General features: G+C 38.2%; 4 protein-coding genes across 14 annotated transcripts; 1 reads left to right on the top strand and 3 right to left on the bottom strand.

Moving 5' to 3' along the window:
- Positions 1 to 46,882: 46,882 nt before the first annotated feature.
- Positions 46,883 to 101,123, bottom strand: SOHLH2 (spermatogenesis and oogenesis specific basic helix-loop-helix 2). 4 transcript variants are annotated; one of them, XM_019447764.2, is made up of 11 exons: positions 100,679 to 101,118; positions 87,652 to 87,866; positions 75,719 to 75,780; positions 75,536 to 75,640; positions 73,921 to 74,020; positions 72,189 to 72,299; positions 55,393 to 55,540; positions 55,163 to 55,251; positions 54,366 to 54,487; positions 48,978 to 49,234; positions 46,883 to 47,499 (listed from the first exon to the last, which is right to left on the bottom strand). In XM_019447764.2, the coding sequence occupies exons 1-11, from the start codon at positions 100,880 to 100,882 to the stop codon at positions 47,479 to 47,481; spliced, it is 1,434 nt and encodes a 477-aa protein (XP_019303309.2). In that variant the 5' UTR covers positions 100,883 to 101,118; the 3' UTR covers positions 46,883 to 47,478. The 4 variants fall into 4 exon arrangements, with proteins under 4 accessions (XP_019303309.2, XP_019303308.2, XP_053756206.1 ...); XM_019447763.2 differs by lacking the exon at positions 46,883 to 47,499 and adding an exon at positions 47,638 to 48,139 and having other exon boundaries at positions 100,679 to 101,120; XM_053900231.1 differs by lacking the exon at positions 46,883 to 47,499 and having other exon boundaries at positions 48,151 to 49,234; positions 100,679 to 101,122.
- An 18,653-nt stretch (positions 101,124 to 119,776) lies between these two features.
- CCDC169 (coiled-coil domain containing 169) lies at positions 119,777 to 166,597 on the bottom strand. 3 transcript variants are annotated; one of them, XM_019447766.1, is made up of 8 exons: positions 166,368 to 166,597; positions 164,526 to 164,605; positions 156,000 to 156,110; positions 155,878 to 155,918; positions 136,016 to 136,114; positions 135,743 to 135,796; positions 130,702 to 130,778; positions 119,777 to 120,078 (listed from the first exon to the last, which is right to left on the bottom strand). In XM_019447766.1, the coding sequence occupies exons 1-8, from the start codon at positions 166,448 to 166,450 to the stop codon at positions 119,979 to 119,981; spliced, it is 645 nt and encodes a 214-aa protein (XP_019303311.1). In that variant the 5' UTR covers positions 166,451 to 166,597; the 3' UTR covers positions 119,777 to 119,978. The 3 variants fall into 3 exon arrangements, with proteins under 3 accessions (XP_019303311.1, XP_019303312.1, XP_019303313.1); XM_019447767.1 differs by lacking the exon at positions 164,526 to 164,605; XM_019447768.2 differs by lacking the exons at positions 164,526 to 164,605; positions 166,368 to 166,597 and having other exon boundaries at positions 155,878 to 155,914.
- Positions 166,598 to 174,162: 7,565 nt separating this feature from the next.
- On the bottom strand, positions 174,163 to 264,772 carry SPART (spartin). 6 transcript variants are annotated; one of them, XM_019447751.2, is made up of 10 exons: positions 205,135 to 205,243; positions 200,743 to 201,554; positions 197,091 to 197,288; positions 194,355 to 194,522; positions 191,025 to 191,148; positions 186,253 to 186,447; positions 185,035 to 185,193; positions 184,865 to 184,955; positions 175,544 to 175,856; positions 174,163 to 174,262 (listed from the first exon to the last, which is right to left on the bottom strand). In XM_019447751.2, the coding sequence occupies exons 2-9, from the start codon at positions 201,550 to 201,552 to the stop codon at positions 175,583 to 175,585; spliced, it is 2,019 nt and encodes a 672-aa protein (XP_019303296.1). In that variant the 5' UTR covers positions 201,553 to 201,554; positions 205,135 to 205,243; the 3' UTR covers positions 174,163 to 174,262; positions 175,544 to 175,582. The 6 variants fall into 6 exon arrangements, with proteins under 6 accessions (XP_019303296.1, XP_019303301.1, XP_019303298.1 ...); XM_019447757.2 differs by lacking the exon at positions 174,163 to 174,262 and adding an exon at positions 181,135 to 181,177 and having other exon boundaries at positions 175,752 to 175,856; XM_019447756.2 differs by lacking the exon at positions 205,135 to 205,243 and adding an exon at positions 264,643 to 264,772 and having other exon boundaries at positions 174,163 to 175,856.
- Positions 264,773 to 265,356: 584 nt separating this feature from the next.
- On the top strand, positions 265,357 to 275,159 carry CCNA1 (cyclin A1). Its single transcript, XM_019447762.2, has 9 exons — positions 265,357 to 265,576; positions 266,412 to 266,600; positions 270,041 to 270,290; positions 270,478 to 270,602; positions 271,033 to 271,256; positions 272,327 to 272,531; positions 273,519 to 273,632; positions 274,473 to 274,606; positions 274,895 to 275,159. The coding sequence occupies exons 2-9, from the start codon at positions 266,436 to 266,438 to the stop codon at positions 274,944 to 274,946; spliced, it is 1,269 nt and encodes a 422-aa protein (XP_019303307.1). The 5' UTR covers positions 265,357 to 265,576; positions 266,412 to 266,435; the 3' UTR covers positions 274,947 to 275,159.
- The last annotated feature ends 1,257 nt before the right edge of the window (positions 275,160 to 276,416 follow it).

Here is a 276,416-nt window from a genome sequence, read left to right as displayed (position 1 = left end):
GTGGCAGGGAAGAACAGTGGGTGGGAGGGAAACTTCCTTCCGGTTGTACTATGTTTCCCTGATGATGTGAATCAGCGCTTATTAAGGTATTTAAATCCGTGGAGTTTTTTAAGTCCATAGATTAAATACAGCATCTCCGTGTGAAAAATATTTAAAATTTTAGGTTGCTTTTTATACAATCATTTCAGAAAAATAATTTGAAAGTGTGTATTTATACATTCTATCACTGTTCCAGAACATGGAAGAGTCCCCCTTAACAAAAGGAAAATTTTACTTAATCCTAAAAGTAGCCTCAAAATAGTCACCTTTGCTAAAATGCATTTGAATAGAATTTTATTTTACCACATTCTTCCCCCCCAGAAGTTTCTTAAGTAGATGATTCACTTTTTATATTCATTAAGGCACACTTATATTAAAATATACCACTTGGCTGACTTCCATGTCCTGAGATCTCTCATTGATTCTATACGACACAAATACTTAAGAAGTCACAATAGTTATGCTAGTACCCTGGGAATGTAGAATCTACCAGAAACATCTAGGACTTTTTAGACCTGGGTTCAGAGAACAGTGATAGTCCTTTTATCAAATATGCACGTAGACTGAATAACTTCATCCATAAAGTCAAAGAATCTTTGGCAACTTTTTAATGTATCTCAATTTTATTTTATTTTGTTTTGTTTTGTTTTTTATTTGTGGAACTGGATTCTGAAAGGTACCTTCCAAACAAAGAGAAAACTTACTAAAGTTCTGCTCTTGATAATTTTCTAGGTGAAAAAAAAAAGTATCTTATATATATTCCTCTAAACTTTTGTCATGTGTATGTTAACATAGAAACATATAGTCTTCTATAGGAAAAAAAAAGTGGTATGTTAATGTATATAATGTTTTGGAACTTTTATTGACTTAACAATCAACGCAAAATATATGACGAATCTAAATACACTCATCTAGTGTACATGAATGTGACACTAAACACTGAAAAGCCGCCCTACCTTTCTTGGTTCTAACAAAACATGAGGCCAGATGATTGAATATATTGTAGTGGTTTTGTTTGTTTTTGTTTTTGTTTTAATCAGTAAGCATGATTCAAGTAACAAATACACAAGAGGGTAAGGAAGCAGAACTGGCTTTACCTTGAGGGCACTGAGCTTCAGTGTTCACAGCTTCCCAAGGCAGGGGACTGGGAAACAAAGCTGAGCACACACTTAATGGGAAACACTGAAAAGGAAACCCTATTCATGAAGCTGTGACCTCAGAGGGCACTCTGAGTAAAAGAGCACCTGTCTCAAAATCTGGTGTTAGGTAAAGAAGGAAAATGTTCCCTACAAATTTAGAGACGCAAGGAGGAGGAGTTAACATGGCAAAGCAGCATGGAGACCCTGAGCTTGTCTCATCTCTGAAACTCGGCTAGATCAACACCAAACCATTTTGCACACCTAGGAAAGTGACCTGAGGATTAACACAACAGTCTGCATAACTTGAGCCACAGAACTCAGCAGGTATGAGGTGCAGAGAGGTGAACTGGAAGAAAGAAAAGCCGTGGAGGGTAGGAAGCTGTTTTTGCTGAGAAAGGACAGAGAAAAGAAAGGGGGAGAGTGCGGCACATCAGGATCATGGAAGAAAAGCACTCCCCCCAAAAGTAGTTGGAGAGAAAAGGTGGAAACAGTCACAGGAGACCAAACAAGAAATCTGTTACCCAAAACCACTGACAGGAAGAAAGAAGAGGGTTTCAACACCACCAGGATTCTAAAAACAGTGGAGCACAGAGTCTGAAGTTCCAGACTTCTGTGCCTGGCTGGCTCCGGTGAGGAAAAAGGGCGAGTCCCCAGGAGCAGGCAGCTGAGGGGTCCATGTGCCACATGGGGAGAAGCAGTTCCCCTGCTTGGAGAGCGTTTGGTAGAGGCCATCCCCACAGGCAAAGGTCCCAGGGGACCCCGGAGAGCAGCCACATTTGCTGGTATTGGGACAAAGACGCCAGAGTACAGTGAAACCTGCACCGGCTGTGTGTTGTGATTTGTCATAATCTCTGAACCTCTGCCACTAAGCAATCACATGAACGTTTTCTGGGGCAATCCAGCACCCGGCCATTGCTCAGAGAGACCCTCCCCCAGAGAGTTGGAGCAGGTCCAAGCCACAGGGGTCTCTGAAGTGAGGGGTTTGAAATACAACCTCATTTGAGATGAAACTCAGGGTGACAGAATGGATAAGAAAACAAGACCCGCCTATATGCTGCTTACAAGAGACTCATTTTAGACCTAACGATACCTGCAGATTAAAAGTAAGGGGATGGAGAACCAACTATCATTCAAATGGTCATCAAAAGAAAGCTGGAGTCGCCAAACTAGATTTTAATATAAGCTGACAGGTGGACAGTTTGGATATGGACAGGGTAGAGGCAGGGAGTGGACAGAGGCCTGAGACAAAGGAGGGGTGCTTGACTGCAGGTGGGAGAGAGCGCAAAGTTCCTGTGCCAGAGACTAGGGAGCTGGGTGAAGCCATTTCTACCTCTCCCACGCATGTGCATGTGTGCATGCAAAGTAATCCACCCCAGTAAGCTAAGCAGCGCTACCTAGTGGAAAACGGAGCTGTTACACCAAGGCCTGGCCAACTGTACCCTCGAAGCACATCCCCTAGAAGACTGGCACAAGTCCCTCCACCTGCTTAGTGTATGGACTAAGCCTCCAACTTCAGCTCAGGTCATGATCTCACAGTTTGTGAGTTCGGGCCCCACAATGGGCTCTGTGCTGACATTCTCTAGAATAGATCACATAGTGGGTCACAAATTAGTCCTCATCAAGTACAAAAGGATTGCGATCATACCTTGCCTCTTTTCAGACCGCAATGCTATGAAACTTGAAATCAACCACAAGAAAACATTTAGAAAGACCATGAATACTTAGAGATTAAAGAACATCCTACTAAAGAATGAATTGATTAACCAAGAAATTAAAGAGTAAATTAAAGCGTACATGGAAGCCAATGAAAATGAAAACATGACAGTCCAAAACCTCTGGGATGCAGCACAGGCAGTCATAAGAGGGATGTACATAGCAATCCAGGCCTTCTTAAAGAAGGAAGACCTCAAATACACACCCTAATCTGACACTGAAAGGAGCTGGAAAAAGGAGAGGAAATAAAGCCCAAAACCCACAGAAGATGGGAAATAATAAAGATTAGAGCAGAAATCAATGATATCAAAATAAAAACAACAATAACAACAACAAAACAGTAGAACAGATCAATGACCAGATCAAAAAGAAAAAGGAAAGGACCCAAATAAATAAAATCACGAATGAAAGAGGCAAGATCACAACCAACACCACAGAAATACAAACACTAATAGGAGAATATTATGAGCAATTATATGCCAACAAATTAGGCAATCTGGAAAAAATGGATAAATTCCTAAAAACATATAAACTACCAAAACTGAAACAGGAAGAAATAGAAAATCTGAAAAGACCCATAACCAGTAAAGAAACTTAATTAGCAAACAAAAATCTCCCAACAAACAGAAGTCCAGGGCCAGATGGCTTTCCAGGGGAATTCTACCAAACATTTAAAGAAGACTTAACACGTATTGTTTAGATGTTCCAAAAAACAGAAATGGAAGGAAAACTTCCAAACTCATTCTATGAGGCCAGCATCACCTTGAATCCAAAACCAAAGACCCCACTAAAAAGGAGAACTACAGATGAACATGGATGCAAAAATCCTCAACAAGATACTAGTCAACCAGATCCAACAACACATTAAAAGAATTATTCACCACAACCAAGAGGAATTTATACCTGGGATGCAGGGCAGGTTCAATATCCACAAAACAATCAATGTGACACATCACATCAATAAAAGAAAGAACAAGAACCATATGATCCTCTCAATAGTCGCAGAGGAAGCATTTCACAAAACACAGCATCTTTTCTTGATAAAAAGCCTCAAGAAAGTAGGGATACAAGGATCATACCTCAAGATCATAAAAGCCATACATGAAAGACCCACCACTAATATCATCCTCAATGGGGAAAAACTGAGAGCTTTCCCCTTAAGGTCAGGAACACAACAGGGATGTCCACTCTCACCACTGTTATTCAACATAGTATTGGAAGTCCTAACATCGCAATCAGACAACACAAAGGAATAAAAGTCATCCAAACCGGCAAGGAGGAAGTCAAACTTTCACTCTTAGCAGATGATGTGATACTCTATGTGGAAAACCCAAAAGGTTTCACCAAAAAAACTGCTAGAACTGATCCATGAATTCAGCAAAGTCACAGGATATAAAATCAATGCACAGAAATCAGTTGCATTTCAATAATGAAGCAACAGAAAGAGAAATCAAGGAATCAATCTCATTTACAATTGCACCAAAACTCATAAAATACCTAGAAATAAACCTAACCAAAGAGGTGAAAAATCTGTACACTGAAAACTATAGAAAGCTTATGAAAGAAATTGAAGAAGACACAAAAACATGGAAAAACATTCCATGCTCATGGACTGGAAGAACAAATATTGTTAAAATGTTGATCCTACCCCAAACAATCTACATATTCAATGTAATCCCTATCAAAATAACACCAGCATTCTTCACAGAACTAGAACAAACAATCCTAAAATTTGTATGGAACCGGAAAAGACCCTGAATACCAAAGCAATCCTAAAAAAAGAAAACCAAAGCTAGAGGCATCACCATTCCAGACTTCAAGCTGTATTACAAAGCTGTAACCATCAAGACAGTATGGTGCTGGCACAAGAACAGACACATAGATCAATGGAACAGAACAGAGAACCCAGAAATGGACCCACAAACATATGGCCAACTAATCTTTTACCACGCAGGAAAGACTAGCCAATGGTAAAAAGACAGTCTCTTCAGCAAGTGGTGCTGGGCAAACTGGACAGCCACAAGCAGAAGAATGAACCTGAACCACTTTCTTACACCATACACAAAAATAAATTCAAAATGGATGAAAGACCTAAATGTAAGACAGTAAGCCATCAAAATCCTAGAGGAGAAAAGAGGCAACAACATCTTTGGTCTCGGCTGCAGCAACTTCTTACTTGACATATCTCTGGAGGCTAGGGAAACAAAAGCAAAAAATGAACTATTGGGACCTCATCAAGATAAAAAGCTTCTGCATGGTGAAGGAAACAATCAGCAAAACTAAAAGGCAACTGGCGGAAGGGGAGAAAATATTTGCAAATGACACCTCAGATAAAGTGTTAGTATCTAAAATCTGTAAAGAACTTATTAAACTCAACACCCAAAAAACAAGTAATCCAGTGAGGATGGAAAATATGAATACACACGTTCCCAAAGAAAACATCCAGATGGCTAACATGAAAAGATGCTCAACATCACTTATCATCAGGGAAATACAAATCAAAACCACAGTGAGATATCACCTCACATCTGTCAGAATGGCTAAAATGAACAACTCAGGACACAACAAATGTTGGCAAGGATGCAGAGAAAGGGGAACCCTTTTGCACTGTTGGTGCAGCCACTCTGGAAAAAATTAAAAAATATAAAATATATAAAAAATTAAAAATAGAACTACCCTATGACCCAGCAATTGCACTACTAGGTATTTATCCAAAGGATACAAAAATGCTGATTCAAAGGGGCGCATGCACCCTGATGTTTATAGCAGCACTATTGACAATAGCCAAAGTATGGAAGGAGCTCAAATGTCCATTGACAGATGAATGGATAAAAAAGATGTGATATATATATATATATATATATATATATATATATATATATACACACACACAACAGAATATTATTCAGCAATCAAAAAGAGTGAAATATTGCCATTTGCAACAATGTGGATGGACTAGAGTGTATTATGCTAAGTGAAATGAGTCAGAGAAATACAAATATATAATTTTACTCATATGTGGAATTTAAGATACAAAACAGATGAACATAAGGGAAGGGAAGCAAAAAGAAGATAAAAACAGAGAGGGAGACAAATCATAACAGACTCTTAAATACAGAGAACAAACTGAGGGTTGCTAGAGGGGAGGCAGGTGGGGGGATGGCTAGATCGGCAATGGGCATTAAGGAAGGCACTTGTTGGGATAAGCACTGGTGTAAGTGATAAATAGGTTCTAGTCCTGAAATCATTATTACACTATATATAGTTAACTAACTTGAATTTAAAATTTAAAAATAATAATAAAATAAACAAAACAAACAAAAAAACTAACCACTGGGGCACCTGGCTGGCTCAGTAGGTAAAGCATGCAACTCTTGATCTCGCAGTTGTGAGTTCAAGCCCCATGTTGGGTGTACAGATTAGTTAAAAATAAAATTAAAAAAAAAAAAAGAATTTAGATACACAAGTTGGGCCTCATGTAGGTTTGCGGTCTAAATTCACACTGTCGTTGTGGCTCAAAAAAGCTTCAACTACTCAACTCAGTTGAAATGGTCTCCAAGCACTTAGGAGAAGCAAACTAAAACCTCATCGAAGAAACTCATCTACAGTCTAGGCCTCAAGAAATTACTAATAAACTTCCAAAAAAATGTAGTCATGGTTAAAAATCATAAAATATATCAGTAAAGAAGGCATCATGGATGTTATGACCTAGAAAAAAAATAGCAGAAAATAAAAATCAGAATCAAAATTATTTGTTAGTGGTATTATCAAACATGGTATATAAAAATATAAATGTGTGTATAATATGTTTAAAGAAATAAAAGAGAGGATACAAGGGGAAGGAATGGTGACAAAGATCAAGTCTATTTGAAGAAAAGTATCAGAAGAATTTGTAAAAATTATAAATAAAATAACTGAAATTAAAATCTGAACAATGGCTTTATCAGATTTGTGCAGCTGAAAAAAGATTTAGCAAACTAGAAATAAGATTCAAAGAATTAATCCAGAATGCAACATAGAGAAATGAAGAGATAGAAGATACTAAATACTAGTTATGAGTCATAAATACTGGGGCACCTGGGTGGCTCAGTCGGTTAAGCATCCGACTTCGGCTCAGGTCATGATCTCACGGTCTGTGAGTTCGAGCCCCGCATCAGGCTCTGTGCTGACAGCTCAGAGCCTGGAGCCTGTTTCATATTCTGTGTCTCCCTCTCTCTCTCTGCCCCTCCCCTGTTCACGCTCTGTCTCTCTCTGTCTCAAAAATAAATAAACGTTAAAAAAAAAAATTAAAAAAAAAAGTCGTAAATACTAATTTAGTAAAAGTTCAAAAAATCCAGAGAGGACAGAGAAAGAGAATGGGACAGGGAATGTCTGAAGATGCTTATTTCTTCACTTTAATAGTTTATGTTTATAGTTTATAACTGTAGTTTACAGTTTATAGTGAAACTGCAGAGCACAAAAAAACTGAGAAAAAGACCAACTACTCTGACCCTCCTTATTCACGGATTCCCCATTTCCAAATTTATCTACTTGCTAAAATTTGTGACCCCAAAATCAGTACTTGCAGCCCTTTCACGGTTGTTGATGGACAAGCACAGGCTGGCAAAATACCAGAGTTTCCCAGCACATGTTCCCAGTTGAGGTCTGACAAGGCATCCTTCTGTCTTATTCCAGGTCTAGTAGTACAAACATGTGTTCTTTCCACAGTCTATTGAGTGCCTCATTTTTCCCATTTTTGTGCTTTTTGTTGATTTTGCTGTTGAAAATGCCTCCCAAGCATGATGCTGAAATGCACCTTTCCTAAGTGCAAAAAGGTTGTGATGTGCCTGACAAACAGGATAAGCTCCCTTTAGTCATGGGTTACAGTGCTGTTGGCTGTGATTTCAATATTGATGAATCAAAAATCTGTATAAAACACATATAAAACAAGACTATATATTGATCATTGATGAAAATTTTGTGACCAGAGGCTCACAGGAGGGACCTAACCCTGTATCTCCTCTAGGAACAACAGTTCAGTATTTGCTAATTCATAGTTTACAGTAACTTCAAACTTTATAGACAACACTACTGCAAATAATGAGGGCCAACTTCATCCGGAAATGAATGAAATGGAAGCCAGACAACAGAGGAATGGCGTCTTCAAGGTGCCAAGACAAGATAATTATCAACTACAATTGCAAACCAAAGAAAATGATTCTCAAGAGTAAAAGTGGTATAAAGGTATTTTTGAGAGAAACTAAAACTGAAAATGTTTACCACCTATAAATTCTCACTTAAATGCTAAAAAATGTATTTCTAGAATAAAAGAATTCATTCAGGTGGTAAAAGAAATGAACAGCAAAGAAAATGACAATACTAAGTGTGTAAAAATAATAACGTGGAGATAGAAAAAGATGGAACTAAAATTCAGTGATGGAAGAGGTGGTTAAAATTTTATGTGTTTTGAGTTTGGAAGAAGAACTGAAATGCTGATTAAATTTACATATTAACAGATTAAGCTCGAATGCTTACATATCTAGAAAAATCACAAAAAGTAGATATAGGATGTGTAAGTTCCAAAATAAAAATTATATTATTAATTATTATTATTATTTTATTCTAAAATAATACTACTACTTTTTATAATTAATGCAAAATAAGCTATGAAAGGAGAATTTAAAAACCATAGAAGAGTAGAACAAATAGAAAGCATAAAATAAGATTCTGGAAATAACATGAATATGCTGAAAACTCCAATTAACAGCTCAAGCTGCTAGACATGATTTTTTAAATCCAGATATATGCCGTTGACAAGACACACATCTAAGCTATAAAGACACAATAAAATTGTAAATATAAGGATAGAGAAATTATACCACAAAAACACTAACAAAATTGAGACAAGTATATCAAGGTAAAAACTTCTAGTGATAAAGAGGTCCTACATCATGATAAAATACTTAATTGATCCAGAACATACAATAGTTATAAGTAGGTATATACAAAATAACATGACCTCAAACATAAAAAAAAAAACATTGACAGAATTATAATAATAAAATGGAAAAAATTTCAACAAACTTTCAAGTATTGATATTATACACTCAATATTCTCTCCTACAATTCAATTAAGAAGGAAATGAATAATTAAAGGAAAATGAATTTAAAAACCCATACATTTAAAAAATTTCAAATATGCTCTTAATAATACATTGCTCAAAGAAATTATGATGGATTTTTTTTAAATACCTTAGAAAACCAATGAACTAAGCATCTAGTTTCAAAAGTTAAAAACAACAGAAAAAAAAACCAACATAAGGGTTTTTTACAGATAAATCTAAGAACTTCTGGTAGGAAAATTCTAAGATGAGGAAAATTCTAAGATGACTCTCAAGATTTCTGTCTCCTTGTGCACATACCCAACCTAATCCCCTATTGTTGCATGTGGGTGGGCATGACCTAATCAGGCGAACCCTTTTAAAAGAGGATCTAGAGGTCAGAGACAGAAGTCAAAAAGACTCAAAGCTTTAGCAGGGGTTCTCATGCTGGCCTGGAACAATGCAAATAGCTATGTTGTGAACAGACCACGGGGACCACATGGCAAAGAACTGTGTTTGGTTTTTGGAAGCTTAGAATGGTCCTTGGTCACCAGCTAGCAAGAAAATGGGGAGAGGGGGGCACAGTCATGTAATCACAAATTCTGCTAAAGCCAGTAAGCTTGGAAGAGAATCCCAGGCCTCAGAAGAGAATCACAGGCACAGCCAACACCTTAATTTCAGGCTGGTGGGACCTTGAGCAGAGGATCCAGCTAACTCATGTCCAGACTTAAGACAATAAACAGGTATTGCTCAAGTTGCTAAGTTTGTGGTCTTTTGTCACACAGCAACAGAAAACTAAAACAGAGCTGACTTAATGTTCCAGAAAACAGAAATATAATACAAACATCACCAAAGACAAAAGTTGGTTCCTTAAAAATACTAATAAAATAAATCAACCTTTGGCAATATCAAGTAACAACAAAATAAAGAAGGTGAAAATTAATAGTGATAAGGGTAAAAAATGGACATAACTTCAGATGCTGCAAGTATTTAAAAGATAATAAGAGGATATTAAAACAACTCTATACCAATACACTTTATTTTTTTAATTTTTCTTTTTTTCTTTTCTTTTTTATTTTTTAAATTTACATCCAAGTTAGTTAGCATATAGTGCAACAATGATTTCAGGGGTAGATTCCTTACTGTCCCTTACCCATTTAGTCCATCCCCCTCCCACAACCCCTCCATTAACCCTCTGTTTGTTCTCTAAATTTAAGAGTCTCTTATGTTTTGTCCCCCTCCCTGTTTTTATATTATTTTTTCCTCCCTTTCCTTGTGTTCATCTGTCCTGTGTCTTAAAGTACTCGTATGAGTGAATATACCCATACACTTTAGAGCTTAGATAAAATAAATTCTTAAAAAATATAATTTACCAAATCTGACTCTAGAAAAAATAGATAATAGTGTTTACATTTTCTTTGGGTAAATATCAAGTATCAGTATAGAATTATTGGATCATATGGTATTTCTATTTTTTAGGAACCTCTGTATGTTTTCCACAGTGGTTGCACCAATATACATTCCCACCAACAGTGCATGAGAGTTCTTTTTTCTCCACATCCTCACAAACATTTGTTATTTCTTGTCCTTTTGATTTTAGCCTTTCTGACAGGTATAAGATGCTATCTCATTGTGGTTCTTATTTGCATTTACCTAATGATGAGTGATATCGAGCATCTTTTCATGTGTCTGTTGGCCATCTGTGTGTCATCTTTGGAAAAATGTCTATTCAGGTCCTCTGCCCATTTTTTAAAATTGTAGTTCGGTTTTTTTGGTGTTGAGTTGTAGAAGTACTTTATATATTTTGGTTATTAGCCCCTTATCAGATATATAATTTGTAATGATTTTGTGACAACACAGATGGACCTTGACTGTGTTATGCTAAGTGAAATAAGTCAGACTGGAAAGACAACCATACAATTTCATTCATATGTGGGATCTAAAAAACAAAACAAATGAATAAACAAACAAACTAAAACCAGAATCAGATCTAAAAATACAGAGAGCAAACTGATAGTGACCAGAGGGAAGGGCGGTAGGAGGATGAGCAAAATGGGTGAAGGGGAGTGGAAGACATACAGGCTTCCAGTTATAGAATGTATAAGTCATGGGAATAAAGGTACAGCATAGGGAATGTAGTCAATGATACTGTAAGTGTTGTATAGTGACAGATGGTAGTTACACTGGTGAGTATAGCATGAAATATAGTGTTGAGTCACTATGTTGTACACCTGAAACTATTGTAACATCATGTGCCAACTATACTCAATTAAAATATTGTTTAAAAAAGAATATTTTCTATTTCTACTTCACTTCCCAATTATGGAACATATAATGTAAATGTAAATGTCATGTTTCCCCTATGGTTTTTCATATCAATACAATTGTACATGTATTATTAGGAAAGCATAATTCACCAAAAGAGTGAACTGTATTGGCTCCCAATCTATCTATTTATATGTTAAATTCTATAATTACAACAAGTAGCAGCAACCATCTCAGGAGTTCACCTTTTAAGGGCAAACTGTTGGGTTAAAAGAGATTGAAATGAACAAAAACATTGAAATTTAGTGATAGAAGTGTTATTAGAACAAAAATAAATCTAACATTCTAAATTTATTGTATCATAACTTCAGATCAAAATATTATATTACTATATTTTATTATTACATAATGAAAAAGAAAGAGAATGAATGTTTGCTGAGGGTCTACTCTACAGTAGCCACCTTGTAGATGTTCTCTCACTTAATCTTCACGACAACTGTTTGACATAGGCATTCAGCTCCATTTTTACTTATTAAGAAAAGTATGTTCACTGACAGGTAAAGTAACTTTCCAAAAGGTCTCATAATTATAAAGGTGGCAGAATAAGAATTTGCGAGCAAATCTGCCTCAAAAGTCAGAGCTCCTTCTACTATACCATTAAACCTAGAAAGGGCCTAGAAGGCAAATGCATTTCAGGGAAGATGATTAAAAAGCAAGGAGGTGGGGGAAATAAAAAAGAAACGGACTGAAGGGTAGAGTAACATAATGTAACTCACAGTTGGAACAGAACTAATATAAGTAAACACATCAAAAGAATTTGTCCTACAATGATTATTGTATTTGTAAAGAAATTACCAAAACCCAGGAATCAGGCTGTTCTTTATTTTCTTTTCTCCTAATGTTAGCTATTGTTCAAATTATATGATTAATCACATTGGCAAAAAGTGGATCTAAGAATTTCAAATGCTAAATTTGGAACTTATGTACAAGCCTTTATACAATAAGCTATTTAGACTGCAATACTCTGCTTCTGGTGGCTGCCACAGGGGAGGTGGGTAGGGGCATGGGTGACATACGTAAAGGAGATTCAGAGCATACTTATCATGATGAACACTGAGCGATGCATAGAATAGCTGAATCATTATACTGTTCATGTGAAACTAACACTGTATGTTAATTATATTTAAATTAAAAAAATAAGCCATTAAAAAACTGTAAAACCTAAAAATATAAAACTCTAGAAGAAAACATAGGGAAATCTCTGTGACCCAGGGTCAGGCAAATTTTTCTCAGACACAGTGCTACAACCACAATCCATAAAAAAAATAAAAAATAAAAAATAAAAAAAAAGATAAAATAGATTTTATCAAAATTAAAGATACTAAGAATGGAAAGAATTATTAAGATATTGAAAATTAAGAGAATGAAAAGATAAGGTCACTGATTTGAGAACATATTTACATATGATATTTCTGATGAAGGACTTGAATGCAGAATATGTAAACAACCTTAAAAATTCAATAGTAGGAATACAACCTAATTAAAAGGTGCGGAAAATATTTGAAAGGACACAAGGACAATATATTGATGGCAAATAAAGCCAACATCATTAGTCTTGAAGTAAATGTTAACCAAACCAACAAGATATCACTAAACATCCATTAGAATGGCTAAAATTATGGGATGCCTGGGTGGCTCAATCAGTTGAACATCGGACTCTCAATTTCAGCTCAGGTCATGATCTCACGGTTCCTGAGTTCAACCCTGGGCTGGGCTCAGTGCTGACAGCATGGTGCCTACTTGGGATTCTTTCTCTCCTTCTCTCTCTGCCCCTCCCCTACTTATATTCTCTCAAAATAAATAAATAAACAAACTTGAAAAAAAAAAAGAATGGCTACAATTAAAAGACTAGACTTACCAAGTGTTGACAAGGATGTGGAGGGATTGAGGCTCATTTACTACTGGTGGGAAATAAAATGGTACAACCACTTCAGAAAACATTTTTGCTGTGTCCTAGAACTGTAAACATATACCCTACCGTATGATCCAGCCATTCTATTCCTAGTTATTCAGGAGAAATGAAAGTATATTTCCATAAAAAGTCTCATACAGGAATGTTTGTAGCAGTTTTATTTGTAATAGTCCAAAACTGGAAACAAGCCAAATGTCCATCAGCAAGTGGATCAGTAAAATCCACAATATGCAACTGATCCTTAGTGATATTAAGCAGATAAATGGTTGCCTTGAGATGGGATGAGGAGTAGGAAGGAGAAATCATCCAGGGGCTGGAGAAAACTTGTGGGCAGTGGATATGTTCATTATTTTGATTGTGGTGACGGTTACACTGGTTTATACATTTATTAACACTTATCAAATTGTGCACTTGAGGGGCACCTGGGTAGCTCAGTTGGTTAAGTGACTGATTCTTGATTTAGGCTCAGATCATGATCTCATGGTTCATGGGATCTAGCCCCACGTCAGGCTCTGAGCTGACGGCGTGAAGCCTGCTTGGGATTCTCTCTCTCTCTGTCTCTGTCTCTCTCTCTCCCTCTCTCAAAATAAATAATTTTTAAAAATTGTGCACTTTGAATATGTACAGTTATGTCAATAATACCTCAATAAATAAATAATTTGTTGACACTTAAATAAAAGTTCAGCTAGCTAATTTCTCCCCCTCCATGGCCTATTGCTTCTTTTCCCATCACTCCATTGGGGATGAAAGCATTCATGAGTCCCTACTTCTGGGAAGGGCCTACCAATTTTTGGAACTAGTTCATTGATGTTTCTTTGCACCTTCAATTCTATGATCCACCCTTCCTCCCTCCCTTCCTTCCTTCCTTCCTTCCTTCCTTCCTTCCTTCCTTCCTTCCTTCCTTCTCTCTCCCTCTCTGTCTCTCCCCCTCCCTCCTTCCCTTCTTTCCTTCGTTTTGGCAGCATATCCTTTTTTCCTATTGTTAGGGTGAGATTAATGTTCTCTTGCAACTTTTAATATCCTAACCAAAAGAAATCTCCTATATGCTGATTTTACTTTATCTGGGCCCTTAATAATATATAAGAAAAGTATCTGATTTCTCAGTGTAAGCCTAAATGGTATTTAATTCCTCTTGAAGATTTTCTGTTGAAAATTTAGAATTCTAGATTGTAGAAATCTGTATAATTACTGCTACTGAATAAAGGGACGACTATTTCAGGAATTCCTCTATCATTTCCATATACCAGCTCTGAATGAAGAACAGAGTCCTATCTATGAGCACTGTACCTGGGAGACCAGAAAAATGTTAGCACTTCCTATCTGATACAGAAGTCTTTTACTAGAGACCCAAGCTCCTGAGCCTCACCAGGCCCAACCTAACTGTGGAAGCTCTATATTCAAGTGCAAATGTCAGGAATGATCAAAGGATCCAACAGCAGATTTTGGAACAACTCAGATGGAATTGATTTTTGATGACCCAGAGGAGGTCAGGACTCTGCTTAAAGAATGGTTTGGGATGCGTGCCTTATAGGAACCAGATAAAGGTGATTAAAAGGGAGAAGAAACACTTAAAGCAAAAGGCAGATATTTGCATGCTGCAGTCCCATATCCCTCCCCCGACTGACCTTCCTTGGCTCCACACTATTCTTAGGATGGGCATGAAGATAGTGACATTGCAACAGTCCTCTTGAAGTGTGGCCCCTGGACTGGTGAGGACTGGCCAGCTGGGCCCCAACAAGGTCAGGACAGGAACAGAGTAAACAGTTAGGAATCTTGACAGTCATTTGATATTGCCACAACACGCAAACATGTCATCAGTCATTCCTTTCCCTGGTAATTTACTAAAGTATAGGTCGGCAACAGATTGGGAAATGTTTTAAAAACTATTCTTTCATGACAAATAGCTTGAGAAGCAATGAGACCTTTATGGTCTCTCCCCTACCCTATCCTTCTCAATCTTGAACTCTGTGTTATAGCCACAATAATGCATATTCAGTTCCCCAGCATCCCAAGCTTTTTTTTTTTTAATTAAAAAAATTTTTTAACGTTTTTTCATTTTTAAGAGACAGACAGACAGAGTACAAGCAGGGGAGGAGCAGAGACAGAGGGAAAAACAGAATCTGAAGCAGGCTCCAGGCTCTGAGCTGTCAGCACAGAGCCCGACATGGGGCTCAAACCCACGACCTGACCTGACCTGAAGTCAGACGCTCAACCGACTGAGCCACCCAGCCACCTCTTGCCAAGCTTTTTCTTAACAATAATGTTTTCTGTGCCTAAAATTTCTCCTCATTCTCTTCACTCTTCTTTTTTCCCTCCCTTCCTCCTTTCTTTCCTTCCTCCCCTCCCTTGCTTTATTTTCTTTCTCTTGCTCTTTCTCCCATTCTTTTCTTTTACCTTTCTCTCTCCCTCCCTCCCTCTTTCTTCCCTCTTTCCCTTTCTTCCTTCCTTCCCTCCTTCCTATTCTTTCTTTCTTCTGCTTACTCATTCTCAAGTTCTCATCTTGGACGTGACTTCCACCAGGAGGACTTTCTGCCCCAAGCCTAGGCTAGGTACCCTCTGGTGTGCTACCATAACACATGTTCTATCCCATCACATTATTTTCTATATTATTATTTACTTGCCCTCTTGCAAACCTGTTTGCTGTCTTCCCTGCTAGTATTTGTGAAATCAAAAACTATGTTGCTGTGTTTTCTTAGCACTTCATCCCCAGAGAGGTTGGTTAGTGACTACAACATAGTAGGTGGTCATTAAGTGTCTGTTGAATAATGAATATGAATATTCATGAATGAACATTTTCTCTTACTATGTGTTAGTCCTCAGAGCCTTGAAGTCTTTACCATGTGTCCTGTTATTCCTTTTTTTTTCTTTTTTTTTTTGCCTGTCAGTTATGCATTTTCTCACCAAATAATCTATGCTACAGCAACTAGACTTGGTCACTGGTGAAGAGGGGAATAGGAGAATGAGTGGAAGAGGCGAGTGCCATCTTACAGGAGGCTAGCAGCAGATTTATCAAGAGCCATATACAAGGGAAAGAAATAGTGGAGTGACATTTTCAAGAAACTCAAGGAAATAAAATGTGAGCCAAGGATCTTTTTTTTTATCCTGCCAAGATGTTCTTCAAGTCTCAAGACTACTTAAAAAACCAAAACAAAAACAGTTTTGCACATGCAACAACTCAAAGAATACTGTACACACAAGACTTTCTGAGGAATTTACTGAGGATGAGCTCATCCAACCAACAGACAACTTGGCAAAAGATGGTGAGAATTTAATACATTTAAGTGTAAAGCTAATAATAAAACAAATATAGGGACGTTGCTGGAAGTATAATATGTGAAGGCAATATGTTCTGATGAAGTAGAAAGAACGCAACTGAAAAATGAGAGAAGAAAGAAAACATAAGATCATTGACTAAGTCTCTTAGAAGTAACTGGTGAGTATCTAAATAGGAAAAAAAGAGATCAATGGCACTATTTATGATAAAAATACAAAACACTCAGTAGAACCAAAATGCAAATCTTCCTAAACACCAAAATAAATGTTTAAAAGGAGCAAGGAAGACACATCGGTTAAAAATAAAAGCAAATAAATACAACATAATACACATGACATAATTTGACAGAATTGAGACTACACCAATCAGTCATATGAATAAATGTGAGTAGGATTTAACTCATCCATTAAAAGAAAATAATTTCAAGTAGGCTTCTAAAGCAAAACCCATCTCTGCTGTTTACAAGGAACATAGGTGAAGAGCCTCTGCTTTAAGCCAGACTGGCCTCCGGGCTGTTTAGACCTCACTCTTTATACTGGTCCCATACAGAACTACTCAGACTGAAGTGTGCCTTGCTGTGAGGTCCCCACATGTACTGAAAGATGCTGAAAAAAATATCTTGTAGGATTTATTGCTGTATCTGTCGAGAAGATTTAAAATGTTTCATACCATAGGTCTTTATTATAGAGCCCTGTGGGAAAAATTTCTACCCGGATTTTATTTTAAGAACAATTTTATGTCTTTTGAGTAATGTGTTAGTTTGTAATTTTAAAAGCACGACTCTTGGAATGCTTGGTGACAGGTAACAAGGGCATATGTCATTATTTTTTGTTTTTTTAACCTCATTCTACTCTATTTTATATACTCACCTTTATTTTTTTTATTTTCTTAGTTATAAAAGTAGCTTTTACTTATTCAGTCCACTGATGTACCAGACATTCTACTTTACATATATTATCCTACTCTTTATTTGTAATAATCTGTGAGGTAGAGAGTAGCCTAGTTTTACAAATGAGTAAAATGAGGTTTATAGGTTATGTCACTTGCCCTAGGTTACACGTCTACTTGGTGATAACAGAACTAGGATTCATAACAAGATTTATTTGATTCCAAAGTCCATGAATCTGCCCTACCTTTTCCTAGGATCCTTTCATTCACCACTTCCTCCTCTGATACCTCCAGCACTTACATTCTGAACTACCCAGAGCCTTATATTTTTATTTTGTCTTATTTGCAGCTTTCTGAGTTTTTGTCTTGATTCCCCAACAGAACTGCAGTGTGCTCTTTGAAGGGTATAAGTATACTTCAAAAATTTTTAACCTAAGGGTGCCTGGGTGACTCAGTCCATTAAGCATTTGACTTTAGCTCAGGTTATGATCTTGCGGTTCATATGTTCGAGCCCCATGTCAGGCTCTGTGCTGGCCGCTCAGAGCCAGGAGCCTGCTTCAGATTCTGTGTCTCCCCCTCTCTCTGCCCCTCCCCTGCTTGTACTTGTTCTCTCTCTGTCTCAAAAATAAATATTTATTTTTAGTTTTTAACCTCAATGTATTTCCTCTTCCTTAGAATGGCACTTGACTCATGGCAAATTCTCAGTAAATGCTTATCAAATTGACAAAATCAACTTGACTAGTTTGTGATTGGCTCAGGAAAGATACAGTTAATGTCTTTCCTAGCTGTGTCACACCCTCTATGTCCAAATGAACATTCGAATTTCATGACAAATGCCATAACGGCTATCTGGGAAATGCAGAAGGAATGTTTAATCTAAAAACAGAAGAAAATCCAAATATAGGAAACACTAGACTTATTTGGTTTTCTTAGACTTTTTTTTAAACAACTTTGAGTTATTTGAGTTTAAAGTTTATAGAACAGGGAAATACATGGATTTAGGAAGAAAATGTCCTATTACTATAAAAGTATCTTTCCTATAAACCTCAACAAAGCCTAGACTAGTCTGAGATATATGACTCAATGACCATTCTTTGTACACTGTTGGCCAAGTCTACTCTCTAGAACTTTCTTTGCAGGATCACATCACATTCTGCAACAACACCACATAATCACAAGATTCTATGACCAAAGTGTTACATCAGTGATACAGATTACTACCACAGAAGATGCATTAAATATGCAGATATAGGGATATGTAGAAAATAGGGATTAATTGGTAAGTTGGTCAACAAAAATGTATTCAACTAATAGCATTGTGCTAGTTGCTGAGGACACAAAGCCCAACACACATGTCCCTACTCTCAGGGAGATACACATATCAACAAGTGTGCTAACAATTATGGATGCTGTTATTTAAAAATGCACAGAGTACAGCAGGCATAAATGGAAGAATGGTTAAGTCTAGGAGGTGAATTATAAAAGGTTTTGAAGAGGAGATTACACTGGAGTTACTTCTAGAAAGGAATTAGCATTGTAATGAGAAAGCACTGACAGCCAGTGCATGATTTTAATTTGTGTCAGGTCTCCTAATCCACTGATTCTACTAGCCTGTAGGAACAGGAGAACCAACTCATTCCATCTCTATATGTTCCAAATACTTGCTCCATTCCAACTAGCCTAACATCTTGCATTTTTCCTAAGGTCCCTTTTGCTCTAATATCTCCTCTGGCCCTCAATATGTCTCACATAATAATCTCATTGGAAATCAGACAATGATATTCCCATTCTTCAAAAGCCAATTAAGAGTCTACATGCTTGAGGAAGTAATCAAAATCTCAAGGAGGAAAGTGATCTTTCTGCGGATTCAACTGCAATGTCTATATGTGGCTTATAATATGTCACACGGTATGAGACCAGTCTTGAAGGGAAGACCTTTCTTCTTCATCTTCTACACTCCCATCCCTAAACACCTAACACATTAACTTACAGTCTGAGATGGAACTTCTGTCAGCACTCAGCAAATGCAACTTATATTGAATCAATTTAGTTAAACAGATTTTTTTGTGCTTTAGTTCTTTCACATATAAAATTAAAATAATCTTATCTCTTCTTTTTCAAAGAAGTGCTGAGTAAGCTATTCTATCCCTTGAACCTAAAGCAGTAAGAGCCATGTAATAGGACCTAAGTAAATACTTGCTGAATGAATAAGTGAAGAGGCTAAATTCTGAGACATCTGAGATAAGGAATTAAATATGAACTCAAAAAGTACCAGGGCACCTGGGTGGCTCAGTCGGTTAAGCGTCCGACTTCAGCTCAGGTCACGACCTTGCGGTCCATGAGTTTGAGCCCCGTGTTGGGCTCTGGGCTGATGGCTCAGAGCCTGGAGCCTGCTTCCGATTCTGTGTCTCCCTCTCTCTCTGCCCCTCCCCCATTCATGCTCTGTCTCTCTCTGTCCCAAAAATAAATAAACATTCAAAAAAAATTTTTTTTAATTTAAAAAGTACCAGAGCTCTAATTAGAAATAGGATTTATAGTAATTATTGATCTTTTAAAGAAACATTCCTACTGCTTTTAAGATTCTACATTAATAGCATTTTTCAGAAAGTGGGAACATTGAGAAACAGAGAAATGGCTTCACCAGGATGAAAGGTGGTATAACAGAATATAATTCCAGCCCTTTTCCAATGGGCACAGGTCCCCTTGATAAGAAAAGACCATGGATTTGGGAGGAGTAAGCTCTATGTGTCCAGTAAAAACGGCTGTTTGCTAGATGTGTGCCCACTGCATTTCAAAACAGAAAAGTCAAAGGTAGAGTTTTCAAAATGCTGGTATACATGGAATTCATATAGAAAAGATACACAAGTAGCAATAATAGAAACTATTCTTGTTCATTAGAAACTATTCTGTAGTCAAATTATCACATAAGAAAAACAGCACATTTTTGGTGTCACAACAGACAAGTCAACAGAACTCGCAGAGTCTAGAAACAATCCCACTCAAATATGGAGTCTTGGTATGTGACAGAAATGGCACCAAAAACCAGTAGAAGAAAGATGCACTCTTCAAAAAGTTAATTGAGAATATTGGTAAAGTAGATCCTTATCTTCATACAATATATAGAAATAAATCCCAGATACATTAGAGAACTGTGTGTAAAATGCAAATTTAAAACTCTTTTTAGAAAGAAATAGAGTAATACATTAAAGGTCTTGAAATTGAGAGTGACGTAAGTCACAAAAAGCACAACTCATAAAGGAAAAGATTGGCATATTTTGCTGCATAAACACACAACATTTTTCCCTACGGCAAGGTTAAAAGGACAAATGAAAGAAACAGAAGAGACTTGCAGTGATATGGCATTTAAAGAATTAGAATATGAAAAGAATCATAAAAAGCAAGCAAAACAAGTCAAACAAATATAAAAATTAGCAGGATATGATTTGATAATTCTCAGAAGAAATCCAAATTGCTAATGAATATATAAAGATATGCTCAACCTCACTAGCAATAAGGAAATTAAAATCAAATAACAATGTGATACCAGTTAGCTTTTATTATCAGACTGATAAAAGAAATTGAGTGTATTCTAGCAAGTGTTGCCCAGAATGTAGGGGAACAGAAACTCTTACATAGAGTGAGAGAGAAGGAAAGTGACTACAGCTTATTTAGAGAGTAACATAGCAGTTACACCCTATGTGGTGTTTTGCAAAAATGGTGGATTATTTCTCCCTTTGCAATATGATTTTGCAGTTCCTATCATCAAGAGGGGGGTCTATTTGCTTTCTCTTTCTATCTAGGCTGACTTTCATTCTATCGCTTTTACCAACAGAATGCAGCAGAAGAGACTTTGAAATCTGGGCCTCAAACGTAAGCACACCCCTTCACTTGTTCTCTTGCTTCCTGCAACCGCCATGAAAATGAGTCTGCTGAAGAAACAGAAGTCACATGGAACAGAGATTAGCTGTCCCAGCTGAGGTGATGCTAGAGCAGCCGGCCTCCAGCAACCTGTTAGCTAACCACAGAAATGTGAGCAAAAGTAATTACAGTTTTCTATTTCAGAAGAAAACGTTTCATGTTCAGAAATCTCACTTTCCTCAAGAAGGCTGCTTATGGATATAAAAGACATGCCCAAGACATTAACTCCTAGAGGCCCCATCCTAATGCAGGATAATAGTTTCCCAAGAAGTCCCCTCAACAACCTGGACAAACACACCTAATTATGAAGCCTTTTGGTTTATTGACAAAAAGGTTTAGGCAAAAGCTCTTGTTAGTTTCATCTGTTCAACAGTTTTCTCAAAACACTTACTTCAGGCCTGTTATTCCCACAAGAAAAGCCTTCCCTTAGAACATAGGCCTCTGAGGATTGATTCTTCCATGAGTTTCCTGGTAAATTCTTGATTGAGTTTAAGAATCAATGGTCAAATTGAATAACTCAACTGCTCAAAAGCTAGTGTACTATATTTTTATGTATTTTCGAGCTATTGAAAAAATATTTTCTAAACACTGAAATTAAGTGAGACAAATTTATATGCATGTACTACTAAAGATAACAATTCTGATGTGGATAACAAAAGGAGGTAAGTTAAAAGTCTAAAGGACCTACTTTTGAGGCTAAAAAACTCCTCAGAGTCAGTAATATTCTTATAATGGAGGCAAAATAGCCATCATAATGAAAAAGAAGCAACCACTATTTTTTATGATATGTTAAAAACTACATCAAGTGCTGAACATATATGATCTCACTTAATATTTCAAAAATTCTAAAATACAAGTATTGTTATCCATTTTATAGATGTTAAAGCTGGGGTAAAAAGGGGTTAAAGTCACTTATCCATGGTCACAAAAATCAGTAAATAGTAAAGCCTAGCATTAAACAGAAGTCTAACTCCAAAAAGTTGTGCTCCTAGTTACCATACTCTACTACATTAAAACAAAAAATAAATAAGCACAAATAAAAACCATTGTATAATGCTTTAAAGTCATAGATTCCTTTGTCATACATTATTTTATTCGATTCCTATAAAACTCTTATTACTCCCATTTCACAGATGAGCAGACTAATCTGCTTATCAGTCCCAGTGTATGTTCCAGTGACAAAGTATGCATGTAGAAGAGCTGGAACTCAAAGTCAAGCCTATGGGTCCCAAATCCATCTCTCTTCCAGTAGTCCAAGCTGCCAGATGCTTGTGGGAACTTAAACAGATGTTATAGAATATGGTCAACTATGAAATGGGTTATTCCCAGGGGATAGAGGAACTGATGATGGAATCAGGTACCTCCCCTGAGGCTTGACTCAAACAAGCAGTTGTGTGAGCCACCTGTCTGGAAGCACTTTGGAGGAGGCTCAAACTTCTTCCAGTCTGATGGAGAAGGGCCAGGATCAGATTCTGGGGTTTCTGAAATTAAATAAACAAATGAAGGAAGAAGATGGAGACTATCCTACAGAGCAAATGGAGAAGGCAAAATATTTACCCAGGCCCTAAGCACTTTTCCCCTGGGACCCAGCCTGAGTAGGTACCAAGAAGCAGGGGACAGAGGCAGAACAGCATTAGGAACAAAGCACACGAGCCCCGGGAGCCTGCTTGAGAAAGGTTCACGTTAACTAAATAGAACCAAGCCCCACAGTGACGTGTTAACTCTTCTCTTCTGTCCCAAGGTTGAGTGACATAGGAAACTCTAGTACGATACGAAAAATCAAGACATGGGGCACCTGGGTGGCCAGTCAGTTAGGTGTCTGACTCTTGATTTCAGCTCAGGTCATGATCTCTCAGTTCATGAGCTGAGGTTCTCTCTCTCTCCCTCTCTCTCTGCCCCTCCCCCCATCTCAAAAATAAGTAAACATTTACAAAAAAAGAAAAACCAAGACAGTAAATGTAAAAGTGCTCAATAAAATATTAGCAAACCAAATTCAATAGTACATTAAAAGGATCATACACTGTGGTCAAGCAGGATTTATTCCTGGGATGCAAGGATGGCTCAACATCCACAAATCAATCAATTTGATACAACACATTAAAAAAATGAAGGATAAAAATAATATAATTATCTCAACAGATGCAGAAAAAACATTTGGCGAAATTCAATATGGATTCATGATAAAAATTGTCAACAAGTTAAATATAGGTGGAATATACCTCGATATAATAAAAGCCATAGATGACAAGCCCACAACTAACATCACACTCAATGATGAAAAACTGAAAGCTTTTCCTCTAAGATCAGAAACAGAACAAGGATATTCACTCTTGCCACTTTTATTCAACATAGTACTGGAAGTGTTACCCAAAGCAATTAGGGAAAAAAACAAAAAGAATAAAAGTCATTCAAATTGGAAAGGAAGAAATAAAGTTGCCTTTATTTGCAGATGAAGTGATACTATATATATATAGAAAACCTGAGAAACTCTACCAAAAAACTGTTAGAACTAATAAACAAATTCAGTAAAGTTGCAGGTTACAAAACCAGTATCAAAAATCAGTTCCATTTCCATACACTAATAACAAACTATTAGATAAATTAAGAAAACATTTCCATTTATAATCTCATAAAAAAGAAAAAAATACTTAGAAATACATTTAATCAGTAAAGTGAAAGATTTGCCTACTTAAAACTGTAAAACATTGATGAAAGAAATTGAAGACAACACAAATAAATGGAAAAATATGTGTTTATGGATTGAAAGAATTAATATTGTTAAAGTGTCCATACTAACCAAAGTGATCTACAGATTCAATGCAATACCTATTAAAATTTCAATGACATTTTTCACAGAAATAAGACAAATAATCCTGAAATCTGTATGGAACCACAAAAGACCTTGAACAGCAAAGCAATCTTGAGAAAGAAGGACAAAGCTCAAGGTATCATAATTCCTGATCTCAAATACAAAGCTATAGTAATCAGGGGCACCTGGGTGGCTCAGTCGGTTAAGCGTCCGACTTCAGCTCAGGTCACGATCTCGCGGTCTGTGAGTTTGAGCCCTGCGTCGGGCTCTGGGCTGAGGGCTCAGAGCCTGGAGCCTGCTTCCGATTCTGTGTCTCCCTCTCTCTCTGGCCCTCCCCCGTTCATGCTCTGTCTCTCTCTGTCTCAAAAATAAATAAACGTTAAAAAAAAAAAATTAAAAAAAAAAAACAAAGCTATAGTAATCAAAATAAGATGATACTGGCATAAAATAAACCCATGCATAATAAGATCAATTAATTTTTGGCAAAGGTGCCAAGAATATACAATGAGGAAAGAAGAGTCTTTTCAAATGATTTTGGGAAAATGGGATATCCATATGCAAACAAATGAAACTGGATGCCTATCTTACCTAATACACAAAGTCAACTCAAAATGCATTAAAGACTTGAACATAAGACCTGAAACTGTAAAACTCCTAGAAGAAAATATAGGTAGTAAGCTCCTTAACATTGGTCTTGGTGATGACTTCTAGATTTGACACAACACAAAGGCAACAAAAGCAAAAATCAACAAGTGGGACTACATCAAACTAAAAAGCCATCAACAAAATGAAAAGGCAACCTATGGAATATGAGACAATATTTGCAAACTACGTATCCAATAAGGAGTTAATATCCAAAATATACAAACTCACATAATTCAATAGAAAAAAAAATAAGTAACTTAATTTAAAATGACCAAAGAACCTGAATAGACATTTTTCCAGAGAAGTCCTACAAACGGCCAACAGAAACATGAAAAAATAATCACTCTTGCTAATTATCAGTGAAATGCACATCAAAACCACAATGAAATATCACCTGTTAGGATATCTGTTATCAAAAAGACAAAAGAGATAAATGTTGGCAAGGATGTGGACAAAAGAGAACTCTTGTACACTATGGGTAAGAATGTAAACTGGCACAACCACTGTGTAAAACAGTATGGAGGTTCCTCAAAAAATTTAAAGTAGATCTACTACAAAATTCATCCCATCTTTGGATATGTAACCAAAGGGAACAAAACCATTATCTCAAAGAGATATCTGCACTCCCGTGTTCACTGTAGCATTATTGATGATAGCCAAGGTATGGAAGCAACCTAAGCGTCTGTGGACAGATGAAGAGATGAAGAAAATGTGTATTATATGTGTACACACAAACACACACAATGGAATATTCCATCCTAAAAAAAAAGGAAATCCTGTCATTTGCAATAACATGAATGAACCTGGAGGGCATTATTTTAAGTGAAATAAGCCAGACAGAGAAAGACAAACACTTCATAGTATCACTTATGTGTGAAGTCTTAAAAACAAAAACAAAAAGGTCAAGCTCATAGAAACAAAGTGGAATGCTGATTGCCAGGGGCTAGGGCTAAGGGGTAAGGGAAATAGGGAAAGGTTGGTAAAAGAGTACAACGTTCAGCCGTAGGATGAATACATTTTGAGGATCTACCAGTTGCTATGGTTGATTACACTGTATTGTATACTTGAAATTTACTGAGTAGAAAAGTGTTCTCACACGCAATAAAAGGTAAGTATGTGAGGTGATAGATAAGTTTTAATTAATTTGATTGTGGGAATCATTTCACAATGCATATGTATATCATTGTATACTTTAAATATATTAAATATATTAAATATATTTAATTGTCAATTATACCTCACTAAAGCCTAAAAAAAGAGAGAGAGAAAAAGAAGAAAAGAATGTAAAATTTTTTACCAAAACCTATACCTGGCAAATTGATCAACTGTCCCTTACACTGACAAAAATATTGCCATGTGGAAATAGCAGGTGGAATTGGACCTTAGTGCGAGAAACTGCCTTAATTTTGGGAGTATAACGAACACTCAGAAAGCAACTCAAGTTTAAACAACTTATTTAAATGCTTTATTTCACAACTGAGGAAGTTTAGGATTACTGGCCCTAGGGCATTCGGGGTCTTAGTGATAACTAGTGTGGATGTCTCCCCAATCTGGTTATAATCAGCCACTACAGCCATACTTCTTTCATTATCTTCCCGGTCAGGGAAACAGAAAGAACGGAGAGAATGTCACTATAGCTAGGGTGGCAGAGAAAGAAATAACTCTTCCCTAAACGCAGTGGTTTACTGAGCTATAACACTCTCCCCAGTCCCAGGGGCAGGAGTTGAACATACTACTTTAAGAACCTTTGGTTTCTAGATGCAAACTGTGAAGGAAATTTCCAAGCACCGGCTCACAGGCTGCATGCAAAGCTGGGTCATGTGCCTCCCACATGGATGATGGATCTGATTACTAACCACTGGCCACCTAAGAGTGACAGCAGGGCTGGGGGGACTGGGCACCTTGCTGTCAGGCCCTAGGGCAGAGGTCACCATGGGGTCTCCCCAGAGCAGGAGGATGCTGCTAGTGACAGTCCTACAGCCTGGACATCCTCCCCCAGCTCTGAGCGTTGAGCATTGCCTGGAGGCTGGTGAGGGATCAACAGCCTGCAGGTTGGGGAGGTCCTGTAATGAAGGCATACTGTGCTCTCCCCCAGGCTCCCCAGATGGAAATCACCTCTGCGCCCTTCCTCCAACCCCAGGGTTGGAGGGCCTCCTCAGGGCTCCTTCTCACTCAGAACTGGGCTCATCAGACTCCACAACAGCTGCTCATCCCCCTTGAGACGCAAAAGGGTCTGTGTGAACACAATAAGGGATGCATGTTTCCATGCAGGAATTCACACCCAAGCATAATTTTCACCACGTGATTGAATTAGGTGAATACAAAACACCCAAAGCCTCATAAATAAATAGCTTTGGGAGTTTAAATTGTCAAAGCGAGTTACGACTTGACCGACTCCACATAACATTATACCCACCTATGTTTTGAAGAAGTGGAGAGAAAAAGGCCCTTCCTTCATAAATATCTCACAGTCCAAGTCACTAGGTCTATTAGTTTATTTTCTTTCTCATCAATACAATTGGCTGCATCTTGTGCTTCCCTGGGTAGCTTTCTGTCATTTAGGGTCTCTGGAACTAAGAGTGCATAAAATATAATCGGTGTCAGTGTGAAAAACAACAGTTACAAAAAAACACACCTGTGTTTAAAAATGGACTTAAGGGGCGCCTGGTGGCTCAGTCGGTTGAGCCTCTGACTTTGGTGCAGGTCACGATCTCGCGGTTGACGAGTTCGAGCCCCACGTCGGGCTCTGTGCTGATGGTTCAGAGCCTGGAGCCTGCTTCAGATTCTGTGTCTCCCTGTCTCTCTGCCCCTCCCCTGCTCACGCTCTGTCTCTCTCTCTCTCTCTCTCTCTCCCTCTCAAAAATGAACATTAAAATTTAAAAAAAATAAAAAAAATAAATAAAAATGGACTTAAATTCTAAAAATAATTTTAAAATTCTTTAAAATAGTAAAGAAAGAGTTTGTAATGGAAAAGCAACAATGTGCTTAAGGTAATGCACAAAAAATCTGACCTAATCTCTGAAATAGAAGCTTTCCACTTGAGGTCCTTAAAAAAATTAATAAAAATAAACAAAACAACACTTGTACAAATTTTGCACAGTTCAGCATTGCTAATCTGCTCACAAGTATTGACTGCTAAAGCAGCGGCCTATGATTAAGGTGCCCATGAAGAAGGGGAAGGCCTCTTTGGCAATGAAGGCTTTGAGCAGTGACTTGAATGAAATGTTAGCCAAGCAAATTTCTGGAAGAAAACAATTTGTAGAAACAATTGCAAATGCAAAGTCCCTGAGGTAGGCTTATCCAAGGAACATGGAAGTGACCACTGGGATTGGAGCAGAGTGAGGGAAGGGAAGAGTTATCTGAGATGGTGTGAGAAAGGTTGCAAGGGTCAAGGTCATCCAAGGTTTCTCAGACTCAGGGTAAAGCCTTTGGCTTTCAATGAACTAGAGGAGGGGCCGCTGGAGGGTTGCAAAGGAATGATATCTGATTTAAATGCTTAAGAGATCACTCTTGTTACTGTGGGGGTGGGGGAGTGGGCAGGGAACAACAGATTATAAGGGGCAAAGGGCAAGCAGGGAAACTAGTTAGGGTGCTGTTGAAATAACCCAGGTGGGAGATACTGATGGCTTGGGCCAGGACAGTTACGGAGGAGAAGGTGTGAAGTAGTCAGGTTCTAGTAACATTTTCACATTTGAGCAGACAGGATTTGCTCATCAATAAGATGCAGGGTATGAGAGAAAGAGAGGAGTCAAGGATGACTCAAAGTTTTTTGGCTCATTTACTAAGAGGGAGGAAGAGGACTGGTTAGTTTAACCCATAGCCCTTTCTATGACACAGTGTCTTTTAACACAGTATGTTAGTTGGCCCGCAAAACTCTTGACCTATCTTCTTTGACCTGATACAGCTCCCTTCGCCAAATCTCCCTCTTTTGTAATTATTCTGTACCTTCCTTCATATTCCCATTATGCAAGAAAAATTTGCCAGACATTAGTTTCAGAAGTTGGTATCATACAAACATCGGGATTATTCTTTTTTATCTGCCCCTGCAGAAGGGTCAAGTTAAAAAGGAAGGCCTCAGGGGCAGCTGGGTGGCTCAGTTGGTTGAGCATCTGACTCCTGATTTTAGCTCAGGTCATGATCCCAGAGTCTGGGGATCAGGCCCCACATCAGGATCTGTGAAGCCTGCTTAAGATTCCCCCCCACCCCACCCCTCTCCCCTACTCACACACACACACTCTCTCTCTCTCAAAAAAAAAAAAAAAAGGAAGGCCCCATAACACTTTCTGGGAAACACTGGTAGACATCCCCAGACCCTTCTCCTATCTCCTCATAGCTAGCTCTCTGGCCCATTTGATCATATTGTATCCAGAAAGTTGCTTGTCAAAATGGTGAAGGTGAACTATGTGAGGTGTCAGAAGGAACAGTAGGGAAAGATGTGTAAGTTATTTATTTTTTGAAAAGTGACTGGAGCTAGTTCAGATACATTTCTACATTGTCACTTTCCCTTGCATTTTGGATAGGGAATAAATAAGATGGGATTACCATTTGCTGGTGTGTTGAGAATGTCACCAAATCTTGAGCATCCCCGCAGATTTGACCACCCCCATGGATGGTGCCCATGGTGTGAATCAACAGAAAAAAGATTGAGGGCTGCTGACTTAGCTACCTAAGGACAGCCATGTGGAGGGACTCAAGAAAGAGAGGACGTCCTCTATTTAAAAGCTTAAAATTTTATGAAGGGAACCCAGATGTAAAGAGAGAAAGGCCAATTTAATTCCAGCATTTCCTGCATCCATGGGGTGCTGGATTTATACACCTATTACTTTTTCAGTGATCACCACCCTCTCTTAAAAACTCCCTCCCCCTGCCTCATTTCACATGCAGTGGCTTCATCCATGTTATTGATTGGTGCCTCTAGCAGGCAGGAAGTCCAACAAAGCAGCCTGAGAAAGAATCAGTTAGAAGCAGCTGCTTACCGGGGAGGATTTGTGGTGGGGGGTGGGGGTGGGGGTGGGAATCTCCTGACAAAATAGATTTGTCCCCATTGGCCTTAGATGGGAACGATAACATCATCAACAACAATAATCATAGCAGCTAACACATAATGAATGGTCACAGTGCCAGGCCTGTTTTCTCACTGAATTTTCCCACAACCTTGAGAGGCAGGCTCTATTAACTCTTCATTTCCACAAATAAGGAAATCAAGGTGTAGAGGGGTACAGCAACCCGTTCATAGTCACCCAATCATAAATGATGGGGGTTGCACCTTGTGGAGGTATGTCCAACTCCAAGGCTCTTACACTGTTGGCTTCATGTCTAACCTGGCTTCAAACTGTCATTTGATTTACCTTGTTTGGTCAGAAAATACAGCTAAAAGCATTGTCTTCAACTGGTTGGTTAAAATAAAATGATTCTGAGCAGTTGACATAGGGACAGCAATAGGCAGGTTTGGGGTTACCTCCACAAGACCATATTGGGGGCAAAAGCCTGTAGAATGGGTTTAAGAGAGAATTAGAGAAATCCTTTTGAAGAATTTTGTTCCAAAGGGAAGCATTCCTTCAAAGGTAGTAAAAGTTGAAAATAAAGTGTGCGAAAACAAAATGCCCAGAAAAATGCATTAGCAATAGACCTTAAACTGGTAAATAAGTGAGATTTACTTATCAAATTATATTTGTTATAACTCTAATCATTTGATGTTGATATTATATGAGCCAGGCTTCCCCACCAAAAAAATATGCATCAGTGCCTTAGAGCAATTATAGAATTAGATAGTGTTCTGGTATTGTAATGTTCCTAGGCTTATTTATTTATTTTTGTCTCTCTCTCTCTTTCTCTCTCCATTTCCCCTCTTTTTTGAGTAAGAACATTCAAATTCTACTTCTCTCAGCAAATTCCAATTATACAGTACAGTGTTATCAACTATTATCACCATGTCATGTATTAGATCCTCAGACCTTATTCATCTTATAACCTTTTACCAACCTCTCCCCATTTCCTCCATATCCTAGCCCCTGGCAACCACTTTTTTACTATTTCTATGAGCTTCAGTTTTTTTCTTTTTTTAGATTGCACATATAAGTAATATCATGGAGTGTCGATCTTTTTTTTTTTTGGTCTGGCTTATTTTACTTAGCATAATGCCCTCTAGATTCATTTATATTGTTGCAAATGATAGGATTTCTTTCTTTTTTAAGACTAAATATTTTATATGCATACATATATTAAATATATATAATACATTTGTAAATATATATGTTATATATAAATACATAGTTTTTTATACAAATATATAAATTTATCAAAATATATACATATCACATTTTCTTCATCCCTTCATCTGTCCACAACACAACACAAAAACAGGTTGTTTCTATACTTTAGCCCTAATGAACAATGCTGCAGTGAACAGGAGACTACATGCATCTCTTCAAGATAATGGTTTTGCTTCTCTTGGATACATATCCAGAGATGGGATGAATTATATAGTAGATCTATTTTTAATTTTTTTAATGTTTATTTATTTTTGAGAGAGAGTGTGAGCAGGGGAGGGGCAGAGAGAGAGGGAGACACATAATCCGAAGCAGGCTCCAGGCTCTGAGCTGTCAGCACAGAGCCCGACATGGGGCTCAAACTCACAAACTGTGAGATCGTTACCTGAGCTGAAGTCAGATGCTTAACCTACTGAGCCACTCAGGTACCCCTCTATTTTTAATTTTTTGAGGAACTTCCATACTGTTTTCCACTGTGACTGTGCCAGTTTATATTCCCACCAACAGTGCATGAGGGTCCCCTTTTCTCCACATTCTTGCAGAATCTGTTATCTTTTTCATCACAGATATCCTGACAGGTATGATGTAATAGCTCATTGTGGTTTTGATGTGCATTTCCCTCGTGATTAGCAATGTTGAGCATCTTTTCATGTACCTGTTGGCCATTTGTGTGACTTCTTTGAAAAGTGCCTATTCAGATTCTTTGCCCGTTTTTTAATTGGGTTGTTGTTTTTTGTTTTGCTTGGTTTGGTTTGGTTTTTGCTATTGAGTCATATGAGCTCTTTGTATATTTTGGATATTAACCCCTTAATGGATATGTGACTTGCAAATGTCTTCTCCCATTCCATAGGTTGCCTTTTCATTTTGTTGATTTCCTTTCCAGAAGCTTAGTTTGAGGCATTCCCACTTGTTGATTTTTGCTTTTGTTGCCTTTACTTTAGGTGTCAGATCTAAAAAAAGTCATCACCAAGACCAATGTCAAGGAGCTTACCACCTACGTTTTCTTCTGGGAGTTTTTTTTTTTAAGTCTATTTCTTTACTTTGAGAAAGAGAGAGTGAGCATGCATGCAAGTGGAGAAGGAGTTGAGAGAGCGAGTTACAGAGGGAATCCCAAGCAGGCTCTGTGCTGTCAACACAGACCCCAATGAGGGGCTTGATCTCACAAACCATGAGATCGTGACCTGAGCTGACATCAAGAGTCAGATGCTTAAACAACTGAGTCACCCAGATGCCCCTCTTCTAGGAGTTTTATGGTTTCAGTCTTTAATCCATCTTGAGTTGATTTTCGTGTAAGATATAAAATGGTCCTAGATTTAAAATCCATCAAGTCCCAACCCTATTTCCTGTCCCAAGAGCTATGAAAACCAACACAGAACCAAATATCTGGGTCTGAGTAAAAATGTTAAAATTTCCATTTCAAAAGCTGAGAACTCTCAGGACCAAGACAAAATGTGCAGATGAAAAAACCAACCACATGTAACTCTTGGTTTCAACTGACTCATTTAAAAACACTCATTACCAAGAAAACAAATCTCTGCGATGCCACAAGTGCCAAGAATAACAAGGACAAATGTAAACAGTAATGCAAAATGCTGGATAGTGTGTTATACCACATCTCGAATGTGTGTATCAGGGCAATCTGCAGATTTAACATTGCTTATCCATCAGCTTTTGATGAGCATTACCATCCTGTGTTTCCCTCTTGGAGCTGAAATTAGTTTGGTTTTCTGGCCTTGAGTATGCTTTTTGTGTTTGATGAAGTATTAACTGCTTTTAAGACACAAATTTTCAGAATATTGAGGCTTCTCTTTATTCTCAGCCATAAATTATCCTATTTTAATTTTTAAAGTTACAGTCGCTTCCAATGGCCATTTGTGTTGTGAAGGTGTTAATTATTTTCTGGGCCTAAATTGTGATAGCTGGCCTAATTATTGTAGGTCCAACGCCGAGCGTGGTTTATTATTGCTTTGTTTAGCTTCACTGAGGGACTGACCTAAAATGCCTCTTCTTCCTAAAGCTGAAAAATAATGTGATCGGATTGTTGCAATGGTTTCCTAACCAATCTCTCTGCTTTCATTTTCATCCTCACCCTCCAGCTCAGTCTATTCTCAATGTAGCAGCTGAGTGAGGTTTTGAGTGCAAAAACTGTATATTGTCACTCCTCTGTTAAAACCTTCCAAGGGCTTCATTTCACTCAGAAAATAAATTCTCAGGCCCTACTAGGCCCAATGTGATCTAGCCCCTGATACACACCAGAACTTCAATAAATCTTACAAACATAATAATGGGCAAAAGAAAACATTCACAGGGGCTGGATGGCTCAGTTGGTTAAGCATTCAGCTCTTGATTTCGGTTCAGGTCCTGATCACGGTTCATGAGCTCAAGCCCCATGTCGGGCTCTGGGCTGACAGCATGGAGCCTGCTTGGAATCCTCTCTCTCCCTCTCTGCCCCTCCCTTATTCTCTCTCTCAAAATAAACAGAAAATGAACAAAATTTAAAAAAAAAAAAAAACATGCACAAAGAAATATGTATTATTCCAAATAAACATGTATTATTCCAAAGCAACTTTTAAAAACAGGCAAATGATGTGTTGTATTAAAAGTTATGATAGGGGCACCTGGGTGGTTCATTCAACTGAGTGTCTGACTTTGGCTCAGGTCATGATCTTGTGATTCATGATTTCAAGCCCCACATTAAGCTCGCTGCTATCAGCCTGTCAGTGTAGAACCCACTTGGATCCTCTGTCCCCCTCTCTCTGCCCCTCCCCCACTTGCACTCTCTCAAAAATAAATAAAGATTTTTTTTTTTTTTAAAGTAATGATAGCTGGGGCGCCTGGATGGCTCTATTGGTTGAGGATCTGACTCTTGATTTCAACTCAGGTCATGATCCCAGGGTCATGGGATGGAGCCCCACATCAGTCTCCATGCTGAGTAGGGAGCTTAAGGGTCTCTCTCTCTCTCTCTCTCCCTTCCTCTGCCCCTCCCTGCCCCACTCATGCTCTTTCTCTAAAATAATTAAATTTTTTTTTAAAGTTATGATAGCTATTTGTTGGGGGCTGGGGGGAGAAGTGTATAGTAAGCAGAAGAGGGAACAAGTTTTCCGGGGTGTGGACAGTGTACTATTTCTTGACCTGGATGTTGGTACATGGTATGTTCACCTTGTGATAATTCATTGAGCTGTATACCTACTATTGGTGCACCTTTCAGGAGGTTAGTTGTATTTCAGTAAAAATGCTTACCAGAGAGAGAATGAGAGGTGATAAAGTGAAGAAGGTAAGCATAAAACAATTCTCTCAAAGAGTTTTACTCTAAAGGGGAATAGAGAAATGGAACAGTAACCGGAAGGGAGTGTGGGTGGAGAGTGAAGTGCAGAAAAGGATGTGGAGTCAAAAGGTTTTGTCTTTTTAATGGGAGATATTAAAGCATGTTTATTGTTCTGTGAGATCTACCCTATATAAAGGTTCTGTCCAGTAGTCAAGGACAGGGGACAATTGCCAGAAGAATGTCTTTGAGTAGTCAAGAGGGGAGGAGACCCAGGATGCGAGTAGAGGGGTAGGCCTAGAAAGGAGTATGGTACAAAGGATTTTGCTGATGACTGGATTCCAGAAGAAGAGTTTGGGTTCAAGGTGGGGTGGACAATTGAGTCCAAATAGAAGATATTAAGAGCTATGATGGCGAGAGAGTGATATGAGAACCTTAAGACTTCTGGTGGAGACTGAATCACACAGGCATGAAACAGCGATGGGGCTAGTTAGTCCCCGTGGCCTTTTTAGGGGAAGCTGGGCAATTGGTTCTAATTGTTGGCTCTTTGCGGACTGGTTTCACTTGGAGTGGTGGGACAGACTGCTGTGACTGGAGGGAAAAAAAGACAATGGCTGTCTTCATGGACCTTATGTCACCTCTAGAAGAGAAAAGGGTCTTGAACTTATAATGAATTTCTAGATATGGGATTGTGGAATTAAATGTACATTTAAAATCCTGACAAACACTGCCAAAGACGTGATGCAAATTTAAACTCCTGCCCGCATATGTGATAGTTTTTCCCCACTCTCTCGCCAACACCGAGTTAAAGTTTATAACCTTTGCCAAATCTAGGAGAAGGGAAATAGCTCTTTGTTTTCATTTGTCAATGATTATTGTAAACATCTTTTCATACATTTGTTTTCCTTATGCTCCTTTATAAAATCCTGTTTATGAACTTTGCCCATTTTTCTCTCTGGTTGCTTGTCTTTTCCTTATTGATTTAAAGAGCTGATATGCTAGGGAAACAAGCCATTTGCCAGTCATATTAATAGAAACTATGGTGTGTGTGTGTGTGTGTGTGTGTGTGCACGCGCGCGTGTGTGTGCACACTGAATCACGTGGGTCTGGGTTTCATTGCCATTCTTTAAAAAAAGTCATCACTTTGAGTTTATAAAAATATACATCTGTTTTCTTTAATAACTGTTTTGGTTTTGATTTTTAACTCCTAACTCTTTAATATGTCAGGAATTAATTATTTTGAATGAGTAGGAATGCAGCTTTACTGCTTTTATTTTCTCTTCCAAATAGCTAGCAGTGGTCCCATCACTGTTGCTGAAATAATCTACTTTCTGGTGACATACTTGAAATGCTAACTTTATCCTCCCCAGTTTTAAAAATACTTACCATTCAACTCAAGAGGAGGGCTCATCTGGATCCAGTCACACTCTATCAACCTAAGGACTATCCTTTTTTCTCAGCACATTGAGTACTTGGCACTTACTCCATATTCCTGAACTCTGTATCTGGGGTTACATTAATCTGAGTCTCTTACTGTGTTTCTGTGTCTTTAGTTTCCTACTTATTGCTATAGACTGGAAATAAATGACTTACCAGCAAAAAATTGGAGTCCCCTTCCTATATCTGTTATAAAAATGGAAATTTATTACCTTATAAAAGTCTAACTCCCTGGGAATGGTTGATCTCCGAAATTATGGGCTGATGAATTTACATTCCTCCTTAACATGCTCACATAGTCTTACTCTCTCATGCTTTTTCTCTCTCTGTGCACATGTTCTATTCCAGGACAATCTCTCTTAGTTATAAGATTGAAGCTAATCAGTTAACTGGCCATTAGAAAGAATTCTATCAAAAGCATTACAATAAAACATAGGCTTTAAGTATTTGTGTTCTGGAATATTCACATTCCAGAATATGATTCTCAATTTCTAACAATATTGGATAAATGAGGCCTTGCTGTAGTTACTGGCGCATGTGTTCTCTCAATAACCCTACACGATCACTTTTCCACAAATGAGAAGAAACACTCCCAAGTTTATACCAATAACAGCACCCACTCCGTACCCACAATGCTGAGTATCCCATTCTCTAACCACTACAGCTGATCTTACCCCTACTTTATCCTTATGTCTCAGCGATCTAGTGCTGTGATGCCAATGATTTTTTTTTTTTTATACACACAGGACTGAAACCTCAATCCACTGACCCTCTTTACAGTCCCCTTCCCACCCTCCCTACTTAGCTGAGGCTCCCTGGTTCTTTTTCTTTTCTGAATTAAATTTTTAAATTTTTAAATTAAAAAAAAAACATTTAGTATAATTGACATACAACATTAAATTAGTTTCAGGTGTACAGCATAGTTATTTGACAAGCTTATATATTATGCTGTGCTCCCTGTTTATCGTGACTCTCTCGTACATTCCATGGACTCTCTAGAACCTATCTTCTCTGCCAAAAGTACTTGGTGAGACCCCATTTAAATCTCTGCCTATTCAACACCATCCTCCAGGCAGCTGGATCTGCCTGGAGAAAACACACAAACGTGCTGCCTGGTCTCACTTCAGTTCATGACCACATGCTTCAAGTGAAAGCCCGTGCTGCACAGCAAACCTATGTTGCCATAGTTTATTCACACTCCCACTCTCCTAGAAAACTATGTCAAACGTCCTTCTCTTTTCTCCAGCCTTTCAAAACTCCCACCATCACACCTATCCTCTTTCCTGCATCTGGGCCCATGTATGCTGCCTTCCCTCCTACCACCACTGACAGGATACACCTGCTCTTGTCTCTGCAACTCTCTGGCTTACTCAGAGACACTGTGCCAGCATTACCTTACTTCTCTGCATTATAAATATGCCCTTATTTACAGGATCATCTCTATCAGCATGCACATACAGAAATTTCTCCTCTTCTAACCACACGTGCTCCCCCCACCCCCAACAATTGCCTCATTCCCCAGCCCTCCTTCATGCCAAAACTCCATTTAGAGCTGTCTATTCTTGATGCCTCTGCATCTTCTCCCATTCTCCCTTGAATCCTCTCATCAGGCTCATATCTCTTCCAGCCACCGAAACCATTATTTTTAATAACTATGTTTTAGGACCCATAGTCATAGTACCATCATCAGTTTGCCTGGGTTACTGAAAGTGTTCTAACTCCATCTCTCCACTTCTGCTCTGGGTCCCCACAGTCAACGCTCTGCCCAGCCATCACACTGGTCCTTTCGAAATGTACCTCAGATCACATGCCTCCCTGCTTCCATCTGCTAGGAAGCCACAGGCCTTTGAGGATCTACGGCATGTTGTTCCCCATTCTCTCCTCCTTCACTCCACTCCGGCCTCACTGACCTCCCTGCTGCTCCTCGAGTACACCCACCCTTGTGTCTCTTACCTGGTATGCTCTCTTCCCAGATCACTAAAACAGCTTGCTCTCTGACTTGAGTCGTGTCTTCCAAATGCCAACTTTTCAACCCCTCTCCCCCAACCTACCTATCTAAAATAGCATCCTGACTGTCCCTGTCCCTGCTTTCTCTCTTCCTTGCGGTATTCATCACAGGTCATGACTAGCTGACATGGTATATTTATTTATTTAAGGTATTCCCTCTTAGAACTTAAGCTCCCTGAAGTTAAAGAGTTTGCTAGAACAGTGCCTGTCTTGTGGAGGGCACTCAATAAATATTTCTTGGCTAAATATATCACCCAGATATATTTTCATAACCACGCAAAGATATAATTATGTTGCTTATTGTAATATTGTTTGTAAAATTTTTAAATGAAGAAAAAACAAATCCGTGTCATTGGGAAAACAGTTAAATATATTTTGAGATATTCTTAAAATAGAACACAAAGTCAGCTCTTAAAAAGAATGAAGTCTTGACACACTGGTATGGAAAATGTCCATAAATGAGTTAAATAGGGAAAAAAATGAATGAAGAGCAATATTATAGGATTCTAATTTTGTAAGATATCTAAACACCTCTTCATATGCATAATTCATATGTTTTTGTGTGCATAAAAGAAAATCTAGAAGGAAACACACCCATCTGTTAAGAGGGGTTACTTCCAGAGAGAGGGGGAATCTCAGAGGAAGGAAGAGATTTTTACTCCATTTTATACAATTTTGTTTGGTTTAAATTTTATAAACCCGTGTTACTTTCATAACATGAAATGTCTTTGAAAAGATTAAAAAGGGACCAATGATTAATGCTGGTTGATGGTGTCTGTGGTTCTCAGTAAGAAAGGCAAGGAAGCAGAAGTTATGGGGGGAAATGACCAGTGGGATGCTGCAGGCTTTCAGCAAAGAGGCAGAGCAAGCCTGTACAAGTATAACGAGCAATTTATTTATTGAGCCCTTACTACGGGAAAGGTGCTATCCTCACTAACATACCGTGAGCATTTTCTCTAATCCTCAGAACAAGATTGCAGGTTAGGGATTAGCTCTACAGATGAGAAAAACGAGGCCCAGAGAAACCAAGTGCTCACGAGCCCTGAGTGAAGAGCAGAGGCGATGGAGCTGGGGTTCAAATCTGCCATGCTGCCTCTCACATAAATGAGCCCCGAAAGCTGGGTGTGACAGCAGAAGAGAAACTCAGGACCTGGAGAGTAATAGCCCCGGAGGAGGCTCCGTAGCAACCCCACAATCATGTGGAGAATCCACACAAACTGCTTATTCCCTCCCTGCTACAAAAATGCTTCAGTCTGACTATGGTGGAAGCTGTGGGGAGTTGTGGGGATGGGGAAGAGGGTATCAAACGTAAGTGTTCTACTCTGCTGGCTCAACAATCACAGAAGAAGGGAGAGAGCTTATGAGAGAGACCCTCACTGTTTAGAACCCTACAAAGCTGGAGGAGCGGCATGAAATTGATACTGAGAACCAGGATTCTTCCCCCCCCCCCCCGCCCCCCACTGCAGTTCCCTGGTGAGCAGAGAAGCTGCAGGAAGGGAGGGCAGCAAGATAACAGCAGTTACCACTTAGGGAGAGGTTGCTGCATGCCAGGAACTTTATAAATATTATCTTCAGTTCTCAGAGCCTGAATAAGTGAATATTGTCACCTCCGTTTTACAAAAGCGGAAACAGTGCGATGAAGTAAATCATTAGCTCAAATATATGCTAGTAAGTGGTGGAACCAGGCTTCGGATCAAGCCACTATGACTTCTAACCTCATGCTTTTTCCTACAAACTCAGCTACCTCCCTGCGAAGCTTACAGGCCCATGGGTAAGGCGATCGTCCAGAGCTGAACAGAGCAAGAGCATCAGGCATTGATGATAAAGAGGTAAGGGCCAGGGAAATGTAAACGAGCAAGCAGTATAGAGAACAGGCTGTGGGAAAACTGGCCGTAGAAGGAGCACAATCACCAATGGCTTTGCCTTGCCTTTAAGTGGTAGCAGAATATCCATGTGCAGACAGTGAAAAATAATCATCAGCTGGAAGCCTGCTGTGACTAGCTTGGCTTTGCCAATGGGATCTGATTAGTATTCTTGAGCTTCCGTTAACATCTGAAGGAAATACCCAGATGACACAAAGCCAATTCTAGTAACTGAGATTTAACATTTTAACTCATTTTCTCTAATGCAATTAAGCTGGTTAGGTACCTTCTTTTCACAAACTATTTTGAGCCTCAACAAGCAAACCGTTCACACAAGCACCTCCAAGTTCACCTCCCCCAAACCAAGCCAGAGGACATGCCTCCTCGCGGAGTGAATTGACACCATTTGCTACAGGGCTGGAGAACTGGGAGTATTTTTCCCAGCCTTGGCTGGACCAGAGCCAAGGTTGGAAGTACAAATCCTTCAACATGATCTCCCTATAACTGCCCCTTGGGTGGACACAATCTCACCCCGAGAGCAGCATTTTATTGCATCCTTTGTTGTAGGTTTTCCATTTTAGGGAGGCTTGATAGTGATCCTAAGTACAAACACATTCTCTGCCAGTCAGGTGCTGTGGCTAGATTTCTTAAAAGGAGCTGGGAAGTCTTGTGGCCAGGAATAATATTTACATTGAAACTCAGCTCTTGCTGCAGAGGGTGAGGGCAATGATGGTCAAGAAAGGAATTCCCTTCTCCATATACAATTCTTCCCACATGACTCAAGAAAGGGAGTATTTTGAGCTCAGGGTAAATCCTGCAGTTGTTTCCTAGTTACTCAAGAGTAGGATTAACCCTTTAAAAAGTCATTTTTTTTTAATGCCAAGATAATACATTCATATTCAATTTTTCAAACACTTTTACTTCTAAAGAAAAAGAGCTTAACTGGCTATCTCAACCCTTAGCCCTTCCCTGGACTCTATCAAAAGCTTAGAGGCATTTTTGCCCAGGTCTGGACTCACTAACCCTATAAAAGAATTGAACTTGTTACACTGGAAAAAAAATCTGGAGTGTCTTTTGTAGCAAGATATTTAAAATCATTATTTTACCAATTAGATGTCATAAAAGGGTAAGTCAATTACAGTTCCCCATTAGAAGATAAAAAGCAATGCTGCAACCACATTGGCCTTCTTCAATTATAGTCAATAAAATCTAAAAATATTTTAAAAAACAATTACCGATAGGGAAGTGAATCCTATGGATTTTTCACCCCTTAATGCTTTATAAACAACAGGTTTAAGAGTATTAGAATACCACAACGTGAGAAAAGCAATGTGAGACCGAAGCAGTAGGGGGAAAAAATCAATGTTTATTCTTGTTTCTGTGCACCTACTCCAACATACGCATAGCTATGGGAAAGACTGTCTACTTTCCAGTAGTTTCTCATTCAGGATTGATAGGAACTTCAGGTCTATGGGGGAAAATGACTGTCAAGGACTTTTCACAGTGTTTGCAGTACTGAGATCTATTGTAGGGGTTTAAAAGTGCCAAGAGTCACATAATGCCTAGGCCCTAGAAGTTTTAAAGATTTTGGCTATTATTTTGAAAGACATAAGAAAACTGCCTGAAACTGGATGAAAGGAGAAGGAATTCAGTGTTTGGGAAAACACACCACTCCCAACACCCTCCCATCAGCCTTAAGACTATTTGGGGAAGAAATAAGCGGAAAAGAATGTCTGTTTACAGGGACTTCTTAGGATATACGGTTTAGCAGACTTTTCAGAACAAGTTTATCTGTGCATTTTGGAAGTCTGTTTCCCTGAAGTTTCTCCCAGCAGTGGTCAAGCCCACTTAGCCTATAATCTGAATCGAGAAATCTTTGCTTCAAGCAAAAATGAAAAAAATCTTTTTTTTTCTGGAGTCTGATGAGTAAAATTCAGCAGCATACATGATACGAAGTAATGCGATTTTGTGTGTCTTCCCAGTTGTTTTTTTTTTGTGTGTGTGTATGTTCAGAAAGAACATTATTCTGGGATGGAAAAACCACCTTGAAAAATACAGAGATAAGAGGTTTCACTATCTTCCGTGAGAGTGTCGTATTTCCATGGTGATGAAACAAGCTCTTGATTCCGGATTAACCAAGGTGATCTGTGGGCTTCCTGCTTCCTTATCCCATGTTAACAGGAAGACAGGCAAAAGGAAAGGGGAGGAAAGGGGAAAACCAATGGCGTGCCCAAGAGATGCACAGAAAATTGACAGGTTCTGGTCTCAAGATTCTGTTAAGATAAGTCAACCCCAAGTACTCAAAAAAATGGCAGGTTTTCCAATGTTCACTATTTTGCAAAAGTGGCATTCTGCTTTTTAACAATTTTAGTGTAATTTTATAAAACATGAAAGATTTAATAAGCATGAGAAATCACCTGCCTTCATGTAAGCAGTTTCCACTGGCATCAATATGAACTAAAGGGAGCAAAACCCTACCTTGCTTTTTTGTTTTTCACTCTTCTTAGTTATATCTACTCAAAACTCTCTGGGTCTGTTATCACCTTTCAATTTTCCCACAGCTAGACTCTGGGTATGGAATGTTTTAACCTAATTATCTTTCTGACTCACCAAAGCAGTTTTTGAAACTTACCTCTTCAGCAAAACCTTTCCCAATCAAGTAGTGTGGAAGTGGTTATTCTTTCAGTGCTGACCTGTCTAGATTTAGGAAGGCTATGCTCCTTGCTTCACACTTCTCGACATCATGATTAGCATGTTATAAATCTAAGAGTGGATTAAATCTAACAGTGGATCCATTCTATGCGGGGTACCAGGCCCCATTCTAAAAATATGGAATCAGAATCTCTGGGATCAGAGTCCCGATATGTGTAGTTTTCATAAATCTGTAAGTGCTTACGATGCACTGCCAGGTTTGGAAGTCAGCAATGTATGCTTTCATTCTGGGTCTATTCTGTTTTTCTGTCCTCTATGGGTATCTGCATCCATTTATGTGCATTGGGTTTTTGAGTAGGATAATCAGATACCACAGCACATCTGGCAATGTTTAAAAGTGGATTCCTAAGTACTAGCCCAGCCAAGTCTACCAATTTGACCCTGTGGGGTATGGCCTGGAAATCTGCATTCTAACATGCTGCCCTCATTTCTCCCCCAAAGTGATTTCCTTATAGAGGAGTCACACCAGAATACCTACAGGGACCAGGCAAGTCAGCTCAATGAATGAGGCAAGCTGGGTAGGAAGTGACCAGAGTAAAACGAATGCCCCCTCAAGAGGGGTAGGTACTACTTGCCCGAGCAGTTTGTTGCTACTTTGCATACTAGGAATAGATCCAGCATTGCCTAAGTTTTGAATTTTTCAGAACCTAGATATTCAGAGAAATTTCCCACAATTCAAAAAAAACCCAGCAAACAAACACAGCTGCCACTGGCGAGTTGTGCCCTCTGCCTTTGAGAGTTTTACCAAAGTATCTCGAATCTGGTGACTTACAATGTCATGAGACACTATGGGCCTGACCAAGTGATTTCTTATGAGGTATCATAATAGAACTGCAGGATTAGAAGGTCTCTGCGAGTCAATCCCACCATTTAATGTTTAAATCCCCAACTTTAGCATTCCCCACCCCCCAGGGTGATGACTTCCCAAACCACATTATCTCTCATCCAGATATATCCCACCTGTGCCACACAAATCTGAATGCCTCTTGGCTACCTCCACTAGGATATCCTACACACGGCATATCCCCACATAAAACTGTCATCTTCCAGCACCAGACCTCCAAATGCTTTCTCTGTGTTCCCTCAGTGGCCATCAGTTCTATCTGCCCGGCTACCAAAGCCAGAAATCTAGGTGTTTGCCTTACTTCTTCACAAGCCCCATATTGATTATCTACCAAGTCTTGCTGACTCTGCCTTCTTCACATTAATCAAATTTGTCTACTTTTTTTCATCTCCACTGACAATGACTTATTTCTGGCCATCTCTTGCCTGAATTGCTAGAATAGCCACACCCTTCCCCCAATTAGTTTTAGCCCCCTTCAATTCATTCTGCTTTTAATTCATCAAAGCCAGAGCAGCTATCCTAAAATGCAAATCTGATTATGTCAATTTCATAACAGCAATGAGCACCATGATAAGTTCAGTCAAGGCAGTATCGCATGGCCCTTGGCTGTCTCTTTGCTCCATTCATTCATTCTCCATCTCACACCTGAACTCGATGCACAGCCCCGTGGAATTTCCTCTATTCCTCCATTTGTGTTATGCAGTCCTTTCTTTGATACCTTTGCAAATGCAGTCTGGAAACTCATCCCCCTCATTGGTCTCCACATCTCCACCACTTAGCTGAGCTCTGCCTCCTGGTTCTTAAAATCTCAGCTTAATCATTATCATTACAATTATCACAAACAGGTATTAAACGCTTCAAATGTGCCAGGGCACTGTTCTAAGGGCTTTTACACATATCTCATTTAACCCTCACAACAACCCTCACAACAATGCAAATACTTTACCATTAGTTTCAGAGATGAAGATAAGTGACATCTAAGATATCTGCATTTTATTATTACTTTTTTTTTGACAGAAAGAGTGTGTCAGTGGGAGAGAGGGGCAGAGGGAGGGAGGGAGGGAGGGAGGGAGAGAGAGAGAGAGAAAATGAATTACAAACAAGCTCCGTGCTCAGTACGGAGCCCAATGTGGGGCTCGATTGCAGGACCCCTGGGATCATGACCTGAGCCAAAACCAAGAGCTGGATGCTCAACAGACTGAGCCACCCAGGTGCCCCAGATGTTACTACCTTCAAAAGCCTCCCATGAGTCCCCTGAATGGTTGTGTGATGCTTGTAGGTACCCAGTAATACTTCATATTTTCTCCTGTCACGGCACTCACCAAACTCCACCATAATTCTGTTTTACCTCTCTCCCAACAGATTCCCAGCTCTTGGATATAGAAGGTAAAATTAAAAAAAAAAAAAAAAAAAAAAAAAAAAGGCTAAGACGATGCCTCTCAAATAAATAGTTGCTGAAGAAATTAATAAACGACTGAAGAACTTCTGAGTTATTCAACATTTGAGTGTTCTCCTTTAAACATACAACAGTTGTGTTCATGAACATTACCAATTACTGTCATTTCTGCCCTGTTGGGAGACCATCTAACTCTATATTAGAAGAGTGTGATGAGGGGAAGAAAATAGGTGTAAACAGACTGATACACTACTGATGAAAACTACACAGTGATGGCTAAACATCAATTTTCATTCTTCCATCTGTCTTGGCTTCAGAGGGGTTCCTAAGTTGACTATGTCTCTTGCTTTCCTTTCTCATAGTCATCGTCCAACTTCAGACCATTACACCTCCTGGCTCCATGTTCACACAGGTATCCATCCAAGCACCTGTGCATCCTATCCATCCATCCAACTAGCGAGATGGCTGACACTGAGGATATAGAAATGAGTAAGGCTAAATTCTCCTCAAGAAGAAGTCTAGGGGCACCTGGGTGGACCAGTTGGTTAAGCATCTGACTCTTGATTTTGGCTCAGGTCATGATCCCACGATTCATGGGTTCGAGCCCTGCACTGGGATCTGTGCTGACAGTGCAGAGCCTGCTTGGGATTCTCTCTCTCCCTCTCTTCCCCTCCCCTGCTCGTGTGCTCTTTCTCTCACTCTCTCTCAAAATAAATAAACTTAAAAAAAATCCACTGCTGGGGTGCCTGGTGGCTCTGTGGGTTAAGTGTCCAACTCTTGATTTCGACTCACATGATCTCGTGGTTCACGAGTTCAAGCCCCACGTTGGGCTCTGTGTTGACAGTGCAGAGCCTGCTTGGGATTCTCTCTTTCCTTCTCACTCTGCCACTCCCCCACTTGCTTTCTATCTCTCTGTCTCTCAAAATAAATAAACCCTAAAAAAAAAAAGAAAAAGAAAAAGTCTAATAATTTGCCTGGGCCATAGGAAGGGCTCAATAAATGTTTGTTTCTGCCCCTACTTCCTGTTCAGACAGGGACAGTGACTGCTATAACACCTGCAAGCTGTCACCTTTTCTAAGCAAACTCCTTGCACCTTTTTCATTGTAAAAATAACACTGCAACTGTCTCATGACCAGCCAACTTGATTTGACAAAGGAAAATCTGCTCCTTTTTTTATGGGCTCTTCCTTCCTTGGCTGAGAGCTGAACTTACTTGGAAGAGCACAATTTACTAAAAATGAAGCTCTAATATTAGAAATAAATTTGGGGGGTGCCTGGGTGGTTCAGTCGGTTAAGCCTCTGACTTCGGCCCAGGTCATGATCTCACGGTTCGTGGTTCGAGCCCCACATCGGGCTCTGTGCTGACAGCTCTCACCTGTAGCCTGCTTCAGATTCTGTGTCTCCCTCTCTCTCTGCCCCCCAGCCCCTGCTTGCGTGCTCTCTCTCTTGAAAATAAGTAAACATTAAAAAAATTAAGAAAAATAATATTCTTTAAAAAAAAAAAAAACAAATTTGGACACCTGCATGAAGTTCAGGATCACGGGAAGCAGTCATGGAAAAAACAGAGCTTTAACAATGGATCAGATAGCCTTGCTCTTCATGTTGAAAGGAAAGGGGGACTAAGAGCGGCCAGGAGCCAGGATATACTCTCCAGGTCTTCTGTTGAGTTCGCAGCCACAGGCTGTCTCTCATGATCCACATGTGCACCTAGGAAATCCTCATGTGGAGCAAAAGTCCTAGTAACGATTAAGACCAGTTGTGAACATAGGAAGTGGCCACAAGTACCCAAAATACCTCAACAGGTTCTCTTACAGTATCAAAGCAATCACTCCTAAAAGCCAGAGTATAAAGAGTCAAGCACACATTTGTAATAATAAGCATAGAATCTTGGTTGGAAACTTGTAGTTCCTTTATAAAGATAAAGTTGGTCAAATATCTACAGGTTCCATTATCATGGCATCCTCAAGGAAAAGTTATACAATTTAACATGAAAATTAGGCTATGCCTAAAGTAATTTTTAAACTTCTCAAAAATCTAGTAAAATTAAATTCCCTATATTGTACTACTAAAAAAGGGAACGCATATTTATTAAACAAAACAAAAACAGACTACCATTTTCAAGGTGAACACTGAATATTTTCTTTAACAATAAAACTTATTATATGTGTAAGAACATTTCAGTGAAATATAAAACAAATATTTTTCTCCCCTTATTTTCAGCAGTTTTTTTCTAATTCGTCTTTTCTAATATCAGTAGGGAGGAAGAGATGAATAACAAAGAAAGTCTGTAGCTGAAGATCCAGAAAGAAAAATCTACCTATTAGCTATCATTTCACTCAAGGGATTACAAAATGCAAAAACAAACACATCAATTTATTCATTAGGAGTCAAGTGAGGAGATAAACACCCCTGTTGAACCGAGAGATCTTAGTTTGGATGGTGCATAATGGAGGAAGCTCTCTAAGATGTCAAGTCTAGAAAGATACCACCTAGAAATGAGTGACAGTTATTCAGTGATACTAAAAATAGGAATCGGGCTGTAACATCTATACTCAGTGAGGCTGGAGTATCAAAGCATCTCCCTAATCTTACCAATTTATCCAGTGTACCTGGACCTTCTTTGTAGCGGGTCATAAATTGTGGAATATTTTTTGAGGAGGAAAAAAAAAAAAAAAGAAGAAGTCTAGGTCACCAGGCCATCTGTTCTTGTAGTGCTCTGGCTGGGGGAGATCCAAGTATATCTGAGGTTAAGTGAAAGCGAGTGGCTAGCACTTTTGCTATCTATCTGCAGAAGCTTTTAGCACATTTATCAGAAGCCATACAGTGCAAACTCTTTTGATATTAGGTCTCTGGGTGTAGCTTTCAAGATCATTCTTTGTTCCATTCTTCCTTTATTGTCAAACTGTACCCAACAGGTGGTCTAGAGTGTGAATTTCAAACATGTGCTATTAATATGCCCAAAACTGTTGCTGCAAAGGGGAAAGAAAACCACATTAATTGAATCTTGGCCTGTTTTTACTCATAATGTCACAAATATATTTTCTATGTCCTAAAGCAATACGAAATGATTCATAAAACCATGTGAGATCTTTAGGGGAATAAACCCATTAAAATATGTATTATTTATTGCTATTAAAAGTAATTATTAGCTTACAGCAATTCTCCACCAAAAACTACACACAAAGTAAAGGTCAACATTAAAAAAATAATAATGTTACAATCTCTTTTTCATTTACCCCGTTTCCTGTCGGTAGACTGATGATCATTAGCAAAAGTATTATATATGTAAATAATTCATATTTCAAAATTTCTTTGTAAGTATCTTTAAAATATTTTTCTCATAAATGTTTTTTGGGCAGGTCACTATTATTCCCATTTTATAGATGCCATATGGAAATAATAATAGCACCTACCTCAAAGTACTGTTTCAGAGATTCATTAGATCATCCACATTAAGTACACAGAGTATGTGGCAGATTACTTATTGAGTGCTCAAAACATGTTAGCTATTATTAATATGCAAAAGTATTAGCAACTATATTAAGGTTATCAGGAGTCCATTGAAAGCAGGCCAGGCTGGTTTGGGTCTTCATCTAAAACGGGACAGTTCTTCCAAAAAATAAAGATACCATTGTTTATATAACTAACTAGAATTTAAATGAAAACTTGAAGCATTAAAAAAAAAAGATACCACTGTTTATATCCATCTGCCTAGAATGCTTTTCCCCTCCTCACTCCCAACTCCTGACCTCTCTACTGGGCTAATTCTTATCCTTCAGATCTCAGCTTAGATAGTACTTCTTCCAGGGGTGAGCAGTCACTAACCTCTCCCAAATCTAGATTATACTATATATACTAGGGTCCTCCTCCTACATGCCCCAACGTGGATCACAATTGCCTGCTTCTATGCTTCCCTATGACACTCAGGCAGGGATCATGTCTATCTATACACTACATTCTTGGTGCTTAGCACAATGCTAGAACAGAGTGGATGCTCAATAAATATCTGTGATATGAGGACATCTGGGATCTCAAATCAGCCTGGTTTATGTTGGCTGAACAGGTTTTCCTTTAGCCTGATTGACTACTACCAGCCAATGAGATAAAGCAGCAGACAGTTGGCGGGGGGTGAAGGGAGTGGTTGAGGATGAGGCTGGTGAAATGGGATGTGGCATCATAGAAGCAGAGGGGCTGAAGGGAGGGGCTCTAGAGGAACCAGGTCCCATCTGGCCACTTAAGGTCACACCAGCAGCATCACATTCAGATTCACTAATTCTGGATATCTAGATATCAGTCCTGCAGCATGGGGAATGAGAGCCTGGGTTAAGTGCACCTGGCCCCAGTCTAAGAGACTTCTGACCAGAGTATTAATAACAAAATGCAAGCCAGGGGCCCTGATAGCTGGAATGAAAGAATCCAATCTGATCCAAGACCCCAGAAGACTTACCAGACAGTTGGGATGTGTTGAGCACGTCTGGCCCAGCACAGAATTGTAGTGCTGAGGAAGAAACTTTGAGACTTTGGGCACAGCTGATGGAAAATGAACTGAAATGTTCTGATTTGTTACAGCAGCTGCATCATAGGAAGGGACAACTTTAGAATAGTATCTGACAGCATGGAAGGAATTAAGAGAGAGAGCTTTGCTGGGAATTCGAGTTTTATACATATCACCAATTGCATTCTCTGAAGTGGAGCTGGACTGACCTTTAATAAAAAAGAAAACAAATATCCATCAGTATTCACAACTCTGGAACTTGGAACCACTGTATTTGAAATAAAAGTCCTCTATGTCGTTCCCTCCTGTTACAAATTTATACTACTCTTATACTCAAATGCCGATGGAAAAAGCGGACTTTTTAGTATGATGGTGCAATACACATACTGTAAATTAGTGTTTGTGTGTCATCAGAAGACAGATTTTAGAGGAGCATCAGATCTCTGTGACTGTGTGTGTGTGTGTGTGTGTGTGTGTGTGTGTGTGTGTCTTTCATAGTAATCAAAATTGTGACCATTCTTATGAACCCGAAGAAGCATGAAAGAATGTTGGAAAGTTGAACTCTATTCAAGCACAAATAAAGTGTGGTTGATTTTATATCAATGAAATGGGTTGTATAATCATATATCTATGGTCTGTACAGTAACTAGAAGGCAGAAAAAAAGTTTTAAAATATATCATGAGGGGTGCCTAGGGCCTAGGTAGCTTAGTCAGTTGAGTGTCTGACTCTTGATTTCACTCAAGTCATGATCCCAGGAATGTGGAATCGAGCCCCACGTTGGGCTCTGCACTGAAAGCACACAGAGGCTGTTTGAGATTCTCTCTCTCCCTCTCCCTCCTCACACATGCATGCACTCTCTCTCTCCCTCAAAAACAAACTATACATATATATATATACACACACACACACACACACACACATACACACACACACACACACACACACACACACACACATATATATATAATATTAATAATGTAATCTGAAGTAACACTATGAATACCTTTCTTCTTTTGGATATTAGTAGTAATGAAAATAAAGAAATTTTATGTCTACTTTACATACAAATGTATCTAGAATATTTGTGAAAAATCATTTCAGCAGATATGTACAAAGATTTATGGAAAGGACAGGTAAAGGTTACCTAATAAAATCTAAACACTGAACTCAATCAGTACTTCTGTGTTACAGGTCAGATGTTAGCAGACACCTGGTGACCTTGGGTGGTAATTTCATTTCTCCAGCCTTCAATTTACTGACCTATGTGGTGAAAGTGACATTGGAAGACTTAACTGATTTCAACTGTTCCAATCCTCTTTCAAAAATAATTTGGCAACATGCATTATGACCTATATATGTGCTCACATTTTCAAACTCATTCATCACACACTCCCAGGTAGCTACCCCAAGGAAAAGTTCAAAATATAGGAAAATCTACGTATGGGGAAATATTTCCTATCGTATTATATATAGAATCACTCTCCCCACAAAACTACAAACACTAAATGTAGCAGTTGGAGGATGGCTAAGAAAATCGTCTATAAATTATTTGATAAGCCATTAAATGGTGGTATGAGGCACACAATAAAAAATTAAAGTATATTGGACATAATGTTAAGTGAAAGACACAGGCAACAAAACTGGACGTCCAATATGATTACTGCTGTAGAAAAATATACATAGAAAAAGACTTGAAGGAAATACATTAAAAATGAACAGCTATTATCTTAGCTGGGCTAGTTAAGGACTAATATTGCTTTCCAAGTGGGAAAATGTATATAAATAAAATTAAAATGGAGGTTCTGACTCAACGACCTTCAGGTCTTCCCCAGTCTGAACATGGCATAAAGTCCACAGTCCTAGTATATTTGTGTCTTCCCAAGAGCAGCTGCTTCATGTGATACAACACCAAGCGATGTTGGGGCACAGAGAGGCTTGAACTCACCACCATGTAAACAGTAGTTCAGAGTTTCTGCAGAGTATAAACACTGAGAATGCAGAAGTAAGTACTGTATGTTCAAAAGGTAACATTGACAGGCATATGCCTGTGGTCTGACCTCTATCTGATTTAACCTGGGCTGATTTAATCATTCTGGGTGATATTCAGCCACAACTACTTTAAGTAGATTAACTGTGGCTAATGGCTATTTTTTTTTTTTTTTCTATTTTCTTCCCCTCTCTCCTAAGTCAGGGGGAAAGTCTGAATTGACTAATAAAACACCCTGAATCTTGTTTGATTATATGAACAAAGAGGACTGTATGCTATTTTGGGTCTCTTTCTCTTTTGACCTTAGACACCATCCCTAGTAACATCATTTATTCCTGCAGCTTTTACCATGTCCTCATAGTATGCACAGTACCTCTACAACAGCATTTATTTATTTTTTTTAACGTTTATTTATTTTTGAGACAGAGAGAGACAGAGCATGAACGGGGGAGGGTCAGAGAGAGAGGGAGACACAGAATCTGAAACAGGCTCCAGGCTCTGAGCAGTCAGCACAGAGCCCGACGCGGGGCTCGAACTCACATACTGCGAGATTGTGACCTGAGCCGAAGTCGGACGCTTAACCGACTGAGCCACCCAGGCACCCCTACAACAGCATTTAAAGTACCACAGGAATTCTATTTTGCTACTGTGACCCTCCCCCCTACTCATTTGCCAGCTCCGTAAGAACAAGAGCTGCACCTTGTTCGTCTTTGAGCCCCCATCTTTCAAGCAGGGACATTTAAGCTGAGAACTAAGGGATGAACTGGGAGTCCCCCAGGCAGAGTATGGAAAGGACTTCCCCAGCACAGGGAAGGTACTGAATTAAGTGAGTGGAATCCCTTCAAGGAAGTCAGCAGAAGGGTGACCTCAGACTCAGGCACTGAAGAGACAGGTCCGGGTGTCCTGTCATCTAGCATCTAACATGCAGATTAGGAGCTCAGTACCTTACTGACTTCTCAGTGAAGAGTCACTTTCAGGAATAAAAAAGTCTCAAACTGGTAGCTGTATTTTTTTACTCTGGCTCTGCTTTTTTCCATTTTCTTATTTCTACAAGTACATTGGCATGCCTTGACATTGTAACACAAATAACAAAAATGCCTCACAGTGGGTAAATACTTTTTTCACAAAGAATATTCATATAATGAAGGTTTCTTGAGCACCTACTGTATGCTGGTCATTGCACTAGGTACTAGAAATACAGCAATGAACAAAATAAGCAAAAAAAAAAAAATTTCCGTGTCTTCATGGAGTTGATACTCTAGTGGGAGGTAACAGGCAATGAGAACATATGCAAATAAATAATATTAGAAAGTAATAAGTGCTATGAAGAAAAATACAGCAGAGAAAGTGGATAAGAAGTCTCATGCCTAGAAAAGAAGAGAAAAGAAAAGAAAAGAAAAGAAAAGAAAAGAAAAGAAAAGAAAAGAAAATGAAAGGAAAGGAACGAAAAGAAAAGTCCATGCATTATGTAATGCTGGGAAGTATACAGTTTTAATAGGTGGTTGAGAGTTACTGAGGAGGAGACAATTAAGCAAAGATATGAAGGAGGTAAGTAAGTTAATATGTTAAATCCTCACAACATAGTTATTATGCAATTAATTTGAGTATTTCCCTTTCCTTTAGATTCTATTCATGTAATAAAGTCACTAATGTGCTTATCATCTATCAGTAAGGTAAGCTTTCTACTGGATAGCCACATGCAAAAGAATGAAACTGGAGGCCTAATTAACACCATTCACAAAAATTAGCTCAAAATAGATTAAACACTTAAACATAAAATCTGAAACCATAAAACTCCTAGAAGAAAACAGGGAGTAAGCTCCTTGACAGTGGTCTTGGCAATGATTTTTTGTATTTGACACCAAAAGCAAAGGTAACAAAAACAAAAATAAACATGTGGGACTATATCAAACCAAAAACCTCTGCACAGCAAAGAAAATCATCAACCAAATGAACAGGAAACCTATGAGAAGGGAGAAAATATTTGCAAGTCACATACCTGATAAGAGATTAATATCCAAAATATATAAAGAACTCATACAACTCAACAGCAAAGAAACGAACTGATTTAAATATGGGCAGAGGATCTAAATAGGCGTTTTTCCAAGAAAGACACACAAATAGCCAATGAGTACATGAAAAGATGCTCAATATGACTAATCATCAGGGAAATGTAATTCAGAAGCACAAGGAGAGATTACTTCATACCCATTAGAATGGCTAGTATCAAAAAGACAAGAAATAACAAGTGTTGGTGATGATCTGTACTCGTGCATTGTTGGTGGGAATGTATATTGGTGCAGCCACTAAAAACAGTACAGAAGTTCCTCAAAAAAATTAAAATAGTATTACCATATGGTCCAGCAATCCCATCTCTGGGTATTTATCCAAAGAAAATGAAAATACTAACTCAAAAAGATGGAAGCACCCCTATATTTATTGCAGCATTATTGACAGGAGCCAAGAACAACCTAAGTATCCACTGATGGATAAATAAAAAAAATGTGATAGATGAGAGATATATAGACACACATACACACACACAGGCAAGCACACACGCACACATACACTGGGATATTATTCAACCGTGAAAAAGAATGAAATCCTAAAAAAAAAAAAATAATGAAATCTTGCCATTTGTAACAATATAGATCAACCTTGAGGGCATTATGTTTTGTGAAATAAGTCAGAGAATGACAAATACTGTACGATCCCACTTATACACAGAATCTCAAAAAACAAACATAAAAATTGAGCTCATAGATACAGAGAACAGACAGGTGGTTTCCAGATATGATGGCTGAGGAGTGGATGAAATGAGTGAAGGTAGTCAAAAGGCATAAAATTTTCAGTTATAAAATAAATAAGTCATGGGGATACATGTACAACATGGTGACTATAATTAATACTACTATATTACATATTTGAAAGTTGCTAAGCAACCAGATCTTAAAAGTTCACAAGAAAAAATATTGTAATTTTGTTGACAGATGTTAAGCAGACTTATTGTGATGATCATTTCACAATGTGTACAAATAACAAATCATTATAACATTATAACATATCATCACCTGATATAATGTCTTACGTCAATTATACCTCATTTAAAAAAAAAAGATGAGCTTTCTGGTAACAATGGTCAATTTGAGCCCAATTTCTGGGACAACAGCATACAAATGCTTGTGGCCATCTTGTGTACTTCAAGCAGACAATACCAAAAGGACTCATGGTGTGATCTTCTAGCTACACTCTTTTCCCTGGTTATGGCAATGAATGCATAGAAGCACAGGGGTGCACAGGACACCCACATAACCCAAGCATACAACCGCACAGGGCATCAGGCAGAGCTCACCTCTCACAGCTTCATCCAAGGAGCCCCCCGAGGCAGGAACAGAGTACACATTCACACACTTATTAGCCAGGAATGTGATCCCTCTCACAGGTGAGTAGGTGCTTGTCAACACACCATTTTCCCTTAAAAGGATAGGGGAAAAAAAAAAAACAAACCACCTTATAAAATTCCCAAGGAAGACAACATGAACATTGCTGAGTTCAATTCCTCCCTCTATCATTCAAGTTCTAACTTGACAGAGACAAATGATACATTATTTAGGCATATGAACAAATTGGTGAACAGGACTCATGATGATAGTTTCGGATGTAGAGGAATGATTTGCTTTATAGTTTTTCTTTGTTTATACACTCTAATAAATTTAGATACAGAAGCATTCATTTGGCATGTCACGTTTTGTACCAGCAAATTTTTTTTAAAACTCCCAACTGAAATAGGGCTGGACTGCTCCAGGGTCCATGATCTCCTACTGAGGAATGGTAGAATGCATCCTGCCTCTGTTGGTCTGCCAGTCATGACCGTCACTACTGATAAAGCCTTATTTTATGATCTTCAGAATTAACAAAACAAGAAATAAGAGTGAGTCAAATGATGAGAAGATCATGGGCCTGAGAATGTTACATATTTTACCACTGTGACTAAATGATACAGATTGGCAATGGGAGAAGTTTATGGATTCTTCATAAATACCTGAGTTTTCATTATGGGTGGGTTCACTGCCTGTGACAATACTTCTAGCGTTAGCACTGGAGGAAAATAACAAGCCAACTGCCAGTTTACAAGAGCCCTCGTCATACCTTTGTGCCATGATTGGGCCTGGGAGGGATGGCTGGATGGACACTTGTTTCTTACAAAACCTCATATTGTTCTGAAGTACTTCCGTGATCTGAGAGAGAGAGAGAGAGACATTTATTTAGGTATTTTTTCATGTATACAAATACACATACATTTCCAATTATAAAAAACAAAACTGGAGCTTTAAAGCACGGTCTATGAGGATAAAATTCAAGGGCTTAGAATCAAATACCTGGCCCATAATGGCTGGAGGGATTTTCTCCCGGACGTACTTCACATAATCAACTGTTGCCTCAAGAATCGAAGCCGCATCATTCTTTCTCCCCTTTATATATGGCAACAGAGTACGCAGCTGCTCACAGCAATACTTGATTCGTTCTCTGAGCAGAGAATAGTAATAAATGAGGAATAATTAGTTTCATTTTCTTCCTTGCACAACAAGGACAAGCTGTCCTTCCTTCTGGGTCTGTTAACAGAGGAACTGCCTCCCTCCCTATCTAGTCTCTGTTTCACAGAAAGGCCATGTCCCCGTAAGCCAGCAGCCGCCACAGCCCCTGGAACCACAACTTCCTGGGGCGTCTGTTCACGCTGCTGCCCAGTACAATGTTCGTGCTGACCGCAGCCCCAGTTCACTTGCCCCGGGCCTGCTGCAGTGTGCAGGATGACCCTGCCTATGGAAACCCCCTCAGAGGAGGGAGTGGAATGCTACACATAAGTCCTTTTGTACTTCACACTAGAAGACTAGCAGACAAAGAACAGTCAGGAGATGTTTCATGTCACTGTGACCTGACCCACGTTTTCAACAACGGATCAATTAGCATCTTGTAATTACATGGGCTTTACATGTAACTCTGTGTTCTGAGCCAAAGGAAAATCAGAAGGGTGCTTTCTTCAAATAAAGTAGGTATGAACAGAACAAGTAAACCAATATGCAAATGAGAACATCCTTCAGGCTCGTACCAGAAAGAAACTCACCTAAGTCTTTCATGGTTCTGAAGGGAAATACATAGGAAATATAAATACAAGCTTTTGATCTAAGCCTTTGGTACTTCTTTTTATGCATCTATTCTTTTAATAAACATTATTAAGCACCTGTTTTATGTTGAATAGCAAGCACCTTGACATATATAGGGTCAAACGCTGGCTCTGACAATTACCAGACCTTTGGCAAATCACCAAACCTTTCTGAACCTCAAATTGATATATAGCCTGTGAATAACTCAAATATTCTAGATCAGCAGCATTTTAATTGGACTTTGATCAGTACTGACAGTTCTCTAGAGGTGTCTCAGGGACTATTCTAGAAAAAAAAGGATAAAAAAAAATCAACAATTTGACCATGTACACAAAGGCTTAAAGCTTTTCAGAACAAACTTTTTGCAAGATGATATGCATTATAGCAGTATATCAGTAAGCTATTAAAAAAAAACAATCTAAACACAACAATAGGTGGACGCTTAAGCTATAGCTTACTAACTCAGTAGAATATTATCTGGCAGTAGAAATGAAATGCTATAAATCTTATGGGAAAAATAGGATATTTTAGAAGATACAACTATAAAATATAAGGCAGTATATAAAATATGATCAAAGACATTAAACAAAGTAAAAATAAAGCACAGGAAAAGATTTGAAAGTGAAACCATCAAGTCATAGTTATTTCTGGATGGTTGGGCTATGGAAAATATTATTTCTTCCTTTTATTTTTTACTTTTCCCAAATATTTTTGCCGGGTACAAGCTACTTTTACACTAAAAAATCCTGTAAGATATTCTTTCCAACATTCGTTAAGAAAATGTTCAAACACACAGAAAGACTGAAAGAACTTAGAATCTGAATTCTTTCAAGTTGAAAAATTAAGAATTTGTACAAAGAACATATATATACTTCACCCACCTAGAATCTACAATGAATGTTTACTGTTTTCACTTTGTCACATATGAATCATCACACTGGCCATACCTCAATCTATTTTATTATACTGAAGAATTTCAAAATAATTTGTAAACTTAAGACACTAAACTCTTAAACATATCATTAGCTAGAGTTCAATTATTTTATTTTCAAATAAAAGTTACATAAAATTAAAAAATACACAAACCTTAAGTGTACCATTCTATGAGTTTTGAAAAACGCACAAAACTATGTAACAAAAACCCTAATTATCATGATCACAACCCAAAAAGTTCCTTATCTCATCCCTCAAAAGGGCCAACAACATTTCTGATATTTTTCCATCCCACATTAGTTTTGCCTGTCTTTGAACCTCATATAAATCAAAATCTACAGCATGCGCCATTTTGTGTAAAATTTCTTTCACTCAGCATGTTTTTGAGATTTGTCCATGTGGCTGTTTATTATCAGTAGTTTGTTTCTCTTTATTGAGTAGTAGTATTCCATAGGATAAGTATGCCATAGCTTATTTACCCATTCTTTTACTGACAAACACTTTGGCTGTTTCCAGTTTTCGATCATTATGAATAAACCTGCTAGAACACTCTGTACATCTTTCTGTGAATGCATGTTTTTACTTCTCTGGGAACACATCTAAGAATAGAATTAATGGGTTAATTTTTTAAATTTATAAGAAACTGGAAGAACTTTTCCCAAAATAGTACCATTGTACACTCCCACTGTCAATGTATGAGAGTTCCTATTGTTCCAAATCCTTGACAACATTTAATACTGTCAGTAGTTTTAATTTTAGTATGTTGGCCTTTCTGAGCAATTTAGCATATTGTCAGTAGTTTAATTTTAGCATTTTTGGTACATGGTAGTACCCCATGCTTTACTTGCATTTCTGTGACAAAAATAAATTACGTTGAGCACTTTTTCTGGTGTTTATTGGGCACTTGCATATCTTCCTTTGTGAAGTGTCTGTTCAAATATTTTATTTCCATTTTAATTGGATTGCAGGGCTTTTTGGTATTGCACTGTAGGAGTTCTTTATCTTCTGTAATACCATATTTTTTTCTAGCATATTTGCTTTGCAAATATTTTCTCCCAGTCTACGGTTTGCCTATTGATTTTCTTAGTGGTGTGTTTTGATAGCTACTTTTAAATTTTGATGAGTCTAATTTATCTACTCTTTTATGGTTATTACTTTCTATGTCCTAAGGAACAACTGCCCAACCTCAGCTTGTGAAGACATTCTCCTATGCTTTCTTCTAGAACAGTAAGAGTTTAATGTCTTAAGTTTACAACTTACTTTGAAATTCTTCAGTATAATAAAATAGATTGATATATGGCCAGTGGGAGGATTCATATGTGACAAAGTGAAAACAGTTCTTCTAGAAATGTACTGTCCAATCCAATAGCCAGTAGACTGGTCTATAATGATTTACATAGCCATTAGTCTATATAAACTAGTTAAAATTAAATAAAATTCAAATTCATTACCTGTTACAATAGACACATTTCAAATACTCAGCAACTACATATGATTAGCAGCTCCTTTACTGGACAATGGATGCAGATATAGAGTATTCCTAACATTGCAGAAAGTTCTACTGAACAGTACTATTCTAAGTTTTAGCTTTATACTATAGTTTTGTCTATGCTCCAACTTGAATTAATTTTTATACAATATAGTAAGAGATCAAGGTTCATTGTTTTTCCATTTGGATATCCAGCTGTTCCAACATCATTTATAAAAAAGACTTGTTTCCCAGTAACTTTGCTCTGGTGATTCACTAAAAATCAAATGAACACAAATGTGTTGGTCTAGTGCTGGGATATTATGTTCCATTGATCTATTGGTCAACCTTTATGATAGTAACACACTGATTAACATACTGTATACTAAGTCTTGAATCAGATTGTTTAAGTCTTCCAATTTTGTTGTACGTTTTCAAGACTGCTTTATTCTAAGTCCTTTTATGTTATAGGTCTTTTTCATTTTTAAATCTTATTATCAATTTCTTTTTTTAATTTAAAACAATTTTTATTTTTTTTTAATTTTTAAATTAAAAAAAATTTTAATGTTTATTTATTTTTGAGAGAGACAGAGACAGAATGCAAGTGGGTTAGGGGCAGAGAAAGAGGCAGACACAGAATCCCAAGCAGGTCCAGGCTCTGAGCTGTCAGCACAGAGCCCGACATGGGGATTGAACTCACAAGCCATGAGATCATGACCTGAGCCGAAGTCAGACGCTCAACCGACTGAGCCACCCAGGCGCCCCTAAAACAATTTTTTTAATGTTTATTTCTAAGAGAAAGAGAGAGAGCATGAGTGGGAGAGTGGAGAGAGAGGAGACACAGAATCTGAGGCAGGCTCCAGGCTCTGAGCTGTCAGCACAGAGCCCGACACAGGGCTTGAACTCCTAAATCGTGAGATCATGACCTCAGCTGAAGTCCGACGCTTAACTGACTGAGCCACCGAGGTGCCCCAGATTATCAGTTTCTGTAAAAAAAAAAAAAAAAAAAAAAAAAAAGCCTACTGGAATTATGATTTATATTCAAATAAAGTTATATTTCAATTTGGTGAGAACACATTAACAGTACTGATTCTTTCAAGTTGTAATTATAGTATAATGCATGATTTAAGTTTCTTTGGTTTCTCACAGCAATAGTTTGAGTGATCAATGTACAGATACTATGTGTCTTTTGGATATTTTTTCCTAAGTACTGCCATAAATGTAATTATTTTTCATTTTTATTTTCTAATAGTTTACTGCTTATATGTAATAATACAATTAATTTCTGTATATTAACTTTACATCTTGCAACCTTGCTATATTAATCTTTTGGTTTTAGAGGTTGTATTGTATGTGTCTTAGGACTTTACACATAAACAATCATGCTATCTACAAATAAGAAAGTTTTGCTTTTTCCTTTCTAATCTGTATTTTTTAATTTCTTTCTCTTACCTAATTGCAATGGCTAGAACAGTTTGATCAATGCTGAATACAGTTAGCACAAATGGGCACCTTTCCTTTGTTCCAGATCTAAGAGACATGGTCAGATTTTCATCATTAAGTACAATGCTAGCCATAGGTTTTCATTGATGCCCTTTAACAGACTGTGGAGGTTCTCTTCCATGTCTGATTTGCTGAAAGGTTGGTTTTGGGGTTTTTTTAAATCTGAAAAGAATATTGAATATCATCAAATCATTTTTCAGAATCTGTTACTCACATGGTTTTTCTCCTTTATTTTGTTTACTCTGAATTCCACTGATCGATGTTTTGAATATTACACAAGTTTTGCTTTTCTAGAATATACTTGGTGTGGTCATGATGTATTACATCTTCATATATTGCTTGATTTGATTGGCTAAAATTATGCTAAGTGTTTTATGTCCCTGTTCATGAGGAATATTGGTCTGTAATTGTTTTTTTATGTCTTTATTAGGTTAGGGTTATGCTGGCCTCGTGAAATGGGTTAGGAATTATTCCCCCTCTTCCATTTTCTGTAAAAATTTAAGATTGGTATTACTTCATTAAATGTTTGACAGAATTCATCAGTAAAACCATCTGAGATTAATGTTTTCTCTTTGTTAAGGTTTTTAATAACAAGTTCAATTTCTTTACTATATAGGGCTACTCAGATTTTCTGCTTCTTCTGGTATCAGTGTTGGTAAATTGCGTTCTTCACAAATTTGTCCATTTTGGGAGCGCCTGGGTGGTTCAGTAGGTTAAGCATCCGACTTCAGCTCAGGTCACGATCTCACGGTTTGTGGGTTCAAGCCCTACATCAGGCTCTGTGCTGAAAGCTCAGCACCTGGAGCCTGCTTTGGATTCCATGTCTCCCTCTCTCTCTCTCTCTGCCCCTGCCCCGCTCACGCTCTGTCTCTGTCTCTCAAAAATGAACAAAAAAATTTTTTTAATTTGTCCATTTTGTCTAAGTTTCTGAGCTTACTGGCATAAAATTCTTCAAAATATATTATTCCTATATTTAAATGTTTATAGGATATGTAGTGATAATTCATTTCATTTAACATATTGGTAAAATGCTTTCAATATCTCTCCTCACTTGCCTGCTTCCCCTACTTTCTATTTAATTTAGATTTAATTCACTCTATTTTTTCTAGCTCCTTAAAATGGACTCTTAGGTCACTAATTTTCAGACCTTTTGCCTTTTCTAATATAAGCACTTAAAGTCATAGTGTTTTCCATAAAATTTGCTTTAGCTACATCTTGTCAATTTTGAAATACTCTACTCTCACAATCATTCAGTTTGCAATACTTTCTAGTTTTTCTTGTGATATTTTTCTTTTACCCATGGATTATTTAGAAGTATGTTTTTCAATTATTTGAGGTTTTCCTTTATATCTAATTCTTATTGATTTTTAATTTGACTTCATTGTGGTCAGGGAACATACTCCTTATGAATTCAACTCTTTTAAATTCAACTCTTTCAAAACATATTATTTCCTTCAGCATATGATTTATCTAAGTCATTGTACCATGTGCCTTTGAAAAGAATGGGTATTCTTCAGTAGTTGCTGAATACAATGTTCTATAAATATCTACTAGATCAAGATGGTTAATAGTGTTTATCCATTCTGACAATCTGTGCTATAGTTGGATATAGGCGGATAAAGGCCTATCATTTTATGATTTTTTTTTTTGCCTGTAGTTTCTTTGGCTTTCTTTTTTGTTCTTCTCTTCTTCCTTTCTTGACTTCTTTTTAAATAACTTTTAAAATCCAATTTTAATGTATTGGCTTCATAGCTATGCCTTCTGCATATCTCTTTAGGATTGCTCTAGGGATTACAATATATATCTAACTTTTCATAGTCTATTTAGAGTTAAAATTTTGTGACATCACATAAAATACACAAATGCTGCCATCACATAAGTACTTTGCCCCTTTCATCCTTCATGCTATAGCTGTCATATGTACATATCTACATATACAGTTGACCCCCAAACAACATGGGTTTGAACTGCACTCATCCACTTATACACAGATTTTCTTCAGTAAATACAGTATAGCACTATAAATGTATTTTCTCTTCCTTATGATTTTATTAGTAACATTTTCTTTTCTCTATCTTACTTTATTATAAGAATACAGTATATAATATACATAACATATAAACTATTTGTTAATCAACTGTTTATGTTATTGGTAAGGCTTCCAGTCACCAGTAGGCTATTAGTAGTTAAGTTTTGGGGGAGTCAAAAGCTATGCACAAATTTTTGACTGCATGGGCATCAGCACCCCTAACACTTATGTTAAGAGTCAACGGTGTTACAAACTCCACAATACAATGCTATAAATTTTCACTTATAACACACTGAGCATTTTATATAAATAAGTAGGAAAAATGTTTGTTTTCTAATATTTTCTCATGTATTGATCACTTCTGATTCTTTTCAGCCCTTCCGAAAGATCCAAGTATCCATTTGTTACAATTTCTGGTTAGCTTAAAGAATCTCCTTTAGCTTTCTTACCCTGCAGGTCTGCAGCTGTCAAAATCTCTGGTTGTCTTTTATGTTGAAATACCTTATTTCATTATTTACTGTTAAAAAATAATACCTGATGGAAATATGATTTATACAAAGAAGTGAAGGGTATCAGATATAATAAGTACGGTGGCATACATAAAAGACTAATTTGTATCTAATTTATTAACATCTTAAAAACTAATTAGTAGGCCTCTGACAGATCTGGAGCAGTTATGTCTGCTGCTGGGGTTTCTACTACAGATGCAATAAAAAAGTGTTCTCACACTTTCTACCTGTCTGATTGTGGCAGCCATGACTAAATGGGAGAATACAAGGGAAAAACATGGTAATACAGAAAAAACATGGAGAAAGAATTTATGTAACTGAGAAATAACCTTGTAAACAGTAAAGAGCCTATTTTACTAAAAAACCAAACCAAAACCAAAAAAAACCCAAAAATCTAAAATTTGAGCTAGAAGAAAAATTATTTATAGATGAAAATGACTGAAAATTATTTACCACTTCTTCAGTAAAGATGTAGGATGTATTTCCCTCCCCTTGAATCTCTCCTGGCCTGTGCCTAAGTTAATCAAAAGATATCCAGAGAAGTGACTACAACAGTTCCAGGACTAACATCTGAGAAGACAAAGCTTCAATGCTGGTCTCGTTAAACCCTGAGCCATCAGGCAAGAGGTCTGTCTTAGCTTGCTGGAGAGACCACGTGGAGAGGTACTGGGACCATAGGGAAAGATAGCAACCCATTTGAGGACGTTTCAACCACACCCCACCAAGAGGATATCCATGTGGATGAAGCTGTGCTGGGCTCTCCAGACAGGATATTTGCCAGCTGAACACCACGGGGTAACCACAGTAAACACCATGTGAGGAGAATCACAAAATCAAGTTCTACTCAAATTGATGATCCATAAAGTTGTGAGATATGATAAATAGGCTGTTGTTTTAAGCCACCAAGTTTTAGGGTAACTTGTTACACCACAAAAGAACTAGAAGAATAGCTTACAATTTAAAGCAAAAATAACAATGTGAGGTTGATAATATATGTAAAAGTAAAATATATGACAATAACAAAAATAGAAGGTAGGTAGAAATACACTGATGTATATCAAGTGTCATAATGTCAAATCAAGGTAGACTACGGTAAGTTAAGGATGCGTATTATAACCCTAGAGAACCACTAAAAAAAGATAGTTTTAGCTCAAAAGCTAATAGAGGGAAAAAAAAGGAATGCCAAAACAGACTTAATTAATCCAAACTAAGGCAGGCAATGAGGGAAAAAAAGGAAAAGAAAATAGAACTAGTGAAAACAAACAGAAAAATCATGGACCTAAAATCAAACTTAACGGTAATTATAAGTAAATCAAATAAACATTCCAATGGAACAATTGTTAGAATGGACAAATTAAAAAGGAAAATAAGAGGTGCCTGGGTGGCTCAATGGGTTAAGTGTTTGACTCTTGATTTCGGCTCAGGTCATGATCTCGTGGTTCATGGGATCCAGCCCCACGTCGGGCTTTTTGCTAACAGGTCTCCTTCTCTCTCTGTCCCTCCCCTGCTCATGCTCTCTCTCCTCCTCAAAATAAATAAACATTTTTAAAAAAAAGGAAAATAAGATTCAACTTCATGCTCTTTACATTTAAAGATACCCTTTAAATATAAAGACATATTTAGGTTACAAAAAAACATGCAAACACTAATCACAAGAAAGCTATATGAATATCAAGGTGGATTTTAAGATGAAGTACTAGCATAGATAGTTAGCACTTATCATTTCCTAACAAGTGGTCAATTCATTTAGAAGACAGTCACCTAACAATTTCAAAATACATGAAGCAAAAACTGACAGGAATGAAGTAAAAAGTAGAGCAATCTACAGTTACCACTGGACATTTATCTCTCAGAAAAATCAATAAGGATACAGAATATATATGAAAAACACTATCAACCAATTCTACCTTATTAATATTTAGAACACTATGCCCCAACAGAAAACATTCTCTTCAAGTGCATGTGGAATACTCATCAAAGGCAACCATACTTTGGGCCATAAAACAAATCTCAGAAAATATCAAAGGATAGAAACCTGACAGAATATATTCTCAGATGATAATGTAATTCAGTTATGATTCAATCCTTGGAAAATCTCCAAATATTTGGAAGCTAAGTTATACTTCTAAATAATCATTGGTCAAAGAAAAAATCACAAGGGATATGAGAAAAATACTTTGAACTAAATGATAGTGGAAATGTAATAAGTCAAAATTTATGAGATGCAGCTAAAGCACTGATAAGAAAAAAAAAACTTTTATAAATGGAAATTTATAGTTTTAAACATTTTTATTATAAAAGAAGAGAAGGTTAAAATCAATGATTTATGTTTCTACTTAAGAAAATGGGAAAAAAAACAAAGTATACACAAAGAGGAAATGATAGAGTAGAATCAGTGAAATATAAAATGGGCAAATAATAGAGAAAATAAATGAATAAAAATCTGGTTCACTGAAAAAAAATCAATAAAACAGATAAACCCCTTGTGAGACTGATCAAGAAAAAAAAAGAAAGAAAACACAAATTATCAATGCCAGGAATGAAAGAATATCATCAGAGACCTACAGACATTAAAAGGATTATAAGAGAGTATTATGAACAAAAAGTCATTCAAAAAATTTAACACCTTGGGTTAAATGAACAAATTTCTTGAAAGACATAAACTAACTGAGAGGCAAAACACAGAAAATCTAGTCCTATAATCATTAAAGGAATTGAATTTTTAATTAAAACTTTCCCACAGAGAAAACTCCAAGCCTAGATTACTTCACTGTTAAATTCTATAAAACATATCAATCTTACACAACTCTTTTAAAAACAGAAGAAAGACTTTCTATTTCATTTTATGAGGTCAGCAATTCCAATACCAAAATCCAATAAAGACATAAGAAATTTAGATACCAAGAACCTTCATGAACACAGATAATTAACAAAAATTAACGAAATATTAGCAAATCAAATCTAGCAATAAAAAAATACACCAAGGTAGAGTACAGCATTTTAAAATAATCAATGTAACCAGTACATTAACTGAAGAAAGGAGAACACCATACAATCAGCTTAATATATACCAAAAACATACGGACAAAATTTTACATCCATTCCTAATGAAAACTTGAACCAGGAACAGAAGAAAACTTTCTTAAGCTAATAAAAGGCATGTACAAAAACAGAGTCTACATCATATGTAATGGTAAAAGACCTAATACTTTCCCTGTAAGACTATAAACAAAACAAGGATTTACCTTCATCACTTCTAATTCAAAAAACTGGTCAAGGCATTAAGGTGAAAAATAGAAATAGCCAAAGATTGGAAAGAAAAATGTCTTTATTCACAGATGACATAATTGTGTATGTGAGAAATCTAAAAAAATGACTAGAAGTGATGAATAGCTAAAGCTAGGTCATGGGATACTAGGTCACCATACAAAATAAATTTAATTCTAGATATTACTTATGAACATTTTGGAAACATGAATAAAAAAACTGCTTAAAACAAAATGTTTTAAAACTTCCCAAAACATTCAGAAATAATAAAGTACAAAACACTGTTGAAATAAAGATCTTTTTAAAAATGGAGAGATGAACTGCCAGAATCAATACTGTTCAACATCAATTTTCCCCCAAACTGATCTACTGATTCAGCACAATCCAAATCAATATCCTAGCGGGAGCACCTGGGTGGCTCAGTCTGTTAAGCATCAGACTCTTTCGGCTCAGGTCATGATTTCACAGCTTGTGAGATTGAGCTCCTGCATTGGCATTCTCTCTCACTTACTCTCTCTCTCTGCCCCTTCACCATGCACGCACTCTTTCTCTCTCTCAAAATAAATAAATAAACTTAAAAAAAAACATCCTAACAGGATTTTTTAAAAGAAAGAAATTGACAAGCTTATTTTAAAATTTACATGAAAATTCAAAGTACCTTTAATATCCAAAGCAACTTGAAAATGAGAAACAAAGTTGGAAGACTTTATCTGATTTTTGAGACTAGTAAAGCTAAATAATCACTACAGCGTATTACTGGAGTGAAGAAGAAAGAAAAGTAGGTCAGTGAAACAGGGAATCTAGAAATACACTGATATGGTAGTTGGTTTTTATGAAAGTACCAAAACAATTCACTAAAGAATGGGAAGTCTTTTCAACAAAATTTTAAAAATCTCCATCTGAAAAAAATTTCAACAATCACTTCATCTCATACATATAAATTAAGATAAATAATCATAAAAGCTAAAACTATAAAATAAAACATCCTGTAGACAACATAGGGGCATGTAATTGAACTTGGTGGTAGGCAATGACTGCTAATACAGGATAGTGACAGCATATTTTTAAATACTGATAAATTGTACTTCAAAATTTTTGAAAACTTCTGCTGATCAAAAGATGTAACTGTTCACAAAAAAGAATAGTGAGCCACAGGTTAGAAGAAAATATCTATAGACATAAATTTGGCAAAGGATTTGAATCCAGAATATTAAAGAGCTCCTATAACTCAATAATAAAAACACAAGTAAGCACATTTTTTTAATGGGCAAAAGATTTGAACAGACTGTTCATAAAAGAAGATATACAAATGGCCAAACACATGTGAAAAGCTGCTCAACCTCATTAATCATCAGGAAAATGCAAATTTAGAATCACAATTAGATCATACTCCACAACCACAAGAATGACTAAAATGGAAAAGACTAACAATACCAAATGATGAGGATATAGAGCAACTAGTGTTCTCATATATTGCGGGTGGGAGTGCAAAATGGTGCTACTATTTTGGATTTCTGCTTGGAAGTCTCCTAAAAAGAAATATACACCGATCCTGTGATATGCCACTCTATTTCTGAGAAAAATGTAAATGTAGGTTCGTAAAACATATATAAAATAATGTGCATAGTCTTCTTCTCCTTTTTTTTTTTTAAGTAAGCTCTATGCCAAGAGTCGCATGCTCTATTAGTCTATCAGTCTATTAACTGAGCCAGCCAGGCACCCCCCCCCCCACCCCCCACCCCCAACAGTAGCTTTATTCTTAATAGATAAAACCCAGAGAATGAATAACCAAAATGTGGTATGTTTACACAACGGAATATTCCTCAACAATAAATAGGAACAAACCACTAAAACACACAACTGTAATGAATCTTAAAACATTTTCTAGGTGAAAGAAGCCAGACATAAGTGTACATATTGATGGTTCCATTAATATATAGTTCTAGAACAAGCAAAACAAATCTATAGTGATAGAATAGTAGCTGTTGCTAGGAGATGCGAAAGGATAGACCAGGAAAGAACATGAGATAATTTAAAATGCAGGTTTTATTATTATTCACGTATGCTGAGGCCAACAGATCAGGAGATGACCACCATTAAAAAGAGTTTGTTACTCACAGTTCCCAAGAGGAGGGGGCCACTTCACACTATGCAAGGCCACATGGGGAAGCACCAGGGTCAGTTAGGAGGCAGGAGGAGTCAGAGGAAAGAAAACAAGGGTAAGAGAGTTTATTGTGGTTTCTGAGAGAAGAAACAGGCTAGGTGGGTAAGCAGGCCTAGGATTGGCTAGTTTGAATAACTTCAGCAGGCTGTGGGATGTAGGGGCTGTCCCAGGTTGGTAGCACATCACCATGAGGTGATAAGAGCAGGGAAATATTGGCCTGGAGCATAAGAGCCTGATAGAGAGGATGGGTGTGGATGGTCTCTGGATTGGTCAGTTTGTACATATGCAGGGCATGCTCACCAGCAAATCATTTACTATCTCTAGAAACTGGCTAGTGCTGGGATGAGCAGTCTCTACATGGTCAATAAGGTACCCGATGTCAAAACATCAGAATAAAAAGACATACTTGGAGGTGCCTGGGTGGCTCAGTTGGTTAAGCATCCAACTCTTCATTTTGGCTCATGTGATGATCTCGCGGTTTGTGGGTTTGAATCCTGTATCAGGCTCTGTGCTGACAGCAAAATGTCTGCTGCAGATTCTTTCTCTCTCTCTCTCTTTCCACCCCTCCCCTGCTCTCTTTCTCTCTCAAACCAAGTGAACATTAAAAAAAAAAAAAAAAAAAAAAAAAGACATGCTTAATACACAAGGGAACATTCTGATAATGGAAATGTTGTGGTTTAGATGGGTGTATGCATTTGTCTGCCTCATGACCAATGCTGGCCCTTCCCTATGTATTCCTGAATGGTGTGATATACCTCCTCCTCTTGGGAACTGTGGGTAACAAACCATCTTTTTAAAATTCAAACCAGGGGTGCCTGGTGGCTTAGTCAGTTAAGCGTTCAATTCTTGATTTTGGCTCAGGTCATGATCCCAGGATCATGGGATATCTCTCTCTCCAAAATAAAAAATAATAAAAATAAAATTAAATAAATTCATCAAACCAAACACTTAAACACATGCAACTTACCTCTTACAGACACTGATTTAATCTTGATATCAATTAAGTGTAACTTTTTATCCTAAATGTTCTAATATTCCTGAGACTATACAGTATATTAGCAAACATTATGGATCTAGCCTTGTTCATTGCTTCTCAAATCTTTCTGGCTCTAACATCAAATTTAGGAACTTGAGGTTAGGAGAGGGCAGGAAAATATGAGACCTGTATCCTTAAATGATAGTGGAGCAAACAGATTGAGTAAAGTTTCATCCTTTGACTGAGACACAACTCAAAGTGACCTCTTATGAGCACTTTGAAGTGAAAGACTTCTTTCAAGTCTTATGTATTAACTAAAAATGTGTCCAGATGCACCTGGGTGGCTCAGTTGCTTAAGCATCTAACTCTTGATTTTGGCTCGGGTCATGAGCTTATGGTTTGTGAGTATGAGCCCCGCACCAGGCTCTGCGCTGACAGTGCAGAGCCTGCTTGGGATTCATTCTCTCTCTCTCTCTCTCTCTCTCTCTCTCTCTCTCTCTCTCTCTCTCTGTGCCCCTCCACTCTCACATCAGATCTGGGCATGAAAAGCAATGAAAGAGAGGTAGCATCTCCCAATATCCTTTCATTGCAGCCATTTAGAAATATCACAAATTCTAACACCAAATAAAGTATGGAAAACACAATCTTAGAATATAAAATGTATAATATATAGTTTTAAAAATACTCCTGCACTGTGTTTTGCTCACTCAGTGCAGATCACTGAAATCTATGGGACAGCACTAGCCAACAGGTCCCCGCTAAGTCTTCGCTCAGCCAAAGTGGCAAACGTGAGTGATGGTCTTTTGGACTAAACTAGGCCATAAACTAGCCCATGTCATCAAGACCAAACCCTACCACATTCCCATTAATCTTCAGCAGATAACACAGGCCATTTGGCAAAAATTACTCAATTTTCCTCATGAAAAGATTCATCTTTATTTATCTTCAAGCTTTAGCTTCTTCTTTCCATTTTTAGAAGAGGTGTTCTTCCACCTGGTTCTAGATTCCATAAGCTTCTACCTACTTAGGGATGCTAAGTCCATAACCAACCCCCTCTCTAGCTATAGGGGATTTTACTATTATTTGACCTTCCTTCCACTGAGAGGTGAGGTTCTATGTACCCTTCCTTTAGATTGGGATAGGTTTTGTGACTGCTATGACCAATAGACATACAGGAGAAGTAGCACTGGGCCAGTTTCTGGTCCCCCGCCTCAAGAGAGTGGCAGCTTCCTCTCCCTGTCTCTTGGAACACTCTCTAGGATCCCTGGGCTGCCATGTAAGAAGCCTGACTACCATGCAGGAAAAGCTTCAGTTGATAGCCCCAGCTGAGCTTAAACTTCTAGCCATCCCTCCAAAGGCTCCAGACATAAGGTCTTAGACCATCCTGACTAGACCATCCACTAGCTGAATACCACCAAGTGACCCCAGTTGATGTCATGTAGACAGAATTGCCCACTGAGCTCTGCTCAAATTGCTGATCCATAAAACCATGTATCAAGCCAATAAATTTTGGCTTCATTTTTTATATCAAGATATGTCATTTTTTTACACTATAGATCATCAGAACATGAGTATCTTCACGACCTCTGTCTCTCTTCCAGGTATTTTCTTTCGGAATATAAAAACATATTCATGTCTGGCCCAATCTTATCAACATTTTTCATTTTACCCAAGATCCCCTTTTACTTATCACACACCCTCATTTTCTTTCCTTTCACTTATGCTCCTGCCTTTCATTCTCTATCTTTCCACAGTGGCGCTTCTTCCCTAATCATGCCAATGAAATTATTTTTGCCAAGACCAATGATGTTTAGGCTCTGACAAATACAGTTAATTATTAGTTCTTCTCTTACTTGCTCTCTGTGTCATGTCATTGAACACTCATTCCTTTAGGAAACTCTTCTCTGGTCGCCTCAATTCCATTCCCTCTTGGCTTATCTTCCTAGTAACTCCTTCCTTTCTCCCTTATTTCTTCTCTGCTGCCTGTACCCTAAATAGATTTTTCCCAAGGTTCTCTTTTCCACTTATCTCTTCTTTACATGGTTTGCAAACTCATCATATCCATCCCTACAACCACTGCTTCAAGTAGATGCTGTATCCTGAGAGTTCTAAGTCCATATTTGTAGCCTAGATCTTTCTCTAGAACCTAAGGGTCAATTCTGACTGGGCAGCTTCATGGAAACTCCCCTAGAGTGTTCACACCCAACAAGAGCAAAAGTCACCTCCCACTGCCAGACTGCCATTCTCCTGGACTTCCCAGTCAGTTGGTGAATGCAACATCTATTTGAAAGTTACACTTGAATCCTCCTGCATCCATGCTTATACTGAATGCACTTACTTAGTATAACTGGAAATGGTTTATTCCTCCTTATCCCATTTCTAAAACCATAGTTCAGGATTTCATCACTTCTTTTTACAGATTCCACAGGCTTCCGGATTCAACTCACTCTCTAACATCCTGCTAGAGTGTTCACTCTAGGTGCAAATCTTATCATATCACTCTTTGGCTAAAACCCCTTGGTGCCTCCCCAACAGTTTCAGATTCAAATTCAAATTTCTTAACATGACGAGCACAATCCTTGGCTACTACTTCTCATCTCTTGCCTCTTCCCACTTGTGCCATTATAGCCAAGTACATGGATACACTTGGAGTTTCATAAATTCACTGAATTTTCATATTCTTCCAGTCTCTATACCTGCTGTTTCTGCTACATGAAACATCCTCCCCTTTTAAAACAAATTAATAGTCACTTTTTGTTTAAAGCTCAATTTAGCGATCATTTTCTCAAGAAAGCCTTCCTGCCCCCTTATTCTGTCTTAGGTAACTTTCCCAGTGTGGTTACTATGTGCTCTTCTCTATCATGACACTTAGAACATAATTTTCTATGTAACATCCTATTGAGAGGTCTGTCTGAGCACTAGACTAAGATTTCGAAGGCAAGGATTTTTTTTATCTAAGTTCTCCAGTCACCCTTTGGCACGTATCAGATACTCACAGATATTTCTTGAATGAATGAATGAATGAGTTAGTGGCACATATTTGGTTGCCAGATTAACTAGTTTCACAGAGACTTTTAATAGTAATACAAAACGTTATGAAATTCATGAAAGTAATTTCTTCCTAGAAAGGAATAATGTTAAAAAAGGGTTGTATCACAATTCACCTTCTCAGCTTTTCTTTGCTTGAATGAAGAAGAGAAACCTTTTTGCTTTTCTCAAACTCTGGCAATGGAGCCTTTAATTCAAGCCCAGTCTCACTTCTTAGTGATTCAGAGCTAGAAACAAGAGAAAATCATGTCACAGATTTCAGAGGAAAATTGTCAGACAATATTAAACAATCAGCACCAATACACTAATCAAAGGTGCTTCAAACTTCCTTGCTTCATGTAAAGGTGCGGTAAATACCAAAGCACTTTACCTTACAAACTTGGTGAAGAATATTTATTTCAAAGACTCTAAAGAATTTATGATCAAGATCATCACAAATCCATGACTGATTAAACTCTAAAATATACAGATAAAGAGTAACAGATACCAGCAGTATTAAAATATTCTGACTTCATTGATTATGACTCTCCAAATTATATGACTGTATCGAAAGGTGTATAATAGGAAAAAACCACAAAGGATTAGAGGGTCACATTACACTATTCCAACCTGATCAGCAAAGGTCAGATATCCTCCATTTATGGATATTTTCTGGCTCTACCATTTTTCTAAAACTTCTCCATGCATTTTGATTAATTTTTTTTAAATAATTCCCTAAGAAACAAATAAACTAATATTATCTCCTTTATCCCAAGAGACAGAACTTAATTTGAAAATTTACTTTTATTTGTAGTGGTAGAATTCTGAAGCAAAACAAAGATTCAAGACAAGGAGGGTTCAAAAAGAAATTGCAAATAATACAAGAAAATTACAAAGCCTTCCAAAACCCTTCCCAATCTCATATCCCAGATAAAGTTTAATACAATAAATTTATTTCTGGTTAAAATGTTAAAATATCAAGAAACTTGTTGATATTTTTGCACCACTTAAGTGAGCACATCTTTGGTTTAACCACTTATTGGTTGCCAAGTCTTTTCCTTGTTTAAAATAGTAGATGGTCACATTTCTACAAACAGTTGATGGTCACATTCTACAAATTCCGGAAGTGACTGACTCAAAATTCTCACCATCATCATTCATGTCCTCAGCAGCTATGTTTATTGTAGCTCTATGCTCTATTTAAAATTAAAATCCCTTTGGAAATCAGCTTAAAGTGAATGAAAGAAATTCACAAAAATTGAATTTTTATAAGCAGATAAAGAAAGGTCTGACCCCCACCCAGTTCAACCGCCTATCCAATGCAGGTTTGAATACCAGCTCTAATATCTATGGGGGTGAGGGGTTGGGTGGATGGGGACAAAGATAGAGAGACCTTTTTTAAGGGTTGTTTTCTCACGAACTGAGGGGACAGATTCCTAAGTTCAAAAAAGACATCAGGGAGAAGCTTAGTGGTAGGTGGATAACATCTGAGGCTGTTCTTGTCTGTTCAAATACTGGGATTATATGTAAAATTTTTTTCTGAAGAAGATTCTACTGTTTCTAAAAAGTTTGAATATCGCTGCTATTATTTAACTCTGATTAATGGTAACTCAGACTCTACCACATCCAGTGTTGGGGAACTTACTACCTTGCAATTCACCCTGGTCCCCTGTGATCAAATAGGATTGTTAAGAAGTACTTCCTAGGGGTGCCTGGGTGGCTCGGTCAGTTAAGCGTCTGACTTTGGCTCAGGTCATGATCTCACAGCTTGTGAGTTTGAGCCCTGCATCAGGCTCTGTGTTGACACAGAGTTCTCCAGAAATTACCCAGTAAAAATTTATATTATGAAAAAGTGAAAACAAAACTAACCAAGCAAATAGGTCAGTAGAAAAATATCCCAAGTGTTCACTGCAGGAGTTCTGCATGGGCAATCCAGGTTCTTCAGGCTTCACAGAATATTCATTCTTAACTGAAAGTTTTAAAGGGGGACTATTTTAATTCTAACATCACTGGTGGGGACGATGTTAATCACACATACAAGCCCTGAACAAAAAGCAGTTGCCACTTTTTACTCAACAGAGTTTACAAAGCAGTATTTTTTTAAATAGAATGCATTTTATAGATTTCAGTCTATAAAGCAGGAAACCACCCAGGTTAGAAAGCAAAATGAAAATACTACATTCTATTCACTCCAGACATCAACCAATTTCTAGAACCACATTCTAGTAACTTAGTGGTAGGTGTGCTTAAAACACATTCAACTGAGATTTATTTATTAAGTTTTTATAGGTAACTGTCATACTTAACAGAAAATAAGTATGAGTCTGCAGTAGGCAGCTGTATTGTCAAAATATGACATCTGATGGTTTTTTCTTTCTTTCCTTTTTTTTTTTTTTTTTGCAGCTGCTCATTTTCAGAGCAAACATGAGATGACCAGAAGCAGACGTGGTTATGACCAATAGGAAGGTGCTAGACAGCTGGTGATGAGCAGCTGCTCTATTTCCACTGAGAACCAAATAAGAGTTTGCAAAGAGGATTTGGGTCACCAGTTAGCCATTTCCAGGAAGAACTCTGAAACTCAGGGGCTGAAAGCCATTGGAATGTTATAGAACAGACTCACCAATCTGCCCTCAATGTTAAAAAAGGACATGAAAAAAAGAGGAGTGTACTGAGTCCTATGTCATCTGGAGTATGAGTTTATACAGGATAATCCTGAAAGTGTTTTTCAGGCCCATTTTAAGAAAAAAACATCTTAATTTTAAAAGATTCCTAGCTAATATCCCAGGCCTAGAAAAACCACAAATAGTCATTGACCACAATGATTTCAGTAGAATTTAATTTCAGAAATTGGAGTTTGTCCTTTCATGAGCCAAATTAAAGCTAATTTAGCTTAAGTGTTTAGATGCTGGTGATACACATTAGACAATGTAGGTGAAGAGTTTTGAAATGTGAGGTCTAATTGAAGCACTGACAGTAATTACCTAGGTCTAAAAATCTAAAACGGAAAGGACAAACACCCTAGCAACTTACAGAAGTAAACTAATTTATAAGCAAGGGTTTTGCAAGCAGAAAGTATGATAAGATTCAAGGTTAGTGGCCCTGGCTTTTAGACACTCATACAATGACACAGCATGATTAATTCCATTTTAAAGAGCAAGAAATGATGGTAACAGCTAGGGCACTAAAAAGAAAAACCCTGTGCCTGCTGCAACACTGTTTGCCCTTGTGCAACACACTTTAAGCTTTGGAACACGTAAATTTTGTCTTCGCAGGTAGGGAACATATGTTTCCTTTTATTTTATTTACACTTTTTCCTTCAGACTATGATTAATAAGGATTACATGTTCTTTATAGTACACAGCATACAGTTAATCCTCAGCAAATAAAAAGCATAAGTGGAATACCAACTTAAAATGTATATATAGAGTTTTTGGAGCATTTAATTAGAACTTTTCAAACCTTTGGAAATTTGGTTTTCACTCACCGGTATTTGAGAAATATGTTTTCCAGTATTTTACCACAATACTCATTTTTTCGATTGTCAGTGGTTCAATTAAAGTAACATCAGCTCCATGCCCTGAAACACAACCTAAGAATTTCTGCATTAAATATTGACCTTATGACTTCTATTTATAGAAAAAACATAATATATACAACAGGCACATACCTTTAAGGTTTTCAGGGGTTATAATAACAAACAGCAAATGTATATTTTTCTTCTTGCCAAATCTGAGAGGAAAAAAGTGTTAAAATGAAGCAAAATCATCATTTGAAAAATTGGGATTCAATATTTTACCATAAGAACGAAACTAGAATGATTTTATTTCTTTAGAACTTCAAATGATGGCATTAATATGGAATTTAGTAAAAGTAGCATCTCTTAGCAATGGAAAAAAGATGAACCACTTTTATTCTTGTTTAAAAAAAAAAAAAAAGCCTAACTTTTATCCATGTTCTTGAGCTAACCACCAGTTTACAGGAAATTTAAGGAAAAGAGAAATATTTTAAAGAATGCTGTGGGAATGGGGCGCCTGGGTGGCTCAGTCAGTTGAGTGTCCAACTCTTGATTTCAGCTCTGGTCATCATCTCATGGATTGAATCCCAAGTCGGGGCTCTGCACAGACAGTGAGGGGCCTGCTTGGGATTTTCTCTCTCTCCCTCTCTCTCTGCTGTTCCCCAGCTCACACTTTCTCTGTCTCTCTCTCAAAATAACTAAATAAACTTAAAAAAATATGCTGTGAGGATGAAATCAGCAAAAGCCAGAATGTAAAAAACTCGGTGAGACAAATGGCCCCTTTAAAAATACATATAAATAAAGAGTAAGACAAAAAAAAAGGAAAGGAATAATTGAATCTTGATTTATATAAACTAACAGTTTAAAAAAATCATAGGATGGGTGGCTGGCTGGTTCAGTCAGAGGGGCATGCAACTCTTGATCTCAAGGTCATGAGTTCAAGCCCCATATTGGGGGTAGAGCCTACTTAAATAAAAACTTTAAAAAAAAATAAAAAATCATAAACACAGAAACTTGAACACTGGATATTTGACAAAATTAAAGAATTGTTATTAATTTTCAGGTGTGTATTGTTATTTTGCGGTTATTTTAAAAGAGTCCTTATCTTTTAGAGGTATTTATTAAAGTATTTATGGATGAAAGAAAATGATATCTTAGATTTGCTTTCAAATAGTTCACCAGTTCAGCAGGGGTGGGAGAACTGGAAGGGCCAGAGATGAAACCAGATTGGCCATGTGTTGATAACTGTTAAAGCTGCATTATGGGTACAGGCAAGTTCATTATACTTTTATATGCTTGAAAAAAAAAAAAAAACAATAAATAAAAGAAATGTGGTGTTACAATAAACTATACTTAGGAGTTCAGGAAGTTGGAATTTCTGATAATTTAATGGGTACTGAACTTTGGCTTTGAATAAAAGGAAATTATTTTCCAAGGAGACTATTACTGTGAGCCAGACTAAAGAGAACAGCTAGTGGCGCCTGGGTGGCTCAGTCAGTTAAACATCTGACTTCAGCGCAGGTCATGGTCCTGCAGTTTATGAGTTCAAGCCCTGCGTCAGGCTCTGAAGCAGATTCTGCGTCTCCCCCTCTCTCTGCCCCTCCCCTGCTCACGTTCTGTCTGTCTCTCTCTTAAAAGTAAATAAACATTAAAAAAATTAAAAATAAAGAGAACTAAACTGCTAAACTAAACTGCCTAAGAAAAAATAACTATTCTATAATACTTAAAGTATCACTTATTATATTAATATGTCATTATTTGTGGTTATTATTTATTCCCTTAAGACAGGACCTGGAAGAACCCCCACTATATAATATTGTTATATTATCTTATATACGCATTTGAAAATAAAGGCACATTATGCCATGCTCCAAATTACATTACAGTTGATCCTTGAACAGCATGGGTTTGAACTATGCCAGGCCACATATATGTGGATTTTTTTGGATAAAGTATAATACAGTAGTAAATGTATTTTTTTTCCTTATGATTTTCTTAGTAACATTTTCTTTCCTCTGGCTTAGTTTATTGCAAGAATACAGTATATAATACATATAACATACAAAATATGTGTTAATTGCCAAATTATCAGTAAGGCTTCTCATCAACAGCAGGCTATTAGTAGTTAAATTTTGGGGGAGAGTCAAAAGTTACACACAGATGAGAACCACACTTGAATTGAGAAAGACTGAATAAAGCAGACTGCTATTCTTAGGGTGGGTGGGTTTCATCTAATTAATTGAAGACCTAAGTAGAATAAAAAGTCTGAGAACTCCTCCAGCCTGACTACTGAGCTGAGACATTGGCCTTTTCCAGCCTTCAGATTCAGACTGAAATATCAGCTCTTCTTGGGTCTTGAACCTGCCAACTTTTCAAATGAAATTTATACCATCAGCTTTCCTGATCCTCAGACCTTTAGATTTGGACTGGAACTACACGTTGGCTCTCCTGGGTCTCTGGCTTGCCAATTACAGATCTTGGGACATCTTGGCTTCCATCATCGCATGAGCCACTTCCTTAAAATAAACCAACTTCTTCCCTATCTCTAGATAAATGGACAGATAGATGATAGACAGATCAGCATCCTACCGGCTCTGTTTCTCTGAAGAATCCTGATTAATATAGCCACATTCATTCATCTGTCTATGGACATTTGGGTTGCTTCTACCTCTCGACTACTATGAATAGTGCTGTGAACATGGTGTGAAAATATTTCAGAAACATCCTTACAGACACATCCAGAGGAATGTTTTGCCAAATATCTAGGCATCCTATGACCCAATCAAGTTGACACATAAAAATTAACCATCACAGGGGCAACTGGGTGGCTCAGTCAGTTAAGTGTCCAACTTTGACTCAGGTCATTATCTCGTGGTTTGTGGGTTCAGGCCCTGCATCAGGCTCTGTGCTGAGAGCTCAGAATCCTGGTTCAGATTCTATGTCTCCCTCTCTTTCTGCCCGTCCCCCACTAGCGCTCTGTCTCTTCTTCCTCAAAAATAAATAAACCTTAAAAAAATAAAAATAGGGGCGCCTGGGTGGCGCAGTCGGTTAAGCGTCCGACTTCAGCCAGGTCACGATCTCGCGGTCCGTGAGTTCGAGCCCCGCGTCAGGCTCTGGGCTGATGGCTCGGAGCCTGGAGCCTGTTTCCGATTCTGTGTCTCCCTCTCTCTCTGCCCCTCCCCCGTTCATGCTCTGTCTCTCTCTGTCCCAAAAATAAATAAAAAAACGTTGAAAAAAAAAAAAATAAAAAAAAAAATAAAATAAAATAAAATAAAAATAAAAATTAACCATTACAGTGTTATATACATACAATGGAATATATTACTCAGCCTTAAAAAGGAACAATCTGTTAAATGCTACCATATGGGTGAACCTTTAAGACATTATGTTAAGTAAAATAAGCCAGTCACACACACAAAAATACTATATAATTTCATTTATCTGAGGTATCTAAAGTAGTCAAATTCATAGAAATAGAAAGTAAAATGGTGGTTACTGAAAGATGTTGGGAGGGGTAAAGGAATACTTGTTTAATAGGAATAGAATTTATGATTTACAAAATGAAAAAGTTCTGGAGACATATTTCACAACAGTGTGAATACACTTAACACTACTGAACTGAACACTTAAAAATGGACAAGATGGGAGGCACCTAGGTGGCTCAATGGGTTAAGCATCTGACTCTTGATTTCGGTGCAGGTCATGATTCGGTGGGTTCAAGCCCTGCATGGGGTTCCACACTCGCACTGAAGAGTCTTATTAGGATTCTCTCTCTTCCCCTCTCTCTGTCCCTCCCCTGCTCATGCTCTCAAGATAAAGAAACATTTTTAAAAAACGCACAAGATAGTAAAATTTGTGTTATTTGATTTTACCACAATAAAAAAAAATACCCCCCACAAAAAGAAGCTATACATGGATTTTCGACTGTGCAAGGCATTCATGCCCCCAAACCCCATGTTGTACAAGGGTCAACTGTATATGAGATTTATATTTTTTTAATTTTTTTTTAATATTTATTTATTTCTGAGACAGAGAGAGACAGAGCATGAGTGGGGGAGGGGCAGAGAGAGAGGGAGACACAGAATCAGAAGCAGGCTCCAGGCTCTGAGCTGTCAGCACAGAGCCCGACACGGGGCTCGAACTCACAAACCCTGAGATCATGACCTGAACCGAAGTCGGTGGCACAACCGACTGAGCCACCCAGGCGCCCCTGTATATGAGATTTATATATCTGAGTCATATATATGTTGAGAGCCCTCTATATGCCAGACTCTGTGCTAGGCTCTGGGGGATATCATAAACAGGAAAATAAGGCCTCTGCTCTAATAGAGTTAATAGTTTCTTGAAGGGGTCAGACACTGAAGAAATCACTGTAGATAATTAACGAAGTAGTCAAATATGTGCCCAGTGCTGTGAAGGAAAGCCTTAGGGGCTGGTGGGAGTACCTACTTGAGAACTAACCTACTTTGCAGCCTCAGGCTTCCAGGCAGGAATGCCTCTGTGGCTGACTAGGAGTTAGCCACGCAGAAGGTAGAACTGGGGAGAGAGCAGACTCAGAGAAGCAGTAAAGTACATTCGGGACAAACAGAACAGGCCCTGGGAAGAGGCCTGGGGTATAGAGAATAGGTAAGTTTGAGAAAGTGAAAACGCCCAATATGGTACAGAGCATCTGAGGGAGGGACACATATGATGAAACCAGAGGGGTACATAGGCCTTTGGGCCAAATTAGACATTTGGTATTCAAATGTCCCAAAATATTAAAATACCACATATTAAGTTATTGGCATGACTGTATTTGCATTTTAAAAAGGCCACTCTATGATGGGACAGACAGGCAGAGTGCGTCCTATGTGGTGGCACAGGATGAATTTGAGAGACCATATTGCAGTTATGCAGGCAAGAACTGATGGCAGAAAAAAGACATACCCGAGAACTTTCTATAAAAAAATAAATACTTCTGGCGCACCTGGGTGGCTCAGTCAGTTAAGCATCCAACTCTTGGTTTCAGCTCAGGTCATAATCTCATGGTTAATGAGTTTGAGCCTTGTATCAGGCTCTGTGCTGATAGTGCAAAGCCTGCCTGGGATATTCTCTCTCCCTCTCTCTCTGCCCCTCCCCTCCTCACTAGGTCTCAAAATAAATTTGAAACTTAAAAAAAAATGTTATAAATAAATAATTCTGAATATTTGCTAATTATTAGTGCTAACATGTGACATTCACACAACTGAGGTCTCTTCAGGCTTGATTCTGCTCTGTGAATTCTGAGGAGTTTAGGCTAAAAGAGAAAAAAGGAGAGAAAACACATTTCTAAGAAGAAATGAGACGCTCAGGCAGAAATAATACCATCAAATAGGCATACACGGGAGGGAGCATAGGATTAGACTGGCAGACTGGACATGGAAATAGGAAAGGCACATGAGCATACTGGTATAGGAGGGCATGTTGGCATGGTGGATGACAAGAATGTCGCTCGCCACAATGTAAGTATTTCATGTATATTTTTAAGTGGGGTATAATGGAGGTATGATTACTGGATGAGGAAACAGAAGTGGAAGGGAAAGATGGACTGAACAAACAGGACCACAGAAAGAAACTTACAAGGTAGTGTAGCTCAACTTTTGGAATAAAAATTACTTGTTGCTTCACAAAAAGTAAATTATAAGCACACTTTAGAATTAGAGAATTTTAAATAAAACAGATTATTAGCTTTTAGAAATATTCTATGTCTGGGGTGCTTGGGTGGCTCAGTCAGTGAACGTCCGACTTCGGCTCAGGTCATGATCTCATAGTTCATGGGTTCGAGCCAGGCAGCGGGGTCTGTGCTGACAGCTCAGAGCCTGGAACCTGCTTTCGATTCTGTGGCTCCCTCTCTCTCTCTGCCCCTCCCCAACTCACACTCTGTCTCTCTCTTAAAAATAAAAATAAACATTAAATTTTTTAAAGAAATATTCTATTTTTTCATTTTACAAATTGATTTTACTGGCATTAAAATAAGTTAGATTTGGATATATGAATATATATATAATGCCCTCATGATGACTTTCAAACTTCAAGCTTTACATCAGAGTTGGAATTCCTGGATTTTTGTCATTAGCACAGAATCAATTACAAACTCAAATACTTCCCCTGCTAGCGAAACCCTAATTGTGATGCTGTACAGGAGCTCCACTAATCAATAGAATTCCCAGAATCCAACACACTGGTGTGGAGCTTAGCTGCTCATTCACATTCTCTACGGATCGATAAGCTAAAAGAGTTTCTAGTTTCCAGGATCACCAAAAAAAAAAAAAAAAAGGAAAAAGAAAAAAAAAGTCCTCTTCCTAATGAATCAATGTTCCTTAAAACAAAGCAACACAAAAACAAGGCAAACATCTCTTTCATCCACCCCAATTAACAGCACTTCTTTCATATGCCAAAATCAAATTGCAGATTCTGAGACCTTATAAGTACCTTCTCAGTTGAAGTCTCTTGGGTTTTAAACATTTGCAATTCATTAGGGGACAATCCATTTCTCCTCATTGTATTTCATACAATATACTGTTTAAATGTCATGATGGTTCCTGAGACCATACTCTACATACAAGATTGGATGTTGATATTCTAGTGTCCCTTCCTATGCCTGCCTCAGGTATTCTCTGAAACCGAAGGCAGTTATAAGCTCAAAATGCAGCAGTACAGTTGCAGTACAGTACAGTTGGGGGGGAAGATCAGATAAAATGTCTTGAGCTGAGCTGTACACTCAACTGACTAAAAAGCCTCAGGAAAGTCCTGGCCTCTGAAATCTATCATCAGTAAGAGAACCAATGGTGTCTTATAAGTCCCTATGAAGCCAGGGAAAATTTCTAAACTCATTTACTTTAGAGTCAAAAGGACTCCAAGGGACAAAAGCCAGTGTCATTTTTGGGTAGTGGTCTCGAGTACAGTTATCCATTATGCTGTCTGTGGGCCAAATGCAGCCAAATTAACTTGGCTGGTCTATTTGGGACTTGCAACAAACAACGTTCTTTGCTAATGACCATTAATTAAAACATTTTCAGTGAGAAAACTGAGAGCTTTACTATACATGTGAAAACACTTAAGTTCACTCGCTACTAGTAGGGTACCTGTGATAACATGTAGTTGAGTTCTGAGAATTTATTCTGGTCAATAGTAAAGGCTGGTGTGCTCTCTTCCCATTATGTTACTCTTCAGAAGAGTTCCTGCTGTGACCATCCTAAGTCAGGGTCACCACATGACATGATGTTAAGCATATTAAGACCTAGAATTTTCTGCAATTCCTACTTATACTCAACCATCAATTATAGAATAATGTTTTCAGTAAAACTACTTTCATGTTTTGTTATTTTGTTTATTATGAAGCATTCAGCAGGGTGGGTCATGCCAACTGACTAATGAGACTTACTGAGTTGCACTGTCAAGTCAAAGATGTTTTGGAATTAGGGACACAAAAGCACAACTTGTTAGACCCCTGTGGCTCACTAAGATTTCGTAGTGAATTAATAAGTCAACTGATCACACAGTTGAAACTATATGGGAAAGATAAAGTCAGAGCCAAACTTGATTTGTAGACTGAGCAAATGGAACCTCATTCCTTTGCTACTGCTGGACTGCTTGGAGCTCACAAGAACCACAGAATTCTAAAAACTGCAGAGACATTTCATGGAATGGAAAACCACAATTTCAGACAGGATCCATACGTTGTTGATGAGTTTAAAAGATATTTTAATTTTCCATACCTGCCTTTGGAAGATAAAGTATCAGGATGTGTCTGAATTATCAAGTATCTGCTCTTTGAGTGTGGTTCAATTTTAGAATTCTGAAGCTAAGCATATGAACCCTAAAACTATCTTAAAATATTTTATCAGTGCTGGGGTACGTGGGTGGCTCAATTGGTTAAGTGTCTGACTTCAGCTCAGGTCACGATCCCACAGTTTGTGGGTTCCAGCCCTGCGATGGGCTCTGTGCTGACAGCTCAGAGCCTGGAGCCTGCTTCAGATTCTATGTCTCCCTCTCTCTCTGCCTCTCCCCTGCTCGCTCTCTCTCTCTCTCTCTCTCTCTCTCTCTCTCTCTCTCAAAAATGAATAAACATTAAAAAGTGTTTTTTAAATACGTTTTATCAACAGGTAGTATTTGAGTTAAACCAGCTCAATAAAAATGTATTTATAAAATGAAACCCAACTGGGGAGTACTATTAAGAATGTTAACCTGTAGGGGTGCCTGGGTGGCGCAGTCGGTTAAGCGTCCGACTTCAGCCAGGTCACGATCTCGCGGTCCGTGAGCTCAAGCCCCGCGTCGGGCTCTGGGCTGATGGCTCGGAGCCTGGAGCCTGTTTCCGATTCTGTGTCTCCCTCTCTCTCTGCCCCTCCCCCGTTCATGCTCTGTCTCTCTCTGTCCCAAAAATAAATAAATAAATAAAAAAAAAAAAAAAAAAAAAGAATGTTAACCTGTAATTGAGATGTGCCATAATTCTTGAGAATGTCAGTCTGTGAAGTACCAATATTTTTTATGAATGATTAAAATTGATCCCTGATTAGCTTCAAGCTGAAAATATCATTCTTCTGTAAGAATAAATTTAAGAATCTTATTAAACAGGCTGCTTATATTTTATTCTAAAATAAGCCTAACACTATAGCTAATAGGCTACATGCTTCATTCTTATTTTTAATAGAAATCCATATGCCTTATAGATAAATAGATTTGTGATCACGGGCTCTAATACTACAAATAAAGGTGGACACTTCTACTCTATATTAAGCTCCTCATTAACTGGTAAAACACATAAAGTACCCAGAGAGAAAAAAGTAAGACGAATAGTCGTATATCTTGCCAAACCCATCCAGATTTTGAGATATTACAACAACAAGGATCTAAGGGGGGAAAATCTAAAATACAGCAGAAGAAAAGCTAAACAAGACATTTTATTTTGGTTTAGTAATTAAATGTCAGCCCAAACTCAAAATATACAGTGTTTTAGGAAAGATAAAGGCTTAAATGCCTTACAAATGGGATAGTATGTTTATAGGACTCATTACTCTAAGAAAAACCACAGGTTCAAAAATATAAACATGCTCCACAAGGGTTTAAATAATTCATAAGTAATAAACTCATAACAGATCTTAGGGCAAGAAAGGGAATTCCAGAGACATTCCTAGCCTCTGAGGTCAGTATCACGAAAGGCAAAGATTTTACAAAGAAAACTGTCCATTTTTTAGGGAGGAACACAAAAGCTAGAACTCACTGTCTGCCCTGAATGGCATTTCTTCTATTCATCCACACAATCACTCACTCATACCCACAGCAAGGTACTGAATACTTGCTATTAGTCAAAATCTATACTAGATATTGGGAATAGCGGAACAAGAGACAAGAAAAACAAATCCAGGTGTTTTCAAATGATCCTTTTTTTCTTTCCAAACAAATGTTTCTATAGCAAAATAGTAGGACCATATGGTAAATATACTATTTTGGCATGTCTATATATTTAATGCCTTCTTTTTTCCCTGCTGAGAAATCTTTAGCTGTGTTATTCAGAGCAAAGAAACCAGCAATAGGGAGAATCCACACGGTGAATATGTTCTCTCCCCCAATCTTCTACCTTTTAATAATTACAACTGGACATAAAACTTGTTCTTAAATAGAACTTTATTCTCATCCTGTTCAAAATGTAGCTTCAATACTGAGCAAATATGAAGCCTTTACCACAGAGGGACCTGGCTAGGTTCCCACTCTTGGAATGAGGAGAGAGATCAGCCACACTGATTTGTCCAGTGCTCTTGTAAAATGGCATGTATTTTTAGTTTATACAAAGTTTGGCATATATTGAATCTCAGGTGTAAAAGAAGGGGCTTCAACACACAAGCCAAGTAATTATAGACTTTTATAAGGAACATGAAGAGAAAAGACTTCTCCTCAGAGTTTTGTAAAAACAAGCCATATGGTCTTAGGTAAACCACTTCACCCTTAGTTGTTTGTAAAGTAGGGATGAAGAAACCTGTTCCACCTCCCCATAACACTGTTGTAAAAATGCTGAAATACTATAATAAATGCAATATTATGATGAGGTCCCAGCCAGGGGAATTCTATTCATAGGAGTCATTTTTTAAAGGTATATAATAAAATAGGTTTATCTTCAGAAGAAGGACAGTTCACAACATGTCTTGGAAATGAAATCCACTTTGAGGTAGCCTGCCTGGTTTGTCTAGGGTTCATACTCCCAGGAGAAAGCCAAAACAAATGCAGCAGATAATCTAAGAAACCCCAAGAGCTGCATCCGTCTCTCCACCTCTCTCTTTAACAAGGAACTCATTACTTTGACCTCTTCCCATTCCAACTTTTCTTGTCCCCTAACAGAATACACTTGCTACTTTTTATTCAGGGATAATACTGACTCTGAACATTCTCCTTTAGTCTTGAAAGGCCTGTCCAGTAATTATTACAAGTCCTTGTATATTCCAATATTATCTGCAATTACACTTTCTCTATCAAATCTTCTCGTAGAAGGGGAACGAAATTGTTTTGACCTAACCTTGTTTAAAAACATCCAGAATGGCTCAAAATCCTATGTAGTCAGGCAAGGAAGCACCTAACTCTCCCACCACCAGACTCCAGATCTCTAAAGTAGAGTGGGTCAAACAGAACCAGAACATCTATGGAGCTACAAGATGAAACAATAATATTGGAGGTGATATTGATCTGGACTCTACGGATCCAAAGAGTTTTGAGGCTTTTCCACATTAGGACATCTCTTGAAGGAGACACTTTGAGTCCATCGCTAATGTAACACAGAGCTAAGAGTGCTCACCTTAGTATCTGCCATAAAAATTAATGAACTCCAAAAAGATGTGTCATTTTCTTAAATTTTTTTTTTTTACATTTATTTATTTTTGAGAAACAGAGTGAAACAAAGCATGAGTGGGGGAGGGGCAGAGAGAGAAGGAGACACAGAATCTGAAGCAGGCTCCAGGCTCTGAGCAAGCGGTCAGCACAGAGCCTGATGCGGGGCTCAAACCCACAAACTGTGAGATCATGACTTGAGCCAAAGTTGGATGCTCAACCGACTGAGCCACCCAGGCACCCCGGATGTGTCATTTTAAATGACATAGTTATTCAAAAGGAGTACCTATGGGATTAAGGTAAGTACTATGTACCAAATAAATTTCTATGACCAATTAATTCTCACATTCACCCACATCACTTTTCTTGCTGTTGTTTTACCTTTTTTTAATGTTTATTTATTTTTGAGAGAAAGAGGGACAGAGTGCAAGTCAGGGAGGAGCAGGGAGAGGAGACACAGAATCGGAAGCAGGCTCCAGGCTCTGAGCTGTCAGCACAGAGCCTGACATGGGGCTCAAAAGACGGGAGTCGAAGGTGGACACTTAACTGACTGAGCCACCTACGCTCCCCCACATCAATTACTTTTTAAATTAAAATGATAATTCTTATAATAGTATGCCAAACTGGCAATAAAAACAATACTATGTATACCTATTCTTCCCATGAAAATATCTCTCATCTTAAAAATTAAAGCATAAACAGTACCATCTTTAAAGGTTTGTTTTTTTTTTTTTATAGAAATGGCTTTTTTTTTTTTAATTTTTTTTAACGTTTATTTATTTTTGAGACAGAGAGAGACAGAGCATGAATGGGGGAGGGTCAGAGAGAGGGAGACACAGAATCTGAAACAGGCTCCAGGCTCTGAGCTGTCAGCACAGAGCCCAACGCGGGGCTCGAACCCACAGACCGCGAGATCGTGACCTGAGCCGAAGTCGGCCGATTAACCAACTGAGCCACCCAGGCGCCCCTAGAAATGGGTTTCTAAGGGCACTTGGGTGGCACAGTTGGTTAAGCATCTGACTCCTGATCTTGGCTCAGGTCATGATCTCACAGTTCATGAGTTCAAGCCCCATATCCGGCTCTGTGCTGATGGTGCAGAACCTGATGGTGCAGAACCTGTTTGGGATTTTCTCTCTCCTGTCTTCCCGTTCCCCACTTGTGCACACACACTCTCTCTCTCTCCCTCTCAAAAAAAAAAAAGAAAAAAAAAACTTTAAAAAAATTTTAAAAATATAAACGTTTTTGAAGTTCACCTAATTAATTTGGCAGCTTCCAGCTCGTCAGCAGTTGGTAAAGAAGTCATCTTCAAGAAAACCATGTCAAATGGGCAATTCTCCAGAAGTGCTGCTGCCCCCTCCACATCTCTGATGGTTATGGAGACTTTTGCAATATGTGAAAAGGATTTCTGCGCAATATCAGCCAGGTACTGAACAGTGACATCTCCAACTAATAAGAGGTCTATTTTTGCCTGAAAGAGAAGGAAAAAAAGCAGAAGTACCACATAATTCATATCTGAGCACAGAGAAGGTGCCATGTATGAGAGGATAAAATAAAGGTGACAAATAATACCATGACTGACTATACAAGCAGACTGAATGGTCAACGATAAGCACCTCAGGGACAGGAACTAGTAGTTTCTTGTCCTCAGTACTTAGGGTAGTGAATAGATCTGATGGTCATGCTATTTTTTTAAGGTTTTTAAATGTTTATTTATTTTTGAGAGACAGAAAGAGAGTGCGAGGAAGGGGCAGAGAGAGGGAGACACAGAATCTGAAGCAGGCTCCAGGCTCTGAACTGTCAGCACAGAGCCCGAAGCAGGGCTCAAACCCAGGAACCATGAGATCATGACCTGAGCCAAAGTCCGATGCTTAACCAACTGAGCCATCCAGGTGCCCTGAAGGTCATGCCATTTCTAAAAGTTCTGCCTACAAATAACTATTCTACTGTGATCTTCCTCCCAGTTTCTTTTTCATTCTAGGAATAGACAGGATTCTTAAGGCCCAGTTTCCCAATCACTCATCCTGCTGGAAAGTGTTTACTAATGAGAAAAAAACTGGTGATTCTCCTAAAGCACTTGTTTTAATGAAACACACATTCCAGAGAACAAAGTAAGATTTAAATTCCTAAATTCCAAGAGATACTCACAGTCTTTTCTGTAAATGGAATATACATGCCATTCAAACTTCATTATTTTAGAGCCAAAAAGCATCTTTCTTTCCTTTGGGGGTTATTTTCAAGCACATTCAATCAAGAAAAATATAATTTCCATCTTCACCTTTTATTTTCCTATGTTTTATTCTCTACAGCTATTGAACATAATCCACTAAAACTGTCAAAGAAGGGCGATGCTTAAATTAGTGGAAACAGCAGACACTTGGAAACGGCAGGCCACAGGTCCGCATGAGAAAACAGATTTGGGAGCTGACCAGAATTGAAGCCAAAAGAAGTGGGTGAAGGAGTTGGAAATACCTAGGAAGAGAAAGGCAGCTTAGGGCACCTGGGTGTCTCAGTCGGTTAAGCATCCGACCTTGGCTCAGGTCATGATCTCACCATTCATGAGTTCAATCCCCACGTCGGGCTCTGCACGGACAGCGCGGAGCCTGGAACTTGCTTCAGATTCTGTGTCTTCCTCTCCCTCTCTGCCCTTCCCCAGCTCACGCTCTGTCTCTCTTGGTCTCTCAAGGATAAATAAATGTTAAAATAAATGTTAAAATAAATAAATAAATAAATAAATAAATAAATAAATAAAGAGAGAGAGAGAGAGAGAGAGAGAGACAGAGACAGACAGACAGAGAGAGAGAGAGAGAGAGAGAGAGAGAGAGATTGAGAGACACAGAGAGAGAGAGACAGAGAAAGGCAGCTTGCCAAAGATACAACCCTTCAGAGCAGGATGCTCTTGAAGGTGGCCCACCATGGAGTATCCCCTCTGCTTCACCCAGTTTCCCAGGGGCTGCTGAAGGGAACTTAGGAGGTGCAAGAAACTAGTCAGGTTTAAAGTAAGTAAAACTTTGGCCCTTCTTATTTCTGCCTTCTAATTTTCTTCCTTCTGTTAAAAAAAGAAAAGAAAAAAGTGAGTCTTCTTTTATCCCTCTCTCATATCCTAATTTAATCTCCTCCTTAGAAGCAACCACTGTCAATGATTTTGTCTATATCCTTCCAGATGAATTTTTTTTTCTTTTTATTTTTTCCCTGTTTTCTTTTAAATTTTATTATTTTTTAAAAGTTACATCCAAATTAGTTAGCATATAGTGCAACAATGATTTCAGGAGTAGATTCCTTAGTGCCCCTTACCCATTTAGCCCATCCCCCCTCCCACAACCCCTCCAGTAACCCTCAGTTTGTTCTCCCTATTTATGAGTCTCTTCTGTTTTGTCCCCCTCCCTGTTTTTATATTATTTTTGTTTCCCTTCCCTCATGTTCATCTGTTTTGTCTCTCAAAGTCCTCATATGAGTGAAGTCATATGATTTTTGTCTTTCTCTGACTAATTTCACTTAGTATAATACCCTCCAGTTCCATCCATGTAGTTGCAAATGGCAAGATTTCATTCTTTTTGATTGCCGAGTAATACTCCATGGTATATATATACCACATCTTCTTTATCCATTCATCCATCAATGGACATTTGGGCTCTTTCCATACTTTGGCTACTGTTGATAGTGCTGCTATAAACATGGGGGTGCATGTGTCCCTTTGAAACAGCACATCTGTATCCCTTGGATACATGCCTAGTAGTGCAATTGCTGGGTGGTGGGGTAGTTCTATTTTTAGTTTTTTGAGAAGCCTCCATACTGTTTTCCAGAGTGGCTGCACCAGCTTGCATTCCCAACCTTCCAGATGAATTCTATGTTAATCATATAACACGTATATACCTTTTTTTCATAAAGGAGATATTTTTAAAAGTGAGTTTCTTTTCTCACTGTAGTTCAACAATTCCTCAGAAATTCCAGTTCACTGGGAACATTTTCACTTCCCAGGCTGTTAAAGATTTACTCTCTTAAATACACGTTTTCTATCATTTGTTGGGATCTGGAGTAGAAGGAGAACGTGTACTCATCTGTCATCTTGATCCAATCTTCCTCATTTATGAGGACAGTAACTTATCAAACCATTGTTGTTATAATGCTATAATGAACATCTTTGTGTACATATGTATTTTTAGTCTCATTAAATTCAAAGTAAACCGTGGACAACTTATGACGGATCTAATATGAATAATGGACAGGACTGAATCAAAGAAATAAACAAGATTACTGTTTAAAAGAATGAAAAAGAAAAATGTGGCATGTACAAAGAATGGAATATTATTCAGCCTTAAAAAGGAACTGAATTCTGATACATGCTACAACGTGAGTGAACCTTGAAAACATTATGCTAAGTGAGAAAAGGCAGACAAAAAAGCAGAAATGTTGAATTATTTCATTTATATGATGTCCCTAAAATAGGTAAATTCAAAGAGACAGAATATAGAATAATGGTTACCACGGGCTGGGGGCAGGGGAAAATGAAGAGTTAGTGTTTAATGAAATACAGCATTGTTTTGAATGAGTTTTTAGAAGTTCTGAAAATGGGTAGTGGTAAAAGTTGCAAAGCGTCATAAATATACTTAATACCACTGTACACTTAGAAATGGTGAAAGTGGTAAATAGTATGTTATGTATATTATACCCCAATTTTAATAAAAAGGAATGAGGCGCTAATACATTCCACAATATGGGTGAAGCCTGAAAACTTTATGCTAAGTAAAAGGAGGCTATAAGAAAAGACCACGATTCTATTCACATGAAATGTCCAGAGTAGACAAATCCATAGAGACAAGTACTTTAGTGCTTACCGGGGGGGATACGGAGGTTGGAGTGACTGCTAATGGGTACAGAGTTTCTTTTTGGGATGAAGAAGATGTACCAACACTTACTGTGGTGATGTTGGTCCAATTCTGTGAATAGCAACCCTGGAAGTGTATACTTTAAACGGGTGAATTGCATGGTTATGAATCATGTCTCAATAAAAGTTTATTTTTAGGGGCGCCTGGGTGGCTCAGTCGGTTAAGCGTCCGACTTCGGCCCAGGTCATGATCTCACGTCCGTGGGTTCAAGCCCCGCGTCGTCGGGCTCTGTGCTGACAGCTCGGAGCCTGGAGCCTGTTTCAGATTCTGTGTCTCCCTCTCTCTCTCTGACCCTCCCGCATTCATGCTCTGTCTCTCTCTGTCTCAAAAATAAATAAACATTAAAAAAAAAAAGTTTATTTTTAAAGGAAAATAAATGGAGGGATAAATACATCTTTGTACAAGTAAGTCTAAGTCCTAGTGCCAAAACTAAGATTAAAAGGTAATTTTTTGCTTTTGTTTCTCAACTTAGACACTGCCAAATTGTTCTTCCCAAAAGACAGAAAAATCCCCAAGAGTGTACAGGAGTACCATTTCCCCAATCCTTAATAAGACTATTTATTAATTTTCTTCATTTTTGCCAATATTGTAAGGAAAAAAAAACCCAATCTTCCTTTTTGTTTGCGTTTTTCTGATTAACTGTGAAGTTGGGTATCTTTTCATTATCGTGGCAATTTCCACTTCTATTTATTGCATATTCTATTTATTATGCTCGTCTATTTATTATCTTTTTCTAGGTTCCTATCTGTTGTTTATCTTCTTATTGCTCCATAGTTTATATATTCTGGATATGTTAACTACCTTTTTCTATTTGTCATGGCTTTTAACTTTGATTACAAGGTCTGTCACAAATAAATGTTTAATATTTAGTAACAGCCACCTACTGTTTCTTTATGGGCTTGGTGAATTTCATCTTGCTTTCAAAGCCATCTCTATTTACATTATTAAAATATGTTTTCATAGTGTGTTCTAATACTTCTATGGTGTTTTTTTTTTCGCATTTTGCTTTTTATCTCATATGGAATTTATTTGGTGATGTATCTAATTTCATCTCTTTCAAATGCAGGGCTAATTACCCAAGTAGCCTTACTGAATAGAGTAACCTTCTCCCAGTATTTTCAAATGCCACCTTTAAATATATGCATGTACGATTTTCTGGGCTTCATTCTGACCCACTGATCTATTTGCCTATTCCTAATTAATACGACACTAATTGCTAGCTTTTTATATCTTTTATATTTGATAGAGCTTATCGTTCCCTCCTTGCTATCCTTCAATTTGGTTCTTAGATATTTCCCACAATTTCTCCTCCAACAGAATTTTAGCATCAGGTTGTCAAGTTCCATAAAGAAGCTTGTGAAAATGTTGATTGTGGCTGCATTTATTTTACAGATTAATTAGGGAATATCATTCCAGTATTAAATCTCCCTATTTAGGAAGTAGGACTTAGAGAACTCAGGTCTTTTTTAAATGTAACCTTCATACAGATTCTGTACATGTCCTCATGTTTATTGCTAGATATTTGAAAGTTGAGGAGTCATTGTAAAGGGGATAGCTTTTCTCACTGTATTTTCTGATTGATTATAGACAACACAGACAGAGCTACTGACTTCTGTATGAGGAATCTGCTTCAAGAACCTTATGGTACTCTCTCTTTAGTTTCAATATACTTTAGTTGATTCTTCTGAATTTTCTAGGAATATAAATAATCATTCAGTTTTCAAAAATGACATTTTTGTCTCTACACCCAGAATTTATGCTTTTTATTCACTGATCTTAAAGCACTGGCTAGAAATCCAAAACAATGGTGAATATAAGGAGTAACAATGGGTATTCTTACTTTGTTCCTGAGTTTAGTGGGAATATTTGAAATGTTTTTACCACTAAATATGATGCAGAAGGTTTTTGGTCACTACCCTCTACCAAGTTAAAGAAGTTTCTTTCTACTTGGAGGATAAGAATTTTAAATCAGAAATGGGTGCTGAAATTTATTAAATATTTTAATATCAACATGATCATATTTTTTCTCCTTTATTCTGTTAGGTAGTGAATTACATTAACAGATTTCCTAATGACAAGCCATCATCGCCTTGCTGGGATAAACCTATACATAATGTGTAATAGACTAAATTCATTCGTATTATTTTAAATTTTTCCATCTATATTCATGAGCAAAATAGGATACGATTTTGTTTCATTATATTGTCTTATCTGGGTTGGGTATCATCAGGATTATGCCAGCTTTGAAGAGTAAAACAGAAAGCTTCAATATTATTTTATGGTCTTGAATATTTTATAAAACCGAATTATCTGCTTCTTGAAATTTAGGTAAACAGCATGTCTGCAGAATCTGGGCCTGAGGCCATTTAGAGAGATGGGTTTTAGAGTATCTTTTACAGTTCCTTAATGACTACCAGTAAATTTAAATTTTCTCCCTTAAGTGAATTTTGTTCATATATTTTTTTAATTCTATTTTATCTATCTTTTCAAATGTATTAATTTTTAAATGTATATAATGCTTACTATTTGTGTTGAGTTATTCTTGCTAACTGGAAATTAATATATAATAAATCTTTTCTATCTTCTTTTTTATGGCAATGCTTTATTAGAGACTATAGAACTGCGTGGTCCAAATGATAGCCACATGTGGCAATTTATTTACACTTATGTTAACTAAAATTAAAGTTTGAAACTCACTTCAGTCACACTAGCCTCATTTCAAGTGCTCCATATCTATGTATTACAAATGGCTGCCATATCAGACATAGAATATTGTCATCACTGCATAAAGTGCTTTTGGATGGCACAGTCCTCCAAGTGGCATTCTACTGTACCCCACAGATTTTCATGTATATTACGTTTGTGTTCATTCATTGCTAGTATGTAATTTCACTTTATACTTCCATTTTAACCTAGGAGTTGCATTAAACATCTATATAAAAATGTTTTTAATTTTCAAGATTATGATATTTTTGGTTTTGGTTCTTAATTTTTTTGTCTATTGACAAAATTTCTTCTTTCAGTGCATTGTCAACAGTGAATGTATCCTGCATGACTACTTCTTAGAATTTATTTTCTTTGTGGCGTAATACATAGTCATTTTTTGTTAATGTTCCATGGATACTTGAAAATAACGTGTATTTTCTGCTGGGCACAGAACTTGTTAATTGTTTTCTTTCTTAGTTCAGGTCTACTTGAAGTTTCAGCTTATGGCATGTATCAACATCTCTCCTTTCTAATTATGGTTTGTGAATTTATCAATTTCTCTAACTATAGACTCTAATTTGGGGTTAGATATATAAAGATTCATGATAATTATATTCACATAAAACATAATATTTAATATATATTAAATAACATGTTATATAGCATATTTTAAATACTATATCAAGAATATCATATATTGATAATTATGTCTGTTATATGGACAGAAAACTATATATATGAAATATTCTTTGTCCTTTTTAATGTTTTTTACTTGAAATTTTTTTCTGGTATACAGTAGTTTTTCATATCTCTTTATTTTGAGCTTTTCTATATATCATTTTGATTTTGTGTGAATTTTGTAAATAGAATATATCTGAATTTTTAGGTTTCTTTTCACGATATGTGACTTTAGTTTTAATATAGGAATTTAATTAATTTCATTAATGGCATTAACTAATGTACATTAATATCAAGTAATAACATTAATTGTGAAACATTTATAACTTAACCTAAAGTGGTCTTATTCCCTTCATTTATTATTTCACATTTCCTATCCATAGTAATTTTGTTTATTTTTCCTTATGCCTTCTGTTAGGCTGATGGAATTTTCCTTTTTCCCCTCCTGCTGTTCCTACATTACTTTGGGAGTTAAGGCCCTTATTTCTATTACTTAATAGTGGCATTTGGGCCCACAATTCAGTGCCAGTTTTACCTGGTAAATACTTCTTTTTTTTTTTTTTTTTAAACATTTATTTATTTTTGAGACAGGGAGAGACAGCATGAACGGGGGAGGGTCAGAGAGAGAGGGAGACACAGAATCTGAAACAGGCTCCAGGCTGTCAGCACAGAGCCTGACGCGGGGCTCGAACTCATGGACCGCGAGATCGTGACCTGAGCCGAAGTCGGACGCTTAACTGACTGAGCCACCCAGACGCCCCTACCTGGTAAATACTTCCAAGGTCAAAATCCCCTGCCTCTGAACCTTGAAGCTATTGGTCCATTTTCTTCTGGCATCCAGTTGTTAATAAAAATAAGCTGCTTTGCTTTCCTTTCAGTGCTTTTCTCATTATGCTGTGGGTTCTGATAGTTTGGGAGGATGTGTCTGGATATAGATCTTATTCATCCTACCTGGCACTCAGTGGATCTTTGGCTTTGGAAGTTTCCTTCTGTTTCTCTATTTCCTCCTGTCTTCATCTCTCCTAGATGCAGGGCATCCACAATTGATCCTTCATGGCTCAGCTTCTCTCAGAGACAGTCCCTTAACTTTATTTTTCATATCACCAGCTCAGTCTTAAGTCCTTCCAAAGATTGTTATAATTTCAGTTCGTTTAATGTGAATTGCTCTCTTCTAAGATTTTTCATTTTTGGTAATTCTTCATATCCTGCTATTTTTAGGATGTGATATCCTCACTGAGAATACAAATTAGAATTTTAAGTTTGTTATATCCCCTTACTAACTTGTCTCTGGAATAGTTGTGTCCAGTGGCTGCATTTGTGTCTAGTTCTGTTAATGTCTGGAGATCCTTGGTTATTTGAACATAAATATGAATCAAGGACTAAGTCAATGTGTATAAGTAATCTCAGCGGCTGCCTCCTTTGAAGGGACAACTGACTGGGGTTTGGCGTAAGTGGGCAGGACAGTGGAAGCAAGGCTGGAGAGCAGAGAGGCTGAGACCAGCTAATTGTCAAAATAATAATAATGGCAGGCATTACTCTGAAGGCCAAGCAACAATAGTTTATTTCCCTCCTGGGCAGAGCTGCCTCCTCGTCAGTTATAAAGATCTGGAAATGACCAACACCAGGAACCCGGGGGCCATATGTCGTCCATTCTCTTTAGGATGAAGTAGGTGTGAACTGGGAGAGTCAAGGGGTAAAGAAATGCAGAGGCCCACGTGGCCCAGGTGCTCTGCATACAGCTAATTTATCACCAGGTGAGCACCCTCTGGTCAACTTTCATCTGTTTCTTCTAACATTCAGCCAGAGCTACTGTTAGTATTGTTTTTGCCTTTGCCCTTCTTCTTTAGGTCTTTTAAGCTGTGGTTTTTCTACTTTTCTTTTAGTGGCAATTTCATTCCATCTGCTTTCTAAGTTTCAAGTTTTCCTGTGGTTTTTTTTCTTCATGGTCAGAGACAAGCTGCTTTGTTCAAACCAAGATCCCAAGAAGGACTATGCATTACATTTGGTTAGGTTACTCTTGGACCTCTAATTTGGAATACCTGCTCCCTGCTCCCCCTGCCACACACACACCTTTTTTTTTCCCCCCATGATTTTTTCTTGCTGAAGGTATCAGCACATGTTTAAGTATCTCCTGCTCTGGGTCAGGGTCAGACCAGGAAGTTGACATGGGCACTCCATTCCTCATCAGGAGTCAATCGGATTTACCTGCCCCACCCTGTTTCAAACAGGATAAGAATTCAAACTCTTTAGCACAGCCTTTCAATAGCTTAATATCAACCCATGTCACCACCTTATTTCTTTCCACTGCCCTCAAATGCCCTATGATCTAAGAAGACAGCAAAACACTTTCAAATGAGCTTTGAAATTTGGAATTTCTACAGTAGAAAATATCACGACCCTTTAGTGCGTTTCATTTTATAAACATCTCACATTTCCAATAGCGCTTTAGGAGCAACGTGGGACTCAAAAAAACCACTGTGATGCTTTTGTGTGCGGATTGTTTGTGAAGCTCCATGGTAGCACAGGATTACTTCCATCAATATATTCCCTTGTGAACAAAATGCCAAGAATTGAAATGCTCATTAACAAGTGGTCATAAAAGGATTATAGTTTTGTTTTTTAATTCACCTGGTTAACTAAACCTATGAACGTCCAAAACTAATCATTTAATTAACCTTCCAAACTGAGATACTTTTGAGAATGAAAGGGGGAGCTAATAATAATTACACTAAAATAACACATATAAAACAAGGTGTCCTGGGCTATGAATAACTTGTAAAGCTTTCTACCAAGATTTATTTTCTCTTTCCTTTAAAACACCCACCACTTTGCATCTGCTTAAGTTTGACTGATATCTATTTATTCTCTCCACAGATGTTTTTTGAGCCCTTACTACAAGGCAGATGCTGTACTGGGAACGCAAAGTGGACAGAGAGGGTCCTGCCTTCATGGGGCTGACATTCTAGTAATCCTTTTTTTCTGCTACTAAGAATAGCTTTCATTCTTTGGAGCACAGGAAGAATGCGTCTCAGTTCCACCAAAGCTACTACTGATTCTCTTTAAACAGCTGGATGCAGTGTGGGAAGAGGGCAAAGGCTTTCCATGCACATAGACCAGGGTCTGTTGCCTAGGTCCGCCACTTACTAGTGGTTTTGAGTAAGATACTAGTGATCCTCATCTGGGAGTTGAAAATACTTAAATCCTGACTGTTATAGGAAGAAATGTTGGTACGATGCCCTGTAGGTGGTATTGCCATGTTTTCTCAATAATATCAAACCTGAGCAGAGACAACATCAAATCAATATGATGGAGAAGGGAGGAAGTAGAAGGGGAAAAGAAAATGTGTCTGAAGACAGCCCTAAATCAAATGGGTCTTTGCATTACTTTAGCCATAGAGAAGGGGAAACAGGGCCCACAGTAAATAAAAGGTAAGCCTTGAATAACAAAAACCAGCTGCTAACTTAAACCCTTTCCTACTAGCTCTGATGCTTCTGACTGCAATATTCCCTGCTGAGGCTCAGTGTCCAATTCCCCCAGAATCTCTCAGCTAGTATTATGGAGAAGTCAAGAGTAAGCTCTGAAGGGCAGGACACAGGTACTGGAGAGAAATCTGAGAGGAAGTAGGAAAAATCCAGAAAGGGATGAGAAGGTGCAATACCAGTAACAGGCTGTTTTGCACAGGAGTCTATAGTTCTGTGCCATGGTGCAAGGCATTTCACAGAGTAACAGCAGCTCTGGAGGGGTGCCTGGGTGGCTCAGTAGGCTCAGCATCCGACTTTGGCTCAGGCCATGATCTCATGGTACGTGAGTTAGAGCCTCCCATCAGGCTCTGCACTGACAGAATCCCAGTGTCTGGGATTCTCTCTCCTTCTCACTCTGCCCCTCCTACCCTCCCCACTCTCTCTCTCTCTCTCTCTCTCTCTCTCAAAATAAATAAACTTAAAAAAAAAAAAAAAGCAGCTGTAGAAAGAAGGGACTTGCTCTCCTGCCAAAGGCTTCCTCCTCTACCCTACAAAATCAATGCCATAGCACACGTGGAATGTTAATAATCAGACAAATTAGAACACTGCCCTAGTCCACTATCCCAAGGTAACTCGAATTAACTGAATAGCTTCTAATCAACTTAAATCTGAATATTCATTAAGTTAAAAATATCTTGTTGGCAATATAATATGAACACAGGTGGTGAGAAAAATCCACTGATAGCAATAATAAAAGGGAAATGAACAAAACTTTCTAGTATATTCTGCTTTGGGAAACTGCCTTTTCTAGTATATCCAAGATTTTCACCTGAGTATCACAACTTCAACGGATACTTAACTTCGTGTGGTGGGATTTTTTTTTTCTATTTGAATTGATTACTGCACCTTTTATTTAAAAAAAAAAAAAAAGGAATACATATTCATTGGGAAAGATAGGAAAAAAATTTTTAAAGCCTAACGAGGAAATAAAAAGCATTTGTAATTTCACACTTGGGGATAAATACTACTAACACCTTGGTGTAGATCTCTGAAGTGTGGGCAGTTTTTAGATTTCGACATCATCATCACCACTGGTCTTTATCCACTCAGTTTGATTTCTAAATCACAGTACCACTCAGGGCACTCTAGTCTCTACAATGTTGAAAACACTGGATTTCCATTTGCAATGTGCGGCAGGCTAAACCCTTAATTAGTAACAGCAGGTGCTGAAGTGCTTAAAGCAAATCACTCCTACATTTTAGTGAGTTGTTATTTATGTCACTCTTATCGCCAGGAGCAGTGCTGACAATCAGCAGCAGCTGCATGGGCCAACGCTCTCACAGGGCAATGGTTGGCCTCGAGTTTCCCCAAGAGTCAAGGGATTTAAACAGCTCTATCTGGAGAAACTGATCAAGCTGCTCTTCAAATGCAAACAAAAGATTCAGTTGGGGCTTCAGACTTTCTTAAGGGTAGGAAGCCGAGATTGTTCATGCACTACTAGATAATCAGATATTTCACTCAGAGTTCCATTTCGTGTAGCTTTGCCTAATCCCGCACCTTAAAATACTATTTTTCCTTTGAGTTTAAAGAGGTGCCTCCATTCTGAAATAATTAAGAAAACCTATTAAACCGGTCCACTTCAAAGTGGTAATTTCAGAAAGCTTGTGCTTAAAGCAGAGGAGATTTAAGTATGCAGAACATTCTAAGGGCTAAAAAACTTCAGGCAGCCCAAGAGGCTCGCCTCTCCTATTTCTCTACCAAGATACGTCAAATAAGAAAGCCAACACCAGCTTGCCTTGCTCTCTGGGGTGGGGGAGGTTTTATGCCTTGCTTCTAGAAAGCTTATCATCACCTTTCATTTTCTATCTACAACAGTCACGGAAATGATCCTGTGCTTCTTTCTGCTAAGGGGAAGATAAATCAGGTGCCTTCAAAAGAGGCCAGCGGGCTTTTTGAGTCCCCTGGAGGTGGGAGGACGTGTGAACAGCACAGATGCCTTTTCCCGCCAACGGCTTTGGTTTCCAGGCACAACTGCCTGTTTGGGTGGAAGCCCGAGGAAGGACGTGCGAGGACTTTTTGGACCCCGTGCCCGTAAGCAAACTGAAAAAAGCCTGCCAAGCTGTGCGGAGACAAGAATGCTCAAAATAAATTTCCCCATATTAAATAAACTTCCCCGCATTCAAAGTAAAACCAAAGTTGTCGTCATTCACATTCTGTGCAGACACCTACTAGGTTTCGCTCCCGGCTAACCCTCCGAGCGGTCGGCTAGAAAAGCGGAGTTTGGCCGGTGCCGAGGGCCACAGGGGCAGGCCTGTGGAAAACAGCTCAGTTCGGCCTCCCGCCCTGGGCGACTCCGTCCGGGCGGGACCCCCCCCCCCACCCACGCCCTCGGACGCCGGCTCGCGCCCCTGGAAGTGGCCCTCCCGGCGCCGCGCTCCTCCGGCGTCCCCTGAATGAGAGATGCCTGTGCGGGCCTAGGGGGCCACCCGGCCCAGGGCCCGCGCGCGGTGATCAACGCAGCTGCCGCCCCTTCCTCCTCCTCTGCCTCTTACCTGGCCAGAGACTCGGCCGCGCTCCGGGCGGGTAATTGAGGCCGCCATGGCCTGTTGCCCACGTGCCGGGTCCTGGGGCAGCCTCACCGCAGGAGGAGCTCGGCCGAGCCGCCGCGTCCCGGACGCCGGCTCGGGCCGCGCTGATGGGTCTCGCGGCCCGCAGCTGTGGGCGCGCACGCCCCAGGCCCGCCTTAAAGTGGCCATGACGCCCGGGGCCGTGCACCTGGGGGTGCTGCAGCCTGCTCCAAGGGGCCCCGCGGGACCTGGGCTGGGGGAGGGGCTCCCGGGGGCTGCCGGGAGGGGCTGTCCGGGGGGCCCTTGGTGGCACGCTGCCCACCCACAGTCCCGGCCCCAGTCCCCGTCCCACGCTCAGGGAGGTCACGGCCCCAGGCCTTAGTAGAACTGCCAGGAGAAGGCGGAAGCACTGCCTCGCCTCAGGCTGCTCTAAAAACCTTTAGGGTATCTTTTGGATCAGCAAGCGGTTTTTTGGTTTTTTTCCCTAGACAAACATGTAGAAGCTAGAGAAGGCGAGTGCTGTTATGGCGTTTTCGTTCCAAAGAAATTAAATATTTTAGAAGTATTTCATTTTGTCCGGTGACTCAGCATTGTCCCCATTTTCTCAACTGAGAAACTTGGACAATTAGAAAGTCTTCTGGTAGCTGCTGTGTAACTCACTTCATTCAGCCTTGGCTGGACGTTTTATTTAGATGTGTTGAGTGCCAGGAGCTGTAGGGGATCCTTTCTCTTATGGTCTTTACTATTGTTCCTGATTTTTCCATTGCTAGAAATTGGGGTTGGGGGCGGGGCGCCGGGACGGCAGGAGAGTGAGGGAGAAGATGGTATCTGGTAATTGTCACTTTGGATTTCCCTAGATTCTTGATCTCACTTTGGATTTCCCTAGATTCTTGATCTCACTTAACATATAATACAAACGTGCTCCACTTGAATTATCAGTGCCTGCTTTCTTGGGCAAGCTTTGATTTCCTGAGCAGGTCCTGCAGTGCTCTGAAGCCCTAATTTTGACCAGGAGAGCGTGTCAAAAATATTGCTGTGATGCTCTGATTTTGATGGGAAGAAAAGGCGCAGATAAATTTCTGATGAAATCATTCTGCAATGTTTTGGGAAGTAAATGTTCACATTTTAATAGTTATGATTTTGGCTCTTTATCGCTTTTCCAGTTAATCAGGAACTGAGTGTCTAGATAAACATCTCTGAGGCACTTTGCTAACCCATATTGGACAAAGGTGAAGCCAAGCCCAAGCCCTGGGTGGGTGTGAACTGAGACAGCTTTGAGCATTTCCCCTCTCTATGGTAATCAGGGCACTGCTCCAGGGGTCTAGATAAGCAAATCTGATTCTAATACTAACAAAGACATTGTTGGAACTGACACAGACTCATTGTTTTTAAATTTGAGGGGACAATGCCCCTAAGTTTTTGTGAGAGGAAGAAATCAACCCTCCAATTATGTGTTGGAGGAAGCAATAAAAAATAATAAATTTCTCCAGGATCTGTAATATAAGATCATCACAAGTTCCCTAAGAATTAATTTGAGATATTTTAATAGTTTCAAATCTAAAAGAAAGACAAAAACAAGCTTACTTTATAAGTGAGCAGGCATCTACTTGAAAACAACTGAGGGTGATTTTGACCCCCAAGGGATATTTGCCAATGTCTGGAGACATTTTTTTGGTCATCACAACTGGCTTCTAATGGGCAGGAGTCAGGGATGCTTGCTGCTAAACATTCTGCAATGCACAAGGACAGCCTCCTATAACAGAATTATCTGGCCCAAAATGTTCTGAGTGCTGAGGTTGAGAAACTACTCTAAACCTTCTAAGTTATAACATAGAATGCAAACCATGTAATTTTTTGTCACCTTTAACATTCTTGAATCATACTCCTATTACTGGGCAGAAAAATGGGCAGATGGATGCTCTCTGTGGTTCCCCAAAATAACAATCTGCTACTTATACTCTTGATGGAAAACTGAATATGATGAATTATAAAATAGGACAAGAATAATTTTACACAGAGGAATATATTTTAAAACTTGCACTCAAAATCAAGTTGCTTCTTTAAAAATGATGTTCTGGGGCGCCTAAGTAGCTCAATTAGTTAAGGGACAAACTCTTAATTTCAGCTTAGATCATGATCTCACAGTTCATGGGTTCAAGCGCCATGTCAGGCTCTGTGCTGACAGGGTGGAATTCTCTCTTTCCCTCTCTCTCTGCCCCTCCCCAGCACTCCTTCTCTCTCTCTCAAAATAAATACATAAAAAAAAAATAGTATCCTAGTCATTTAAGATTATTAGCATTCATAGTATGCACTTTACATTATTTTCCCTTCCAAATGTGTATTTTTCACAATATGATACAACCTTGAATATGTTTATAAGTACTACAGTATACATGGTCTGTTCAAATGAGCTCTTGTAAAGAACCTATGCTTGAAATGTTAGGAATTTTTCCATCCAGCTTTTTACAGAAACTAATATAGAAAGCTCTCTCCAGTATTGTTATTACTTGGCTTGTTCTCAGAAACACAGAAATTTAGAACTCGACAAGACCCTAGAGATGACCTAATTGCCTTCCCTTTCAAAGATGGTAAGGCCCAAACAATGTTCTCATAAGTAGAACTGTAACCATAGAAGTTGGAAGCCAGAGAATTAACTAATTGCAATAATTTTCACTGATAATTTTTACATTTAGCAGTGCAGTGAACTTGTTACAGAACCAGGCTGGAACGCTGGCGGAAAAACCAAGCAGCACTCGGAGACCTCGGTGGATCAGAGATTTACTTCACACCGGTGGGCTCAGAGGAGACCATTTCTCCAAAGATCTGAGCTCCGAATGAAGGGGGGAAAGGTAATTTATAGTTGTCAGCTTCCATATCTGTGGCAGGTTTTTGTGTGTGTGGCAAACAGGGCAAGAAGAACCCGGAAGAGGGGTCTCTAAGCTAGAGACCAGATCTTGTTTTAGTCCCCTTGGACATTTTATGGTGTAAAACTTTATTCATTTCCCCCCCAAACTCACTTTTTAAATCTGTTACAAAAAATGTTAAACACCGTGCTTACATTATCCTTGGAATATTAAATCCGGGAGTCCACCCTAACTTGACTAACCATTGAGTTCTATATAGGATTACAAGCAAGGATATTTTCATAATGTTAACTGAGGAAGGTGATTTTTGCTTCCACTTATGCCATCTTCCCCCTCCTCCTTGCAGGTCCATTATAGAATAGCCAGAATAATCTTTTAAAATATAAATTGAAATATTAACTCCTCTTCTCAAAATCATTCCTTCAGAAAAAACAAATTCTTTTCTATGTCCAGCAAGACTTTATGACTCTCCCCCTCCAACCTTATCTCTTACCATTCTTATGACCTTTCAAGACCTCTAGTCACACTGCCTTCTTCTGAGAATACCAGATAAGTGCAAAGCACTCTGCCGTTGTTCTTCCTTCTGTTTGTAATGTTCTTACCTGTCTTCCCCCCAGATTGCTCCATTTCATTTAAATTTTTGTTATGATGTCACCTCCTCAAACATTCCCTGTCAGAATCTAACCTCTTACTTTATTTTTCATATCACTTTTCTATATTAGAAAGCATATGTGTTTGTTTTTCCTTATCTTTCTCCCCTAAGACAGAGGATCTGTGTGTACTATCCACTTCCATCATGTTGGTCTGGCTCATAACAGGCACTTATTTGAAGCATGAATTAAAGTTACTTTAGAAGTTGACTGGTATATGTGGGCTTGGAATCAGGTCTTTCTGGCTATGATCTGTCCTCTATTTCATAATGCCACTCATTTTGTAGTGGAAACAAAAAGACAAGGTTTGGAGGAAAGGAAAAAATATCGTGTGCATCAAAATGATAAGCTTGGTATCTCAAAGTTGGAACTAGTATAAATTGTGTTGGTTGTGGCCCAGGAAAAATGAAAGATGACTTTTAATCCCCTCCTTTCCATATTTAAAAATGTGCAAAGACACCTATGTTTACCTAATTAAATTCCCATTCCTCAGTGTGGCATTAGGGCCCATGTTACCTCACCGATTTGGCTTTCTAGATTCAGCTTTTAATCAAGTTGACTAGGTTTGTTTCTATTCCCTGACAGTGTCCTTGGATTTCCCCCAACAGTGTCCAGTGTAGGAACTCCACAATCAGACTAACCACATTCTCTGGAACTGCAGGGTCAATGGGATCAATCACTTGAAGGCTTACGACATCCTGAACTACTTCTAAAGGACAGTATTGGCCAGCAAACATCTGTGAGCACAGGTCATTGACTTGGGAACTCCCCTGGGTATTTCCCCTGATCCTTCCCAGCTGCTAATTCATCTATGCCTTGTTCTTTGATTTTGACCTCAGCCTAAAAACTTTACTTGCCCTGTGATCCCTGTGTCAAAGAGGGTAGGACCTCTCCTGCTCACATGCCTCCTTCTTGCCTCTGGCTCAGTTCTCCTAACCAGCAAGTTCAGTTCTGACAACCACATTCCCTGAGCATTCTTTGTCCTGGCTTTCTCTCCCACACTACCGTCTGACTCACGTTCTCCTTTTGTGGGTAATCTGGGGAGACAGGAAAATTCTCAAAGAATTCCTAATTCCATTTTATACCTCTGTTCAACAAGTAGAACTCTGTTTCAGTAGAATGTTAAGGCAGAGGTTGTTTTACTAGACTTCATATCCTGGTATCTAGTATATAGAAGGTGATCAATAAATACATGTTTCCCCCCAATGAAGTAGGAACTGTTGCTAGTAGGCAGTGATAAAGGTCAGAAAATAGCAACTTCTAGTGATGTCCTGCAATCAATTGCACTAAGATGTGACAATTTTCTCATCATCCAATGTACCAATATATTTTCTTTTTTTTTTTTTTAATTTTTTTTTTTTCAACGTTTTTTATTTATTTTTGGGACAGAGAGAGACAGAGCATGAACGGGGGAGGGGCAGAGAGAGAGGGAGACACAGAATCGGAAACAGGCTCCAGGCTCCGAGCCATCAGCCCAGAGCCTGACGCGGGGCTCGAACTCACGGACCGCGAGATCGTGACCTGGCTGAAGTCGGGTGCTTAACCGACTGCGCCACCCAGGCGCCCCATACCAATATATTTTCAAAACTAGGAGTTAGTTCTACCAAATTAAAATGATGTATATTTGCCTTATTAACCATAAGTCTTTGCAAGGTAATGTGGAGCTATACCAAAGTGACACTATAATTCTGGATGAGGGGGCTCTGTCACACTGATTTCAGAGCGAGGCCAGCCACACTGGTTAATTTGGAGGGCATCCTCCCAGTGCAACAAAACAGCAGAACCATTAGAAGCAGCCTGGGGTTATTGATTAGGCCTCTACTACCTGAGCCTATCACATAGTTACAAAATAACTATTTTTTCTTTGGTCACAATGACTACCAAGTCAAAGTCATGAGGAATTTCTACACAAACAATCCAGACAGTCTTAAAGGAGAGAAGTTTCTTATATGTGAAGGTGGAGGACAAGGTGAAGGAAAAAAGAATGTAGTTCACACTTTCCTTGTAAATATTTAGATGTATAGTCAGCTAGTGTAAATTTTTTTATTATGGAAAATTTCATACACATCCAAGTGTAGATATATTACGGATATACAATATAAAGTATATGAATGTGTATATACCTATGACCCCACCTAACACATACTGCCAATAATTTTGAAATCTTTTTTATGTGCCTCTCCCATTTCCATTCTCTTTTCTCTCTCCCAAGATATAAAGACTACTTACTTATTGATTTTTTTAACTACTAAAACCTAAATGGATTGTGCCCTGAGAAAGAAATAAACCTTTGTGTTAAGCCTCTGAAGTTTGGAATTGTTTCTTGTAGTCATAATTCAGAATAACTTGAATTTAGGTGCTGCATTAACAAAATAGTAAAATAAAACAAGTCTTGTGGCATTAACTTAGCAGATCTGCAGGGGAGGCAGGGAAACAAGCATGAAAGAGAAGGCCTGGACATCCCTGTTACATCCCAGAGGTCCAAGTGGTTACCAAACCTGTAAGTCAAGGAAAAGATGTTCAAAAAAATCTACTACTACCAATTTGTGATGGATGTTACTGACTGCCTTTGACAGGACAGAAGAAAAGATTAGCTTGGGATATTATTAGCCAGTTTGCAAGGAGAAATGAAAAGGAATAGAAAGAATCTGAGGGAGAATCTAGAAATCTGGGGCATTAGAGGGTTGGAAAGGCCAATACCTTTAGACCCCAAAAAGCAAGAGATAAGACAGAAGCATTTTGACCAACAGGAGCCACTAAGACAGCCTTATGGCAAAGATCAGATTATGAGTATTAGATTTACACCCTAACCTATTATTTCAAATAGCTGCAAGGTAGCTGCCGTCAGGTACAGAGAGAAATAGGCCAAAGAAACAAATTATGCTCTGAAATTTATCATTATTATACATGGAATTGACTACTACTTGGATGGAGTTATATTACCCAAGAAACCATAAACTTTGACCAAAAGCCTTTAACTATTTGAACTGTGAAATTCTGTCAGGGCACCCAGGCTGGTTTGTTCAAAAAATGCACACTAGAAGCTGTGCATCCCCAAAGGCAAGCCTAACCTACAACACCCACTTCAACTATGGGCAAGAAGACTGAAAAGAAAAAAACTCACATGGAGTAGTGCCAGAGGTCACCGAGAAAAATGGATAAGAATATTCCTTCCTGGAAGCAAAATCAGAGCCTGATCAAGGAACATCCTCCATTTGCAGAGAAGAGGGCTTTCACCATGTCTACCTAATGGGATTCCATGAGTGCTATGGACCAGTGATGCTGTGCATTCTTCCTTTTCTAAGTAAAAGTGATTAAGGGTATCCTACCCCTCTCACGCATTAGTTGGTGCATTCCAACAATGTTTGGGTGCAGCCTGTGTTTGGCTATCATTCTGTACAGCATTTGCACGAGGCTTAAAAGAACAGTATCCTAGAAAGTCATTGCTGGAAAAGCAAGAGATTCTGTTTAGAAAAAAAAAAAAAATCTAGTTATGTTCAGCAAACTGGAAAATATGCTGAGTTGGAACCAATTTAAAAATCTCAATTGACATTCTAGAATTTGACTCAATGATGCAGGCAGGCCAGGGGCCATCACTATCAAGAATCGTTGAATTTATCTCTATGTAGTTTTGAAGAAAGATATCATTAATCTACTGAAAAGAAAAAAAATCCAAATACCTGTAAGCCTTACTAAAAACATTGTTCGGTACTATATTAGTGAGCATCAGTTAACTGCTTCAGCAAGTAAAACACAAATCTCAGTGACAACACATGTGCACATATACATACTCACAAGAGGATTTACTTTTCACATACACCACGATCAAATGAGGGTCACAAGGTGAAATCAATGGATTTGCTATGCGCAATAATTCAGGCACCTATGTTTCTTCCATCTGTGGCTCTACCATCCTCTGGAGCCGTGGCATTTACTTGTAGACCCTCGACATCCACTCATCACACAAAATTTTCAAAGAGCACAACCAAGAATGATCACCTGGGAGGTTTTCATGGACCAGTCACAGAAATGACATATACAGCTTAGATTATATTGTCCTGAAGTCAGTCACAGGGCCACACTAAGCTACATATAGTGTTTCACAACTGTATCTCTAAACACAGTAGCACACACATCACTCATTACTAAATAGTGTTTTTCACGCATATATCATTAAAAAAAAAAAAAAAAGTAGCGTATATACCAGGCACTGGTAAACAATGTGTTTCACACATGGAAAATGTGGCCTAATTCTGTCCTATTAGAAAAAAGGCAACAGTCTGGTAAGCACATAGCAGTCTTCACCATAATCCATCAATTTGATCACCAAATACCCTTTTGTTCCTTTCTTCCCAGGATATACTTACCTTCCCACCAAGAAACACAAGACAAAGCCCTGTCCAGTCATTTTATCCAATATAAATTTTAGTTTAAAATTAAGGTGAGGGGGCGCCTGGGTGGCTCAGTCGGTTAAGCGTCCGACTTCAGCTCAGGTCACGATCTCACGGTCCGTGAGTTCGAGCCCCGCGTCGGGCTCTGGGCTGACAGCTCGGAGCCTGGAGCCTGCTTCCGGTTCTGTGTCTCCCTCTCTCTCTGCCCCTCCCCCATTCGTGCTCTGTCTCTCTCTGTCTCAAAAATAAATAAAATAAACGTTAAAAAAAAATTTTTTTTAAATAAAATTAAGGTAAGAAAAATTTATTTAGGTGATAACATTAAACAAATTGTTATAGACTAAGTAAGATGAGTTTTTATACTGGATTTAAAAATATTTTCCATGTTCTGATGCTCTAAGTTTAAAGGGATGGGTCCTTTACTTCTGGCCTTCATGGAGTATCAAGGGCAAGATTTACCCTCTTGCTGTGAACAAATTAAAAACTGGACAAAATGGGGCACCTGGGTGGCTCAGTTGGTTAAGCATCTGAGTCTTTTGGCTCAGGTCATGATTTCACAAAGTTAAAAACCAGTCAGACCAATGAAAGGTAATTAAATGGTTATAGATTTTTGCTCATACAACTGCAACAAGTTTTCAATAAAACATTTGCGTGTATAAAAAAAAAACAGTCCAACATCTAATGAGAAATTAGTAGGTATGACAAGACACAGAAAATGAAACCCAAAACCATGAGTAAAATCAGCCCCTAGAAACAGACCTAGAAATGACAGAGATAAAGATAAAGGAATTAACAAATAAATATGTTAAAATAGCTATTATAACTACATTTGACTATTTAAAGAGAAACATAAATACATCAAGGGAAATAAAGGATATAAAAAAAGAAAAAAACAAATGGCACAATATCAAGTGTCCTACCACAGGTCGTAATTAAGTCCTGAAAGGAGAGAAAAGGGACAGAAAAACAACTTGAAAAAATAACCAAAAATCTTCCAGATTGATGAAAACTCAAAATCTACAGATCGAAGAAGCTCAATGAACCCCATGCATGATAAACATAACACCACACTGAGACTCATTATAAGCAATTCCTGAAAACCAACGGTAGAAACTCTTAAATAAGCCTATTATAAAAACCACATTATGTACAAAGGAACAAAGAAAAACCACACACTTCTTATCAGAAACTGGGTGCAATCATACAAAAGAATGGAATTTTTAATGTGTTGAAAGACTAATACCATCAACCTACCTTGTTTCCTTCTATTCCAGAAGATTCCTCCTGTCCCTCTCCTCCAGACCCTGGAATCATCATTTTGGGGCCTAATCTTTCCCTGTAGACTTGACCATTAATTTGTGCATACCAGTGAAATTATCTTTCCAAAAGGAAGGTTTTTGCTCCAATTCCTTTAACATTATATAGACAAATTACTCTAGTGCTGTGAGCTACTTTTCAAGACTTTCTTAACTATTTACACACTGGTAAGTCAATATGCATTATCTCAATACCTTGTGATGTTCTGTGATTTCTATAAACTTATTTTTATTACACGAAGGTATCAGAACTGTTGCAATAAAAGGGTTTATACCCCCCTTCTGTGCCACACACACATAAGGTACCTTTGAAATCAATTATTTCTATTTTTATTCTACAAAGTAAAAGCTTGACAGGAAGGTAAGCAAACTTCCCTTAAGTTGGCGTGTTAAAATAGGTTCCCTCGTACTCCACATGTCTCTGCCTCTGCCTTCCCCCTTTTGCTAGATCACCGTTTGGAGCCTAGCTCATGTTCCTCTGTAGAGTTGGATGGTAAATTTGTATAACAGAAACACATCTTTCGGCATCAGTAGACTAAAGTCCCCTTTTTGTAGCCTCTTCTGTAGATATGTTTAAATAGTTAAAATCATATCGCATGTATGACTTTGTACCATTGCGTTAACATCCCAACATTGTCACCCCATGATATTATAAATGGTTTTGCAAACATTCATTAAAGTTAAACAAAATGTATTAAGTACCTGTCATATACTAGGTACTAAGCTAGCTGGTGACAAATGATGAATAAAATTGTCTATTTTAAAGTGCTGGAGATAAATGACACTGAAGTGCTTCACATGTAGGAAATACACGAGGAGAAATAATTTCAATATAAAACAGAAAGTGCTAATTGCAGCATAATAACCATGTGGATGAATCACAATCCACTTATGCATATAATTGTACATTGAGGAAGCCTCCCTATTTTGGTATTAATAATGCTGATAATACGGCTGTCCTGTGTTTTCTATATGCATGATTTTTCATTAGAATAGATTAGAAATACAATTATTGAGTCAATGTATAAACATTAAGGCTTTTCAAGAATATAATCAAATTGTTTTCCAAAAGAACTATATTAATTCATACCCCCACCAGCAGTATACTAGAACTTTTAAACTTCAGATGTACTAGCATTAAAAATTATCTTTTTGAAAACCACTGTTCATTATTTTTTAGATGAAAAATGGTATGTTTTCAGTTTACATTTAACAAATGGCCATTAATAATATTACCCCTGATTTTGTTAGTTGTGGCTACTGGTAAAGCAATAATGTTTTTGAAAGTCCATATTTACAGTCTACATGATACAATTATATTTTAGGAAGTGTTTTTTTGTCTCTAGTGTCCTTATCTGATAAATGAGCAGGGGACTCACAGAAGGGATATTAGCAGTCATTGAATTCAACTTCCACCCACTGCAGGAATTCCTTCTATGATATCCCTGACAAAGGGTCACCTAGCCTTGAACATGTCCAATTAATGCTAAACTCACTGTTGGCTGATTCCCCAGATAATAAGACTTTTCCTGTAACTTAGATAATACTATGAAATTGCTTTGATAAAGTCAAAAGGATGTTCTATAAATTCAAAATTTGTCTAATTCATAAATCAGGTTAATCTGTTAACTTGTTTTTAAAATAGCACCCTACTATCACAATGATATGACCTTACATTCAGATGGTGCTTTATTATTTTAACAATACTTTTTCATACATTAATCATGTTTAGTGACTTTAACAGCAGTTTGTTTTTGTTATTATTTTAGAGAAAAGAGAGAGAGAGCAAGCTGGGGTGGGGTGGGGGGAGAGAGAGAGACAGAGAGAGAGAGAGAGAGAGAGAGGGAGAGAGAATCCCAAGCAGGCTCCATGCTCAGTACACAGCCTGACATGGGGCTCGATCCCATGACCCTGGGATCATGACCTGAGCTGAAATCAAAAATCAGACACTCGACCTACTGAGCCACCCAGGCACACCTTAATAGCAGTTTTAGTATTCTGGTATACTCTGCTCTTTTAAAATACCAAAACCCTTAGCATCACTGTTGTCATAATTCTGTTATTCTTGTATTTTTTTAATCTAAATTATTTAGGGGTGCCTGGGTGGCCCAGTCAGTTAAGCATCTGACTTCAGCTCAGGTCATGATCTCGCAGTTCGTGAGTTAGAGTCCTGCATCAGGCTCTGTGCTGACAGCTCAGAGCCTGGAGCCCGCCTCAGATACTGTGTCTCCCTCTTTCTCTGCCCCTCCCCTGCTTGCACTCTCTCTCTCTCAAAAATAAATAAACATTAAATGTGTTTTTTTAATCTAAATTATTTACATCTTGGAACAAATATTTATAACTCAATTACTCAATTTATGAAAAAAAGACACATAATATATGGTCTATAAGTCTAGACATGTCTTTACTTGTATACATAGCAAAAAAAAAAAAAAAATCAAGTGTTTTTAATAAGCTTCTGTTGCAAGAATAGTTTTTAGTCCAAAATAAAGAATTTCTTGTCCACTGAATACAGATATCACAGTACTAAAATTGATATAGATAACTCTGCTTTGGAATGTCTAGCTGCACATGATAGAAGTAATGAAGATGATGAAAACTAGAAATACCTCCTTTGAACAAAACTATATAGCTCTTTATAAATTAAAAAAAATCTTAGTCAAAAATCAAAAGATGTTTCATAAAAATTAAATGCCAACAAACTGGACAACCTGGAAGAAATTGACAAATTCCTAAGCATCCACACATTTCCAAAACTCAATCAGGAGGAAATAGAAAGCTTGAACAGACCCATAACCAGAGAAGAAATTGAATCAGTTATCAAAAATCTCCCAACAAATAAGAGTCCAGGAACAGATGCTTCCCTGGGGAATTCTACCAGACATTTAAAGCAGAGATAATACCTATCCTTCTCAAGCTGTTCCAAAAAATAGAAAGGGAAGGAAAACTTCCAGACTCATTCTATGAAGCCAGCATTACTTTGATTCCCAAACCAGACAGAGACCCAGCAAAAAAAAAAGAGAATTACAGGCGAATATCCCTGATGAATATGGATACAAAAATTCTCAATAAGATACTAGCAAATCGAATTCAACAGCATATAAAAAGAATTATTCACCATGATCAAGTGGGATTCATTCCTGGGCTGCAGGGCTGGTTCAACATTCACAAATCAATCAACGTGATACATCACATTAATAAAAGAAAAGTTAAGAACCATATGATCCTGTCAATTGATGTAGAAAAAGCATTTGACAAAATTCAGCATTCTTTCTTAATAAAAACCCTCAAGAAAGTCGGGATAGAAGGAACATAGTTAAACATCATAAAAGTCATTTATGAAAAGCCCACAGCTAATATCATCCTCAATGGGGAAAAACTGAGAGTTTTCCCCCTGAGATCAGGAACACAACAGGGATGTCCACTCTCACTGCTGTTGTGTAACATAGTGTTGGAAGTTCTAGCATCAGCAATCAGACAACAAAAGGAAATCAAGGGCATCAAAATTGGCAAAAATGAAGTCAAATTTTCACTTTTTGCAGACCAAAAGTCTGCTACAACGGATGCATGAATTCAGCAAAGTCGCAGGATACAAAATTAATGTACAGAAATCAGTTGCATTTTTATACACTAATAATTAAGCAACAGAAAGACAAATAAAGAAACTGATACCATTTACAATTGCATCAAGAATCATAAAATACCTAGAAATAAACCTAACCAAAGATGTAAAAGATCTTTATGCTGAAAACTATAGAAAGCTTATGAAGGATATTGAAGAAGACATAAAGAAATGGAAAAACATTCCGTGCTCATGGATTGGAAGAATAAATATTGTTAAAATGTCAGTACTACCCAAAGCTATCTACACATTCAATGCAATCCCAATCAAAATTGCACCAGTATTCTTCTCGAAGCTAGAACAAGCAATCCTAAAATTTATAAGGAACCACAAAAGACCCCGAATAGCCAAAGTAATTTTGAAGAAGACCAAAGCAGGAGGCATCACAATCCCAGAGTTTAGCCTCTACTACAAAGCTGTAATCATCAAGATAGCATGGTATTGGCACAAACACAGACACATAGACCAATGAATAGAATAGAAACCCCAGAACTAGACCCACAAAAGTATGGCCAACTAATCTTTGACAAAGCAAAAAAGAATATCCAATGGAAAAAAGACAGTCTCTTTAACAAATGGTGCTGGGAGAACTGGACAGCAACATGCAGAAGAATGAAACTAGACCACTTTCTTACACCGTTCACAAAAGTAAACTCAAAATTGATAAAGGACCTGAATGTGAGACAGGAAACCATCAAAACTCTAGAGGAGAAAGCAGGAAAAAACCTCTCTGACCTCAGCAGCAGCAATTTCTTACTTGACACATCTCCAAAGGCAAGGGAATTAAAAGCAAAAATGAACTATTGGGACCTCATGAAGATGAAAAGCTTCTGCACTGCAAAGGAAACAATCAAAACTAAAAGGCAACCGACGGAATGGGAAAAGATATTTGCAAATGACATATCGGACAAAGGGCTAGTATCCAAAATGTATAAAGAATCACCAAACTCCACACCCAAAAAACAAATAATCCAGTGAAGAAATGGGCAGAAAACATCAATAGACACTTCACTAAAGAAGACATCCAGATGGCCAACAGGCACATGAAAAGATGCTCAACGTCGCTCCTCATCAGGGAAATACAAATCAAAACCACACTCAGATATCACCTCACGCCAGAGTAGCTAAAATGAACAAATCAGGAGACTATAGGTGCTGGCGAGGATGTGGAGAAACGGGAACCCTCTTGCACTGTTGGTGGGAATGCAAACTGGTGCAGCTGCTCTGGAAAACAGTGTGGAGGTTCCTCAAAAAATTAAAAATAGATCTACCCAAAGACCCAGCAATAGCACTGCTAGGAATTTACCCAAGGGATACAGGAGGGCTGATGCATAGGGGCACTTGTACCCCAATGTTTATAGCAGCACTCTCAACAATAGCCAAATTATGGAAAGAGTCTAAATGTCCATCAACTGATGAATGGATAAAGAAATTGTGGTTTATATACACAATGGAATACTACGTGGCAATGAGAAAGAATGAAATATGGCCTTTTGTAGCAACGTGGATGGAAATGGAGAGTGTGATGCTAAGTGAAATAAGTCATACAGAGAAAGACAGATACCATATGTTCTCACTCTTATGTGGATCCTGAGAAACTTAACAGAAACCCATGGGGGAGGGGAAGGAAAGAAAAAAAGTTAAAGAGGGAGGGAGCCAAATCACAAGAGACTCTTAAAAACTGAAAATAAACTGAGGTTTGATGGGGGGTGAGAGGGAGGGGAAAGTGGGTGATGGGCATTGAGGAGGGCACCTGTTGGGATGAGCACTGGGTGTTGTATAGAAACCAATTTGACAAAAAATTTCATAAAGTAAATAAATAAATAAACATACAGATTCCTTTAAAAAACGTTTCATAAATATCTCCACAAGGTTATGAAGCAAGAGATGAGATTATTCAAAAGAAGTCAAGGAAATTTGGCAAGTAGCACTTAATCCTCTTTATTCTTCTGACTAGTGTAGTATCTGAAAGAGTTTCTTAGTTGGAAAATTATGCTCAAAATTATGCTCTTGACTCAACAATAGTACCAAATGATGATCCATCTTAATTTTTAAGATCACATCTTCTGAGAAAGATCAAATAATACTTTATTAAAATTTATTTGCTAATTTATATTAACATATTAGCATGTTTAACATTTGTTTTTTATAACAGCTTTATTGAGGTACAAGTCATATAACATGCAATTAACTCATCTAACTGGCTCAGTGTTTTTTAGTATATTCACAGAGTTGTGCAACCATCACCACAATTAATTTTGCAACATTTTCATCACCCCCAAAAGAAATCTTGTACACATTAGCAGTCATTCCCCATCACCCACCCTTCTCCCCCTAGCCCCACCAGCCTTTGGAAACTACTACTAACCTACTTTTTGTCTGCATGAATTGCCTATTCTGGACTTTTCATATAAATGGAATTATACAATATATGACCTCTTGTGACTGGCTTTTTCCATTCAGAATGTTTTCAAGGTCCATCAAATTGTAGAATACATCAGTACTTCTTTCTTATTGCTGAATAATATCCCACTGTTTAGATACACTACATTTTGTTTATCCATTCATCAGTTGATGGACATTTTTTGGCTATTATGAATTATGGTGCTATAAATATTTGTATATACATTTTTATATAGATATAGGTTTTCATTGCTCTGGGGTATATACCTAGGAGTGGAATTGCTGGATCATATAGTAACTCTGTTTCAAAATGGTTGTGCCATTTTACATCCCCACCAGCAGTTTATGAGGGTTCCAATTTTTCCACATCCTTGTTTTTACTCACCATCTGCCTTTTTCATAGCAAAATTTGTTTTCATAAATGATATTGATATTTTATAACACATTTAGATATTAAAATGTTGAAATATATTAAATATTGCTCACTGATATTTTGCTTTATGAATTCTAAACTCTTCAAAAAAAACCCAAACACTGATATTAATACATATTTCAGTATTAAACAAAGTTAAAATCCCAAGCAATCATTTTTGCACTCATTATTTCAATAAATAATTACATTTTCTTATAAAACTGCACATGAGGGGTGCTTGGGTAGCTCAGTCGGTTAAGTGTCCCCCTCTTGATTCTGGCTCAGGTCATGATCTCATGGTCATGAGATCAAGCCTCAAGTCTGTACAGCACGGAGGCTACCTGGGATTTTCTCTTTCCCTCTCCCTCTGTCCCTCCCCAGCTAACACGTGTGTGTGCGCACACGCTCTCTTTTTCTCTCTGTCAAAAAAACAAACAAAACAAAACAAAACAAAACTTCACATGATACATTATCGTTAAAGCTTAGAATTAGGTAAAACTTTTTCTCTACTTGTATATTCCTTCTACAAAAAAATGAGAGCTGTATAATTCAGTCCTTCTTTGTGCTGATTGCTAGAAAGCCTAAAAGCTCAAGCTTTTCTTAGTTGGGAATTCTTACAAGAAATTAACTTTTTTTTTTCTGTTATGATCATTGTTTTTATACCTCTATATTTAGTAAAATCTAACATAATCTTTTTAGAAATAGGGCAAATAAACAAATAAATATGTAGTAAGTATCCTTGATCTGCACAGCAATTTATTCCCAGTTCCATAAATGATGAAAATGAGACAATGAAAAGTGACTTACTCAAGGTCAGAAGCTTAGAAGTGGCAAAGCTGATATTAGAACTTAGATCTTAGAGAGCCCCCATATCAGTTCTTGATGCTACGCCATCTCTCTGTTTAAGACAGACCTTTCTGTCATTGGAAGTATCCCAAAGTAGCTCCTGCAGAAATAATACTTAAACATGACAGTGTCCCCGTAATAAGGTATTCAACTACCCATCCTAGTAATTGACATAAATTTAAATGTTCTTAAATCCAATCCCCACAATGGCTTGCTTTGTATGATAGAAATAAATTTATTTTTCAGTGACAATTCTGATTACAAATATCATTAATATTTAAATCACCAATTTGCTGCTAATGCTAAGAAAGATTGTATGACTTAAAAATCTAATATTTGCTTAACAATATGGGTCACTATACCTGATATCTGTTGTTAGCTTAAGAATAGGAGAAATAGGGGTGCCTGGGTGGCTCAATCGGTTAAGCGTCCAACGTTGGCTCAGGTCATGATCTCGTGGTCCATGAGTTCGGGCCCAGCGTCAGGCTCTGTGCAGAGAGCTGACAGCATGGAGCCTGTTTCAGATTCTATGTCTCCCTCTCTCTCTGCCCCTCCCTGGCTCATTCTCTGTCTCTTTCTGTCTCTGAAAAATGAATAAACCTTAAAAAAAAAAAAAAAGGAATGGGAGAAATATTTCCAAACGGTTTCCATTTGGAATAATTTACAGAAAGTTACTGAATGTTTTTCTGTATTACTTTTTAAAGTCACATAAAAGAATTATTTGTCTATCTGAAATTTATGCATTGTTCTTTAAAGAAAGTGAATATCTATACAATTTATTATAGAAATGCATTTAGTATTCATTACTGTTGATACTAAATAGAAGTTAGGTTTTAGTTCCAGATATAAGGTGGGAACACCATTTGCTGGAAAATATACTTAGTTAACTGTGAGTTATTTCTGGAAATATAAAGTCTAATAATTTTACTTATTAAGTTGGGCAAATAAATCATAGGTATGTTCCAGACCTAGGTAACAAGTATAAAACAACCTAAACATAAACAGAAAATTTCAATAAATTATATAAATGCCTTAAATAAACCCTTCTCCTATCCTCTCTATCTCCACTTTTAGACTTGAAGATTGCGAATGCTTGCAATATTTGGTCTACAGAATTAGGCCATCACTGTGAATTAAGAAACATCATAAAATGATTTAAATTACTATGTGCTAAGTAGTAGGAGCTTGTAGTTAAGTAAGTATTGGTTTTCTAGCAAAGTACAAACCTTAGAAGTTATATCATTTGCCTCCATCATTTTACTGATATGGGAAATAAAGATGGGATGAAGGAAACTGCCCAAGATCTAAGTTCATGGCAGGGTGGGAATTATAACCAAGCCGATGGCTGATTGAAGGTTATGTCCATAACACCACATTAGTTCAAATCAAAGTTTAAAATCCATCTGATTTGTAGCTTTGTTTAAACCATAAGTTTTTATGTTTTGTGTTTTTTTATTTTAGAGAGAGAGAGAGACAGCACAAGCAGGGGAGAGGGGCAGAGGGAGAAAGAGAGAATCCCAAGCAGGCTCCACGCTCGGCATGGAGCCTAACAAGGGCTTGATCCTACTATTCTAGGATTATGACCTGAGTTGAAATCAAGAGTTGGACACCCAACTAAGCCACCCAGGTGCCCTAAGCCATAAGTTTAGTACTTATTTTTCTTATAATTTATTGTCAGCTAACATACAGTATATGCAGTGTAGTCTTGGCTTCAGGAGTAGATTCCCGTGATTCATCACTTACAAACAATACCCAGTGCTCATCCCAACAAGTGCCCTCCTCAATGCCTATCAACCATTTTCCCCACCCCCCCAACCCCCAACCCCCACCCCCAACAATGTTTGTTCTCTGTATTTAAGAGTCTCTTATGGTTTGGCTCTCTCTCTGTTTATAACTCATTTTTCTTTCTCTTCCCCTATGGTTTTCTAAGTTTCTCAAATTCTACATATGAATGAAAACATATGATATGTGTCTTTTTCTGACTGACTTATTTCACTTAGCATAATACCCTCCAGTTCCACCCACGTTGTTGCAAATGGTAATATTTCATTCTTTTTCATCACTGAGTAGTATCTAGATCTAGATCTAGATACTATGCACCACATCTTCTTTATCCATTCATCAATTGATGGACATTTGGGTCTTCCCATAATTTGGCTATTGTTGATGGTGCTGCTATAAACATTGGAGTACATGTGCCCCTACAAATCAGCACTCCTATATCCTTTGGATAAATTTCTAGGAGTGCTACTGCTGGGTCATAGGGTAATTCTGTTTCTAATTTTTTGAGGAAACTCCACACTGTTTTCCAGAGCAGCTACACCAGTTTGCATTCCCACTACCAGTGCAAGAGGGTTCCCTTTCCTCCATATCCTCACCAACATCTGTTGCTAAACCATAAGTTTAAAAGATCTGAATATGATATAGCCTATAAGAACTAAATGTTTTGATGAGCTCACATTTTTAACTAACAACCAACTAGAAACCAATTACTACCAGCACAGATCATGGATATATTATTAAAGGCAAGTGTAATAATACCAACTTTCAGGATATTTTTAAAATCAAAAGCAACACTATTAGGTATTTTAGATCACTTAGATCACTTAAGAAAATTAATTTAATACAGACAAAGGAAAAAACTTTTGTAAGAGGAGCTAAAGAGAAGTTTGATAGCTCTTTCTTGTCTATTTCATTCCCTGAAAAATGTGTTGAACATTAACTTCATAAGTTGAATATTATGGACGAGAAAAAGGAAGAAATAGAATTCCAGTTCTAGAATTATGGATCGAGTTTTGGAAGATGGTTTGATCTTGTAATCTTTATTCCTGGTCCTCTCTTGGCATTCATTGTCTTCTGATTAACTGGATTATATCTTACCCTGAAACAAAAGAAGTATTAATCATGATTTTTCAGTCACCACTGTGTACAACAGAAACATTATATGCTTATGGTACCATCTTAAACAGCCATATGTTATACCACATTATCTCATTACAGACAGGCAACCATCTCAAGGGCAGATAATCCAAAGGCCAGGAAGGAGCCCATGAGGTGGCCTAATGTAGAAAGCTCTGTTCAAAGAGGGATGAGATGGACCATTCTGATATTACCTCTGGAAATATGAATTAAAGCTAAGAAAATATAGACAGTGACCATGAAGTTGAGCAAGGAGAGTAAGGAAATAAGTAAGCCAAAGATATGTTACCAAAAATTATAATAAAATTGAAACTAAGACCAAGGTCTGTGATATTAAAAAGATACAGAGAGTGAAGATGGCAGTTGGTAATGAAAAGAAAAGTGAAAGAGAGACGGAACTAGTTGATTACATAAAAATAATAACAGCAACATTTTTACAGCACACAATTTATGCCAGGGACTATTCTTTTTTTTTTTTTTATGTTTATTTTTTGAGAGAGAGGGAAACAGAGCATGAGAAGGGGAGGAGCAGAGAGAGAGGGAGACACAGAATCCAAAGCAGGCTCCAGGCTCTGAGCGGTCGGCACAGAGCCCGATGTGGGGCTTGAACTCATGAACTGCGAGATCATGACCTGAGCCGAAGTTGGATGCTTAACTGACTGAGCCACCCAGGCACCCCTGCCAGGGACTATTCTAAAATCTATTCTAGTCTATGAATTGATTCATAGATTCAAAGATTGATTCTTATCAACCTCAATGAAAATGCCTATGATGTAGGTACTATTATTACCCGTTAGATAAATGAGAAAAATGAGGTTATATAGTTAGTAAGTGGATCTGGAATTTGAATCCAGATAGCTGAGTTCAAAGTCTGTGCCTTTAATTACTATTTTGTATGGCAGACCACTAACGTGAAGATCTATGAAGTTCTGCTCAGTTTTTTAAAGCTACCTTGAATTCTAGCTTTAATATCTTGGGCCCAGTTATATTAGAAGTCCTTTTCTTGAATTTCCATGGGACTATCTTTCCTTTAATGACTTACATATCTTTATAAAGCCAACTTTCCCATGCTCTTATTTGGGAGTAGAGTCAGCTTCAATTCCCTCCAAGATGCTTTTCAAAAATCTTTTACTCAGGGAGTGATGCTGGGGAAAATGATAGAATAAGGATTTTAGAAAATTCTTTTCTCCATAAAATCAATGAAAAAATTGGCAAAAATGGTCAGAAGCAACTTTTTCAGAGCTCTGGAAATTAATCAAGGATTTGTAGCAATTCTGGAGAATTTATTAAACACACTACACACACACACACACACACACACACACACACACACACACACACACACCTGAAATTCAGCAAGAACACAACTTTGTAGCATTTTAACTCACCTTAGCCTTTTCCCCCAGCTCTCTGGTATCCCTGTGAAAAAACTGAAAAACTGATCCTAAAATTCATATGGAAATTAAAGGGACTCCAAACAACCAAAACAATCTTGAAAAAGAAGAATAAAGTTGGAGTACTCACACTAACTTATTCCAAAATTACTGAAAAGTTAGTCATGAAGACAGCACGGCACTAGCATTAGGATAGACTTATAGACCAATGGAATAGAAGAACTGAGAGCCTAGAAATAAACCCTTATGTTTATGCTTAATTTTTTTTATTTTTTATTTTTCCTTTTAAGTAGACTTCATCCCCCATGTGGAGCCAAATGCAGGGCTTGAACTCATGATGCTGAGATCAAGACCTGAGCTGAGATGAAGAGTTGGATGCTTAACCAACTGAGACACCCAAGTGCCCCCCTTTTTTCCATATGGTTGGTTTTTTATGTTTTTAAAATTTTTTAGATGTTTATTTATTTTTGACAGAGAGAGACAGAACATGAATGGGGGAGGGGCAGAGAGAGAGGGAGACACAGAATCCCAAGCAGGCTCTAGGCTCTTAGCTGTCAGCACAGAGCCCAACATGGGGCTCGAACCCATGGACCACAAGATCATGACCTGAGCCAAAGTTGGACGCTCAACTGACTGAGCCACCAGGTGCCTCAATATGGTTGATTTTTTAAAAGGGTGCAAAGACAATCAATTGGGGAGGAATATTCTTTGTAACAAATGGCACTAGGACAACTGGATAGACACATGCAAAAGACTGAATGAAACTGGACCCCAGTCTCACATCATATACAAAAATTAACTCAAAAAAGACTCAAAAATGGAACTAAAACTATTAAACCTAGAAGAAAACATATCTATAAATCTTTGTGTTGTTGAATTAGGCTTAGATATGATACCTAAAGCACAAGTAACCAAGAAAAACAAATCCTAGGAAGGCAGATCAATTGTACTTTATCCAAATCAAAACTTTTATGCTTCAAAAGACATCATTAAGAAAGAAAAAAAAGTGGGGCGCCTGGGTGGCTCAGTCGGTTAAGCGTCCGACTTCAGCTCAGGTCACGATCTCACGGTCCGTGAGTTTGAGCCCCGCGTCGGGCTCTGGGCTGATGGCTCAGAGCCTGGAGCCTGCTTCTGATTCTGTGTCTCCCTCTCTCTCTGCCCCTCCCCCATTCATGCTCTGTCTCTCTCTGTCTCAAAAATAAATAAACGTTAAAAAAAAAATTAAAAAAAAAAGAAAGAAAGAAAAAAAGTGACAAAAAATGGGAGAACATATTTGCACATCATGTATCAGATAAGGTCTGGTAACCAGAATATATAAAGGACTCTTATAACACAACAACAAGACAACAAGTCAATTTAAAAATGGGCAAAAGACTTGAATAAACATTTCTACAAAGAAGATATATGAATGGCAAGCAAGTACACAAAAAGATGCTCAACATCAATAGTCCTTAGGAAGTACAAATCAAAACTACAATGAGATACTACTTCACATCTACTAGGAGAGGGGGAAAAAAGGACAATAACAAATGTTGATAAAGATGTGGAGAAACTGGAACACTCATACATTACTAGTGGGAATATAAAATGGTGCAGCCACTCTGGAAAATAGTTGGGCAGTTCCCCAAAAAGATAAACAGTTATCAATTGACCCAACAATTCCATTTCAGGGCATCTACCCAACAGAATTAAAAACTTATATGCAGCATGAATGTTCAAAGCACCATTATTCAAAATAGTCAAAAGATATAAACAACCCAAACGTCCATCAATTGATTAATGGATAAACAAAATGTGATAGATCCAAACATTGGAATATTATTCAGACACAAAAAAGAATAAAATACTGATATATGCTCCTACACAGATGAACCTTGAAAAATTATGCTAAATGACAAAGGCATACCAGGCTGCATATTGTTTGCTTCCATTTATATGAAATAACAAGAATAAACAAATCTATAGTGGCAGAAAGTAGATTAGTGATTGGCAGGGGCTAGGGGGAGAGAGGAATAGAAAGTGAATGCTAATGGGTAAAAGGGTTTTGGGGGGAGATGAAAATGTTCTAGTGGTGATGATTTTGCAACTTTGTGAATATTCCAACAAGCAATGAGTTTCATTGTATGTAAATTATATCTCAATATAAATATTTTTTAAATGTACTTTGGGAATAAACCATTTCCTATGCTAAAATGTTTCCTTAATTAAATAGCAATGTTTTAGAATAATTTCATCTTCTGGTGTAATATGGAATTAACCACAAGCATTCAGTTATATCATATTCAATTCAAAGCTCATTATACATTCTACATTGTTTACTATACTTAATGCTTTTATAGTGTGCTGAGAATATTTCAAATAGCTTCCTTAATATCAATGATCTCTATAGGATCCAACTGACATGATGACACTAATCATCAAGCTGAGATACTTAACTCTAAAAATATGTTTAATTTCCTAGATATCTTTTAGAACAGTGTTTTTCAAACTGCAATTGATATAGGTCAAAGGGGACTGAGGGGTGCAAGGGGGTCAGTTGGTTAAGCATCTGACTCTTGATCTCAGCTCAGGTCTTGATCTCAGGGCTGTGAATTCAAGCTCCACATTGGGCTCCACGCTGGGCCCCCCAAAAATAGTGGGTTTATTTAGTGAATTATAACAGCAATATAAAAAAATAAAACAAAATAGAAAATACCAGGGTGCATCACATATAATAAGACTATGTACTGTTTCATAATGTTTTTTCAGTTATATATAAATATATATGTGGGTATAGTGGGTTACAATATGCTAACAGTCATGGCAAATAAAATTTGGAAACCACTTTCCATTCCTGTGTATTGTGGCTTTTATATGCTTAGACCCTTGCAAGATTATGCTTTGTCATTTGCAGTTTCAAATTATTGTCATATGTTTTATTCTCTTCCCACAAACAAATTCTTTGTTACTTTGCTAATTCTTTATATTCAAAAAATACTATACATTGTAGAATAATAATAACAGCTGGTATTATGGAACTAGGGATTTTTCAATAATCTCTAATTTTCATATTAACCATTCATATTAACCATTCAAACCATTCATATTAACCATTCAATTAACCATTCATTGAAACCATGGTTTCAAACCATGAAACCATTCAATGGTTTCATATTAACCATTCAATATTAACCATTCAATGGTTTCATATTAACCATTCAATAATTAACCATTATTTTGACTTGAGGGATTCCATAGTCATTCTAGTAGATGAATTTTCTCTTGCCTTTTTTCCTTTATTTTAAGTTTAAAATTTTTTAAATTTTTTTAAATAATCTCTACACTTAACATGGGGCTCAAACTCATAACCCTGAGATCAAGAGTTGCATGCTCTACCGACTGAGCCAGCCAGGTGCCCCTTGATTTTTCTCCATTAATATAATATAGTTAAAAATGATTAAAAAGAATACATATTCTTTTTTTTAAAATGGCTGCCCCAATTCTACCCTACAGAAACAAGTGGAAACATGAAAAGCAATTAGACACAAGTACCCAGTTAATAATTACCTTGACTTCCTACACACGTCTAGTTCCAAGTGAAGTTATAAAGGTTTAGTTTTTTTCTGTGCTTATTTAAAATCTTTATTGTTCTTTTCTTAGTAGAACCAATGGAACTTTATAAAACTAGCTCTATATCTTGAATACCCATTATAAGCTGGGTACTTTAGGTTGTGTAAAAGTACACATATTCTTATAGAAAATGCCAGAAGGTATAAGTCATTCATAATCCCACCTTACTATTTTGTATTATAATTTTTACTTACTACTATAAATAAATGTTTTCCTATGTCAGTTATATAATTTACTAGAATGTAATATTTTGTAACTTCATAATATCCTCATAGTTTATTAAATTATTCATTCCCTTAATGTTGGATATTTTGGTTGTGTTTTCTCTATTCTAGCTGCTTTTCTTATCAAAAGGAGGTTCCCTGAATAATCTATCTCTTAGGGAGTCCTAGAATCATTTTCCATCAGGTCCTGTGATTCCAGGGCACTAAAGGATTGCTTTGTTATTTTCTTCCTCTAGAGCTTTTCATCACTCTAGAACACTTCTAAACAGAAAAAAAAAAAAAATGAGGCTGTTCACACTAAAGAAAAATTAATTTTATAGTTGTTTACTTTTAGGAAACACTGCTTGTGTTACCAGCTTTTGAACTCCTTGCTTGCAGGAAAATGATTTTTTATAGTTAATACATGCCATGAGTCATAATAATAAGGTTACCTATTAACTTGTCTAGAAGTTTTCAGCAACTTCCAAACTTCATCCTAAAGAGATGATTTCTATTTATCTTAAAGATAGTATCTCTTATTTATCCTTTTCTTCTTTTTTTAATATTTTATTTTTAAGTAATCTCTACACCTGATGTGGGGCTTGAACTTGAATCCCCAAGATCAGGAGTCTCATGCTCCACTGACTGAACCAGCCAGGTGCCCTGTATCTTTTTTTCAAATCAGTCTATACAAGAATCTCTGGAATACATCTTTCAATAGCAGTATAGATATCTTGTTCATTTCTGGGCATGGTTCCACAAAGTAGGAGTATATGTGGTGGCTAATATTCACCTATCCCTCTTCGATAGACTTAAAAAAATATATAGTATATCACAGGGACACCTCGGTGGCTCAGTCAGTTAAGCATCTGGCTCTTGATTTCAGCTCAGGTCATGATCTCCTGGTTTGTGGGATCCAGCTGGGGCTGTAAGCACCATATGCTGTAAGCACAGAGCCTACTGGGAATTCTCTCTCCTCCTCTCTGCCCCTCCCCCACGTGCATGCTCTCTCTCTCCCTTTCTTCCTCTCAAAATAAATAAATATTTTTTAAAAAACAGCATATCACAGTGAAATGGGTATTTCCTAATGCTCTGATTTATTCTGAACATTAGGAAAACTCCATAAGTCGATATTTAATATTAGCATATGTAGGAATATCAACCAAAGCAAACATTAAAAGCCACTAAAACTTGGTTTTTAAAATACTGCTTTAAGTATAATACATATACAGAGTGCATAAAACATCGTTGTAAGCGCTATGAATTATAATAAAGTGCATACTCATGTAACCACTACCCAGGTCAACAAACAGAACGCTGCCATCACATTGGAATACCTTGTGCTCCTCCCAATTATCATCCTCCTTCTCCTTTCCATTAGTAAACACTATCCTGTCTTCTGACACCACAGTTTAATTTTGCCTGTCTTTGAACATGATATAAATAGAATCATACGTGTTCTTTTATTTCTGGCCTCTTTTCCCCAACACTGTGATGATTATCCATGATGTTGTGTGAGCTGTAGTTTGTTTTTATTGTTGTTATTATTCATATATATAATATATTCATGTTATTATTAATAAATATATGAATATTTGTTTTTATATGAGTAACATAGATGTACAAATTTGTATCTCTTAAAAAATTTTATCGATTCTACTATTTAAAAAAAAATGTTTATTTATTTTGAGGGAGGGAGAGAGGGTGTGTGCATGAACTACAGAGAGGTAGAAGGGGAGGGAGAGAGAGAATCCCAAGCAGGTTCTGTGCTGTCAGCGCAGAGCCCAATGCAGGGCTCAATCTCACAAAACATGAGATCATGACATGAGCTAAAATCAGAAGTCTGATGCTTAACCAATTGAGCCACCTAGGCGCCCCCATTCTGCTACTGATAGATATTTGAGTTGTTTTCAGCTTATGGCTGTTATGAATAAAGCTTCTATGTAACATTCTTGGACAGGTTTTTTTGGTGTAAATGTATGTACCATTTGGTTAGGTATGTAAGAATGCAATTGTTGGGTCATAGAGTAGTTACATAATCATCTAAATGTAGAAAGTAATACTAAACACTATTCCAAAGTGGTTGCATAAATTTACACATCCTCCATACCTTTGACAACACTTGGAATTATCAATCTTAAAATTTGTGGTGGCCTCCCAAAAAATTTTTTCTGACAGAGAGAGAAAGCAAGAGCAAGCTAGGGAGAAGGGCAGAGGGAGAGGGAGAGGAAGAAACCCAAGAAGTCTGCACAGCCAGCACAGAACCCAATGTGGGACTTGATCCCACGACGCTGGGATAACGACCTGAGCTGAAATCAAGAGTCGGTAGCTCAATTGACTGAGCTACCAGGCACCCCTGGTCATCTCATGATTTTAATTTACATTTGGCTGAATAAGTAATGGTGTTGAGTACATTTTCACATGTCCATTGGCCATTTGGATATCCTCTTCTGTGCGGTGCTTAACATTAAAACTTGGTTTTCTTTATTTTTCTAAAACTTGATTTTAAGACTAAAATCAAAAAGTATACTAAATTCCAGAGTTAAGGCAGTAATTAAGTACAATTTTTTAAAGTTTATTTATTTATTTTAATAATAAATGAGCAAGAGAGCAAGAGTACGCATGAGTGGGGGAGGGGCAGAGAGGGAGAAAGGGAGAGAATCCCAAGCAAGCTCTATGCTATCTGAGCGGGGCCTGATGCGGAGCTCAGCCTCAGGAACCCTAAGATCATGACCTGAATGGAGATCAAGCGTTGGACGCTTAAACAACTGAACCACCCAGGCGCCCCAATAATATTTTAAAGTAGTGCCAATTATATATATATCTAATTTGGAAGGTTATAGGTATATAGAAATGTTTCTATTATTTGAGTTATTTGCGTTATTAATACTTCTAGAAAATGAAGAGTTGTTTGTCTATTTGTGTAATCATTTATTCACTCATGCATTCATTAAAAAAATTAGTAAACACCTACTCATGCCAGGCACTATATTCAACATTAGGTTCTATCAAAGATGGAAGTGATACATCTGAGCTCAAGCAGTGCGGTGCCAGAGGGCCCAAACAAGCTTACTGAGCAGGTATTTCAGACCACGTCATCCACCTCTGATGCACCAGCACCTCTAGCTCAATTCAGACCGATGTCATGGAGGCCCCGCAGACACTGACTGTCAAGGTGATACAGCAGGGGGCCAGGAGGAAGGAGTTTGGTATCTAGGTCATTCGCTCAAGGCTCCTTTAATACTGCCTTGCTCAATTTGACAGTAAGTGGATGAGTACCACTTACACATGGCAAACAGGACTCAGATTCTCAGGGTAGGTCACCCCATTAGAAGGAAAGAAAGCCCATGCTTCGTCCACTGATGAGTCAGCTTGATACAAGGGACTGCAGCTGCACTGCACTCCTATTCTCTCTGCCTAAACCTATTTCCTTCCCTTGCCCTCGAGGAACTCATTTTAAGAAGGCTCACTAGTAAACTTCTTGCATGCTGATTTCAGAGTCTCCCTGAGAGATCCAATCTACAACAGTATTCAGTGGAAAATCAAACTGCTCTAACAGAGTAAAGTCTAGTGTTATATATGTATATGTGTGATGATTAGGGTAAGTTTTATCTGTATTTTCAAAATATTTCTCCCTTCATTATTTAAGTAGATTTGAATAAAAGAGGTAATATCTTTCTAAAAGAAATTTGAAATGGAAGACATATGTAAAAATAAAAAAAGAAATATTCAGGGTGACTGTACCAGGCCTGAAACTGTTTTCCTTACAAAGGCCCGTTTGCAAGGTTGGCCCTTGGTTGGTGTCTGGGAACTTAGTGGTAAAAAGTTCCATACACGGATATAACTTTCCTTAAATGAAAAAGAACGGCTCATTGTACTTAAGCTGTACAAACAATATGGTTTATGTGAACATCTGTTTTCCTTCTGGAAGTCTGGAATTTGGTATGTGTTGAGCACAGGGCACATATGTGACCAGTGGGCGCCCCCCCCACCGCCGCCCCAGGCACTGTATCTGATGAGTTTCTCTGGAAGATAAAACTTCATGCATTGTTGCACATGGTATAAACCTACTGCTGGAGGAATTAAGTGTGTTCTATGTGACTCCACTGGAGGACTTTTAGAAACTTGTACCTAGTTGCCTCCAAACTTGATCCCATACACCTTTTTCCTTTGATGATTTTTCTTTGTATCCTTTGGCTGAAATCCATCCTAGCTGTGTGCACAAATACATGCTGAGTCCTGTGAGTTGTTCTAGCAAATCACTGAACAGGGGAGTGGTCTTGGGGCCCCCTAGCACAGAGGTATAATAGTTTCCAGAGGGAAGTTCTTTCCCAGAATTTAATGTTTTAACTCTATTATATTTCTACTGATAAAAATATACAGGATAATGATTTATAATTTAAAATATTAATGACCATGGGGTGCATGGATGGCTGAGTTGGCTAAGCGTTCAACTTTTGGTTTTGATTCAGGTCATGATGTCACAATTCATGGGTCTGAGCACCACACTGGTCTCTACAGCTGGCAGCAGGGAGCCTGCTTGGTATTCTCTCTCTCTCCCTCTCTCTCTGCTCCTTCTCCCATTTGTGCTGCTCTGTCTCTATCAGAATAAACTAAACTAAACTAAACTAAACTAAAATATGACTAATGAAGGAAGAATACACTTTTACCCATCTAACCAAATATTGGACAAAATGTATCCCTTGAATCTCTACGAAAAAAAAAATTGCTAAGTATATTGCATATACCTTGAGTGCCTGTATTTGAAAAGAATTCTGATTTATAGCTAATTTACATCTTGGTTTACTTTTTTATATCATTAACTTATATATAAGTATATTCTCCTAAATAGAATAAGGTAGAATTGCCTGACTAATTCTTCTGGATTTAGTAGAGAACAGGAAAAATCATGTGTAGACATAACTTCCTAAACGCATAAAACATTCCTCTGTTCTTTATTCATCCTCAATTGTCTTTGTTTACATAGGAAAACACAGTTTAAACTGCACTGTCATCTACACTAATTTCAGTATCCATCTTTGGTCAGTAAAAAAGTTAAGGCTGATAATTTAATTGTATTTATATTGCTGTTAATGGTGTCGATTTAGGCTCTTCTTGGGTATGGCATTGTTCTAGCTTAGGAAACAAGAACTTACCATGTTGGAGGACAAAACATATTCTTGGGATCTACAAAAATGTATATAAATAGTGAATAGAGAGCACAAACTTCTTTAAGTTCTTCTACCATCTGTTTGTTATTTTATATTGTTGCTATAAAATCTAGAAGTTCAACTTCCAAATATAATGGACACCTGTTTTGTCAGTACCATCCACAGGCAAATATAATTAATTAGAAAGGAAGGATACAGTTAGACTTACATTTTCACTGAATTCTCTTTCATTCTAGGCAGTTGATCCATCTGTTGCCTTTTAGAAACTTGGTATGAGTCAGAGACCTGAAATACAAACATTTGAGCATTTGTCCTCTTATTTCATGACTGATTTTGAGCTAAGAGAAATAGTCCATTCTCAATTAACTCTTTTATAACCAGGCCCTTAGGTGGCATGCATAAGAGAAGCTAAATTCTGGCCTTCTCCAGGATTATAAGGTTTCTAAATATTATGGAGACCCCTCTATCTCAACCCCACATTCCATGTGGTTTTTATAACAAATACAGAGGAAATTGTTTAAATCATATCATCTATGGGTATAAAGATCATTAAAAGTTTTTGTAATAGACACTGAATATAAATAATACATGCACTCTGTCATTAAGGAAGATATGACCATAGAAGCTGTATGTGTCCTGAAATGGAAAGACAAGATCATATTTTTATTTTTGTCTGTTTTGAGATACTTCCATGGCACAAGAGTGGAGACTTCTTTGTGCATGGTGGAACAATCAAGGCTGATGACCTTAGAGATAGATAGCAATTCAGGACATGAGTAAATGAGGTCATTCAGTAAGAACACACAGAGAAGAGAGCTGATCATATAAACTAGAGAAAGCAACTTTTAAGGGATAGGAGAATTACCAAAGGCCATTATTTAAACAATAGGAAAACCCAGGACAAAATACTGTCATTAAAGTCAAGAGATGAGGGATATTCAAAAAAGTGAGCGTGGTTAGCAATATGAAATGCCTCAGAGATGTCTACTACCAGGAGGATTGAAAAGGAGTCATTATGTTTGGGAATTAAATTAAAAAGTAAACTGTGGCACAGCCAGTGGTGGGAGTCAGAGGGAGTTGAAAGAGGTCGAGGAGTAAAAGCAAAACAGTGAGTATATCCACCTTTGCACAAAGTTTAACTGAGAAAAGGAAAGCTAAGTAGTAGGGGGTTTTTTGTTTGTTTGTTTGTTTTTAATTTTTTTTAACGTTTATTTATTTTTGAGACAGAGCATGAACGGGGGAGGGTCAGAGAGAGGGAGACACAGAATCTGAAACAGGCTCCAGGCTCTGAGCTGTCAGCACAGAGCCCGATGCGGGGCTCGAACTCACGGACCACGAGATCATGACCTGAGCCGAAGTCGGCCGCTTAACCGACTAAGCCACCCAGGTGCCCCTTTGTTTGTTTTTTAACATTTATTTATTTTTGAGAGAGAGAGAGAGAAAGAGAGAGAGAGAGACAGCAAGCTTGAGTGGGGGAGGAGCAGAGAGAGAGAGGGAGACACAGAATCCAAAGCAGGCTCTGGGCTCTGAGTTGTCAACACAGAGTCCAATGCGGGGCTCAAACTTACGAATCATGAGAACATGAGCTGAGCCAAAGTCGGAGGCTTCACTGCCTGAGCCACCCAGGTGCCCCTAGTAGTAGTTTTATTAAGGTAGGGTAAAATAAATGTTTGTTTTTGTTTTATTTTGGTAGAAGACAAGAGCATTTTTATGAAGATGTGAGACCATTTGCTAAGAGGGGCAATTTTGGGCATATTGGACCAGAAGACAGAATTCATTCATTTATTCACTCAGCAGATATTATTGAGTATCCACTATGGGCAACCTCAAATTTAGCACTAGGGCACAAAGATAAATCATGGTTCTTACAATCTATTGGAGAAAACAGCACAATAAATAGATTGTACAATCCGCTGCCTCGACAGAGGTTTGCACAGGTGCTTTGTAAGCATAAAGCAGATGCTAATTTGGGCTATAGGGGGCCTGGACGAGTAGCCAATCAAGAACTGGAAAGGACATTCCAGGCAGAAGGAGCAGCAAGGGCCTACAACTATAAGGCAACATGACAGATGTAGGGACCACATATATGGCTGGTCTGGCTGCAGTACAGGATGTGAGCAGGAACATGGATGGAAAGGCAGGCACTGTGTGTTGGAAAGGACCTTGTAGACCACTCTAACAAGCTTTGCTGAGATCCTCTGGACAATGCAGAGTCACTGAAGGTTTTAAATGGGGAACAACATCGTATCTGTATTTCGCAAGGATTTCTCAGGCAGCAGAGGAGGAAAAAAATGGCAAGATTTTAACAGCTATGCTATTGAGATTATATTTCAAGTCTAGATTTAAATCTGGGGAACTCTATTTTCAATTGAACAATAACAAAATAGAGTTGTTTGAAAAGACAACAGAACAGTTGGATAGGTTGGAACCCATGTCGGAGGGAATTGCTAGTGTAACTTTTGTTGTAATTTAATATTTTAGCGTAGGGGAAAAAACTATGGAAACACTTAAGGGTTGTTTTCAAATATTTGAGAAGCTGTTACACAGGAGAAGTATAGAATTATTCTATATTCTTCAGAGGATGCAACTAAAACCAATAGATTTTAAGGAAGGAGAATAAGGAGCATCACACGATGCTTTAACAATTCTAATAATTACAATTGCTTGACAATGAAACAGAATGGACGCAGGTTCCATATCTTGAAACCAAAGTATTATATTCAACAATGTCTCAGATCCACTGCTAAAATTCTATGTTTATGGGAATAGAACTTAAGTTTATTATGTGTTACAAGCAGATCTAGTCAGTCTTTCCACCTGGTTTTTAAGTAGTGAATGTACTTATATATTCTTAAAAATCAACTATACACATAGTGTGTAAATTGGAAAAATCGTGAGATATGGAAACTCCGTTTCATTCAAAACAGTGAAGACAGCAGAAGTATACACAACAGACTCAGCCAATAGCTCTAGTTATCCACCTAAGAATAATTATTTATGTATTCAGCATGGAAAAAACTGCAGATCATCCACTGACCTTTCCAGTCACTGGAGTATCCACATGGTCAGAACCATCTTTGACTATAAAGATTAACAATTCACTCTAGAGTGAAAATCCTTATTAACATTTATACTGGAGAACAGGATTAACAGCTTCCTGGGAAGCTGTTAAAATAGGCTTTGATTGTATGTTCAGTGATCCTGCATAATCAGAGTAGAACCTATTCCACCTAAATGAATTTTTCAGATAAACAAAGGTAAAAGGAGGAAGCTGAGGCAGGAAGAAAATCTAATGCCCCTGTCACAGAGAGGGAGGCTCGGGAGATCAGGAAAGAAAAACAGGAAAATAATACTCACCACTTATTAGAATTCAGAATGTATTATGGGCCAGGCATTTTACTCAGCACTTTACATATATTACATCTCTAAACACTCACAAATCCCCTGCAAGACACTACTATTATTTCCCCTTCTAGCAAGAAGGAAAGAAATTACGGCCCCAAAGCTCAAATGACAATCAAGTACAAAGCTGGGTCTTAAATCCAAATTTACAATGACTCCAAAATCTGTGGTTCTTTCATCAAATCACAATCTCATAAAGCAGGTAGCGTTTACGCTACAACTTCAGGGAAGCGGAGTTGACATGTATGAAAAGCAGCATATTCTAGGGGGACTCATGGTCTGATGAAAGGCAGGAGTAAGCAGTGCTGCCAACTAAGTATCCAGTACCATCAAGTATAAACTGACTGTTTTATGGGTAGGAGGCTACAAGGAGTGATCCTATTTTGTCTCAATTTCCTAATTTAATCTTAGTACTAGAAATCTAAGCCTCCGTTTACCCACTACTGCCCTGACTTTCATTCCCAGATTGTTCTATACATCCCCTTCTCAGCTCCAATCCCTAGTCTTTTTTAAAAAAAGTTTTTTTACATTTATTTATTTCTGAGAGACAGAGCGTGAGTGGGGGAGGGGCAGAGAGAGAGGGAGACACAGAATCTGAAGCAGGCTCCAGGCTCTGAGCTGTCAGCACCGAGCCCTATGCGGGGCTCGAACTCACAAACCGCAAGATCATGACCTGAGCCGAAGTTAGACGCTTAACCGACTGAGCTACCCAGGTGCCACTCCAATCCCCAGTCTTAATTCCATCCTCTCAATCCTTTCATTGATCCTCTGCAAACACCAGATTAGTGACTAGCAGACTATCTTTATGGCAAACCTAGACCTCAAGGTCCTCTACTTCCTTACCTCACCTAGTTATCTCCTGAAGACTCCAATCCTCTTTTTGGCTCTTTGTCCCTTGACTATCACTGTTGAAACTCTGCAGAGCTATATTCTAGACTCTCTTTTCTTTTCACCCTGTGTGTATTCTCCCTGATACATTTCATTCATTCACTTGGCTTCATTTACTATCTATATGCCAATAATTTCCATGTTTATATCTCCAATTTTTATCTTTTCTTCCCTGAGATTCATATGTCCAACTGCTCTTTGGATGCTTCCATTTAGATAATGCACATTGAAAACTAAACTCATATCGTGATCTTAAAACATCCATCAGAATAAAGTTGCTAAGGTTTAAATATTTAAATGTTAAATAGGTAACCAACTACTAAAAAAAAGATGTGATAAATGTTATGAAACATTGAGATGAAAACAGTCTTTTAAACTATGACATGTGAAGCCATAAATAAAAGATAGCTCTGACAACATCAAAACAAAAACTCTGTAATACTAACATCATAAATAAAACTGAAAGGCAAATGAAAAACTATGGAAAATATATGCAACATCATTTTTAATTTACTGATCACTTTCCTGTCCTGTCATTTGTAGTTGCATACTTTCCAATTCTGTACTAAGTTGCTAGCCCTTTCTAGTGATAGCAGTGCTATATCTATCTTAGATCTCACTGTGCATAATTATGACATAAAATACCATGAATTTCATTACAGCACAGGGATAACTGCTTATTTGGTTGAGTTTTAGAAATTACAGGTCATACTTAAAAGATAACGAAAGAAGCAAATATGAAAAAATTCCCTTAATTTGGGAAACTTTTATCTCCTTTTATACCTTTTTATAAAAGCTATAAATTTGCTTTTTCACTTTATATATTTAGAAACTTGGTACATTTTCTCCTATAATCCCAACATGTTTAACAAATCAAACCAATCAAAAACCTAGAAAAGTGAAAAATGTAATTTATAGTGAGAGGAAACTCTTAAAATTTGGAAGAAAACAAAAGTTACCTGAGACATTTCAGCTAGGTAGGTATGGCACTCATTGTTGGTCTTGTGGTAAGCCTACAAGAAACATACAAAAATAAAGAACCCAACATCAGAGAAGATTTGCAATACTAGCAAGACTATTACTAAGTCAAGTTTATGTCTCTATGTTTTTTTAAAATAGTGTAGGAAATAGTTTTGTAAGTATTTTGTGATAATAATATAGTAGGTTTGTAGATAGCATACTAAAAATCATGGCAGTTACAAAGAAATTTCTAGTATAGAATAAAAACAAACCTTTGATTCTTGTTCCAGTCTCAGTGCATAGTCTTTCACTTGATTTTTAAGCCTCCTTTTCTCTTTTTCTAGCTGTTTAAGTAATATATTTAAGGATTCCTGAAAGTATAAATAGTAAATCTTTACATTTACTCATGTTCTAAATAATAATACATTTCAGTGACAAATGCCTTCTACCCCATAACGTTCTGTGATTTCAAATTCTATAGTATATACCTTTTAAGTAATAGTAACAACTACAATATTTTTGAATCCTAACAATATGCCAAGTCAGTACTTGTGCTAAGTGCTTTCCACAGATTATTTCAGTTACCTTACAACAGCCATAGAGACGGCTAATATATTTATTTCCATTTTACTGTTAAGAAAATCACATCTGATAGATGTTAAATAACTGGTCCAAAGACACGCAGCTAATAAGTGGTGAAGCTGTTATTAGAACCCAGGTAGTCTGGGGTGCCTGGCTGGCTCAGTCAGTGGAGCATGTGACTCTTGATCTTGAGCCCCCCGTTGGGTGTAGAGATTACTTAAAAATAAAATTTTTAGGGGCACCTGGGTGGCTCAGTCGGCTAAGCATCCAACTTGGGCGCAGGTCATGATCTCACAGTCTGTGAGTTCGAGCCCCGCGTCGGGCTCTGTGCTGACAGCTCAGAGCCTGCGGCCTGTTTCAGATTCTGTGTCTCCCTCTCTCTCTGCCCCCTCCCCTGCTCATGCTGTCTCTCTGTCTCTCTCTCTCAAAAATAAATAAACATTAAATAAATAAATAAATAAATAAATAAATAAATAAAAAATCTTTGGGGGAAAAAAAAAGAACCCAGGTAATCTGACTCCAAAAGCCACACATGCTAAACAATTATTATGTATATATCCATATGATTGATACCAGCATAGCAATAGTAGAGAGGAAGAACAGACAATGTAGTTGATGGCCAGAAGAACTGAGAGAATACTGCAGAGTAGGACAGTTCTGGAAGCTAAGACTTCAATCCAGATACAGTTCATCACAAATAGCTGGAGCTGAGTAGAGGTTTAGCCAAGTGCCAGAGCAATAATGCATTATACCAAGTTGAATTAAAAGTTTAATCCCTAAACTAATAACTAATCATTTGCAGTAAACCCAATTATTTCTCGTATTCTTACACATTAATGTTTTTAAAAAAATCTCCAAATCGAATTCTATATAACCCTTGTTGGTCATGATCTAGGTCACTGAATTTATTAAAACATTTAAAGAAAAAAAAAAAAAAACAGAAGCAGCTGATTTAAAGCTCCACAAGGTGAAACTGAGATATTTTAGAGCTCATATCTTCCTGCTGAAAAATAGTTAATTCTGTAAAAACTTTACTAATTCTCTCCTAGATACTTGTTATAATTATTAGGATTTTAAAAATTGTATCAATAGGATAATTAGGTCAGCTGAGACCAGGAAAGTTCTTGTCTCTAAAAATAACACCACTGATAAAACAAATCCCTTGGTTGTGACAATTCTCCACTATGCATATTTGATTACCATTAAAACATAACTGGGTGATATTTCTCAGGCACGCATTATTTGTCTTTGAAAATTATACACTGGCATCATAAACGGCTTTCAGTCCACCTTCCCCAAATACAAACTTGCTCCAGAAGAAGCTCCATGAAAGTCCCACAAATTTAAGAGGCTAAACTGATTTATCTTAAGGAAACTATACCCTAATGAAATAAGCCACTGCTCAAGTATGAAGAGTTTTTAAACCAATAATCAGAGACTGATGGAAGTAGTGCAAAATACTGCTGCACAGACCTTTGCTCCAAGGATTCCAAGCTTAGCCCACCATAGCAATATGGTTCAGTTAACATCATTTGTTAAATACACTTTTATAAAGGTAAAAGATAATCTAACTCTTTTTAATATTGTTTCAATGGGAAAATGCACTCTAAGTTCTTTTTATTTTATTTTATTTTATTTATTTATTTTGAGAGAGAGAGAGAGTGTGTCAGTCAGCAGCGGAGTGGCAGAAAGAGAGGGAGAGAGAGAATCCCAAGCAGGTTCCACACTGTCATCACAGAACCCGATGTGGGGGCCTGAACTCACAAACCATGAGATCATGACCTGAGTGAAAAGCATGAGTCAGACTCTCACCTGACTGAGCCACCCAGGTGCCTCACACTCTAAGTTCTAAAAGAAGTTATCTTATTGATAAACTACTGGGATACAAATTATTTTTATATTAATGTTGACCTGAATGAGACATGACCTAGAACTCTAGAAGCTTATACAAGAAATGTACATATGCAACAGGTAAAATTCAAGGCAATATATGATGAAATGCCAAAATGTGAAGCACAGACAATAAATGTCTCACAAGTTTTTTTAAAGAGGCCAATCAACACGGACTAGAGAGAGCATTCAGGATCCCCCAAAAGAGAAGGATTTGGATGGGGAAAAAAAAGGGGAGCTATATATTGATCAAAGACTTGAGTCAAAATGATTATTTAGTGGTAACAACAGAGGTGAAGCAAAGTATTTGAGAAATAAATAAGAGGTAAGGTAAGATAATTAAGGAAAGCCCTGGTTATAGAAGACTTAGATTGCCAGGCTCAGGAAGCTAAACACAGGGGGCTATTGGAAGGTATTAAACAAGTGGCAAAATGAAAGCAGGGGGGTAGGAATACTAACCAAGTGGCAGTTTCTATGACAGAAGGAGTTTCTATGTTATTTATTGATGTGGATTTGCAGTTCTAAGCTTTGAAGCTTAAATATTTTTAATACACTTTCTTTGTGTTAGACTATATCGCACTACTACTCCTATCCTGACTAAATTCTTTGTCTTGTTACCTAATATTACAATTCATTCATTTATTCAAAAAATATTCATCAAGCACCTCCTATGTTCCAGACGTTGTGCTAAGAATACCACAGTGAGATTTACAAACCCAGATCCTGACCTCATGAAGCTGAGTCTTATATGGTTTACCTTGGTGAATGTTACATGTAAGCATAAGAAGAAACTGTATTCTGTCATTGGATGGAATATTCTATAAATGTCAATCGATTGAGTTGATTGCTGTTCAGGTCAACTATGTCTCTATTGACTTTTCTCCCTTTTTGATCTATCAATTACTGACAGGGTGGGTGTTACTTTAATAGTGAGTGGATATGCCTATTTTTCCTCCATTAATTCATCAAAATCACCATGTAAGTGTTCCTACCAGTTTCCAGCAGCCTCTGTTCCAAGGAAGCAGATGTCATTAGTAACTATCTGGATTTGTCTGTTTATACAGATTTCAGGATGGGAGTTTGCCCTGCAAACTCAGTTTACTAATGAGTCAAGAACAGTGATTGGGTGTGTTGAACAGTGTGAACAATGATTCACCTTTTTTTTGTTGTAACGACAGCACTATGCATATTGGAGCTGAAGCCAGAAGTCGCAAACTGTTCTCGATCCTCTTTTCTAATTGGAACAAAAAGAATGGATTCTCGAAATCGGTGGCTGCACACCCTACACTGAAGGCTGACTAGTGTGCTCCAGCAGGGATACCACATCTGGCAAAGCAGCTGCAGTTGGGGCTACCAATTGGTTAAGCCTGCAGTGGCCTATAGTCTTTCTCTAAAATTCATCCAGTTTTTGCAGGGGCCAGACTAGCAACTTAAATAGAGCAATGATAGGCACTAGGACCCTTCCATCTTTTAGGTTTTTAATTGTGGCACTAATCACTGCTCTTTTCCCCGGGATAAGAAATTGTGTTTGCTTTACAATTTTGACCTTGGGTGGGAGAGGGACAGTTTCTAAAGTTTCCATGTGTTTTTTCCCATTGTGATAGCTTTTACTCCAGAGATGAAGGCCCAGTAAGGGGGTTAACTTCAATTGTCAAGTATACCTGTTCCAATTATACACTCTGGGACTGGGAAAATGATCACCATGGGAGCAGGGGAGTTTATGAACACATGGGGCCCAGTGTGATTTGGACTGTAGGCATTTGGGGAATCAATGTCAACTTGGACTTCAAAATGTCTGGTCGTTTCCTTTCTCACAGTGTACCGTCACCCACACAGGTGGTCAGAGGCCCTTTTGGGCGAAAACTGGAGATACTGTCAAGATATATACTTGGACCAACATAGGGTCCTTTCTGCTAGGAATCTACCCACCTCTTTGGTCAATGATTTCTGAAACTGAAAATTGGTTCAGATCTGGCAAATGAGCAAAGAATTGTGCTTTCTACTGGGTTAACTGTCCTCAGCCTCTTGCTCCTCCATTCTTTTGCTTAATTTTTAAATGTTTATTTATTTTAAGAGACAGAGAGAGGGAGTGGGGATGGAAAGGGAGGGGCAGAGAGAGAGGGAAAGAGAGAGAATCCCAAGCAGGCTCCGTCCTATCAGCACGGAGCCCAATGCGGAGCTCGAACCCATGAACCATGAGATCATGACCTGAGCTGAAATCAAAAGACAGACACTCAACTGACTGAGCCACCCAGGTGCCCCTCTTTTTTTTATAGATGTTTAACAGCACCCTCATTAATTGGCCCAGCTGCCAGAAGAGGAGGTGAGAGCAACTCCTGAGGGGAGAACCTGTTGCCTTGTTGGAGAGAGGACTATATAGCATCTTCTAAGACAGTGAGGTTTCTAGCCCTTACTAGAGGTAGAGGTGGGTCACCTCTGCCTGCCCAGAGGGTGCAGCTGTAGTTGTTAAGTCAACATCCTCAGGGGCATCCATCCAGATGTCCTATCATACTTTTCAGGACCCCTGATTATTCCTATCAGGACCCTGCCCTTTGCATAACACATGTGCATGGACTGACTATCTGAATACCTCTGGAGCTCTGCAACTCACAATCAGGTCTTCAGCCCTACTGTTTTACTGTGTCTGCCCTTCTACTACTGGTATAGAAGGCCTCTTTAGAGACTACCACCAAGACTCTCTGCTTTTCACTCCTAGATATTAGTGCTTATCAACTATTCTCAGTCTCATTTATCCTTACACAGGGTGTCAATACAAGTTAAAAATAACCCCCTATTGTCCAAATATGAAATCTTTCACAATATTCCCCTCTGCCATAAAATTTCCCAAGGTCACCATTAGTGAAGTCTTTAGCAGTTGAACTGCCACTCTGAGCCATCTATTGGTGCCACATCTACCAGCCAGGACAGCATCTTCTGCCTGCCACATGGTAAGAGAGCCAGGCCCATGTCCCCACCTCACCTCCTATTTTCTTGCATCACTCCTAGAACCTCTAGCTGTAGACTTGGTCTTCAGACACCAAGATGGGATTAAATGTGAAATGATTCTGTTATCAGAAATATCTGCCTGAGAGGAAATAGGGAAGGAGCAGGAGAAGGCTGGGAAAGCAATGCAAAAAACTGATTACAATGCAAGTCTGAGCCCTAGTGAAGGAAAAAGGAAAAGAAGGTTAGGTGGAAGTGGAAACATCCTAGGTTGGCATGCAGCCTAAGCAAAACCATCAAGGAATCCTTAAGCCAAGTCACTGACAATGGAGTCCCATTTCCCAGGAATAGGTTTGCTTTAGTATCCCCACTGCACTGATTATGGGCATGGAGCAGCCCATAGGAGGTATGATCTTGATGCAAAAGTACTGATGGATTTTGAAGCCTAATACCTGGGGTCCTCAGTCAATTAACCCCCCTGTCATGGAAAGTCCGTAAGGTACATTCTCTGGGTAACCACATTAAAAGTCTTTTCTTAAGGACATTTTAGTTTTTCAACTGAAGAATTGTCCAGTCTCCTACCTTATGAGGTTTAATCTTAGCCACTGGTTTTCTGGGGGACAAGAGCTAAGAGTTCCATTATTCAGACCATGTATTTTTAATTTCCTCATTCTTAGACCTCTATTTCACTCTCATCTTCCTCTGTGCCTGAAGGCCCCAAATCTAGAGGTTCTGCAGCTTAATTTCTCCAGAAAATAGACTCCTGACTGAAGGAGAGCATCCTGACTGTGCGGGGTGACAAAGGGGTCCCAGTGGCCAACTGCTTTATGTCTATATGTCCTGTCAAGTCAGTGACTACTCTTCCAGCTGAGGATCTTCCAAAATTTGTTTAAATTTCTCACCTGCTGAGATCTCCTTCTCTATTCTTCTTATCCATTCACTTCAATTATAAACTATCATTTCTCTGCTAATAAATATCACATCCAAATCTAAGAGTCCTATGTGTCTATTCTTAACACTTGCTTGACATTTCAAGTTCAATTTTACCAAAACCAACTTTACACAACTTTACACAACTTATATCCCAATAAAAACGCTTTAATGGTACCAAGAATAGTTTTCCAATTTCACATGATATATTTAGATTTGGTTAAGTGGGAGTAGTCTAGAAATTTTGCACATGGGAAGAAGACTATGGGCTTGTGAGAAAGGGCCATGTAAGAGTGAATATGCCAAACAATGAACTGTAGTAGTCATTAAATTTTTTTTCCTAACAGAGCTTAGGTCTGAGAGCCTACTACATATACTATCTCCCTTCTTAATTTTACAACCAAAATAATCTTGATTACAATGGGAGCCATTCCAATTAAGCACATTTTTTAAAACAACTATACTAGTATTACTTCAATAATAGCTCTTCAATAATTTTATACTCAAACACTATGAATTCTAAAATAGATTTTATTTGAGATGCTAGCCACAAAGTGTCTTGTTTTCCTGGTTCACCTTAGGACTGTTCCCACAAGCAGAATTCCTGGGACCCATCACATTCTCCTTCCCTGACCCTGTTTCCTACAGTTGAGTTTTAGATGCTCTATACTTTGAAATTACGCCATAACTCAGGAAAGTAGGATGGTTCATTGGGGCAATCTCATGGGAATAAGACAAGCACAAAAATAAACTGTCTCAATTAATGGAATATATTATATCAACAGACTAAAAACAATCATGTAATCATCTCAACAGTTGCAGAAAAAGCATTTGACAAATCCAACACCTACTTATACTAAAAACTCTCAGTGAACTAGGAATACAGGGGAACTTCCTCAATTTCACAAAGAATATCTTTAAAAAAAAAAACAAAACTATAGTAACATACTTAATAGTAAGAATCTTGAAGCTTTCCCACTAAGATCAGATGGTATAAAGGATGTGCCTTCTCGTCACCTGTTGCAACATCACACTGAAAGTCCTTGCTAATACAATAAGGCAAGAAAGGGAAATAAAAATCTGTACTGATTGGGAAGGAAGATAAAAATACTATCTTCATTTGCAGATAACATGATAATTTATGTATAATATCCAAAATAATCAACAATAATAACAAATGAAACTCTGGAACTAAAAGTGATTATAGCAAGGTTGCAGGATACCAGGTTAATATAAAAAAATCAATTGTTTTCCTATATCCAGGCAATGAACAAGTAGAATTTGAAACTAAAAACACAATAGTATTTATGTTAGCACCCCCCACAAACGAAATACTTAAGCATAAATTTAACAAAATATAATGTGTAAGATCTGGATAAGGAAAACTACAAGACTATGATGAACAAAATCAAAGAACTTAATAAATGAAAACATGTTCATGGCTGGGAAGACTCAATATTGTCAGATGTCCATTCTTCCCAACTCAATCTACAGATTTAGTGCAATCCCAATAAAAACTCCAGCATATTATTTTATGGATATTGATGAACTGATTCTAAAGTTTATAGGAGTGGGGCGCCTGGGTGGCTCAGTCGGTTGAGCGTCCGACTTCAGCTCAGGTCACGATCTCACAGACCGTGAGTTCGAGCCCCGCATCAGGCTCTGGGCTGATGGCTCAGAGCCTGGAGCCTGCTTCCAGTTCTGTGTCTCCCTCTCTCTCTGCCCCTCCCCCGTTCATGCTCTGTCTCTCTCTGTCTCAAAAATAAACGTTAAAAAAAAAATTAAAAAAAAAAAAAAAAAAAAAAAGTTTATAGGAGAAGCAAAAGCCCAAATGGCCAATTCAGCATTGAAAAAAGAAGAACAAAACTGGAGGACTGATGTTTACCAACTTCAAGACTTACCAAAAAGAAATCAAGACTGGTATTAGCAAAACGACAGAACAAATAAAAAGCCTGGTCTACAGCCTTAGCACCCTGAAAGCGCCCAATCTCATCTGATCTCAGAAGCTAAGCAGGGTCAGGCCTGGGTAGTACTTGGATGGGAGAAAGCCTAGAAATAGACCACCCAGGACAAATAGATCCTATTTCAATTGACTTTTGACAAAGGAACAAAGGCAATACCATGGAGCAAAGATAGTCTTTTCAACAAATGGTGTCAGAACAACTAGACATCCACATGCAAAATAAAAAAGAATATAGACATCTTACATGCTTCACAAAAGTTAACCCAAAGTGGATCACAGACCTAAATGTAAAATGCAAAACTATAAAACTCCTAGAAGATGACATAGGAGAAAACCTAGATGACCTAGAGAAAAGGTATGGTGATACCTTTTGAGAAACAACACTAAAGACACTATTCATGAAAGAAATAATAAATAAGCTGGTCTTCATTAAAATTGAAAACTTGTGCTCTGTGAAAGACAATGCCAAGAGAATTCTAAGACAAGTCACAGACTGCAAAAGACACATCTGTTAATGAACTGTTATCTAAAATACACAAGGAACTCTTAAAACTCAACAACAAACGACCTGATTTAAAACTGGGCAAACGGGGCACCTGAGCGGCTGAGTCGGTTAAGTGTCTGCCTCTTAGTTTCGGCTCAGGTCATGATCTCATGGTTTGTGGGTTCAAAGCCCCACACTGGGTTCCATGCTAACAGTGTGGAGCCTGCCTAGGATTCTTTCTCTCTCCTTCTCTATGTCCCTCCTCCACTCTCTCTCACTCTCTCTCAAAATAAATAAACGTTTTTTTTAAAAAAAAATGGGCAAAAGATCTTAAATACTTCATCAAAGAAGATACACAGATGAAAAATAAGCATATGAAAAAATGTTCCATGTCATACAGCATCAGGGAAATGCAAATTAAAACAACAAAATATCACTACTCATCAATTAGTATGGCTAAAATCAACAACACTGAAGACACCAAATGCTGATGAGGATGTGGAGAAACAGAAACTCTCATATATTGCTGGTGGGAATGCAAAACAGCACAGCCACTTTAGCAGATAGTCTGGCAGTTTCTTATAAAACTAAACATACTCTTAACATACGATCCAGTGATTGCACTTCTTGGTATTTACCCAAAGGAGTTGAAACTTATGTCCCTACAAAATCCTTCATATGGATGTTTACAGAAGCTTTATTCATAGCTGCCAAAACTTGGAAGCAACCAACATGCCCTTCAGTAGATGGATGGATATATGAACTGTGGTACATCCAGACAAGGAAATATTATTCAGCATTAAAACCAATGGGCTTTCAAGCCATGAAAAAACATGGAGGAATCTTAAATGCATATTACTAAGTAAAAGAAGCCAATGTGAGAAGACTAGATACTGTATCATTCCAACTATATGACATTCTGGAAAAGGCCAAACTATGAAGACAATAAAAAGATCAGGGGTTGCCAGTGATTGGGAGTTAAGAGTGGGGAGAAATAAGTGGAGCACAAAGGATTTTTAGGGCAGTGAATATAATCTGTATGATACTACAAGGATGGATATATGTTGTTATACATTTTCCAAACCCATAGAATGTACAAAACCAAGAGTAAACCCTAAGGTAAACTATGGACTTTGGGTGATTATGATGAGTCAATGTAGGATCATTCCAGTAGTAATGTTGATAATGGGGAGGCTATGCATGTGTAGAGTTAGGGAGTATGTGGAAAATCTCTGTGCCTTCCTCCCAATTTTGTTAAGAACCTAAAACTGATTTTTTTAAAAAAAGTACTAATTAGAAGTGCCTAGGTGGCATGACCAGTAGAATGTCTGACTCTTGATTTCAGCTCAGGTCATAATCCCAGGGTTGTGGGATTGAGCCCCGTGTTGGGCTCTGTGCTAAGCATGGAGCCTGATTAGAAGCCCCTCCCTCTCCCTCTGCCCCTCTGCTCCACTTGCTCTCTCTCTAAAATAAAAATAATAAATAAATAAATAAATAAATAAATAAATAAACAAATAAATTTAAAGTATTAATTAATTTAAAAAAATCGTTCTGGAGAGAAAACAAGGACACATTCTGGATTTTGTAAAAACTATTAGGCATTAAATACTCTGGACCATTAAAAGCAAGTTATTTGTAATTATTCATTTATAAAATTATTATACACATCAGAAATCCTTTAAAATTATAAAATTATATTCCAATAACTTTAAGGCTTATTCTAGATTTGGCTTCTTTATTTTGACTCCAAAATGAACTATTTTTAAAAATTATTTTATCAAAGGCATACTCTCTCATCCCAGCACTTATAATTTATTAGAAGACCTATAACTTAACGTTCTTGATCTTCCTAAGGAGCTCTTTTTATCTGATTATATAATGAATGGTCACATACTAGAAAACTACAGCCTGCAAAGACATACTAAAGCTATAGCCAAATTGAAGACTCCACTGGAAATTAACCAAAAATAAATCACATATACAAAAATTAATTCTTCTCTTATCATGGAAGAGCTGTTTTGTTTCTGATACTAATGAGTTCTTAATCTTTCACCTATTTCCTCAGAAATGAGAAAAGGTCACTTTCTAATAGTACATTGAAACAACAGGGTAAAAATAAGAAACTTCAGCATACTTTTACATACCTGAAATCAAATATACTTACTTGTTTTTTTTTAAGTCCCTTTCTTCTATCTCAAGTCAAAAGGAAGTTCTATTAGCCACCTATTTTTTAAGCAATGGTAGTTGCTATACTATACTAAGGAACACATAAAAACTACAAAAAAAATAACTCTATTGAATGCTTACAAGAGAAAAATATGAGAATACAATTAAATCACAGCTCCTAGATATGTAGTACTTTTCAAAGAAGGCAATTGCAGCAGTGAGTGGATGCAGCCTTCTGTGTGCTTAAGTACCAAGTGCCCCCTTGTGGACAACATTGTTATTAGATTATATATAAAATTTGTGTAACTTGTTTTGTGATTTGAGGCTACACCTGTCTCCAAATTGACACATGATCTTTGGGGAGAGCACAAACTTGGTGATATCTGGGACAGAATACATCAGGAAGCAGTCTAAGATGGATTCTACAGATCTACCACCAGCCAGATGCCTAGTGGGAACTCCACCTCTTGCTTTGTTTATATCACATTCTTGAGAATCCAAGATCCCTTCAGTAATCCTTTCACTATATGGCTGATATATCACTTTAAATACAAATATATTTAGAGATTTCAGTAGTGCTTTTGCTTCATTACTATCAATTCCCAGTTATTAGGCTCTAAAATATGTATTTATGGCTTTAAAAACAGAATTTCTAACAATGTTCTGAATGTGGAAATGACCAGAATGAGCCCAGTAGGAGCATGACTGGATGCTTCAGTGAGGTAATAGCTCTCAGGAAGGTCCAAACTGGGCTGTATGTTTGTCCAGGACCCCATGAAGCAGTGTAACTAAAAGAAGAATCTGAAACACAATAAAGGGAATCACGTTCAGGAAAACGGTATGGGGCATCAGGATGAACAAAAGAGTAGCACGATGATTAAGGACATTGGAAGTCGGCATGTGGAACATAAACAGACCAAAATAGAGAATGATATGAAGGGAGAGTCTTGTTTCTTTGAAGGATCAAGTACATGATGAAGAGACTAGTCCAGCTGTTTGAAGGAATTTGTAAGACTTAAAACCATCTCTTCCTTCAAGCCTCTCCTGTTAATAAGCAGGACTAGGAGAGGGGTTTTGTGGTTTGTCCTAAGGAAAGCTGAAACATACTTCAGAAGGGAAACTAGATAAATATCCAAAAATTAACATTTCAAGAAGTCAACTGACCAAAGGATTAACTTGCAAAGAGGCCAATTCACCTAGGATTCTAAATTTACCAAGTCATCAAAAATTTGCTTTTAGTAGCATCTTCCATACATATGAACTTATGACCTAAACATATTCTTTTTCTGAATATATTTTCAATGATGATACTAAATGTAAACCATTTTCATAAGTTTTAGTTTCTAACTAATTGAACATTCTTTAAAATGTTACTAAGGTTATTTTCATAAGAATGTATTCAAAGATTTAGATTTCAGCAAATTAATTTCCTATGACTTGATATTCTACAAATTAATCAAGAGTCTTCCAGAGAACATTTAATGTGAAACTCAACATTTTCCTAAATAATATTTCTCTGTTTCCATACTTTCTCCTCCATGTCTCCCATCAGCACATAGCCTTGTTGGCTTTAGGAGCAGGATCTTCTGTGCTATATCCATCTGACTGGCAGAGTGTTTGCTCTGGTGAGAGGTCTCCCGTAAGGGTCCAAGCTGTCTGCATGTACTGAGAAACAAGGGAATGCACTGATGGGAAAAAGAAGCAGAGAGAAATAGAAGTGCTATGGTTTGAATGACTGTGACCTCCCCCAATTCATGTGTTGAAATCCTAATGCCTCATATGATGGCACTTTGGGAGATGCTCAGGTCATGAGGGTGGGGCTCTCATTAACAGGATAATGCTCTTATAAAAGAGACCCCACAGAGCTCCCAAGCCCCTTCCCACCATGTGAGGACACAGCTAGAAGGAGCCATCTCTGAACCAGAAACTGCTGTTACCAAACACCATATTTGCTGGTGTCTTGATCCTGGACTTCCAGCCTCCAGAACTGTGAGAAGTAAATCTCTGTTGTTTTTAAGCCACACAGTCTGTGGTATTCTTTTATAGCAGCCTAAACAGACTATAAGATAGGGGGTCATCAATTTTATGACTGCTAATGAATCAAGGAACAGGACTTCCACCATGCAATAGAGTTGACCGCAGGGATACGATAGAACTTTTTGATAAAGACTTTATAGTAACTTTTCCCAAGAGAGACTACCCTGTAACTCTTTCTCTGAGGGACACATATCCCCTAAATCTGTTGTTGTTGTTGTTGTTGTTGTTGTTGTTGTACTCAAAACATTACTGGGGAACTACCTATGGGGCTATCTACCAGGAGCCATAAAGTTCTGATAAAGAGTACAGCTGAATTCTCAGCTTTGTATTCTAACTGGAGATTAATGAGGAAGCCTAGAGTGCCAAGTCAGAACCTGAAAAATAGCTATTGCTCATCAGAGACAACACAGCCTAATTATCATTAACTTTCAGTCATTTGGAATGCTTAAGATAGATTCTAGTCTGCTAGTGAGTGAATGGATACAGATCTTTGCTCAATACACCAGGAAATTCTTGGAGGGAACATTAGGTAAGCACTAGGTTCTTCTGGTGGATGCAAATAGAAGAGGTTAGAAAATGTCCACTCAGCAACCCCCAAAGAAGTAAAAGTTCTGTGCTTTTTCTTAGATCCCTGAAGAGCCCCCTGCTTTCTGGACAGGTACTAAGGAGCCATAGAATTCTACTATAGTTTTAGGAAGATACCAGAAGATTCACAACCTCTGTAACAGCACAGCTGAATAAGTGAAAACATATGGCACAACTTACCCTTGCCCTTATTTTCTTGAAATGTACTAAGGTTAATTTCACAACAGACTTTGTTCTAATGAAACTTAGAGTTCCCTCTAAAGTTCCTGTTATCAAGGGAAGGGAAGAAAGGAACTAACACTTTATTGAGAGAAGTGCTTACGGTGTCAGGTATTATGCTATTGGCTTTATATATAACTCTAATAATACTTATGACAAACTTGCAAGAGGGCTTAATTAACTCCATTTTACAGATGAGGCAATTAAGCCTCAGAGAAATGAAATAATTTCCTTAGTGTCCCATAGTCTGAATTTGAATCAGGGCAGTCTAATTCTAAAAGCCATGTTTCTGGGTAAAGTGGGTTACACTGACTCCAACTGTCTCACCCCTGCTTTTTCACTACACTCATTTTCTGTCAGTATCCTATCTTGTCATTAGCATTTGCTTACCTTCTTTCCCCTTTGAATCAATAATGTGCTGGAACTTCGGACCATGTGCTTTGTCCTACCCTGCACCTGAAATTTCGTGGAGAACATTCTTCTGCTAAACATTCATTAAAACCTTCTTCTCCCTTCACTTCTGTAATGCCACCCTTTTCCAGCTCTCCCTTCTCCCTTTCTCCATAGTTTTCCTTGTCAGTTATCTTCACTGAATTGCCTCCTCAGCTAAAACCTTAAGTGTTAGTATTCCCTAAGATTCCATCCTCAATCCTACTTTTCAGACCATGTATTTCTTTCTGAACAATCTCATACTTTCATGACTTCAAATGACACTGATGACTCCATGATCTCTCTTTACGGAAAGACAACTTTCCATGGTCTAAAGTCCTGTCCAGATGTTTACTGACCACTATCATATATGTAACATACACAACACTAAACTCAATTCCTAACACTCCACCTAGTTCTGATTTCTACAGTGTTGGTTCACTGTAGTCATTGTTCAAGCGAGAGCCCTTAATCATCCTCCAGTCCTCTCCCAGTCTCACCCCAGCATCCAAGTACTCATGAAATCCACATTCCTAAATATCTCTTAAATCTGTCACATTGGCTCCATCCCCATATACTACTGCCCAAGTTGAACAACTCACCCTCCCTCACCTGGACTGCTACAAAAGTATCCTAACTGGTTTCCCTGCCTCAAATCTCACTGACCCTGGGAAAGCCTTTCTCCATGGGGGTAAAAGGCTTTTAAAATCTATATTAAATACTTCAAAAGCTTCCCATCACATATAAAAAGGTTCACACGTATACAAAATCCTGTGTTATCGAGGGCCTGCTTATATTTCCAGTCGTATCTCCCATCACCTCTTGTATTTATTCCAGACCTACTGAACTAACTGTAGGCCTGAGATGTCTTTAGATTGATTCAGAGGGATTCTATCATTCTTTGAAAATATGCATATATCATGATCTAAAAATTTCACTCTATGTACGCTAGAGCAGTGATTCTCAAACTTTGGTGTATATCTGAATTATCTGGAGTTAATAAAGAACTCAGAAATGGCAAGCTGGTTGAAGGATAGGGCTGGCCTTTGTATTTTTATGAAGTTTCCTATGTGATTCTGTTACCTACCAAAGTTTGAGGACCACTGACCTAAAGCAAGGGCCAGAAAACTATAGCCTGAAGACCAAGTCCAGCCATAGCCTGCTTTTGTAAGTCAAGATTTGTTAGAATAAAACCCTACCTATTCATTTAGTTATTGTCTACAGCTCCTTTCACACTATAACGGCAGCAGCAAACAGAGATCATATGGCCTGCAAAGCTGAGAATATCATCTAGCCCTCTGTAGAAAAGTTAGCCAACTCTAGAGGAACACTTTACACTAGAAGACATGTATTAAGCATGTTCCCTGTGGCAATGTTTGTCATAGTGATATTTTGAAAAATCCACAATGTACATAAATAGGGGAACAAATGAAGACATATAGATATAAAGTGGAATACTATGTAGCAAACAAAATTTATCAGATCCTTATGTATTAACATGGACAGAATTTTAAAAAGGCATGTGTGCAACATGATATTTTTATATGAATTTTTAGATACAATATCTGTAGAAAGGTATTTAAAAATAAATTGGAATGATGTATACCAAATCCATGATAGTACTGTCCTATAAAGAGGAAGCAAAGGGAGAGAGACAGGGAGAGAAACAAAAGGGTCCTCGACTCTATAGATTGTTTTCATTAAAATACTGAAATCAAAAAGTGACAAAAACTAAAGAGTTACAAATACTAGAATATATTGGTTGTCAGATTATCCTCTGTGAGTTTTATTCTATTCAAAATTAAAACCACAAATAACCTAACATATTCAAATATAGGGAAAAAGAATTGAATATTAATAATCCAATGCAATGGAAAATAACGTAGCTTTCAAAAATATACAGGAAGAAAATATAACATAAGAAAATCATTGGTTTAATTGTCCATGACTACTACAGGATACAAAATTATCCACAAAACAAGGTTGAAATTCTAAAATATATATTTTAGAAATGCTTTCCTTATATTCTGGTTTCTTTTCGAATAAATCTTTTACCTTTTACTAAAAAAAAAGTATGTCCTTATTTTTTTCCTTTTTTGGGGTTCATTTATTTACTGGGTTGTAATTTTTATTTTTTTAATGTTTATTTTTGAGAGAGAGAGAGACAAAGCACAAATGGGGGAGGGGCAGAGACACACACACACACACACACACACACACACACACACACAGAATCCAAAGCAGGCTCAAGGCTCCAAGCTGTCAGCACAGAGCCAAACGCCGGCCTGAGCACAAGAACCATGAGATGATGTCCTGAGCTGAAGGTGGACGCTTAACCGACTGAGCCACCCAGGCGCCCCGGGCTGTAATTTTTAATCAATATACATGCATGCAAAACTTTTAAAAAAGAGGCCAACAGTAGATATGTTTGACTTAATACTTATCTTTGTCTTTTATTTTCTGAATAATATTAAATGAATGCATACTACTTTAAAATGAATAGTATTCATTGAAAATGATCTTGTATGGCACATAGAGCTAATTGTATAACTGATACACATTCTCCCCTTCTTCCTACTACCATGCTCAGTAAAACACTAAATTTCTCAGTCTTCCTTCAAGATACAGGAGGCCACATGATGCAGTTCTAACCAATGAGATGTAAGGGGAGATGTTGGATGCAGCACGTTGGAAAATACTTTGAAAGAAAACAGACTTGACTGGCCTTCACCTTTGCCCTTTTCCCTTCATCTACTTCTTTCTTTGAAAGAGAAGGTAAAGCAGGTGAGAAAGTGAAGCAGCCATCTTGTGACCATGCTGGACAAAAACCACTCATTAAAGGACCGAGTGGAGAGTCAAGAGTCTGGAGGAGCCATTATACCAACCCCAACTGCATCCCTCTAACACTTCCTGTTACATGAGAAAACAAAACCAAACACCTTACTGGTTTAAGCCTTTCTTTTACACGCAACCAAATGTAACCCTTTACTGAAATATCTTGCTAAAATTAAATTCTAACAAATTATACTGCTGAAAGGCACTTTAAAGATTACCTAATCTATATAGTACCTGCGGGTGAGAAAAATAATCTTCAAAAAGGTTGAGGGCTTGACCATTCTGTATCACAACAAGGACCAGAACTTCATTCTCACTTAAGTGAATACTTTTTCTAGAATACTAAAATCAAGTCCACTTTTATGACCCAGTTTGTAAATTACTTACTTAATATTTTATATATTTTTTTCTAAATGATAACATTTTTTTAAATGACATATATACTGGTCATAAATTAGTATTCACCCCTGTTTTGCCCATACACAAACTTGCAATTTGAAGTTAGTCAAAATTGGTATTCAAACTGACATCAGTTTCTTACGTATGTCTGTATAGGTTACTCCTAAAGACTAAACAATCTACAACAAAGATTAAGAATCAGTAAATTTATAAAAAGTGTTTCATTTCATATTCTATCCCTGCCCAAAAAACAATTTAAACCCTTTTCTGCAATTATCAACCTAATAGGAAACCAAAAATGTCTGCATTTCATAGAGTATATATCTGAATTTCATAAATAGTGTTTTTATATAAAGAATAAGACTTAATATATTCTCTTTTAACCTTGAATAAAAGATTTTGTCATTGGATATCAGATTCTTGGATCCCGATGCTTTTTGCTCAGTAGTTGGCTACTTCTATCACCAGCTCCTTGGCTAGATTCCTAATCTGCTGCTGTTCAGACAAACTCCTCCCAGATTCCATGTGTAAGAAAACCTAAATACTCATGCATGCAGGGTATCTGCCCCCAAAATAGAGAGAACCAGCTCCTCAAGAGCTGCACTTTCATTATCTTTCCTTTCTGCTTGGTACATGGCCCTACTCTTGGTTCTTCTAAAATGTCTTCAGTCCTTTACTGAAAAGAAATAAAATTATCTGTCTCCAGAGCTAAACCTCTTAGAAGACCATATTTTTTTCAACATTAACACAAACTCATCAAAGGAAAGAAATGTATTTTTTGTCAACATGAGTATGTTATGGAGTCTGAGGCACCAGTTAGAAAGCCAATCAAATGCTTCTTGGGTTGCTCTAGAGTACTGCACCATGGCACAGCAGCTCCTGTGGCCACTCTCCATAAGGCTGGAGATACCCAATTTCTTAAGCTAGTACTGAGGATAAGTTATTAAGAAACAGGGAGCCAGAATATTTTATATTCTATATTCTATAGGTAGAATTAAAATTCTATCTACAGTTAAGAAAGACAAGGCTTAAAATAGCCCTTGCAGCAATTTCTAAATACCACAAGATGGGGATATGACTCTATGGTAGGGGGAAAAAATGTTATGTTCCTGACTTTCCAAGCCATAGTAATAAAGCTATTTCTGGGTTGAAAATAACGGAGGTGTACAAATTAGATTATTTCTTTCCTGAATCATTATTTTAAAAAATACAAGATTTTTCTGTATTTTTCACTAAAGGTCTGGTTATTCAAAAAGCAATCTCCATAAATGCTCTGGTCCCCAGGACCTCTGTGAATATAGCAGTCAGTTTAGTGCTCTATGTACCACTATTAAAAAACATGTTACTTCTGGTAAGTGATATAGAACGGCTGTTGGCATAGTATGGTGTAGTCAAATGGGCATAAGTTTTTTTTAGAGGAAGAGAATTGACCTCCACATTTCCAGACTGTGTGATTTTGATCAAATCACTTAGTCATTTTTTTTGTTTTTGTTTTGAGAGATAGAAGAAAGGGCGGCGGGAGAGGGGCAGAGGGAGAGGGGCAGAGGGAGAGGGGCAGAGGAGGAGGAGGTGGAGGAGGAGGAGAGAGAGAGAGAGACAGAGAGAGAGAGAGAGAGAGAGAGAGAGAGAGAGAGAGAATCTTACGCTGGCTCCACACTTAGCATGGAGCCTGATGCAGGGCTGGATCCCATGACCCTGGGATCATGGCCTGAGCTGAAATCAAGAGTTGGACACTCAAATGACTAAGCCACCCAGGTGCCCCTCACTTAGTCATTTTAAGCTTAGTGTCACAGGTATTAAAAGGAATAATATTAAATTTTATCTCATGGAGTTATAATCCTGCCAATTTAGGTGAGTATTATATTTTCATTTTCATATTAGGTACCCTTGATTTTTAATAATATTTCCATGTTTTTCTGAATATTCCTTAAGTAAAAATGCAGCATGAGTTATAAAGAAAAGGCTATTTCCAAGCATGCTCTAGACCCAGCAAAAGTCATGCATCAGATCTTCTCTACATTTTAAAGGATAAACATTTAAATCAATGAAAAACAAATAAATGTTCTTTGTAAAATATAAAACATATGAATTTAAGTAATTTATCAGGAGGAAAGGATGTCATTAGGGCCGCCCAAAGAAAAAATAGGTAGATAAGCTCAATGAGGTTTCTTTCATGTTATAGGGTAATTTTGTGGGTTCTCTGTTGGATTATATATATATATATATATATATATATATATATATATATAGTGTGTGTGTGTGTGTGTGTGAATGTGAATATATATGTGTGTATATCTATACATGTGTATATGTATATTCCAGAGGAAGTGGAATGCAAATGTTTTTACGTAGGTAAAGATTTGTATTTCTGTGTTTAATAGGCTCTTTTAGGTTACAGAATAAACACACTTGTGTTTCCACCCAGCCTGATTATTGAAATTCTTTTTCTTCCATTTTGGTTGTACCTGCAACCCTGCCCAGCTTTATAAGGTGGACATTAAGTTGAAGATTTTGCTACAGAACTCCTTACTTCCTAGGAACCGTTCCAATGAACAAAATACTTTATTTGTCACTTGATACAGTCTTTAAATGTTTGGGAGGATCTATTTTTTAAAAAAGTACATAATTTCTTTCCTTCAATTATTCTTCTTATTTAACCAGCTTTTACTCACCACTGGCATTTTTTCATAGACACGGATAAAAGACAATCTATCTACAACAAAGCAAATATGAACAATTAATATTCTATCACTTTTAAATCAACTTAAAAACATATATATAGTTGCTTCTGTACCTGAAGGATTTCCACAAATTTTTTTCATTTTCTCTTCTAGAGAAACAATTTGCTTTTCTAATTGATCATTCAGTTCAAGTTGTGTCTCATAACGAACTTTCCATTCACCACCTGAGTGAAAAAGAGGGGAAAATCAAGATCACTTTGCCACCTCTCATTTATTCATTACACCACCATTAATTGGCTCAATCTTACTGTACTTGACTTTGGTAGCAATATAGACGAACTAGAGTGGCTAATTTTTTTTTAATGTTTTAATTTATTTTTGAGAGAGAAAGACAGAGCATGAGCAGGAGAGGGGCAGAGAGAGGGGAGACACAGAATCTGAAGCAGGCTCCAGGCTCTGAGCTGTCAGCACACAGCTGGATGCGGGGCTTGAACTCACAAACCATGAGATCATGACCTGAGGTGAAGTCAGACACTTAACCAAATGAGCCACCCAGGTGCCCCTGATTAAATTACTTAAAAAAAATATTTTACATCCTTCTTATAAACCTGAACTGCAATTCATAGATATTATAATCTACCAACACATCTAAGTCAATATAACAACTTAATTCTAATATAATATAAAGACAGGTAATATTTTTTTTAAGATTTGGGGGTTTTCATTTTGTTTATTTTTTATTTTTTTAACTGTTTCTTTAATTTTGAGAAAGAGAGCGTGCGAGCAAGGAAGGGGCAGAGAGAGAGGGAGACACAGAATCTGAAGCAGGCTCCAGGCTCTGAGCTGTAAGCTCAGCTTGAGCAGAGCTTGAGCTTGTGAACCACAAGATCATGATCTGAGCCAAAGTCGGACACTTAACCAACTGAGCCACCCAGGTGCCCCTAGAGTGAACTAATTTTTAAGTATGCATTTCTCTGTTATGTAGGATCTTTCAGATTGCAGACAGTAGATTCACAGTCGGATTACCACCCAGCCAGACTTCACTAGGACTAATGTGATTCCTGGTCTTCTCACTCCCTAACCTCTTTGTCCTTTAGTTCCTCATGTATCCTTATACGGAATTCTATTAGAGGGACTATCAGGAAAATGTTTCTTTCATAGGAACTTGAAATATCCATACATAACAGCATAAATAATACTGACCCTCCATCCAATGTCATGTTCATTTTCTTTCCTTTGCAAACAAAGTCTGAAGACTGTTTGCTATGTATAAAGTACACAACGCCTTACATGTATTAAGTAACTATTCCTCATTTTAAAAAACTTAGTTACCTATTATACAGATGAAGAAACCAAGGGTCAGAGATGTCAAACAACATTCTTAAGATGACAAAGCTAACAGATGAGGGAACTGGGTTTTATCTGACTTGAAAGTGTACCCTCTTTTTTGGAGAGAGAGCAAGCAAGCGGGGGAGGGGTAGAGGGAGAGAGAATCCTAAGCAGGCTCCACATCCAGGACAGATCCCGACGTGGAGCTTGATCTCATGACCATGAGATTATGACCTGGGCCAAAATCAAGAGTCAGACACTTAACCGACTGAGCCACTCAGGTACCCCAAAAGTGTATCTTGTTAATTGCTATGCAAATACATGTAGCTGCCTATTCAGGCATCTTCTCTTGTCTGTAAACAGGTTTCTTTCACCAAACCCCTTTGGCTATTCAGGCCAAAACATTTGTCTTATTGCTACAGGAGAGGAGGAGAATACAGCCTAGAATTTAAACATCTTTGGTCGGCTTCAGGGCCCAAAGCTAATTTTATTTTATCTTGAAAGTCACACTTTATATAGAGAAAAAAAAGATAGCTTGCTTCTAAACTTTAAATGCGCTTTACATTTATGAGGCGATTTCTGCTCCATAATAGTTGACAGAGGAGTCTAAGCAGAAAGAGTAGTAGCACATACTACTGGCCTCAACTTTCTCAACGCAGCCACACATGTCTCCCTTAGCCCCCTCATCTCTAGCAAATCACCCTCCCAAACTGAAGTTGAAAGTCATTAGTCCAAATGCATTAGGGAACAAGAAAAGAGAAGCCTGAAGAGAAGCCTGAAAGAGAAGAGAGACTGAACATTTATCCAAAAGATACCAGAGTCCAAATAGATGGAGTTATCTGTACAACCGACTAGCTGAAGTCTCCCTTTGTTGGGACCCCTTTTCCCACCATGGGAATGGGGACTTCAGAGCAAAATCAGAACAGTTACTGAAACATTAAGAACGTAAGTCATTCTGAACACATCTGACTATAGTTTATAAATGTTTGCCTCCACTTTAAAAATATTACTGATCTAGAGATCCTCAAATGCAAGTAAACCTAATAGTATACTATCATGTATTAATGTTAATAAGCGCAACGCCTTGGAGGTAATGATGTCAATGTTCACATCCCCCAGTGTGGTGAACTGACCTCAAACATACACACTCAAATGTGTAACTCCTTCAGTGTATACAGACGGCTCTGCATTGTAGGGGACAAAAGACAAAGAGTAAGCATACTGACTGTTGAATTAAAGGAGAAAATTGTAAAACAGTAGTGTCTATTAAAAAAGGAGAAAAAATAGTCTTGATGCTACTGTAGTAGGGTCACATTGGGACTTTCATGGGACCTTGACCCTGTTGCCTTAGTGGGCCTCTTCCTCCATTAAAAAAAAAATATTAAAAATTCTATTTTACTACTATGTTGGTATAAAGACAAACATAATCCATACTGGATCATATTCATTTTTTTCTTCTGATTTTAAAATAAAATATCTCATTGGCCTCTAAAAGTAACATCAAGGGACCTTAATAATGTCCCGACTGTGCCTAATGGATAAGTCAGCCAGAGCAGATATGAAAGCAAGCTTGGCTAATTCTAGGTCAACTTCTTAATAGAGTACAAATTAATCTGTTCAGAGCAAAGAATACACTGTTCTTAAGCTGTCTAGACTATTGGGTAATCACTGGGACTGATGTCCAGAGTTAATTTGGAATAACCTTTGTTTGATATTTTTGCAATGAGTTCATATCTAAATCTAATCTATCCTGCCTGCATTAATTACTGCCACTTTGCCAAAGTTGACCTGAGAGTGTATTCATTGCTGTTTTGATCTTGCTATGAGGAAGAAGACACAGAAAACAGAAGAATCTATTTTAGAAAAATCTTAAGATGTATAAACTAACTGAGCCCAACTGATCAGTTTCTGTTGTTGAACTGACAGGAAAAGACAAGACAGATCTATCAAACAGTTAAATAAAACATTGATTTGTTCCAGGTAAATTATGTCCCTAACCCTGGGAAGACAATGTGTACATTATTAATAATTCATTAATTAACAATTAATCAATTAACATTCAAGTGCATAAAAATGAGGACTATATAACTTACCAAAACCTGCAGCCATCACTGATTTACATGGCTAATACAAAAATGTGTTATAATTTCTGATTCCTTAACAAGTGGATGGAGGCCCACAAAACTGGAGATTAATAAAATTGTTTACTTTTCACAAAACAGCATTGGCTCCCACAAATCACATCAACTTCCTACTTATCAAGTATTTCCTTTTTTGAAAAAGGACCACACTGATTATTTCTTTCCCTACCACACTTTCTTCTGTGATAACCCAAAAGTACCCAAAATATTAAGGTTTACAATTTTTGCATAATTCTTTATCCATCTTTATTTATTTTAAAAAAAATTTTTAATGTTTATTCATTTTTGAGAGAGATAGAGAGAGACAGAGTGCGAGCGAGGGAGGGGTAGAGAGAGGGAGACACAGAATCTGATGTAGGCTCCAGGCTCTGATCTGTCAGCACAGAGCCCAATGTGGGGCTTGAACTCACGAACCAGTAGATCATGACCTAAGCCGAAGTCAGACGCTCAAGCCACTGAGCCACCCAGGCGCCCCATCCATCTTTAAAATGCAATAATGTTTAAAGTATGTTTTCAGGGGCGCCTGGGTGGCGCAGTCGGTTAAGCGTCGACTTCAGCTCAGGTCACGATCTCGCGGTCTGTGGGTTCGAGCCCCGCATCAGGCTCTGGGCTGATGGCTCAGAGCCTGGAGCCTGCTTCCGATTCTGTGTCTCCCTCTCTCTCTGCCCCTCCCCCGTTCACTCTCTGTCTCTCTCTGTCTCAAAAATAAATAAACGTTAAAAAAATAAATACTTAAATAAATAAATAAAGTATGTTTTCAACAGGGAAGAAGAGTGGCAGTAAAAAATAGCAAGTTTTTCAGGGTGTTTGAGTGGCTCAGTCGGTTGAGTGTCCAACTCTTGATTTCAGCTCAGGTCATGATCCTGGGGTCATGGGATCGAGCCCTGTGTCGGGCTCTGCACTGAGTCTGTAGCGTGTTTGAGATTCTCCCTCACTCCCTCTCTTCCTCTCTCTTTCACTCTGTCCTTCTCTCCCACTCTCTCTCTCTCTCAAAAATATTTTAGATTAAAAAAAAATACAATTTAAAAAAATAGCAAGTTTTTTTTAATAGTCTTGATACTAAGGGAAGTTAAGAGACATCTGAAACTAACCCAAATAAGAGATGTAGTGCTATCTTTGAGACAGCCACAATAAACTCGACATCAAAATAGACGCTTCCTGATCTTGAGCACAACAGCAGCCAATGTATCAAGGCCTACAATACACTTACTTTTTTTTTTCAACGTTTTTTATTTATTTTTGGGACAGAGAGAGACAGAGCATGAACGGGGGAGGGGCAGAGAGAGAGGGAGACACAGAATCGGAAACAGGCTCCAGGCTCCGAGCCATCAGCCCAGAGCCTGACGCGGGGCTCGAACTCACGGACCGCGAGATCGTGACCTGGCTGAAGTCGGACGCTTAACCGACTGCGCCACCCAGGCGCCCCGCCTACAATACACTTATAATACACCAGTATTTAAAATACAGACTGGGGCGCCTAGGTGGCTCAGTCAGTTGGGTGTCCAACTTTGGCTTAGGTCATGAGTTCAAGCCCCATGTCAGGCTCTGTGCTGAGAGCTCAGAGCCTGGAGACTGCTTTGGATTCTGTCTCCCTCTCTCTCTGTCCCACCCCCACTCCCTCTCTGTCTCTCTCCCCCCTGCCTCAAAAATAAACATTAAAAAAATAAAATACAGACGATGAGGGGCACCTGGGTGGCTCAGTCGGTTAAGCCTCTGTCTTCAGCTCAAGTCATGATCTCATGGTTCATAAGTTCAAGCCCCTCACTGAGCTCTCTGCTGTCAGCACAGAGCCTGCTTTGGATCCCCTGTCTCCCTCTCTTTCTGCCCCTCCCCTGCTTGCGCTCTCTCTCTCTCTCTCTCTCTCTCAATTAATTAATTAAAAATACAAAAATAAAATAAAATACAGACTATGAGGATAAAAATTTAGCAGAAACATTTGTGTCTCTTGGTGGAAAAATATCCTGAGTAATACTCCTTCAGTAACTCTAAAAACAAACAAAAAATAAGCACTAATTTGTAAAGGAAAAATAAAATTGCTTTGCAATCTCAAAGAGGGATCTTGTCTAGGATCAGTACAAGAAAAAGCAAAATCAAACCAAAAATGGGAACATTCTAGAAGTTTGATTCATGGTCAATCTTATGAATTGACATTGTAAGAGGGAGTTCATAAAGCAAGAGAAAATTAGGTGAAACCCTATCTTTTAGATGTGGATTTTTTTTGGGGGGGGGGGTCTAAGAGAGATAGCAGTGTTAACAAAAACAAAGCCCCACTAAGCAACAATGCCAAATAATACATTTTAAAGTGTTAAAAAAGAACACAGTTGAATTGGTTGAAACTTGACCCTACACAGACTTATTAAGTTCAGTCATATTTAATTGTATTGGTCATTGTATTTATAATGATAATAGTGATGAAGTTATGTTGACTTGAAAAGACTCTGTAAAATAAGAAAATGATAACAAGGAAAGGAAAAAGCCTAATATATGGCACTGTACTGGGCACTAGGGATACAAAAATAAAATAGACACAGCCCCAGCAGTCAATTAGCAGTAGGACAGTGGTGGTGAGGGGAAACATACAGCCAGAACATTTGAGACTATTGGTTAAGTGGATGCGATGGAACATACAAAAGGACATCCAATGTGGAAGGTGGCAGAAGCCGCTGAGAGGTAGGGAGGTCAAGATTGAAGAGGGTCAAGAAATGCTCTCGGGGGAAATGGCACCTGTTCCAAGCCAGAGGAGGTGAGAAAGGATATTCAAGCAGCAAGAACAGCATGAACAAAAATACCTATGTGTCAACAAAGGAGAGGATACAATGAGGCAAAGAGTAACTCCTATGGTGAAGCTGACTCCCCACCAAATTTTCAGATTTCATGAGGAAAAATATCCCCAAAGTAGGACTAGTGAGTTTGAGTCATGTCTCTACCACCTGCTAGCTTATTTATGTGATCTTGAGCAAGTTACCTATCCTGCACCTCAATTTCTCATATCTAAAATAAGGTCAGGGGTGCGTGGGTGGCTCAGTCAGCTAAACTTTGTCCGATTCTTGATTTCAGCTCGGGTCATGATCTCACAATTCGTGAGACTGAGCCGAGTCAGGTTCAGTGCTGACAGTAAGAAGCCTGCTTGGGATTTTCTCTCTCTTTCTCTGCCCCTCTCCTGCTCACGCACACGCTCTCTCTCTCTCAAAATAAATAAATAAACTTTATAAAAATAATGAAATAAAACAAGGACAATTCAAGTTCCTAAATTATAGGATATTGGGAGGATTCATTAAAATATACAAAATACTCAGAACAGTGCAGGGCACACACAAAATGCTTTAAGAGTTAGTTGATATTGTCATTATTTTATTCTTCTTCTTTTCCATCATCACCATCAGCAGCAGCAGCAGCAGCAATTTACCACAAAACTGTTCTCCAAAAGGGTAGCACTACATTGCTAACAGTAATGTATAAAGTTCCAATTTCACTTAAAAAAAAATCAAAACAAACAAAAACTCTACTTCTTCAATAGGCAACAAATTGTATGTGTTTCAATTCAATTCAAATTTCTTTGAGGAAAAAACAAGTTGGATATTTTCCATACTCATGAATTCTCTCTGTTCTACTCATATTTATTACTGAGAACTTCATTTTTTTCTAATTGAATTGCAGAGGATATAAATGTAGTCAAAATATGGACCTTTTGTCTATCATCTTGGCTACTAATGTATTTCCCATTACATTAGTAGGGAATGCCGTTTAACTTCTTGTATGTTGTCTTTTTTTTAATCCAGCTCCTCCCCATGAGAAGATTTGCTCGTAATACAATTTGTTGGGCTTACATTTTACTAGTGGGCATGGTTATTCATTGCATGCATATCTGTGAGGGTGACCCGTTTTGCCTATAACTGGATAGATGAGAAAATTCAGCTAGCCTTGCCACTTCACCTACTTGGTAAGTGCACTCCCAGTCCACCTGCCACAGGGCCAGTTATAGCCCAGATATAGTTATAGCCCAGATGTGAAAACGTAGGAAGCTACTTCAGAATTGGGACAAAGAAGTGTTCTCCAATCAAGCTTTAAAAGAGCCTTGGGTACTTAAGAAAAGTAGCATTTTATTTCCTATATAGTTACTAATTCTTTTTGTTCATGGCTTCCCCAATAGAAAACTATAAATGGGTTTAAGAACCAAAGTCCACCCCCATAAGCTTAATAAAACCCTACTGTTCTTTAGCATTCGGTTCAAGCACTGCCTCCTCTGGAAAGGCTGTCTTTATGCCTTCATCTAAATTGTGTTAGGTTCCCTTAACTGGGTTTCCTCCTCATGCAGAAGTTACATCCCTTCTCATATTCATATTTTAGTTTGATACTTTCTCCCAATAGTCAGTGAACCTTTTTAGAACAGGGAAAAGAAAGGTCTTCCATTCAATGTGTTGAAATATGGCAGGTCTCAATATCTGTGGAATGAATTAGTATCTTACATACATTTTAAGTTTTAAAGATATGTGGGTATGTGAGTGTGCAGATGTGTGTGTGTGCACAGCGCTCGTCCACCATTCCTTCAACACAAATAGCCAAAACCTAGATAAAGATTTTAAAGTTATGGCCAAATACAGAAGTTAAGATATGAGAGGTATTAAGTTAAATAGAAAACTTGTATTTTATTATCTACCAAAAACAATAATGTATTGATGTCATGTAACAAAAGTTTTGCTAACTAATGAACATTTTGAGGTTGTAAGTAGGTGAATAATTATGCAGTAACACGTTTGACATTGGAAATATTAGTTTTAGGGGTGCCTGGGTGGCTCAGTTGGTTAAACATCTGACTTCGGCTCAGGTCATGATCTCATGGTTCATGGGTTCGAGCCCTGCATTGGGCTCTGTGCTAACAGCTCAGAGCTTGGAGCCTGCTTCGGATTCTGTGTCTCCCTCTCTCTCTCTGCTCCTCCCCAACTCATGCTCTCTCTCACTCTCGCTCTCAAAAATAAACATAAAAAAATTGAAAAAAAGAAAATATTGGCTTTAAAGCCTAATAATTAATAAATTATTAATGCTGCCAAAAAGCAGTGCTGAGATCTTGGTACTACTATTTCCTGTATTTAATTTAATGCACTACCAGTATCTTGGCAAAATAAACAATAATTATACCAGAGTCACATATAAAAATATTTATTTACATACCTTTGTCATCAGTATTAAGTTTGGCTTCCAGTTCCTCTATCTTGTGTATTATTTCAAGCATTGATAGTTGCACTATATCCCTATTATTACAAATATCTTGTTAATTATGATCCAATTATAACATGAAAAGAATAACACATATCAATGCACAACTACTTTAGGAACAATTTATTATGAAATGTCTCTAATTGAAGGCATGGTTGACAATCAGAAATCAGGCAAATGGAGGCTTCTGATTACCAAGGTCGACAAGGACACCAATATGCACTAATATGCACTAAGGCTCAGAGGCCTCCATTAGACCATTAGAAACCCTTTACTCTTAACTTAAATATCATCCCAAGAAGTTGTTATCTGGCTTCTCAAAGACCAGCAAATGAACTGCAATTTATTGGAGAACGGAATAGCTAGGTAACAACTGATAATCTGAAACAAAGAGGAAAAAAGAAACACTAATAAAAAAAAAACCCCACACATATACACACACATACAAATAGCATTCCAGAGATGATGTATTTAGGACATTAGTAAATTAGCACATTAACTATTAAAATTTGATGACCAAGGGGCACCTGGGTGGGTCAGTCAGTTGAGTGCCCAACTTTGGCTCAGGTCATGATCTCGCAGTCTGTGAGTGCAAGCCCCGAGTCTGGCTCTGTGCTGACAGCTCAGAGCCTGGAGACTGTTTCAGATTCTGTGTCTCCCTCTCTCTCTGACCCTCCCCCGTTCATGCTATCTCTCTCTCTCTCTTTGTCAAAAATAAAATAAACATAAAAATGTTTTTTTTTTTAATTTGATGACCGAATCATTTATGCACTATGTATTTTTGGTTGCCTATTATGTCAAAGCATTGTGCCAAATGCTTAAAATACTACAGTGAATAAGTGAACTGAACAATAGCAACAGCAGCGGCTTCCACTGAATGCTTATTATAAGCGGATGAGAAGCGCTTTACATTCTTTTCACTCAATCCTTCCAACAACCACATCAAGTGTAATAGTTCTTACACCTATCTTAGAGTTCAGAAAATTGAAGCTTAGTGGTTCATTAACTGGCCCAAGATCAGGTATTTACTAAGTGATAAGAGCTGGGATTTGAATTTATGCAGGATTCCTCTAAGTACTTGCTCTTATAGTCTACTGACTAAGGGAACATACAACCTGTCCCCAGAATGTTTATGGTTTAGTACCAGATCAAGAAATAACTAACTAAAATAGTGTGGCTGGAGCCACAATAGAGGAAAGCTCAGGAAGCTTTAGGGCACATAAGAGGGTCTAAATCTTGTGGGGCTGGCTGGTGGGACTGAGGTTATTAAAAAAAAAAAAAAAAAACTTAAAGTGTTTCAAAGATTTAATATGAAGTATAATATTGAGTATTTTTAAGTATATAGGAGAGGCGTCATTTTTACAAAATGCCACCATTTTTTAAGTTCTTCTAAAGGGATGGGATGAAAGATAAGCATAACTAAACAAAACCTTTGGAATTTGAAACAGAAAAGCTGAATTTAGTGGAACATGAAAACCAGACACATAGGTTAGCATTACAGTATACGCACACAATACACTCCCATCTGATCTGATCCTAAAGACAGAAAATCCTATCTCAAAATCTGCCTGTTTCTAATACCAAATGCTTAATCAAAGAAGCAAATGAATCTTTCCTATAAAACACTGATTTTAGATGTCGCCTGATCTCCGCGGGTATTAATCACACTGCTTGTGTCACATTGACCTCAGGGGGTTCAGCTTTGAAGGGCGGAGCACACACAGGTGCATTTCCTTGAGCTACGTGTACCTGAACCCTACACGTGCGCGAAAGTCCGCGCGCCGCCCTTCAACTCACTTCTGACGGATTTCTTCCAGTAACTCCTTTTCAAGGCGGTCGGTGCTCACGCCGTCGAAGTTGGCGCCTCTTCCTTCCTCCATAGTGTCAGTTCAGAAACGTCCCACGCCCTTCCCCTCTTACAGCTAACACCACAAGACCTGACACCCTCCCAGAAGCTGGGAGCGTGAGGGCATTGTCTCGAGCTGTCACTAAGGTTTACTGACTCACAGTCGCCCGCTCTCGGCGCCTCGCGGTGACGTCACAGGGCGTTGCCCGGGAGCCGCGAAGAGCATTCCGAGCGAGTCGGGGAGCAGTCCGTAGGCTGAGCCTTGGAGTGCTGCTAAAACAGAAAGAGGTCTCGCTGCCCCGGGAACACTTCGTCGAGAAAAGTTCCTCAGTGCCCGAAACCTGCGGCCTCATTCCTTTTCCCAAACTGGCGGAGGGGGCACGTGCACCAGCCACATGGCCGACTGCAAGGGAGTAAGGAACCATCGGCTCCGGTGCTGTTTTAAACACTGACCCAAGCCCACTCTTCACTTTACTCTTAGCCCTTGTTAGGGAAATGCGGAATCCAAGAATGGCTGTGTCTTTCTTTGCTTCAGTTTACCGAGTACCAAAGGCTCTGGTTAAGCGTGAGGAGGAGCAGACCCTGAGAAGGCACTGCCTGACCTCTGAGTTTCCAGTCCAGATTGTTCTGTCTTTGAGTTTTGACAAATCTGGGGACTGATTGTCCATGGACATAGCTCAGAGCTGCCCACTACAGTTTGAAATTTCAAGCTTATATTTGTAATCACAAAGTTTGCATTCTGCTCCTGATAGGTCTGTGCTTTAGTATTATCCCTGGCTCCCATCCATCTTTGACTAGAAAGATTGATCTGCCTTTTCCTTTGACTTCTCTGGTGCATTTTCCCTACTGTGAATCAGTTTGAGAAGTGTGAATGTGAGACCTTGTTGTCTGACAGAAATCAGCACTAGTACTCTGGTACAGAATTTATTTTGCTTACTGCTTCATCTTTAGTGCTGAGAAGAGGGACCCTTAGTAGTTATGTACTGGTTATGCTAATAAACGACAATTTCTTTTTTAAGCATAAAAAGCACATGTGGTAAGTGCTTGTTTCATTTGGTTGCTGCTTATCAGCATATTTTTGCAAAGTTGATAATTTATGGGAAAAATATAAATAGCAAAAGTTTTCGACCTATGGTTGCTACACTTAAAGTTTGTATAAAATAGAATTGTTCATTAAATGTGTGCTGCAGCTAAGTAAAGTCTTCAATTAGAAAGTAGGTTTTAAAGGAGAAAAGAGATTCAGGAAGTTTAAAAATCTCTATATTGGGGGATATTTTAAGCATGGGGACAGTTTGGAAATGAATTGTTTGAATAGAACATAAATGTAGTATGTAACACATTTGATGGATAACATGTTTAATGTCCAAAAGAACAACCCAGATTTTGTAGGCAAAAGAGAATTTTAAGCATTTTGAAGAACCACTGCAATTAATATCAATTACGTACAAAGAGATGCTAAATATGTTCACTGCTTTAAAAATAAAACCTACAGGGGCGCCTGGGTGGCTCAGTCGGTTAATCGTCCGACTTCAGCCTAGGTCATGAACTCACGGTTCATGAGTTTGAGCCCTGCATCAGGCTCTGTGCTGACAGCTCAGAGTCTGGAGTCAGCTTTGGAATCTGTGTCTCCCTCTCACTCTGCCCCTCCCTAGCTCGCTCTCTCTCTCTCTCTCTGTTAGGAAATAAATAAACTTAAAAAAAATAAAACCTACAGTTAGTTTAAAAAGAAGTGTAATATGAAGGGCACCTGGGTGGCCCAGTTGGTTGAGCATCCAACTCTTGGTTTTGGCTCAGGTCATGATCTCACAGTTTGTGAGTTCAAGCCCTGCTCTCCACCCCCCACCTCCCAGCACTGTGCTGATGGTGCAGAACCTGCTTGGGATTCTCTCTCTCTCTCTCTCTCTCTCTTTCCCCTCTCCTGCTTGCTCTCAAGATAAAACCTTAAAAAAATAAAAATAAAACATAAAAAGAAGTGTAATATGAAAGAATTCTGTCAATTACTCAAGTGGTGTGGCAAATCCTGCACTCCCACTTTTGTGCTCAGCCTGGGACAGGTTGTGGGGAGCAAGTTGCAGGTCTCCTCTCAGACACTCACCAGCGTCTATTCCCTGCCTTAGGGGCTTTCTCCTTTCTTCCCTGGCCAGAGTTCTCAGTTCTTCTCTCTTATAGACTCTCCTATAGACTTATAGGAGTGGGGGTGGGAGAGAGATAGGGATGGTAGAGGGATAGTCATGTATTATCTATTCTTCCAAATCTTTATGATTTGCACCTAAACAATAGCTTTTGAAATATCAAAAGCCGAGAATTGATGTTTTTGTTCTCTGGTTTCTTTGTAGAACCCCCTGCTTCTTTGGGTCAGGAGGAGCAAGAATTCTCTCCACCTGTAATGCTACTTCCAGATCACTACTCTTCTATCTTCATGTAAAAACTCACGCCTCTGGTGCTGATTCATAGGGGCACACGTACCCCAATGTTTATAGCAGCACTTTCAACAACAGCCAAATTATGGAAAGAACCTAAATGTCCATCATATTATAAATATATATTTCTCTTGGTAATGTGAAAGAATGAAATCCTGCCATTTGCATCAACGTGGATGGAACCGGAGGGTATTATTCTAAGTGAAATATGTTTTCACTCAGATGTGGAACTTGAGAAACTTAACAGAAGACCATGGGGGAAGGGAAGGGGGAAAAACAGTCACAGAGAGGGAGGGAGGCAAACCATAAGAGGCTCTTAAATACAGAGAACAAACTGAGGGTTGATGGGGGTAGGGGGGAGAGGGGAAAATGGGAGATGGGCATTGAGAAGGGCACTTGTTGGGATGAGCACTGGGTGTTGTATGTAAGTGATGAATCATGGGAATCTACCCTCAAAACCAACAACACACTGTATACACTGTATGTTAGCCAACTTGACAATAAATTGTATTAAAAAAATAATTTAAAAGATTACAAAAAAACCCTCACTCCTCTGATATGCATGGCTTTTAAATTGTTTTTAATTTCAATTTTAATTCCAGTAAAGTTAGCATACGGTATATTAGTTTCAGGTGTACAATATAGTGATTCAACAATTATATACATTACTCAGTGCTCATCACAGTGTGCTCTTAATCCCCTTCATCTATTTTACCCATCCCCCCACCTACCTTCCCTCTGGTAACCATCAGTTTGTTCTTTATACTTAAAAGTCTGTTCTTTGTTTTCTTCTGTGCTCATTTGTTTCTTAAATTCCACATATGATGGTATTTGTCTTTCTCTGACATTTCACTTAGTGTTATACCCTCTAGATCCATCCATGTTGTTGCAAATGGCAAGATTTCATTATTTTTTATGGCTGAGTACTTCTGCATTGTATATATATACATCTTCATTCATCTATCAATGGACACTTGGGCTGCTTCCATAATTTGGCTATTGTAAATAATGCTGCAATAAACATGGGGGTGCATATATCTTTTCAAATTAGTATTTTTGCATTCTTTGGGTCAATACCCAGTAGTAGAATTACTGGATAATATGGTAGTTCTATTTTTAGTTGTTTTTTTTTTTAATGTTTATTTATTTTTGACAGAGAAAGAGCATGAGCATGAGCAGGGGAGGGGCAGAGAGAGGGAGACACAGAATCCGAAGCAGGCTCCAGACTCTGAGCTGTCAGCACAGAGCCCTACGCGGGGCTTGAACTCACAGACTTCGAGATCATGACCTGAGCCGAAGTCAGATGCTCAACCAACTGAGCCACCCAGGCGCCCCTATTTTTAGTTTTTTGAGGAATCTCTATGCTGTGGTCCACAGTGGCTATACCAGTTTTCATTCCTACCAACAATCCATGAGGGTTCCCTTTTCTCAAATCCTTGCTGTACTTGTTTCTTGTGTTTTTTTTTATTTTAGCCATTCAGACAGGTGTTAGGTGGTATCTCATCTAGGCCAGTTTTGTTGTCTTCTTTGGAGAAATATCTGTTCATATTGAAAAATTTAGTGGCGCTTGGGTGGCTCAGTAGGTTAAGCCTCTGACTTTGGCCCAGGTCATGATCTCACGATTTGTGAGTTCGAGCCCCATGTTGGGCTCTGTGCTGACAGCTCAGAGCCTCGAGCCTGCTTCAGATTCTGTGCCTCCCTCTCTCTCTCAAAAATAACCATTAAAAGGGGCGCCTGGGTGGCGCAGTCGGTTAAGCGTCCGACTTCAGCCAGGTCACGATCTCGCGGTCCGTGAGTTCGAGCCCCGCGTCAGGCTCTGGGCTGATGGCTCGGAGCCTGGAGCCTGTTTCCTATTCTGTGTCTCCCTCTCTCTCTGCCCCTCCCCCGTTCATGCTCTGTCTCTCTCTGTCCCAAAAATAAATAAAAAACGTTGAAAAAAAAAATTAAAAAAAAAAAATAACCATTAAAAAAAAACCCATAAATTGGAAAATTTGTGTTTTTGGCTGTTGAGTTTTATAAGTTCTTTATAGATTTTGGATACTAACCCTTTGTCAGATATGTCATTTGCAAATATCTTCTCCCATTCCATAAACTGACCTTTAGCTTTGTTGACTGTTTCTTTTGCTGTACTGCTTATTTTGATGTAATAGGGCTTTTATAGTTTCGGGTCGTATTTCTTTTAAGAAATGTTTTTTTAAAGTTTCTTAAAAGTTTATTTAAAGTTTTATTTATTTTAAAGTTTTATTTTTATTTTTGAAAGAAAGAGCATGAGCAGAAGAGGGGCAGAGAGAGAGAGGAAGACACAGAATCTGAAGCAGGCTCCAGGCTCTGAGCTGTCAGCACAGAGCCCGGTGTGAGGCTGGAACTCATGAACCGCGAGATCAGGACCGGAACTGAAGTCAGATGCTTAACCCACTGAGCCATCTAGGTGCCCCTCAGATCTTACATTTAGATCTTTATAATATATTTTGAGCTTATTTTTGTGTATAAGTGGTCCAGTTTCATCCTTTCACATGTAGCTGTCCAATTTTCCCACCACTATTTGTTGAACAGACTGTCTTTTTCCCATTGCATATTCTTGCTTCTTTTGTGAAATGTAATCATGAGTTTATTTCTGGGCTGTTCTGTCCCATTAAGTGTCTGTTTTTGCATCAGTACCATAGTATTTTGATTACTATAGCTTTGTAATACATCTTAAAATCTAGGACTGTGATGCTTCCAGTTTTGTGTTTTTCAAGATGGCTTGGCTAGCTAGGGTCTTGTGTTTCCATACAAACTTTAGAATTATCCTAGTTCTGTCTAAAATGTTGTTGGTATTTTGATAGTGATTGCATTAAATCTGTAGATTGGACAGTATGGACATATTAACAGTATTTGTTTTTCCAATCCACCGGCATGGAGTATCTTTCCATTTGTGTTATCTTCAATTTCTTTCAGTGTTATATGGTTTTCAGAATACAGACCTTTTACCTTCCTGGTTAAGTGTTTTCCTAGGTATTTTAATTTTGGTGCAGTTATAAATGGGCATTCCTTCCTGATGTAACACCATCTATTCCTCACTTCCCAAAGACTTCACAGTCATCCATTGTCTGACTTTGACATCAAAGCGGTCTTTCCACTGGAAGTCTTGCCCACACCTTGACCTTCAACTTGCAACTCTCATCACTTTAATCTCCACTCCACTTCCACAGCTATACTCTGAATCCTGTCATCAGAGTGGCTTTAACTCAGAAAACTTAAATTAACAAAACTACCGCATACCAAAACCTCATTCTTTTAGGTCCCAACTCAGATACTCTTTAAATAACAATGTTTTGTTAACCAGGGATATTGTCTATGAAGCTTCTTAAACCTGCAAATGCTAGGACCCTGTCCCTTATCACAGAGATCTTGGTTCTTTAATAGCACACTCTAACAATTTGCTCTTCAGCTGGCTTCCAATTTTGAACAAAATAGATTGGTGTGTGTATGTGTACAAAGAACACTTTCCATTAGTTACTGTTTCCTCCAATGAATAGCTTCTCCAGGGTGATCAGTTTCTTCACTTGTGACAACTTTTTACATAGAATACATTTGAAGATATTACTTGGAGTTTTTTTTCCCACCTCATCGATGTTCTTATAATTTTTAATTCATCTTTCTGTATCTTTAAAATATATTGCGAATAGAAAAAAATTTTGAAGAAAACAAATCTATCGAGAAATATAATGTTCTCTTTTAAGTATTTCTGTTGCTAAACTAAATTACAAAATGGTTAAAACGATAGGAAGTCTTGAATTTGGCAAGAACAGACCAGAGAACTAGTTTCTGTTTGTGCAGAGCTTTACTCAGGCTTACCTAAAAAGTGAAATATAAAAGGATTTCTGGCTAACAAGCCCTAAGCTTCACTTTTCTTAGCTTGCCCTAAAATACCCATGAAGACAGAGAAAAAGACAAGCTCACACTATCACCAAAACCGAAGACTAATGATCTGTTTGGTAATAACTTGGGCAATTTTCTACCAAGTTATCAAGAGAGTGGAACTGTAATTTAAAATAAAATAAAATAAAAACAACTAGTGTAAAGCAGCTGAAATCAGAGGATATCTATAAAGGCCATTTGTCCTTTCCTATCTACCTCAGTTTAAGAAAGATGTCGGGCCTATCACTCCATGTAGGTCTCTCCTTTTTGAGGTTAGTGTAGAACCTTTTTCATACTTTTAGATCTTCCTCAAGAACCTCTCTTTGATCTCTCAGTTTCCGATTCTATAAAATGAAATTGTAATAGTATGTAACTCATAGGAATGTTGTGAGGTTAAAATGAGTTAACGTATATAAAAGCACTTAGAACATTAATGGCTCACAGTAAGCACTACATAAACGTTAGCTATCATTATTTCTAGACAGTTGGTGCCTTGACGTACTCCCAGAAAACTACCCTATACAGCATGAGGAAGGGACAGTCTGTTGAGGCAAAATGAGGAAAAACCCTGGTAGCAGTAAATATTGAGAACTGTTGTTTTTCATATGGTGTATCTTATGAATACTAAACAGCAAAGCAGAGCTACTAGGTAAGGGCCTCTATACAGTGAAAACGGGACTACAAAGCAGCTGTGATGGTTAATTTTGTCAGTTTAACTGGGCCACAAGATGTACACACACTTGGCCAAGTATGATTCTGGATGTATCTGTGAGAGTGTTCCTGGATGAGATTAACATTTCCATCAGTAGACCTAATAAATCAGATTGCCCTCCCAAAGACAATGGACCTCATCCAATCAACTGACCTGAATAGAACAAAAAGGCTGAGAAGGAACTTGATTTAGTTGAACTTGGTTTAAATCCTTAGTTTTCTGGCCTTTATACTCAGACTGAAATGGGCTCTTTTTGAGTTTTGAGCCTACAGGCTTTCAGAATGGAACTTACACCATCAGCTCACCTGGTTCTCAGGTCTTCAGACTTGGACTGAAACAACACATTAGATCTCCTAAGTCTCCAGCTCACTGAAGGGCTATCTTGGGAATTTGCAGCCTCCATAATTTCATGAGTCAATTCCTTGTAATAAATCTCTTTATACTTACACACACACACACACACACACGTATTTATCTCCCCTATTCTGTTTCTCTGGAAAACTCTAATATAGAAGCTATACTTATGAAGATTTTGTCTGTCTAGCCATTAATATGAAAAAGCAACCCACAACCAAGTAAGCAGAACGGAATAAAGGAAAATGGACAACACAAATCCAATTTTTCTGACCTCTGGTCTAAGTGAACTTTGTAATCTTTAGGCTCCACTATTTGTCATCCCACTTCTCAAACTTAAGGCAGAGACTAACTGGAAGCTATATGCCAACTCATTTTTATTTCCACTTTTAATAAGTAGTACATTATCCTTGGCCTTAGGGAAAGGATCCATCAATCTATGTGTTCCCGAAATACAACCCTGTGAACACATTTGAGGACAAGCAATTCAGAAAGTTTATTCACAAAGCACATTTTTTTTAAGACAGTTTCAAATAAAATCTAATAAACTAAGTAGCCATTAGATGTTTAGAAATATTAGAATGGACAATAGTTATGAACACCAGTACCAATCATTTTAAGTCTGTAAACAAAAATAAAATGCCATTAGGTACTTATTTATATATTTGTACCTTATAGGTCTGTAAGTGTCTTCTGCCAGAGTGGAAACTGTTAAACCTACTTGCCATGGATTAAGTCTAAAGCATTCACATTCTTTACCATGACTATGAATAGAACATTTTCTTTCTAACAATTTATTGGCTTTCTAATATATAAAATTCCAATGACTAAATCCCAAACTAAATCCCAAAATGACTAAATTCCAATGACTAAATCCCAAAAATATATTTACCATCCAAAGAATCCTGCTTGTATTTTTATAAAATTTTAGCCTCTTGGAATAACTTAAAGTGGATATGGTAAAATGATTTCTTAAAGCAACTTTGTCCTATTAAGCTCATGATATCACTTCATATTTTAACACCAATCATACACCAAAATTTCCTAAGTTCCTAGTAGATCAACACCAGTCTAAATCCAGAAGACTTAAAAATCTTCGTATTCATTCTAAATTAAAAAGGCCATCCCATTTCCTAACAAAGATACAAGCTACCAAATAATTTTATAGAACCTCCTTTTATTTTTCATGATTAGCCTAGTCCCTCTATTGAAAAAAATCTTTTAAATATTGTCTGAGAGTTTTTTTAGTTTAGGATTACAGTTTTTGTGTCTAGCTTACACACTGAAAATTGACAAGCACCTAAAAAAAAAAAAATCCACAATTAGTGCAAAACCAGGAGATAATATTTTAAGTTGGTCTTTCCAAGTACAACTCAAGCTAAGGTTACTAAATGAGAAATTTTATGTAAATATATAATTTCCTACCTTGCTTTACGAAAGACAGCAAATACAAAAATAGCTTAACATTACGTTTAATGAGGTTTATTAAAGCAAATGTTTTATTAGTCTTATTTTAACTGCAAAAATATTTTAGCCACATTTAGGAAAAATAAACTTACTGAGACTATATAATCCTATATTTGTAAAAGCTAGATGCAAGAATACAGATTCTTTCCTTTTAAGCAGAATACATGCTATAAAGCTTATGAAACAGTCACTTTGTAGGAATGAATACATTTTTAAAATACTGGTTAATCTGTGGGGAATTCCACATTTGCCTATAAAAAAAAAATGCATCCACCTTGTAAGGCTTTGGTATAGGTGATTCACAGCACTTCCATCATTTTTCTTTCTTCTTTGCCTCATTCTTCTCTCGTTCCTCTGTCTGCTCACCTTTCTCCCTTTTCATGTTTACATTTGCTCTTCCTTCTTGATGTCCCCCCTTAGAATTATCAACTATTTTATAGTCTTCAAGGAGGGTTTGTCCTGTTTGTTTTGCTGTTTTCTTCACCATTGCTTTGATACCAATGTTGTCAATATTATAGGCAGTTACACCAACATTGATGGCAGAATCTACTGCATCATGTGTAGCTTCTCCTGCAGTATGCCCGTATCTTTAAAAGATTAGAAAAAAGTGTAATGACATTATAAATATAAATTAAGACCTTCTTATTTAGTATTATATAAGTCACATTATTAGTATGTTATTCCTAAAAGCAAAATCAAAGATTAGGTTTCAATTTTTTTTCAATTTAATAACTTAAAACAAAGTAAAAAATAAAATCAAACTGTGCCAAAGCTATTATTTCTCCTTTAGCAAAAACTGTGTGAAAATAAAATCAAGCTAGCTGAGATTAATGTTAATAAAGACTGTTTATGATGAAGAATAAAATGTAAATTATAATCAGGGCACCTGGGTGGCTCAGTCAGTTAAGTGTCCAACTCTTGATTTCGGCTCAGGTCATGATCCCACAGTTCAGGAGTTTGAGCCCCGTGTCAGGCTCTGCACTGACAGTGTGGAGTCTGTTTGGGATTCTTTCTCTTTCTCTCTCCCTCTCTCTGTCTCTCTAACCCCCTCACTGTCCCCTCCCCACTTGTACATGCTCTTACCCAAAATAAATAAGTTTTTAAAAATGTAAGTTATAATAAAGGTTGTTAGTCATTTTTTTTTTTAATCCACCCCTTCTGGAAATAGTAGAGAACTTTCAGTGAAAACAACTATAGGACACAAAGAATCGAGAGTCACTACAAATGGTTTTGAGTTCTATGTTAACCAGACTTTGGTAACGTCTTTAAACTATCAGAATCTGAGCTTGTCTTTAAGAAAAGATTGTATAACACTTTCTCCCTCACTCCACTCCACTCTGCTGCAGACTCACTGGCCTTTTTGCTATTCTTTGAACCATCAAGCATACATGTGCCACTTTATGACCTTTGTACTGGCTGGTATTTGCCTAAACTATTCTCATACCAGGTACTCACATGTCTAACTGCTTCACCTTCTTTCAAGTCAGGTAAGTATTGCATTCTAACTATCCTGCCGATTTCAACTGCCTTACCCCACATGCTCCACCCCACGGCCAATCAATCCCCCCTAAAGCTCCTCCCTCATTTTTTTTTAATGTTTATTTATTTTAAGAGAGAGAGTGAGAGACTGAACAGGCACACACAAGCGGGGGAGGAGCAGAGAGGGGGAGAGAGAGAGAGAAGCCCAAGCAGATTCCATGTTCAGCAAGAGCCAACGCTGGGCTCGATCTCACAAACTGTGAGATCATGACCTGAGCTGAAATCAAAGTCAGACACTTAGCCAACTGAGCTACCCAGGCATCCCTTAAGCTGCTCTTCCTTATTCTATAACTTATCACCTGCTACATACTCTAGAACTTATTTACTCTCTTTGTTTTGGTTTGCTTATTGTTTGTCTTGCTAGAATGTAAACACTATTATCATAAAAGTACTCTGCTGTATTAACATATCCTATGCATTGAGAAAACTGACATTCGATATTTGTTAAATAAATAAATGAGTAATTCCTGCCCTATCCATCTCAGAGTTTCTTTAGCATCAAACATACAGCAAAATGCTTGGGAGATTATACAGGCACTACACAAAATAGTATTATTGACAATTATCATCAATATGTGTCAATATCAATGTATGTGTTTAATATCATTTCTATGAGAAAATACAAATTGAGGGCCTATACAAGGATACTGAAAGTTATCCCACTGTATTGTTTTTCTCTTTCCCTTTTTAAAATACCAGGTTTTTATAGTTTTCCTTGCTTAGCAGAGAACTGCCTAAACAAGCAACAAGAGGGCAACATTTTACAATTTTCTTCAGGATGCTCTCAAGTTTCATATGTGCTTTGTGACCTGTATCTGGACATTTTATACTAACACTGGATCTGCCCTCTGAATTAACAAGTTCTGTATTACTGTAAGTTTGGCCTGGAATAGTGGTTTGTGATCCTACTAGCTTGTTCATGCTTGTTTTTTTTTTTTTTTCAACCTCAAGGCGAAAAATGTGAATCTTAGTTCCTGAATGAGGATTCCATTACATCCTTAGCCTAATTTTAATAATTAGAGTCAGAGGATGGCATAACTTAAAATGTGCCAAACCTTACATCCATATCACTCTTGACTGGGGCCTTCTCACCAGTTACCAGACATCAAAGCTTCTTAGCTGCTTTCTGCTGGTCTCTATTGCAACCCTTCAGCATTCCATAGTACTTGCTGATGTTGCAGAAGACATGGAGCTTTCTCACTGTCAATCAAGCCCCCACAAATACCAGGTGGCAATGGTTATGGTTATGGTTAAATGAGAAGAAAGGGGTGGAAGAATTCGAGCATTGGAAGAGTGACCATAACTCTTGGTTGAGCAGGTTTCTCTTAGGGCTCTTTTCTAGGACTGTGTGACTAAGAATTTGGCCATATTAGTGTTTATGAATACAGGAAATCCTCCAGATTCATGAACTTCCACTTCCCTATTCTAATGTTGCAGTTTTATACCTCTAACTGCACTCACGGTATTTAAAAAAGAATTTTTTTTAACGTTTATTTATTTCTGAGAGAGAGAGAGAGAAAGTGAGTGAGCACAAGCAAGGGAGGGGCAGAGAGAGAGGGAGACACAGAATCTGAAGCAGGCTCCAGGCTCTGAGTTATCAGCACAGAGCCCCATGCGGGGCTCGAATCCATAAACCGTGAGATTATAACCTGAGCCAGAGTCTGACGTTTGATTGACTGAACCACCCAGGCGCCCCATTCACAGTATTTTTATATATAACACAATTCTAAAGGCTACATTATTAGTAATAGTGTGCTAAAAAGGAGTCTGTGTTGGTACCCTGATGTTTTGCTTGTTTTTCCATGCTATCTCCATTTCAGCAAGAATTCCTGTTAATTTGGGAAGAAGTACCAAACTAGCAGTCAAAGAACTAGATTCTAATACCAAGTGTGCCAAAAACTAGCCATATGACCTTGATGAGGTCTCAACTTCCTTACATTTCATTAATTTTTTTCTTTCATCTCATAAAATGAGATTTGTAGGTTAAAGCACTTTGAAAACTCCACAATACTAAATGTATAATTATTTTTAAAGACCTTATAAAATGGCTTTTAAGCAGTTCTGTTTATTTCCTTTAATATATCCTCACCCTATCATCTCTGCTTCCCAATATGCCTTAAAACTAGTATTCCTGGCAGGCATCTATTTTTCTCTTCCTTTATAAGTAACTGCTCAGTTCTTTCCTTTATTCGGACTACATTGTAAATTCAAACTACACTGTTAAAAACTAGAAAGTCTATCTCTGATAAAAAGACAATGTTTATTTTTGATTTCTTACTTTTTAAAAAGTTAACTTTAATTACAGCTTATTAGATTTTATATTAAAGAGCAATAAAAATGAATACAAAGAATGCTCTAAATAAGTCAATTGAGACTTAATACACAGTTTGAATGAGACTTTTCAGAAATTTCTCCAGCACATTCAGTAATGTCTACAAAGACAGCACAGTGGTGGTGATTCTAGATTTCACTAATTGTAACAAAATTTCAGTCATAACAAATTTCAAACAAATCTTCCTAAAATTCAATTCACATGCAACCTTCAAAACTATTCTTGAAAATATTAATCTTAAATATTTTAAATAGAAATAGCTTCTTCTTAGTGTACCCATCAAAGACTGGTGGATTGTGGCCAATTTCTAAAGGATGTTTAAGGTGAAGCTGAGGAATTTAAACTTTATCTTGAAACCAATGGGAATGGCATAACCAAAATTACATTTTAGAAAAATCTAACTCAGGTTGCATTGTGAATTGTAAGGGTGTCAGAGACAGACAGAGGAACCAGTTAGGAAACAAGCTGTGTGATGGATGAGAAACAATGAGGGTCTATTCTACAGTAGTGGCAATGAGGCTGGAGAGGAAAGAATAAATATAAGAAACAACAGCACTTGGTGAATGAATAGCTGTAGTGCTATATAGTTGGGACTTATGAAGCCTAAAGATTACAATAAAAGTTAATCAAAAAACATAGATTTGAGAGGTTGTATGGACACGGTACAGGTAATATCTATGAAGAGTAGAAAAGGACAGAACATAGAGTAAAACTCTAGAATGAATGGATGTGGAAGACAACAGCCCTGAGAAGAAGTTTGATAAAACTGAAAGGTGAGCTAAATGAGAATACTGTTAAGATTTGGAGACATCTGACCCACCAATCTTAATAAGCATATCTTAGAGCAAGATCAATCAGGACAGGCTACAGTAAGCATGTGACTGGACTTTACCCATGAAAATTTAAGGAAAATATCTAAGACATTAAAAAGACAAGTCTTTCAAATCTACAGATAACATAAAATGGAAACCTGGCTAATATGACATACACTAAATCTGAAGCCAAACTGAAGGACTTAATAATGGGTCAAGATCAACAGATGAAATTAAGCGCAATATAAAGTTCTTAATGTTAGCTACAAATATCAACTGCCCCCAAAATAAGAGGAAGGCCCAGATTTTAAATAAAAGTTTCATTTTTTAAAAAACACAAGTTTGATATGGGTTAATCAAGTAACAGCTACTAAACAGATAGTCTTTGTCTTGTGTGCCATGTATGCCAAATGCTAAGTATGACCAAATAAGGGAGGCAAATCTCATGGTATTCTAGCTGGCACAGCAGATGTGAAATACTTCATTCTTTTCTGGGTTCTGTATTTTGAGAAGAACACTGATGAATGAAGTATCTGGAAACCATACTATATAGAGAATTCTTAAAGGACCTGGGACTATTTAGAAAAAAGTAAGTGAAAGACACAATAATAATGTTTAAATATTTGTACAGTTACCACAAGAAAAAAAGAAGACTGACCTTAAATACTTAAATAATTCCTGAGCAGATGTTATATAGACTGGTTTTGGGTACTATGACATCTGCCCGAGGGATTGCCTTCAATAAATTTGAATTTGCCCCTTCATCCAAAGGCAATTTTAATTAAAATTCACTAAACAAACCAATAAAATATGGTACCTGAAAAGAGTAAATTCCTCACAGAAGAACAATTTTACTAAGCTTATTCTTCACAAATATGTATTGTAAGATAAAGTTTTAATGCGGGGAAAACAAAAATGGATCTAACTGATGTTATATGATTTTCCTCTAAACAAGGGTTTTTAGTTTTTAGTTTGTTTTTTTTTTTAAGTAACCTCTATACTCAACATGGGGCTCAAAGAGTTGCACACTCTTTCAACTGAGCCAGCCAGGTGCCTCATCCTCTAAACAATTTAAAATGGAAAAAAAGAAACTTAAAGGTGAAATTTAGAAGCTATGTAGAAGAGTGATGAATTATTTACTAAATGCTATACTGCAATTATATATAACAGGTTTGAAGTTACTTATTGCTTTTCATTGTTCCTGTAAGTCTTGATGTTCCTAAATCTAAAGTAAGACAAAAGCATTAATGTAACTGAAAAAAATAAAAGTATTAATGAATAGTTCCCACACATTTACCTAAAAATTTTAAGAGTATAATTAATTATACAGATCCTTAAGTAAACCACTCATCATCAGTGAACACAGTCCCAAACCATAATCAAAACCATCAAAAGTATAAATAATATACTTCTCCAACATAATCTGCTTTAATTTATTTATTTTTAAATGTTTATTTATTTTGAGAGAGAGAGAATCCTAAGCAGGTGCCACACTCAGGGCAGAGCCCAAAGCAGGGCTCAATTTCACAACTGTGAGTCATGACCTGGGCTGAAATCAAGAGTCAGACACTTAACCCACTAAGCCACCCAGGCGTCCCACAATCTTCTTTTAAATACGCTTAAATTAAAAGATAATCCTCTATGTTGGCTTGTAACACCAGAAATCAGATAAGGAAGTTTATATATAGTTTGTTTTTCTTCTTGTCATAATGCATGTAATTATGGCAGATTTAAAACAAGCTGGGAGAATAATTGATCATAGGCAAAAAGAATATAAATTTTCTATATTATGCAATCATCAGTTGGATTAGAGAAAAGCACAAATGCTTACTCATCAAATACTTTTTCAAAGTGCAAACAAATGTAAATAAAAGTAAATTTATAAATATAAAAATATAAATTACATTTATACTCATAAATGTAAATTTACATAAATGAGAAGTAAATTTAAGAACTAGCTCTTTCTTTTCTTCAGTGATAAATATCACTAAGTTATTATTAGTTTCATACCTGCAGTTTCTTCTCTTAAAAGACAACTTTTCTTCTTCTGGGCAAGATTATTTATAAGTATCACAAAACGCTTTGTATCCCCTTGCCCCTCTCCATCTTTCCAAGTTTCTTTTTTTTTCTTTATTTTTTTTAATTTTTTTTATATATTTTTTTTTTTTAACGTTTATTTACTTTTGAGACAGAGACAGAAGATGAACGGGGGAGGGTCAGAGAGAGAGAGGGAGACACAGAATCTGAAACAGGCTCCAGGCTCTGAGCTGTCAGCACAGAGCCCGACGCGGGGCTCGAACTCACAAGCCGTGAGATCATGACCTGAGCCGAAGTCGGACACTTAACCGACTAAGCCACCCAGGCGCCCCTCTTTTTTTTTTTTCTTTAAAAAAAAAATTTTTTTTTAATGTTTATTTTTGAGAGAGAGAGAGACAGAGTGTGAGTGGGGGAGGGGCAGAGAGAGGAGACATAGAATGGGAAGCAGGCTCCAGGCTTTGAGCTGTCAGCACAGAGCCCAACATGGGGCTTGAACTCATGAACTGTGAGATCACGATCTGAGCCAAAGTCGGCGCTTAACCGACTGAGCTACCCAGGCACCTTTCATCTTTTCAAGTTTCTAATTAAATTACTGCTAAGACCAAAGTAGTCTTACAGTTAGAAATACAAACCTACTGGGGCACGTGGGTGGCTCAGTCGGTTGAGTGTCCAACTTCAGCTCCAGTCATGATCTCGCAGTTCGTGAGTTCAAGCCCCACGTCAGTCTCTGTGCTGACAGCTCAGAGCCTGGAGCCTGCTTTGGTTTCTGTGTCTCCCTTGCTCTCTGCCCCTCCCCCGCTCATGCTCTGTCTCAAAAATAAATAAATGTTAAAAATTAAAAAAAAAAACAAACATATTATTTAAAAAAAAATACAAACCTACTTAACTAAATTCTCACCTGTTTTTTCATTCCGTGAATCTTTGGAGGAAAGGATAAAAAGAATAGCAATATGTACCATAACAGAAATAAATGAGCTCAGAGTCACTGTTAAAATATCCTTCTCATCATATTAAGTTCTCTTCACTAAGGACCAAAAATACAAAATCTACACCAAAACTTTGATAGTTATGTGAATCCCTAACCTTTAATAAGGCTCCACTTAATCGTACTTAGGTAACCTTTTTTTTTTCATTAAAGTAGGAAATGGACAAATCCAATGAAGCATTTCCTAACATGACTAACATGTTTCTAACATGACTGCCTAATTATCTCTGCTAACAAATGATACTGATAATCTAAAACTAATTCACTTTTGGCCTAAAAGGCACTTCTGACTTTCTTCTGCTCTTGCAACAAGAAACTGTTATTCTAATTACGACTGATCCACCAAAGTAACCTCAAAGCCGTAACAGAAAGAGCATTAGAGATCAATGGTACAAGTAGCAAAAGATAAGACTGAAGACTTGGGTTTTGTATTTCCACCAAAAGAATTACAGATCTTTTCTGGATCTTCCTTGCCAAATCTTTTAGTCAAATTGAAACTGTAAGATGATGTGTCATGTTGCTTTGACTCAAAGGTATACATGCCCCAGATGGAGATCAAATCAACTCAGGAGAAATTAAGTTAGTTTTTTCTAAGTAAAAGGTAATTTACTATGGGGGAAGAGAATCTAAATGTATGACAGATAGTGATGGAAAGTAACTCTAGATATTGAACTTGCACAGATGTCCCAACAAGGGCAGGGTTGGTCCACCACTGTTGTTTCATACTGCATGACACAAAGATACCCCCCAGCTCTACTACTTACTAGGGGTATAATCTTTAACAAAGTTTAACAGCTCTACACTTTGGCTTCCTCATCTGTAAAAATGGAGATGATAGTGTTAAAGATTAAATAACATATACTGAAAAGCACCAAACACACTATCTGACACATAAGTATGAACTCAAATGTTGTGAGTGGGTAATTAACACAAATAACTGAGATTTGAGAACACCACTAATATTACTTTTTTCTTTCTAAATAAAAATTTAGTATTAGGCTTTAAACTCATGCAAAGCTAAGAAAGCAACTCAGGTCCTTCATATTATATTTAGTTTTTAGACCTTGATTGCCCTAGGACTTATAAAGAATAAAGACCTCAAATCAGAAGACCTGTTTTAAGTCCACCTTAAAATAGTTATCAGATCAGCTTAGATCATTCATTTTTTGTTTGTCCACTTGTTAATATATGAAATAGATGACATACCATCTGTCCATTCTAATAAAAATGAACACTGGTAGAGTCAAATAAGATGTGACAGAATTTAACATTCTTTGTAAACAGAAGGGGCTGATATTAACAAGGTATAATAGTTTAATTATAATTCAAGTTTTTCCCATCAAAACTAAAGGCAAACATCACCCATCAAGAACATGCAGTAGGGGCACCTGCGTGTTTTAGTCGGTTAAGTGCCCAACTCTTGATTTGGGCTTAAGTCATGATCTCATAGTTCCTGGGTTCAAGCCCCGCGTTGGGCTCTGTGCTGACGGTGTGGAGCCTATTTGGGATTCTCTCTTCCTCCCTCTCTGCCCCTCCCAAACTCTCTCTCTCTCTCAAAATAAATAAACTTAAAAAAAATTGTTTTAACCAAAAAGACCAAAATTTACTAAAAAAAAAAAAAGAACATGTAGTTGATAAGGTATACAGAAACTCCAGGCTTTTTTTTTTTAATTAAACATATTCTCTGCATTAATGATGAAGAAATATAACCATTAGTAATATGAGGCAAAGTCATAGTAATTCTATTAATTTGCTAAAAATATTATTAAGAAAAACAGTGAAAAAAATTTTGTTTTAGCAGCTACTCAATGACATAATCATTTTAACTGTCCTGGATTTTTACAAATGCTGTAAGAGTTTTAGTCATTAAAATTATAAAAGTCAACTTACTTGTATCTGACAGTTTGTACAGTTTCTGCTGAAACATTGTTAACAATACATTTAGCTGCACATTCCAATCCCTGCCAGACAGTTGAAAATCCTGCAAATATATTTAAAAGTAAGTAAAATGATAGCTAAAGAAATGGACCTTCCTAGTTAAATTTCTGGCCTATTGTTACCTTGAACACTACTTGCTGCTACGACCATAGCACCATCCAGAGGAGACTTTCCATTTCTGTCTTTTTTAAGAGATTCTGGAACAAGTTTGCTTCCATGCTTCTTGACGTGTGGAGCTAGTTCCTTTCCAACACAATTTGCTACAGTGCAAACTCCATCAACTAACATAACCATAAAAAGAAAAGAAACACTTAAAAAATGTTTCCCTTGATTCTACCATTCTTACTTAGCAAAATTCTTATATGAGCATCTAACATTGTTTTACTGCATAATTTACCATTTCTATATAAGGATGAGAACAAGGGCTGGCTAGTTTTAAACAAAGGCTATTATCTGGTTTAAAGACATGTTTGCAGAGCTGAAGGATTATAACCTTGCCTCTTAAATATAATGTTCTTTATGGCAACTTGCTTAAAAGAAAACAGAGACTGCTGCAGTGTAAGAGCTATAGGTCCACCTTTCATGTTTTTCAGCTATGAGTGTTTCTATGGTCTATCAACAGATATCTTACTGAAATAGTAATAAGGTATTTAAATCTATAAAAAAATAAAACCATAATCTGATTCAAAAGAATATTGAATATTGAATCCCAAGAAGATAATCTTACTAAATTTAATCATAACCTATTAAGGGGTGATCTGACCATCTCAAAATACCAAACTTTAAGGCTATGATTCTCAAAGGAGCAGGAACGAGAAGCATATGGCTTGGGAAGGCGAACACCAGAATCACTGAATCTGCTTAACTGAAATAATACATCCCTCCACTTGACCCTCAGCTATGACACAGTGAGCTGTCCTTAAAAGAATGTATCATATTCAAGGATAGCCAATACATTCAGAGCCATTCCTTTTCAAAGGTACAGACACTTCCCTCTCTGACCCAGCAAAACAACCCTTTAACAGATGTTTCTCAAACTTTAATATACAAATAAAAATCACCTAGGAATCTTGTAAAAATGCAGATGCTGAATTGGTAATGTGTGCCAAGTACCTGAAATATATTTGGGTATTAGTATTTCTAACGTATTTGAGCCTTAGTATTTCTAAGGCTCTCAGGTTGATGCTGCTACAGATCCCACGATGAACAGCAAGGTGACACAGCTTCATCCTAATCCTTTACTCTTAAGGTTAAACCACATAAATGTGCATTTAGATTAACCCAGATTAAGAGACCATTTTTAATTTAACTGAAAGGAAAGTCTTCCAAAGTTACTTTACCCAGGAACTGACTGACTTTTGCTGCTCCTCCTGTAGCCTGCTTTGCTATATAAAGTCCCCTGGTCACAGCTGGACTAACTTCCACTGGTTTTTCTTCTGGTTGAATCCGTTCACGGAGTTTAGAAGCGCCTTTCTGGATTGCTTTCCCAGTAAATTCAGCACCTTTGACCAAACCCCAGCTCACCCAGGAAGCACCTTTTTATAGGAAAATTTAAAATTGCACAATTAGAGTTGATTATACCTGTAAACCCTTTAATAACTTACCAACAGGAAAAAAACAAAACAAAACAAAACAAAACAAGGAATTCAATGTTTAGATCCCAAAGATGCCATGAACTTTCAAGCCAACTTTATACTTATAATTTTCTGCCTGGAATACACATCTTTTCTAAGTAAATTCATCTTTCAGTACTTAGGCCATAGATCACTCAATAACAGAGTTCTATATTACTCTATGCTGCCACTATAACTTGTAGGTATCTCTCCATGTCACTGACCACACTGTTACTATTGTTAGGAACTAATTTTGAGTTGGTACCATTAAGATGGTATTTGGCTTGAGGACCCAGGTATGCTTGTTCTTCTTGCCTTGGTCCAGGTACCACTTTTCGCCCATGAAGTACTGAGGGGTTTAGACGCAAGTAATGCAAGCTGGAAACCAATACACCTATATCTCAAACACCAAGGCAGAAGAACTCTTCGCTTGCTTTAGACTAAAGGCATAAGGCAGGGAGACCTGTTCCTCCCTCAAACCCAAACCCCACGATCTCAGCACCTTTTAGCTTACATCATAAACCTGAATAACAAAGACAAAAGAATACTCAAAAAAATTCATGAGAAGAAAAGATGTACGAAGAAAACTTGGGAAGCCTAGATGGTTTAGACATTTGTCGTGAGAACAGGCCCTAGCACTTTGTTTTGCTCAATGCTTCCTGCAGAATGAATGAAAAAAGAGAGAGAAAGCGGCACAGTACAGACTGCTCTAGCGAAAAGGCCCTGCACACATGCAGGGAAAGGAGAAGTGGGAATGAAATGGGAAAAGCAAGAAAAAATATACAAAGAGAATAGTTGCCCCTAAGAGGAAGAATAAAGTGTTACCCTGCCTTGGAGAGCTTACAATTTTAAATATTTCCTTTTTGGCTATACCCTGAAACAATGAGCTTGGACATATAAAATACTTAAGTATATTGTGTACCAAGGTCTGTGGCATAGCTTTTACATAATTACTTTCACCTATGAGTGAGCAGGTACCCAATGTCATGTGAAAATCCTGTTTGTTTAAAAAGGCTGACAATGAAAAGTAAAGTGGTGACTGATTAAAAAAATTGTGGTACTTCTGTTTTTGTTTTAGTCAACACATCCATCTAACTCAAACCCTACCCCCACCATCCTACCCTTGGGGAAGGACCAGGTCTCAACCCAGGGAAAAAGCTTTCAGCCAAGAGTTCCCATAACAATAAAGAGATTAAAGACCTCTATTAAAAAACAAAACAAACCAAAAAAAACCAAAGAACAAAAACCAAAAACATGTATTTTTAAAGTTAACTCACAAGTTGAAAAGATACAAGAAGTAAAAAACCAGCTGAACTTGAAGACTGAGAAATCATAAAACAAATGATAATGAAAAAGGAAAGCTCTATACTCCTGCAATGAAACAAGCAAGAGGGACAGAGTCCACTGATGACTGAGAAGAATAAATGGAAATGAGATAAAAGAAAAGTCACAGGACTGATAAAGAGAAACACTAGATCAAATTATAAAGAAGCTATCCCCATGGAAGAGCACATAACAGAGATAATGTGTTAAAACTGAAAAGACTGCAACAGAAGATCAAGAAATGTAATGTTTTATTGGTAGCTACTAAGATCTTTTAAATGGCATGTGTAGTGCCAGATATAAATTTATTCTATAAACGTTCACGTTATTTGCACCCATTTAATGTTGAGATACAGCAGGCAATGAATGTCTGCTAATAAATGAGAAGTTGGCAGATGACTTAAAATGATCTCACTCAAATCTAACATAATGGAGGGGGGTTCTAATCAGCCCATTGTCATATATCCTCTACCTCCTTCCAAATTAGCTTACTAAACTCTACTCCATCTAAGATGTTTGGCAGTTGCCTTCTTAAAAGTAATTCTAGGCTCCTCAAGCCAATATTCTACACAGATAATTTTTAAGCAGTTCATATTTTTTCACCTTTTATATTCATAAAACCTAAGACTGTAGCTTTTACTGATCTTAACTGATTCTCTGACAGTGGACAGGAATCAATCATGGGCTAAACTGACTGAGCTCAATTTAGATCCCTGATTACTTATCTTTGTATAGAGCCTGCACAAGTCAGGAAGAAATAGTAGCTTGACAGATCAGATTATTTTCCTCTGGAATAAATCTTGGGTATTTTCTGCACCTCTTTGCTACTTATACTTTTAAGTATTTGGTGAGGTGGTGGGTTTTCATTCTATCTACTAAAAAGCACATAAAGAGATATATACTCTGATTGGCAGTTAGTTTTAATGTAACCAACTATTAGAGATATTTCTAGAATTCTGAGGGACTAAGATGAAAAGTGTTACTAACATCTGCTGAAGTCTCAAGCAGTAAAGTAGGCCTCTTTGCGTTACCATAATGTAGTTTTTGCTCATTCTCAAATGATGCACTGCTGAGAGTTTTTCTGAAATCTCTAAGGGGATCTCTGCCCAGAATTAGCTGATACTAAGGATGCTCTACCTCTCTGAATAGAATCAGTGTGTGAAATCTTTGGAGGCCTAAGACTCTGTGACATGTTATACTTTCCAAAGATGGTCAAAATAGTATTTCCTGTTCTACATGTTCTTTTAACATGACCTTGACATTCCTCCCATTGAGAAGTGGGGTCTCTGTTACAATCCCTTCAATTTGAGCAGGTTTGTTACTTTCTTGTGATGAGTGATACTAGAAATTTCCAAGAATATGTCAGGAAGAGTATGCAGCCTCTAGCTGTTTGCTATATCATATACACTTCGAACCCTGAGCTACCATGTAGAAGCCAAACTGGCTTAAGGCTGCCAAGCTGTGAAGAAGTTAAACCACATGGAGACCATGTCTAGGCACTCTATTTGGCAGTCCTAGATTTTGAGCTCTTCCAATCCAGATGCCAGATTTGTGAGTGAAGGAGCCTTTGGATGATTCCAGACCCCAGATACTGAGTCACTAGTCAGCCTTTGAGTCTTTCTAGCTAAGGTCCTGACCTCATAGAGCAGATCTAAGCAATCTCTGCTGTGACCTTCTGGAATACCTGGTCCACAGTTATCCTAAGCATAAACAAATTGTTGTTTCATGCCATTAAGTTTGGAATGGTTTGTCACACAGCAATAGTAAATAGAACTATTTACTATTTACTATAAATAGAGGTATAAATTTTAAAAAGTTTATAACCTTTGAAATTAGTTATCTACCTATGTGTGAATATAGGCAAGTTTTCTGAATACTGACCTAATAGCCTAGCAACCTGTAAAGTTATGGGGCAGGGAAGTAAGAGTGAAGGTTTTTCTTTATAACTTCTTTGAAAATCTTTTTTCAAGGATCAATTTTAACTGTTAAAAACTGTAATTGAAAATTCTGGCTGTCTTTTCTTACCTCTAGCAGCTCTCTGACACCAGGCAAAATATTTTGTTAGCTCCTAGCTAATTAATTTTTCCTTATTTTAGCTTGTTGGTTTTTCATGTTGAAGGTTTTTTTCTGCTTTAGACACCTTTATTATTTTAATGGGGTTTTAGTCCAGACATGGAAGTCTGTATTGACAGTCTTTTAAATGACTGGTCAAGATCCCTTTACAGGGTCATGAATTTGGCTAACTAGTGACTGGTAATGTTTTTTAAAAACAAATTAGAATGTCTAAATCTGAGCTACTATAGTTGAAAAGCTAAAATGTTAACCAATAAAAGTGAAAAGATCTATGTCAGTAATGATAATTCTGGTTTTAAAATAACTGATCTGGGGCACCTGGGTGACTCAGTCACTTAAGTGTCTGACTCTTGATTTAGGCTCAGGTCATGATCTCACTGTTTGTGAGTTCGAGCCCCAAATCAGCTCTGCACTGACTAGCTGAGCCTGCTTGGGATTCTGTTTCCCTCTCTCTCTGCCCCTCCCCTGCACTCTCTTTCTCCCCAAAATAAATATATAAATACATAAACACATAAATATATATATCTAACATATATATAAACGCATGTATATATTAAATATATACAAATATATGTAAGTATATATATATATAAATAAGCCTTTAAAAAATTGTAAAATAATTGATCTGATGCCCTTTCTAACCAAAATTAAATAGTAGGGCCTACATCCCAAAAAGCTTGGCTGTAATCCTCAGATCTTTAATACCTCCACTACTATGTGGTTAGGGAGTGCTGGTTTGCTTCCAAAGATGGATGAATATCTTATCAATTTTTGTAGGAAGAGGGAAGGGGAGAAAAGAAAAGGATTAAGGGAGAATTTCAAAGAGGAAAGGAGAATAACTAATTTTATGTTCAGAGTTGTCCTAAGAGTTTGGGGATTCCTGAAGTTTTTCACTATCAATTTTCCCAAAAGTGAAACAGAAAAAAAGCAAGAAGAAACTTACACCTATAGGATAATATGTGATGTTCTAAGACACTAGTTCCTTTCAGGTATTTAAAAATGATCATTTAGAACCCAAATACAAAATTACCTTTCTAAGTAGTCACTTATGGATTCCAAACATTTCACATTATATGGGGAAAAAGTTAGCATTACTGTAATACCTGACAAAATATTTTGAGCCACTTTCTCACTCCATTCGGGTAATTCCTTTGCTTTGTCTTCTGAACCTGGCTCATAGGGTACAATGTGACTCAGATTAACTTCTTCACTTGAAGTATCTTTGGTCTAAATAGTAAAAATATTTCAAAATGTAAAACAGTAAAATACTAAGGGGAAAAATGATAAGCATTATTTAATAAAATATTAAGCCAACAAACACTAGTTATAATTAATGAGATTATTTCCACCCAACATAGCTATCAGGACATTTTATACACAATATCATAACTGCCATGAAGCTGAAAACTATACTGGTCTTATGTAAGGTCTCACTGGTAAATAAGGTTTAAATACCAACATATCTCCAATAGAGCATTTATCAACTCATATTTAAACTGATGAGATTACAGGGTTCCTTTATATAGCTATCAACCGCTTAATAAGAGTATGCACATGGTGTACTCAGTAAGATTTAAAAGATTTGTTAAATGACTCAATTGGTAAGGATACATCCAAATAAATTGGTTTTGATAGAAATCAAGTAAAGCAAGTAGAAATATATACACACAGAAAAATCTATTCCATCTGAATGGAAATGGGGAACATAGAAATACCTGTATTTTGCTAATTTAATAGCTGTTATGTGAGCTAGGGCCAATACTCAAATTGTCAAAGCTCAATGCACTCATTCTAAGAACTTAACAGCAAGCTAACTCAGACCTCATAATATAATTTGAAAATAAAACTGCCTAAGAGAACTAAGAGAACTTCACTTAAAATATAAAACATTAAAAACAAAACAAAAACTTCTATGGGAAGGGGGAAGCCATTTATAAGTAAAACCCAAAGACAAACGGAACAAAGTATTTACAATTTCTATCTCTGATAATGGGCCAATGTCCTAATATATAAAGAGCTCCTGGAAATTGAGAAGATTAGTGACCCAGTCATAAAAAGTGGACAAAGTACAAGAACAGACAACACACAGAAAACAAAATTCAAGGAATCCTTAAGCAGATACACATCACTCATAATAAAATCAATACAAATTAAGATATTCCAATACACCATTTCTCATCGATCAGACTGCCAAAATACAGAAAGACTGATCAGCTTCTCTGTGGATGAGGCTATGAGGAAATGGGTCTCCTACACTGCTGGTGGGAGTGCTGAAGAGTACAGTCCTTGGGGAGGGGAAATTAGCAAAATCTATCAAAATTAGGGGTGGCTTGGATGGCTCAGCTGGTTAAGCATCTGACTCTTAATTTCGGCTCAGGTCATGATCTCACAATTTTGTGAGTTCGACCCATGTCAGGCTCTGCGCTAACCCTGCAGAGCCTGCTTGGGATTCATACTCTCTCTCGATCTCTCTCTGCCCCTCCCCTGCTCACACTCTCTCTCAAAATAAACTTAAAAAAAATTATTTAAAAAAATCTATCAAAATTACAAATGCATTTATCTATTGACTCAGTAGCCCCACTTCTAAGAATTTACCTTATGAATTACCTACAATGTATGAATCAATGGATCTAAAAGTTATTCATTGAAGCACTGCTTCTAATAGCAAAAACCTGGAATCATCCAAATATTCCTCAATAAAAGATTGGTTAAAGAAAACTATTATAAACTCATACAACGAAATATGAGGTAACTATAAAAAAGATTGAGAAGGTTCTCCATTTATTAACATTGAAAGATTCCCAGAATTTATTATCAGATAAAAAAATAAAATAGAGAACACTCTATGATGTTACCTTTTATGAAAGAGAAATCTAACAGTTTTTACTTGCTTTCATCTGCCTCAAGAAACCTGGGGAAGAAATACAAGATCCTGATAAAAAGTGATTTACCTACAGTGGCAGGGAAAATGGTATGGACAAAGGTGGGAGTAAAGCTTTTCAATGTATATATCTGTTTACATAATTTGATTTCTTTTTAGTCAACAAATTGTTTTAAAAATGGAAGTTTTCAACGATGTGGAAAATTTCCAAATATACTGTTAAGTAAAAAAGCAAGAAGCAAAACAGTTATGTCTCACATACTGCCATTTGTATTAACAATTACGTATATGTGTGTATACATATATACACACACACACAAAATAAATGTGTATGTATATATGTTTGAAAATGAATAAAAGTAATAAGCAAGAGTAATAAGAAGCTAGCAGCAATGTGTCTTAGAGCAGGGAGCTAGGTGGCTGAGGGCCAGGGAGGCAGACTTACTTTTCCCTAAGTATCGTTTCTACCTTTTGGATTTCTTTTTGTGCATTAACTTATACAAATTTTTTAAGTAAGTGTATTTCTTTGAACCATCTTGGACTCCCAATGTCTTCATAAGCTGGTCTAAGATATTCAACATAAACTACAAATGAATGTAGAACATTCAAGTGGTATGTATTAATTCCACAGATAATTATTGAGCACTTACAATGCAGAATACAACAATGAAGGATACAAAACTGTAATTCAATACTCACAATGCGATTTTCTTTCTTCATATATTTGCTTATATTACTACTTCTGCCCAGAATCCCCTTCAATCTGCTATTTGTATGGCCAGCTCTTGCTTCATTCTTCAGAACTCATCTTAGCCATAATGCCCTCTCAGGAGAGCCTTCCTTACAGTTTCCCACACTACCATATGCCCACACTTATCTATGAGACTAGGCTGTATGTTAGGTGGTGCAATCTAGCCTTCTATATAACCTATGTACCTTCATCTAATGATCACACTAGATAGGGAAATTATCTCTTTGTTAATCTGTCCTCCTCACTAGATATTAAATTCCTTAGGATAAGAAATTTAACTTTTCCACTATGCTCAGCATTCTGGCACTAAATACTTACCAAACAGTATTCCCAATTTACCATTTAGAGAATATATACTCATGAGATGAAAAAAAACCTACTAAACATATTTTTAAAAATCCATTCTCTTTCCTGATGACAATCCATAAAGAAACAAGACTGAATAAAAATGGTAGTGTAAGGAAAAGCATACCTAGCCCCAAGACCTTGGTATATACAGGAAAGTGGAGAACACCACAAAACAAAAAAAAAATGCATTAACGTAAATACAAAAAATCTTTCAAATACTTGAAAAAAAACCTATCCCCCAAAACACAGAATATGCTATAAAACAGTTTAAGTCACAAACACTGTAAAGGAAAATATTAAAGCTGATTCTAATAATTTTTACCAGTGATCATTTTATGACTGCAAGTTGCTCTGCTTTAGTAAACAAGAATAAGATTTACTTATTTATTTCACCAGGTGAAAGGTACCATTTGAATAGAACTCACACACATACCTTATTGTTTTTTTACTTACTTTTTTCCCCCGTTTTCCTTTATGACGCATGTCCTTATTGTCTTGGTCCAACGAAGGACCCAACTGTCTCACGTCAGTGCCACTGGCTTCTTTCAACTGGTCAGAGGAACATCTTGCTCTTCCAGGGATTTGGAATTCATTTTCTCCTTCTGCCCGGTTCCAGTTGGCCTAAGGGGTAAAGGACTAAGCTCAAATTCAAATTTTCTCAAATGACTGTCCTCTTAGCTATGCTCTAAGCTTCAACTTAGAAGCTTCAACTTATTCAACTATCAGTGTTTGATAGTCTAAATATGACCACTTTTACTTGTCTTTCTTCTATAATTTTGTTTTATCTCATCATCCAAACCTCAACCCTTTGAGTTCTTTAGTTTGTAGCATATGGCCTAAAGCAAATTTCCAAAGACAAAGCACAAAAGATACACTTACAGCAGTTATTAGGGTAAGTTATCATTAAATCAGATGTAGCTACATTTGAATTTAATTAAATTAACAAATTATAAGTTTTAGGAAACAGATAAATATAAGACTAAGTAAGTTTAAAGCAATGAAGAAGGGGCGCCTGGGTGGCTCAGTCTGTTAACTGTCCAACTCTTGATTTTGTTTGAGGTCATGATCTCATGGTTCATGAGTCTGAGCCCTGTATCAGGCCATGTGCTGATAGTACGGAACCTACTTGGGATTCTCTCTCTCTTTCTCTCTCTGTCCCTCCCCTGCTCGCTCTCTCTCTCTCAAAAAATAAGCAAACTTAAAAAATAAATAAAGGCAATAAACTCATGTCTGTTTAACCACTCTGCATTATTGGAAAACTGATTTTGTGTTTTTTTTTTTTTTACTTAAAACTACAGGTATTTTGCTTGCATATACTTTACTGAATAAATACTTAAAAGTAAAAACATATCAAAATTATAGCTAATAACTAACTTTTGTTTACAGTTGGAGTTCTGGGACAATAGAGCAAACTAAAAATGACATGCAACTACGGGCACCTCAGTGGCTCAGTTGGTTAAGCATCTGACTTCAGCTCAGGTCATGATCCGACAGTTCGTGGGTTCAAGCCCCGCATCAGGCTCTGTGCTGACAGCCCAGAGCCTGAAGCCTGATTCAGATTCTGTGTCTCCCTCTCTCTGCCCCTCCCCCACTTGTTCTCTCTCTCAAAAATAAACATTAAAAAATATTAAAACAAAAATAAAATAAAAATGACGTGCAACCAAAAAATAACACCAGAGAAAAGTAAACATGTAACCTAAAAGTCGGTTTAATTTCTTTCCTAAATCCCAGTAATATATGTCCAATGAATGTAGGGGTGAAGGGAGTAACTGCTCTATAATAGGTCTGAAATAATTAAAAATGTCACTTTGTTCAGCTAAGTAAATGGCAAAGCTAAGACTTGAACACCTATCCACTTGGTCATGTTTCTGTCTTTATAAACTACTCTCTATGAGCACACTAAGGCTACACACATTTCTGTCTGGGGGGGGGGGGTCACATGTTTTGTTAATATACCTTAAATGTTTAGTATTGGCTATGCTAAAGTATATATTGGCCACCAGATCATTCTCATATGCAGTTCATGTAACCTAATGCTACAGATGACTCTGACCTTTGGTTTAGCCAGTAGTCTATTCCTATCATCTGTGATCTTTTCCATATAGGTATGAATTGAAAGAGTATTCTAATTCCTGAGAAAAGAGTAACAAAGCTTTCGAGACTAAGCTCAAGGGAAACCATTTTGTGAAATCCTCCCTGATCTCCTTCCTGAACTGTGTGTATACTTTTATTTCATCACCTATCATACTGTACTGTGGTTACTCAGCCACTGTAAGTACAAGAGAATAGGAGTTGTTACATATCTTTATAGTGTCTTATTCTGTTTTCCCACCCACCATTTAATACCTAAACAATGGATTCTAAATACACACTGACTAGAGAATAAAAGATTATACAATTATGCTGTGAATCTCCTTCAACTTCAGAAAACTGTCAATATTCACAACAAAAATATTTTTCCCCTCTTGTCCTACATCAGGATGAGCAAGAACAACTAAAGAAAGCCTCTCCTTAATACTCTATTTTATCTCCCCATAACAGATCAACATGCAGGCAAAAAAAAAAAAAAAACAGGCTCAAATAAGGAAAATTCACAGGATGACCAACCATATTTTAAATCATACTTTATTTTCTCTTTATTTGGTTTCACTTATCATGAGAACAAAGATAATTCCCTCAAATAAAACCTGTTTCTTCCTCAAAATGCCAATCATACCCCTAAAATGTCCAACTTAGCCCATATGCTAATGCCAAAATTACCTTCACTTCACCATTTAGTCCCCTTAACCTATTTTTCCAACTGAGCAGGAACACAGTGATGATAACAAGAGCTAACATTCACAGAACACTACCGCTTGCCAGCACTGATGCAAGACAACATTAACTTTAAATCTTCACCACGGCCCAATAAAGCAGATGATATTATTTCCATTTTATGATAAGGAAACTAAAAAGAAGATCAATAAGTTGAGTTAAACAGCTATTAAGTGGAAGAGCTCAAATTCAAACCCAGAGCTCACAATCCTAATCATTACTTATAACCAATTTCCAACTAGTATTTGTGAACACACAAATTATATATTCTCAATCTCCTAACTCTGATTACATTACAGCCTATTACAATTTCTCTAAAAGCAAAAGTTGCTTATGTTAAAGGAGATTTTCATCCTAAAGATGATCATACATTACCTGAAGCCGAAGGTCAGACATCTGTCTTAATAAATCCTCGAAGAGTTCTCTATCATCTTCTGGTAATTCAGAAGACAAGACAACCCCCACAAAGCATCCTGACGCTTGTAACATGGTATCAGGAAACATGTAGGCTCCCACAGTACATTTAAGAACTGGAGATCTATCAGGAACTAGAGGATACAACCAGTCACAAACCTGAAGGAATTAGTTTAAAAAAAAATTAATCAAAGGAACTAGGTTTTCACTGAAGTTTTAGAATTGTTATACCAGAAAATAAACATTTCCAAGTTCTAAATGCATTTTACAAAGCTTTACAGAATGATTCTCCACTAAAAATTAGCTATTTGCTAGTATGATCTTTGTGCATACCACTCACAAGAACTGTCCTAAAAATGCTATTGCTCCACTAATTATACAGTGTTGAAATTAGTGACCTTAAATAGCCCACTATTAACCATAATGAGTCTAGTTTTAAATAAATAATGGTCAAAGTACAGCAAAACTGTATTATTCAAATTAGACATCTCTTTGTGGAAATACATAAAATCAAACTGTTTTCAAGTACATATAATTACTGATTTAATTAATTCTCACAATTCCATGAAGTTAGTTACCATTTCATGTACAAAACTGAGGCATAGAGAGGTTAATTAAGTTGCTCAGAGTCAACTAAAAAAGTAGAGCTAGGATTTAAACACAGATCTGGCACCAGAGAAGCCAGACAATTACTTTAATTAAATACCCAGAATTCATAATCTTGAATAATTTTTTTAGAAATTGACATGACATAGCTAGAATAGAACATGAAGTTATGTTTATGGAGTTACCTTCTATTATTAAGTTCAATCAAAATGACACAAAGCTGCCCAGCAATATCATCAGATTGTCCATATGCTAAGACTTAAGCTCACTGGATGAGGCACATGGGTGGCGCTAGATTGAGTATCAGACTCTGGATTTCGTCGTAGGTCATGATCTCATGGTTCATGGGATTGAGCTCCCCATTAGGCTCTGCACTGAGGGGGCAGAGCCTGCTTGGGATTCTCTCTCTCCCTGTCCCTCCTCTCCTCACGTACATGTTCCCTTTCAAATAAACATTGAAAAAAAAAAAAAGACTTAGGGGCTCCTGGGTGGCTCAGTCATTTGGGCATCTGACCGGCTCAGGTCACAATCTCGCAGTTTGTGAGTTTGAGCCCCGCATCGGGCTCTGTGGTGACAGCCTGGAGCCTACTTCTGATTCTGTATCTCACTCTCCCTCTGCCCCTCCCTGGCTCACGCTCTGTCTCTCTCTCTAAAAAATACACAAATATTAAAAAAAAATAAAAAAGAAGAAGACTTAAGCTTACTTTCTGGAGATCTAAATTCAGAAAAGACTAAGCTTAAATCATAATATCCAAATGAATTCATTTCCATTGAGATTACATTCTTTGAGCAAGGAGAATATAATTGTGTTGCTCACTCAGGACACATGGTCTTCCTAATAATAAGAAACGGGGAAGAACAATCTATTATCAAAATATTGTATAGTAAATATGAGTCAAAGAACATGGAAGATTTCATATAAAAAATGAAAAATTCTCGGGGCGCCTGTGTGGCTCAGTCAGTTAAGCGTCCGACTTTGGTTCAGGTCATGATCTTGTGGTTCCTGAGTTCGAGCCCTGCATCAGGATCTGTGCTGACAGCTCAGAGCCTGGAGCCTGCTTTGGATTCTGTGTCTCCCTCTCTCTCTGCCCCTCCCCTGCTCACACTCTGCCTCTCTCAAAAATAAGTACACATTAAAAAAAAATTTTTTTTAATGAAAAATTCTGGTATACTGCCATCATTTCTGACCAACAGAATATAAACCTGCAGGGATCAAAGAATCCAAGTCTGATTCTTTCTTGGAAAGTGCTTAAAAAACATTTTCAAATTCTTCTTTTACAGATTGTCTTTTTTAGTCATCTCAAATGCCACTTTCCAACTTTTATAAAAGTCAAACTTTAGAGAAGTCACAAAATTGATTATCGCATTTTCCAAAGTATGATATATTGCCATGAATAGTATATGAAATAAATTTAAGTAATATACAGACTATTTGAGTAGTAATGTGTTTTAATATATATTAACAAAAAAATACATCTTTCAACTTCACAGCTGTTATTGGTTAGGATAAAATTAACAAATGAGACATTTAAATTCAAATATTAGGAAAGTTATAGCAGAGATAGGAAATTGACAAAAAAGTTGTAAAGATTATACTTACATAACTAAAGTTTGGGAAAGTTTTATTTTACAATGTCATGATTTCTCTAAGATTAATTACATTCTGGACACCTTGATTGAAAGGGAGTATCCCCAAATCTTCTGAAATAAAACCTTATAGACCTTTCTCAGGGTAGAGCATTAAGAACTGGAAGGCTCATCCACCACAGGCTGATTTCACCCAGATTCACTTTCAGGGGGCAACTTATGTCTAAGTTCTAATTAATGGACTATAAATGTAATAGGTTTAAAAGGTAGATTAAAACTAAAACCAGGGGAGTGCCTGGGTAGCTCAGTTGGTTAACTAGTGCCATAACTAAACCAACCACATCATCTGGACTCTGGACAATAGGACCTGCTTTGCTCAAACAGTCATCTCCCTTCTAAGCAAACTCCTTTGTTAACACCCAATGTAAATGGAGTCCTCATTTTGTACCAATGTCCAATCTTTTAAAAATACATTGTTATTGGAACATCACCTTCAGAATACTTCATTAATTCTATAACAATGCCCTAACATCCTGTATTTATAGCACCAGTCTTTACTCCTCGACAAAGAGCATCCTGGTAAATTTATCTGCTTGGAATGTTAAAATGCATCTTAAATTATCATCAGAGTCTCTACTTCTAGACCAAGGTTTCTCAACCTGTGCATGATTAACGTTTTGAGTTAGATAATTTTTTTATTGACAGAAGCAATACTATTTAGATGTTTAGCAGTCCCCCGGCCTCTACCTACTATCTGCCAGGAGCAGTAGCACAACAATAGCTGTTGTGACAACCAAAAATGTCTCTAGTCGTTCCCAAAATGTCCTTGGGTTGGGGGGTGGGGTTGGGAACCACTGTTCTATATACTGGGCTGCGTCTAGCCCAGATCAACTGCTCAGATGGGGCTTGACAATATTTGTGGAAATTTACATATCCACATGAGTTACATAAATCTCTTCTGAAATTAAAGTTATTAGGTTTCTTCTTCAATAAAAAATTGAAATTTTATGGGTACCTGAGTGGCTCAGTCAGTTTTAAGTGTCCCGATTCTTTATTTCGGCTCAGGTCATGATCTCACAATCCTGAGATCAAGCCCCACATAGGGCTCTCTGCACTGGGCACAGAGCATGCTTAGGATTCTCTCTCTCCCTCTGCCCCTCCCATACAGTCTCTCAGAAAAAGAAAAAAAAGAATTCAAATTTTAAGGATGAATGCTTCGATACCCCTCAGGTCCTGTCATCATAATTTTAAAAGTAAAACACAAGCTTGTATCTTTAAGGGTCATAAATTTCATACAATATATTAAAAAGAACCAGAAAGATCTTTTTACATTTATTCTCCTGGATACATAATATTGACAAACAAAAATAACGTATTTCATACATATTTCAGATTATGTTTACACTTTTCATTGGCTTACCTGAAGAAACCCAGGAGGACGGTTTAGAACTGTATCAAGAGAATTATCCAAGAACCTCACAATTCGAAGATACCCTGGATACGAAGGTGCACTAACCTCCCCTGCAGGATTTACAAAAAAAATCTGTACTCCATTTGGTATCAAAATCAACTCATCTGCATCTAGCCCTAAGGTCTCAAGAGGAGGTGGTTGAGAATGATTCCTATAAAAGTCTTCTCCAACTGATGAAAATTCCCCAGATTCTGTCCCATAGGATACAGTATAATGACCCTCAGCAGCCTGAGGAGTATAAGCAGGAGGTGCTTCTGCTGGATGACTCTGAGACGGTAAGGATAAAGAACTAGATGCAGAAACCAACCCTGGACTTGTTGTTGAAGTGCTTCCATTTACTTCAGTGTGCTGAGAAAGTGAACTAAAGGTGTGAGGCTCTGGTGACTTTTCAGGTATGTCTTTAGGCGGAAATTCTGGATATAACTTGGGCACCTCCTGGAGATCATTCCGTAGAGAAGTGGCAAGACCCTTCTCCAGAATTTCCAATCTAGTACGTACATTCTGTAGTGTTTCTTTCATTTTCTGTTGCATCTGTCTAGCAGATTCCCAACCAGAACCAGTGTGTTCAGGCTCTGTGGATGAAATGCTGATTCCCCTGAGCAGGTGTCCTATTCCTTGCTTATAGTAGTTCTTTGCTTCTTCCTTCTGACCTAATTCATCTGTATTCAGTCCTTTATTAACAAATAAAAAGGCCTTTGTGTATGCTTCCTTGATGATCTTAATTTCAGAAGGTTCTCCATTTTGTGGTTCTTGCTCCATTTCTGCCAAACAGAAAATATTATCTTCAATTATCTAATTTAACTATTTGTTTACTGATTATCAATTTCTCCTACCTAAAGATATTTCAAGAAGACAGGAGCTTTGTTGGTCTGTCTTGTTCACTATTGTACTCCCTAAGCCTAGTATTAGATCTGACATAGAGAATGCACTCAATACGTATTTGTTGAATAGATAAATAATGCTCGTTCCTAAATATCTTTTTATTAAAAAATTTTTTTTTAACATTTTGGAGAGACAGAGAGAGACAAAGGGGAGAGGCAGAGAGAGAGGAAGACACAGAATCTGAAGCAGGCTCCAGGCTCTGAGCTGTCAGCACAGAGCCTGATGCAGGGCTCAAACTCAGGAACCATGAGATCATGACCTGAGCCAAAGTCGGATGCCCAGCTGACTGAGCCACCCAGGTGCCCCTCTAAATATCTTTTTAATTAAAAACAGAAGAGAACAGGAAGATATCTACTGAATAATTTTCTTGTTCCAGTTTCTTATAATAAATAAAAGTTTCCTATCATGTATCTAACGTTAGAACCAAAGAGCTTCATTCTAAAATTTACTATAATACAGATCCAGATTTTATCCAACTAATTAAAAATGAGGTTGAAACACACATTAGAGAGGAGAAAAATGAGAAAAAAATATCTGGATAAATCTTTAAAGTTACCTGCTTCCATTTAAAGGTGTCAAGTTACTCACATGTGGTTAGTTCTATTCCCTCCCAAAACTCCATTAAAATAACTCTAACAAGGGGCGCCTGGGTGGCTCAGTGGGTTTAGTGTACAACTTTGCCTCAGATCATGATCTCATGGTTCGTGAGTTCGAGCGCCACGTTGGGCGCTCTGCTGTCAGCAGAGCCCACTTGAGATCCTGTCTCCATCTCTCTCTGCTCCTCCCCCGCTCATGCTCTCTCAAAAAATCAACATTAAAAAAATAATAAAAAAATTAACAAGATTAAAAAGGCATAACCTCTCATTCTTGTTAATGAGAAAATTACATCAACAAGTACTTCACAAGCATATATTTTTTAATGTTTATTTTTGACAGGAGGAGCTAGTGGGGGGAGGGGCAGAGAGACAGTGGATCTGTATGGAAGAGGGCTCTGCAAGGGAGGGACAACAGGGAGTCCCATGTGGGCTCTTACTCACCGAACCATGAGATCATGACCTGAACAGAAGTCGGAGGCTCAACCGACCAAGCCACCCAGGTGCCCCCCAAAAGAGTATTTAAATAGCCTATGAAGGGGCGCCTGGGTGGCTTAGTCGGTTAAGCGTCCGACTTCGGCCCAGGTCATGACCTCACGGCCCATGAGTTCGAGCCCCGCGTCGGGCTCTGTGCTGACAGCTCAGAGCCTGGAGCCTGCTTCGGATTCTGTGTCTCCCTCTCTCTCTGCCCCTCCCCTGTTCATGCTCTGTCTCTCTCTGTCTCAAAAGTAAATAAACGTTAAAAACACTTTTTTTAAATAAATAGCCTATGAAAAAGTGTTCAACACCTTATCTTGTGCATACCTTCATTTCAAAGCTTATTTTACACAGTGTGCTGAAAGATTTCCTGAAATAATGTGTCTCTGGAAGAAATGGGTTGGCTACTGAGAGGGAAGGCAAGGCATGGGGGGTGAGGGATGGGGGGGGATGGTGTCCAGGGGTCTACAGCTGAATAGCATTCCTTGCTGGCACCTCCATCTTGGGGGAGGGGGAGGGGGAGAAGTTTAGCAGGGAAAAACGCCTGGAAATCGATCAGGTGAAATGTAATTGGACTCTCTGCACACACAGAAAGGAAAAGTGTGCGCTAAAATACTGTATTTTTAATTTGGGATTTATCCCAGGATGTTATATTCTCCGTAGTCTCTGAGAAAATGCATTTCACAGGGGTAGCAACTGCAGAATAGTATTTTTATTTTTTCTAGTGCCTGTTATGGGGTGCCTGGGTTGGGACAGTTAAGGGTAAGACTACAGACTCCGGCTCAGGTCATGATCTCACAGTTCTTGAGACAGAGCCCCAAGATGGGCTTCCCCTGACAGCACAGAGCATGCATGGGATTCTCTCTCCCTCTATCACATGCACAAGCACTCTCTCAAAATAAACTTAATCTAAAAAAGAAAAAGAATTACAAAATGCCTGTCATATCCCTAATCGCAATTAAAAGTTTATCAAAGGCTTGAAAAAATGAAACCCATTATTGCATGATTTCACTTATTTTAATTTTTAAAGTTTGGAACAGAAAGTCTTCCAAATGTCAATCTGTAGTATTTAATAAAACAGTATAATCGTCTTAAAACCGTAAACCTGGTTCCAGATACAAGCGGTGCATTTTTTTTTTTAACGTTCTAACAAACTAAGTACAATGTGTGGTGCATGTGTGTAAGCTTTAAAAAAAATCTCAGGAGAAAAGGTGAAATTCTGAATCAAACAACTAACAACTTAGTTCAATCCCATAAACCCTAAAAGCAGTAACGATCAAGGTAAAGGTCAACATTACAAGTAGTCTGTAATACAGACGTTGCTCTACTACCCACCTATCTGGCCTTTTACCAAAAAAGGAGGGGGAACTTTACCTGTATGCAACGCCCTCCAATACCATCCCATCCCCGTCAGGAGAAATACATGAATGATGGTCCACAAGGCCCCAGAGGTGAGAAAGAACCCACATAAAAGCTTCCTGTTTCAAACAGGTTTCCTATAAAAACACCGAATGAAGTTTGATACTGCAATGGAGAGCAATTAAAAAATAGCTCGATCTGTAACCGGGCACCTTACTATATTTTTTCTCGGTTTTGCTTTTGGAAATTTTGGAGAAAAACTGTTGAATTCTGAACTATTTAAAGCAGGATTTCAGAGGCAACAGCAATCTCGAACGCAAACCCATTAAAATGACACGGCAATAAAGTTAAGTTTCGAGGATCCTCAAGCGGGAGCAAAGCAATCCACTAGTGGAAAACTGGGCCAACCGTACGGTAACGCAATAATGCCCCGTCACGAAACAATGCACATTCCAAGAAAAACTTTCCAGGCACAGAAACCAGGTCAGAGAGATCCTCTGCGGTGCTCAACCTCCAATGAACGTGAACAAATGTATTCCAAAGAGCAAAATCCTGCGCTCTCCATTCCCATTACAACTGCTGTTGGTTGCTGACATTTTGTAAACAAAGACTACCGAACTTTCACGAAGCCTAAGTGCTGGGTAAGGGCGAATAACCACAGCCATTTTCGAAGCCAAGTAAACAGAGCGGAATGAGGCAGCAAGAAGGGTCAAAAGAGACATTCCGGGAGGACGACGACCAAAGGGGAGGGAGTGGGAGGCAGCGCTGAGGGCGCAGGAAGCGCAGAACTCGCAGGTCCCATAAATATGTACGATATGGGGGCTAAGTGAACAACTTCTCAAACTTTTCTCTAGAAATCGCTCCCTTCAACGACAGTTGCATCTCCTACTGGGATGAGGGCGTCCGGGCCTCCTCTGTCCTGCCCCTCCCCCCAGCCCCGTCAGCCCGCGGGGCCCGGGGCGCTCACGCCACCAGCCCGCCTTGGGGGTCCGCGCGAGGGCGAATCCTTCTCCGCCCGCCGCCGCCCCACCTGTGCCTTCCAGATCTCGGGCGCCCGGGCGCCACCCGAAGAGCTCCCCGCCCGGCTGCCGCAGGCCGGAGGCCTGCTCCCTCAGACGCGGCGCGGCGGCGAAGTGCCCGGCCGGGACCGGTCCCGAGGTTCTTCGCGCTTCGCACGAGCGCGCGCGCGACCGCACGACGGAACTCACAAAGCATTCCAAGTCGCGCGCTCCAGAGCGCGCCACGTCACGCGGCCGCGCCGCCCCGCCCGTCAGCTCTCGCTCCCGCATCGGGGCACTGCGGGTAGGTTTTCACGTGACGCCCACTCGGGCGCCTCTCTCCCCGCCCCCCTCCCCGGCGCGCCCGGCCTAAGTCCTACCCACCCTGACCTTCTAGGTGGCGTGTCAGTCACCTTCGAACCCCGGAGTCAAGGCGAAACTCTGTGGGGAGAAAAGGGGCGAGGGCGGAAGGCCGCAGAGAACTACGCGAACCAGCCCCTCGGCGCGGACCCTCGACCCGGGTCTCCGCGGCCACGTCGACAACCCCCCGCGCTTGCGCAATATCTTCTGCCTCCCCCGCCCCCCCCTCCGCGGACCCAAGGCTGCCGGAGAGGCTAGGAGAGAGTGGTGGGCAGGGACGGAAGTCGTGGCTAGAGGGAGCCCTGCGCGCGGTGCACGTGCGAGAACAAAGGCCGATTCTCTCCGCTCTTCTGGAACCTAGGCTTTGTGACTCCTGCATTCTGAGACAGTTACCTCCCAAAGTCCACGTACGCTACGTGGTAAAAGTCTCGGGGTGTGTAATCTAGCAGTATGACACCTCAGGATACAGAGCAACGGTGCTAATACTTCTTATGACTGTGAGAGGCTAAAAGGGGAACGGCAAAGTGAACATACCTTACCTTTCTTCAAGACCTCTTTAAAATTAGTAAAATAGTGGGCGCCTGGGTGGCGCAGTCGGTTAAGCGTCCGACTTCAGCCAGGTCACGATCTCGCGGTCCGTGAGTTCGAGCCCCGCGTCAGGCTCTGGGCTGATGGCTCAGAGCCTGGAGCCTGTTTCCGATTCTGTGTCTCCCTCTCTCTCTGCCCCTCCCCCGTTCATGCTCTGTCTCTCTCTGTCCCAAAAATAAATAAAAAACGTTGAAAAAAAATTAAAAAAAAAAAATTAGTAAAATAGTGTGGACGCCAGATTTTAAACTCTTCAATCGGCCTGCCTTTAAAAAACTGCAGGTATAATGCCCTTAGCCTTTACAGCTAGTGACTTGTTTAGGGATGGCAGTGACTTACCTCCAAATGTATTCTTTACCTCAGTCAAAATTAGAGGACTGTTGGATGACCACTGGGTGAGGCTTTTAAATTCGGGGCCATTTGGGAGGTTCCCCAAATTGAAGAAAGGTAACAGTCATCCCAAAGGGAAAAACCTGTTAGGAAGATACACATTAATACGATGGTTTAAAGGATTTTGTGCGTACACATCTTCAAAGAATTCTGGAAAAAATGTGACTGTGTACCTTCTCCCTCTTTTTATATGGACCATAAAAATTTTCATCTTAAACAGTTGCAAAAGATGCAAATTGTTTTACTGTAAGTTGACATTTTTAAATAAAACTGTAACATGTAACAGTTTTAAATGTAGCCAGTGAAACTCAAATGCCAGGTAATTTGATATCGTTCACCAATTTTTAAAACCGCATTAACAAGCTTCTCTTTAATGGGAAATTTTACATCATTCCTTTTCTTCCTGAAACTGTATTTCCATATTTCCTCATAAAATTTTCTCTCAATATAGTATCTCTTTCTTCTGGAAAGTCTTTTATTGATCATCTAGTATACTTCTCTGCATCATAAATAAGTACATAAATTTAAATCTAATTTTATTTTTTCAAAGGAAAGTATTTTCTATTTTAATTTTTTTGAGAAAGAGAATGGGTGGGGGGAGGGAAGAGAGGGGCAGAGGGAGAGAGAGAGAACCCAAACAGGCTCGGTGCAGAAGCCCAAACAACCTCAGGACCATGACCTGAGCTGAAATCAAGAGTCAGACACTTGGGGTGCCTGAGTGGCTCGGTAAGTGTCCGACTCCTGGTTTCAGCTCAGGTCATGATCTCAACGTTTCTGAGTTCGAGCCCAGCATCAGGCCCTGTGCTGATAGTGAGGAGGCTGCTTCGGATTCTCTCTGTCTCCCTGCCTCCCTACCCTGCTGGCACTGTCTCTCTCTCTCTCTCTCTCTCTCTCAAAATAAAAATTAAACTTAAAAAAAAAAAAAAAAGTCGGTCATTCAACCAACTGAGCCACCCAGGCACCCCATTTAAATCTAATTTTATAATTTTGCAATAGTCGTAAAGGTTAAAGTGTTTAAAAATGTGAAAATATACAAGATCGTTATATATAAAAACCCTAAAATATACTACAAAGCAACTAAAACTAATCAAGTACATCAAGGTTGCAGGATAAAAGATCAGCATACAGAACTCAATAGTATTTCTAAACACTAGCAATGAATGCTCCAAATATGAAATTAAGAATTTCATTGACAATATTATCAAGAGCAAAATACTTTGGAATAAATTTAACAAAATAAGTGCAAGACTTGTACACCAAAAACTACAAAACATTGCTAAGAGGGTTTATAGAAGACCTAAATAAATGGAAAGACATTCTACATTCACAGACTGCAAGATTTTATATTGTTATAATGGCAATATTCCCCAAACTAATCTATAGATAGACGATAACCCCTACCCAAATCCCAGACAATTATTGTGCAGAAATTGGCAAACTAATCCTAACTCATATGGAAATGCAAAGGAGCCAGAATAGACAAAACAATCTTGAAAAAGACGAACAAAAGTGGAGGATTTACCCTTATTTTTTTTTTTTTTTGGTTTTTGATTTGTGCTTTGCTTCTTTTGTTTGTTCTTCAAGTTTTTATTTAAATTCCAGTTAGTTAACATACAGTTAGTTAACATACATACAGTGTAACATTAGTTTTAGATGTAGAATTTAGTGATTCATCACTTACATACAACACCCAGGGCTCATCACTACAAGTGGCTTCCTTAAACCCATCACCCATTTAACCCATCCCTTCTTCCCCTACCAACCTCCCCTCCAGTAACCTTCAGTTCTCTATAGTTAAGAGTCTGTTTCCTGGTTTGCCCCCCTCCTTTTTTATATGTTCATCTGTTTCTTAAATCCCACATATAAGTGAAATCATATAGTATTTGTCTTTCTCTGACATTTCACTTAGCATAATACTTTCTAGCTCTATCCATGTTGTTGCAAATGGCAAGATTTCATTCTTTTTTGACTAATATTCCATCATATATACATATGTGTGTATATATATATAATATACGTGTATATGTGTGTATAATATATGTGTGTATATATATGTATATATAATATCTCATTTTATTTATTCATCCATAAGATAATGGACATTTGGGCTCTTTCCATAATTTGGCTATTGTTGACAATGCTGCTATAAACATAAACATTGGGGTGCATGAATCCCTTCAAATTAGTATTTTTATATCCTTTCTGTAAATACCTGGTAGTGTAATTGCTAGATCATAGGGTAGTTCTATTTTTAACTTCTTAAACCTCCATACTGTTTTCCAGAGTGGCTAAACTAGTTTGCATTCCTACCAACAGTGTAAGAGGGTTCCCCTTTCTCCACATCCTCACCAACACCTGTTGTTTTCTGTGTTGTTAATTTTAGCCATTATGACTGGTGTGAGATGATATCTCACTATAGTTTTTATTTGTATTTCCCTAATGATGAGTGAGGTTTAACATCTTTTCATGTGTCTGTTAGCCATCTATAGGTCTTCTTTGGAAAAATGTCTATTTGTGTCTTCTGCCCATTTTTTAAAACTGGATTATTTGGTTTTGGGCTGTTCAGTTTTATAAGTTCTTTATATATTTTGAATATTAACCCTTTATCAACTATGCCATTTACAATATCTTCTCCCATTTCAAAGGTTGCCTTTTACTTTTGTTGATTGTTTCTTTCACTGTGCAGAAGCTTTTTATTGATGAAGTCCTGATAGTTCACTTTTGCTTTTGTTTCCTTTGCGTCAGGAGACATATCCAGTAAGAAGTTGCTATGGTTGATGTCAGAAAGGTTACTGCCTGTATTCTCCTCTAGGACTTTGATGGTTTCCTATCTCACATTTAGGTCTTTCATCCATTTTGAATTAATTTTTGTGTATGGTGTAAAAAAGTGGTCCAGTTTCATTCTTTTGTATGTTGCTGTTCAGTTTTACCAACACCATTTGTTGAAGAAACTCTTTTTTCCCATTGGATATTCTTTCCGCTTAGTCAAAGATTACTTGACCATGTAGTTGTGGGTCTATTTCTGGGTTTTCTTTTCTGTTCCACTGACCTATGTGTCTGTTTTTGTGCCAATACCATACTGCCTTGATCACTCTAGCTTTTAAGTCCAGAATAGTGGTGCATCCAGCTTTGCTTTTCTTTTTCAAGATTGCTTTGGCTATTTGGGGTCTTTTGTGGTTCCATACAAATTTTAGGATTTTTTGTTCTAGTTCTGTGAAAAATCCTGGTGGTATTTTAATAAGGATTGCATTAAGTGTGTGGATTGTTTTGGGTATGGATATTTTAACAATGTTTGTTCTTCCCATACACGAGCACAGAATATTTTTGATTTCTCTATCATCTTCAATTTCTCTCATCAGTGTTTTATAGCTATCAGAATACAGATCTTTTACCTCTTTGGTTAAGTTTATTCTTAGGTATCTTACAACTTTTTGGTGCAGCTGTAAATGGGATTGATTCCTTGAATTTTCTTTCAGCTGCTTCATTATTGGCGTATAGAGACGCAACAGATTTCTGGACATTGATTTTGTATCCTGCAACCTTACTGAATTTGTGTATCAGTTCTAGAAATTTTTTGATGGAGTCTTTGGGGTTTTCTATACAGAGTATCATGTCATCTGCAAATAGTGAAAGCTTGACTTCTTCCTTGTCTGTTTAGATACCTTTTTTTGTTGTTATTGTCTGATTGCTGAGGCAAGGACTTCCAGTACTATGTTAAATAACAGTGGTGAGAGTGGACATCTTTGTCTTGTTCCTGACTGTAGAGGAAAAGCTCTCAGTGTTTCCCCAGTAAAGATGATATTAGCTGTGAGTTTTTGTATATGGCCTTTATTATAGTGACATATGTTCCCTCTATCCCTACTTTGTTGAGAGATTTTATCATGAATGGATCTGTACTTTGTCAGATTCTTTTTCTGAATCTATTGAAAGGATCATATGGTTCTTATCCTTTCTTTTGTTAAGGTAGTATATCACATTGATTGATTTGTGAATATTGAACCACTCTTGCAGCTCAGGAATGAATCCCACTTGATTGCGGTGAATGATTCTTTTACTGTACTATTGTATCTGATTTGGCAGTATTTTGTTGAAAATTTTTGCATCCATGTTCAAGGATATTGGCCTGTAGTTCTCTTTTTTAGTGGAATCTTTGATTTTGGAATCAAAATAATGCTGGCCTCATAGAATGATTTTGGAAGCTTTCTTTCCATATCTATTTTTTTGGAATAGTTTGAGAATAATAGGTATTAACTCTTCTTTAAATATCTGGTAGACCTGGGATGCCTGGGTGGCTCAATCAGTTAAGCGACTGACTTCAGCTCAGGTCATGATCTTGGAGTTTGTGTGTTCGAGCCCTGCACTGGGCTCTGTGCTGACAGCTCAGAGACTGGAGCCTGCTTCAGATTCTGTGTCTCCCTTTCTCTGCCCCTCCCCCACTCACACTCTGTTCTCTCTCTCCTTCAAAAATAAATAAACATTAAATTTTTTTTTTTTAAATATCTTGCAGACCTCCCCCCATGAAGCCACCTGGCCTTGGACTTTTGTTTATTGGGAAATTTTTGATTACTTATTCAGTTTCTTTGCTGGTTATCAGTCTCTTCAAGTTTTCTATTTCTTCTTGTTTCAGTTTTGACAGTTTATAGGAATGTATCCATTTCTTCCAGATTGTATGATTTGCTGGCATATAATTTTTCCCACTATTCTCCTATAATTGTATTTCTGTGGTGTTGGTTGTTATTTCTCCTCTTTCATTTGTGATTTCATTTATTTGAGTCCTTTTTCTTTTTGATAAATCTGGCTAGGGGTTTATCAATTTTATTAATTTTTTCAAGGAAACATCTCCCGGTTTCATTGATCTGTTCTTTTCTTTTCATTTCTATATCATGTATTTTTGCTCTAATCTTTATTATGGAAATAATAAGTTCTTCTTCTGCTGGCTTTAGGCTTTGTTTGTTGTTCTTTTTCTAGCTTCTTTAGGTATAAGTTCATGTTGTTTGAGATTTTTCTTTCTGCGATCCATTTCTCTCTGAAACCACATCTCCACACTTCCTACCTTCCTCTATGTGGCCTCTTCTCTCCTTCTAGTTGTGCACTTTGTTCTGTCAGTCCTCAGGTCATGGTTGGGCATTCAGAATGATTTGATAGTTACCTAGCTGTGTTCGAGGGTCAAGGCAAGCCTAGAGTCCTCCTACTACACTGACATCTTAGCTCCCCCTCATATGTTTCCTGATAACCAAATTTACTACAAAGTTGCAATAATCATTTCAGTTTGGTATTGGCATAAGAACAGACATATGTGGGATAGAATTGAACAATGAAATAGAATTAATAACCCATAAATAAGCCCATCCACAGTTAACGGATTTTTAATAAATCTCAAGAATATTCAATGGGAAAGAAGTATTATTTTCAACAAATGGAACAATAGGAAATTCATTCAAAAAGGAGAATTTGGACCCCTACCTCACAACGTACTAAAAAATTAACATAAAATGGATCAAAGACCTAAATGTAAGAACTAAAACTGTAAAACTCTTAGATGAAAACATGAGTAAATCTTCATAAACTTGGATGAAACAATGATTTCTTTTTTTTTAAGTTTATTTATTTTGAGAGAGAGACAGCATGTGTATGCGTGAGCAGGGGAGGAGCAGAGAGAGAGGGAGAGACAGAATCTCAAGTAGGCTCTGGCTGTTAGTGCACAGCTGGATGTGTGGCTTGATTCTCATGAACCATGAGAACATGACCTGAGCCTAAATCAAGAGTTTGATGCTTAACCAACTGAGCCACCCAGGCACCCCTGAAGCAAGGATTTCTTAGTTACAACCCCCAAAATATAACGAATAAAAAACAATTGATAAGTTGTATTTCATCAAAATTAAAATATTTTGCTTTTCAAATGACGCCATCAAGAAATTGAAAATAACAACACATAGACAATGAGAAACGATTTGCAAATTATTATATCTGATTTGTATTTAGAATATATAAAGAACTATTATAACTCGACAAATAAGGCACAGTTTTAAAATGGGCATAGGATTTGAATAGACATTTCTCCAAAAATATACAAATGCCCAGAAAGCACATGAAAATATGTTCAATGCAATTAATCTTTAGAAAAATGGAAATCAAAAATACAACGTGTCATTATTTATCCTCTAGAATGTCTATAATAAAAAAGATAGATACTAACAAGTATTGACAAGGATGTGGAGAAATTCAAACTCTTCATGTACTACTGGTACCAATGTAAAATGATGCATCCATATTTTGGTAAACAATTTGCATCTTAAAAAGTCATTTGTAGACTTACTATATGACCTGCAATTCCCATGAGAGATGAAATTGTGTACATGTTGTCATTTCTCTTGGTTCAAAAAAATCAAGTGATGCTCTTGTTATAAAACTTCCACTTCTGTTTATTTAGTTTAGGTGCATAGAGTCTCTCAGTTTTCACATCTATAAATGTTAAAATTGAGATAGAACTGATGCTGTATCCTGTGTTATTCTGGAAATAGAACACATATAATACAAACAATAATATAAATAGCTATACACACATACAAAGTGTACAGGTATACTTGACCAAAATGTTCACAGCAACATTATTTAAAATGGCCAAAAAGTAAAAATAACCCAACCATATATCAATCATGAATGGATTTTTGAAAATGTGGTATATCCATACAATGGAATATTGTTCAGTCCCAAAAATGCTGCACATGGATGAACCTCAGTGAGATAAGCCAGATATGAACACATATTGCATGATTCTATTTTTGTGAATTTTTTAAAATGGCAAATATACAAAGACAGAAAGTAGACTGGTGGTTGCCTAAGGCTGGGGTTGGTAATTAGAATTGACTGTAAATGGACACAAGGTTTTCTTTTTAGGGTAGAAATGTTCTAAAATTAGATTGTGATGATGGTTGTATAGTTCTGTAAATATAATGAAATCCATTGAATTGTACATTTAAAATTAGTGAACACCATAAATGGTGTATACATATTATATTTAAAGCAGTTTGAAAAATACCTCCTGGGTAGAGGGATTATTATATTTGTATTTATATATATTTTAAGTGTGGATAAATATTTATTGAACAAAGAGTATATATTTATTGGAAATGCATCTTAAAGTGGTGATGGGGACTTGTTTTCCAGTTAATTAGTATACTTCCAGATGATTATCATTTATTTCTAGAATGGGACAGAATTCAGCTTCAATTCTATTCTAATTTCAATATTTCTATATGTAAAGGCTGAGAAACTCCACATAAACAAAATGAACTAATCTAGGTTATCACTGGTGATATTACCTAATTGCTCCCAGCTCATGTTGAACTCAACAGAACGACTTGGTATAAAATAAAAGTCCCGGAAAGTACATTTTGTTTAAGGCTAATGTGATAATACTATTCTAAAAGTTCTAGGGGACCTTGAGTGGGTCAGTTGGTTGACGATCCAACTTTGGCTCAGGTCATCATCTCACAGTTCACGAGTTCGAGCCCCACATCAGGCTCTGTGCTGACAGTTCAGAGCCTGGAGCTTGCTTCAGATTCTGTGTCTCCCTCTTTCTCTGCCCCTCCCCTGCTCACACTCTGTCTCGGTCTCTCAAAAATAAATAAACATTAAAAAATTTTAAAATAAATAAATAAAAATAAAAATTCTACATGATGCTAGGTCTTCACTGTATGACCTCATTAAACTTTTCTTCCTTAAATTTTTTGCATATGAAAAGCATGAATTTGACCAAAGGTCAATAATTGTGATGTTCTTAGTACAGTATAATTTTCCCCTGGCAGACCAAATAGTGGATGATGGACAAATGTAGCATTTTAAAAACTGAGTAATAAATAGATAAAAGTAATTTCTTATTCAAATTTGGAGATACATATGTAGGCTTTATAAGTTCTATATTTCCATATAAAATATTTTATCTGTTCCTTAGCAAATATATATACCCTTAAAAAACATCTATTAAAGTATGAAAAACAATTCCTTTAATATTTCTTACTAGCCTGATTTGGCTTCATTCTTGCCAAATTGATGTTTTTTATATTATAAAAAGGCTAACAGCTGGTTCAGTAAAGTACCTCATTTTCTTTTTCTTTTTTTAAATTTACATCCAAGTTAGTTAGTATATAGTGCAATAATGATTTCAGGAGTAGATTCCAGTGATTCATCCCCTACATATAACACTCAGTGCTCATCCCAACAAGTGTCTTCCTTAATGCCCCTTGCCCGTTAAATCCATCCCCCCTTCAGCAACCCTCAATTTGTTCTCTATATTTAAGAGTCTCTTATGTTTTGTCCCCCTCCTTGTTTTTATATTATTTTTGCTTCCCTGCCCTTATGTTCATCTGTTTTGTATCTTAAATTCCACATATGAGTGAAGTCATGATATTTGTCTTTTCTCTGACTGACTAATTTCACTTAGCATAATACATTCGAGTTCTATCCACGTTGCTGCAAAAAAGTACCTCATTTTCTATACACTTAATATGCATAACAAGATGGTAGGGTACAGTTTAACACTAGACACCAAAATTCTTCTTCTTCTTCTTCTTCTTCTTCTTCTTCTTCTTCTTCTTCTTCTAGTTCTTTTTTAATTTTAGAGAGAGTGCTTAAGCAGGGGAGAGGGTCAGAGGGAGAAAGAGACAGAGACAGAGAAAGAATTCCAAGCAGGCGCCATGCTCAGCATGGAGCCCAACGTAGGGCTCAGTCCCTCGACCCTGAGAATCCCAAGCATGATTCCATGGGCCTGGAACTCACAAATCATGAGATCATGATCTGAACTGATATTAAGAGTTGGATGCTCAACTGACTGAGCCACCTAGGTGCCCCCCAAATTATTCTTACAGCAACTGTGTTGCTTTAAGGAAATCTTGGTAAGTCACTTAGAGTCAGGGTGAATCCCCAAGGACATAGGCAAATAAGAGAAAATAAATGAAAAAACACCTACAACATTTTTAATACTGTTACTACATTAAAATGAGCCAAGGGGTGCTCATTTCTAATGGGGCTTCAGGAACGAAAGAAGGAAGGAAGGAAGGAAGGAAGGAAGGAAGGAAGGAAGGAAGGAAAAAGTCAAGATTGGCAACAGGTGGAATGGGGAATGAGGGGCACTGAAAACTTAGAAAGGAGGAAAAGCCAACCAACATGGTAGATTGATAAAGGACTCAGAAGAAAACAGTTTCCCGAATTTGCATTTGTGGCGGTTTTTGCTACTGTAAGAGACCTACAATTTCCTGAATCCTTCAGTGTAGTTTTAAAAAAATTCTTTGTGTTTTGTTTTTGTTTTGTTTTGGTGAGGGATTTAGAAAAGAGGCTCAATACCCATCTTGTTTACATGGTTCAGAACAAGACAAGTATGTGAATGATGAGGAGAAGATCAATGAACTGAATTAGGGAAAGGAAAGGCCCAGATCCAGATGTGTCCTTGAGACTGTAAATCCTTTGGGAATTTTTGAACATCTCAAAGAGAGCATCAGATTTTTTACGAAAGGTAGAGATGGAGCTCAAGGAAAATGTCAATGTTTTTTGTCAGAAACCACCAAGAATATACTGGAGTTTGAACTTCTGTTAAACACTGCTTGTCTTTTTTTTTTTTTTTAATGTTTATTAATTTTGAGAGCGAGTGTCAGTGGGGGAGGGGCAGAGAGAGAGAGAAAGACAGAGGATCCAAAGCTGGCCACACACTGACAGCAGAGAGCCCGATGCCGGCTTGAACCCACCAACCGTGAGACCATGGCCAGAGCCAAAGTTGGACGCTTAACCAACTGAGCCACCCAGGCATCCCTTGATAAAACATCAAAGCAGTTGCGTTTTCAACCTTATTAAAATGTGGCTATATTTAAGTATTTCATGTATACTTGTAAAGGTTTTTCAAGTTCTGTGTAATTAGGGATTGTAAGAATAAAGAGAAGAAGGTATCTTTAGTACTGGTTGACTGTAATACCTGTTAGACACTAGCCCTTTCCCCTTCTTGAGTATGTCACTTATTAAGGAGGCTAAAAAGAAAAATGTGTGATGAACTGCTGGTAAAATCCACTGAACACCAGGAATTCATTTTTGGATGTCCTGATGGTCTTGGAGGGATTCCCACTGCAGAACAACCAGCACTTTTCTGGCCATATTCAGGCAATATCGATTGAAAGATCTAGGTCTAGGAGTTCCATCTTCAGCCCTCTCAATTCTTGGAACTATCTCATCCCAGCCTGATTGCCCAATAAACTTATGTGATAGCAGATGACAAGGAACACAACATTCAACAAAACAAAGATTTGAATGCATCAGTTCACAGAGAATTCATAAGCAAAGATACTGTTTATGAAATAAAAAGAAAGAAAGAAAGAAAAGCCTGCTATTTTGTGAGACTGTAAAAGTATACCAAGGGTTACATTTTTATAGTTAAAATTTTCAAGCAGTTCTTTCCAGAAACTCTTTCTTCATTGTTCAATAATATTTATTTCCTGAATAGTTTATGTTTCTTAGTCCTTTTTGCCAGTTTGTAGTCTAATTGATGTTGTTTCTTTAAAAATAGAGTCCTTTTTCCTAAAGAAACACAAACTTTAAAAAACATTCATCTGGGGCACCTGGGTGGCACCTGGGTGGCTCAGTCGGTTAAGGGTCCAACTCTTGGTTTCAGCTCAGCTCATGATCTCATGGTTCGGGAGTTCAAGACCCACATGAGACTCAGCACTGACTCTGCTTGGGATTCTCTCTATCTCCCTCTCTCTGCCCATCCCTGCTCATGTGCTCTCTCTCAAAATAAATAAATAAACATTACAGAAATTTAAAAAATAGGGGTGCCTGGGTGCCTTAGTTGGTTTAGCGTCTGACTCTGGCTCAGATCATGATCTCACCATTCATGAGTCGCAGCCCCATATCTGGCTCTGCACTGACCTCTCAGAGTCTAGAGCCTGCTTTGGATTCTATGTCTTCCTCTCTCTCTGCCCCTCCCCTGCTCACACTCTGTCTCTCTCTCAAAAATAAACATTAAAAATTTTTTTAAATAAATATAAAAAAATGAAATTCAAACATTCATCAACCTAATATAACTGCAAAGACTTGATGCCATGATTAATATATGAAGATGAGAAATCAAATAAGTTTGAATTTATCCATTTTTTCTTACATGCTGTCTGGAACAATTGATATTGTTCTTACCAACAAAAACCACTATTGGCTATTAAAAAAAAATCACATTCAGGACAGAATTGGAAGATGAGAATACCTGTGTGCCTGGCTGGCTCAGTCAGTAGAGCCTATGACTCTTGATCTCAGGGTTGTAAGTTTGAGCCCACATTGGGTACAGAGATCAGTTAAAAATAAAATCTTAAAATAATAAATAAAATAAAGGAACCAGTTCTGCCATCCAAAAATAAATAAATAAATAAGTTCTTTAATTTACATATAGACAAGTCCCTATGGTGTCAGATCACAGCATAGCTAAGCATCACCGAACTGTATTTAGTTTCAAGCCTTGCTTGTAACAGTGGGGTTCTTTCTATGCAGTTCTGAAGTGATAGAAATTAAAATGCTAACAATACCCAGTTTTAAACAGCCCACAGAAACTACATATGTATTAAGCCTACTCTCAGAGTCTATAAATTACTCCATCAGAATATATTAAGTAAGGGCTTTGGAATTTAACTCTTTCAGATGAAAACAGTTTCCATCAAATTTTCTAAAAAGTCAAATATGGGGCCATAGTAATATCAATTTTTTGAAGCCCACTGTACAGAAAGTCCTCTGCTGGCCATCTTACCTCCCTCATTTTATTTTACCCCCCAATAAACCAATAAGGAGGCTATTGTCAGATGAAGAAATGGAAGCTTAGGAAGTTTAATATATTCTAAACAACACAGCAAATACCTACCAAAGCCAAGATTCCCAAAGATTGTTTTCAGAATTGCTATTTTGTCAAAATTAATGTTTTATTGAATAACTATTACCATATGCTCAGTATACAGTCATATATTATAGTTTCCATATATTACCTTTGAATTCCCGCCCCCCCAAAAAAATCATACAGAATGAGGTTTGTTAACATTAACATTAAGTAACATGATCAAAATCTCACAACTAGTAAGTAGTAGAACTATAGTTTAAACTGGAGTTTTTGACTTTAAAAACCTTAGCATTTTCTACTGTAACACAGTACCTTAGGGTTGGTTATCCAGTTCCCAAAAAGTAACATAATTTGGAAGAATCTGAAACATCCTAGGACAGAGAAAATTTCGCCAAGACTACAAATTTGCTGGTTTCTTTGGTTTAGCTCTAAAAACAAATATATACTTAGAATCATGATCTATCTAATGAACTCATGTTTGAATCCTAGCAGTCATACCTACCGCCTACATAATTTTGGGCAATTTACCTTCAATGCTTCAGTTCTCACCTTTGTGTAATTGGGATAACAATAGCTACTTCATAAGACTATGCTAACGATGAAGTAAGATAATATATACAATGCTCTGTACCTTATAAGAAGCAGCTGACCGGAGTGGTCAAGAGCACAGATCTTGAAACCAGCTGCCTGAGTTCAAAATCTCAGTCCGCCACTGATCACCTCTGTGATCTTGGGGGAATTTACTTTATCCATCTGTGCCACCATTTTCTCACTGGTAAAACAAGGTAATGATTAAACTACTTCATGAGTCGGTATGTGTAAAATGCTTAGGATAAAAATTGTTTCCATTAAATTAAATGTGCCTGGCACATTGTAAGTACTATTTAAGAGGTTGTTAAATTTTAAAAATACACTTTGAACATAGCAGATGCTGAATAAATGGGAGCTATTTTACCCTGCAATCACTTGGGTGATTTTAAAATGATATACACGTATACATTTCTACCAGTATTTAATTTTTTTATCTTTGGAGAAAATTCCTCTATCGCCATTAAAATAACATGTAAAACTGAATCTGCAGCCCAGAATTATTAGTCTGAGAGCTACCCTAATAAGTTCCCTGAAGTTGGGGAGCGAGGAGGAGAGAGGGAGGTGTTAGGGTGTCTTTCAGATTTGAGGTTAAGCAACTGAACTTGTCTCCAGGTGCTATTTACTGAGATGGGAGGCACTGGAGAGGGTTGCACATATGGGAAAAGAAAGGGAAAGCGAACTAACAATTGTTTAGTACCTTCCAAGAACCGAGCATTATGCTAGGCACTTTGTGTCCATATTACCTCACATCACTCTCAGAACCACCCTATGGGTATCACCCTCTGATTTATAGATCTGTGAAAATCTCCGAAGAAGTATGTTGCACCACAAAGGCAAGTGAGTCAACTTGTCAAATAAAAGTTTTTTGCATAAAATAGTAAGAATTTTTTGTCCCCCACCTCCTCCCGCTACCTTTAAGTTCTGAATATTCATACCAATATTTACATTGGTGTGTTAGTGTAGTCATCACTTTCAACCCAAAGTGACACTTTCCTATCCTCTATAGTCCTTTAGTACCTCCGTGGACAAAGAACCTTTTGAGATGCCAGGGAAGCTGTAAAAGTTCAGTAACTACTTGGAAATCTGTAATAATTAGATTACTCTGCCCAAAAATGTCATGGGAGTTGCTGTCTTTCTCCAGTACTTACATTAGGCACAGCCATACTACCATGGAGCTAAAATTCAGTGTAACGATATTGCACATTAACGTAGTAATGTTGTCTTATATCAATTTCAACGTTGATATAATGTAATTGGTTCCAACTGGAAGCAAATCAAAGTATATGTGTTTCTATTCCAATCTTCTGAATAATGCATGCTATCTGTATTACTTCAAAATTCGGGGAACAAAACGCACTAAACAGAACCTCAAATGGCCACAAGAATTTGTCTTTTTAAGGGTGGTATTTCTGAATTCTCTAACAAAGACAACAACAAAGTTCTGAATCATAGAACCCATAAAGTCTTCAAACAAAAGCACCACCAAGGCAAATTACCCATCCGTTTTCCAAATTTACCGTAGTGCAAATATTAGATGGAACCATATTAAAATGCTGATACAAGCACTTCCATATGGTTCCACTAATAGATCATAAAGAGCACATAGTTCATAAATCTCAGGGAACATTAACTACCATAGTTATTTTAAAAATCCCTGCATTCTTTAAAAGCCCTCTTTTCATTCTGATGGAAAATCAAAAGTGGACACTTACTTTTTATTGCTACTGCTTACTTTTCAAATTATATTACAGCATTCTTATAACCAAGCTTTACTAATTATAACAGATGTATTTATGATGGATATTTTTGCTCTTTGGTTTTAAGATCAACTCTCGCTATCGTGACCATCAATGATAAACATATATATATATTAGGCTCTTGTGAGACTTCACGGTTGTCAGCATCCTTGTGCAGATACTACATCGTGCAGTCCCTATGACCTTGCATTTTAGGCGAGCATTTATTACCATTCCAGCCCTCACACTGGACATGTGGCAAATATTAGCCATGCATCATGGAAGAAGAAACAAATATATCAAAGAACTCAGATCTCACGGGTCATAACTGAGTGCAATGTATTCACTACATCTCTGTTAAACAACCTGTCCAGTAGTGACTCAGTTATTGAATAAAACATGAATTCTGATATCACACTCTGAAGAAAGCATTGCTGTCAGATAGAGACATACCTTAGGATGCATATTCCCTACTTCCTCTCTGCTGTCAGGCTCATCCTGAGCTCCAGCTCCTCTTAGGCAATCTCCACACTACGGTGAAGAGAAAGGTTGCAGCCTTAGCCAGGGGGAAGCTGTAGGGGCCACAAGCACGGGCCCTTCCCTCTACTAAGCTCACCCACCACAGGGGTTGTGTGGTGACTGAGAAGGCCCCATAGCCTGCTGCATCTCAGCTACTAACTCGAAAGCAGCAGAAGAAAGCAGACCATAATGTGGAAGAGGAAGATTTTTTTTAATGACATTTTGTTCATAGAGAATTAAAAAAATTAGTATCTTACCCTATGGATCTTTTTGGTTATGTGAGGTTATTTTCCCAAGTGCTGGTGGTAATTGTCCTCTTTATTAATTTTCTGTTGGTGATAATGAATGTGATGGAAAGGCAGGACTGGCAAGACCAGGCCTTTGCATTTGTTAAAGTGCATACATATCCTCTGAATGCTTGGAAAAATACAGATTCATCTTCAGTAGGTCTGGGGTGGGGCCTGACATTCCATATTTCTGGCAAATTCCCAGGGGATGCCAATGTTGCTGGCCCACAGACCAAATTTTGAGTAGCACGGAACCAAATCATTTCAAACAGTCCTTATATCCCCTAGGATCTAGGAGAAAAGGAAATACCTAAAAATTATTAATGATTTCATTTAACCTGAAAGCAACAGACAATGAAAAAAATCTAGCTCATTTTATTTTTCATTTATTAGTTTTTCTGAGGAAGTATATGAAATGAAATAGAATTCATTTTCTTAGTGTCTGTGAACAAATCGGGTATTGGACTGAATAGGCATTTCTCGCTCTCTTCGATCCCCAGTGGCACAGAGAAATGTTGAGCTGCTTCCTCTTGGTTCACCCCTTCTCAGAACTTTTCCCATCTAGTCTTCTCTGCCTCTGCCTGATTGTTTTTTTTTTTTCCTATAAAGATTCAGGGTTTTTATTGACCGGAGACAGATTATAGCAGGAATGTCCCAGTTGTTTTAGCTTGTGCAGTTGGCTGCATTCTTTTGAAATTAGCTTGAAATTAGATCACTGCTCAAAAGAGCCATAAAAATAATATCAGCATACAATATCTTATTCTAAATTATCAGCCCTGTCTAAATGCTGCAGCCTTGTTTGTATTTTTAACATTTTATTTTGATACAAACACTCAGAAAAAGGTGCAAAAATAGTCGACTCATGTATCCTTCACCCAGCTTTCCTCAAGGATAATATCTTGTAAAACCATCTTATGTTATCAAAAACAGGAAATTTACACTGGTACAGTAAACTACAAGTCTTAAATTTGGATTTCACCAGTTTTTTTTTTTAATGTTTATTTATTTTTGAGACAGAGAGAGACAGAACATGAATGGGGGAGGGTCAGAGAGAGAGGGAGACACAGAATCCGAAGCAGGCTCCAGGCTCTGAGCTGTCAGCACAGAGCCTGACACGGGGCTCGAACCCCCAAACTGTGAGATCATGACCTGAGCCGAGGTCGGACGCTCAACCGACTGAGCCACCCAGGCGCCCCGGATTTCACCAGTTTTTACATGCAATCTTTATTTGAAGAAGGCGAGTATACATGACTATGAAATTTATAGATTCATGTAATCACCATCACAATCTGATTGTTAAAAGCTGGTGTCCCCCAGGATTCTGTCCCGAGCCCTAGTCAGCTTTCGTTCTTCACACTGTCCCTGAACCTTGTCATTCATAATTGTGATGTTAACAGTCTTGTATTTGGGTAATTCCCAAATTGATAGCCCTACCTCTCTCTCTTGAACTCTATTCCTAACCATTTCATGGCCTATTTATGGACACCCACTGAATATTTTATCGGCGCTTCACACTTAGCATATTCAAAATTGAACCAGTCTTCTTTCATTATTAAACTAAATAGTCTGCATCTGTGGGAATAACACCCTGTAGCCCAGGCCAGAATACCCAGAGATGTATCCATCAGCCGTATTTCACCTTCACATAATAAAAACAGCTGACACTCCTATGGCAGGTACCATGTGTCATACACTCAATGTAAATTAGCTCTTTTCATCCTGAGAGCAATCCTAAGTACTGTCAGAAATGGCTCCGAGTTCCCTGAAGCCAAAACTTGGACAAGTTTTAGTGTCCTTTTTAAAGAAAAAACCCAAAAACCAGAAAAAACATCAGGAAATCTTGCCAGATGCTACAACCTGGATGAACCTTGAAGGAAAACATCGTGCTAAGTGAACTAAGACAGTTACAAAAGGACAAATACTTACATGAGATATTTGAAATAGTTAAACTCATAGAAACAGACTAGAATGGTGGTTACCAGGGTCTGGCAGCAGAGGGAACTGAGGAGTTGCTAATCAGTGGGTACGAAGTTTCAATTATGCAAGACGAATAAATTCTAGAGATGTGCCATGCAACGTAGGGCATAGTTAACAACGCTGCACTGTACCCGTAAAGTTTGTAAGAGGATATACCTCATGTTACGTGTTCTCATCGCAAGAAAATAAAATTAAAAAAAGAAAATTACAAATATCAAAATTAGTATCTACAAAAGTAAATACTTGGACTGACACAAGTGATGGATCCTGAAAACTGACCTTCATTAGTTTCATGACACATCTACCCTCAAAGCAGGTGCTATTCTTACTTCTTTTTTTACAACAAGACAATAGAGGCACAGAAAGTTTGCAAATTTAACTTGATCAGGGTCCTCTTGCCATGGAGGTCCCATGAGCCCATGGCCTCCTATATGATCTCTCAACTACTAAACACCCCTGCTTTGTCCATCCTCCACGCTGATCCCAGAGGCATCTGTGCAGGGACCATGTGTCTCTCCTGATCAGAAGCTGTGGTTAGTTCCTCATTACTTGTGGAATAAGTGCTCAACTCTTTTGCATGACTTCTGGGCTGTCTCCAGCACTTGATGCCGTGGGATGCTGAAGTGCCCATGGCTCTCCAACACTCCATACTTCCAACTCGTTTCCACATGTCCTTCCCACTGCTAAGACTGCTCTTTGCCCATCCCCTCTACACTCAATGTTCTTTATCATTTTTTCTAAATTAAAAATAGCATTATTAGTTAATTTTAGCTTACAAGAGTAATATATAGTTCAAATGAAAACAAATTATACCACACAAAAAAAGCACAAAGAATTAAATGAAAACCACCAGGTCTGTAACTCCATTGTCTGGGGAGAACCACTATTAACAATTTAGTGTATACAAACTTTCTGTTTTTCCTGCACGTCAGTGTGTGCGTGTGTGTGTGTTCTAATCTATAAAGTTGGGATATGTTACTATGGTTTTTTTCTTCTATTTTTATCAGTCTACCACTCTCCCTCCAAATATTTTGTTGTTGGTATTTTAATGCACATCTCTGATTACTGGGGAAGCCAAGCATCTCTTTATGTGTTTCTTCTACTAAGAACTGCCTATAGGCACCTACCCTTCTCTCTTGAGCTTATACTAACGATATTGGCTATGTATGTTACAATATTTTTTTCAACTTATCCTTAGTCCTTTGACTTTGTAATGATGTAATTTGGAGTGATGCAATTTCACATACTGTTGGTATGTTAGAATAACAACCATATATTTTTACCTCTGTAGCACCAGAATCCAGTACAATGCCTGCAACAGAATAGGTGGTCAACAAATATTTGTGGAATGAATGTGTGGACTAAAGATATATCACCTCATTTTAGAGTGTCCAGTGTGTTGGGGATAAGGTCTCATCCTCTGATTTCCTTATCCCTTCTCACACAGAACCAATAGCCAAATCCTGTGAATTCTACCTTCAGAATGTCTTTAAACATCCCACCTTTGCCCACTCTAGCTCAGACTATTGTCCTTCCTTACCTGGATTTCTGTTCTAGGCTCCTCTTTCTGGTCACTCTAACTCCATCTTTTCTCCATCTGCGACCATGGTTTTCTAAAATACAATCCCTTCACTTCGCTCTCCTGCTTAAAATCATTTAATGATTCCATACTTAGAAAGGGTCTGGAAGCCGCCATTGAATCTGGTTGGATTTCCCATCTCAGCCTCATCTCTCCTCCTTCCCTCTCTTTACATCTTCTATGCTCCAGCCACATTGCATTTTCGTTTGTTCCAGAACAGATTACGCTTTCTATACCCTTTGCTTTCTAGATCTATCTCCAAGGCGGCAAGTGCCACGGAGACTTGTCCTTTCCCTCCACCAAAATTGTCACTCTACTATCACCACCGACCACCAGCAGTACCACCACTGCCACCCCTGCCTTGGGCACCTCCCTCTAAGCTTCTATACTTGCTCGTTACCTAATACTTCTCCCCCATTCCATTTTCCCACCTGGATAGGAATTCTGGTTCAGCAATTTCAAAGAAACAGTTAAATATCTCAGGACCTATTATGTGCGAAGTACTGGCTCTACTTACGATCCTCAACTCAGTTTCCAGCTGAAGTTTTGAGCCCACTGAGGTCTGAAAATATATTAGTTATAAAAGTCTAAGAGCCTACATGAACTTTTTTTTGTGATTTCAAAATAGTGTAATTTGAGCTCCTCTTCGAACAGGGGATCTGAGAACAAATGGGGAGGTAGATGTCAGTGTTTCCTCAGCCTTGTTAGCTAAGCAGGTAAAGGAGAAGCAGAAATGATACCTTCTCACTCACAGTGGGACGATATAGTCATCAACTTAGAGTTTTTCGTTCAAACATAATAGACAAATATACAAAAATTATTTTGATTAAGCTTTAAAAAATAATACATTCTCTGAATAAGTGTGAATAATCATCTGCCTCAGCAAATTTACAGTCCCTAATTTATTTGTGCCTTCCCTATTCTTGCTGCAACATGCTTTAAGTCTAAATATCAGAAACAAGAAAAGGATTCAATACATGTATATTACTATTCATAAACTCTAAAATGACCATGGCTATAAAATTATAAAGCTTACTGCTTTTCTTTCAAGGAAATGGCCACTTCAAGATATTTTAAACATGCCAACAAAAAATACTGTTTCTTTTGTCGCTTCCTGTCGCTTCACTAGTTGCTGAGGATACAAGAATAAAAAACAAAAGCATGTCCTCTCCCTTCAATGGGCTTACATGAGCTCCCAAATAAAAAACAGTCTGGAGGGGCGCCTGGGTGGCGCAGTCGGTTAAGCGTCCGACTTCAGCCAGGTCACGATCTCGCGGTCTGTGAGTTCGAGCCCCGCGTCAGGCTCTGGGCTGATGGCTCGGAGCCTGGAGCCTGTTTCCGATTCTGTGTCTCCCTCTCTCTCTGCCCCTCCCCCGTTCATGCTCTGTCTCTCTCTGTCCCCAAAATAAATAAAAAAAAACGTTGAAAAAAAAAATTAAAAAAAAAAAAAAAAAAAACAGTCTGGAAAGCTTTTGCAGAAGAAGGGCCATCAAAAACAAAACAGAGAAATTCAACTTTCAGTCATTTATCAATCACTGAAATACAATAAGACTTCCCCACAATCTCCATGATTCTCAGACAAGATATTTTTATTTCTCCTTACTTTTTTTTTATTAAAAAAATTTTTTTAATGTTTATTTATTTTTTGAGACAGAGAGAGACAGAGCATGAACAGGGGAGGGTCAGAGAGAGGGAGACACAGAATCTGAAACAGGCTCCAGGCTCTGAGCTGTCAGCACAGAGCCCGACATGGGGCTCGAACTCACAGACTGCAAGATCACGACCTGAGCCTAAGTTGGGTGCTTAACCGACTGAGCCACCCAGGCGCCCCTCTCCTTACTTTAAAGAAATTGCCAATAGGAAGTTATTTCTAATATGTCATTTATATACCTTTCCTAATAGAGTTGGCAAGCTAATGTGTTGGAACTTAGAACATCTGGTCAACTTAATCAGTTGGCCACTGAGTGGCCATTTCTCAACAGAGAAATCAAGCTATCTATATATTTAGGTGTTCGTTTTATATTCTCCAGGCAATTTTTACTAAAGCAAAAATTTCAAACCCTAATGTAATATACCATAAGTTTCTTGAGCATAAATATAATATTAAAATAAATTGCAGAGTTTTTTCTTTAAATACTTCCATTTTTTTCTAAACTAAATCAGCTACTGATTTGCTACCAAGGTCATTTGACTCCCATCTTTTTTTCTCCCAAGTGTCAACATCTTGTCCACATCACTATTTATTCAGACTTTAAATAGCAAGAGGGGCGCCTGGGTGGCTCAGTCGGTTGAGCGTCTGACTTCCGCTCAGGTCACGATCTCACTGCTCGTGAGTTCGAGCCCTGGATCGGGCTCTGTGCTGACAGCCGGAGCCTGGAGACTGTTTCAGATTCTGTGTCTCCCTCTTTCTCTGCCTCTGCCCTGCTCACACTCTGCCTCTCTCTCTCTCTCTCTCTCAAAAATAAATAAGCACTAAAAAAAAAAAAAAAAAAAAAAATTAAAAAAATATAGCAAGAGGCTCAGACAGAATGAAAAAGCATATTAATTCATTTTGTCACTTAAAAGCTATTGCAGAAGCTGTAGTAGGAAAAAAAAGAATTATTAGGCGTGTTGCAATGGAGAGTTTATCTGATGTTTTAGTTTTATACTCCTCAGGGTAATTGGCATCATAGTATTAGCAGACACCTTCAGTGATATAACATATAACAATTTGTCTCCAAATCCCGGTGTGATTTCACCATTGCTTTTTGGGTTAACTCTGAGTTTTCGTTTTCATGTGGAAATACAACTTATCCCAGCTGTGAAGAGTGCCTGGACTCTGGTTTGGAGTGTTTTCCAACCCAGACACACTAGCCTCTTAGAAAATAATCTTTGCCCAACCTGGGTTGCCATGCTTGACTTCAGGGTGACCCGAACATGATTTTGTGTCATGTTTACTCCTAAAAGTAAAGCAAAAACCAACGGATTCAACTCCCAGGAATTATCCCTCTCCTCTGACAAACGGGAAAAATTCCCTATGCTGTCCACTGCCAATTTCCCTCATTCCTCTTTCACTTTACTCAGTGATTCGCCAGATATTCACAGAGCCCGTGTTGTGTGCAAGGCAGCCAACTCAGCACTGCAGGAAGAACTGACACGTGGAACCAGGTCTGACTCTCCATCCCCTTGCCTTCTGAGGATGTTAAGGCTTGGTAGAGGACAGGGCAGACAACCAGCCCTTAAAAAACAAAGTGCTCCCTTGAATACCTTCTGGAAGAAGGAGTGATATAGTGCATAAGTAAATAATAGTGATTAGTAATTATAATAATGTTTGTTCCTTTACTCACTCACGAGCAATCTTTCCTGGGCAAGTCACTTATGATTTCCTTCTAGAATTGAAGAATGCATTCGCAGAAGGAAGGTGGGGCTGTTGCTGGTGCTGTGCCTGGCGTGGGGGCAGGAAGAAGCAGGGCGTGAAAAGAGTCTTTCATTCCTCTGGCAAAGGCAGCCTTGCAGCTGGGGTCACGGTCTGCTCTGCTGAGAGAGAGTCTGTGTTCCTCTCATGATAGGAGTCTAAGCCACCAGCCTCTGGCAGCAGCCAGGAGACAGGGAAGACAGTTAAATGACCCATTTACTTTTATAAAACGTGGGCAAACATTTTATTTTCCCTCCAAATCAAGAATATCTACTCAATTTAGACTTTTATCTGTAATGCCTCTACCTTAGGACTGGTATGGTGAATTTCTGTTTAATCTGGGCATGTCAGTATTACCCCATCAGTCTCCTCATCTGTAAAATGAGAAGGGAGTAACAGATGTTCCTAAGGTTCCTTCCAAGTGAAACAAATACGATTTTTAAATCAAGAAAATTTCAAGTGGCTCACACTTGACTGTTAAGGAAAAGAATATTTAAAAAAAAAAAAAGTATTTGCCTAGTTTTCTGTTGGCCTTTTTCTATCATTTTAATTACTTCTTGTAATTTATTGACTCCACTTTGTGTTTATTATTCCGTCACTAACATCCCTGGAATAAAACAAGCAAAAATGTAAAGGTTTATAGTCTAATGCAAAATTTTAAACACACACACACACACCCCATGATGCAGCACAGAAATGAAAGCCCAACTGAAACAAAACTCAGTGCTTCCCAAACTTTAGGAGGCATTAGAATCACCTACTAAATTTGGTAGGTAAAGCAGACCCAAGGGTTAATGTTTTTAAAAAGTTCCAAGTGATACTCATGCTGCTGGTCCAGGACCACACTTTGAAAACTGCTGTATTTTTTAGCAGAATTCCTATGAATTTAGAAGACCTATCCCCAGCTTCTGTTCTCTTCAAATCCTTAAAGTCATCATGTGCCTCAGGCAACAGTTTCTCCTTTGTAAGGCTTGTGTCAGCAAGTCCTGAGGATAATGGTGTTTTTCTTCATGTCCAAGCACTTTCTGCCTATTCCTAATCGATTGTGATTGCCTTTTGATTTCTCTGTTCACTTCACTATTTCCTTAAAAGGAATTCAAGCCACTGTAAAACTTGCATTTTAATACCTAGCATGACATTGTCCTTTGTTTTATTTTTGCAGCAGATTAACAACTACCTCTAGCACATATCCCTCCTTAATGCTTCGGCCACTGTGGTCCAAAACTCTGCCAAAAGTTTGGTGCTGCCCAGAACACAAAATAAACGCATGAATGAGAGGACACTCAAGTCAGGGTAGTGAGGCAGAATGTTTGCAGCGCACTTAGCTAATGTGCTTAGGGATGCGGTGTTGTGTCTGTTCTACCAAGTTTCCATCTTTGCTTTAAGCAGGATATGAGCTTAAGATTGTGGAAGGATTCTGTTTGTAACTTTTATTTTGTGGTATTTGTGGATAGATAGTCCTTAGTAACATAGAAATAGTTTCATAGGGATGCCTGGGTGGCTCAGTTGGTTAAGTGACCAACTTCAGCTCAGGTCATGATCTCGTGGTTTGTGGGTTCAAGCCCTGTGTTGGGCTCTGTGCTGACAGCTCAGAGCCTGGAGCCTGCTTCAGATTCTGTGTCTCCCTCTCTCTCTGCCCCTTCCCTGTTTGTGTTCTATCTGCCTCTCTCTCTCTCTCTCAAAAATAAGTAAACATTAAAGAAAGAAAGAAAGAAAGAAAGAAAGAAAGAAAGAAAGAAAGAAAGAAAGAAAAAGAAAGAAAAAGAGCTTTATACCCCCAACTACAGGAAATGCTTGTCAATTAATGCTTCTTTATAATCAATGTGTTCACAGGTCTCTGTCTTCTAAGAAGGGTCTAAAGAATAAGTTACTCTAGAAGTTTGTGGTGTAGCAATAAAGAGGAAGAAAGTATATCATATTTAATATGAAATAAAAACCATAAGTTTTTAAAGGTATTTATATGACTTAATTTCTTAAAAGGCTGATAACTTACTCTAGAGGTATAGGTACATACCCTATTCTCTTTTCATCTGCCAATATGAGAAATCAAGACTGACATCTTGTTAGAGTGCCAGCATTTACACAAAACATAATTCTAGAGACTTATTTAGCAGCCCTCTTTCTTTTTTTTTAAAGTAAACTGTACCCCCAACATGGGGCTCAAACTCACAACCCCAAGATCAAGAGTTGCATGCTCTACCAACTGAGTCAACCAGGTACCTCATTAGTGGCTGTCTTTCAAGATGATAAAACCAGGTCCACTCCTTACTTACCTGCCCCTCCTCCCCACTTCCCTTTCTGCCTATAAAGAGAGTCTTGGCATTTGGCAGCAAGAGGAGTGAGTCTGGAGAAGGCCAGTGGGGGCAGATGAAGCTGAGAACTGTTGTTGGTGGTGAGTGCATGGGGTCGAGTAATTTCACCCAGGGCTAAGCAGATCCAAGCTTTACTTGCAGATAACCTTGCCGAAGCCAGTCACTCATCCCAGCCCTTCCAAATTCTGCCTACCCAATGGCCCTCCCAGGTACTAAGGCATTTTCTTTCCATTCATGCTTGTTATGACATATTTTATTTATTTATTTATTTTTTTATTTTTTTTTTTGTTATGACATATTTTAAAACTTACATGTATATTTTTAGCATGTGGTGTGTGTGTATGTGTGTGTGTAAGGGTAAGAATAAGGGTTACGATGCTTTGGGCCTCACTATCCTAGCCATTGCCCTCCATCTCAAGAATTCCAACTCCTTTTTTTTTTTTTTTAATTTAAATCCAACGTAGTTAACATATAGTGTAGTAATGATTTCAGGAAGAGAATTCAGTGATTCATCACTTACATACAACACCCAGTGCTCATCCCAACAAGTGCCCTCCTTAATGCCCATCACCCATTCTGCCCAGCCCCACCCAACACCCCTCCAGCAATCCTCAGTTTTTTTTCTGTATTTAAGAGTCTCTTATGGTTTATCTCCCTCTTTGTTTTCATATTATTTTTGCTTCCCTTCCCTTATGTTCATATTTCTTAAATTCCACATACGAGTGAAATCATGTTTGTCTTTCTCTGACTGACTTACTTCACTTAGCATAATACACTCCAGTTCCATCCGCGTTGTTGCAAATGGCAAGATTTCATTCTTTTTTGACCGCTGAGTAATATTCCAGTGTGTGTGTGTGTGTGTGTGTGTGTGTGTGTGTGTGTCTGTGTGTGTGTATACCACATCTTCTTTATCCATTCATCAGTTGATGGACATTTGGGCCCTTTCCATAATTTGGCTATTGTCGATAGTGCTGCTATAAACATTGGGTGCAGATATCCCTTCAAATCAGCATTTTTGGATCCTTTGGAAAAATACCTGGTAGTGCAATTGCTGGATTGTAGGGTAGTTCTATTTTTAGTCTTTTGAGGAACCTTCATACTGTTTTCCAGAGTGGCTGCACCAGTTTGCATTCCCACCGAGAGTGCAAAGGGTTCCCCTTTCTCCACATCTTCGCCAACATCTGTTGTTTCCTGAGTTGTTCATTTTAACCATTGTGACAGGTGTGAGGTGGTATTTCATTGTGGTTTTGGTTTTTATTTCCCTGATGATGAGTGATGTTGAGAAGAATTCAAAACTTCTTTTCACCAAATACTTCTGAATTAGAACTTTCTACCAAATTTAATCTATGCAATAGAACCTAAAGTTTCCCTTTATTTGTTTTTATTTTTAGGTTTGTTTGTTTTTTTGTTTATGTAATCTCTGCACCCAACATGGGACTTGAACTCATGATCCCGAGATCAAGAGGCACATGCTCTTCTGAAAGAGCCAGCCAAGTGCCCCTCAAGCTTCCCTTTCAAAAGGCTTAAATACATCAAATACTTAATTTAAAAAACTTTTTTTTTTTTACATTTATTCATTTTAGAGAGACAGAGTGTGAGCAGGGGAGGGGCAGAGAGAGAGGGAGACACAGAATCCAAAGCAGGCTCCAGACTCTGAGTTGTCAGCACAGAGCCTGATGCGAGGCTCAAACTCTTGGGCTCTGAGATCACGACCTGAGCTGGAGTCGGACACTTAACTGACTGAGCCACCCAGGTGCCCCGCAAATACTTAATTTTTGAAAGCTACTCACTCAATGACATTTTTGACACTTCACATTTCCAGAAACAGCTATCATATTTTTTTTAACGTTTATTTATTTTTGAGACAGGGAGAGACAGAGCATGAACAGGGGAGGGTCAGAGAGAGGGAGACACAGAATCTGAAACAGGCTGCAGGCTCTGAGCCATCAGCACAGAGCCCAACACGGGGCTAGAACTCACAGACTGCGAGATCATGACCTGAGCCAAAGTCGGCCACTTAACCGACTGAGCCACCCAGGCGCCCCTATCATATTTTACTAAAGAGATTCTAAAGTCACACAAAACTTATTCAACATATTGCCCTGACTCTAGTGGCTGTGTTGTGAATTATTACTGTGGGCAGAAGCTATAATATTACTCCATGACATTTATCAGTATAGATTAGTGGTGACCTAAGCATTTCTTTTTCTAGATGTCTTATATTTTTTTTAGTCTTTAATTAGGCTGAGGTACTGGAGTGGCCATTCCTTTTTTAATTGTGAATATTCTCATTTCTACTGCTATTTATAATACAAAGATAGATACTTCCTAATTATTTACTCTGGCCAGGGGAATAACTTATTTACAGAGCTGGTAATGTTTTATGACTCTTGTGAACAGGTCTGCATCATGGTTTTTCTGTTGTTCTAAATTTTGCTTTCCATTTAATTGTAACCCTGAGCTAATACAGATATTATTTTTAGCATTTCATTAGGTATTCATGTCAAGAAGGTAACAGATCTTCTTTCTGGACTCTGAAAACAGAAGTTCTCTGAGGAGCCTCTAAGAATTGAATCCCTTCAAGGCTGAAACTCCTGGTTCTCATCAGCTTGTTAAATCTAGATTAGAGTTTTTGTGATTTGTGATGTAGTTGTATACACTAACTGTGGAGTTGCTGAGACAATAAACATTACCAGTTGCCCCTCCCCAACCCTGCCCCCCTGATATGCCTGCCAGAGGGGCCAGGGGAAGTGTCTGGGGAAAAGAACAGCTGTTAAATCCTCGCCTTGCCTTTTTGCTTCTCACAAAAACAAATACAAAACCAAAAAAAAAAAAAAAAAATCATTCTCCAGAAGATTGCCTTCCCCCCGAAGATTAAGTGAATCCCATCACCAGCAAGCTCAGATATACTCAGTTTTCTAGAGAGAGGAAACTTATTTTTTTATATGAAAGTTATTGTCAAATTGGTTTCCATACAACCCCCAGTGCTCATCCCAACAGGTGCCCTCCTCAATGCCCATCACCCACTTTCCCCTCCTTCCCACCCCCCATCAACCCTCAGTTTGTTCTCAGTTTTTAAGAGTCTCTTATGATTTGGCTCCCTCCCTCTCTCTCTTTTTTTCCTTCCCCTCCCCCATGGTCTTCTGTTAAGTTTCTCAGGATCCACATAAGAGTGAAAACATATGGTATCTGTCTTTCTCTGTATGACTTATTTCACTTAGCATCACACTCTCCAGTTCCATCCACGTTGCTACAAAAGGCCATATTTCATTCTTTCTCATTGCCACGTAGTATTCACTGTGTATATAAGCCACAATTTCTTTATCCATTCATCAGTTGATGGACATTTAGACTCTTTCCATAACGTGGCTATTGTTGAAAGTGCTGCTGTAAACATTGGGGTACAAGTGCCCCTATGCATCAGCCCTCCTGTATCCCTTGGGTAAATTCCTAGCAGTGCTATTGCTGGGTCATTGGGTAGGTCTATTTTTAATTTTTTGAGGAACCTCCACACTGTTTTCCAGAGAGAGGATACTTAATGACCAACATACCTCAACCAGCTGGAGCCCCTGGTACATAAGACTAGGGGAAGAACTTAGTACTATCTTTTGAAAGGTAATTAGATCAGTGTAAACCAGAACATTCTTTCCAAATAGGAAAATGTTATTAGTCGTGAAAATGATTTCACCCATCATACCCATCTCAAGTCTATGAATAAATACGTGATCATAATAATAATGATGATGATGGCTTAATTCTTATCTATCTAGGGATCCATATTGCTTATTTGCAGAGTAAAGTCACATTCCAAAGGCAGAATTCAGCAACCATAAATCTACAGAGTGTTTACATTCTTTATTCACTGAAGAACATTAGAGGGATAGAAGTCATAATCTGGGGCAACACCTTCTGAAAGCCCTTCTCCACTCTCTGATTTTCCTGTATGTTCCAGGATCTTTCCTGTGTCAGTGCTCTAAAACTGTCCCTCCAGGTTCTAACACTGAACTCTTCCTCTTCTTTCCTGCTCTTACTGTGGTAGATACCTTGGCTTCTATTCCAGGAATTAAAAACACACCCTCTTTAAGTGGAAAAGAAATGAAGACAACTGGATAGGCATTGTGTTAACCGTATTACTGGACCGGGTTTTGGAAGTGGAGGACCAGGAAAGGCATCCTACTTAATAACTTTTGCTGCAACACAGAAGCTGTCCTTCATTATGCTACTACCACAACGTGATCACATATTAGATGCAATATTTGTGTCTTGTCATTGAATTCTTACTAGCCTCATTATAAAGGAGAGACATCTGAGCTTCAGTTAGATTAATATTCCCATGGGCACATTGCCTAAATGTGGAAAAGTCAGGTTCTGAATTCAAATCTTTCTTCCTCCAGAATCTACATGTCTGCCATGTGTCATATGCCTATTATCCTAAAGAGTTAATTCAAGGGAAACAATAGGCCATTTGTACACATCATTTAGCTTAGATACTGGCCAAAGCATCAAGGCACACACACACAAAATGAATATGATGAAGTAAATTATTAACCATCAACGTAACAGACTTATGTGGCCATTGAAGTATTATAAATTAAAAAAAAAACTTTTTTATGTGTATTTATTTTTGACAGACAGAGAGAGAGAGCAAGTGGGGAAGGGCAGAGAGAGAGGGAGATAGAGAATTACAAGGAGGCTCTGCGCTGACAGCAGAGAGTCCAATGTGGGGCTCAAACTCATGAACTGTGAGATCATGACCTGAGCCAAAGTTAGGTGCTTAACCAACTGAGCCACCCAGGCCCCCTGCCATTGAAGCATTAAAAAGTAGATTGATAAAATATTAAATGAAGTTTAGTACACATATAATTATAATCATTTATAACTAAGCATACAGAGAATTAAAAATCATAAAAGTCATAAAGATTACAAGATATATCTACTAAGGTGAAGGGGCAGGGGTCATGTTTTCCTCTAAGATTAACCTTTAAAGAGGGGGAGAAGAGAAGGAGGAGGAAGGGGGAGAAAGAGAGGTGGAGTGACAATCCCAAGCAGACTCCATGCTCAGGGCAGAGCCCCATGCGGGGCCCTATCTCACGACATTGAGATCATGACCTGAGCAGAAATCAAGTCTGACACTTAACTGACTGAGCCACCCAGGTAATCTTGCAGGGGCAAGATTAAACTTTAAATGACTTGTTTGTCTGACAGAAAGATTGTCATTCCCAGGTGTACTGATTCTGTTGGCCACAAGCTTTGTGAGCTCAGGTTCAAGCTGGGAGAGCTAAACTCTCATTAATCTGGTAGATGGAGACAATTCATATTCTTCAACTTCTTATCTATCTTGTTTCTACCAAAATGGTACCTAACAGTGAAAGAACCTAAAACAAAACCAACCACACCTCTGCTCTCCTCCCTGCAGGGGGCACTGTGGGCTTGTTTAAAGGGACGACTGGCGGTTTCAACCCAGAGCCAAGTGGTCAATTAGTTTGACTTTCCTGCTCAGTCTACTTCCAGGACTGTTTCTCTGCCACCGGCCACTGAGTGATTCCTACTCTTCCTCTTCCTGCTCCACCAGACCACTCTGCTAGTCGTCCAAGGACAGAAGACTGGTATCATATGAAGTGTGACTTGAGGAGATTTGTGTCAAATCTTTCAGCTTTGCTCCGAAGAGAAATGGAGACCCTACGCTAAAGGGAAATTGAGGCACTGTCTAGAAGGCAGGGAAGATACATTTAGAGCCAGGCTCCCTCTGCAGTTCAAAATCACCTTTTTGCTGCTGCTAAGACTGCCTTCCTAAGGGGCTGTATCCTCAGAGGGAAATATTCTTTTTTTTTTTTTTTTTTAATAATAATTCTGGCATTATTGCTTTTGTGAAAGAGTGGATTTTGAAAAGGAGACTTACCACAGTATGTAAAATAGCCTGCTGTGCTCATATGTCAATCCACGCATTCTGTCTAAAGAAGTATCTCTTTATTCTACAAGTGCATGTGGATCCTTTTACCAGACGACTGGTGTGGACGTTTAGAATTTACAACTCTACCATTCTCTGTGGCAGGTTCATTTTAAATTCAGTTTGTTTGTTTGTTTGTTTCCCCACAGTTCATCACAGGAGGCCTCACTTTACTCCAAATGTCAGGCTTTGTTTCAGACTCTGAGCTTGGAGAAGGTAAGGCATGCTGTGTGTCTGGGCAAGAGCTTGCGGTTGAGGGTGTGGGATTTATCCATCAATGGACTCAGGTTCCTTCCATATCTTGGCTATTGTAAATAATGCGCCAATGAACACAGGGATGCATATGTCTTTTTGAATTAGTGTTTTTGTTTTCTTCAGATAAATACCCAGAGGTGGAATTGCTGGATCGCATGATATTTCTATTTTTAATTTTTTGAGGAAAGCCCACACTGCTTTCTATAGTGCTGCACCAATTTACATTCCCACCAACAGTGCACAAGGATTCCCTTCTCTCCACATCCTCTCCAACACTTATTATTTCTTGTCTTTCTGATTATAGCCATTCTGACAGGGGTAAGGTCATCTCTCATTGTGGTTTTGACTTGCATTTTCCTGATGAATTGTGATGTTGGGCACCTTTTCACCTATCCATTGGCTGTTTGTATGTCTTATTAATGTCTATTCAGATCTTCTGCCAATTTTTAATCAGACTTTTCTTTTGTGATGGAGTTGTAGGAGTTCTTTATATATTTTAGATATTAACACCTTATCAGATATATGATTTGAAGATATTTTCTCCGATTCAATAGGTTGCTTTTTCATTTTGTTGATGGTTTCCTTTGCTGTGCAGAAGCTTTTTAGCTTGATGCAGTCCCAATAGTTTATTTTTGCTTTTGTTGCCTTTGCTTTTGGTGTCAAATGATTGTGAATGCTCTTAATGACACTGACTTATATACTTAATAAGTAGGGGTTTGTCTGGGTGGCTCAGTCGGTTAAGCCTCTGACTCTTGGCTTTGGCTCAGGTGATGATCTCGCAGTTCGTGAGTTCAGGCCCCATGTTGGGCTCTGCACTGACAGTGTGGAACCTGCTTGGGATTCTCTCTCTCTCTCTCTCTCTCTCTCTCTCTCTCTCTCTCTCTCACTCTGCACCCCACCTCAAAATAAACAAACTTAAAAAATAGTTAAAATGGTAAACTTTACGTTATGCTTGTTTTATCACAATTTTTAAAAAAATTACAAAACTAAGATCAACTTGGACTGTCTTCCTATAAATCAGCTTGCCATTTCCAAACCTAAAATGCCCTTCCCAATATTTGCTCCTTATTTGTTCCTAACCAATTTCCCTGCCTGTGTCCTGAACTCTACATAGCCACCCTGACCATGCTTGTGCCAGAATCACAATTGAGCCCATAGCTGCCTGACTAGTCAGGCTCCCTCCCTCCGCATCTGGCTTTCCCCAGCTCCCTGGAAGGTTACCTTGCCTGTGACTTGCACCCTCCATTTATGCCTTTAACTGTCCCTCCACCTCTGATTAGGAGACTGTATATCATGCTCTACTCTCACCCTCTGGCTTAGAGTCTTTCCTGCAGGGACTCAACTTTGCTGTTTGTTTGAGGGCTGACAGAACAGATGCATTTGCCACATACTTCCTCTGCCTTATTCCTGTCCCCAGGTCCCAGTACACATGTGCCACGTTTGTGAAGTCAGGCTGGAGGCACTGCTTCCGGTAGCACTCTCTTCTTTTTTTTTTTTTTTTTTTTTATTTATTTTTGGGACAGAGAGAGACACAGCATGAGCGGGGGAGGGGCAGAGAGAGAGGGAGACACAGAATCGGAAACAGGCTCCAGGCTCCGAGCCATCAGCCCAGAGCCTGACGCGGGGCTCGAACTCACGGACTCACGGACCGCAAGATCGTGACCTGGCTGAAGTCGGACGCTTAACCGACTGCGCCACCCAGGCGCCCCAGCACTCTCTTCTTTTTAATAGATTTAGACTTTTGTGGAAAATCGATACTTATGATTCAGGAGGAAGTTATGTATTTACCATATTCATCTATATCAAATGCCAATCAAAAATCTCAGTTCACTTATGATGAAGAACATTACCTGATACATACTGGTTTAGAGATGACTACATCCCCATTCTGGTGACATGTCTCTATTTCAGGGATAGAAACTGCTGGATCCAAGTGTTCTGTTCTGTCCCCACTTAGACCATCGAGTCTGCAATACAGACTCAAAAACAACTAGTTGTTATGAAACATATCCAACCATAACAGAATTCTTCATTACTTAAGAACAACAAATTGTTATATGTTCAGTTGGAGAAGGCATTACTCTCTGAGGAAAATCTCTGTATAATGAAAGTATTCTTGACAAAGTATCGTATACACTCTACCATCTTAAATATTTGTGTAGAGTAATGGGGATTCCACCAGGAGTAAATAAATTTAATGCCATTTGGACATGTCAGTAGTTACTAGAAAGACACTCAGGGAAGCAACCACTTTTATTCAATTAATTAATTAATTAGTTATATTTATTTTGAGAGAAAGAGTGTGGGGGAGGGGCAGAGAGAGAGAGAGAGAGAGAGAGAGAGAATCTCAAGCAGGCTTCATGCTGTCAGCACAGAGCCCAATGTGGGGCTCGATCCCAGGAACCATGAGATCATGACCTGAGCTGAGCTGAAGAGTTGGATGCTTAACCAACTGAACCACACAGGTGCCCCACGACTCCTTTTATATTTATTCACTCATACATGGATTCTAAAAATACTTTTTAGTGTCTACCATGTCTCAAGCACTGTTCTAGGAACTGATTATAGTGGCAAACATATGAGGGTGAGTCTGCGTTTGTCTTTCTCTTCTTTCTACTCTTGGAGTTTATTGATCCCAGGCACTCCTAAAACTTGACTGCTCTGGAAGTTGTGCGAGGCTGCCCAACAAGGACATACACAATGGAAAACCTATTCTCAGCCCAAACAGTCCTATTTCTTCTTCTTAGATGGTTTCTCTTACTCCTCACACAATTTCCCACATCTACCCAAAACAATATCCATGGGTGAAGCCTTGTGAAAAAAAAAACAAAAAAACACCTTCTTTAAACTGTAATAACACTTCTCTGCCCCGAAATAGGACTGACTGCTCCTTTTTTCTCTTTCTGAAACTCTTTCAGGAAACCTAAGTAATCACTAGAATTCCGAAATTTGAATATGTATAATCTTTTAAGTTTGGCTTATGCGAATCATAAAGCATTACAGAAATTAGCTTTACAATCTTCCTTGTAGAAAAAAAATCAATTTTCTTTTAGTCTCTGCCATATAAATTGCAAATTGGCTGAAGAGATTTTGCCAAAAGGCAAATCTATCATTATCATCTTAGGATTTACTGGAGGCAAAATGGGACCATTGGTTAGAAACTATAATATAGACTATATTTTGGTGTTTATACTTTCAGTGAAACTGTGTAAAACAGGACAATCCATGCTGGAAATAAGATTTTAGAGTTGCAGGATACTTTTAGGATCTACTAAGTCCATTCCATTTGAGAACTTAAAAAAAAATAGTTTCTATGAAATTATAGTCATCCTTAATATGATAAAGATAATTACTCAAGGAATAATTAAAAAATTGTCCAAGCCCAAAGAGATTGCCTATGTGGGCAACTGAAAAAAGTAGAAATTTCCCTTTGTAGCTATAATTTGGAAAGAAAATGTCTAAACCATATAATTTACAAAGACTTCTTGCTTCCTCTTTAAGAGAAGACTTGGACTTGATATAACGCCTACCTGGTGATGCGGAATTTTGAAAAATTTCACCAAGACCCTAACAGCACAAGTACTATGAGTGCTGAGTAACAAGCGTATCAAGCCTACCCTGGCACTGAAAACACTGAAAGCGAGCATTTTCTGGTTTCATTAGTAATCTTGTTGCTGCTCTAACAAATTACCAAAAATTTAGTGTCTTAAAATACACCTTTATTCTCTCACAGTTCTGGAGCTCAAAAGCCCAAAATGAGCCTTGCAGGGCTATAATCAAACTGCCCACAAGGCTGGTGCCTTGTGGACCCTCCAGAGGACAGTCCATTCCCTTCCTCTTCCAGCTTCTAGGGGCTCCCACATTCCTTGGCTCATAACCATTCCCTACCATCACTCCAATCTTTTTCTTCTCTCATGGAATCTTCTACTGCTCTCTCTTATAAGGACCTTGGTGATTCCATCGGGCCCACCCAGATAATCCAGAATCATCTGTCCATCTCAAGGTCTTTACCTTAAATACATTTATGAAGTCCCTTTTACCATGCATGGTAACGTTCACAGGTGCCAGGGATTAGGGTGTGGACATCCTTAGGACACCATTACTTTGCCTACCACACAGAGCAACCTCAGTCAGTTATTTAACTTCTGCAAACCTCTCAAATGGAGAAAAAATAAATGTATTTTGTGAACTCTGGAGGATGATACCCATATTAATATTTATGCCATCTCTAGCTTTGTGTGTCTATGGAAATCTCACCCCAACAAGAAGAGTCTGCATCAGTGATTTTTTTCATCTTACTGAGGTATAATTGGCAATTAAACTGTATATATGTAAAGTGTACAATATAATGTCAGTATTTGACATATTTTGTGAAATGAGGTTAACAATTAGGTTAACATATACACCAAGTTATATAAAGCTACTTTTTAAATTTTTTATTTATTTTTTTGCTGAGAATGCTTAAGGTCTATTCTCTTAGCAAAGTTCACGTACACAACACAATACTATTAACTAATCACCACGCTGTACATTAGATCCTTAGAGCTTATTCATGTTATAACTGAGGGCTTGTACCTTTGACCAGCATCTCCCCCACTCTTCTACCATTCTGTTTCTATGAGTTCAACTTTTTCTTTTTTTTAGATTCCACATTTAAGTGAAATCATACAGAATTTGTCTTTCTCTGTCTGGCTAATTTCACTTAGCATAATGTCCTTTAGATTCACTCATGTTGTTAGGAAAGCAGGTATTCCTTCTCAGCTGGAGACTCTCCTAAAACTTTTATGTTTTAACAAAAGCATAAGATTGGGTGAGAGGGTGTCTATGCTTGATCTGAAAAAGAGAACCTAGCAACTCCTAGCCCATAATGCTGGGGCAAGCTGCACAGAAGGTAGGGCTCAGTATATACCTGCAGCTGAATGGAACTGCGTATTGCTTGCACTCAGATCAGCTGATTCTTTACAACCAAGCCCTGTCCCATGGGGGAGTCATGGTATGAGGGGCGAGCGAGAAATCTACGAGGCAATAAGATGTGCTTGGGGCAGGAAGATATCCTTTGGTTTCTACCGCACCCACGTGTTCAGATATCCCAGAACAAATGTTTATTCTCACTGCCACGCTTTGCCAACAATTCTAAAATCGGCAGCAGTTGATTCAGTTTGGAAATACGAGGGTGGATACGACAGAATGGAACAAAGGGACATGGAGGTAAGCGAGTGAGAGTTGAGAATGGGATGTGGGTTGGAGAAAGAACTAAAAGTTCAGTGAGGTACAGATCAACTGTACAGCTGGTATTTGCCAATTAATACTATAGCTGCGAAACACGGGGGGAAAAAAGAATGTTATAGCAAGTTAGTGATTATTTTTGGATGAAACGCTAGTATAATAATTATTCAAGTATTTTTTTTACAGGATATCATGCTCATAACTTTATTTTTTTTAATTTTTCAAATATTTATTTATTTTTGAGAGAGAGAGAGAGAGAGAGAGAGAGAGAGAGAGACAGACAGACAGAGCATGAGTGGGGGAGGGGCAGAGAGAGGGGGAGACACAGAATCTGAAGCAGGCTCCAGGCTCGCTGTCAGCACAGAGCCCGACGCGGGGCTTGAACTCATGAACCGTGAGATCATGACCTGAGCTGAAGTCGGATGCTTAACGGACTGAGCCACCCAGGTGCCCTGCTCATAACAACTTTAAAAAGTGACAAGATTTAGGTACAGTCTGAAGCCGATAACTAATTGGTACCATATATATCTTGTAACTGAAAAGAAATGTAGGGGTGCCTGGGTGGCTCAGTTGGTTAAGTGTGGAACTCTTGACTTCAGCTCGGGTCATGATCTCATGCTTCATGAGACTGAGCCCCCCTGTGCTGACTGCACAGACCCTGCTTGGGATTCTCTCTCTCCTTCTCTCTGCCCCTCCCCAGCTCATGCTTGTGTGTGCAAAAGCACTCTCTTTCTCTCAAAATAAACTTTTAAAAAATGTAAATTTAGTTAATGAAAACATAATTACACACAAAGGTTACAACTTCTTTTGGGAACTTGATTGATGGTGTTTGACATGCTTCCAATTATTTTTAAAATCTGTTTTTTGTTATAGTATGACAAATCTGAGGGTGTTTAAAAGTAAACATTAGGGGTGTGTGGGTGGCTTAGTTGATTGAGGGTCTAACTCTTGATTTTGGTTCAGTTCATGATCCCAGGGTCATAGGATCAAGCTGTACATTGGGCTCTGAGCTGAGTGTGGAGCCTGCTTAGGATTCTCTCTTTCTCTCTCTCTCTCTCTCCCCTGCCCCTCTCCCTTGCTCATATGCTCTCTGAAATTAAAAAAAAAAAAAAAGTTTTTTAAAGCATTAATTTGTTTGAATGTATGAGTCAACAGAAATTTTAAAACTGCTTCATAAACATTTTGTTAAAATCTATGGAATGCTAATGTACAGAATTCCACACCATTGCCAATGAACAGAAATTGTTAAGATAAACCTGGTTCTATTTTGTTTTGAAGCCCTCAGGTCCAAAACCCATAAGTTCAAAATATTTACTTTAAAAATCTCTTAGTGAGTTGTAAAACGTTACCATTGGTTCATGGGGTAAAAGGCAACTAGCTGTTCAATGAATCAAAACTTAAGCACAATACTCCAGGAATAAAATTCAGAGGTCTACCACTCCCTGTTGCATAGTTGGATATATAGCCTGGAGGAGCTAAGAGGGAGATAGGTGGGGTTTTTTTTTAAAAGGACATTTAGATATCATACCTATTATTGCAATAGAGACATTGCCAAGGAGAAACTTTCTGGCAAATGAGCATTATCTTGGATAAATTCATGGTCCTCAGCTTTGTTAGGCTCAGAAAAATAAATATTCCTGGTTTGTTTGAGATTGATGAAATTCTGAAGGGTTGATTTATTCAAACCAAAAAAGAAACTAATAAACCTGGAAAATTTTTATAATGCGAGCAATAGCTGGCAGAATAATTTGGTACCTGCCATTTGCTCAGGGCGCTGTGTCCCGTTATCTGCTTGGAAGAGTGAATCAGACGCTAACCACAGAGATGTAACAAAGGCAGGGAGTTACTGACCAATGATGAACGAGCTCTTCGTAACTCTGGAGACATACTCATCCGTATGTCGGATCCTCCTCGCTAACTTGCTAGTATCTCAAGTAGTTGAGGGCCTCTTTGGTCTCCTGGATATATTATGTTACATCTCTACTAAGCTTATCTACCTGATGCATAGATATGTTTAAAGTATTCTGAGGTTGGCTGACCTCATCAGCATTTTGTTAATTCTCTGGTTTTCATCTTAGATGGTCATATCTTCTGACCTTACCTTCATTTTTTAGATGTTTTCTTGTATTGCTTTACAGATGGGCTATAGATCTTGATGTTCAACTGTAAATCTCCACTTATGGTTTACCGACCACACCAATAGCACATGATATCTTAAAGGCAAACTATGTAACTTCCCAGCTTAAAAACCCTTCAATGATTTCCTGTTGTCCATGCATTAAAGCCTAAACTGCTTAGGGTGGTAGACAAGTGCTTCGTGGGCTGACCTCTGCCTTTCTCTCCAGTCTTATCTTTTGCTATGGACTCAACCCTTCCTTTTTTCAAGCTAAGGCCGTGTGAAACTTTTCCGAGGTTCCCCTGACGTGTCATATGATTTCACACCAATCCCCCCTGCACACACATGCATACTTCTGCCTGGGATGCCCTTGATTTCCCCTGCTGACCTGGAAGTACTTTTTCTATGAAGTCTTTTCAGTCTCCTCAAGTTTCAGAATCAGTCATTCCTTTCTTTGATCTGAATATTTCTATCACAGCATCTTTAGCATTGTATTTCATGTTCTTATTCATACATATGTCTGGACAGCGAGATGTTTTGGATCATTCCTGCCTGAAACAGTCCCTGGCATATAGCAAGCACTCAATGAATATTTGCTGAAAACACGAACAGAGGTCCTAAATCTATACATTTCCAGTCTACAGCACTGAAAGGAGAGAGGAGAAAAAAGGAGAAAGAGGGAGGTTACATGTTAAAATCTTTGAAAGATGAAGTCAAGAACTGCTCAAATATTGGAAAATTCCCCTGACTAGAGAAATAAATATGATGGAGAAGAAATTTTTGAAGTAGATTGAAGGCTCTGATAACCCTACCATTTTTATCTCCCCAATTATGTTATAATTGTGCATATTTATCCACAATTCTGCTTTTTGTTCATTTATTCGTTTTTCCTTAAGATTCCACATATGGATGAAATAATGGTGTTTGTCTCTCTGTTTGACTTATTTCAGTTAGCATTATACCCTGCACTTCCATCCATGTTGCCTCAAATGGCATGAGTTCATCCCTTTTTTGTGACTGTTAATATTCCATTTATTCATCTTTGAGAGACAGAGAGAGACAGAGAGTGAGTGGGAGAGGAGCAGAAAGAGAGGGAGACACAGAACCCGAAGCAGGCTCCAGGCTCTGAGCTGTCAGCACACAGCCTGATGCGGGACCTGAACCCACTGACTGTGAGATCATGACCTGAGCCAAAGTCGGACACTCAACCGACTGAGCCACCCAGGCGCCCCTTGCTCACATTCTTGAATCACAGTATAGCCAGATAAATTATCCTACTTTGATGTTACTGTTGCTCAACATCTTGAGGATATTAGATTTTTCCCACTATTCTGACTTCCATTATTACTTTAAGAAGTCAGTTGATTGTCAGTGCTTCAGAGATCATCTGTTTTTTCTCTAACTGTACATCTCTTTTTACTTGTCTTACTTGGGATTACTGAATCTGAAGGTGGATGCCTGCATTTAATCCATCCTAGAAATATATACACATACACATTAAGATATATATCAAATATATTAAATTCCTTATGTAAAAGATAATTATATATATATATATGTTAAGAAATACATATTAAAATAACTTATTGAGGTGAAATCCATATAATAAAATTAACCATTTTAAAGTGAACAATTCAGTGGTCTCTGGTATTTTGGAATATTGTCTCTGCCCTATTCTTTGTTTCAGGAACTCCAAGTTATATTAGATTTTCATATTTTATCCTCTATGATTCTTATATCTCTTTCACATTTTCTGTCTCTTTGTGCTATGTGCAATTTCTTCAGTTCTATCTTTAAATTCAATATATCTCTCTTCAGCTATGACTATTCTGCTTAACCCATCTACAGAATTGATATTATTTTCTTGTGATGAGAACTTTCAACTGTGTTAGCAACTTCCAAATATACAATACAGTATCATTAACTATAGTCACTATGTTGTACATTACATCTCAGGATTTATAACTTAAATTTTGTGCATTTTGACCGGAGTCACCCTTTTTGCCCACCCTCCACCCTTACCCCCATCCCTGCCTCTGGCAACTACCGATCTGTTCTCTGTATCTAGGAGTTCGGGGTTGGTTTGTTAGTTTTAAATTCCACATAGAAGTGAGATCACACATTTGTAAGAGTGTTGTATGAGTATTTATCTTTGTCTGACTTCATCCATTAATAAACACTTACGTTGCTTCTATCAATAATATTTTTAATTTTTAGAAGTTATATTTGGTTCTTTTCTAAAACTTTCTAATCATTTATAATACTGCTATTCTTTGTTTTTTATTTTTTATTTTTAAAAATTTACAGGCAAATTAGTTAGCATAGTGAAACAATGATTTCAGGAGTAGATTCCTTAGTGCCCCTTAACCATTTAGCCCATCCCCCCCCTCCCATAACCCCTCCAGCAACCCTCAGTTTGTTCTCCATATTTATGAGTCTCTTCTGTTTTGTCCCCCTCCCTGTTTTTGTATTATTTTTGTTTCCCTTCCCTTATGTTCATCTGTTTTTCTCATAAAGTCCTCATATGAGTGAAGTCATATGATTTTTGTCTTTCTCTAACTTCACTTAGCATAATACCCGCCGGTTCCATCCACTTAGTTGCAAATGGCAAGATGTCATTCTTTTTGATTGCCGAGTAACACTCCATTGTATATATATACCACATCTTCTTTATTCATTCATCCATCGATGGACATTCGGGCTCTTTCCATACTTTGGCTATTGTCGATAGTGCTGCTATAAACATGGGAGTGCACGTGTCCCTTCGAAACAGCACACCTGTATCCCTTGGATAAATGCCTAGTAGTGCAATTGCTGGGTCCTAGGGTAGTTCTATTTTTAGTTTTTTGAGGAACCTCCATACTGTTTTCCAGAGTGGCTGCACCAGCTCGCATTGCCACCAACAATGCAAAAGAGATCCTCATTCTCCACATCGTCACCAACATCTGCTGTTGCCTGAGTTGTTAATGCTAGCCATTCTGACAGGTGTAAGGTGGTATCTCATTGTGGTTTTGATTTGTATTTCCCTGATGATGAGTGAAGCTGAGCATTTTTTCATGTGTCGGTTGGCCATCTGGATGTCTTCCTTGGAGAAGTGTCTATTCATGTCTTTGGCCCATTTCTTCACTGGATTATTTGGGTTTTGGGTGTTGAGTTTGGTAAGTTCTTTATAGATTTTGGATACTAACCCTTTACCTGATATGTCATTTGCAAATATCTTCTCCCATTCTCTTGGTTCCCTTTTAGTTTTGCTGATTGTTTCTTTCACTGTGCAGAAGCTTTTTATTATTTACTCATATTTTTGATACCTTTAAAGCAACCACAATGAAATTGACAGCTGGCCTGTGTATTTATATTATCCATGTGATAATTTCAGTATCTGAAATCCTTTCATGTTTTATTCAGACTTTTTGTTTCTGATGACTTTTGTCAATGGTGGCTTATTTCCTCATGTGAATTACCATTTCATATTGGGAGCTCATATTTGGCTGATTTGGAAAATCCTGAGTTCTGTGTTGAGGGTATACTTCTCCATAGAGGACGTGTATTTGATTCTGTCAGGTGCTCTCAGACACTACCAACCTGATACTCCTTTACATTTTGGTGTTTCCTAGATGCTGTAGTCAGTATAATTTGAACAACATATCCAAGTAAAAGGGTCATAGTTTAAAATTCTCACATAAGAGGGTCCAGTTTTTACTTTACTTTTCTACCTATAGCAGGAATTAAAATACAAAGTCTCCTGGTTTTCTCCCTTTTCCCAGGGCAAAATTTTCTTTTACCTTGCTATTTTAATGAGGGTACAGTCTTTTGAGTGCACCAATTATTTGCCAGGGCCTTGATTCTAACTCTGCTTTACTTAGGCTTAAAGCCTTTCTTTCTTATTCCAGAACAGTCATTAAAACCTAAGACTCTTTTTACTATGTTTAGAGATGTTTTTGTGTGGGAATAGTTTTTGCAGTGCCATTTCACTAAAAAGAACTAAGGTCTTTGGCAATGGACATAGCTCCTGGACCTTTTCACATTATTATGTCAAAAAAAAAATGAGGAATTATTATTAGTAAATCATATAAAGTCTGGCTACAATTTTCTTATTAGCATTTTTTTATTAGAGAACAAAAATATAAACTGATGTATAATGAAAGTTGATTTGTGTAATGAAATTCTGAGAAGAGTCGTATTTTAGGATAAAATACATCCTACACAGATACAGTTTTTATCCTAGTAGGACAGCCATAAGGCTAATACAGCAATTTGATACTTACTAATTAATATCATTAGACTGGAGCACCTGGGTGGCTCAGTTGGTTAAGCATCCGACTTCGGCTCAGGTCATGATCTCATGGCTCATGAGTTCAAGCCCCCGTCGTGCACTGTGTTGACAGCTCAGAGCCTGGAGCCTGGTTCAGATCCTGTCTCCCTCTTTCTCTGCCCCTCCCCCACTCATGTTCTGTCTCTGTCTCTTTCAAAAATAAATAAACATTAAAAAAATTTAATATAAATATTAGATTGACATGTTCAATTAACACCCTAAAAAATGTATATTTTTATATATTGTTAAAGGAAATAGGCTCTGACACATGAGTATATAGGTGTACATTGAGAGTAACCCACAGAAAAACTATAGTTTAAACCATATGAAGTCAACACAGTTCTTTGAAAAAAATTCCACTAAAAAGGAACTGCCTGTCTCTTAAAGGTCATTTAATACAAGCTCTGCCTGATTTCTATCTAATCTGTGGTGTTTCATACAAGTTCCATTCTTTATTAATAGATTGGTGAAGTGCATGCCACTTTTTAGATACTAACACTTTTTTTTTTTTTTTTCAGATTGCTATTAAGTGGGGATAAATCAGCCACTTTTCTCAGCCACTTTTCATTTAAGTATTTTGGTAGAGATTATAGCCCTCAGCAGTTCATTTTTGAGGATAGAGTCCAGCAGTAGATTGATTAACCAACAGAATCTCCTAAGGATATCTAGTTTAGATTTACTTTGGGGAACCACTAACTCATGCATGTGCACCAAAGGGAAACTACAGTCCCTTGAAGCAACTTCTCTATTTCAGTATTTGTAGAACTTGCCAGGGAATTGTTGGGAATCCTAACATGCCATGGTGAAAAGCTCCTTCTCTGTAAACATGAAAGCTGAAACGCATGTAGCTTTTCAGGGTGCTTATTAATAAACAGACTCTATGCAATAATAATAACAACAACAACTATAAAAATAAAGCTCTAGTTCCCTGCTGTTCAGATATCTGGAGGTCAACTAAGACCTCATAGCTAGATTAGCACTCAGATATTAGTCTTTTCTTTATAGAAGATCCCTCAGCATTGTCTTACTTTTGTATGATCTTGGCTATACATTTTATGAATTTTATATCATTTCTACAATCTCGCAAGGGAATTATCTCTAAAGAATCAATCTCATTGACTTGGCAGCTTTATTAAACTTCAATCACCTTTTCAATATTTTCATTGTTGAGGAGTACATATTCCCATAAGGTAAAGATTCAGCCACCTAGGGCTTGAAAGATAAATATATAATATTCATAAAGGTCATGTAATCCTTACATACTGGTTGAATAATAACAGAATTAAATAGTACTGTGAGCACTGAGTCTATCAGTGAAACCAAACAGGTGACGTACTTCAACAAACTGTACCAGCAGAATATCAGAAGAAAACTGGTTCAGAATAGTTGGGAAGACAAAGCTTCAAACCTAATTAATCCTGAAATACTATTTAATTACTAATACTAATTATTAGTATTAGTATCATACTAATTCACATTCCTTCTATAACAGGGAAAGGAGACCAATAAAGAAAAATAACCACGTGATTGAGGTATAATTAACATACAAAAATGTTTATATATTTAATGTATACAACTTGATTAATTTGGGAATAAGTATAAACAGTGAAACCATCACCACCATCAACATCAAAACATATCTATTACCTCCAAAAATTTCCTCCTTTTTTTTCTTCTTCTTCTATTTTTTTTTTTTTTTTTTGGTGGTAATAACGCTGAACCTAAGATGTACCCTCACAGCAAATGTTTAAGAATACAGTAAGTATTGTTAGCTATATAAGCACAATAGTGTACAGCAGAGGTCTAGAATTTATTCATTTTGTATAACTGAAACTTTGTACCCTTTGACCAACACCTCCCCATTTTTTAAATGTTTATTTATTTATTTTGAGAGAGAGAGAGAGAGAGAGAGAGAGAGAGCGTGAGTGAGCAAGTTGGGGAGGGGCAGAGAGGGAGAGACAGAATCTCAAGCAGGCTCTGTGCTGCCAGCACAAGGCAGCAAGAAGCCCAATGCAGGCCATGATCTCATGAATGGCAAGATCATGATCCGAGCTGAAATCAAGAGTAGGATGCTTAACCGACTGAGCCATCCAGGTGCCCCCAACACCTCCTCATTTTGAAGAGATCTTAATCTGACCTGATCTTAAAATCATTCTAATTCAAAACAGGTATTCACTTTCAATTTATTCATCTCAAAGAAATAATGTTGTCTACTTATTTTGAATAATAAAGTATTGTATAGAATTTCTAAGTGAAAACCCTATTAGTGAGTCAACAGTCATATTTAACCACAATAGGAAACACACATCCTTCCATTTTTAGAAATAAGTAACTGCTTTTACGGGTTCACAGAGGGCTGAGCTTCAGCTCTTCCTAACATTCTGGGCACCATGGAAAATAACCAAATAGAATAATGGTGCATTAGTGGTGGCCTGACATCTCAAGAATCCAAGTATTGGACAAATGAAACATTAGACATAACCACTACCTATGAGACAAAAGGTATACATAAAAAAAAAAAAAATCTAACAGTACAATGAAAAATAACAATATGTTTCCTTAATTTCATTATAATAGATACAGAACAGATATTAAAATGCATAAAAAGCATAACAAGTTATTTAATTCAATGTAAGAAAGATGTCAGTCTACATGGAAGAAATTGTGTTTTTACCTGACTTTGCACAGATGTGTAAGCCCTAGCTCTTTTCCAACAGAAGATGGCGAGTGCTGGATCTGGGCCTTTCCAGCTCTGAACATGGCCAGGAGCATCCACTGTTGGGCTCTTACCACCTCACAGACTGAGAAGAGAGCTTTCTCTACCAAGGGTCCTATAATTTTTTGTGCTACTTGTTGGGACAATCTAAATTAGACCTACTGAATTACTTCAGTGGACTCTATGTTGAATGGGCCTTTATATGTATGGTACTATATTGCTTGTGTTCAAAGATTAATCATATTGATAATGCATTTACTCCATAAAAATATGTATCAGTGCTCACACAATGATACAAAGTGAGATGAAATCTATTTAGCAAAAACACAGACTAGACGTTATTTATGGATTTGGACTCAGAGATAATAAATTAATGAGTGCTAATATTTAAAAATATTGTATTTGTTGGGCTGCCTGGGTGGCTTAGTCAGTTGAGCAGCTGACTCTTGGTTTCGGCTCAGGTCATGATCCCAGTGTCATGGCATGGAGCCCCACGTCAGCCTCCGCACTGAGCATGGAAGCCTGCTTAAGATTCTCTCTCGCTCTCCCTCTGGCCCTCCCCTGCTAACAGACTCTCTCTCTCAAAATAAATAAATATTTTTTAAAAAGTATCAAGGAGATAAAATTTCTGCTAAAGGCTCTAGGGATCAAAATAAAATGTCTTTGGGGAACCTGGGTGGCTCAGTCAGGTGAGAGTCCAACTTCAGCTCAGGTCATAATCTCATGGTTCGTGAGTTTGAGCCCCACATCGGGCTCTGTGCTGACAGCTCAGAGCCTGGAGCCTGGTTTGGATTCTGTGTCTCCTTCTCTCTCTGCCCCTCCCTTGCTTCTGCTCTGTCTCTCTCAAAAATAAACATACGTTAAAAAAAATTTTTTTAAATAGAAATAATAGGGGTGCCTGGGTAGCTCTGTCGGTTGAGCACCCAACTTCAGCTCAGGTCATGATCTCAGCCCCGCAGCAGGCTCTGTGCTGACAGCTGGGAGCCTGGAGCCTGCTTCTGATTCTTTGTCTCCCTCTCTCTCTCTGCCCCCCTTCTGCTTGCACTCTGTCTCTCAAAAATAAACATTAAAGGGGCGCCTGGGTGGCTCAGTCGGTTGAGTGTCCTACTTTGGCTCCGTTCGTGATCTCGCAGTTTGTGAGTTGAAGTCCTGCGTCGGGCTCTGGGCTGACACCTCTGAGCCTGGAGCCTGCTTTGGATTCTGTCTCCCTCTCTCTCTCTGCCCCTCCCACGCTCACACTCTGTCTCTCTCCCTCTCAAAAATAAGTAAACATTAAAAAAAATTTAAAAAGTACATAAACATTTAAAAAATTTAAATAAATAACAACAACAACAAAAAAAACCCCACAGCAACATAAAATGTCTTTCTTTTGAAAGTTGTTCCTTATCAGGAAAAATAAAACTCTTTCTATTCTTCTATGGGTGTAAGTAAAGAGTAATTATCAATGAAAGAGAGCAATGTAAGAAAGAAAACAAGATAAAGGCAAGGTTAAAGGCATCAAATTAAAAACTGGCAAAGTCTTTTCCTACTGTAAGCCACATTTATCTGATGTGTCTTGTGGCTCGGTGTGTGGGTATCACATCTCCTGCTCCCCAGCAAATTCTTCATGTTCAAGACTCTAACTCCCAGTCCTAAACATGGTATCTCACATAGAGTGAATGCTTAATAAAAAAATTCCTGAATAAACACATGAATATGAGTTCTAATAAATCATATGTCCTTTTTTGAATGCAATGCTGATACATAATTTTTTCTGACATCACTATTTCTCACTCTGCACGGGCAGAACCGTGTTCCCCTAAAATTCACATGTGGAAGCCCTACCCCATATTGTGACCACATTTGGAGATAGGGCCGATAGAATGGTAATTAAGGTTCAACGTGGTGGTAAAGATGAAGCTGTAATCTAAGCAGATAGTGTCACAAGAGGGAGAGACAAGAGGAGTGCACACACAGAGAAAAGGCCGTGTGAGGACACCGGGAGAAGGTGGCCGTCTGCAAGCCAAGGAGAAAGGCCTCAGGAGAAACCACACCTCCCAGCACCTTGATCTCAGACTTGCAGCATCCTGAACAGTGAGAGAATGAGTTTCCGTTGTTTTAAGCCACCCAGCCTGCGGGACTTTGTTATGGCAGCCACAGCAAACTAACACACGTGCCAAATTCCCTCTGAGGGTCTTTGTACCTGCTGGTTCCTCTGCCTAGAACTCTTTCCAGACAGCCATGGGGTTTACTGTCTCTTTATTCAGATCTCTGTTCACATGTCGCCTGATCAGAAGTCTTCCCAGACTGCCTTGTAAAGGGTGGGTTCTCCTTTGACTCTTTCACCTCTTACCCTGCTTTAGATTTTCTTCCTAGCATTTATCACTCGTTCTCATTATATATTTATCTCTTTTTGTTTCCCCCAATAGGAAATAAAGTCTTTGATGGGAAGAACTTTGCCGATTCTATATTACTCTGCTATCCTTGTTCCTGTAACCGCTCCTGGCACCAAGTAGCAGCTCAGTAATGTTGAATGAATTTTTTAAATGCATAATTTCAGATTGATGAAGGAAAAAATCACATCCTCATAAAGTTAAAAAATATGTATTTGTGATACTGCAAAAAAGCATTCTAAGTTTTACCACAAGGCATTCTAAGCACTATAGGAAGATCAGGCAGCAGGCAGCAGAAAGCTACGGCCTGAGGCTGCTAGAGAACGCAGGGTGATGAGAGGTGAGGGGCCCCCGATAGAACCTTAGAGAGTCCTGTTCTCACAGAGCACAGAGTTGCCCTAAAATTCTGGTTACAGCACTGGGAATGGGCAGCTCTATCATGTCTCTAAATATCCCTGGCTAATTCTGGCCAGAGAGACCTTAGATCTAGACCAGAGATGGTTTCTTAACTGACTGAGGCAGGGATGAGAAGACCTGTAGACGTGGCTTCTGGGTGGGTGACCCCCTCTGGGAGTGGATTCAGGGTGAAGTCACTGCCATACCCTGTCACGTTAGGCATCACCAAGATGCTCATGGTCTTGGGAACCAAATGTGCTCCAGAGGGATGAGCTTGGGCCCTTGTGCAAGAGCAAAATGTCACTTTTTTTTTAAGTTTATTTATTTATTTTGAGAGAGAGAGCACAAGACGGGGAGGAGCAGAAGGAAAGGGAGAAAGAATCCCAAGCAGGCTACATGACTGTGAGATCATGACCTGAGCCGAAATCAGGAATTGGACACTTAACCAACTGAGCCACCCAGGAGCCCCCAAATGTCACTGTTCTAAATCTAGAGTGTAATATGGAATTTTTAAAGTTGGTAGGATTGATCCACAGCCACTATTAGGAAAAAAAAACCAGGAAGTAAATTGAAAATTCTGTGAGAACAGGAATCTATGTCTTTCTTGGGTACTGTCACATTCGCAATACCTAAGATCATTCCTGGCACATATTAGGTGCCTGATAAATGTTTGCTGAAAAGCCGCAGAATGAATACACAAAAAGGAAGGGACAATAAAACTGTATAGCTTTATGTAGTTCTGATTCTCAGCCGAGAGCCTCTCCATGAATCCAAACTCTGCTTACTTATAGTTGAACCATAGGAAAGGTCTGACAGGTTGTTAGAGAGAAAATAGCAATCATTATTTCACTTTTATTCTAAATGTGTCCTAAAGGGGTGCCTTGCTGGCTCAGTCAGTATAGCATGTTGATCTTAGGTTTGTGAGTTCAAGCCCCACATTGGGTACAGAGACTACTTTAAATAAATAAATAAGTTCTAAAAACTACTTATACAGATGCCCAACAAAAATAAATATCAGGTTTAAAAAAAATATCTGATTTTTAAAAATCAGATATAAAAATGTAAACCAAAGTGCTTGGTACTATCTATTATTTTGTTCCTAACAACTACAACAAAATAATCAATTTATAAATTGCGACTAAACTTATCATGGCAAGGTATAAGAATAGATTCAACTAAGCTTTTAAAAAGTTCTACATATAGATTAAACAAATCAAAGACAGTAGTAGAAGCCAGATTTGAGGCTAATTTATAGGCACCATGGAAATCAGAATTTTGGGGGGGGATTTATGCCTATTTTATTTCTGAAAACCAGTAGTATCAGCAAAATAATTCCTTTTTAAAAGTTTATTTATTTTGAGAGAGAGGGAGAGAGAGGGTGTGCACATGTGTGGGAGGGGCAGAGAGAGAGGGAAAGAGAGAGAATACCAAGTAGGCTCCACACTGTCAGTATGGAGCCCAGTAAGGGGCTCGAACTCACAAACCATGAGATCATGACCTGAGTCAACATCAAGAGCAGATGTTTAACCGACAGAGTCAATGAGGTGCCCCCCAGCAAAATAATTCCTATTTAATATATATATTTAATATATATACAGAAATAATGGACTTCAACTCTTAAATTATAAGATTTTTCCCAAAGATAACATGCAGTATACATTTTCCCCCAAAAGGAACATAACAATGTTCAGGAAAAGAAGTGGTATGCAATTTTGATTGTATATAACTCAGGTTCTCTCCCCAAAGTGTAGTTTCAAAGTGAAAAATGAATAGGCCCTATATAGTTTATAGGAAAAAAAAATGATTAAGTCTTTTTGATTAATGACTTAAAATTTAAACAAATATGCTTAAATCAGTTCTATCCTGAAATACTCTTAGAATACATTACTACAAATTATTAATTCACTCTTATGTGTTGGAATTTCCATTTTACTCATTGCACAGAAAGCATTGCTGTTGTTGAACTGACAGATGGTTGGTTAATCCTGAACAGATTAAAGTTTATTAACATTAGCAGGAAGGCAGAGCATTGCACACTGTGTGTTGCGTATATTTGGGGAACACGCCCGGCTCTGTTCCTCCTGGCTTCAGAAGTTTCCCTCCTTTATTTCTCTCTATGGTTTTCAATTATCATGGAGTGTTTCTCCCTATTGCCTTGATCTTTGCTTGAAATCAACAGAAATCTTAATCAGGATTTGACAAGTTTTCATATTGGCTATTCCTCTTGACTTACCAACAAAACTATTTTTTTTTTTTTTTTGTATTCCTTTAGTAAAAGGATCAGAAGCTAGCTTTTTACAAAACAAAGACAACTTAAAAATGGTTCAACTGGGGCGCCTGGGTGGCTCGGTCGGTTAAGCATCCGACTTCGGCTCAGGTCATGATCTCACAGTCCGTGAGTTCGAGCCCCACGTCGGGCTCTGTGCTGACAGCTCAGAGCCTGGAGCCTGTTTCAGATTCTGTGTCTCCCTCTCTCTCTGCCCCTCCCCTGTTCATGCTCTGTCTCTGTCTCAAAAATAAAATAAACGTTAAAAAAAAATTTAAAAAATGGTTCAACTCTAGTGGGATAACATACTACCCGTGGATTCAAAGCCAGCAAACAGAAACAAAGAAAGTATTATTTTCATCACCTCAGAAATTGCTCACAGTATTCTCTCATTTTCAAATCCCATTTATAAAGTACACATGACTTCATCACTGTTTATTTGAACTTGTTTTCATTAATTGGGTAAATAAGTTTCTGGATTATCTCCCCAAAGAATTGGCATAACAACACACTGTTAGACTGATCTCTTTAGCTTACCAGCTTCCTTTCTCTCCCTGTAGCCTAAATTACAAACTCTCTGTTTCTCTTCTTTTTAGCAACTGTTTCTGCCATCTTCAGTAAAAATTTATAATTTGTTCTAAATGAATTCTCTTGGATTTGAAATCCAAAGAAACTCATAACTGTAGCTATATATCTTCTATCTTCATTGTAATTATAAAGATTTCTGCCAGAAAAGTTCTACCCGAAAAACTTATCATGTTAAAACAACGTTCCTAATGTATCCCTAGCACATCTCTAGAATTCTTAATCACTATAGTGTTCTTGCTTTATCAAGCAAGTTAATATATGAGGGGAATCACTATGGAATCTATCAAAAAGCAACCCCTCAATCAAGGAAACTCATAATAAAAATTATTTGTTTACAGTAACCTCAAGAAGCAGAACTGTGAACACAATGCTGCATACATCAACTACATATGTTCTGGAAAGCAGAAGTGCATTCTAAGTGTCTCCTCAGTCAGGAAGAAACAAACAAACAAAAATATAGATCCCAATAAGGACAGGTCTTGGGTACTGATCAAGTATTGGTGGAGGGATGAAGATTTCACAAACACTGGGATCAGTCTGACAGGTGAATTTTGTTTTTCAGTTTATTTATTTATTTTGAGAGAGAGAGAGAGAAAGTACAAGCCAGAGATGGGCAGAGAGAGAGAGGGATAGAGAGAATCTGAAGCTGTGAGTGGAGCTCCAACTCACAAATGGTGAGATCGTGACCTGAGTGGAAATCAAGAGTTGGCCACTTAACCAAATGAGCCACCCAAGTGCCCCAGAAAGGTGAATTCTTAAATTAGGGAAGGAGAGTATGGATTTGCTCACAAAATTCAACATACAACTTGAGTAACAAAAATGAAGCTTAAGCTTCAACTTATATTAACTGTTATACAAGGCCAGCATCCAGCAAATCTAAGTGTACTTACATCTATAAAATTAAATGGTGAATATTTGATTAGTTCACCAGATTAACAGAATCCAACTTGATCTTTCAGTTTGTTCTGGTTCTATCTCTAGACAATTGTCTGACCAGGGAAAAGCATAAGCATTTCATTTTGACAAGGAACATGTAATTTCTGGATAAACTCTCCTTGTTCATTTATAAATGGGTCTTCTTTATGAACTGCATGAACTCAATGTCTCTCAAAGAACCTACAATGAATACACGCTTTCATATCAATTATTGGTGCACTTTACCCCAAATTATGAAATGTAAGAATAATTTATAGAAGAAGTATAAGAATAACTTAGGAGGAAGTTAGTCAAGGAAAACACTTACATTTGCATACTGTAGAATGAAACTGTCCATGATGTCTATTAATGCACTATGACTGTTCCCAACCACTAAATATTTTATCCTGCCTTGACCAATAGCTACATGTGACTATGTAAATTAAATTAAAAATGCAGTTCTTCAGTTGCATTGGCATATCAAATGCTCAACAGCTACATCTGGCCACTGATCACTATAGTGGACAGTGCAGATACAGAACATTTCTATCATTGCAGAGTTTTATTGGACAGTACTGTTGGTATGATCCTGTAACGTGCCATAATTTCTCTTTTTTTTTTTAATATATGAATTTTATTGTCAAATTGGTTTCCATACAACACCCAGTGCTCATCCCAAAAGGTGCCCTCCTCAATACCCATCACCCACCCTCCCCTCCCTCCCACCCCCCATCAACCCTCAGTTTGTTCTCAGTTTTTAAGAGTCTCTTATGCTTTGGCTCTCTCCCACTCTAACCTCTTTTTTTTTTTTTTTCCTTCCCCTCCCCCATGGGTTTCTGTTAAGTTTCTCAGGATCCACATAAGAGTGAAACCATATGGTATCTGTCTTTTTCTGTATGGCTTATTTCACTTAGCATCACACTCTCCAGTTCCATCCACGTTGCTACAAAAGGCCATATTTCATTCTTTCTCATTGCCACGTAGTATTCCATTGTGTATATAAACCACAATTTCTTTATCCATTCATCAGTTGATGGACATTTAGGCTCTTTCCATAATTTGGCTATTGTTGAGAGTGCTGCTATAAACATTGGGCTACAAGTGCCCCTATGCATCAGTACTCCTGTATCCCTTGGGTAAATTCCTATTGCTGGGTCATAGGGTAGGTCTATTTTTAATTTTCTGAGGAACCTCCACACTGCTTTCCAGAGCAGCTGCACCAATTTGCATTCCCACCAACAGTGCAAGAGGGTTCCCGTTTCTCCACATCCTCTCCAGCATCTATAGTCTCCTGATTTGTTCATTTTGGCCACTCTGACTGGCGTGAGGTGATATCTGAGTGTGGTTTTGATTTGTATTTCCCTGATAAGGAGCGACGTTGAACATCTTTTCATGTGCCTGTTGGCCATCCGGATGTCTTCTTTAGAGAAGTGTCTATTCATGTTTTCTGCCCATTTCTTCACTGGGTTCTTTGTTTTTCGGGTGTGGAGTTTGGTGAGCTCTTTATAGATTTTGGATACTAGCCCTTTGTCCGATATGTCATTTGCAAATATCTTTTCCCATTCCGTTGGTTGCCTTTTAGTTTTGTTGGTTGTTTCCTTTGCTGTGCAGAAGCCTTTTATCTTCATAAGGTCCCAGTAATTCACTTTTGCTTTTAATTCCCTTGCCTTTGGGGATGTGTCAAGTAAGAGATTGCTATGGCTGAGGTCAGAGAGGTCTTTTCCTGCTTTCTCCTCTAGGGTTTTGATGGTTTCCTGTCTCACATTCAGGTCCTTTATCCATTTTCAGTTTATTTTTGTGAATGGTGTGAGAAAGTGGTCTAGTTTCAACCTTCTGCATGTTGCTGTTAATTTCTCTCTTTAATAATGACTTCTTTTTTTATTGAGAAAAGAGAAGTCTGAACCCATGTGTCCTCACCTATATAGGTCAGGGTTTAATGACATGACCTCCAAGTATTCTTCTAGCTTGCCAGGTCTAAGCATATTTTTCAATGAGTGCCAAATTCTGAATTTACTAAAATTAAGAGAAAAAAAAAAACCCATACAGCCTTGTGAAAGCAATTTAAAGCAATGAGTGTGTTTCTCCTCTTGTACACTTACATTATCTGTAGGCTCAGGGATTTGGGAATTCATCAAGGGAAAAGATATGACCACACGGTGGCAATAGCACACAATGAGCTCCATTTGAGAGGTTTGCATGTGGAAGGGAGAGGGGTGGATGGGAAAGTCTCTCCAACTATGAAATCTTCAGTGGCTTGGGCCACCACCCAAAAGAGGAAGAAAGCAAGGGAACTCCAGGGGGAAAGAGGAATCAGAGATGGGAGGTTAGACAGAGATGTCTAGGTGATGTTACTCTGCAACATAAGGGTCAGATAGATGGAAGGACAGCAGTGACAAGGGGCTTTTATAATCCTAGGGTTTGTTTAGCTAAGGCTCTTCATATATAGAACACAATGCACTTCAGATGGATACAGTGGTTTTGACTGCGGACTAGAGAAAAGGTTCATCAATGATAATAAAACAATTTTGGCAATATGAACAAATAACTAAGCTGCCTCATTTAGTCAGAAAATATATCAAATGCCTAAAACAGAACACATATGCATACATGCAGACAACTTTATGACTCATTGTTGCTATAGGAAAAGTTATATGAATTTGAGATGTCTTCTATCCAGATAGAATTTTCACAAGTGAGAACTATATAAATTCTTTAGGCTAAATAGTTCTGATTGTAATCAAAATGGTATAATAGTTCTACGGCAAAGTTTGGATTTTTTTTTTTTTTTGTCTTTAGCATGGAAAATTTTGTTTTTCTAACAATCTAAGTTTATAATTTTTTTAAGTTTTTACTTATTTTGAGAGAGAGAGTGCACACACACCTGCATACATGAGCAGGGGAGGGACAGAGAGAGAGAGGGAGAGAGAGAATTCCAAGCAGGCTCCACAGGGTCAGCACAGAGCCCAACGCAGGGATTGAACTCATGAACTGTAAGGTTCATGATCTGAAACCAAGAGCTGGAAGCTCAACCAACTGAGCCACCCAGGTGCGCTGCGAAGAATCTAAGTTTAGAATGGGAACTAACGTCATTTGCTGTGACTACGGTTGATACTACTATAGATGAGCGATAAAAGGACTGAGGCAAAACAAATTTTACAAATATTCTGTGATTTACTGACAACAGGATTGAATGAACAAAAATATTAATAGGCAGATAATATTAATGGCTGCTGACATTAACACAGAATGAGCCTGTCCTCAGATACAGTATTTAGACAATAAGACACAGGCAGCTGACATGGAAATTCTATAACACTTTCAGATTAGGGACTGAGATAATTAGAGACAAATGTGAAACACAGGAAAACTATTTTATGGAATCTACTGTGTCACAAAATTGATGGTACAATAATTGATTTGCAAAGAAAAACTGGTACAAATAGGACTATTAATGGAAAGGATATAACCAGTAAATGACAGTTAATTTTAAGGATGCAATGACTTCATATTAACATGAGTTGTGAAATTAATTTTAGACCTATGAAAGATTGTGTAAAATCCAAATTCTTGACTTCCTCTAATAAGAGATTTTCAGCAAAGATCTGGCAACTCAAAACTTTAAAAAATTATTTAAACTACAATGGCTCCATCATCCCACTGAAACTTATTTTTCCCTTGGTGTAGAATCTTGGAGAGGCTACTCCCTGAGAACTCAACTCTACAGCCAGAGGTATCTGATTTTAATTGTGTACCTCTAGTTGAGCACATTATTAGGGACTGGGTCTTGGTAACTAAAGTCACTAGAACCTTCTTCCTCTTATCCAAGTTCTTGGGAGGTTGATTTCTTCATGAGATAGTTGCTGTGGAGTCTGTCCCAGAGCCAGTAGAGACATACTTATGGGCTATTTTTGGACATCACAGTTTATTGCTCTCCTTTGGAAGGTACTGGATAAACACAGCTGAAAATTCTTGTTCTTTGGGCTCCCCCTTTCTAGGATATATGTAGACTATACCATCTGCCCTGCCATTTTTTTTTTTTTTTTTTTTTTTACTTTAATCATCTTTATTGTCAGATCTGGATGCTGCTTCCAAATCTCTACAGCATGTTTTATTCCTTTTCTCTAAGCTCCAAACGCTCCCTGTTTATATATCTATGTCCCCCACGGTGAAATAAACACTAATTATGCTTCACCATAACTACCTGTTTACCATCTTTCTGCCTGGAACAAAAAGCTCTTTGAGGGCAGGAATCATTTTTAATTGCTGTTCCATACCTAGTTATTGCCTGGTATAAAATGGATGCTCAAAAATATTTGTAAAAGGAGTGAATGAATAGTAGACTTTGGCTAGTCTCGTGTATCCAAACTATTTTCCCTCAGAGAAAGCAACTTCACAAATTTTAAGGAAAATTCACCTCACCTGTTATGTATGAAGGGCTCCACTTTGCACCTTCCAAGGATGCCTGCTTCCTAAGGTTATACATTTTGGACTACTTCTCAAACTGGGCTTCCTTGACCCTTTGGTCATCTTCCCCAGAATGATGTGGGCTAAAAGGTCACAAATTGCCCACCAGCCCCAACATCTGTCCCTCACCTCACTATTATAGCTATACTGTGAAATTAAATGTATCATGGCAAAGGTAGGTCTATGAATAAGCAACATATGTCCCTGAAAGGACATCTGTCCTTAAAAAAAAAAAAAAAAGGCTCTTCTACTTTTTCATATATTTTTCAGCCCTATGCAGAAAATCAACTTGATTTCATACAAATTAATGAAAACTGAAATGTTTGAACAGGAGGTTAATTACTAGCTACCATGAGCAAATGTAATAGAAGTAATAACAGCTTCTGAAATGCAAGGTAATTGCTGACAAACAGAAAAGATTGTAATTTGGAGGGGAGAGGAATTGATTTTAAAAGGACTGTTGGGTTTTCAAAATTCCTAGTGAAGAATTCAGCTGTCATCCTTATTATGGAAATTAATCCCATGTCAAAACTAGCTGAGTACTGAATACCAGGCAGAAATGCTGACCAGCTAATTTTTAAGCTAAGAAAAGTGTGGTATCAGTATGTAAGTTTCCCCAAGTCTTTTAGACATTAAAGATGTATTTACAGTTAAATGTACGGTTCACTTCTCAATATATTAACAAATATATAGTTCATGTAAAACATGCAGACATTTAAAATTGACTTAACTTTGAGTTCTAATTCTGATTTTGCTATAACAGCAAAATTGTAACTACGCAGCTCACAAAAACCATATAATTTGTGAGAAAGTCTGTTCTATTCTCTCTGCTCCTATTTGTCTAAATTACAAGGCCAAGTTGTTGGTTTAAATTTTTAATGAAAATTGTGCTCTTATTTATCAGCTGTTTGTTTTTTATGCCATAAATCATTACTTGTTCAAATACTTACTGAAGATTTAGGTCAAGAAAGCGATAATATCGCACAAGTTATACAAATGTTTGGATTTATATGCCTACACATAAAAAATATATATAAATATCAGTTCATCTAAATTATTCCCCAATTTAAGATCTGACCAGAAGACTACCGTGATTTAATATGTAATTCTAAGGCATCACAATAAAATCATAAGCCACGTGTCACTTCCCTTTGCCAAGTTTATCAAAGTGGAAAGAGAGGATGGTAAGATGTAATGATAATAATATTTCATATGTATTAAGGCAGAATTAGGCTGCAACTACTCACATGAGAAAAGGTAGGGGGAAAGGATTATGAAAATAATTCGAGGATTCCACCTTGTTACAAGTTATTTTCTTTGTCTAACGGCAGTTTTCAGACCCAGGACAGCTAAGAGACACTAGACACCTTAGTAGCCTGTCTTCTTGTCCCGACTAGATTAAGGTCACGGGTATACCCAACTTCAAAGAGCTGCCTCTGAAAGAGCCTAGCACTACCCTTTCCCTGCTCAAGCTCCAATCAGAAGAGAGGATCAAAACCACAGGCTGCCAGAACAAACACTGCACTGGCTCCTTTGTTTAGGAAGAAAGGCAAGGAGTGAGGTTTTTCGGTCAATTCTGTCTAAGAAATCAGAAGGCGCATACCTAAGGTCAGGTCACATGAGCGCAGGGAACTCTTGAATCTACCAAAGCAACCATAGTTCTAGGCAAGACTTGCCACCAACTACTCCCTCCCAGACAGAATTCATCGTATGAGGCCTTCAGTGTCCCCAGAAGTCACGACAGTGTCCCCAAGAGGGCAGAAAGGCTCTTTTCCTCCACCAGGTAGAGGCACCTTGCAAAGTGGACCATTTGGTCTCTGCTTGCATCTGACTCATCCATTGCCACAATCAAGAGGTTACCAGGGATCCTGCTTTGCCTTCATTTCCAAAGACATAGGAATTCCAGGGTTCGAGGGGATTGCTACCTCCCAATGGAGAGTGGGTAATAAACGTGATTAAAACTAGTTTCATACTAAGCAAGGGCAGTTTCCGTGCTCCTTTTGCACTGATTTCCAAGATGCTTCCCAACTTCCTCCACAGCTGACTGGATAAAATGCTTTCGTAGGCACTTTCGGTAGAATACTTCAATTTTCCTATTAAAATAATGCATACCCAGCTCGCTAATGAAAACCACTTAAAAAAAAAATTTTTTTTTTTGGTAAGATTAACCATCATTTCCATTCAAAATAAAGAGGAAGCCGTAACTAACCATTTCGTAAAGTGGTCATTTAAATGGCCTTTGGGGGTCTGCTTTAGAAATTTGGGACGCGTGTTTAAAATAAAAACAAAACAAGACGAAAGCAGTAACACTATGCAATATGTGTTTGGGTGTGCACGCATTTTTATAAAATAATAATAAAGTTTAAGGTTATTTTACCTGTTTTGCCAGTCGCCAGTCACCTCTGCTGGGTGCCAGAGCTCCCCGGGTTCAAGAACCCTCTCCTCCCTTCCTGCGTGGCCAGGCCCCCTTCTCCCCATGTAAGGTCCTCTGCTTTCTCGCTACCTGGCCATGGGCTTCCAGTTCAGGGATTTCTCTTCCCACGTGCCCAGGCCACCTGCCTAGCCCCCACTTCCGAGGCTCTCTCAACGTCCCAGGCCCCAGTGCTGCCACCTGTGTTCCTTCCTCTTCCTGGGCCGCTAGCTCGCTGTTCCTAGACCCGCTTCACGCAGTGCCTGCCGGAACCCGACTGGGAACACCTCTAAAGGGGACTGCGAACACCACTTGCGAACCTAAAACCCCAATCTCTCTCGCCCTGCCGGGTTTCATGCACCGGAACCGAGCCGGCCAGGTGCGGCCTCTGGTGCACAAGGATCCAAAATGACCGAAGGCAAGCCGCCACCATGGACTGGAGGCCCCGGCAGAAACCTGGGGCCAGCCCGCTGCTTCCCGGCCTCTCTCTGGGAGGAAGTGTAGGTGTGTGAGCCGGGGACTGGGAGCGAGCCGCGCCCTCGGGCGGGCGCGGTCAGGGCGCCGCAGCCTGCGCAGCCCCGAGGGCCCCGCGTCGCTCTCCCGAGCCAAGGTTCTCAGGAGCGGGCCGGGGAAAAGACGTTAGCGGGAGGAGTTAGCGGCTGTTGGAAGAACGGGTTCACGGAAACAGTCCCTTCCAAAGCCCTGGCCATCGCGGGGTGGGCCGCCTTCCTCCCTCCCAGGCCGGGGGCGCTGGCCCGAAGGGGCGCGTGTACCGACCGCGACCGCCTGCCCTAGCACGCCCGGGCAGGGCGGTGCTGGGGCAGCTGGGGACCACCGCCCGTTGGCCCCGCCCGGCTCTGAACGCCCAGGGGTCGCGGCGCGTCCGCCCGAAGCGTGTCAGGTGAGGAGGTCGTCATGGCGATGCGGCCCCACAGCGCGCACGCCCGCTGCGGTTGGCATGGAAGCGGCCCCCGCGGGGCCCGGGAGCGCCGCTGATTGGCCGATTCAACAGACGCGGGGGAGGGGGGGTTGAAAGTAATTAGCACTGGGCGCCCCGGCCGCCGCCGCTGGGAGGCCAGCGCCCCCGCTGGAATCTATTAACACCTCTGTCCCTCCCGCCCCCGCCCCGCCCCCGCCCCGCCCCCTCCGGCGGCCCCTCATTCCCAATCCTCGTGTGCACTTGCTAATTGTTCGAGATTTATATAAAGATATAGAGCTGAGAAGAGCAAGGCCCTCTGTGGGTTCCAAGCAGGTTTTGGGGCCTTCTATCTGGTGGAAGGAGGGCCGCGGAGGAGAACCCTGCTTGTCATTTGGGAAGGGGACGTACTTTCCCGCAGTGATGTATCCTGGGTCTTTTGTTTGCAGGGAGGTGGGGGGTGGTGCGGGATAAGATAAGCATAGCAGTCGGGAAAGACTCGAAGATTCGAGCTTGTGGTTTCAGACTCCCGATTAACGTGGCGTTTAGTATCCTGGCTCGGAGGTTTGTCAGGATTAATCTCTCCCTCCAGCCGTCACACCAGGTCTTGGAAGAAAGCCTTGAGAGATTCAAATTACTGTTTTGGTTCAAAGCAGCTTTGATCACTTGCATCGTGGCTCACGCTTTTCTTTTCAGCCCTAATAATTGTAGGGAAAATCATTTATCTGAGTGCTCTCCCTCCTAGATATTCACTGCATGCTTTGGAGCCCAAGGTGGAATAGGTTACTAACCGTTGGCTTGTCTGTTTCTCCTTCTCTAGCTGCACCCGGTGGAGACCGAGGGTATGCACTGCAGCGGCTCCAAAAGCGGAGTAGCCCTAGTTCCACTGTCTCGAGGTCCTGATGGCTGTCAGATGGTAACCAGAGCCCAGCTTGGCCAGGATCCCCCACAAAGAACAGTGCTAGGGGTGCTAACTGAGAATGGACAGTACAGGAGGTCCTGTGGCCAGGTAATGACTGAGAACTGCTGTGGAAGCTGGTTGTTGAGAAGGGCTATTACATCATGGTGGGAGGTGGGTTTTTCTTGCAGTTTTACCAACAAATACCCATGAGTATTCCAGCCCTGGAATCTGGACGATAGGGACATTGATTTTGTTAAAGATCACTTTGGTCCCCTTTCCAACCAGAAATAGTGAATTATTTTATTATTTTTCTAATATCAAGGAAATAGCTCTAGGAACTGTTTGAATCTTTTAAGTATATGTAAAGCCATTTAAGCACTGGGCTAAGAGGAAATATTGATGCACCAAAATAAATTATGGAACTGGGGTTCCTCCAGTACTGACATAGGTCATGCCTGAGGCAATCCTGAAAAATCTTTGCTGTGTTCATTGGAGATGGTGTTAGAATCCGGATGGGATAAGGCTAGGCGAAATTACTTCAAAAAGTGTGCTCTGCCATCTACATCCCACTGTATGACTTATGTGTCCCTGATCTTATGCAAGGTGAACTCCCCCCCCACTCCCCCAACATGTGCAGTATACCTTATACCCTCTTGCTTCTTCTAGGATGTCATTCCAGCAACTCATCTTTCTCTCCTCAGTCTTGTCTACTCGGTTAAACTCAAGCATACAAATATACTGTAATTTTTTTCCATCTTAACCTTCCAACTTCACAGCTCTTTGTAGTGACTACCCATTTTATAGCAATAATTCTTGAGTTTGTCTATCCTGCTAGACTATAAACTCCAACAGGAGGAGGACTAGGATATCAGGTTCACTTGTTCTCTTTTGACTCGGTTCTTAGTCCTGTCCTTACTTGACTGATCTGGCAACATTTGACATAGTTGACTTTTCTTTATTTCTTGAGGTAATTTCTTCTCACTCCGCCTGGGGAACGGCACTCTCTCCTTGTTGTCTACGTAGGTCATTGGCTGTTCAGCCTCAATATCCTGTTTCTTCTTCTTTTTTTTTTTTTTTTTACTTTTTTTTTTCAACATTTTTAATTTATTTTTGGGACAGAGAGAGACAGAGCATGAACGGGGGAGGGGCAGAGAGAGAGGGAGACACAGAATCGGAAACAGGCTCCAGGCTCCGAGCCATCAGCCCAGAGCCTGACGCGGGGCTCGAACTCACGGACCGCGAGATCGTGACCTGGCTGAAGTCGGACGCTTAACCGACTGCGCCACCCAGGCGCCCCTGTTTCTTCTTTATCCAATCTCTGAAAGAATACTCAGGGCTTGGTATTTGATCTGAATCTGCAATGTAGTCCCTAAGCAATCTCTCAAGCCTGTTAGCATTAAGTACCATCTATCTGTTGATGACGTGTACTTTTATCTCTGGTCTGGACCTCTCAGCTCTATTATAGGCTCACGTATTTAGCAGCCTACCTGACATCTTCTCTTGGACCATGTAACAGACATCTCAAATTTGTGCAAAACCAAACACTAACCCTAGCCCCAAATAACCGTTCCAAAAGTCTTCCTCATCTCAGTAAATGGAATATCCATCCTTCCTATTATTCAGCCCCAAAACGTTTGTCATCTTTGACTCTTTTTCTCCCACCTCACATCAGATTTTCTGGGAAAATAATATTGGCTCGTTTTTAAAATGTCTGGAATCCCTTTACCTCTTAATCTTTACTGCTGTTAACACTGGTTCAGATCCCTCTTGTGTCTTACTGAGAATTTACAACTTTCATAACTGGTCATCTTACTCATCTTACTTGTTCTCTGTACATATACACAGCCAGGGTGATCGTATTAAAACAAATCAGATGATACCACTCCTCTGCCCAGTGGCTTCTGCAGTGGCTTCCCACCTCTGAGTAGCAGACAGTCTTAAATGGTCTGTGGTAAGGCCTACCTGATCTGGCTTCTCTTTTCTTTCTGACTTTGTGACCTACACTACTCTCTTTCTCACCCTGCCCTTCGCTGCTCTTTGCTCTTTGTCTGCTCTTTGCTGTGTCTCTAAGACATACTTGAACATCCAGGCATTTACCCATGCTGTTCCCTCTGCTCAGAATGCACTTCCCCCCTCTATTTCTGTGACTTACTCCCTTACCTCATTCATATCGTTGCTCAACTCTGTCCTCTTCATTAGGACCTTCCATGATCACGCTGTTTAAAAATGGCAAGGACTCTCTTTTCGCTGTGTTCTTCTCCTCCAAAGCACTTAACACTATCCAGTGTAATAGGTCTTGTCTTATCTTTCCCTATCCTCTGAGCTAGAATATGAACTCCATGAGGGCAAACCTTCTTGAACATTTTGTTCACTGCTAAATTCTGGGCACCTAGAACAGTGTCTGGTACATAGTAGATGATCAGTAAATATTTATTTGATGAATATATGTCTCATCCCACATACATATATCTTTGAGCAAAAGTCAAACTTGGTAGTAACTTGGAATCATGGTTCTAGTAACTTATGGTTTTGGTCCTTTATATTCCATTATTTCTTTTCTAGTACTATCTTAAGGAGTTTTTTTTTCTTACTAGAAAAATCTATCTATCTAAAGCCAGAAAAATCTATCTAGAAAATCTATTATAGATTCCCAGAAAATCTTACTAGAAAAATCTATCTATCTAAAGCCAGATATTTAATTTGCTAGATACAAGGGAAAGTTATGGAAAACACATACTAACTTGAAAGTAGCCTCTAAAGGAAACACCAAGATTAATTATAAACAATAAAATGTTAATACAGTAGCTAGATCTAACATTTTCCTAAATATAACTCAGATTCATAAACCTTGCCCACCTACCCTGGTTCAGCAGCATTCAGGCCTTCCTGCATGACTCACGATAACGTGCTTGTTCATGGAGGGTTTGTACACTGCGATGCTACAGGGATAAAGAAAAGGGATTGAGAGAGAGATTTCCCCAAGGTAATTACATTACATTATGTCATACAAAAGATTCTATGGCTTTGTAAGAGAAGTTAGTAGTATGAGTTTCTAAAATGATCATGTTTCTAAATAACAGGGTATAAAATGGGAACTTTAGAGGAGCTTACTGACTAAAAGCTATTTAAGGAGGAAGACTACAGGAACTCAGTGACTGTGTGTGAGAGCTTTGCTGGTACTTACAAAATCCCATAAGGCTACAAGTATGAAAGGCAATTAACAATCCCCTTCTCCCCTTGTAATACCTATTTCATTTTGGAGGAAAGCTGTGCTTTCCCTTTTTTCTATAATCTTGAGTCCCCTTTGATAAATACGTGAGGAAGATGACAAATTACAGGTAGCTCTTTTCCCAAATGTCAGATGTAGACAAAGATAAGGGAGAAGTCATACTTTGGAAGCTTCATTTTCTGAAATTAAATTTCAGACCTAGATATTTCAATTTAAGCCTCCTTTCGTCTTCCCAGCCTCCTGGTTTGAGTCACACAGGCTTACATCACCTATACAATCTTTGGGGTGACCTCTGACAAAAAACTTAACTCTCTTCTAGGGGATTACAACAATCAGGTGTTTTTCTGGATCAGAAAATGTCTTCCCTCCAGCTGGAAAGAAAGTGCTCGCTGACTGCGGGGGCCAGGTGCCAGCCAAGCAAGGATTTGATATCTACATGGATGAGCCTGAGCAGGGGGACGGAGACAGCTGCACAGGGAGAGAGGGGATGGCATTTGAGGATGTGTATGAGGTAGACACCAGCACACTCCAGTCAGACCTTCACTTCCTGCTGGATTTTAAAAGCACAGGTAATCTGACTCACCTAAGGCCGATGGTACCCCCGTGTTCATAATTGCCTATAGCATTCAATAGCATGTAACTAGCAGGAGAAATCCATGACGTAATGACTTATTTTCACAACTGCCTGTGGAGGGTTAGTGGTTGGAATGAATTTTTAAATTCAATGTCTTACCTGATAATGTTGAACCCCCACAGTTTCCCCTATGCTGGTAGATTCATCTCTCCATTCCCAGTCTGAAGATGCACCAGATTTTGGTACAGATGTGATAAATGTGACTGAATATGCTGAAGAAATTCATCAGTACCTTAGAGAAGCTGAAGTGAGTTTTCCAAATTCTATTTCAATTTCCAGCCCCCAAAACATTTAATAATAAGACAGTTATAAACTCTTGGCCATAACCATTAGTGAAGAGCATTCTTATGACATCTAAACATAGGAAGATCTATGAAAAATAACAGTTGTGAGGCGAGTAGCAATTACCTGGACTATTTCTCCATGATTCAGAGGGGTTGTACATTAAGTATTTCACTCTTAGTAATAAGCCATATTGCTATTTCCACCCCTCCTTTAAGTTATTTGTTATCTAATTGGATTACATACTTTTTTCCATAGTAAAGATTTCTTTGGCTCTTGATCAGTGTCTTCTTAACCTTTGCTCACGAGATTCTTTTTTGAAATAGCAACTGTGCTGTGGAGTGATCTTTATGATAGGGCAACGATTTAAGTGTCAAAACTCTTTTTCCACACAGATAAGACACAGGCCCAAAGCACACTACATGAGGAAGCAACCAGACATCACAGAAGGCATGCGAACAATTCTGGTGGACTGGCTGGTTGAGGTCGGCGAAGAGTATAAGCTTCGAGCAGAGACTCTCTACCTGGCCGTCAACTTCCTGGACAGGTTTCTTTCGTGCATGTCTGTTCTGAGAGGGAAACTGCAGCTTGTGGGAACGGCAGCTATTCTTCTGGCTTCGTAAGTGTTCTTTCAGCTTGATGTAGGACTGCAGCCTGTCAAAACGCTTGATTCTGTTTCCCTTTTATTGAGGAAATGCAGTGCTTTATAACTAAAGCTTACTCATACCTCCTTGATAAAGTATCATCATTTTTGCAGTATTTACTGACAAACTGAATCTTAACACACTTTCACTCTTCAAATCAGGTATTTAAGATTTACAGCAACAAGGTCAGTATCATGACTGAGGCAGCCATCAGCTCAGATTCAAGATCCAATCTAACTTTTGCAGGGTGGTCTTTTGACTGCATTCTAATACAAAAATATTTTGGTTATATAAAAGATTTTGGTTATAGAAAAGCCATCTTCAGGATCTAGCAAATGGTAATAGCACAGTTTATTTGGTTACAATTTCAGCTTGTTCCTGTCACTATCAGTCATTCATAATAACAGCTCATTGTGTACAAAAAAGAGCCGGCTTGTGGCTGAGCTGCCTTTAATTAAGTGACCTGTGGTGGATGGTAGTTTCTTCTATCTTTTTGTCTCAGATATTCTAGTTAATATGCCTAGAAACTTGCCAAAATTCCCCTACAGAAAGCAGAAACAAAAACAAAAGTTGGTAATAATGAAATTATATCATTATTTTATTCTTGGATACATAGCCTCACTTGCTAATTCATTAGGGAATTCTGAACATGATCTTTTTAAAGACCTAAGTTCTAAGGAATTTTTGTTCAACTATCGTGTTCAATATAACATTCTTTCCCACAAGATGAGTGAGGTCTCTAGAATTAAGACGAATTTATCTGTGTGTCTGTCATTCGGAATCTTTCAGCCTATCAGAGGCCAAAACCTAAAATCCTCAGTTGGAAATTGTTTCTGTTACTATTCCTAGCGATAAGTACAACATTAATACTCATGTTCTGGTTCTGGCACCAAGCTCCTAATATTTTCCAGGCCAGTACCATTTAGTGATACTTAAGTGGGTATGCGGATAAAAAGTAAAGAAGTCTGTGAGGGCCGCACAAAAGGCATGGTTGTGAGAACGCAGGTTCCAAGCTTTACTTCCAAAAACTCTCTACCTTTCACAGGAAATATGAAGAAATATATCCACCTGAAGTAGACGAGTTTGTCTATATAACTGATGACACTTACACAAAACGACAACTATTAAGGATGGAACACCTGCTCCTGAAAGTCCTAGCTTTTGATCTGACTGTGCCAACCACTAACCAGTTTCTCCTCCAGTACTTAAGGAGACAAGGAGTGTGCGTCAGGACTGAAAATTTGGCCAAGGTAGGCCACGTGACTTCCAGGAACTTGGGAGCCAAGGAGAGTAAAAAGTAGTCTTTCCTGATCATCCTTCAGTTCTTCCTTCCCTTTTAGTTCTTTGTCTTGGGCACAGAAAAACTCCTTAGGAATGCAAGAGAGCTAATCTTAGGACCATGATTTGTGGTTCCAAGACATTATGGTTGATCACGTTTGGTAGGCATGGATTGTCTAATCACCCAACTCTTAAAGAAATACAAGTTTGGAAGCTGTTCCCTTGTCTGATACAGACCACACGCGAGCAATACCTCTTCTTAGGTTTACAGAATGGGAACAAAGTAAATGCGGTTTTTATTTGGCTCTAATCTTATCCTGACGTATTAAGTGATGAAGCATTATTTGGTCATCTGAGGTTATAGTACTTGAGTTGAAGGCACTGAAGTACTGATTTAGAAAACTTGCTTTCTAACCACGATACTATGAGCTAGTGTATCCGTATATCCGGTATGTATATGCTATGCAAAAAGTAATATGGGTACGTGTAAGTTTCACAGTATGTTTCTTCTAATCTAACAAGTTCTCAGAGGTACTGTTCTAGCCTCTGAACTGAATGCATTTGCCTGACAAATTAATAGCTTCAATATGGTTGTGTTTTTGCCATTGGCCAAAGACTCTTCCACACTAGTGGCCAGAACAGTGCTACTTTACCTGACTAGCATAAGTCTGTAGTACTAGTATAAGTTAATCTATCATATATAACGTGCAAGTGGACCAAATACTTGTATACTGACATTTACTACAACATAAATGTTATTCCGGTTATGGACAGACATAGCAATTATTAACTTGAATAATTAATAAAGTGAATAATTTTGAGCACCTGTTTTTGTCTGCTCATCATTAGATACAGGATGAACAAAGATAAGACAATTTTTTTTCCCTTGACATTTCTAGGTTTACGTGTAACCTTAGTCACATTTCTAATTCCACTGGGATTTTCTCTCTTGTGCTTAGTATGTAGCAGAACTGAGTCTACTTGAAGCTGACCCATTCTTGAAATATCTTCCTTCATTGATAGCTGCGGCAGCATATTGCCTGGCAAACTATACTGTGAACAGGCACTTCTGGGTAAGATTCTGCTTCTTTCTAGATGAGATTCAAGGCCTATGTAAAAATCTGTTCAGTAACTCCCAAGGCTTAGAGTGAGGGAGAGTTGGTTTAATAAGGAACTGGTTGTCTTGCCAGCAGATTCCAATATGCCACTGAGTCTTACAGGTCAGCCTTTATGACTTTGACTCAGTGACTTGGAGTAGAGATTGCCGGGAGTCAAGGAGATGGTGTTGGCATGCTTATTGAAAAGAAGCAGGCCTGGAAACCCCAATGCCCCCCTCATTCAAGGTGAGCAAAAGTTGTTGACTTTTCCCCTCTGTGTAAAACAACCTGGATCCACTTAGGATGGTCAGAAGGTCGCAGCAAGTTTTCAAGGAAACAGGGCAGTTAGTATTGCCTCTCGGTCCAAGAAGAGGCAAGATTGAAAATGGATCCCTTGATTTGCTTCTGAAGGCTTCCTTTTGTGCTGAAAGAAGTGGCGTGTCTACTTTTACTTTCTAGAATACTTATTTACTATCCTACTTTTCACTAAGAATCTTTCATATTCTATGTAAATATGGTGTCTGGTAAGTAGAGACTCCTTAGGGACCAGTAAAAATCCTGCTCATGAGGGAATAGGTCAAAGTAACTTGTCCCAAACCGAGCATTATAAATAATGTAATATGAGCAAATTGAGAACTCTGACTGTTCTTCCTAATATTTTTTTTCTAAAGTCACTGAAGGAGGATTACAGTTCCTTTTGAGATGAATGTGGATACTTCCTAAGTGATCAATTTCCTTTATTTCACAGTTTTATCTTCAGCTTTCTGATAATCTTATGAAGTTATATGATGCAGTTTTTTCTTTTGTCTTGATTAGCCAGAAACCCTGGCTGCATTTACAGGCTATTCATTAAATGAAATTGTGCCTTGCCTGAGTGAGCTACATAAAGCATGCCTCGATATACCCCATCGACCTCAGCAAGCAATTAGGGAGAAGTATAAGGCTTCAAAGTAAGTTTCTGAGATTTTCTTATCTGGGCTTACTGATTTAAAGCTTTAATAGGTTATAGGAATGTCAGAATTAAAAATAGAACAAGTCGGATCTCTAGTACTAGGCTTGCATGTTAAATCAGGGGAAATCAGTTGAGAGAGGTCCAGATGTATAATTTGTCAGCTTGTAGTACATACAGTCGGACAGCTTTCTTCCTTTCTGTTGAAACTACTTCTGTTCAATTACTGTTGAAAGTTTTCTGTGGCCCAAGATTTTACAACACTGAAATCCTTTGGGTCTCATTTCAGGTACATGCATGTGTCTCTCATGGAACCACCCGCAGTTCTCCCTCTGCAATAAGTTTCCTACTGAAGCACTTTCAGAACTTAATCTCCAGATCAACAGAATTCGTCTTAACTTTTATAGGTTTCTGCAGGTTGGATCAACTAGTGTTGCTACAATATAGATGACATATTTTTAAAAATGTAAATGTATTTAGGTTCTCTTAGACTTTGGTAGCTTGTACTGTCATCTAACATTTTTTAAAGAATAAACAAAGAACTTGCCTTATGATCATGAGTTAGACTTATTTACTAATTAGGATTGCTGATGTACTTGTCTGGAGTTTTAGTGGGGAGCATTCTAAATGTCCTCTCTATTTCAAGGGTTCTCCTAAGCTGGTTTCATAAATCTGGCCTGCGGTGTTCTGAGGAATTCAGAGATTTTCATGTTTGGTAAATGGCTACCCCGAGGGTTTTTCCTTCCTGTCTCTTGACTTTTCACATAGCTCTCCATAAATGGGAAAAGGAAGGAACCCCAAGCTCAGGGGCATAAACAGGCACTATCTATTCTACTTCCCTCCTGGACCCTATGGAGTAAAGACAGTGAGTTGAGGACTGAGTGTGGTCAAGGTACCTCTGAAGGGTGATTTACGTTTAATTCTACTCCAGGGACGTGACACTCATTTTGTAGGTTATGTCAGTGTGTAGTTTTGATTTAGTCACCCATCAAGCATATATTTCAGCCTTAGAAGATGCTCAGAGAGATGGAAAAAGCAAATTTCACCACAGGGTGGGACTTCAGAACAATGAAGCTGACCCCTCACAGTTGTCCCTGGGGAGATGTCCGTGCTAAGCTCTGCCATAGCTCCGATTATCCTACAATTCATACACAGTCCTCTATGGCCCCTTGCAGCAGCACTCACATAGTATGCAAGGTGAGGAAAACTGCCAAAACATCCATTTGTTGCAACTTTGTTTTAAAGATTGGAAGGAAAATCAAGAGTACACTTGACCCGATGCAGGGTGGTACTTACTGGGGACTGAATGTAACTTTTGTAAATGTCAAACCAGGAGGCCGCGGGCACACATGAGCTTTCTGTGCTGTGTGCCCCGTCTCTAGACCTGTCCCCGGGCTCAGTCCCCATGGTTCTGTGGAGGCAAGAAGGACAGGAAACTTGTGTTTTCTAGATCCCTTTACATAGAAAAGATTAGACCCAGATAAGTTTTGGTAGAATGGTAGTAGATGAAATTAACTCCAAATACTAAGTTTCAAGCTCTAATGAAATTATTAGTATAGAAATACAGCCGTATTTTCAAATTTTGTGAAGACTTTTTTGTTTTAAGTACCCACAAACTCTAAAAAGGTTTTAGCATTGCCTTTTTTTCCCTCTGCAGATGAACATTCTCAAGGTGTCTCCATTTCTGGTTCCACTGAAGAAATCAACACTTCCCTAAGTATTCTGTAAATTATTTTCCATGAGTTCACCAAGGGGATACAGGACCTATATCACTACCGAGTTTTCTGTTTTTATGTTCTATAATCCGCAAT

This window comes from Panthera pardus, unplaced genomic scaffold (assembly GCF_024362965.1).
Source record: "Panthera pardus isolate Hobbes unplaced genomic scaffold, ASM2436296v1 HiC_scaffold_1, whole genome shotgun sequence".
Lineage (NCBI taxonomy): Eukaryota > Metazoa > Chordata > Mammalia > Carnivora > Felidae > Panthera > Panthera pardus.
The sequence above is the reverse complement of the archived record's forward strand: the minus strand, read 5'-3'. Positions and strand labels throughout refer to the sequence as shown.

Bases quoted from the DNA above. Each gene is read 5' to 3' on its own strand.
- SOHLH2 (XM_053900231.1), bottom strand. From the start codon at position 100,882: ATGGCCACTTTAAGGCGGGCCTGGGGCGTGCGCGCCCACAGCTGCGGG. The intron at 75,641-75,718 runs GTATGTGCCTGT...AGAAATTCTTAG, and splicing joins AACCCCTGAAAACCTTAAAG to GTTGTGTTTCAGGGCATGGA. The intron at 49,235-54,365 runs GTGAGCTCTGCC...TTTTTATTAAAG, and splicing joins CTTGGATGAAGCTGTGAGAG to GTCAGTCCAGCTCCACTTCA.
- CCDC169 (XM_019447766.1), bottom strand. From the start codon at position 166,450: ATGGAGGAAGGAAGAGGCGCCAACTTCGACGGCGTGAGCACCGACCGC. The intron at 164,606-166,367 runs GTGAGTTGAAGG...TTGTAATAATAG, and splicing joins CTGGAAGAAATCCGTCAGAA to GGATATAGTGCAACTATCAA. The intron at 120,079-130,701 runs GTAAGTCTAACT...CTTTTGTTTCAG, and splicing joins AAAGAGAATTCAGTGAAAAT to GGTAAGATATAATCCAGTTA.
- SPART (XM_019447756.2), bottom strand. From the start codon at position 201,552: ATGGAGCAAGAACCACAAAATGGAGAACCTTCTGAAATTAAGATCATC. The intron at 197,289-200,742 runs GTAAGCCAATGA...TAATTCCTTCAG, and splicing joins GTCCTCCTGGGTTTCTTCAG to GTTTGTGACTGGTTGTATCC. The intron at 175,857-184,864 runs GTAAGTTGACTT...AATCTTTTAAAG, and splicing joins GTACAAACTGTCAGATACAA to ATACGGGCATACTGCAGGAG.
- CCNA1 (XM_019447762.2), top strand. From the start codon at position 266,436: ATGCACTGCAGCGGCTCCAAAAGCGGAGTAGCCCTAGTTCCACTGTCT. The intron at 266,601-270,040 runs GTAATGACTGAG...ACTCTCTTCTAG, and splicing joins ACAGGAGGTCCTGTGGCCAG to GGGATTACAACAATCAGGTG. The intron at 270,603-271,032 runs GTGAGTTTTCCA...TTTTCCACACAG, and splicing joins AGTACCTTAGAGAAGCTGAA to ATAAGACACAGGCCCAAAGC.